Source organism: Pan troglodytes, chromosome 15, assembly GCF_028858775.2.
Source record: "Pan troglodytes isolate AG18354 chromosome 15, NHGRI_mPanTro3-v2.0_pri, whole genome shotgun sequence".
In the NCBI taxonomy this organism is placed as follows: Eukaryota; Metazoa; Chordata; class Mammalia; order Primates; family Hominidae; genus Pan; species Pan troglodytes.
The window spans coordinates 86324392-86560628 of NC_072413.2; the positions used below are offsets into that span (position 1 = coordinate 86324392).

The following is a 236237-nucleotide window of genomic DNA, read 5'->3' on the forward strand; positions in this document are numbered from 1 at the left end:
TTCATAACCAGGAACTGCATCCTCTTTCCCTATAAGTTTCTCTATTTAAAATCTTAACCCTTAGGACAATATTTTTATGCTCCTATAAAGCATAGTGCCAAACATCTTACCAAAAATGTACAGAGCTATAGTCCTTCTTCTTATAGAACAAGTTTTAGTGTTTTTCTCTCTCTGTATTACTACCAAACCATAATCCCAGGTAATTTTTTAAAGAGATGGAGCTAGAATATTTTTGCTTTTCCCCTCCACTATTTACTTTGAAAGTTTTCAAACACACAGAAAAGTTACAGTTGTTTGGTAAAAGCCAGTGCCACAGTTTGAATGTGTTTCTCTAAAACTCATGTAAAACTTACTCTCCAATGTAATTGTCTTAAGAGGTGAGGCCTTTAGGAGATGATTAGGTCATGAGGACTCCCCTCCCACTTATGAATTGGTGCCTTTTAAAAAAGGGCTTGAGGGAATGAGCTTGTCTCTTATTGCCCTTCTGTCATGTGAGGACACAGCAAGGAGATGCTATCTCGGAAGCAGAGAACAAGCCTTGGTTTTGGACTTCCCAACCTCCAGAACTATGAGAAGTAAATTTCCATTATTTATAAACTAACCAGCAAAAACGGACTAAGACAAGCAGGATCCAATCAAAGATTGCATTTGCTTGTTCTGTTTAGTGTGTTTTATTCTAGAAAAGCATCTTCATATTTTTCTAATGTCATTGATTTTTTTTCACAGAATCCAAGCTCATTTGCTTTCTGATGTGTTTAATGGCCTGATGTAGCTAAAGATAAGTTGAGTCAAAGGGGGAAAATTATTTCCTGGTCATAGTAGATCATTAAAATAAGTTAACATTTTCTATAAACTTGGCATCTGTGCCAGTATCCATAGAATGGAAGACAGTTGTAGCTCTACTCACTCTCCTCCTTAGTCTTTGCTTTATTCAAAGAAGTTATCTTTGTTTTTTATCCAAAAGGTCTTGTTTCAGGAATGGATGAGTGTTTTCACACATATACACCAAGTTGACAGGCACATATGGTATTTTACTGAATTTAAAAATAAGAACTCAGCAAGGTCACACACCATAATGAATGAGCTCTGATTTTCATGTCGTTCTAGGAAGGTTTTAATTTGGACCAAACTTAAAGGCGTGTAGAAAGCATGTGTGCTTTCAATAACCTATTGATTTATGAGCAAGTCTTATTCTCAGGGTCTTTCAACTTGGCAGAGTTGAAAATTCTTTAGAGGGACCTACTATCTGGGCATATGGACAGATGCTTCTCCCAGAGAGCCTATGAAAGGCTTGGAATAGCCTGGACAGTAGAAAAAATTGTGTTCAGTAGGAAGTGAGACACAGTCTCACATTGCTTCTCAGCCTTTTAGCGAAGATCAAGTGTGAGACACAGTCTCCACCTCCTATGGGAATGTGTGAAATAAATTCATTTCATTTTTGCTGCTCTTAAAGCTAATATTTGTTTGCTTGAAAATCATTGGAACAAATGTAATATAAGAACTTTCCTCTTCTACAACTAAGTCAGCTAAATGTTTGCTGAATCATGAAACCAGATTTCGAAGAGGTCATTTCAAGATTACTGGTTCAGTGTTCTACTTCTAAATAAGAGTCCAATATATATGACTATTCAAGGTTTCTAAATATATTTAGTGAAAGATTCCAAACCCTTTGTTGATGGGCTTTTCCAAAATTTAAGAAACTTCGGTGGAGTAAAAATATTTTCTTATTTCCAGTCTAAATCTCTTTCTTCTTTAAATTTTTCAGTACTTAAGTGAAGATGAGGAGAAACCAGTCTTTTTTGGTAACTGTTATGTATTGGAGATTAAATTGTTCAATGTCCTCTTCTTCATATCAAATAACCCTTTTTTACCCCTTTACTGACATGTATAGGCTAATATGGCCAACTCATACTTTTCTTAAAAGCATTCTTTTTCACTACAAGTTTCAGAAAAAAAAATCAAAGTCTTTCTAAGCCTTACCGAGTTTCTGCATCTATAAAATAGGGGTTCGTAATAAGAACAAGTATTTGGCCAACTTATGCACATTTTAGCCCACCATTCTTTTCAGTAGGGAGCACTGCACAACCAACCAAGTGAATCATGCCAAGCTTTATTCAGTTTCCTCACCTGTAAAATGGAGCACTAAATATCTGGCTAGTTCTGCCTACAGGGTTGCTGTAAGGAGGCAATAGATGTGGAAGTGCTTTGTAAACTGTGTAGGAATTCACATATTAAAGGAATCATCTTTAGGATTACTTGTTCCATAAGATTCTTCTTACTATCCACCAGGCACATAGCAACCACTTTTTAAGATTATCCCATTTATTTCTCATAACAATCCCAGAAGATGGACAATATTATTGTGATTTAATTTAAAATAATACCTGACATGTATTGGGCATATAAATATTTGTTGAGGAGAACACTGGAGCTTAGAGAGGTTACTGCTTATCCAAATAAGCAAGGCTAGTTAGAGATGGAAGTTGAAATCAAACCCGAGCTATCTGACTGAAGTTGGGGACCCACTAATCTCTAAGTCAAATTACCATTCCCAATGCCAAGATGATTACACAAAGTTTTGATCTCTGGCAATTGCAGTTGAAACACTCTTGACCCTTTTTCCTTTTCATTGTTACCTCCCCAACTCTGGGGTACTATTCCCTTGTATTATTCTCTCTATCAAAGTGTGTTGTCTGTGTTCTTTGAGAGAACTGATGCTCAAAGACAATGTTCTTCCTATCCCAGAGGTATTTGCATTTTTAACACCAGGTGAACATTTAAGCCAAAGTATAGAAAAATAAATCTTAGACCATCAGACATTATGAAACAAATAAAAGAAGTATGGGGAAGAGGTGAGTAGAGAGGGAGGTGAGAAAACCTTTGTTATGTCCCTGAAATCATGGCAAATATGTGACCATCCTGAAGTATTTACCCAGATATGCAGTCTTCTTGGAATTACTTCAACTTTTATCCAGTGTAACATAAGACCACATTATGTTGCTCAACCTACTCTACTCTTTCAGTGGTCGATTAATAATGCTGAGGTACAGAAAGAGGATCTATTTCCAGTTTATATAATGCCTCTATATTTAGATTCCAATACTATGTTTTTATTTAGGTTTGGTTTTTTTTTTTTAGATGGAGTCTTGCCTCTGTCACCCAGGCTGGAGTGCAGTGGCGCAATCTCAGCTCACTGCAACTTCCGTCTCCTGGGCTCAAGCGATTCTCCTGCCTCAGCCTCCCCAGTAGCTGGAACTACAGGTGCCCACCACCACGCCTGGCTAATTTTTGTACTTTTTAGTAGAGACGGGGTTTCACCATGTTGGCCAGGCTGGTCTCAAACTCCTGACCTCAAATGATCCACCTGCCTCGGCCTCCCAACGAGCTAAGATTACAGGTGTGAGCCACCGTACCTGGCCCCAGTACTATATTTTTAATAGTCATCTAATATTACTGATACACACTGAAATGCTGATCCTCTTGGACCTGCAAAGAATTTCATCAGGAATCAAAGTTCAGTTGACAACTGTAATTTCTAAGAATCTTATGGTATCTTTTATGAAAAACTATTCTTTTTCATTTTTTTCCAAATTTGCGTCCTTGTTTTTCAAGAAGAATTTCAAAAGAGTGATGTCTTCATGTTCCAAAGCGTTGTAAGTGACTATAATCTTCAGGTAGAAAGAATGCAACATTTTTAGAAAACCTTTATCAAATTATTGCCTCACTATATAATGCACCGTAGTAAAATCTCAACTAATCAGAACTCACTCAATTAAAACTACCTCCAGCAATGTTGTAGAAGAGAAAGTCAAACACTGCAAGCCTAGATGGCCACAGCTAGCCTAGATGGCAGATAGAGAAAGGCACTCCCCTCTGGTGGGAAACAACGCACTATGGCACTGTCTTAACTTGAGACAGTATCTTTGTTCTTTGTTCACCTCAGAATACATCCCTTGGGGACAAGAGGTGGGGTATGAGACGGGAAGGATGTGCCAATACCAGGAAGCACAGCAGTATGTCCAGAATTTGAACTGGCTCTCAGTCCCACTCACCACCTCAGCCTAGTGCCTGTATACAATGTGCAAACTGAACAATTGTACGCTCTGGCCCTCTATATAAGATACACAGATGGATACAATAAGCAAGAATATATGATGAATTCCAATCATTCAAGGTCAATTTTTGGAAAGAGAATATTTAAGTACTTTATGTCATACATGAATTCAAATTAAGTTTAGATTAGTTTTGAGGGAGAAAATATATCATTGTGTTTGTCGTTTCTGGATATTTTCAGCTTCTCTTGTTTTCCTAAGTGCTATTTTTCTCCGTTGGAAAGAAATCAAAACATTATGGCTATGCAATATCATAACCATGTTCTTCCTTTAAATCATAACAGTAAGCTTGAACTTGATATTACAGGGATGCCCCCATTGCTATTGAGCCATGAATGAGGAAAATAATAAATTTAATTCTAAAATATTGGGAGTGGGGAATCTACACTCTGCCTCTGACCAGCTGGGTAACTTGTTATTTTATTAAAGAAGCTGCTGAGACCAAGTAAAGCTCATACTTTAGTGATGGTTTGCTTTGCTTTACTCTACTCCTAGGAGATAGAATAATCTATTATTTTCTGTCTTTGGTGCCAGGACTTTTATTTGTAACATGTGCACATTGGACTTGGTATATTTTTTTCTGGCATATAGAATTTGTTTCTTAGAGACAGGGCCTCACTGTGATGTCCAGGCTGGAGTGCAGTGGCTATTCACAGACACAGTCATAGCACACTACTCCTCCATAGCCTCAAACTCCTGAACTCAAGTGATCCTCTAGCCTCAGCTTCCTGAGTAGCTGAGACTATGGATATGTGCCACCATGCCCAGCCCTGGTATATAAACTTTACAAGCTGACATCAAAGACTCATCCATTCAATTTTAGATTCAAGAAAGAATAAATAACCTGGAGTTAGTGCATGTATCCATTCTTTTGTCCTTTATCCATAGAAAGCTAGAGAACCTTACAATGTTTTCCATATTCGCAGTGACCCTAAGTCCATCAAACAGAAATTCAGTTGCTTTAGAAATTCTGAGCTTCCAGTGAGAAAACTGAGTCATAAATATAATCATTAGTAGGGAACATGGAGATCATGTAGTGGGAGCTTTGCAAAATTTCTTAGTGACAAGAAGCAGATTCCTAGGTCCAAGTGCTTCCTCTGAGATCCTGTTTCAGTGGGTCTAAGGTGGGGTCTGGAGATTCATTTATGTAACAAGAGCCCCAGGTGACTTATTTTTTGAGACACAGTCTCACTCTCTCACTCAGACTGTAGTACGGTGTTGGGTTCATAGCCCACTGCAAACTCAAACTCCTAGGCTCAAGCAATCCTCCCATGTCAGCCTCCAAAAGTGTTGGGATTACAGGCATGAACCGCCAAACCTGGCCACCAGGTGATTCTTCCATGCAAAGTCTGGTTACTTCTAATGTACTAGAGCCCTTTGTTTTACAGATAACAGTGAGGCCCTGAGAAGTAAGGTGACTTCCCTGAGGCCAAACAGCTGGTCTGTGATAGAATTGGGACTGGAACAGAAATATTCTGACTGGCTTCAAGTCTTCATAAAATGGACTAATGTATTTAAGAAACATTTGCAAGCATGATGGGAGTTAGGAGTTGTGAAAAAAGCAAAGTTACACAATCAGAAATTTCAGTTATCCGAAACTCCTGATTTCAGATGCATTTGGGTTAATCAAGCATTTATAACGCCTCTGTCCCTTATTTGTTGGACTATTGAAGTCTTTTCTCCATGTTTTCTCTGATTTGCCCCAAAATCCCAAAAGCCATGTGATTTACTGGGTTCCCCTTAGTAACTTTGGGCCTATTAACACCTCCATCCTTCTCATACCTCTTGGCCAATGCTCTTCCCCCTCCTTAGAATTCATATAAAGCCAGACATATCTCTCTTGACTCATGTTACACAGCTCCTTTCTATACCGTTTCCTTCGTCATCCATTCATTTAGTTGCTCTATTTCTCAAGCCCTTTGTGTTTAACTTTTTTTTTTTTTTAAAGACTAAGTCTCGCTCTTTCGCCCAGGCTGGAGTGTAGTGATGCTCTCGCCACTCACTGCAACCTCTGCCTCCAGGGCTCAGGCAATTCTCGCCTCAGCCTCCCAAGTAGCTGGGATTACAGGCAAGTGCCTGGCTAATTTTTGTGTTTTTAGTAGAGATGGCCTTCACCATGTTGCCCAGCCTGCTCTTGAACCCCTGGGCTCAAGTGATCCACCCACCTCGGCCTCCCAAAATGCTGGGATTACAGGCATGAGCCACCGTGCCCAGCCCCTTTGTGTTTAACTGTGGTGCATGCTTGTTTATATGAATGTTAAGTTTTTCGCATATGAGATAGCTGTCCTAGAGTGGGAAGACCACTCTAATAGAAATTGAAACTACTAATTTCTAGTCTCAGCTCTGCCACTGGTAAGCGGTCCGAACTTGAGTAAGCCACTTTGCCTGTCTGAGCTTTTGTTGTTCAAGGAAAGGGTTAAACGCTGAGTTTCTGAGTCTGTCTGACTGTCTGACTCTGTGTCTGTCCCATTTCTTTAAGGAAGAACCTATCTTTCCTGATTTATCTTCTTTTCACTGAGCCTATTTCATAAAGCTACTTAGCATGCTCTCTCGATAAATGCTGACACTTCCTTCTTGGTCTAGTTTGGCTTCCCTTCTCTACCTGCTCCCCTCACAGATGGTGCACGAGCCACATATCTGGTCACCATTGAACTTTGATTTTGGTAAAGACTAGATTTTTAAAGCAATATTCACCGTGTGTCTTTCCAGTGTCACCCTTCCCTCCCATGAAATGGCACACCGTGTTCCTTGGCCCTCCACATTTGCCATTAAAACAAAACATTGTTTTCACATGTCCCTTCTATTTAACAGGTTATTTTTTTATTTTTGGTACTCCTGCACTTGCATTTATTGAATCATAATATTTAATTTTATTTCTGATGTCCTGGACCTCTTTCTTTAGAATTTCTATTTACAGTGAGCTCTCTATTTAGCTGTGATTTAGGTCACATTGGTTTATGTTTTTGAGTTTTTTAAGAAAATATTTGGTCTCACAATCACAACCATTATTACATTTTTTGTTTTGATTAAGTTTTTTTAGAAAAATAGCTCTTAAAAATATGACACTATATCACACATAAAATTGCTCTATTCTGTCATTTGATCCATTGATATTCAAGTGGACTGACATCCTTCCTTCCTCCGTCCCTCCCTCTCTCTCTCTTTTTCTTTCTTTCCTTCCTTCCTTCTTTTCTTCCTTCCTTCTTTCTTTTTGATATGGAGTCTCGCTCTGTCACCCAGGCTGGAGTGCAGTGGTGCAATCTCATCTCACTGCAACCTTCAAGTGGATTAACTTTAGATACACATGAATGATAATAGAGTATAAGAAATATGAAGTGATAGAATGTGTCTGTTCAATGAGCAAACACTCTGAGTTCAAAATAATACACAAAATTGTAAACCAAGAAAATGTGGGATTTCAGGACCTTGGACAGTTAGAAGTACTCTGGCTGTATTCCCTGGTATTGCCTCACAAGCAAGTTTGTGATACATTTTTACATCTGCAGTACTATATCCGACATGCTGCCCTGAAATATCCTGCTGTTATTTTTTTTTCAGATGAAGCAAAATAAAATTGCCTGTTCAAAAATAATGTGGAAAATGAAGGTTTTCCTACACATTTATCTGACCTTCTTTCTAAAATAAATGTAACAGGAAAATGTATTGCTGACTATGCTAATATATCAAGTTACGTGAACTCCATGCTGAAACTTAAAGATGATCAAAACCCCAGACAATGGCAAGTGCAAATTGCTGGGCGCCATTCTGAAACTTAGATTTTAAATCTATAATTTCTTGTTTTACCACGTGTATTTTCAGAAAATGCAAACAATAACTTTGAAAACTGATCATGGAGGGTTTTCTGTGATTTATATTTTACGAGAAGAAAATCGAGGCTTCCCTAATAAGGTCTATAAAGCCCAGGCTGTATGCTCAGATCCAGGAGAGCAAACAGCTTCGAGGCATTGATGCAACTGTGCTCTCAGGCATGGTGGCAGGGCTACTGCAATTTGGCACTAAGTGGCTTTCACAAATGCTTTTTTAGCTAGTTTGCTATTTCTTTTTAAAATATAACCAAATACTTCATTACACAGTTATAAAGAACTATAGGTGAGAAATACCAGGAAAAAAAAGTTCAATGTCATAACCATCCAAGAAATGCAAATTGAACAATAGGATGCTGTTTTTCATCTCTCAGATTGGCTGAGATTTAAAAAGATGTCCAGGGATGTGGGGAAATGGGCACTTTCATGCTCTGCTGGCAGGAATGCAGATTGGCACAAGTCCTGGGGCGGGTGATTAGGAAATATGGATCAAAAGCCTTAAGAAAATGATGAAATGGTATATGTAATAATATGAAAAAACAGTCTCAGTTCATTGCTAAGTGGAAAAAAACAAGTTACAATCAGGCACAGTGGCTCATGCCTGTAATCCCAGCATTTTTGGAGGCCAAGGCAGGTGGATCACTTGATGTCAGGAGTTTGAAGCCAGCCTGGCCAACATGGTGAAAACTGGTCTGTACCAAAAATATGAAAATTAGCCATTAGCCAGACATGGTGGCTAATCCTAGCTACTCAGGAGGCTAAAGCATGAGAATCACATGAACCTTGGAGGCAAAGGTTACAGTGAGCCAAGATCATGCCACTGCACTCCAGGCTCGGTGACAGAGCGAGACTCCATCTCAAAAAAAACAAACAAGTTACCAAGTTATACAATCATATGTTTGCAATATTTAAGCACACATTCTGAACAGATATATATGAAAATATCATTATCTCAGAGAGTGGAAGAGGGATGAGTATTTATATTTTATTTACATGTTTTCTAATGTATCTGTATCCAACATAAATTACTGTTTCCATCATGAATTATTATTTCATTTAAAAAATGATAATTTGCTTAATTATCAATAGAATTCTCATAGTAAATACTGTCTGGTGTCTCCTTTTCCCAGGTCTACATTTACTGGAGTTGGCTTTGGTGTGTTTAAGACACTGAAGAGAAGCCAGTGGGGCTGGGCAGTTGTGGGTAAGAAAGGGAATAGCCCTAGATAAGTGTAGACAAAGTTGGAGGATAAATTATTTATTCTCACCTTTGAAGCCATGGTAGTGTTTGGATTTTATTCTAGAAGCAATGGACTACCATTTCAGGTACAGAGCAAGGAAGAGATGGTGATTAGATTATAAATTTTTGTTTTGTTTTTAATTAATTATTCTGCTTGGCTCTGTGCAGAGAATGGAAGGGAGAGAGGTGAGATTAGAAGCCAGGAAGATCAGTAGGACCATCATAGAATATAGTAGATGAGATTAAAGCACTGAGAGTATAGATGGAAAGAAGTTAGAAAGATTTCATTTACCTTTTTTTAGTGAAAATGACAGGACTTGCTTGTGTGACAAGGTAGGAAAAAAATCAAGGATATCTCACACATTTGTACCAGAAATAACTCTGACAGTTACTCCTTATTGTGAAATTGACAAAGATAAACTGTGCTTTTTAGTTATTAGTTTTCAAATCTTTCTACTGAAATACACCATTATGGTGGGTTGGATGGTGGCCTCCCAAAAGATATGTCCGCATGTTGGGAAAAGGTTTGCAGGTGTGATTGAGTTAAGAATTCTGAGATGAGGAGATCATCCTAGACTATATGATAGGCCCTAAATCCAAAGACAAATAACCTTATAGGAGAGGCAAGAGGAGACTACATAGACAGAAGAGGAGGCAGCAATGTGACCATAGAGGCGGAGACTGGAGTGATATGGCCACAAATCAAGCAATGCCAATGGCCACCAGAAGCTGGAAGAGGCCCAAAATGGATCCTCCCCTAGAGCCACAGGAGAGAGCACAGCTCTGCTGGATTTCAGACCTCTGTCATCCAGAACTCTGAGAGAGTCCATTTCTGTCATTTTAAGCCACCAATTTGTGGTAATTTGTTAAGGCAGCTACAGGAAACTAATACAGTTATTGATATGGTTCGGCTCTGTGTCCCCACCCAAATCTCACGTCAAATTCTAATTCCCAGTGTTGGAGTAGGGGCCTAGTGGGAGGTGACTGGATCATGGAGGCAGATTTCTCCCTTGCTGTTCTCATGAAAGTGAGTGAGTTCTCATGAGATCTGGTTGTTTAAAAGTGTATAGCACTATCCTCTTCTCTCTCTTCCTCCTTCTCTGGCCATGTAGGATGTACCTGCTTCCCCTCGCCTTCTGCCATGATGATAAGTTTCCCTAGGCCTTTCCAGCCATGCTTCCAGTACAGCCTGCAGAACTGTGTGTCAATTAAATCTCTTTTCTTTATAAACTACCCATTCTCAGGTAGTTCTGTGTAGCAACAGACTAATACAGTCATTGATACAAAAACCTGCACAAATCTTAAGTATGGAATTTAATAAATTATCACAAAGTGTTTATTACTTTTTCCCATTTAAAAAAATTAGGCAGATTTTCAAACATACACAAAAACAGAGAGAGTAATATAATGAATAATGTAATATTCACTATAAGTAACATAATGAATCTTCATGTGCCCAAAACCCATTTTCTTTTTTTTATTATTATTATACTTTAAGTTCTGGGATACATGTGCAGAACATGAAGGTTTGTTGCATAGGAATACATGTGCCATGGCGCCAAAATCCATTTTCAACAATTGTCAACACATGAGCAATCTAGTTTCATCTACACTCCCACTCACCACCCTGCCACTGGATTATTTTGAAGCAAATCCCAGACATCATATTGTTCCATCTATAAATACTTCAAATACATCTCTAAAAACAATGTTTTCTGCTGGGCAGGGTGGCTCATGCCAGTAATCCTAGCACTTTGGGAGGTCAAGGCCGGCAGGTCGCTTGAGGTCAGGAGTTCAAGACCATCCTGGCCAACATGGTGAAACCCTGTCTCTACTAAAAATACAAAAAAATTAGCTGAGCATGGTGGCAGGCACCTGTAATCCCAGCTACTGGGGAGGCTAAGGCAGGAGAATCACTTGAACCCAGGAGGCAGAGGTTGCAGTGAGCCAAGATCACGCCACTGCACTCCAGCCTGGGCGACGGAGCAAGACTCCATCTCAAAAAAAAAAAAGTTTCCTTTTTTAACATAACCAAAATATGATACATCACCTAAAAAATTAACAAAATATTTTAATAATATCAGATATCCAATCAGTATTCAAATTTCCCCCAATTGTCTGATATTTGGTTTCTTTATTGAGTTAGTTTGTTTGCAACAGGATTCAAACCAGGTCTATACACTGCATCTGGTAACATATCTCTTGTTCTATGAATTTCTTCTTTTCTTCTTCCCTCTAAATTATTTGTTGAAGAAACCAGGTCAGGTTGTTTGCGTTGTAAAATTTCCCAGATTTTAATTTATCTCTGAGTATCTTTAGTATATTCCTATCTTCCCTGCATTTCCTGTTAATGAGAAATTAGATCTACAGCGTATTCAGGTTCAATATATTTGGAAAGAATGCTTCATAGGTGGGGTTTTGTACTTTACATCTTATCACCATAATGCCTGGGTGTCTTTTCATGTGACACTAAGATTGGCTAATGGTTTCATTTGTTGTCAGCCTGATCTACCCACTACAAAGTTCCACATTTGCTTTTCCCCTAATTGTTTTACAACTATTTGTGATCATTGCCTTGAGCCATTTTTGGGGGTTGCAAAATGATAACATTTTATTTCTACTTTTTCTGCCTTTATTAGCTGGAATTATTGTATAATGAACTCTCCTTTATACACTATTCAATTACCTTGAGGTATAGCCCATCCACAAAAAATAATGATAAATGTTCAGTTCTTTCCCTTTATGTACCAGTTGTCGGAATAAGTAGTTGGTTCCCTAGCATCCTCCAAAGGTGATTAACAGGATTTGTTTTGTTTTACATCACTAGGAAATAATGAATTTTACTTTGATTATTATTTCATTTCTTATTTTTTGAGTTCTGCCCAGAAGACACAGTGTACTATTTCCTTGGCTGTGTTTCCTAGGAGTCTATGTCAGCCAGTGTCTAGCAACCTATTCACTTTTAGAACTATACATGGATCATCGGCCCCAGCCCCTGTTAAAAGAGAGGAGAAGACGGAGGGTCAGAGTGGCCTGATAATTTGACGAAATCACTCCTGTGGTTAGTAGCAGGATCCAGGTAAGAGCCCAGATCCGTACTTTTCAACTGTAACCTAACTAAGATGCTAAGCTATTTAGATTGCTAAATATTTTGCTTCCAGATGCAGAGTAGCCACAATAATTGCAGTAATAAATATATTCATCTGGTAGTTAAAAAAGTAATATTTGAACATCTTGTGGTATATGTACTACTTCTTATTGTGGTTTGGCCAAAAGAACTGTAAATAACAATTCGTGCACCAATAAAGTAATCTGAGTCAATTGTTAAATCAAAGGATTTGAGTTCGGTTAGGGAAAAAAACACTTTGGCACTGAAAAGAATCTGTTTTGCTTACATTTTAAAGCAGAACATGAAATAGCCAGACTAAAAGAAAGGTTTTCATGGTTAGTTCTACTCAGCTTCTATTTCTATTTTAATTGTATTTAAAATTAAATAGTCATTTGAAAGTAATATTTAAATTTTAATTTTAAAATAAATTTAAATTATTTTGATTAAATTTAATTAAGTTTAAATTATTTTTTATTTTTAATTAAATTTAAATTATTTTAATGTAATTACATTTAAATGGTTTTAATTTTATTAAATTTAAATATTTTAAATTTTAAAATAAGTAGTAATTTACATTTTAATAATAATTTTTCAATATTACATACAATGTAATATACACATCTGAATTCCCATATTCATAGCTCTTTATTACAGGGATTCAGATAGGATGTAGTTCAAACTATATGCCCCTCCTTCCTGAAATACAGTTGATGATGGTGAAGTGTAATGTAATACTGCTGGGGTTGTAAGAGAATCATTAGCTCTTTTTCCTAGAGCAAGATTTACAAAGTACTTTCAACATCAATTATTAGGCATCTGTTACAGTATTTAAGAACTAAGCCTGGAGTCTTTTCACATGCAAAACTGTATTTGAAGTCAACATATGTCCTCTAATTAACATGTTATATTTTACTATATATGATGTGCATGCCAGTGGAGTTGAAGGAACTAGAAAATTTTTATCTGGAGATGATCAATAATAACAGTTTTTCATCAATTTTATTCACTACTAAATGGATAAGGGAGTGGATGTCTTCTTCGTAACTCCATGCAAAAACCAATGTGTGTGAAATACAGTAAAATCTTGAATAACATGGGTTTAAACTGCAAGAATCCACTTATACACAGATTTTCTTCCACCTCTGCCATTCCTGAGACAGCAAGACCAACGCTTCCTCTTCCTCCTCCTCCTCAGCCTATTCAACGTGAAGACGACAGGGATGAAAACCTTTATGATGATCCGTGTCCCCTTAATAAATTGTAAATATATTGTCTCTACCTTATGATTTTCTTAACAACTTTTTCTTTTCTCTAGCTTAGTTTATTGTAAGAGTGTAGTATATAATAAATATAACATACAAAATATGTATTAATCAACTGTTCATGTTATTGGTAAGGCTTTCAGTCAACAGTAGGCTATTAGTAGTTAAGTTTTGGGGGAGTCAAAAGTTAAACACAGATTACTGACTGCACAGGGAGTCGGTACCCCTAACCCCTGCAGTGTTCAGTGCAAGGTCAACTGTACACTGACATGTATATATATATACACACACACACACACACACACATATATATATATTTAATTGAGACGGAGTCTCACTTTGTTTCCCAGGCTAGAGTGCAGTGGCGCATCTTAGCTCACTGCAACCTCTGCCTCCCTGATTCAAGCAATTCTCCTGCCTCAGCCTCCTAAGTATCTGGGATTACAGGTGCGTGCCACCACACCCAGTTAATTTTTGTATTTTTAGTAGAGATGAGGTTTCACCATGTTGGCCAGGCTGGTCTCAAACTCCTGACCTCAAGTGATCTGCCCGCTTCAGCCTCCCAAAGTGCTGGGATTACGGGTGTGAGCCACAGTGCCCAGCCCACTGACATATATTTTGAATCAGCAACAACACAGGAAAGAGAGCTGGGATCACTTCTTCCTCATTATTTTCCCCATGCATCCAGGTAGAAACGAGGAATATACATGCACCTTTGCATTTCCAAATCTATTTATTTTTATTTATATTTTTTATTTTTTTCTTCTATAACCAATCTTCTAACCTATTTTTGTTTCTAGAAACTCCAATTCTTTAAAAACAATATTGGTATAAAATCTCTTCCCTTCCCCTCTCCACCCATGCATTCTTCAGTCCTTTAGCAGTCATGCTTTTCTCATGGCCTATGTGTACCTCTCTCTTTCTTCTGTTTGTTTTATTCCCTTGTATGGTTCAAAATTCCTGGAAGAAGATAAGCAGGAGCCATCTGTGTCCCACAATTAGGAGGGGGACTCCTGTAATAAAGCATTGGTTCCCAAATCTTGGAGTTTGTTTAAAAATACAGACTATACTCATCATCCCACATTTAGTTTTCCAGATCTCCAAGGTTAGGGCCCTAAAATGTGTATTTATGGCAAGCTCCCTAAGCAATTCTGATGGGGAGAGTCCAAAAACAGATACCTGGGAACCACTCTTATGAAGCACAGTGATTATTCTTGACCATAGACAAGAGCACACATTTCTCTTTTCCCACCTATCTCCATTAAACGAAACCTAACCAAACACTTTTACCGTAATAAACTTTAATTACCTCCACAAACCCTTAAGAAACTTTAAATCCTGGTGTCTAAATTATAAAACTATTATTGGAAAGAATATTTACCTTTCAGGGAGAAGTCTCTGCTTCAAGCCATATCATTATCATACTTTGTATATCACATATAATGCTACTAACAACATCTGGGACAGGTATTTGCACCAGTTAAGGCTCTTGCAGTTTCAAGTATCAGAAAACCGAACTCAAACCATATTAAGCAGACCAGAAATGTATGGGCTCACATTACTGAAAAGACCAAGTATTATTGGCTTCAGCCATGGCTTGATCCAAAAGACTCAAAATATTTCAATTCTCTCTCTCTCAGCTGCACCTCTTCTGGGCTGGCTCTGTTTTCAACAAGATCTTCCCTTGAGGTTGCAAGGTGCTTTGCAATAGTTCTACATCTCATTTTCCAAAGGTCAAATTCACCAGGGAAGAGTCTTTCTCTCCCTCTGTGGTCCTAACACAGGTCTTCTTACATGTCAATGCTTCTGACTGGGTCACATGCCCATCCTTAAACCAATGACTGTGCCCTAAGGAATGTGATGTTTGATTGGCCAGGTGTGAATTAGTAGCTCGCACTCTCTGCTGGAGGTAGGGATGGGGTCAATACACACAGACCAACTGTGGATCTAGGATGGCTCTCCAAAAAAATACCGGGTGCGGCTACCAAAAGAAGGACACTAGATAGTCAAAAATGGCAAATATCTTCCCCAGTATAGGTGATTACAAGGCTATTTCGACCAGAAAACACTAGTAAGTTGCAAAACTGAAATCCCAACCAGGAATTTCAATCTCTTATGAACATCACCATACATACACCCAAAATGAGATATTACTATCTATTCTAACAAAGTCAAAGCATGTTTATTATCTTTTCCTTTCCTTTTGTCCTTCTGATTTTTATATCCAGTTTTGTTGCTGTTGTTGTTGTTGTTGTTGTTGTTGTTGTTGTTGTTGTTGTTTTGAGACACAGTCTCGCTCTGTCGCCCAGGCTGGAGTGCAGTGGCACACTCTCGGCTAACTGCAGGCTCTGCCCCACGGGGTTCACGCCATTCTCCTGCCTTAGCCTCCCAAGTAGCTGGGACTACAGGCGCCTGCCACCTCGCCCGGCTAATTTTTTGTATTTTTAGTGGAGACGGGGCTTCACCGTGTTAGCCAGGATGGTCTCAATCTCCTGACCTCGTGATCCGCCTGCCTCGGCCTCCCAAAGTGATGGTATATCCAGTTTTAAACAATGGATCAAACAATGTTAAAAGGCTAAAACTAAAAAAAACAGATTGCGAATTTAAAATGTCATTAAATGATGATGACACATTGCATACAGTACTTTTGACTTTTAAATAAGGAAACTTTTTCTACTTGAATGTCATCTGAAGCTTTCCAGACTTCAATATACAGAGGCCTGAGGTGCGTAATAAATAGAATACCTGAAAACATAAAAACATACCAAGCATAAATCTGAACCCTTAAATATTCATTATACATAAGAAAATGAAGAAATTATCCAGTATATACAAAGAATTCCTGTAAATCAATAAGAAAAAAACAGAAAATTGGGCAAAAACCTGGAAATTATATTTCACAAAAGAGGCTATTCAAATGGACAGTATAGGTGTGAAAAGGTGCTCAACTTTATTAGTCCTCAAGAAAATGCAAATGAGAAAACCATAATCTGATACCACTATTCATCCAACAGAAAATAATAAGTGTTAGCTAGTACAGATGACCCTTGAACAACATGGGGGTTAGTGGCACCAACCACCTGCTCTGTCAAAAATATGCATATAACTCTTGAATCCCCAGAAACTTAACTACAAATAGCCTCTTGTTGACTGAACGCCTTACCAATAACATAAACAATTCATTAACAGATATTTTGTATGTTATATGTATTATGTGCTGTATTCTTATTAATACGATAAAGTAAACTAGAGAAAAGGGAGTGTTACTAAGAAAATCATGACAGAGAAAATATATTTAATATTCGTAAGTGGAAGTGGATTATCACAAACGTCTTCACCCTCATCATCTTCACAATGAGTAGGCTGAGGAGGAGGAGGAAGAGGAGAGGTTGTTCTTGCTGTCTCAGGAATGGCAGCGGTGGAAGAAAATTCCCAGGATTTCTTGCCCACTACTGCTGAGAATGTAAATTGATATAACCATTTGGAAAACTATTTGGCAGTCCCTATGAATGTGGACATATGTTTATTCTATGTATGACACAGCAATTTTACCCCTAGATATGTAATCAAAAGATATGATCAAGAATGTTCATTAGAACACAATTTGTAGCAGTTAAAAACAAAAAAGCACCAAAATGAATATCAACAGTAGAATGGTCCATAAATTGTGGCATAGTTGCACAATTTAATATTCTTCATCAGAATGAACAATTACAAACAACAACATAGGTGAGTCTCACAAACATAAAAGTTAAATGAAAGAAGCTGGACACAAAAGAGTACGTATTGTATTACTCCATTTAGAGAAAAGTTAAAAACAGACTGAACTAATCTATCCTATTAGAAGGCAAGATACCAGGTAACCCTGGTGGAAGGACAGTGATTAGAAGGAGCAAGAGCAGAACTTAGGGAGTTTGGAGATAATCAGTTTCTTGATATGGGTGCTAATTACACCAGTGTGTTAAGCTGGTGAAAATTCAGCTAGCTGGGCCTTGTGTGTATTTTTCTGAACATGCATTACACTTTAAAAGTTTAAAATAAAAAAGGAAGAAACAGTTAAGTCTCCAGCCTGTTATTTCCTTCTATTTCCAATTCCCTTGCTGTTTTATAAAGTTGCGTTTCAATGTTAAAATACTTGTTCTGTTTTAACAAGCAGTGGGTGGTTGGTGTGATTTCTCTGTAAATGATTTGTATAATGGTTTGGGAAACACATAAATGTTAGGGGTGTATACAATATTTTTTTCTCATAGAGATTATGTTATTAAATCATAGTACTTTTATTCAGTTTTATTTTTTCTGTGTAGCACAGTGCCAAGAAGCACTCATAATTTCCATCTGCAGATTATAACACAATTGATTCCTGTGAAGATCACAGCTATTGAAAACATTAAAGTAAAGCAAGAATCAGACATAGCTGCCATTGTTGATCCTGAAATATTATTTGAAATAATGAAGAAAGTCTGAGGATATCTGTTATTCCTTCTTATATTATCACTGTTTCCCATTAGTAGTCTATGTCTAGTAGATATAGAATAACTAGTGATCAGGTTTTCATAAAAATCTCCATTTTGGAACACAAACCCCAGCTTCCTCCACGTGAGCTCACAAGTTTTTGATCCAGCCAAAGCTCTTCTCAATACTGCAGCTTCCTTTGTAAATAAAAGTGTTCTTTTACTTTTCTTTACACTAACAGAGGCTGGATTAACCTTGAGGGTAAACAACTTATCCTAATAAGCAGCATTCTATTATTCAGAATATGGAGTGTGTGGACTGTGCAAAGCCATAAAAAATCCAAAAGAATATAAAAATTATGAAGCAATGAGTCAATAGGCAGATGTTTGTAAAAAGACAAAGTAACAAAGGGCATGCATCAAGTAGTAAATCGTTTGATTCTGAGGTCTCATAAAAAACAGGCAGTGGGGAGATGACTCACTTGAGTGTCCCTTGATGCCAAATACAGATAGTCCCCAATAGTACAATGGTTCAACTCATGATTATTTAATTTTTTGACTTCACCACAGTGTGAAAGCAATATGCTCAGCAGTCGAGTACTCACACAACCATTCCATTTTTCACTTTCAATACAGTACTCAATAAAGTACAGAAGATAACCAACGCTTTTTTATAAAATGGGTTTAGTGTTAGATGATTTTGCCCAACTGTAGGCTAACGTAAGTGTTCTGAGCACATTTAAGGTAGGCTAGACTAAGCTGTAATGTTTGGTAGGTTAGGTGGATTAAATGCATTTTGACCTAGAATATTTTCAGTTTAAGGTGGGTTTATCAGGACATAGCCCCATTGCAAGTTGAGGAGCATTTGTATCAGGAAAGCAACAGTTTTTCTAAGCCATAAAGTCAGAAATAAAATTACTATGTTTTCAAAGTTGCTATGTTTTATCTTCTTTGGTATAATATGAAAATTTCTATCTTTTTTTGTTTGTTTGTTTGTTTGCTTGTTTTTGATACGGAGTCTCTGTCTGTCACCAGGTTGGAGTGCAGTGGCATCGATCTCAGCTCATTGCAACCTCCGCCTCCCGGGTTCAAGCAATTCTCCTGTCTCAGCCTCCAGAGTACTTGGGACTACAGGTGCCCGCTACCACACCTGGCTAATTTTTGAATTTTTAGTAGAGATGAGGTTCCACCATGTTGGCCAGAATTGTCTCAATCTCTTGACCTCGTGATCTGCCCACCTCGGCCTCCCAAAGTGCTGAGATTACAGGCGTGAGCCACCAATCCCAACCGAAAACTTCTATCTTCTAAAAAAATTATTATGGCATTATGTTTTGAGATGTCTCAGAACCACAGGCTAACTTTTAAGATAAAATGAGAAGTTAAAATTTGTCTAAACAAATGGCCCTGAAATTGTGCACTGAGGAGCACTGTGGGCTCCTAGTTGGTGTTTCAAGGGGGTTAGCAAAAGGACAAGAGAGAAGCAATCGGGACCCTGCTAACCCCTACACATCTTTAACAAGTAGAAATCCACTTCTGTTTTCATAACGGGCTTCTACGTGGGCTTTATTTGAGGAAAGCATTCAACTATTTAAAAAGAAATAAAAACTTTAAAATAGATAATTCAGGCAGGATGCTGTGGCTCACACCTGTAATCCCAACATTTTGGGAGGCCAAGGCATGTGGATAACCTGAGGTCATGAGTTCGAGACCAGCCTGGCCAACATGGTGAAACCCCCCAAAATACAAAAATCAGCCAGGTGTGGTGGCAGGCGCCTGTAATCCCAGCTACTCGGGTGGCTGAGGCAGGAGAATCACTTGACCCCGGGAGGTGGAGGTTGCAGCGAGCCGAGATCACGCCATTGCACTCCAGCCTGGGTAACAAAGTAGACTCCGTCTCAAATAATAAAATAAAATAAAATAGATAATTCGTCTGGTCCAAATATCCTCGAAGCTGATACGTGTATAATTAAGGAAACTGAGGCCTCAGCAGTTTAAGTGATTTGCCTCAAATCTTAAAGCCACCCAAGGACAGAAGTAAAACTGGAATTTCCACTTTCTGATTCCAATTTGAATGGGCTCTCCAAAATATGATGTGTCCATCAAAGAGCTCTTGCAGTTCCAAAACAAGGAGTTGAAAATCTTGAGTTTGATGTTATTGAATGCTTATTTATCCAACTTATGTAGATTTTTGTTTAACTTCAGTGTTAAAGTCTTTGATACAGAGACCATCTGCATTTTATTTTATTTTATGTTCCTAAATTTTTTTCACTCTTTGCAGAACTCGATCTACCATCTGCATATTAATAATGTGTGGCATGCTGCATGAAATAATATAGATAATAGAATCAAGGGTAAATTATTAACAGTCCACCTCCTGTTTGCTTCAAAGTGCTATTTGCAAATGGAAAAATAAATTAGCCACTAAAAACATTAAATTGGTTACAATCGAATCCTTCAACAGAGTAAAGCTGCCATGGGAACTGACTAGATGATTTTAAAGCTAAAATAAGCCTTTTCAATACATACTTCAGGTTTTTAAAGAAAATATATTAGGATGTCAGTTCAAAATGCATATGTAATTAGAAATCAGCTTTTTCTGTCATGCCAGACTACTTTCTGAAAAGAATCTATCGTAATTAATTTCTTTATTTGATTCGGAAACCAAAGGGTTAATTAAAGATAGAGACCTCTATTTTTAGCTGTTACTATAGCCAGACTCCCATTCAGTCTAAAAACAGTCATGTCTTTTACACCATTTTTAACCCTGCAAAGCTGAGACTCATGCCTACCCAAATTAAGGATAAGCTTAAATAGCCCATCCTCAGTCAAAACCATGGCAACCAATACACAGTACACATCCTGCATCTTGCCCGGTAGTCCTTCAAATTCTTTAATCACAAGACAGGAAATCTGTTTTGTTTGGATGTCACTTAAGGGCAGATTAATATTACATGATGGTCAACCATTTGCTTTTATTTAGGAAAATAAAAACCTATTTGATGGTGTAAGCTTTACAATTAAAGAGAGACAGGGGTGCTTTTTATTACTTATTTGTTTACTATCTTTTTTCAAAAAGATCTGTGGTAAGTCCCAGAATCCCAAAAGGAGAGATGAAGAAAGTGAGAAGTATTGGATTGTGGGCTTTCTGCAGTTATGACTGCAGAAATAACTAGCTTGGCAGTCAGGGTAAATAAGAAAAATAAAATTGGATTCTGTACAGTGACACTGCCGAAGTACCACTCTTAAACTGGGCAACATGAAGAGATCTTTGATATTTCTGTCTTTTGTTTCAAGTTGAAAATAGCTTCATGATTTTTTTCTGATTATAAAGTCAACAGATGTTCAAGTGGACAATCCATGCACTTTAGAAGAGTATAAAGAAGAAAGCAAACATCAGCCTAAGTCACCCAAAGGCAACTGTTAAAATCATGGTGACTATCATCCCAACAGCACTCTGTGCATGTATTTTTTTTTTTTTTTTTGAGACTGAGTTTCACTCTTGTCACCCAGACTGGAGTGCAATGGTGCAATCTCGGCTCACTGCAACCTCCGCCTCCCGGGCTCAAGCGATTCTCCTGCCTTAGCTTCCTGAGTAGCTGGGACTACAGGCGCCCACCACCACAACCAGCTAATTTTTGTATTTTTAGTAGAGACGGGGTTTCACTGTGTTGGTTAGGCTGGTCACGAACTCCTGACCTCAGGTTATCCACCCACCTCGGCCTCCCAAATTGTTGGGATTACAGGCATGACCCACTGCACCTGGCCACATGCATTTCTTAATAACTTTATATACATGAAACTACTCTGCATGATGTTTTGTGACCGGCTTTTCCCATTCAATTCATTGTGAAGGTCTTTACATTCCAGTCAATATAGATTTGTCATACACTCTACTGCATAGGTGTGCCATAATTAATTTAACTAATCTCCTGTTTAGAAATATGTAGGGCATTTCCAGCATTTTGCTATTATGAGCAATACTACAAAGAAGATTATTTTACATGCATACTATTATACAATTGACCAACTATCTCCACAGGATAAATTTCTAGATATGAGATTGCTAAATAAAAATATATATATATGTTTAAATTTGGTGTCCATATCATCCAGATTGTATCCTAGAAGAGTTAAGCCAATCTATACATCCACCAGTAAGACATGAAGATAAAGCTTTTCTGCATCTTCACAGATATTGGTTATCTCAGTCTTTTTATCTTTTCCCATCTAATAGACAAGATGTCATTATATTTTGATAGAAGCAGCTATTTCCCATCAATTTATAACTCCTAAAAAAGGAGAAGTGTAATTAAATTCAATGAGATAGTTGACCTAGATGATTTTGAAAGGCTTTTCCAGTTTTAACATTCAGGAATTCTATAAAAATGGTCTTAATTCATTTCTCTATCAAGCATCTGCTATAAGCAAGGCCCCAGAGAAAGAGAAGCTAACCTTGAACACCTAATCAATGTGAAAACAACCCTTTGAGATAGTTGTTTTGATGCTTATTGTATACAGGAAAAATATGGGGATTAAATAAGAGCAGAATCAGAGCAGGTTGGTTCAACTAGAAAGCTGAGATTTTTTTCTCCCTATCCCTTGCTGTACCTCATTGTTGTTTCTGTCCTTCAGGAACATACAGTCCACTCCAAGGCAAGGTAGGAGTTGCAGGAAAAACCATATTCACATAAACATAATTCAAGTCTCATCTTCTGATTTCTATGTTCAGGCCCTTGTCTTCCTCCACCCACTCCCACCCACTACCATCTTGTGTTACCACTTGAGCATTCAATATTGCACATTTAATAGGTGCTTGAGAAATATTGTCCATGTTCCTCACTATCCACCTATCTGGCTGAGGGGAGGGAGATTTTTCTTGTTGTGGACAAGGCAGTCCCTACTCCCTGCACCATGTAATAGCAGCCTGGCAGCTAGAAAGCTCTTAGCCTCAGAACTGAACATGCCACTTAACTGATAGTCCCCATCCTCAGCCAAGCCTCACCAGGCTTTGAGCTATGAGCCCAGAGAAACAGACTGAACTCCAGAGATAGCAAGACACCCAGCTCCAGGGCACAAGTAAGACAGATTATACTTTTAAAGTTTTTCTTGGACTTTTCTAAAAAATCTGATTAAATCATTATTATTTTTTATCTTTGACATTTTCTCTTTTGCCCTTTGACATTCTTAGAGTGTCTTTAGACTTCGTTGAGATTATTATCATCATTATCATTACTATTCATCATTAACCATGGATGTCTTAGTCTGTTCAGGATACTATAACAAACTGCTATTGACTGGGTGGCTTATAAATAACAGAAATTTATTTCTCACTGTTCTGGAGATCAAGGTGTTGGCTGGTAAGGGCTCACTTCCTGGTTCATAGACTGTTGTTCCTTTGCTGTGTCTTCACATGGAGGAAGAGGTGAGGCATCTCTCTCGGACCTCTTTTGTAAAAGCATTCTCCTAATCACCTCCCAAAGGCCCCATTCCTAATGCCAGGTCCCAGAGAGATACCTCCCAATAAATGTTTTTGTCTCCTCCAAAATTCACACGTTAAATCCTAATGCCCAGTGTGCTGGCATTAGGAATGGGACAGAAACATTTAGACCACAGCAATGAGTAAGTCACATTTGCTGTAGTTCAAAGTTACCTGAAAAATAACATTTAAACTACTAGTACTCTAGTTACTACATTCTGAGAGCTAGAGCTGACACATTATATAACAGCTCAGGACCAAGAAGTTAGCGTTGAATGGTTATGTTCACTTGTGGTCCAATAGGTCAACATGTCATTGGTTGATATGCATTCATAGTGGTGTAGGACCTAGACTCTACATATCCACTCTTGTATATAAATCATTTCGTGCTCATTTTATATTTCACATAGTACAAAATAGCTTTTTAATTTGGTTTGTGTAAATATATGACGAGCTGCAATTCAATGATTTCTGGATATGAAATACCCTGAAAACAACTGGAAAGACACATCATTTACATTGTGAAATTCATGTAAACCTCACCTGATAAATGACCACATTTCCATGCAATAATTAACTGTTCTATGTGCTTTGATTAGGCTGGGAAAATCTTGATTTTGGTGAATGCCTATGGTTCTTCCAGGCTGTTGGATAGGACAAGCCCTTGATTGTGGCCTACCTCACTGTAAGGTTAGCCTCTGTATTAAAGAGAATGGCCATGGTGAGGACATTGAGCTACAGTGACAGCCCACTCCTGGGAAGAAAAGCAGGCCTATTACATTTGCTGCAATAAACTCATGCTTTCTAATTTTCTGTCTTTTTTTTTTTTCAAACAAATGTGTTATTACTCAACAACAAAGGGTCTGACAAGATCCCACAGAGCTTATACTACAAAGCTACATAAAAGCAGGAAATGATGAATGTTAAGTGCATTCTGACTTGATTCGGTTTAAAGAGATCACTTCCAAGAAACACTTGGGATCAGTACTTGTGGTGTAAGAGATGTGTCCTGACAGCTGGGGTTTATTGGAACAAGTGGAGCTTTGTTCTCTTTTATGTCCGTTTATTCCCATGCATTTGTCATCAGAAACTGCTCATGCAGAGGGCAAAGCAGAAGATTACACAGTGGAGCACCCGCAAAGAGGTGAGAGATTCTCTCCAACTAATGCTGAGGAGGAGGGATTCACTGTCAGTTCTATTTTTAGTGGTTGCTGCTGTGATGATTTCTAGGGTGCCCAGTCCAGCCTGTCCCTACAAATTAATTCACACCTGGGCATTTCTATAGTTTGATTTTGTTTGTTCCCTCCAAATCTCATGTTGAAATTTGATACCCATTGTTAGAGGTGGGGGCCTAATGAGAGGTGTTTGAGTCACGGGGGCAGATCCCTCATAAGTGGCTTGGTACAGTCCTCACGGTAATGAGTGAGTTCTTACTCTATTAGTTCCTGGGAGACCTGGTTGTTAGTGGCAACTTCCCACTTTATCTCTCTTGTTTTCTCTCTTGTAATGTGGTCTCTGCACACATCAGCTCTACTTCACCTTCCGTCATGAGTAGAAGCAGCTGGGCCCCTCACCAGAAGCAGATGCCAGTGCCATGCTTCTTGTACAGCCTGCAGAACAGTAGGCCAAATAATCATCTTTTCTTTATAAATTACCAGCCTCAGGTATTCCTTTATAGCAACACAAATGGACTAAGACAGTCATTAATATCCATGTATACAACCAATCCCATAACCTCTTCTTCCTTTGCGCATAGCTAGACTCTATTTGCCAGCCTCTCTTGAGGTTATAGCTAATGGAATATGAGCAGAAATGACATGGGCCACCTCCAGGCCTGGCCCATAAAAACCTCCTTGATTAATTCTCCTTGCTATCTCTTCCCCCATCTGCCAGCTGGATGTCCGTGCCCAGGTAACCATGAAGTTGTGTTTGAATAATGGTGGAGCTTCCATAAGCCAGATCCTAGAATGATTACATGGAACTCAACTTATCCACCCCTCTACCCCTGTCTATTGGAATTTACATAAAGAAAATATAATTGTCTATCATATAAGACCACTGAAATGTGGGCAGGGAAGTGGGGGAGGTCTGTTACAGCAGTTAGCCTCCCCTGACTCATACAGCATTCAAGAGCCCATAGAAAGAGCAGGTGATGCTCTCTGAATGCACCTACTCTTGCAGCATTTCTGACCACCTTTTTTTAATGTTCCCCTCTACTTGATTCCAACAACTGATACTGAGCTGGGGAATCATGGGGGAGAAGCATGTTGGGTTGTTACATACTAGCATGTTGATGTGACTTTGGAAAAGAAAATGTGAAGACGGCAAAGAACACACATTCCTGAGGACAGAAATGCTATCCCAACCGACAAATCCTTGTTGGGCATGTTCCCTAAAACAGTCATTCTGCTAGGTACTGGGAATACAAAGGTATGAAACTTCATCTCCACCTTAGAATGAAAACAAAAACAAACAAACAAACAAACAAAAAGATACAGCCCTATTCCTCAAGCTTACAAACTATTTGGGGAAACACAACTTAAAATACAGTTGACTAATCAAAGAGGACAAGCTTTATAGTCAGACAGAATTAGGTTGCAATATCAAATATGGCACTTAGTAAATAGATGGAAAATTATTTCAACACATTGTGCCTCAGTTTCCTCATCTTTAAACTTATATAATACCTGATGTATTAGTCTGTTCTCACACTGCTATTAAAGACATACCTGAGACTGGATAATTTATAAAGGAAAGAGGTTTAATTGACTCACAGTTCCACATGGCTGGGGAGGCCTCACAATCATGACTGAAGGTGAATGAGGAGCAAAGTCAAGCCTTACATGACAGCAGGCAAGAGAGCTTGTGCAAGGGAATTCCTATTTATAAAATCATCAGATCTTTTGAGTTTTATTCACTACCATGAGAACAGTGTGGGGGAAACCACCCCCATGATTTAATTATCTCCACCTGGCCCCTCCCTTGACATGTGGAGATTATCACAATTCAAGGTGAGATTTGCGTGAGGACAAAGTCAAACTATATCATTCTGCCCCTGGCCCCTCCCAAATCTCATGTCCTCACATTTCAAAACCAATCATGTCCTCCCAACAGTCCTCCAAAGTCTTAACTCATTTCAGCATTGACTCAAAAGTCCACAGTCCAAAGTTTCATCTGAGACAAAGCAAGTCCTTTTGCCTATGGGCCTGTAAAATCAAAAGCAAGTTAGTTACTTCCTAGAAGCAATGGGGGTAGAGGCATTGGGTAAATACACCCATTCCAAATGGGAGAAATTGGCCAAAACAAAGGGGCTACAGGCCCCATGCAAGTTCAAAAACCCAGCGGGGCAGTCAAACCTTAAAGCTCCAAAATGCACTCTTTTGACTCCATGTCTCACATGAAGGCCACACTGATGCAAGAGGTGGATTCCTATGGTGTTAGACACCTGATAAACAGGGTTAAGCTTTCTAACATTTTATTTTGAAATAATTTTAAGCTTAAAGAAGAGTTGCAAGAGTTCCCATCTACCCTTCCTTCGCCCATCTTCCCCTAACGTTAACAATTTACATAGTTGGTTCTTATTTTACAGAATTGTTTTGACTACTCTGGTTTCTTTACTTTTCTGAATAAATTTCAGAATCAATTTGTTGATTTCTTCAAAGAAGCATACTGTTGACTCTTGTTTTTTACCCAGTCTGACAATGTTTTTCAATTAGTGTTCAAATCATTAATATGTAAAATGCATCAAATCACCTTCTTACTAGCTGTTTTCTATTTGTTTCATCATTTCTTTGTCTCATTTTTTCCCCTTTTTTGCTGCCTATTCTCAGAATCATTGAGTATATCTTAGGATTCCATTTGATTATCTCTATAGACAATATATATAAGAATTTTTAAAGAATATTTAGTGTTACCCTAGGTTTACAACACATGCATTTAATCAGAGTCTGCCTACAAATATATTATACCACTTTATTTGTAGTATAAGGAATCTATAACAGTATATCCTCAGTGCTTTTTAACTGTGCTCCACATGAAAATCAGGAGAAGAGATCTGGAAAAAAATGCCAGTGCTCAAGCCCAACCCAAAATGAATTCAATCAGAATTTCTGGGGGTAGGAGAAGCCCAGGTGTAGCTTTCAAAAAGCTCTCCAGGAGATTCTTCTCTTTTTCTTTTTTTTTTTTTTTTTTTTTTTTTTTGAGACAGGGTCTCACTTTGTCACCCAGGCTGAAGTGCAGTGGCGCAATCACAGCTCACTGCAGCCTCGACCTCCCAGGCTCCAGTGATCCTCCTGACTCAGCCTCCCAAGTAGAAGTAGCCAGGACCACAGGCACACACCACCACACCTGGCTAATTTTTTTTTTTTTTTAGTAGAAACAGAGTCTCGCTCTGTTGCCCAGTCTGGTCTCAAACTCCTGGGCTCAAGTGATCCTTCCGCCTCGGCCTCCCAAAGTGTTGGGATTACAGCCACGAGCCACCACTCTGGCCTTCCAGGAGATTTTTTTTTTTTTTTTTGAGACAGAGTTTCACTCTTGTGGCCCAGGCTGGAATGCAATGGCATGATCTAGACTCACTGCAACCTCCGCCTCCCAGGTTCAAGCAATTCTCCTGCCTCAGCCTCCCAAGTACCTGGGATGACAGGCATGTACCACCACACCCAGCTAATTTCTGTATTTCTAGTAGAGATGGGATTTCACCATGTTGGCCAGGGTGGTCTCGAACTCCAGACCTCAGGTGATCTGCCTGCCTCAGCCTCCCAAACTATTGGGATTACAGGTGTGAGCCACTGCACTCGACCCCAGGAGATTCATTTTTTTTGGAGGGGGCATAGGGGAGACAGATTCTCACTCTGTTGCCCAGGCTGGATTGCAGTGGAGCAATCTCCACTCACTGCAACCTCTACCTCCTGGATTCAAACAATTCTTCTGCCTCAGCCTCCCGTAGCTGGGATTACAGGCGCCCACCACCACATCCAGCTAAGTTTTACATTTTTAGTAGAGACAGTTTTCACTATGTTGGCCATGGTCTCGAACTCCTGACCTCGAACCTGGTCTCGAACTCCTGACCTCAGGTGATCTGCCCGCCTCGGCCTCCCAAAGTGCTGGGATTATAGGCCTGACCATGCCCCATCGGCCGAGATTCTTAACAAGCAATGAGTTCTGGCCACCAACCCCTTTAGGTCATGGGTTATCACTTGATGTTTATATGCAATGTGCAGCCTGGGGGTGTGTTTAATTATGCCTGTTATTGAAAAGGCATAGTACCTGGGCAGTGAATACACCTGGTAACAATACTATTAGCACTTATTGTCCTGATACAATTATCTCAACTCCCTACCCACTTCAGTCTTTTATAATGTCTGCTTTAGACTGTAACCACTAGAAGACACCAAGGAGTTTGCAAAAAACAAACAAACAAACAATAACATCACGTTTAATGAAAGAGTACAGAAGAAGCTACTTATACATTCAGTACAAGATGCCCCATTCCAATCAGTGAAGGAGGTACCAGACAGAATAATTTGCTTCCTCACCCTGAAACGTTTCACTTTTTATAAATGATAGTGTTAATAATTTGAGTGTCTGAACACGATTTAAGGCCATGAATAATTTTCTAAGAACAAAATATCAGTGAAATCACTAACACTAAATCTGCCATCTTTCATAGAGCAGCTTGTGATAGCACAGGTCCTAAAATAACTCCAAAGTTTTAGAGATTTGGCCTTTGTCAGAACAGTAGGAAAAAGCTGTCTTTTAAAAATACCAAGCTTTTCATAGAAATAAAGGACTGGAAGCCACATTCATTGCAATTTAACTCTTTTATTTTAAAGGTTTGGAAACTGAGACTCAGAGATGTATCTACTCAAACTCATACAACCACTTAATACGGTACAAGCCAAGGATTTTGATCTCATAATTCTTTACTGTGTAATGTGTCCATGCAATTGCCAAACCTTTAGCATTATTAGAACAATTATTCTGGATAATCTCAAGAGCAGAGAATATAATGGGGAAAAGGCAACCGCTAATAAAATCTGAATATGGGTTTGGCTCATTTTAAGTCAGTCCTCCAATTTCTCCAAACTATAAAAATATTCACATATAAGAGTAGAAATACTGCTATATTTTCAGTCCCATCCAAGTAGGCATTCTGTAATGTACATTTAAGAACTATTCCAAGCTTTCAATAAAAGTAGTTTCTAGGAGACTCCATTTTCATAGTCTAGTTTGAACACTACAAAAAGTCTGACTGTGATTGGCTAGGATTATGTATAACTGTAAGTAATGGAACATTTAGTTCTCTCTTCTGAAAGTCTGAAGATAGTAGCCCTTCTAGGTTGGTATGAGCTTCCACAGTATCAGGGACTCAGATTCTGATGTAGTTTGGTTCTGTGTCCCCACCCAAATCTCATCTCGACCTGTTATCCCCATGTGCTGAGGGAGGGACCTGTAATCCCCACATATGGAGGGAGGGAGGTGATTGGATTATGGGTGACATTTCCCCCAAGCTGTTCTCATGATAGTGAGTTACTTCTCATGAGATCTGATGGTTTTATAAGGGGCTCTTCCCCTTTGCTCTTACTTCCCTCTCTCGCCTGCTGCTATGTGAGACATGTCTGCTTCCCCTTCCGCCATGATTGCAAGTTTCCTGAGGCCTCCCCAGCCACGAAGAATTGTGAGTCAATTAAATCTCTTTTTTTAAATAAATTACCCGGTATCAGGTATTTCTTTATAGCAGTGTGAAAACCAAGGGAGGCAGGTCCCAAGAGAACCATTCTTTTGTAGGTGCCAACAAAAAGGGGAAATGTGATTCCACTCTCTGGTTTAATGTCTACATTAGTCAGTGGATCTGCTCACCTGCCCCTGTGATCCAGGTGGAGGGGAATGAATTAAGAAGACAAGGAATGATGGAGGGTGGTAAGACAGAGAGAGGCCACTTCCTTTCTTTGCATCCCTTCCATAGTTCCAGATCCCAAGAAGTACAGAAAAGGATCCCACAGGTACTTGTAAGTCTGTGAGTCTGTGGCCTACAGTCTCTAGCTGGGGATTGCTGTAGCAGGGGTCAAGGAGGCAAGCACACTGAAGCAGTGGGGGAATATGCAGACCGAGGGTCTTCATTTGGAGTCAAATCTCACAACATATTACCAACATCTGGGGAAGCTGCTTGGGGAGGCTGCCATCAGAGGGGCATGCTAGAGCCATCGTTTGTCTACATTGAACCCTCAGACAACAACGGTGTCAACCACCCATGAGAGCTATGTAAAGACAAGTCAAATAAGGAGCTGGGTCTTTCTTGTTCCTTTTCCTTCTCCAGCTCAGCATCAGAGAAGCAGGTGCATGGAGGGAGGAAGAAGGGGGTATATGAAAGCAGATCATGCCCCTTCAAATGCCAGCCCTGGAGCCCACTGGTCTAGCCAATGCTGGGAGGAGTGGGGGAGAAGAGCTTTGGATCTGAAAAAAAATTAAAGTTTAAATAAACAGAGCTGAGTCTTAAAAACTGAAAGTGACTTTTAATTACTGAAAATGACAAAAAGCTAAAGAATCAGGCTGAAGTGTTATAAAGAGCCCCTGTCACCCAGTGAGGAGGGGACTGTGTTAGAGCAGAGTTGAAAATAGTGGTTGGGAAAAATAAGTGTTCTTTGTTTTTACCCGCAAATGAATTGAGACTCCTTCCTCAATGAACCAAATTTGTCCTTTAGTCAAAATCACACCAGTGAAGCAGCCTATGCCAATTTGAACGGATCCTTGTCTACTCCCTCTTTCCTCCATCTGGAAACAGGGATACCACTATACTAAGCAAGTGATTCCCAAAGCTAAGACTTCTAAGTACCACCTACATGGCTTTTGCCATATTGTTATACCACCTGTACTATTATTTACTTTATAGTTTTCCCTTGAATTTACTCACTTTAAAAATTAACCATATTTTTAAAAGAAACTGGCTCAATTATAATTGGAAGAACAGTACAGTATTCCCTTCTTAGCCATGAAAATGCATTCCAAGATCCCCAATGGATGCCTGGAAACATGGATAGTACGAAACCCTAAACACACACTGTCTTTTCCCATACGTACTACCTATGATGAAGCTTAATTTATACATTACACACAGGAATAGATTAACAACAATAACAATAAAATAGGACAACCCTAACAATATACAGTAACAAAAGTTATATGAATTTAGGTTCTCTCTCTCTCTGTAAACATCTCATTGTACTGTACTCACTCTTCTTGTGATGATGTGAGATGATCATTGAGAGGGCTACTAAGTGACTCATTAGTGGGAAGTGGAGACAGCGTGGAGACACTGGACAAAGGGAGGAGTCACATCCCACACGGGACAAAGCAGGACAGTGCAAGGTTTCATCATGCTATTCAGAATAGCACACAATTTATAACTTAGAAAGTGTTTATTTCCAGAATTTTCCACTTAATATTGTTGAAGCATGGTCGACCATGGGTAACTGAAATCTTGAAAACCAAGCCCAATTACTACTGTAGAAATTGCCATAAATGAGCACAACAAAGATGATACTCTCAAATCTTATCTAAATACTGTGGCCTGAGCCCAAGCTTTGATCTTTGTTAGAAAGGGAGATTAGCAAGGGTGAGAGGTGCTAAAGACACACTAGTAACAAACAGAGACTTTCTCCTTGATGTAATTGGGGTTGAAAGAATTGCAAAGTGAATGACTTTCTTATGGGGTAATTCAAAGTTTTTAATGCTGTGACTGAGCAATAATGTATGAAATTAAAAAACCTCACCTGAGAGGAAGCATGTTCTGCTATATAATGATGCCAGCAGTACATACCTGCCTCCAACATCTTGCTAAGCAGCTTTTATAACTACCAGGGAACTTACACTGAAAGGTGATGTGCTAAAAGATAAGTCTTAGAATCTGAGGGCATGAAGTGCTATGGGTACATATTAAATGCTCTGACAGGTACGATTCTTTCACTGCAAGCAACAGAAAAGAATTTGTTGGCTTATGATATGGTCTGGCTCTGTGTCCCCACCCAAATCTCATCTTGAATTGAACCCAAATTGTAATCCCCACGTTTTGGGGAAGGGACCTCGTGGGAGGTGACTGACTTGACCAGGGCAGTTCCTTTGTGCTGTTCTCATGATAGTGAGATCTCGTGAGATCTGATGGTTTTGTAATAGGCTTTTCCCCCCTTCACTCTGCACTTCTCTAATTCTTCTCCTTCCTGTCTCCATGTGAAGAAGGACGTGTTTGCTTCCCCTTCATCTGTAATTGTAAGTCTCCTGAGGCCTCCCCAGCCATGCTGAACTGTAAGTCAATTAAACCCCTTCCCTTTATAAATTGCTCAGTCTCAGGTATGTCTTTATTAGCAGCGTGAGAACAAACTAATACAGCTTATATAACTGGTAGGGCCAGAGGCAGAGCTCACTTCAACCAGAGTTGTATTTGGATGATAAAATAGTCTCTTCAGGAGGTGTTCTGAGTCTCATTGTCTCTCTCTTCCAGCTTAGCAGATGCAGCAGAAAAAGTCAATACTAGAATCTCTAGCAGCTATGTCCCAGGGAGGTTGCCGATAGGATGGTGTGCTGATCAGGGCCCCACACCCACCTGGAATGAATGCCTGAAGCCAGCTTGCCTGGGAGTATTCTCCTGGATCCCATTCCCATTTCCTGTGATAATAGAGAGCTAGAAGAAAAGAAGGGACTGGGAAGGAGGGAAGATCAAGACCTAGGATGAATTTCCCACAGGAAGAAAAGGGAAAATGTGCTAGGCAGTCAAAAACAAGTGTTCACAACAAATGCCTTCTCTGCACCAGGCATAGCCAATATGAAAATAACCTAAAAGGTCACTTAATGATATTTTAAATTACAAAGAGTAAATGTGTGTTTAATGGTCCCTGTTGCCTGGGCAGCAGACACCGCTGATGCTCAGCCCACATCTCCTCAGCCCTTACCACTTTCTTGGACGCCAATCCCAACTTCAACAGCCAGTGTGTGCACCTTACTGCTTACAGCTTTCTCTGAACATGGAAACTTACTTACATGCCAATAGGGCAAGTCAGAAGGCCAGGGAATTAGCCACCTAAGGCCCTTACAGCCCTTAGACAAGTACAGTTGTTAGATGGTGGATCAATGCCCTAGCTTCCCCACCCCTGGGGTAGGATAACTGCTGAGTTCTGTACTGTTTCCCAGCTCCTTCCTGGTGGGATTGAGTTCCAGTTACCCACAGTGGTAACTTGCTTGATAGCATTCCTTTTTTGGCTTCCTTCTCTTCTCTCTCTCACTTCCATGTCCCCCTTCTAGTGTTTATTTGGACCATCTCCTAAATAAACTACTTGTACTTGAATTCTTGTTCCAGAGGAACCCAAACTATGACAGCCAAACGTAGTGGTAAGTTATTTAAATGTATTACCTCCTGTCATTCTCTTAACAATCACATGAATTGTACACTATTATTATGCTATTTTGCAGATAAAGAAATGAGGCCCTTAGTAAAGGCCACACTTCTGGGGAAAAGCACAGCTAGAATTCAAAGCAGGTTGACTCCAACACACACTTAACAATGGCTGCTGTGCTTCCTGACACTTTACAATATCCCTATAGACCCCCAGCTTCCAGTGATTCTATTCAAAGCAGGTAAATCCCAGAGCATCACTGAAGGGGAGGTAAATGAACTGGAGAAAATACTGTTGTTCCGTAGAATCCCAGGGGGAAACATGACCCAAGTAGCCTTGCACGTAGTAGGTGCCCCTTAATATTTATTGAAATAACATGTGGCAGTATTTACTTTACAAAACATCATTAGTGTTATTCTTTATGCTATCCTTGAAAAGGGGAAGCTTTCTGAGGGATAATTCTCCAGTAAAATGTTTCTAAATCAATACAAATGACAGTCCCCCTGGATTACGATAAAGTAATCATCTCCAGAGTAGAAGAAAACTGGACTCAACCGTGTTCAGAATAATACATGTTGCTCTTTTACAAAAAAAAATGTATAACTTCAAAATATACATATTCTTACTTATCTAGGACAGCTTAGGTACAGGTTTGCCTAAGACCAAAGACTGGAGCAAATTCTCATTGATCTTTTCCATTTTATACATCCTCAATTGCATATGAAAATCATTTTTCTATTACTTTAGGTAGCACATGCATAAGAGAGTGAACATGCCTAAGGACAAGTCACTGAAATAATTGTCTTCCTGCCTATTTCCTGATTTAGTGGAATGAGCATGAAATCAAGAGTCATAAAGACCAATTGTGTAGGCTAATTACTTATCTTTTCTGGGCTCCACAGCTTTTTCTGCAAAATTAGAACTTTTGCTTAGCAATCACCAGCATCCTCCTAGCCCCCACATTTTCTGACAAACAAGGGAAAATATTTGCTTACCTCCAGCCTTGTGTACAAACTGAATTAGAGTGTCGGAACATCACTTCTTCTACCTTGTTCAGAAATTGTACAGAAACATTCACTCTGCATCTTATAAATAACACAGAGGAAGTCTTTCTGTACCCAGATCACCACCAAACTTTCTATCTAGACTGTGCTTTCACTGTGGGAAATATTAATAGCTCCTGTGTTCATTGGGACCTCAATGTTATCATAATCTCAGCTTGCCTATAGGTATAAACTTCAATGAATACTTAATGTTACAGAACGATAGGCTGTTTTCATAACACATTTTCACACTGTTGGATAATTTAGATTTTGTTTAAAAACATAATGAACACTATGCAGTTGTTTGCAGACAAGGAAATGGAAGACTTCAAAGAGGATAAGAGAAATCTCACATTTAATTCAATTAAGTCAGAGATTGAACATGTCTAAGGATGTCAAGAACCACCCTCCCACCTCCATTTTCTAAGATTACTTACTCAAATATTCTAAAGAAATAATTAATGTAGTCTAAATTAAATCTAAGTTTCTAATAGTGTTCTTCAAATACTTCAAACTACTAGGTAGAACCAAGTAATATTGTCTAATTGACAATTTTTTATTTATAAAACAGCAATTTCATGTCATTCAATCTAATAATTTAGAGTGTTTCTGTATATTACAGGCAGACATCTAACAAGACAAAGAACTAAAGTGTGACTGGAGTGGAGACTGAAATCCCTTAGAAAGACTAGGCAAAGTATCAATAAAGAATGGTTTTCGGGGGAGGAGCCAAGATGGCCGAATAGGAACAGCTCCGGTCTACAGCTCCCAGCGTGAGCGACACAGAAGACGGTGATTTCTGCACTTCCGTCTGAGGTACCCGGTTCATCTCACTAGAGAGTGCCAGACAGTGGGCGCAGGCCAGCGGGTGCGCGCACCGTGCGCGAGCCGAAGCAGGGCGAGGCATTGCCTCACCTGGGAAGCGCAAGGGGTCAGGGAGTTCCCTTTCCGAGTCAAAGAAAGGGGTGACGGACGCACCTGGAAAATCGGGTCACTCCCACCCGAGTATTGCGCTTTTCAGACCGGCTTAAAAAACGGCGCACCACGAGACTATATCCCACACCTGGCTCGGAGGGTCCTACGCCCTCGGAGTCTCGCTGATTGCTAGCACAGCAGTCTGAGATCAAACTGCAAGGCGGCCGCGAGGCTGGGGGAGGAGCGCCCGCCATTGCCCAGGCTTGCTTAGGTAAACAAAGCAGCCAGGAAGCTCGAACTGGGTGGAGCCCACCACAGCTCAAGGAGGCCTGCCTGCCTCTGTAGGCTCCACCTCTGGGGGCAGGGCACAGACAAACAAAAAGACAGCAGTAACCTCTGCAGACTTAAATGTCCCTGTCTGACAGCTTTGAAGAGAGCAGTGGTTCTCCCAGCACGCAGCTGGAGATCTGAGAACGAACGGGCAGACTGCCTCCTCAAGTGGGTCCCTGACCCCTGACCCCCGAGCAGCCTAACTGGGAGGCACCCCCCAGCAGGGGCACACTGACACCTCACACGGCAGGGTATTCCAACAGACCTGCAGCTGAGGGTCCTGTCTGTTAGAAGGAAAACTAACAAACAGAAAGGACATCCACACCGAAAACCCATCTGTACATCACCATCATCAAAGACCAAAAGTAGATAAAACCACAAAGATGGGGAAAAAACAGAACAGAAAAACAGGAAACTCTAAAATGCAGAGCGCCTCTCCTCCTCCAAAGGAACGCAGTTCCTCACCAGCAACGGAACAAAGCTGGATGGAGAATGATTTTGACGAGCTGAGAGAAGAAGGCTTCAGACGATCAAATTACTCTGAGCTATGGGAGGACATTCAAACCAAAGGCAAAGAAGTTGAAAACTTTGAAAAAAATTTAGAAGAATGTATAACTAGAATAACCAATACAGAGAAGTGCTTAAAGGAGCTGATGGAGCTGAAAACCAAGGCTCGAGAACTACGTGAAGAATGCAGAAGCCTCAGGAGCCGATGCGATCAACTGGAAGAAAGGGTATCAGCAATGGAAGATGAAATGAATGAAACGAAGTGAGAAGGGAAGTCTAGAGAAAAAAGAATAAAAAGAAATGAGCAGAGCCTCCAAGAAATATGGGACTATGTGAAAAGACCAAATCTACGTCTGATTGGTGTACCTGAAAGTGATGCGGAGAATGAAACCAAGTTGGAAAACACTCTGCAGCATATTATCCAGGAGAACTTCCCCAATCTAGCAAGGCAGGCCAACGTTCAGATTCAGGAAATACAGAGAACGCCACAAAGATACTCCTCGAGAAGAGCAACTCCAAGACACATAATTGTCAGATTCACCAAAGTTGAAATGAAGGAAAAAATGTTAAGGGCAGCCAGACAGAAAGGTCGGGTTACCCTCAAAGGGAAGCCCATCAGACTAACAGCGGATCTCTCGGCAGAAACCCTACAAGCCAGAAGAGAGTGGGGGCCAATATTCAACATTCTTAAAGAAAAGAATTTTCAACCCAGAATTTCATATCCAGCCAAACTAAGCTTCATAAGTGAAGGAGAAATAAAATACTTTACAGACAAGCAAATGCTGACCGATTTTGTCACCACCAGGCCTGCCCTAAAAGAGCTCCTGAAGGAAGCGCTAAACATGGAAAGGAACAACCGGTACCAGCCACTGCAAAAACATGCCAAAATGTAAAGACCATCAATGCTAGGAAGAAACTGCATCAACTAACGAGCAAAATAACCAGCTAACATCATAATGACAGGATCAAATTCACACATAACAATATTAACTTTAAATGTAAATGGACTAAATGCTCCAATTAAAAGACACAGACTGGCAAGTTGGATAAAGAGTCAAGACCCATCAGTGTGCTGTATTCAGGAAACCCATCTCACGTGCAGAGACACACATAGGCTCAAAATAAAAGGATGGAGGAAGATCTACCAAGCAAATGGAAAACAAAAAAAGGCAGGGGTTGCAATCCTAGTCTCTGATAAAACAGACTTTAAACCAACAAAGATCAAAAGAGACAAAGAAGGCCATTACATAATGGTAAAGGGATCAATTCAACAAGAGGAGCTTACTATCCTAAATATTTATGCACCCAATACAGGAGCACCCAGATTCATAAAGCAAGTCCTGAGTGACCTACAAAGAGACTTAGACTCCCACACATTAATAATGGGGGACTTTAACACCCCACTGTCAACCTTAGACAGATAAACGAGACAGAAAGTCAACAAGGATACCCAGGAATTGAACTCAGCTCTGCACCAAGCAGACCTAATAGACATCTACAGAACTCTCCACCCCAAATCAACAGAATATACATTTTTTTCAGCACCACACCACACCTATTCCAAAATTGACCACATAGTTGGAAGTAAAGCTCTCCTCAGCAAATGTAAAAGAACAGAAATTATAACAAACTATCTCTCAGACCACAGTGCAATCAAACTAGAACTCAGGATTAAGAATCTCACTCAAAGCCGCTCAACTACATGGAAACTGAACAACCTGCTCCTGAATGACTACTGGGTACATAACGAAATGAAGGCAGAAATAAAGATGTTCTTTGAAATCAACGACAACAAAGACACAACATACCAGAATCTCTGGGACGCATTCAAAGCAGTGTGTAGAGGGAAATTTATAGCACTAAATGCCCACAAGAGAAAGCAGGAAAGATCCAAAATTGACACCCTAACATCACAATTAAAAGAACTAGAAAAGCAAGAGCAAACACATTCAAAAGCTAGCAGAAGGCAAGAAATAACTAAAATCAGAGCAGAACTGAAGGAAATAGAGACACAAAAAACCCTTCAAAAAATTAATGAATCCAGGAGCTGGTTTTTTGAAAGGATCAACAAAATTGATAGACCGCTAGCAAGACTAATAAAGAAAAAAAGAGAGAAGAATCAAATAGACGCAATAAAAAATGATAAAGGGGATATCACCACCGATCCCACAGAAATACAAACTACCATCAGAGAATACTACAAACACCTCTACGCAAATAAACTAGAAAATCTAGAAGAAATGGATACATTCCTCGACACATACACTCTCCCAAAACTAAACCAGGAAGAAGTTGAATCTCTGAATAGACCAATAACAGGAGCTGAAATTGTGGCAATAATCAATAGTTTACCAACCAAAAAGAGTCCAGGACCAGATGGATTCACAGCCGAATTCTACCAGAGGTACAAGGAGGAACTGGTACCATTCCTTCTGAAACTATTCCAATCAATAGAAAAAGAGGGAATCCTCCCTAACTCATTTTATGAGGCCAACATCATTCTGATACCAAAGCCTGGCAGAGACACAACCAAAAAAGAGAATTTTAGACCAATATCCTTGATGAACATTGATGCAAAAATCCTCAATAAAATACTGGCAAACCGAATCCAGCAGCACATCAAAAAGCTTATCCACCATGATCAAGTGGGCTTCATCCCTGGGATGCAAGGCTGGTTCAACATACGCAAATCAATAAATGTAATCCAGCATATAAACAGAGCCAAAGACAAAAACCACACGATTATCTCAACAGATGCAGAAAAAGCCTTTGACAAAATTCAACAACCCTTCATGCTAAAAACTCTCAATAAATTAGGTATTGATGGGACATATTTCAAAATAATAAGAGCTATCTATGACAAACCCACAGCCAATATCATACTGAATGGGCAAAAACTGGAAGCATTCCCGTTGAAAACTGGCACAAGACAGGGATGCCCTCTCTCACCGCTCCTATTCAACATAGTGTTGGAAGTTCTGGCCAGAGCAATCAGGCAGGAGAAGGAAATAAAGGGTATTCAATTAGGAAAAGGGGAAGTCAAATTGTCCCTGTTTGCAGATGACATGATTGTTTATCTAGAAAACCCCATCGTCTCAGCCCAAAATCTCCTTAAGCTGATAAGCAACTTCAGCAAAGTCTCAGGATACAAAATCAATGTACAAAAATCACAAGCATTCTTATACACCAACAACAGACAAACAGAGAGACAAATCATGAGTGAACTCCCATTCACAATTGCTTCAAAGAGAATAAAATACCTAGGAATCCAACTTACAAGGGATGTGAAGGACCTCTTCAAGGAGAACTACAAACCACTGCTCAAGGAAATAAAAGAGGATACAAACAAATGGAAGAACATTCCTTGCTCATGGGTAGGAAGAATCAATATCGTGAAAATGGCCATACTGCCCAAGGTAATTTACAGATTCAATGCCATCCCCATCAAGCTACCAATGACTTTCTTCACAGAATTGGAAAAACTACTTTAAAGTTCATATGGAACCAAAAGACAGCCCGCATCGCCAAGTCAATCCTAAGCCAAAAGAACAAAGCTGGAGGCATCACACTACCTGACTTCAAACTATACTACAAGGCTACAGTAACCAAAACAGCATGGTACTGGTACCAAAACAGAAATATAGATCAATGGAACAGAACAGAGCCCTCAGAAATAACGCCGCTTACCTACAACTATCTGATCTTTGACAAACCTGAGAAAAACAAGCAATGGGGAAAGGATTCCCTATTTAATAAATGGTGCTGGGAAAACTGGCTAGCCATATGTAGAAAGCTGAAACTGGATCCCTTCCTTACACCTTATGCAAAAATCAATTCAAGATGGATTAAAGATTTAAACGTTAGACCTAAAACCATAAAAACCCTAGAAGAAAACCTAGGCATTACCATTCAGGACATAGGCGTGGGCAAGAACTTCATGTCCAAAACACCAAAAGCAATGGCAACAAAAGCCAAAATTGACAAATGGGATCTAATTAAACTAAAGAGCTTCTGCACAGCAAAAGAAACTACCATCAGAGTGAATAGGCAACCTACAACATGGGAGAAAATTTTCGCAACCTACTCATCTGACAAAGGGCTAATATCCAGAATCTACAGTGAACTCAAACAAATTTACAAGAAAAAAACAAACAACCCCATCAAAAAGTGGGCGAAGGACATGAACAGGCACTTCTCAAAAGAAGACATTTATGCAGCCAAAAAACACATGAAAAAATGCTCATCATCACTGGCCATCAGAGAAATGCAAATCAAAACCACTATGAGATATCATCTCACACCAGTTAGAATGGCAATCATTAAAAAGTCAGGAAACAACAGGTGCTGGAGAGGATGTGGAGAAATAGGAACACTTTTACACTGTTGGTGGGACTGTAAACTAGTTCAACCATTGTGGAAGTCAGTGTGGCGATTCCTCAGGGATCTAGAACTAGAAATACCATTTGACCCAGCCATCCCATTACTGGGTATATACCCAAATGACTATAAATCATGCTGCTATAAAGACACATGCACACATATGTTTATTGCGGCATTATTCACAATAGCAAAGACTTGGAACCAACCCAAATGTCCAACAATGATAGACTGGATTAAGAAAATGTGGCACATATACACCATGGAATACTATGCAGCCATAAAAAATGATGAGTTCATATCCTTTGTAGGGACATGGATGAAATTGGAAACCATCATTCTCAGTAAACTATCGCAAGAACAAAAAACCAAACACCGCATATTCTCACTCATAGGTGGGAATTGAACAATGAGATCACATGGACACAGGAAGGGGAATATCACACTCTGGGGACTGTGGTGGGGAGGGGGGAGGGGGGAGGGATAGCATTGGGAGATATACCTAATGCTAGATGACGAGTTAGTGGGTGCAGCGCACCAGCATGGCACATGTATACATATGTAACTAACCTGCACAATGTGCACATGTACCCTAAAACTTAAAGTATAATTAAAAAAAAAAAAAAGAATGGTTTTCATCAGTAGCTTACATAAATCATGGCTTTTAAAAATTGATTTGGGCGTGGCAGTTTGTGAATAGTAGATGCACTTATAAGAGCTTTTCAAAAATTCATTAACTGTTAAAACTTCAGATTCTATTTTTTTAAGTGGAAAAGATATTATCAGGATAAATGAACAGATTGGTTAAGCTTTTTGTTTTGCTTTGTTTTTTCATGGTGAAGCCACTTGTAAACAGAGAATGCATTTGGTGGAGATTATCAAAGCTTTAGGGTGAGCATCCTCCCAAATGTACTGTTGTGGAGACTGATTGACAGTGGAAGAATAGATGGAATGCTCTTCTTAAGCTATGGGGACAGGTTACCTGGTAACCACTGAATGATTAAGTTCTGTTCACAGAGACTTGTTCTCTTAATTGGACAAAAAGATTTAAAGAGCGCAGCTGGGGAGAAATGGAAAGATGGAGGACCGTGGCCATTATTAATGGACCTGACCAGCAGCCTTAGCCAAATTGTCACAATATGAGTGAATCTTCTGTTAGTACAAAGAAGTCAGTGAAGCTACCTACAGAGTCACAATTTTGTGCACTTTTCAACTGTAGGAAAAATGAAAATAAGGTGTGGAATTACACATATTAAAAAGTGCAGTGAAAACTGTGTGGTGTTATAGTTCTGAGAATGATCATTTTCTGTGGACAAGATTATATTTGTGTTCAGATATCAGAGTTCTATTCTTTAAGAGAACTCAAAATAGGCACTTGGGGTCAGTATATCCTATCACAACTCTCTTCGGTCTAATACCATCAGGCACATACTGCTTTATAGAGAATTGTGGTCACCTCTGTTCTCTCCTGCTTTTAACAATAAAATTAAGAAAAGTCAAGGTATAGATTGGTAATAATGACATTTTTCATTCATTAAGGATTAAGAAAAAGCAAGGTATAGTTTGGTAATGATGACATTTTTTATTCATTAAGGATTTTTAGATGATAGACTACTTTTTGCCTGTGCTCAAAAAAGAACTCAGTATTTATATTTTAGAAAAGAAAAAGTATCTGAGACAAGTCTCAATCAATTTAGAGATGTATTTTGCCAAGGTTAAGGGTCATGACCTATGACACAGACTCAGCAGGTCCTAAGGACATGTGCCCAAGGTGGCTGGGTTATAGCTTGATTTTATGCATTTTAGGGAGACGGAAGTTACAGGTAAAGACATAAATCAATACATGTAAGGTATATATTGGTGTAGCCAGGAAAGGTGGGACATCTTGAAGGTGGGGGTTAGGCTTCTAAGTCATAGGTGGATTTAAAATTTTCCTGATTGGCACTTGGTTGAAAGGGGTAAGCTCTGCCTGAAGAGTTGAAATCAGCTTGAGTGAAGGTAACTGGGGAGGGGTGGGTTGTGGAAACCAAGGTTTTTGTCATGTAGATGAAGCCTCCAAGTAGGAGAATTCAGAGACAATAGATGTGAATGTTTCCTATGGAACTTTAAAGGTCGGTCAGACTATTCAGAAAGACCTAGTAAAGGAAGGAGATTCTCTACAGAATGCAAATTTCCCCCACAAGAGACAGCTTTGCAGGACCATCTAAAAATATATCAAATAAATATATTTTGGGGTAAAATACTTTCGCTTTCTTCAGGGCCTACTATCTGTCACGTGATGCTATACTAGAGTCTGTTTGGAACTTGCTGGCTTATTGCTACAGAGCCTGTTCTGTCAGTCTTAGAATTCCTATTTTCATATTAATGCTGGTCAGTTGTGCCTGAACTTCAAAGGGAGGCGGGTATAATGAATATGTCCTACCTTCCCCTTCCTGTGATGGCCTGAACTGGTTTTTCAGATTCCTTTGGGTCCCCTTGGCTAAGAGGAGGATCCATTCAGTCAGTTGGGGGGACTTAGAATTTTCTTTTGATTTACCATATATATATGTATGTATATGTACACATATATTATCTAATTGGAGAAGCTCTACCTTGGAGCAGAGCTTTTTTGTCTGCTTGGGGTTTTTTTTAATTTTTAATTTTTGTGGGTACATGATAGGTACATGTATTTATGAGTTGCATGAGATATTTTGATACAGGCAAGCAATGGATAATAATCACATAAGAGTGAATGGGATATACATCTGCTCAAGCACTTTTCCTTTATGTTACAAATAATCCAATTATACTCTTTTCATTGTAAAACAAAAAGTATCTGAGGCAGGTCTCAATCAATTTAGAAAGTTTATTTTGCCAAGGTTAAGGACGTGGGCCTGGGAAGCTGCACCTGGGAAACAGATCTGTGCTTTTCTCCAAAGATGATTTTGAGGGTTTCAATATTTTAAAGGGGAAAGAGGAAGAAATTTTTAAAAGGTGTAGATAGATGAGACAAGTGGTTGCATTCTTCTGAATCTTTGATCAGCCTGTCGTCAATTACAAAATGTACATGTGAGGGGGATAGAAGAATAATCCCTTATGCCTTCTGTAGCTCAGTGATCTGCATTTTTACATCAGAGGAAGCAATCAGATATTCACATGTCTCAGAGGAGCAGAGGGATGACTTAGAGTTCTGTCCTTTGTCCTGTACCTGGGAAGATAAGCTATTGTTTACATTGTTGGGATAAAATTCAACAGAGCTATTTTAGGGTAAATATCTTGGGCCCCACAAGGAATTTCCCAGTGGACAAATTGTGAGGCAGGTGTGTTAGCTTTTTTATCTTTGTAGCTGTCTTATTTAGGAATAAATTGGGAGGCAGGTTTGCCTGATACAGTTTCCAGCTTGAGTCTTCCCTTTGGCTTAGTGATTTTGGGGTACTGAGATTTACTTTCCTTTCACATAATTATTTTTAAATGTACAATTAAATTATTTTTTACTATAGTCACCCTTTTGTGCTAGCAAATATGGGGCCTTATTCATTCTTTCTAACTATTTTTTGTACTCATTAACCATCCCCACTTCCCCTTCTAACCCTGTTACTCTTCCCAGTCTCTGGTAACCATCCTTATACTCTCTGTCTCCATGAGTTCAATTGTTTTGATTTTTAGATCATAAATAAGTAAAAATATATGAAGTTTGTCTTTCGGTGCCTGGTGTATTTCAGTTAATATAATGATGTCCAGTTCTATCCATGTTGTTGCAAATAACAAAATCTCATTCTTTTTTATGACTGAATAGCACTGCATTGTGTATATGTACATTTTCTTTATCCAGTCATCTTTTTGTTGTTGTTGAGACAGAGTCTCGCTCTGTCACCCAGGCTGGAGTACAGTGGTGCGATCTCAGTTCACTGCAACCTCCGCCTCCTGGGTTCAAGCAATTCTCCTGCGTCAGCCTCCTGAGTAGCTGGGATTACAGGTACCTGCCACCACCCACAGCTATTTTTGTGTGTGTGTGTGTATATTTTTAGTAGAGACAGGGTTTCACCATGTTGATCAGGTTGGTTTCGAACTCCTGACCTCAAGTGATCTGCCCATCTAGGACTCCAAAGTGCTGGGATTACAGGCATGAGCCACCACGCCCGGCCTATCCATTCATCTTTTGATGGACACTTAAGGTGTTTCCAAATCTTGGCTATTGTTCATAGTACTGCAACAAACTTCAGAGTGCAGATATCTCCTCGATATCCTGACTTCCTTTCTTTTGGGTATATATGCTGCAGTGGGATTGCTGATTTATATGGTAGCAGTACTTTTAGTTTTTTGATGAATGTCCAAACTGTTCTTCATAGAGGCTGTACTAATTTACATTCCCACCAATAAGGTACAAGGGTTCCCTTTACTCCACCTCCTTGCCAGCATATGTCACTACCTATCTTTCAGATAAAAGCCATTTTAACTGAGGTGAGATAATAGCTCATTACAGTTTTGACTTGCATTTCTCTGATGATTAGTGATGTTGAGCACACTTTGTTTAACTTTTATTTTAAGTTCAGGGGTACATGTGCAGGAATCATAGGTTTGTTACATAGGCACACGTGCGTCATGGGGTTTGTTGTACCAATTATTTCATCACCCAGGTATTAAGCTGAGTATCCTTAGTTATTTTTCCTGATCCTCTCCCTCCTCCCTGCCTCCACCCTCCAATAAGCCCTGGTATGTGTTGTTCCCCTCTATGGGTCCATGTGTTATCATTTAGCTCCTACTTATAAGTGAGAAGATGTGATATTTGTTTTTCTGTTCTTGCATTAGTTTGCTAAGGATAATGGCCTCTAGCTCCATCCATGTCCCTACAAAGGACATCATCTTGTTCTTTTTTATGGCTGCATAGTATTCCATGGTGTACATGTCCACATTCTTTATACAGTCTATCACTGATAGGCATTTGGGTAGATTCCATCTCTTTGCTATCATGAATAGTGCTGCAATAACATATGCATGCATGTATCTTTATAATAGAATGACTTATATTCCTTTGGGTATATACCTAGTAATGATATTGCTGGGTTGAATGGTGTTTCTGACTTTAGATCTTTGAGGAATCTCCACACTGTCTTCCACAATGGTTGAACTCATTTACACTCCCACCAACAGTGTACAAGTGTTCCTTTTTCTCTACCACCTCACTGGCATCTGTTATTTTTTGACTTTCTAATAATCACCATTCTGACTGGTGTGAGATGGTATCTCATTGCGGTTTTGATTTGATTTGCATTTCTCTAATGATCAGTGATGTTGAGCTTTTTTTCATATGCTTGTTGACCACATGAATGCCTCTTTTGAGAAGTATCTGTTCATGTCTTTTGCCCACTTTTTAATGAGGTTCTTTGTTTTTTTCTTGTAAATTTGTTTAAATTTCTAATAGATGCTGAATACTAGATCTTTGTCAGATGCATAGTTTGCAAAAATTTCCTGTCATTCTGTAGGTTGCCTGTTTACTCTGTTGATAATTTCTTTTGCTGTGCAGAAGCTCTTTAATTAGATTACTTTTGTCAATTTTTGCTTTTGTTGCAATTGCTTCTAGTGTCTTTGATGAAATCTTTGCCCAGAGTATACTTTCATATACCTGTTTGCCATTTGGATGTCTTCTTTTGAGAAATGCCTATTCAGATATTCTGCACACTTTTTAATTAGTTTATTAGATTTTTTTTTTCTTATTGAGTTGTTTGAACTCCTTAGATATTCTAGTTGTTAATCCGTTGTCAGAGGAATAGTGTGCAAATCTTTTCTCCCATTCTGTGGGTTGTCTCTTCACTTTATTTTTTCCTTTGCTGTGCAGAAGCTTTATAACTTGATGTAATCCCATTTGTCTATATTTGCTTTGGTTGCCTGTGCTAATGGGGTATTGCCCAAAAAGTCTTTGCCCAGACCAATGTCCTGGTGTTTCCCCAATGTTTTCCTGTAGTAGTTTCATAGTTTGAGGTGTTAGATTTATTACTTAAATGCATTTTGACTTGATTTTGTTATATGGTGAGAGATAGGCATCTAGTTTCTGCATATGGATAACCTGTTTTCCCAGAACCATTTATTGAAGAGCCTGTCAATTTCCCAATGTGTGTTCTTGAAACCTTTGTTGAAAATGAGTTAGCATAAACGTATGGATTTATTTCTGGGCTCTTTATTCTGTTCCACCAGTCTATGTGTCTGTTTTTATGCTAGAATCATGCTATTTTGGTTACTATAGCTCTGTAGTATAATTTGAAGTCAGATTATGTGATTGCTCCAGTTTTGCTCTTTTTGCTTAGGATAGCTCTGGCTATTCTGGGTCTTTTGTGGTTGCATATACATTTTAGGATCGTTTTTTCTATTTATGTGAAGAATGTCATTGGTATTTTGATAGAGATTGTATTGAATCTGTAGATTGTTTTCGGTAGTATAGACATTTTAACAACATCAATTTTTCCAATCCATGAACATGGAATATCTTTTCATTTTCTCGTGTCCTCCTCAATTTCTTTCATCAATTTCTTTTATAGTTTTCACTACAGAGATCTTTCAGTTCTTTGGATAAATTAATTGCTAGATATTGTATTTTATTTGTAGCTATTGTAATTGGGATTTATAAGCTATTGTAAAATTGACTTGCAAAAATTAGCCTGTAAGTACTAGACAGATGATTGGCAAGATGGCCAAATAGGAACAGCTCCAGTCTGCAGCTCCCAGCGAGACCAATGCAGAAGGTGGGTGATTTCTGCATTTCCAACTGAAGTACTCAGTTCATCTCATTGGAACTTGTTAGACTGTGGGTGCAGCCCACAGAGAGCAAGCAGAAGAAAGATGGGGCATTGCCTCACCCAGGGAGTACAAGAGGTTGGAGAACTTCCTCCTCTGACCAAGGGAAGCCATGAGGGACTCTGCTGTGAGGGACAGTGCTATCAAGCCCAGATACAATGCTTTTCCCATGGTCTTCACAACCCACAGACCAGGAGATTCCCTTGGGTGCCTATACCATCAGGGCCCTGGGTTTCAAGCACAAAACTGAGTGGCCGTTTGGGCAGACACTGAGCTAGCTGCAGGAGTTTTTTTTTTTTTTTTTTTTTTTTTGTACCGCAGTGGTGCCTGGAATGCCAGCGAGACAGAACCGTTCACTCCTCTGGAAAAGGGGCTGAAGCCAGGGAGGCAAGTGGTCTTGCTCAGCATATCCCACCCCTACAGAGCCCAACAAGCTAAGATCCACTGGCTTGAAATTCTCCCTGCCAGCACAGCAGTCTAAAGTCGACCTGGGATGCTCCAGCTTGATGAGGGGAGGGGTGTCTGCCATTACTGAGGCTTAAGTAGGTGGTTTGCCCCTCACAGTGTAAACAAAGCTGCCAGGAAGTTCGGACTGGGCAGAGCCCACCACAATGCCACAAAGCCACTGCAGCAGACTGCCTCTCTAGATTCCTCCTCTCTGGATAAGGCATCTCTGAACAAAAGGCAGCAGCCTCAGTCAGGGGCTTATAGATAAAACTCCCATCTCCCTGGGACAGAGCACCTGAGGGAAGAGGCAGTTGTGGGCACAGCTTCAACAGACTTAAACATTCCTGTCTGCCAGCTCTGAAGTGAGCAGCAGATCTCCCAGCACAGCACTTGAGCTCTGCTAAGGGACAGACTGCCTTCTCAAGTGGGTCCCTAATCCTAGTGCCTCCTGACAGAGAGACACCTTCCAGCAGGGGTCAACAGACATCTCATACAGGAGAGCTCCAGCTGGCATCTGGCAGGTGCCCCTCTGGGACAAAGCTTCCAGAGGAAGAAGAAGGCAGAAATCTTTGCTGTTCTGCAGCTTCCACTGGTGATACCAAGGCAAACAGGATCTGGAGTGGACCTCCAGAAAACTCCAGAAGGCCTGCAGAAGAGGGGACTGACCGTTAGAAGGAAAACTAATAAAAAGAAAGCAATAGCGTCAACATCAACAAAAAGGACGACCACTGAAAAACCCCATGCGAAGGTCACTGACAGCAAAGACTAAAGGTAGATAAATCTATGAAGATGAGGAAAAACCACTGCAAAAGGGCTGAAAATTCCAAAAACCAGAATGCCTCTTCTCCTCCAAAAGATCACAACTCCTTGCCAGCAAAGGAACAAAATTGGACAAAGAATGAGTTTCACGAATTGACAGAAGTAGGCTTCAGAAGGTGGGTAATAACAAACTCCTCTGAGCTAAAGAACATTTTCTAAACCACTGCAAGGAAGCTAAGAATGCTGATAAAAGGTTAGAGGAATTGCTAACTAGAATAATCAGTTTAGAGACGAACATAAATGATCTGATGAGCTGAAAAACACAGCACGAGAACTTCATGAAGTATACACAAGTATCAATAGCTGAATTGATCAAGCAGAAGAAAGGATATCAGAGATTGAAGAATAACTTATGAAATAAAGTGTGAAGACAAGATTAGAAAAAAAAAAAAGAATGAAAACAAACGAACAAAGCCTCCAAGAAATATGGGACTATGTAAAAAGACCAAACCTACGTTTGATTGGAGTACCTGAAAGTGACGAGAAGAATGGAACCAAGTTGGAAAACACGCTTCAGGATATTATCCAGGAGAATTTTGCAACCTAGCAAAACAGGCCAACATTCAAATTTGGGAAATACAGAGAACACCACAAAGATACTCCTCGAGAAGAGCAACCCCAAGACACATAATCGTCAGATTCCCCAAGGTTGAAAGGAAGGAAAAAATATTAAGGGCAGCCAGAGAGAAAGGCCGGGATATCCACAAAGGGAAGCCCATCAGACTAACAACAGATCATTCTGCAGAAATGCTACAAACCAGAAGACAGTGGGGGTCAATATTCTTAAAGAAAGGAATTTTCAACCCAGAATTTCATATCCAGCCAAACTAAGCTCCATATATGAAGGAAAAATAAAATCCTTTACAGACAAGCAAATGCTGAGAGACTTTTTCACCACCAAGCCTGCCTTACAAGAGCTCCTGAAGGATGCACTAAATAGAGAAAGAAAAACCATTACCATCCACTGCAAAAACATACCAAAATGTAAAGACCATCGACATTATGAAGAAACTGCATCAACTAACAGGCAAAATAACCAGCTAGTGTCATAATGAAAAGATCAAATTCACAAATAAAAATATTAACCTTAAATGTAAACAGGCTAAATGCCCCAATTAAAAGACACAGACTTGCAAATTGGATAAAGAGTCAAGGCCCTTTTGGTGTGTTGTACTCAGGAGGCCCATGTCACGTCCAAAGACACAATTAGGCTCAAAATAAAGGGATGGAGGAAGATTTACCAAGCAAATGGAAAGCAAAAAAAGCAGGGGTTGCCATCCTAGTCTCTGATAAAACAGACTTTAAACCAACAAAGATAAAAAAAGACAAAGAAGGGCATTACATAATGGTAAAGGGATCAATGAAACAAAAATAAAGCTAACTATCCTATATACATACGCACCCAATACAGAAGCACCCAGATTCATAAAGCAAGTTCTTAGAGACCTACAAAGAGACTTAGACTCCCACACAATAATAGTGGGAGACTTTAACACCCCACTGTCAATATTAGACAGATCCACAAGGCAGAAAATTAACAAGGATATTCCGGACTTGAACACGGCTCTGAACCAAGCAGACCTAATAGACATCTACAAAACTCTCCATCCCAAATCAACAGAATATACATTCTTCTCAGCACCACATAGCACTTATTTTTAAATTGACCACATAATTGGAAGTAAAACACTCCTTAGCAAATGCAAAAGAATGGAAATCATAACAAACACTCTCTCAGACCACAGTGCAATCAAATTGGAACTCAGGATTAAGAAACTCACTCAAAGCCACACAACTACGGGGAAACTGAACAACCTGCTCCTGAATGACTACTTGGTAAATAATGAAATTAAGGCAGAAATAAAGAAGTTCTTTGAAACCAATGAGAACAAAGACACAATGTATCAGAATCTCTGGGACACAGATAAAGCAGTGTTTAGAGCGAAATTTATAGCACTAAATGCCCACAGAAGAAAGCAGGAAAGATCTAAAATCAACACCCTAACATCACAAAAAGAACTAGAGAAGCAAGAGCAAACAAACTCAAAAGCTAGCAGAAGACAAGAAATAACTAAGATCAGAGCAGAAATGAAGGCGATACAGACACAAAAAAACCTTCAAAAAAATCAATGTATCCAAGAGCTGGTTTTTTTGCAAAGATTAACAAAATAGATAGACCACTAGCCAGATTAATAAAGAAGAAAAGAGGGAAGAATCAAATAGATACAAGAAAAGATGATAAAGGGGACATAACCACTGATCCCACAGAAACACAAACTACCATCAGAGAATACTATAAACACATCTATGCAAATAAACTAGAAAATCTAGAAGAAATGGATAAATTCCTGGACACATACACCCCCCCAAGACTAAACCAGGAAGAAGTCGAATTCCTGAATAGACCAATAAGAAGTTCTGAAATTGAGGCAGTAGTTAATAGCTTACCAACCAAAAAAAGCTCAGGACTAGATGGATTCACAGCTGAATCATACCAGAGGTACAAAAAGGAACTGGTACCATTCCTACTGAAAATATTCCAAACAACAGAAAAACAGGGACTCCTCCCTAACTCATTTTATGAGGCCAGCACCATCCTGATACCAAAACCTGGCAGAGACATAACAACAAAAAAAGACAATTTCAGGCCAATATCCCTGATGAACATTGATGCAAAAATCCTCAATAAAATACTAGCAAACTGAATCAAGCAGCACATTAAAAAGCTTATCCACCACAATCAAGTCGGCTTCATCCCTGGGATGCAAGCTCATTCAACATACCCAAATCAATAAATGTAATTCATCACATAAACAGAACCAATGACAAAAACCACAGGATTATCTCAATAGATGCAGAAAAGGCCTTCGACAAAATTCAACAGCGCTTCATGCTAAAAACTCTCAATAAACTAGGTGTTGATGGGACATATCTCAAAATAATAAAAGCTATTTATGACAAACCCACATCCAATATCATACTGAAAGGGCAAAAGATGGAAGCATTCCCTTTGAAAACTGGCACAAGACAAGGATGCCCTCTCTCACCACTGCTATTCAACATAGTATTGGAAGCTCTGGCCAAGGCAATCAGGCAAGAGAAAGAAATAAAGGTATTCAAATAGGAAGAGAGGAAGTTAAGTTATCTCTGTTTGCAGATGACATGATTGTATATTTAAAAAACCCCACTGTCTCAGCCCTAAAACTCCTAAGCTGATAAGCAACTTCAGCAAAGTCTCTGGATATAAAACCAATGTGCAAAAATCACAAGCCTTCCTATACACCAATAATAGACAAACAGAGAGCCAAATCATGAGTGAACTCCCATTCACAAATGCCGCAAAGAGTACAAAATACTTAGGAATACAACTTACAAGGGATGTGAAGGACCTCTTCAAGGAGAGCTACAAACCACAGCTCAAGCAAATAAGAGAAGACACAAACAAATGGAAAACCATTACATGCTCATGGATAGGAAGAATCAATATTGTGAAAATGGCCATACTGCCCAAAATAGTTTATAGATTCAATGCTATCCCCATCAAACTACCATTGACTTTCTTCACAGAATTAGAAAATACTACTTTAAATTTCATATGGAACCAAAAAACAGCCCATATAGTTGAGACAATCTTAAGCAAAAAGAACAAAGCTGGAGGCATCATGCTACCTGATCTCAAACTATACTACAGGGCTACAGTAACCAAAACAGCATGGTACTGGTACCAAAACAGGTAAATAGACCAATGGAACACAATAGAGGTCACAGAAATAACGCCACACATATACAATAATCTGATCTTTGACAAACCTGACAAAAGCAAGCACTGAGGAAAGGATTCCCTATTTAATAAACGGTGTGGGGAGAACTAGCTAGCCATATGCAGAAAACTGAAACTGGACCCCTTCCTTACACCTTATACAAAAATTAACTCAAGGTGGATTAAAGATTTAAACGTAAGACCTAAAACCATAAAAACCCTAGAAGAAAACCTAGGCAATACCATTCAGGACACAGGCATGGACAAAGATTTCGTGGCTAAAATACCAAAAGCAATGGCAACAAAAGCCCAAATTGACAGATAGGATCTACTAAAGAGCTTCTGCACAGCAAAATAAACTATCATCAGAGTGAACAGGCAACATACACATTGAGAGAAAAATTTTGCAATCTATCCATCTGACAAAAGGCTAATATCCAGAATCTACAAGGAACTTAAACAAATTTACAAGAAAAAAACAACCCCATCAAAAAGTGGGCAAAGGATATGAACAGACACTTTTCAAAAGACATTTATGTGGCCAAGAAATGCATGAAAAAAAGCTAATCATCACTGGTCATTAGAGAAATGCAAATCAAAACCACAATGAGATACCATCTCATGCCAGTTAGAATGGTGATCATTAAAAAGTCAGGAAACAACAGATGCTGGAGAGGATGTGGAGAAATAGGAATGCTTTTACACTGTTGGTGGGAGTATAAATGACTTCAGCCATTTGTGTGTGGCAATTCCTCAAGGATCTAGAACCAGAAATACCATTTGACCCAGCAATCTCATTACTGGGTATATACCCAAAGGATTATAAATCATTCTACTAAAAAGACACATGCACACGTTTGTTTACTGTAGCACTATTCACAACAGCAAAGACTTGGAACCAACCCAAATGCCCAACAATGATAGACTGGATAAAGAAAATGTGACACATATACACCATGGAATACTATGCAGCCATAAAAAATGATGAGTTCATGTCCTTTGCAGGAACATGGATGAAGCTGGAAACCATCATTCTCAGCAAACTAACACGGGAACAGAAAACCAAACACTGCATGTTCTCACTCATAAATAGGAGTCTGCATGTTCTCACTCATAAATAGGAGTCAAATAATGAGAACACATGGACACAGGGAGGGGAATATCATACACCAGGGACTGTAAGGGCATGGGTGACAAGGGGAGGGATAGCATTAGGAGAAATACCAAATGTAGATGATGGGTTAATGGGTGGAGCAAACCACCATGGCATATGTATACCTCTGTAACAAACCTGCACGTTCTGCACATGTATCCCAGAAGTTAAAGTATAATTTAAAAAATTAGCCTGTAAAAATTTACAATCTATTGTAAATGGGATTTCTTGATTTCTTTTTTGGATTGTTCACTGTTGGCATATAGAAACGCTACTGATTTTTGTATGTTGATTTTGTATCCTACAAATTTACTGAATATATATATCTCAGTTCTAATAGTTTTTTAATTCAGTCTTTAGATTTTTCCAAATATAAGATCATATCATCTGCAAACAAGGATAATTTGATTTCCTTTCCAATTTAGATGCCCTTTATTTCTTTTTCTTGTCTGATCACTCTAGCTAGGACTTCTAGAATTATGTCGAATAACAGTGGTGAAAGTGGGCATCCTTGTCATGTTCCAGATTGTACAGAAAATGCTTTCAGTTTTTCCCCATTCAGCATACTAGCTGTCTGTCAGTCATATATTGCTTTCATTATGTTAAAGTATGTTTCTTCTACACCAAGTTTTTTGAAGACTTTTACCATGAAGTGATGTTGAATTTTTTCAAATGCTTTTTCAGCATCAATTTAAATGATCATATGGTTTTTGTCCTTCATTCTGTTGACATGATGTATCACGTTGGTTGATTTGTGTATGTTGAATCATCCTTGCATCCCAGGGATATATCCCACTTGGTCATGGTTAATAATATTTTTAATGTGTTGTTGAATTTAATTTACTAGTATTTTGTTGAAGATTTTTGCATTAATATTCTTCAGAGATATTGGCCTGGAGTTTTCTTTCTGTGATTTATCTTTGTTATTGGAATCAGAGTAAGACTGGCCTTGTAGAATGAGTTTGCAAGTATTTCCTCCACCTTGATTTTTGGGAAATAATTTGAATAAAATTGGCATTCGTTCTTCTTTAAATGTTTGCTGGAATTCAGCAGTGAAACCAAGTCCTGGGCTTTTCTTTACTGGGAGACTTTTTTTTTTTTGAGATGGAGTCTCACTCTGTTGCCCAGGCTGGAGTGCAGTGGCACGATCTTGGCTCACTGAAGCATTCGCCTCCCAGGTTCAAGTGATTCTTCTGCCTCAGCCTCCTGAGTAGCTGGGATTACAGGCATGCACAATCATGCCCAGCTAATTTTTGTGTTTTTGGTACAGACGGGGTTTCACCAGTTAGCCAGGCTGGTCTTGAACTCCTGACCTCAGGTGATCCACTCGCCTCAGCCTCCCAAAGTGCTGGGATTACAGGCATGAGCCACCACACCCGGCCAGACTTTTTATTAAGGCTTTGATCTCATTACTTGTTATTTGTCTGTTAAGGTTTTGGATTTCTTCATGGTTCAATCTTGGTAGGTAGTCTATATCTAGGAATTTATCCATTTCTACTAGATTTTCCAATTTATTGACTTACAGTTGCTCATAGTAGCCAGTAATGATCTTTTGAATTTCTGCAGTATCTGTTGTAATGTCTCCTTTTTCATTTCTGATTTTATCCATCTTCTGTTTTTTCTTACATGTTTGACTAAAAGTTTGTCAATTTTATCTTTTCAAAAAAATCAACTATTTCATTGATCTTTTGTATTTTTTCCTTAATTTCCATTTCATTTATTTCTGCTCTGATCTGCATCGTTTCTTCTCTTCTACTACTTTTGGGTTAGATTTGCTGTTGCATTTCTATTTAAGATGCATTATTAGGTTATTTGAAGTTTTTCCTCTTTTTTGATGTAGGTGCTTATAACTATAAACTTCCCTGTTAGTAGCACTTTCATTGTGTCTTGTAGGTTTTAGCATATTGTGGCCTATTATCATTTGTTTTAAGAAATTTTTCAATTTCCTTCTTAATCTCTTTTTTGACCCACTGGTCATTCAAAAGCATATTATTTAATTTTCATGTATTTATATGGTTTCCAAAATTCCTCTTGTTATTGATTTCTAGTTTTATTTCATTGTGGCCAGAGAAGATATCATTTCAACTTTTCAAATGTTTTAAGACTTGTTTTGTGACCTAATATATGGTCTGTCCTTCAGAGTGATCCATGTGATGAAGAAAAAAAAATCTGTGTTCTACAGCCATTGGATAACATGTTCTGTACATATCTGTTAGGCCCATTTGGTCTATGGCGCAGATTAAATATGTTTTTGATTGTTTTTTTTTTTTGTCTGGAAGATCTGTCTAGTGCTGAAAGTGAGGTGTTGAAGTCTCCAGCTATTATTGTATTGGAGGCTATCTTCAATACTAATAATATTTGCTTTATATATCTGGGCACTACAGTGTTGGGGGCATATATGTTTACAACTGTTACATCCTCTTGCTGAATTGACCCCTTTATTATTATATAATGGCCTTCTTTATCTCTTCTTAAGTTTTCGTCTTAAAATCTATTTTGTCTGATATAAGTATAGCTACTTCTGCTCTTTTTTGGTTTCCATTGACATGGAGAATCTTTTTCCATCACTTTATTTTTAGTTGTTGTGTGTCATTATAGGTGAAGTGTGTTTCTTGCAGCCACAGATAATTGGGTCTTATTTTTTTTTTTTATCCATTCAGCCAGTCTATGTTTTTTGATTGGAAAGTTTAGACCTTTTACATTCAATGTTATTATTGACAAGTAAGGAGTTACTCCTCTCATTTTGCTATTTATTTTCTGATTGTTCTGTGGTCTTTGCTCCCTTCTTTCCTTCCTTCCTGTCTTCCTTTTAGTGAAGGTAATTTATTTTCTCTGGTGGTATTATTTAATTTCTTGCTTTCTATTTTTTGTGTATCTGTTGTATGTTTTTTGATTTGAGGTTACCATGAGGCTTGCAAATATTATCTTGTATTTATTATCATTAATTATTTTAAGCTAATAACTTAACACTGATTGCATAAACAAGCAAAAAAAAACCAATAAAAATTCTACACTTTAACTTCATCCCCCAGCTTTTTAACTTTCTGTTGTATCTATTTATATCTTATTGTACAGTCTATGTCTTGAAAAGTTGTAATTATTATTTTTGATTTCATCTTTTAGTCTTTCTACTGAAGGGTACTTTACACTCTACAGTTAGTGTCATAATTTTCTGTGTTTTCCTGTATATTGACTACTACCAGTGAGTTTTGTCCCTTCAGATGATTTCTTGTTGCTCATTAATGCCCATTTCTTCCTGATTGAGATGCTCTCTTTAGGGGAGTACTTGTAAGACAAGTCTTGTGTTGATGAAATCCCTCAGCTTTTGTTTATCTGGCAAGGTCTTTATTTCTCCTTCATGTCTGAAGAATATTTTCACTGGATATACTATTCTCGGGTAAAAGTCTTTTTTCTTCAGCACTTTAAATATGTCATGCCACTCTCTCCCGGCCTGTAAGGTTTCCACTGAAAAGTCTGCTGCCAGATGTATTGGAGCTCTAGTGTATGTTACTTATTTCTTTTTCTTGCTGCTTTTAGGATTCTTTCTTTATCCTTGACCTTTGGGGGTTTGATTATTATATGCCTTGATGTAGTTTTCTTTGGATTAAATCTGCTTGGTGTTCTGGAGCCTTCTTGTACTTGGATAGTGACATCTTTCTCTAAGTTTCGAAAGTTCTCTTTTATTATTTATTCAAATAAACTTTCTATCCCTATCTCTTTTTCTACCTCATCTTTAAGGCCAATAACTCTTAGATTTTCCCTTTTGAGGCTATTTTCTAGATCTCGTAAGCATGTTTCATTGTTTTTTTATTCTTTTTTCTTTTGTCTCCTCTGACTGTGTATTTTCAAATAGCCTGTCTTCAAGCTCTCTAATTCTTTCTTCTGCTCGATCAATTCTGCTATTAAGATACTCTGATGCATTCTTCATCAGCTGTGTAGCCTGGGGTTGGTGAGGCGGGACAAAGAGGGAGAGGTGCAAGCACTCTCTTAGCTTCCCCAGCTGGTATCTTAATAGGTCATATGTCCCACCCTCCAACCCAATCTACTGACTCTGAGCCCAGCTCAATACCAGGACTTGCACAGGAATTGCAGTTCTTGTGGCCTAAACTGCCCCTCAAGTTCACTTAGGGCCCCAGTGCCTCCAGCCCACAGTGGCAAGGCTTGCCAGGACTCAAGCTCCAATTGCTGGAATGGGCAATTACCCTCTGCCTTGGGCCGATCCAAATGCCCCCTCCATGGGCAGGCATCAGCTGAGTACAGCTCGGTTTGCTTTCTGCTGTGATGGGGCAGCACTAAGTCTAATGCAAAGCCTCATGACCACTGTGCTCCCCCTCTCTGAAGCACAGAGATTCTCTCCAACAGGCAGCTGCTGCTGGGGAATGGGGGAGGAGAGAGGGATGGCATCAGCAATTTAAGACTGTCTTTCCTACCCTCTTTGGTGCCTCTTTCAGTTATGTGAAATCAAAGCCAGGCACTGAAAATGCTCCCTTGATTTTTGGTTCCTATGATGGTTACTCCCTTTGTGTAGATAGTTGTCAAGCTAGGTGTTCCTGAGAAAGAATGATTGGCAGAGCCTTCTATTCAGCTATCTCACTCCGCCCCTCCCCTGGAGTCACTTTTTAAAATGTTTGTCAGTTGCACTTTACATTGCTTGAATAAGATTTGTAGGTAATATTGCCTTGGCATGGCTGCTTTCCTCACAGGGATGGAGCTTAAAACTTTCCTAAAGCCCCCTCTAGTGACAAACAGCAAATTATTATCCATTATTTCATACCTCCAAGCTCTAAATACCTCCAAGCTCTAAAGTTCCATTTTCTCATCTAGTTATTAGACGAATCAATTGCTACATTATTTCAATTAGAGAATGACTGAGAAATAGTTAATAGCTCAAATTCTCAAGCTTTCTTAAATCACTGAAACCTAAGCAATTTTGTTTTGAGACCGAGGTCAGCACAGTGCACATTTAACTCTATAATTTTACTCTGCCCTCGTACATATAATTTTTAAAGATTCCCTAAATTTCCTTCATTTTTGTCTTTCAGGAACTTTCAGGGTTAAAATATGTTCGCAATAACTCAATAAATAGAAAAATGTTGTTTTGATCTTTGGCTTCTTGTTGTTTTCACTGTATTTACTGGAACATTTTCTAAACACACAAATATAAATTCCAGGAATCCTCTGAATTATGAAACTAAGGGTCATCCATAAAGACATAGATTAAATATATAATAATAACATAATGATTAAAATAATAATATATAATAAAACAGAATAAACAATAAACTATATATTATTTGCATAATTATAGGTTATGGTATTAAAATATATAGTTTATTTCATTTATATAAAATTGAAATATATTGTATATTTCAAATATATAAAAGCCCATTTCCAAAGGGCTTAGAGCTCATCCAATAAGACAGGCCTAATTAAACCATTAAAAGAAGAAGTCATATTCCTAATAAAGGGAATTAACGAGATAAATTTTTAAAAGGCTACGAATATTTATTTCAACTGAGCACAAATCTTAGTTTTGAGGTTCCTGTAAGCTAATACAAAAAAAGAAACCCAGTAATTGATTAGTTCATGCCAATTCATTAAGGGAAACAAAGTATTTCCTTCTAAAACACACATATGGGTCAGGCACAGTGGCTCATGCCTGTAATTCCAGAACTTTAGGAGGCTACGGCAGGTGGATCACTTTAGGCCTGGAGTTTCAGACCAGCCTGGCCAACATGGCAAAACTCTGTCTCTACTAAAAATACAAAAATTAGCCAGGCATGGTGGCTCACACCTGTAATCCAGCACTTTGGGAGGCTGAGGCAGGCGGATTGCCTGAGCTCAGGAGTTCAAGACCAGCCTAAGCAACACAGTGAAACCCCGTCTCTACTAAAATACAAAAGAAATTAGCTGGGCGTGGTGGTATGCACCTGTAGTCCCAACTACTCGGGAGGCTGAGGCAGGAGGATTGCTTGAATCCGGGAGGCGGAGGTTGCAGTGAGTCAAGATCACACCACTGCACTCCGCCTGAGCGACGGAGCCAGATTTCGTCTCTACAAAAATAAATAAATAAATAAACAAACAAAAACACATATGCAGATTTCTAAATGTCAATAACAAGAATATAGCATTGGAATAATTTCAGAACATGAAATTCAGGTGTAAACATATATATTCAACAAAAGGTCTTCAGAATGCCTACTCTCCAAGGCCATTGCAGCTGGTGATGATTTTCCCAATAGAAGGGTGTTTCTTGGGAGCTTACCCTATAATAAACTCATACCAGCTGTATCCATCCCCCATGATCATGAATTATTTCCTGGGAATAGCAACCAGAAAGAATTCTCTCTTGTTTACATACATAGAGCCAAAGCAAAGGACAAATTAAATTGCACTTAGGATAACATGTTCATTGCTAAAATTGGAGAGACATAGACCCTATTATGCACACATTCTTGAAATAATTGGAACAAAATATTGAAAGGGAAATAATGAAATAGATGGCTTCAGACAAAGTTGGGTACCAGACAATATGGTCTCCAGAAGTTTCTCCCATTCTGCTGCCCTCTCCAGATCACGGACCCCCCGTTCTACTTGAAAACAAAATCTACTTGTCATCCTAAAGTCTCCTTTTCTAAGAGGAGCTGGTATCACCTTCCCTGAGTCAAGTCACTGTGTTGCTTATCCCAAGGGTGTTTGCCTTGGGTTCCTTGTTTCTAATTCAATTTAACAAATGCTTACTGGAGGCCTATTATATGCAAAGTATTTGCTAGCTGCCAGTAGTGAAATAAAGGCCTTCATGATCTTAGAAATGGATTTCAGGCAATAATGAGTACCTAGGAAGGAGTTTTTGTTCTCTGCATGATATGATTTGGCTCTGTGTCCCCCTCCAAATTTCATGTTGAACTGTAATCCCCATGTTGGGGGAGGTACCTAGTGAGAGGTAATTGGATCATGGGGGTGGATTTTCCCCTTGCCGTTCTCATGATAGTGAGTTCTCATGAGATATGTTTGTTAAAACGTGTGTAGCACTTTCCTCTTCGCTCTCTCTCCCTCCTACTCTGCCATGTGAAGAAGCTACTTGCTTCCCCTTTGCCCTTCCACCATGATAGTGTTTCCTGAGGCCTCCCCAGCCATGCTTTCTGTACAGCCTATGGAACTGTGAGTCAATTAAACCTCTTTTCTTCATAAATTACCCAGTCTCAGGTAGTTCTTTACAGTAATGTGAGAATGAACTAATAGACTGCATAACATCTGACTCCCTGCCCCTGTATCCTTCCAAATTACTTTTGTTGTTGGGGCCACAGAGCCATCACACACACTTCAACATGCCTCCAATTTTGAATCATTGTCTGCCTACCCTGGGTTTTAGGAAAACAGGGGTTCAAGCGTTATTATAACCGGGTTTCTGATTTATTTCTCCTTCCTTGTTACAGAGTTTCTGACTTACTCCCTCAAGCCTGAATTCCCTGATACCCAGCTCTGCTGAGATAGGAATCTCAGAAGAGAGAAAGCTAACATTTATTGAATACATTCTTTTATTTGCCAGGCACTGTTAATTCTTTTAACTATAAAATTAGTAGCATCATTTTTTCATCCCAAGCAACAGAGAGGTAGACTGTTGATGAAAAGAGTCAAACTCTGTAAAATATTTTTAGAGATTTATTCTGAGCCAAATATGAGTGACCCTCAGGAGGTCCTGAGAACATGTGCCCAAAGTGGTTGAGGTGCAGCTTGGTTTTATACATTTTAGGGAGGCATGAGACATCAATCAAATAAGAAATACATTGGTTTGGTTCAGAAAGGTGGGACAACTCAATGAGTATGTAAATTTAAACATTTCCTGGTCGACAATTGGTTGAATTTATCTGAAGGCCTGGGATCAATAAAAAGGAAATGTTGGGGTTAAGATAAAAGATTGTGGAGACCAAGTTTATTGTGCAGAGGAAGCTCTCAGATAGCAGACCTCAGAGAGAGAGCAGGTTGTAAAATTTGTCTTGTCGGACCTAAAAGGGTGCCTGGCTCTTAGTTGGTTATCTCCTGGATTTGGAAAGGAAAGAAGGAAAACAAAGGGGAAAAGAGATTCTCTATAGAATGTGGTTTTTTCCCACAAGAGACTTTGCAGGGCAATTTCAAGATATGGCAAGGAAATATATCTTGGGGTTAAATATTTTGATTTTTTTTCCCTTGTCTCATAATATTATGCCAGAATCAGATTGGAAAGTCATGGTATATAGAGTCAAATAAAACCCATCTGATAAGAATTTATGGTTTCTAGGGCATGACTCCCTAGACCCCTTAGATAGGAATTTGGGCAAGATAAAAAAATTAGAGCTTAGTCCTCAACTCTACAGAAGAAAATGACATTTACCCAGGAATGGGCATTGCAATAGGAATATGCGTGCCATGGCAAACTGTTTGCATATTCAAGGAATTAAAGGAAAAAAAAGTTTTTTAAAAAAATAAAAAAGGGAGAGGATTACATAATTGTTTTGAGGTAATTAGCCTTGGCTCCAAGCATCAATAACAAGGGTGATGTCAGTTCAAGGTTGGACAGACAATTGCTGGACAGATGTCCTCATAGAAGTATCTTTTTGGGTAAGGTGGAGGTCTTTGTGCAAGGTTGTGGTTTTCGCAGTATTTTGTGATAGTTTTATTATCAGGCATTCATGGATGAGAACTCTCCTTCATGGCCTTCCCCAGTTCCACTTGTCAGGTTTTCTAACACATGTGACTCTATTTTGATTCTGACAACTTTCACAATCTACATTAGAGAAGAGGAAACTGGGGCTCAGAAAGTTTTAGAAACTAATTCAAGATCAAGCTGGTAAGTAGCAGAAAATTTAGAATTAAGTTCTACATATCTGGCTCCAAAACCAGGACTCTTTTCATTACAGCAGTGGTTCTCAACAGAGTTGCGATTTTGCCCCCCAGGGAATATTTCACAATGTCTGGAGACATTTATGACTGTCAGGATCGGAGGTGGAGTGGGTGGGGTCTGCTTCTGAGAAGCTACTTGCTTCTAGTGAACGGAGGCCAGGGATGCTACAAAACAGTTCACAGGGACAGCACCCCCACAACAGAGAATTATACAACCAGCCCAAAATGTCAATGGACATTTGGGCTGAGAAGTCTTACGTGACAGAATGCTTCCTACCCTGATCTGACGTTATTTCCAAGGATTCAAAGGTAACTGCTTCAAAATTAAACAAATTATAGAAAGCCATCAATAAATCAACCCCTTATTCATGTTGCAGCTCTCTTCCATTATAAATAAAAATGGATTGAAACTTACGATAAAAGGGAGGCAGGGACAGGAGCGGGGAAGCTTGGCGAGCAGAAAGGAAATTCAAACTTATTATTAAGGTTAAGAATTAAGATGTAAATATGTAGATGTTTTTCACCCCTAGGATTTTCACTAATCCAAAAGTTCACGGACTGCTTTGAAATTTAATTATTTGGAACTGGTTAAATGTTACCCTGACCTCAACTAACATTTGTGTTTCACTTTTCTCCGGGACCCAGGGGACGTGGATGCCAGATGAGTCCACCTCCTCTCCCTGCTCTTCCCGCAGGGACAGAGCCTGCCAGGTGCTGGTGACTCGGATCCTGACAGGAGGTCGCTCTGCGGAAGACTGGCAGGATCCCAGAGCAACAGACTGGGGCTCGATGCACCTTCCCCGCCAGGTCTCTCCGTCCGCAACTGTCCTCCTAGTACCGGGTACCCCGCAGGCGGGGCTGCGGAACGCACGTCCCCTGCGCCGTGACGTCACAATAGCGACTCACTGGACCCAGCCCTTAGCAACGGCCTGGCGACGGTTTCCCTGCTGCTGCAGCCCCCGTCGGCTCCTCTTTTCCAGTCCTCCCTGCCGGGGCTGGGCCCGGCCGCGGGAAGGACCGAAGGGGATACAGCGTGTCCCTACGGCGGCTGCAAGAGGACTAAGCATGGATGGCAGCCGGAGAGGTAAAGGGCAGCTGTCAGGGGCTACCGCCGCCTCGCCCCTCGCTCCAGGCGGCGCTCCCAGCCTCGGGTCCGGGCAGCCGAGTGCAAGGCCGCCCCTTGGGCGCTTCCTACCCCTGGCTGAGTCGCCAGTGTTGCCTGGAGCTGCCCAGGCCTGCGCAAAGGAAGAGGGAGAGCCTGCTTGCCAGCCTCGCAGGTCCGCTTCTTTGCCCTGAATTTGTCGCCCTGACACCAGGGGACCCTGTCTCCTGAACTCAGGGTCGTGCAGCCTTTAAAACCTCAGTAGCTCCCAGGCAGAGGAACCAGGTTTGGTCTTTGGAGTCAGACCTCCCCGGGCCCCAAATCAAACCCCTCTGCTCTCCATGGAGACGACCCTCAGTTTTCTCATCTCTTGAACGTGAGGGTCAAATACCCAGGCCATGGAGTTCTTGAGGATTAAATGCAGATAATATAGAGAAGATCCTGGCGCATTTGAAGTGGTCAGTAAATACGAAATCTCCCAGTAACGAACTACCTCCCCCAAAGCTACTGAGTAACCCAGGGTTTCTGTAACTTTATGTGAATAGGAATCCCCTCAGGGTCATGTTAAAATGCAGATTATGATTCAGTAGGTCCCTTGGGGGTGGCTGAGATTTTGCATTTATAATAAATTCCAAGTAATGCAGTGTTGCTGGTCAGCGGACTGCAGTTTTAGCAGCAATCCGTAATCACCATATACACCTGTTCTCTACTGATTTCTTGAGTCAGGTGGACATCATGTGGTGGGGTTGGGGATGGGGAAATACAATCTTAAATATCTACAAATCGGCCCAAACCAAATAATTTGCATTTTCACACTTTCTGAGCCAGTATCATTCTTTCCTCGAGTCAAATGAGGCAATCTTTAGACTCCCCGCCCCTCCCAATTCAGTGTTTTTATCTATTTAAAAGACTGCCTTTAAACCAAGCTGCTAGATGATTCCTTGATGTCTTTCTTTGAATGAGTCTGCCTTTATCATATAGTCATTGATCAAAATAAGTGCTACTCTGAATGTAGGAGATAACTATTCATTGATCAGCAAACTATTCTGACACTTCACCAACCTAGGTTTCAGAAAAAGCAAATCAAAACGCTTTATGATCTTAAGAAATTTTGCACATAAACTAACATTAAACCCTTGCTATGTACTAGGAACTATTTCCAAATTATCTCATTTAATGTACAAAAATATCTTGATAGGCATTAGCCTTATTTCATCGTGAAGAAACTAAAGCAAAAGATCACAAATAACTTGCCAAGATCACAGCGGCAGAACAAGATTTGAATCTAGGTGAAGAATATAAATCTGAAGCCAATGCATTTACTTACTATCTATCCCATGGTAGGGATGGGCAGGGGGAAAGGATATATGTAAAATTTAGAGTATAGTAGATTTAGTAAGTTGTCAGTATTTGTTTATTGAATTATTTTACAAATTGGGTTCATGCCAAATGTAAAAAGGTTTATATTTTTACAACTTGCACAATTTAATTAGCTTCATTTTTAGGAAATAATATATGATAATGTCAAATATTGTTATTTTGAATTTTTAAAATAAATGTAATCAGCAAATAACTGGGGCAGTCAGCTTTCATGTACTGTAAATTAATAGGAAACCATAAATAATTTTAGACACAGCTAAAATAATTGAGAATAAATTTCTTAGATTTCATTAGGAGGTGCTTTTAGTTATTTCAGAGCATAAAATATTAAAACATCTAAAGAAAAATTATCTTTTGTCATGCTCTTACTGTAATCACGTTTTAGACATTCTTTTGTAAGGCAAGCCTTCTAAATGGTGGTATAGTACAGCACCAGACTGAAAAACGGTTAGTCTTGTTTGTAATCTTTGTTTCCTACTAACTAACTAGGTAATCTTCAGCACGTCACTGTACGTCCCTGGGCCTCAGTTATTTATAAAATGGGGGCTTGGACTAGGTATATATAAGGCATGGTTTCCAGCTTCCTATGGGGGAAGGTGAAGAAAAGATTGAGAATAACAAACTGCCATTCACTCTAATATCAATGACCTTTAGGAAGGAGAGGAGACAACCTATTAGTGTATTACTGAAAGTAACTTGAAAAAAAATTTTTTCCCAGCACTCTGGGAGGCTGAGGCAGGTGGATCACTTGAGGTCAGGAGTTTGAGACCAGCCTGGGCAACAGAATTAAACCCTGTCTCCACCAAAAAATACAAAAATTAGCCAGGCATGGTGGCGTGCGCCTGTAGTCCCAGCTACTCGGGAGGCTAAGGCAGGAGAATCACTTGAACCTGGGAGGGGGAGGTTGCAGTGAGCCAAGATCATGCCACTGCACTCCAGCCTGGGCAACAGAGCAAGACTCCATCTCAAAAAAAAAATTGTTTTGATCTGTTGGTCTCATAGAGACACTTATCAATGGTAGATTTCCAAACCTTTGGTTTTCCAGAGAAACCCTGCCACAAGAGACACTTTCATCTTTCCTCACTGGACTTTCTTCTGGCTATTTTAATCAAATTGTGTAGGAAAATGGGCTGCTCTCATATACCAGTGAATTTCACCACTAAGACCTTCAATCTCATTGACAAGATTTTAGTCCTAATAGTTAGAGAATGATGTTCTTTTCCTTGGCATTTGGTTTGAGGCTACTTCTCCATGCCCCTTTGGCTCATTCTGGGTCCAGTCAGGCGATAGAAACCATACAGTGATTTATACAAGGAAAAGTTAAAGAATTGTTATACTTTCATAAAAGAGTAACTATAAGATGTAAGGGGCTGGGCGTGTCAGCTCATGCCTGTAATCTCAGCATTTTAGGAGGCTGAGGCAGGAGCATCACTTGAGGTCAGTGGTTTGTAATCAGCCTGGGTAACATAGCAAGACCCTGTCTCTAGTATATAAAAAAAATTAATGAATTAACTAAAATCAAAAGATAAGAAAACTGTATTTGATACCTAGAATTAAGGGAAAGTACTCAAAGAAGGACAATTTGAAAGAGAGTTTCTCCCAAAGACTGGGGTTCAGACCTCATTAGAGAAGGCGTGATTGTGCACGTGCCCAAAGCTTCATCACCGAGGAGTGATAATCGGAGGCTTCACATTCCATGGGAAATAGACTTTGATAAATTGCTTAGCCAAGTCACTAAACAAACAAGTGAACAACAATGAAAACAAGCTCAGGAGAGGATTCTGTATCTAGAGTTGCTGCAATATATTACCTAAAATGTTAACTTTTCAACAAAAAGAAATTGCAAGTCATGCAAAAAAACAAAAACAAAAAACAGGAAAATGTGACCTATACACAGGACACAAAGCAGGAACCAGAAACTATGAGAGGGTAGATGAATTAAATCGTCTTATTTCTCCCCTCAATTCTGTTAGGTTTTTTTTTTTCCTTTCTCTTTCTTTTTTCTTTTTTCGAGACAGGGTCTTATTCTGTTACCCAGACTGGAGTGCAGTGCAGCCTCCTGGGCTCAATCATCCTCCCATCTCAGCCTCCTGTGTAGCTGGGACTACAGGCACACACCACCACACCCAGCTAATTTTGTATTTTTTTATGCAGTTAGAGTTTCGCCATGTTGTCCAGGCTGGTCTTTGAACTTCTGGGCTTAGGTGATCAGCCTGCCTCGGTCTCCCAAAGTGCTGGGATTACAAGCACGAGCCATTGTGCTCAGCCCTAATTCTGTCATTTTTAATATGACATGTATCTATAGGAATATTAGAAACCAATGAGTATATGCCTTGGTGTACATCTGATGGTAAATAGACAAGGGAACATAGACATCAAGGAACATCTAAATTCCATGTTTGTTCTTATCACCATCTTATGCTAAAGAGCAGCTGGATTGATTCCTGGGGCCAAATATTAACCACCTTGTTCACAGCTGTCACCTACAGATGGGTGGGGAAGCATTTCTATCCAGAGCATTATCACTAGGTTCCAACCTTTTTTCATTCTCTTTTCATCCTTTCACACTTCTCTGGGTATACCTGTTTTTCCTTTTTCTGTGACCTATAGTGAAACATACATAGAATAGAATGGAATTTGGAGGGAATAAACTGCATACAGTTGAGATATCTTCTTGGTCTGTTTCACATGATTTAGTAGCTTAGAGCATGGTTCACGTACTGAGCAGTTTATATTGGTCAAGATAGTGTAATGATTAAGACCCAGGAAACAGACTGCTTGGGTTCAGATCCCAAATCTGTCACATTCTTGTGTAATCTTTGGCAAATTACAAGTTTAACCTCTGTGCTTCAATTACCCTCATCTATAAAGTAGGGAGAATTATAGTATTGTAAGGATTAAATGAATTTATACCAGCAAAGTGCTTGGAGCACTGCCTGGCAGGGTTACCACTCAATAAATTAGCCTTTTGACTACAAATGAAGAAATCAACTCATACTGGTTTAAGCTAAAATGGGAATTTTTTTTTTTTTTTTTTTGGCTAATGTAAAGAAACGTCTAGGGAAGGAAGAGCTTCAAACATGGTTGGCCTCAGGTACTCAAATGATGTCACCAAGAAATCTCTTTCTATCTTGGTTCCACTTGACTGTGTAGGCTTCATTCTCAGACAGGTTCCTTTATATGGTTCAGGATGGCCACCAGCAATACAGGGCTTGCTTAGACCCTTCACTGGGTTTAGCAAGCCCAGTGAAATGAAAGTACCTTTCCTAATAGTTCCTGTCAAAGGCCCAGGATTGTGTATCTCATGCTGGGACTTGGATTGCATAGCATTGCTGAAGCTGTCAACACAGCTGTCCAAATTTGGGTTTTATGCCTAACCCTGACAGTGGGGTCAGCTCTATTTGAACCACCTGGGCTAAGAGTAAGGGAAGAGTCGCCCAAAGGAAAGTTGAGCTGTCATTTCCAGGTGAAGAGGCATTGAATTCTGGACAAGAAAAAGGTCACAGTTCTTTCTATCTGGAGAAATGAGGTTTTTCTGAGAGTTTGTTGGTATTTTTTCTTATGTTTAGGTCTTACCCTCCTTCTTTCTTGGTAGAAGCTGTGCTCATTTCATTACTATCTTTTTTCCCAGTTCAGATGGCATCACCTTGACTTGTATTGTCCTAAATATTTTTTTCCTTCCTGCACTCTGACTTGTGACATAGAAAGAGCTTCATAGATATTCTGACCTCAGTTTGTTTTTCTGTTTTAATCTATTCTGACAAGCTTTGTTCTCTGGTCTTAGATTTTAGTTCCCCTAGCTCGATACTTCTTTTTTCTATATTTAGTCATCCATATATCTTCTAGACTTTCTATGTGTCCTCCTTGTTATAGCTTTTAACAGCCCACCTGATAGCAAACTAGCCATCTTACCCTCTTAAAACATCTCTGTTTGGGGGATAAAGCATTTATATTTTGCATATTAAATTACATTTAATGCCGTAACTCAGACTTCCTGTTTTGGAGATTACTACTAAAAACGCAATCACCTTTTAGGAAAGAAATTATTTTGTGATGAATTTATTATTTAAAAAATATTGAATATTGTTGTTTTTGTAAAAGTTGTGTTTCATTTATCCTAATTTATGATTTTTTTTTCTTGTTAAAAGTCAGAGCAACCTCTGTCCTTCCCAGATATGGTCCACCGTGCCTATTTAAAGGACACTTGAGCACCAAAAGTAATGGTAAGTGAGGTGTTTAAAATGGCAGCTTTGTTAGAAGATTGTCTGAGTGTTTCCTTTACTGGCAAATTATATGACATGATGGAAAAATTATTTCATTTGATGAATATTTGAACTTCATATTATTAATTTTAATGAAACATAGGCGTTCTTGAGATTAGAGAATTTTGGAGTCTATGATTTCAAACTATTATTGTGCCCTGGATGTGGACTTGGCTGTCTCCTGCTCCCAGCTGCTACAGCAGCCCAGCTCTACTTTTGCCAGGAAACTACCCTGATTTAAGGCATGCCTGCCTTGTTAAAATGGTGAGTAGCAGGTATTAAAGACGCAAGCACTGAAAAGGAAAAGCTGTGCAGAGAAAAAGAGCACTTGAATAATACATTTCCTATTAGGAGCAAAGGCCTATGGGCCTCTTTATCCAACTGGATTTCTAGGTGCTGTGATATTTTTATATTTTAAAGCTTTCAAGGTACATTTTTAAGGTAGGTTTTAAAATAAAATTTTGTAATTATACCTTAGAAGTATAAGTCTATGTCCTTAGGCAAAATAATTAAAGCCTTATTTTCCTTATTTACAGGAAAAATCTTTGATACTGTTACCTCCAAATGTGGTGGAAGGATCTCATTTTCAGTTGCCTCACTTATTTCTTTGTATTACAGTGTATTTTTTAAAGTTTATGATTGTGGCTATATATGTATGTAACATATATATGTATGTAACATAGCCATAATGATAAACTTTAAAAACTAAATTTTAAATAAAAAGTTAAAACTAGATTTAAAATATACATACATAGAAATCAGGATAAAGAACAATATGTATTCTAACTTTCTTTTAAAGAATATATGTATAGAGCTGGTATAGGTATGGTGGTTTTAAGTATGAGGCTGCCTTGGGTCACATGGAAGCTGCATCCTTTATCAGCAGTGTAACCTTGAAGATGTAACTCATATCTCTGTGCCTCAGTTTTCACTTCAATTAAATGATAATAATAATGACTAGATAAGTTTATACATATAAAGAGTTTAGAACAATTTATGGTAAATGGCATTCAGTAAATATTTTTAGTAGTGGCATCAAGCTCGTAATTATTGCATAGGCTTGTATTATGCACAGAGTCTCTGGAAGGATGCATTTAAACAGTAACATAGTATATTTCTGGGAAGGGAGACTAAAGGTCAGGGTAGAGAAATCACTTCTTTTTCAAACTCCATATGCCATTTTAGCTGTTGAATTTTTTTAACCACATTGCATGTATTACTTCTCAAAAACTGTTTTTAATGTTTAAAAAAGCTTTGCCTATATTTATATTTTATACTTGTGTGTAAGTGCTTAACTATTTCTAAGATTTCTTTTAAACAGTTTGAATGAGGACCAAGGAGTTTAATGTCATGGAATTTCTTTGCGATTACACTTGTTATAAGATAGTTTTAGTACTTCAAAAAGAATGTAGTAAACTGATATGTAGATCTTGTTTTCAGGTTTAAGTTAGAAATTTCCTTCTTGGAATAGAATTTTTGTATGTAGGGTTTTGGGATTTGGTAGTCATTGAATTTCTGAAATTCCGTTGATTAAGTATTAACAATGGTAACTAATTAAGCAGGCAGCTAAACATCCTTAGTTACAAGATTGAGAGTTGTCAAAAAAAAAATAGTTCTGTAAATGTAATGACAGATTGTATCCTAGAATCTCTTCCCCAGAGTCTCAGGCTTGTAAAATTTTATTCTCAGGAAGGTTTGAACCCAAATGGTCAATAGCTCATTGGCATTATCAGTGCAAGATTAAAGCTTCACATCACAATGTCATATATCAGTATCTCTGGTTGAATTTCAGAACATTTTATAAGAATGAGTTAAATAATCAGTGCCTTGTTTATCTCATGATTTTTATATTAGTTTTAAATATATAATGATTATGTTTTAATTTTTAGCTTTTTGCACTGACTCCTCTTCTCTCAGACTAAGCACTCTCCAGCTGGTCAAGAATCACATGGCTGTTCACTATAATAAAATCCTTTCAGCCAAAGGTAAAAATGTGCAAATGTGAACTCTCTGTACTCAATTTAAACCTCCAGCTTCACTTCTCATTAAAATATATCTATAGCAAAAATGAATACCTTATATATATGAGAGGATTTGTATTTGTTTGGTTTAGTGTGATACAAACTATTGACTCTAGGTACTTAGCAAATTCATACCAATTTTTGTTAACTATATTTGAAATCTATATATTGCCTATTTTATTTCATTTTTTATCTCTATTGCTAATAATATTTTGTTAGATATTGCTTTTAATATGAAAATATATAATCTGCTTTTTTGTTTACACATCTATGGAAGTTGCACAAAGAAGATGCTATTTTTCTGTTTAATTTTTTTCTTTTGTCAGCTTTATTGAGATAAAACTTACATTATAAAATGCATTGATTATAATGTGTACAGATAAATATTTTGAAAAATGAACACATTTGTATAAATACTACTACAACCATGTTGTAAAACAGGAATCAGCTAACTACACCGTTCAGGCCAAACCCTCCTACCACCTGTTTCTGTACAGCCCATGAACTAAGAATGGTGTTCATATTTTTAAATGGTAGCAAAAAATTTAAAAAAAAGTATTTTGTGACATGAAATTCAAATTTAGTTATCCATAGACAAACAATCGTTTTCAATCTTTTACATATTGTCTGTGGCAGCTTTTACACTAAAAAGCAGAGTTGACCAGTTGTAACAGACTGTATCACCCTGCAAATCCTGAAGCATTTACTACCTGGCCTTTTGTAGAAAAAATTTGCCAACCCTTGATATAGAAAAAGTCCATTACCTCAAAGAGTTCCCCCTAGTCCTTTGCCGTCAGTCCCCTCCTGACAAATCCCTGGCAACCACTGATCTGCTCTTTCGCCTATAGTTTTACCTTTTCTATAAGTTCATAGAAATGGAATCGTGTATCGTTTTGGGTCTGGCTTTTTTCAGTTATCTTAATGATTTTGAGACTAATTCACACTGTTCTGTGTACCACCATTTATTCTTTTGTATTGTTAAGGAGTATTTCATTTAATGAATAGACCACAATTTGTTTATGATTCACCAGTTGTTAAACATTTGGATTGTTTTGACTCACTTTTGGCCATTAGGAATAAAGCTGCTATAAACATTCACATATAATTTTGGCGCATGTGTTTACGTTTCACTCGGGTAAATTTATGTGTCAGGAGTAGAACTGTGAGGTAATATATTAAGTATAAGTTTAATTTTATAAGAAACTACAGTTTTCCAGAGTGAATATACCATTTACATTTCCATTACTTCTGCACCCTTACCAACCCTTGGTGTTGACAGTCCTTTTTTAACCATTCTAGTGAATATGAAATAGTATCACTTCATAGTTTTAGTTTGCATTTCCCTGATTTCTAGTGATGTTACCTTATTACTTCCCATCTGTATATCTTCTTTGGTGAAATGACTGTTCAAATCTTTTACCCATTATTAAAAATGGGTTGTTTGTCTCTTTAGTATTAAGTTGTGAGTTTCTTTATATACAGATTCTATATCAGATATACGTTTTGCAGATATTTTTTTCCCAATCTGTAGCTGGTGTTTTCATTTTCTTGTTAAAATTCGTATTCTGGAGAAATTTTTAGACTTACATAAACATTTAAAAATGGTGTAGGGAATTACCATATACCCTGTACTCTGCTCTTCCACTAATATTAAAAATCTTAAAAACCGTGGTATAGTTATCAAAACCAGGAAATCAATATTGATGCAATCCCATTAACTACAGACCTTATTTGAATTTCACCAATTTTTGACTAATGTCTTTTAAATTTTTATTATTTTCTCATTTAAATAGCTAAAGTTTTTAAATTTTAGTTTATATTTTATGATGCTTATATTTTTAAATGGCTAAAAAAACAAAAGAAAAATATTTTGTGACATGAAAATCGTGAAGTCGTTTAGTTTTTTAGTTTTATAAACTAAACAGGTTATTTCATAACCTGTTCAAGAAATATTTGCCTAACCTTAGGTCACTTAGAATTTCTTAATATGTTTTCTTCTAGAAGTTTTAAAGTTTTAGCCCTTACATTTAAATTTGTGATCCATTTTGAGTTAGTTTTTGTATATGGTATGATATAAGGGTTTTGAGGTTTTTTGTTTGTTTTGTTTTTTTGCCTCTTCATATCCAAATTTCCCAGTACCATTTGTTGAAGAGGTTATCTTTTCTCTATTTAATTGTCCTAGTACTTTTTGAAAGTCAGTTGACCATATGTGTGGGTCTGTTTCTGGACTTAACTCCTTGGTTCTGTTGATCTATATGTCTATCTTTAAGCCCCATGCCACACTGCCTTAATTATTGTAGCATTACAGTAAGTCTTGAAATCAGGTAGTATAAGTCTTCCATTTTGCTTTTTTTTCCCCCAAGCTTGTTTTGGGACTACATTATAAGTATGTTAAGTCTGTTTCATTTTGAGTAGTTTATATTGCTATGTCTTCAAGTTCACTAGTATTTTCTTCTGCAGTATCGAATGAGTTATTAATCCCAACAGTGTATTTTTAATCAAGGATCTTGTGTTTTCCATCTCTAGAAGTATGATAAACAGCTGCAAGGTCTGGAACATTTTGTGATTTCCACATTTGGTATTTGTCATTTATAAATACTGACAATATTATTAAACTATTAACTTTCTCTTTCAGCTGCAGTAGACTGCTCAGTTCCAGTAAGCATGAGTACCAGCATAAAGTGTAAGTAATTTTTGGACATTATTACCTTTTTAAAAAAAATTAAGGTAAATATACATAACATAAAATTTACTGTCTTAACCATTTTTAAGTGTCCAGTTCAATATTAAGTACATTAATATTGTGGTACAGTGATAACTACTACCTCCAGAACTCTCTTTATACTGCAAAACTGAAATTCCTATGCCACATAAACAATAATTTCCTCCCATAGGCCCTGGAAACCAACATTCTTTTCTATCACTATGAATTTGACTACTGTCACCATTGTACTTACTATCTCTATGAATCTATTTTAGGTACCTTATATAAGTGGAATCATATCGTGTTTCTTCTGTTGTGACTGGCTTATTTCACCTAGCATGATGTCCTCAAGGTTCATCCATATTGTAATGAGTCAGAATCTCCTTTTTAAAGGCTGAATAAAATTCCATTCTGTGTATATACCGCATTTTACTTATGCATTTGTCAGTTGATGGACACTTGAGTTACAGTCACCTTTTGGCTGTTGTGAATAAACTATACTGCTATGGACATGAGTATACAAATACCTCTACAAGACCCTCCTTTTAAAGATTTTGGGTGTATATTTAGAAGTGGAATTGCTAAATCATATATTCTATTTTTAATTTTTTGAGAAACTACCATACTATTTTCTTTTCTTTTCTTTTCTTTTTTTTTTTTTTTTTTGAGACAGGGTCTCACTCTATTGCCCTGGGGCTAAAGTGCAGTGGAGCGATCTCACCTCACTGTAACCTCCACCTCCTGGGCTCAAGCAATCCTCCCACCTCAGCCTCCCAACAGCCTCCCAAGTAGGTGGGACTACAGGCGCAAGCCACCACGCACAGCTAATTTTGCCACAGCCTTTTTACATAGAGACAGGGTTTTACCATGTTGCCCAGGCTTGTCTCAAACTCCTGAGCTCAAGTGATCCACCTGACTCAGTCCCCCAAAGTGCTGGGATTATAGGCGTGAGCCACTGCACCCAGTGACCATATTGCTTTCTATAGCAGCTGCACCATTTTCCATTATGACTAATGATGCTCAAGTATTCAGATTTCCCCATGTCCTCCCCAACACTTGCTTTTTTCTATTTGTTTAATAGTAGCCATACTAAAAGGTGTTGACACATTGCCTTTTGAGAAAGCATTTCTAACTTAAAAATTATCCAAAAATACCCAGGCACAGTGGCTCACACCTATAATCAGCACTTTGGGAGACAGAGGCAAGTGGATCACTTGAGCCCAGGCATTTAAGAGTAGCCTAGGCAACACGGTGAAACCCTGTCTCTTCAAAAAATACAAAAATTAGCTGGATGTGGTGGCATGCAACTCTGGTCCCAGCTACTCAGGAGGCTAAGGTGGGAAGATTACTTGAGCCAGGGAGGTCAAGGCTGCAGTAAGCCATGATCATGCCACTGCACTCTGGCCTAGGTGACAGGGAGATGCTGTCTCAAGAAAAAAAAAAAAAGGAAAAAGAAAACCCATAATGTTGACACAGGATATATAGAATCCTTATATATCTACCCTTTGACCAGGTTATCTTCATTTTTAAATCATCAGACCAAAAATTTGAAAACCCTGTTTAAAAATTTCTGAAGAATACCATTTGAAACCTTTGTTTTTTATTTCAATTAAGAAATGTATACTTTATGGGAGGCCGAGGCAGGTGGATCACGAGGTCAGGAGATCGAGACCAACCTGGTTAACATGGTGAAACCCCGTCTCTACTAAAAAACAAAAAATTAGCTGGGTGTGGTGGTGGGAACCTGTAGTCCCAGCTATTCTGGAGGCTGAGGCAGGAGAATGGCGTGAATCCGGGAGGTGGAGCTTGCAGTGAGCAGAGATCGCATCACTGCACTCCAGCCTGGGCGAGAGAGCAAGACACCGTCTCAAAAAAACAAAAAAAGAAATGTATCCTTTAAAAATAGGCAAAAAACATGGCTGTCACAGCCTTTGATTGTCTTATTAATCATATAAAAATCAGTGTTATACGTATGTTTATTGCAGCACTATTCACAATAGCAAAGACTTGGAACCAACCCAAATGTCCAACAATGATAGACTGGATTAAGAAAATGTGGCACATATACACCATGGAATACTAGGCAGCCATAAAAAATGATGAGTTCATGTCCTTTGTAGGGACATGGATGAAATTGGAAATCATCATTCTCAGTAAACTATCACAAGAACAAAAAACCAAACACCGCATATTCTCACTCATAGGTGGGAATTGAACAATGAGATCACATGGACACAGGAAGGGGAACATCACACTCTGGGGACTGTTGTGGGGTGGGGTGAGGGGGGAGGGATAGCATTGGGAGATATACCTAATGCTAGATGACGAGTTAGTGGGTGCAGCGCACCAGCGTGGCACATGTATACATATGTAACTAACCTGCACAATGTGCACATGTACCCTAAAACTTAAAGTATAATAATAAAATTTAAAAAAAAAGATAAAATCAGTGTTATAAATTTTAAGTTCAGTGTTTTCTAAGTTTCTAAGTTTTCTAAGTTAATATTTGAATTTATGTAGAGTTTGAGAACATTTCTACATTAAAAAAGTAAATATCAGCCAGGCGTGGTGGCTCATGCCTGTAATCCCAGCACTTTGGGAGGCTGAGGCAGGCGGATCACGAGGTCAGGAGATGGAGACCATCCTGGCTAACACGGTGAAACCCTGTCTCTACTAAAAGTACAAAAAATTAGCTGGGCATGGTGGCAGGCGCCTGTAGTCCCAGCTACTCGGGAGGCTGAGGCAGGAGAATGGCGTGAACCCAGGAGGCGGAGCTTGCAGTGAGCCGAGATGACGCCACTGCACTCCAGCCTGGGCAACAGTGCAAGACTCCGTCTCAAAAAAAGAAAAAAAAGTAAATATCAACCTAAGGTTAGTTCATGCTAAATGATAAATGAATAAAAGCATACATAGGGAAATGCCTTTTGGGTGCAATCTAGGAAAGATCACAAACAGTAGGAATGGTTAACTCATCTCTGCTTGTATATCTTAGTTGAAGAGATAGAAGGTAGGGGAGAAAGTAACTACCAGCTATAGGTCATAGCTACAAACACAGTGTCTGTCTCAGGCCTTGTGCTTGACACTTTGTATTCTCCCTTTTCTATTCTTTTTATGTTTGCAACAAACCTTCGTGTAGGCTGTCATATTTTTGAAGGAAAATTCGATTCAAATAATTTTAAAGGAGGAAAAAACACATGTTAGGCAAGAGTAGAGACTTCTTAGTACATATTTTTAAAGACCAGTTTGGTCACTACATACAAGTTATATGGGCAAGTCATTTTACCTCTGACCTTCCTTTTTTGTGAAATGAAAGGTAATTAGATGATTTCTAAGGACCCTTCCAGATTTTTAATTTCTGTGCTTTACATTTTTTTCTTCTGTATCATATTAGTAACTTTTTTGTAGCACAAAACTGGTTCAGTGTTTACATGCTTTAAATATCTGGATCATTTGAATTAAGTTGGTTGGGATTACAGGCGTGAGCCACCGTGCCTGGCCTTAAAATGATCTCTAGAGACAATGACAGCCATTATATAATTTTTAAAGGGTCAACTTAACAGGAAGATGTAACAATTATCTACATACCCAACATCAGAACTCCTAAATATATCATGCAATTGTGGACAAATCTGAGGGAGAAATTGACTTTAATACAATAATAGAAGACTTTAATAATCCACTTTCAATAATGGATACATATTATAAGACCCAGACAGAAATCATTTAAACCGCTGACTTGAACAACATAATAGACCAAAGGAATTTAACAGATATATACAGACCTTTATACCCTATTGAAGAATACGCACTCCTCAAGTGCACATGAAACCTTCTTCAGAATAGATCTCATATTAGGCCATAAAATCAGACGTAACATATTTAAGAAGATAAAAATCATTTCAGGTATCTTTTTCAACCAGAATGGAATAAAACTAATAATTAATAGCAGTAAGAAAATGGGAAATTCACAAATACATGGCAACTAAACAACACATTCTTGAACAAGCATTGAGTCAAAGAAGAAATAAAAACAGAATTTTGATATCTTGAGGCAAAGGAAAACAAAACCACAATATACCAAAACTTACAGAATGCAGCAAAATTAGTACTAAGAGAGTGGTTTATAGTGATGAATACTTACATTAAAAGAGGGGATCTCAAACAACTCAACTGTATACCTCAAGGAACTAGAAAAAGAAGAATAAACTAAGCCCACCTCGGTAAATCCCTAGAAACATACAACCTTCAAAAACTGAATCAAGAAGAAATATCCTGAATAGACTAATAGAAAAAAGGAGATTGAATCAGTAATCAAAAACTTCCCAACAGAGGCCAGATGTGGTGGCTCATGCCTGTAATCCCAGCACTTTGGGAGGCCAAGACAGGCAGATCACTTGAGGTCAGGAGTTCAAGACCCTCTGGCCAACATGGTGAAACCCCGACTCTACTAAAAAGTACAAAAAATTAGCCAGATGTGGTGTTGCACACCTGTAATCCCAGCTACTCAGGAGGCTGAGGCAGCAGAATCACTTGAATCCAGGAGGTGGAGGTTGCAGTGAGCTGAGATCATGTCCCTGCACTCCAGCCTGGGTGACAGAATGGGATAAAATCTCAAAAAAATAAAATTAAAAATTAAAAAAAACTTCCCAACAAAGAATAGCCCAGGACCAGATATCTTCATAGGTAAATCTACCAAACATTCAAAGAAAGGATAGCACCAGTCCTTCTTAAACTTTTATAAAAATAGAAGTGGGAATACCTCCAAACTCATTTTATGAGGCTAGCACCACCCTGATGCCAAAACCAAACAAAGACACCACAAGAAAAGAAAGCTACAGGCCAATATATCTGATTAATATAAGTGCAGAAATCTTCAGTAAAATACCAGCAAACTGAATTCAACTGCATGTTAAAAGAATCAAACACCATGACCAAGTCAGATTTATCCCTGGGATACAAAGGTGGTTCAACATATGCAAACCAACCAATGTGATATACCACAGTAACATAGTGAAAGATTAAAAACCACACAATCATCTCAATACATGCAGAAAAACCATTTGACAAAATTCAGCATCCATTCATGATAAACTCTCTCAACAAAATAGGAATAGAAGGAACTTACTTCAACAGCATGAAAGCTATATATGAAAATCTCACAGGTAACATGATGCTTAATGAAGAAAAACAAAGCTTTTCCTCTAAGATCTGGTATAAGGCAAGGATTCCTCACTTTTGCCACTTCTGTTTAACATAGTATTGGAAGTCCTAGCCAGAGCAATTAGACAAGAAAAAGAAATAAAAGGCATACGAATTAGAAAGAAAGCAGTAAAGCTGGGTGTGGTGGTTCACTCCTGTAATTGCAATACTTTGGGGGACCAAGGTGGAGAGATCACTTGAGGCCAGGAGTGGCCAGCCTGGGCAACATAGTAAGACCATGCCTCTACAAAATAAAACTAAAAATTAACCAGGCATGGTGACACATACCTGTAGTCCTAGCTACATTGGAGGCTGAGGCAGTAGGATCACTTGAGCCCAGGAATTCAAGGTCACAGTGGGCTTTGACCATGCCACTGAATTCCAGCTTGGGCAGCAGAGAAAGACCCTGTCTCAAAAAAAAAAAAAAAAAAAAAAAAAAAAAAAGTAAGGTTACTTCTGTTTGTGATGACATGATATATATGTAGAATACCCTAATGCCCGATAAAAAAGAACTGTTGCAATAAATTAAATATAGTTTTAGGATACAAAATTAATGTACAAAAACCAGTGGCATTTCTGTACACAAACAACTGTCTGAAAAGGAAATTAAGAAAACAATGCCATTTGCAACAGCAACAGAAAGGATAAAATGCTTAGGAATAACCTTAAACAAAAAGGTTGAAAACTTGTACACTGAAAACTATAAAACATCAATAAAGGAAATTTTAGAAGACACAGATAAATGGAAGACATCCATATTTATGAATTGGAATAATTAATATTGTTATAATTTTTGTACTACCCAAAGTAGTCTATAAATTCACTGCAATCCCTATAGAAATCCCAAAGACATTCTTTACAGAAATAGAACAATCGTAAAATTCATGTGGGACCACAAAAGACCACAAATAAAACAATCTTGAGCAAGAAAAACAAGGCTGGAGAAATCACACTTTCTAAATTTCAAAATATATTTCAAAGCTACAATAATCAAAACAGTATGGAACTGGCATAAAAACACATATCAGACCAATGGAAAAGAATGGAGAACCCAGAAATAAATCCATGTATTTATAGTCAACTTATCTTCAAAAGGGTACCAAACACACACAATGGGGAAAGGATAGTGTCATCAATGAATGACTCTGGGAAACCTGGATAGTCCCATGCAGAAGGATGAAAATGGACTCTTAAACCATAGACAAAAATCAACTTATACAGAAATCAGCTCAAAATGGATTTAAAAACTTAAATATAAGGTCCTAATCCATAAAACTACTAGAAGAGAACATAGAAAAAAAGCTTCTTGGCTTTAGTCTGGGCAATAATATTTTTGGATATGACTCTGAAAGCCGGGCAACAAAAGCAAAAATAGACAAGTGGAATTCACCAAACTCAAAAGCTTTTGTACAGCAAAGGAAACAATCGACAGAGTGCATAGGCAACTTACAGAATGGGAGGAAATATTTGCAAACCATGTATCTGATAAGAGGTTAATATCCCAACTGTGTAAGTAATAAGTACAACTCAATAGCAAAACAAAAAAAAAACAAAAAAAAAAACAAAAACCTTGCTATAAAAATGCATGAAGGACCTGAGTAGACATTCTCAAAGGAAGACATACAAGTGGCCAATAAGTGTATGAAAAGGTGCTTAACATTACTAATTATCAGGGAAATGCAAATCAAAACCTTAATGAGATATCACTCACACCTGTGAGAATGGCTATCAAAAAGACAACATGTAACAAGTGTTGGCAAGGATGTGGAGGAAAGGGAACCCTTGTGCACTGTTGCTAGGAATGTAAGTTGGTACAGCCATTAGGCAAATCAATATAGAGGCTCCTTGAGAAATTGAAAATAGAACTACCATACGATTAAGCAATCCCACTTCTGAATATATATCCAAAGGAAATGAAATCAGTATGTCAAGGAGATATCTGTTCTCCCATGTTTGTTACAGCATTATAGCAAATAGTCAAGATATAGAAACAACCTAAATGTTGACAGATGAATGGATAAAGAAAATGTGGTATGTGTATAAGGAAATACTACACACACATACACACAACCCACACCACATTTATAACATACACAGACACATGCAAAACCCACACCACATAGCCTTTAAAAAGAAGGAAATCCTGTCATTTCTGTCATTTGTGACAACACAGATGAACCTGAAGGTTCATTTTAGCTTCCACATATAAGTGAGATCACGTGGTACTTGCCTGTGTCTGGATTATTAAATGTGTATGTGCAATCTAAAGTGGGCAACCTCAGAGAGGCAGAGAGTAGAATGGAAGTTGCCAGGGGCTACAGGAAGGAGGAAATGGGGAGACATTGGTCAAAGAGTACAAAGTTTTAGTTAATGCAAGTTGAGTAAGTTCTGGAGATCTAATGTACAGCATTAATTAGAGTTAACAGTACTGTATAATATACTTGAAATTTGCTAAGACAGTACATCTGTGTTCTCACCACAAAAAAAAAGAAAAAGTAGCAACTATGTTAGGTGATAGATGTATTAATTATCTTGATTATGATCATTCACAATGTATATCAGAATATCAAATTAAATGCCTGAAACATATACAATTTGTCTGCTATACCTTAACAAAGCTGAAAAAATTATTACCTAAGCAACCTGATATATATATAAACTTAAATAGAATGGCCATCTGGTCATGACTGGAAAGAATATATTAACCAGATATATTTGGTTAATGTATTGACTGGACCAAAAGAAAAGGCATATCTTGTTATAAGATAGAAAGACTCTATATAATGCAAATATATTGATACATACTCTTTAAAGTATTGATACTTTTTAAAGTAATTTCTAAATTCAATGTGAGCTCAATTAAGATGCCAAAAATGAGTATTGTTCATATACTACTTGACAAAATGTTCCAAAATTAACCTACATATATATGAGAAAATAGCCAGAAATAATCTGAACATGAATAGAAAAGAGTAGTAGAGTAGCCCTACTAAGTATTTAAAAGTATTTTAGGTCAGGCGTTGTGGCTCACGCCTGTAATCCCAGCACTTTGAGAGGCCAAGACGGGAGGATCACTTGAGGTCATGAGTTCGAGACCACCCTGGCCAACATAATGAAACCCCTTCTCTACTAAAAATACAGAAATTAGCCAGGTGTGGCATGCACCTGTAGTTCCAGCTACTCGGGAGGCTGAGACATGAGAATCACTTGAACCCGGGAGGGGGAGGTTGCAGTGAGCCAAGATCATGCCATTGCACTCCAGCCTGGGCAACAAGAGTGAAACTCTGTCTCAAAAAAAATAAAGTCAAAATCACAAATTTAAAATGGTCGTTTAATTTATTTTGCTAGAGTAACAAAATAACATTTAATTTAGTTTGCTAGAGTTTATTCATTGATTTATTCAGCATATATTTATTGGGCCCCTGCTATGTGCTAGACATTGTTCTAAGGGCTGGGACTAAAGGGGTGAACAGGACAAATTTCCTGCTTTTGTAGAGTTTACATTGTAGTTGGAGAAGACAAACAATAAGCAAATACAAATAAATAAAGAATATGTCATATGGTAATAAATGCAATGGAAAAAAAATGACTGAGAGTCCCTTGGAGGAGAAGCCCTTGCTGATAAGGTGACAATTGAGCAGAGACCTGAAAGAATTAAGGAAGAGGCATGTGGCTATCTGGGGAAAAAGCAATCCAGACAGAGGAAACAGCAAGTTTAAAAGCCTTGAAATGGTGTCATGATTGGTGTTTTCAAAAAACAGCAAGGAGGGCTGTGTAGCTAGTATGGAATAAGCCAACTGAAGAGTAATAGATGAAGTCACTGAGATGGGACAGAGGGATGCAGAGAATAAAAGGCAGTGGCCATTGCAAAGACTTTGGCCTTCACTCTGAATGAAATTGCAAGCCATTGGAGGGTCTTGAAGAGAGGAGTAGCAGGGCTACTTTTACTTTTAAAAGCATCCCTTTGGCTTCATAGTTGGGAATAGTCTGAAGCAGAATGACTAGTTAGAAGACAGTAAATAATCCAGATGAGAAATAATGGTGACTGGGACCAGAGTGGTTGCAGTGGAGAGAGATTGAAATAATCAGATTCTGGAAACATTTCAAATGTGTGTCCATAGTATTTACTGATGGGTTGGATGTAGATGTAGTGTGAGAGAGAAAAGAGGATTGGGTCAAAAATGACTTCCAAGACTTAGAACCTCTCAGCCAAAAGGATGGAGTTATGATTTACTGAAGTGAGCAATGCCATAGGAAAAGATTGAGAGGAGAAAGCAAAGCAGTAGTTCAGTGTTGGTCATTACATTTGAAATAAATGCCTATTACATAGCCAGTTGGCAACCCTTAGGAGGCAGTTGGAGTGCAAGTCTGGAATTCAAGAGACAATTTCAGGATAGAGCTAAAAATGTGGGATTTGACAGCATATAGGGGGTATTTAAAGAATTGCTTACACTTTTTGTTTTTAAAATGTAGATTTAGCTAGTGCTTATTTATCCACGGTATTTTCTGCTTTTAGTCAATTAAGGCAGGAATTTTTCCTTTTTGCTATATAAACCAAATTGTGATGGCTTAGAGTAATTGCAAATATTATAATCACCAAGTTAAGTGTAATTAATAATCATTCTTCATTATATATGATTTTTCATTATAATGAATTTGGCTTAGAAACAGGCTTTCTAGACACATAAAAAGAGAAGTCTCTGGATTTGAGCCATCTCTGTTTTTATAAGCTACTCTGTACTTTTCTGTCATAGCAGACTACTGACTTGATCAGTTCCTAACCTGGAATATAGTTTATTGAATTATTTAAATAATTTAATTTTTATAGAAGTTTTATTGAAAAATAATTTACATACTATAAGATTCACTGATTTTTTACTAAATTTACAGAATTGTGCAATCACAAACCAATTTTAGAACATTTTCATCATTTTATGAAGATCCCTTGTACCCATTTGCAGCCACGCTGCAAATTCCTACCCCTAGCCTCAGGCAACCACTAATCTACTTTTTTTTTTTTTTTTAGCATTCTATTTTTTGTTATTGGGAAAAGAAGAAATTCTATTAAATAAATATATTTACAAATCAAAATGATCTTTAATCAATTTGTAACTAGTTTCCACAATTGCATTTGTATACAGTTTCTTTAGAGAAGAAAAATATTGACTAAAAAATGTCCAGGTGTTCTTTTTTTATTATTATTATTATACGTTAAGTTCTGGGATACATGTGCAGAACATGCAGGTTTGTTACATAGGTATACATGTGCCATGGTGGTTTGCTGCACCCATCAACCTGTCATCTACATTAGGTATTTCTCCTAATACTATCCCTTCCCCAGTCCCCCAACAGGCCCCAGTGTGTGATGTTCCCCTTCTGGTGTCCATGTGTTCTTATTGTTCAACTCCCACTTATGAGTGAGAACATGCAGTGTTTGGTTTTCTGTTCCTGTGTTAGTTTGCTGAGAATGATAGTTTCCAGCTTCATCCATGTTCCTGCAAAGGACATGAACTCATTCTTTTTTGTGGCTGCATAGTATTCTATGGTGTATATGTGCCATATTTTCTTTATCCAGAAAGAAATATACCCATTGATGGGCATTTGTGTTGGTTCCAAGTCTTTGGTATTGTGAACAGTGCTGCAATAAACATATGTGTGCATGTGTCTTTATAGTAGAATGAGTTATAATCCTTTGGGTATATACCCAGTAATGGGATTCCTGGGTCAAATGGTATCTCTGGTCCTAGATCCTTGAGGAATTGCCACACGGTCTTCCACAATGGTTGAACTAATTTACAGTCCCACTAACAGTGTAAAAGCATTCATATTTCTCCACATCATGTCTAGCATCTGTTGTTTCCTGACTTTTTAATGATCGCTATTCTAACTGGCATGAGATGGTATCTCATTGTGGTTTTGATTTGCATTTCTCTAATGACCAGTGATGATTAGCTTTTTTTCATGTTTGTTGGCCACATCAGTGTCTTCTTTTGAAAAGTGTCTGTTCATATCCTTCGCCCACTTTTTGATAGGGTTGGTTTTTTCTTGTAAATTTAAGTTCCTTATGGATTCTGGATATTAGCCCTTTGTCAGATGGATAGATTGCAAAATTTTTCTCCCATTTTGTGGGTTGTTTGTCCACTCTGATGACGGTTTCTTTTGCTGTGCAGAAGCTCTTTAGTTTAATTAGATCCCATTTGTCAATTTTGGCTTTTGTTGCCATTGCTTTTGGTGTTTTAGTCATGAAGTCTGTGCACATGCCTATGTCCTGAATGGTATTGCCTAGGTTTTCTTCTAGGGTTTTTATGGTTTTAGGTCTTACATTTAAGTCTGTAATCCATCTTGAGTTAATTTTTGTATAAGGTATAAGGAAGGGGTCCAGTTTCAGTTTTCTGCATATGGCTAGCCAGTTTTCCCAACACTGTTTGTTAAATAGGGACTCCTTTCCCCATTGCTTATTTTTCTCAGATTTGTCAAAGATCAGATGGTTGTAGATGTGTGGCGTTATTTCTGAGACCTCTGTTCTATTCCATTGGTCTATATATGTGTTTTGGTACCAGTATCATGCTGTTTTGGTTACTGTAGCCTTGCAGTATAGTTTGAAGTCAGGTAGTGTGATGCCTCCAGCTTTGTTCTTTTTGCTTAGGATTGTCTTGGATATACGGGCCCTTTTTTTGGTTCCATATGAAATTTAAAATAGTTTTTTTCTAATTCTGTGAAGAAAGTCAATGGTAGTTTGATGGGGATAGCACTGAATCTATAAATTACTTTGGACAGTGTGGCCATTTTCACAATATTGATTCTTCCTATCCATGAGCATGTAATGGTTTTCCATTTGTTTGTGTCCTCTCTTATTTCCTTGAGCAGTGGTTTGTAGTTCTCTTTGAAGAGGTCCTTCACATCCCTTGTAAGTTCTATTCTTAGGTATTTTATTCTCTTTGTAGCAATTGTGAATGGGAGTTCACTCATGATTTGGCTGTCTGTCTGTTGTTGGTGTATAGAAATGCTTGTGATTTTTTGCACATTGATTTTGTATCCTGAGACTTTGCTGAAGTTACTTATCAGCTTAAGGAGATTTTGGGCTGAGATGATGGGGGTTTCTGAATATACAATCATGTCATCTGCAAACAGAGACAATTTGACTTCCTCTCTTCCTATGTGAATACCCTGCATTTCTTTCTCTTGCCTGATTGCCCTGGCCTAAACTTCCGTTACTGTGTTGAATAGGATTGATGAGAGAGGGCATCCTTGTCTTGTGCCGGTTTTCAAAGGGAATGCTTCCAGGGAATACTTCCAGCTTTTGTCCATTCAGCATGATATTGGCTGTGGGTTTGTCATAAATAGCTCTTATTATTTTGAGATACATTCTATCAACACCTAGTTTATTGAGGGTTTTTAGCATGAAGCGCTGTTGAATTTTGTCGAAGGCCTTTTCTGCATCTGTTGAGGTAATCCTGTGGTTTTTGTCATTGGTTCTGTTTATGTGATGAATTATGTTTATTGATATTGCATATGTTGAAGCAGCCTTGCATCCCAGGGATGAAGCCAACTTGATCGTGGTGGATAAGCTTTTTGATGTGCTGCTGGATTCGATTTGCTGGTATTTTATTGAGGATTTTCACATCAATGTTAGTCAGGAATATTGGCCTGAAATTTTTTTTTCTTGTGTCTGCCAGGGTTTGGTATCAGGATGATGCAAAATGAGTTAGAGAGGAGTCCCTCTTTGTCTGTTGTTTGGAATAGCTTCAAAAGGAATGGTACCAGCTCCTCTTTGTACCTATAGAAGAATTAGACTGTGAATCCATCTGGTTTTGGGCTTTTTTGGGTTGGTAGGCTATTAATTACTGCCTCAATTTCAGAACTTGTTATGGGTCTACTCAGGGATTCAACTTCTTCTTGTTTAGTCTCGGGAGGATGTATGTGTCCAGGAATTTATCCATTTCTTCTAGATTTTCTAATTTATTTGCATAGAGGTGTTTATAGTATTCTCTGGTGGTAGTTTGTATTTCTGTGGGATCAGTGGTGATATCCCCTTTGTCGTTTTTTATTGTGCCTTTTTGATTCTCTATTTTCTTCTTTATTAGTCTGGCTAGTGGTCTATCTATTTTGTTCATCTTTTCAAAAAAAACAGCTCCTGGATTTATTGATTTTTTGAAGGGTTTTTCACATCTGTATCTCCTTCATTTCTGCTCTGATCTTAGTTATTTCTTGTCTTCTGCTAGCTTTTGAGTTAGTTTGCTCTCGCTCCTCTAGTTCTTTAAATTGTGATGTTAGGGTGTCGATTTTAGATCTTTCCCACTTTCTCCTGTGGGCATTTAGTGCTGTAAATATCCCTCTAAACACTGCTTTAGCTGTGTCCCAGAGATTCTGGTACATTGTGTCTTTGTTCTCATTGGTTTCAAAGAACTTATTTATTTCTACCTTAATTTTGTTATTTACCCAGTAGTTATTCAGGAGCAGGTTGTTCAGTTTCCATGTAGTTGTGTGGCTTTGAGTGAGTTTCTTAATCCTGAGTTCTAATTTGATTGCACTGTGGTCTGAGAGACTGTTTGTTATGATTTCCGTTCTTTTGCAATTGCTGAGGAGTGTTTTACTTCCAATTATGTGGTCAATTTTGGAATAAATGTGATATGCTGCTGAGAAGAATGTATATTCTGTTGATTTGGGATGGAGAGTTCTGTAGATGTCTAGTAGGTCTGCTTGGTCCAGAGCTGAGTTCAAGTCCTGAATATCCTTGTTAATTTTCTGTCTTGTTGATCTCTTTAATATTGACAGTGGGGTGATAAAGTCTCCCACTATTATTGTGTGGCAGTCTAAGTCTCTTTGTAAGTCTCAAGAACTTGGTTTATGAACCTGGGTGCTCCTGTATTGGGTGCATATGTATTTAGGATAGTTAGCTCTTCTTGTTGCATTAATCCCTTTACCATTATGTAATGCCCTTCTTTGTCTTTTTTTAAAATCTTTGTTGGTTTAAAGTCTGTTTTTTTCAGAGACTAGGATTGCAACCCCTGCGTTTTTTGTTCCCTTGCTGGCGAGGAGTTGTGATCCTTTGGAGGAGAAGAGGCGTTCTGGTTTTTGGAATTTTCAACCTTTTTGCACTGTTTTTTCCTCATCTTCGTGGATTTATCTACTTTTGGTCTTTGCTGTTGGTGATCTTTGGATGGGGTCTCTGTGTGGATGTCCTTTTTGTTGATGTTGATGCTATTCCTTTCTGTTTGTTAGTTTTCCTTCTAACAGTCAGGCTTCTCTGCTGCAGGTCTGCCGTAGTTTGCTGGAGGTCCACTCCAGACCCTGTTTGCCTAGGTATCACCAGCGGAGGCTGCAGAACAGCAAAGATTGCTGCCTGTTTTTCCTTCAGGAAGCTTCGTCCCAGAGGGGCACCCACCATATGCCAGCTGGAGCTCTCCTGTATGAGGTGTCTGTCAACCCCTGCTGGGAGGCATGGGGGTCAGGGACCCACCTGAGGAGGCAGTCTGTCCCTTAGCAGAGCTCAAGCACTGGCTGGGAGATCCGCTGCTCTCTTCAGAGCTGGCAGGCAGGAACATTTAAGTCTGCTGAAGCTGTGCCCACAGCCACCTCTTCTCCCAGGTGCTCTGTCCCAGGGAGACAGGAGTTTTATCTATAAGCCCCTGAGGGAGGCTGCTGCCTTTCTTTCAGAGATGCCCTGCCCAGAGAGGAGGAATCTAGAGAGGCAGTCTGGCTACAGTGGCCTTGTGGAGCTGTGGTGGGCTCCGCCCAGTCTGAACTTCCCGGCGGCTTTGTTTACACTGTGAGGGAAAAACCACCTACTCAAGCCTCAATAATGGTGGATGCCCCTCCCCCCACCAAGCTCTAGAGTCCCAGGTCAACTTCAGACTGCTGTGCTGGCAGGGAGAATTTCACGCCAGTGGATCTTAGCTAGCTGGGTTCTGTGGGGTGGGATCTGCTGAGCTAGAGACCATTCGCCTCCCTGGCTTCAGCCCCCTTTCCAGGGGAGTGAATGGTTCTGCCTCACTGGCATTCCAGTCGCCACTGGGGTATGGAAAAAAACTCCTATAGCTAGCTCAGTGTCTGCCCAAACAGCCACCCAGTTTTGTGCTTGAAACCCAGGGCCTTGGTGGTGTAGGCACCTGAGGGAATCTCCTGGTCCGTGGGTTGCAAAGACCATGGGTAAAGCATAGTATCTGGGCCAGAGTGCACCGTTCCTCACAGGATAGTCCCTCATGGCTTCCCTTGGCTAGGGGAAGGAGTTCCCCTACCCCTTGCGCTTCCTGGGTGAGGCAACACCACACCCTGCTTCAGCTCGCCCTCCGTGGGCTGCACATATACAGTATTTCATCCTGTATATGTACCACATTTTCTTTATCCAATTCACCATTAATGGACACCCAGGTTGATTCCATATCTTTGCTATTGTGGATCGTGCTGTGGTGGATATGAGGGCATGTGTCTTTTTGGTGGAATGATTTTTTTGGGGGGGATTATACATAGTAATGGGATTCCTGGGTTGAATGGTAGGTCTGTCTATTTTTAGTTATTTGAGAAGTCTTCAAACTTTCCTCAGTGGCTCAGTCTTCAGCTTTCCTCAGTGGCTGAACTCACATTCCCAAGAACAGTGTGTAATTCCTTTTTCCCCGCAACCTTGCCAACATCTACTATTTTTTGACTTCTTAGTAATAGCCATTCTGGCTGGTATGAAATAGTATCTCATTGTGATTTTATTTGCATTTCTCTGATGATTAGTGATGTTGAGTACTTTTTTATTTGTTGGCTGCTTGTATGTCTTCTTTTGATAAGTGTCTATGTCCTTTTCTCACTTTTTAATGGGGTTATTTGTTTTTCTTCTTGCTTTTTTTTTTTAAGTTCCTCATAGATTCTTGTATTAGGGTTCTCTAGAGGGACAGAACTAATGGAATATATATATAAAGGGGAGTTTATTAAGTATTAACTCACATGATCACAAGGTCCCACAATAGGCTGTCTGCAGGCTGAGGAGCAAGGAGAGCCAGTCTGAGTTCCAAAACTGAAGAATTTGGAGTCCGATGTTTGAGGGCAGGAAGCATCCAGCACAGGAGGAAGATGTTGGCTGTGAGAGTAGGCCAGCCTCAACCCTTCACGTTTTTCTGCCTGCTTTATGTTCGCTCGCAGCTGATTAGATGGTGCCCACCCAGATTAAGGGTGGGTCTACCTTCCCCAACCCACTGACTCAAATGTTAATCTCCTTTGTCAGCACCCTCACAGATATACCCAGTACCAATACTTTGCATCCTTCAATCCAATCAAGTTGACATTCAGTATTAGCCATCACAATTCTTGATATTAGTTTTTTGTCAGATGCATAGTTTACAAATATATTCTCCCATTCTGTTGGTTGTCTGTTTACTCTGTTGATAGTTTCTTTTGCATTGCACAAGCTTTTTAATTTAATTAGGTCTCACTTGTCAATTTTTGTTTTTGTTGCAATTGCTTTTGAGGACTTGGTCACAAATTCTTTGCCAAGGCCAATGTCCAGCAGAGTATATCCTAGGTTTTCTTATAGAATTTTTATAGTTTTAGGTCTTACATTTAAATCTTTAATCCATCTTGTAGCCTTGTAGTGTAGTTTGAAGTCGGGTAATGTGATGCCTCCAGTTTTGTTCTTTTTGCTTAGGACTGCTCTTTTTTGGTTCCATATAAATTTTAGAATAGTATTTTCAATTTCTGTGAAAAATGATGTGAGTAGTTTGATAGGAATAGTGCTGAATCTCTAGATTGCTTTGGGCAGTATGGACATTTTAATGATATTGACTCTTCCAATCCACGAACATGGAATGTTTTTCCGTTTGTGTGTGTCAGCTCTGATTTCTTTCAGCAGTATTTTGTAATTCTTTTAGATATCCTTCACCTCCTTAGATATTTTCCTAGGTATTTTATTTTGTGTGTGTGTAACTATTGTAAATGAGATTGTGTTCTTGATTTGGCTCTCAGCTTGAATATCATTGGTGTATAGAAATGCTACTGATTTTTGCACATTGATTTTGTATCCTAAAACTTTACTGGAATCGTTTATGTTCAAGAAGCCTTTTGGCAGCATCTTTAGGGTTTTCTAATTATAGAATCATATCATCAGGAAAGAGATAATTTGACTACTACTTTTCCAATTTGGATGTGTTTTATTTCTTTCTCTTGCCTAATTACTCTGGCTAGGACTCCAGTAGTATGTTGAATAAGAGTGGTGATAGTGGGCATCCTTATGCTGTTCCAGTTCAAAAGAGGAATGCTTCCAGCTTTTGCTCATTCAGTATGATGTTGGCTGTGGGCTTGTCATAGATGGCTCTTATTATTTTGAGGTATGTTCTTTTGATGCCTAATTTGTTGAGGGTTTTTTTTTTAATCATGAAGGATTGCTAGATTTTATTGAAGGTTTTTGCTACATCTGTTGAGATGATCATAAGGTTTTTGTTTTTAATTCTGTTTATATGGTGAATCGCATTATTGATTTGCATATGTTGAACCAGCCTTTCATTCCAGGAATGAAGCCTACTTGACTGTGGTTTATTAACTTTTTGATGTGCTGTTGGATTCAGTTTGCTACTATTTGTTGAGCATTTTTGTGTCTATGTTAATCAGGGATATTGGCCTATAGCTTTCGTTTTTGGTGTGTCTTTACCAGATTTTGGTGTTAGAATTATGCTGGTTTCATAGATTGGGTTTCATAGAATGAGTTAGGGAAGAGTCCTTCCTCAAGTTTTTGGAATAGTTTCAGTAGGATTAATACCAACTATTGGTATGTCTGGTAGAATTTGGCTGTGAATCTCTCTGGTCCAGGGCTTTTTATGGTTGGTAGGTTTTTTTTATTACTGGTTCAATTTTGGAACTCAGTATTTCTCTTCAGGGTTTCAATTTCTTCTGAATTCAATATTGGGAAATTGTATGTTTCCAGAAATTTATCTATTTCCTCTAGATTTCCTAGTTTCTATGCATAGAAGTCTTCTTAATAGTCTCTAAGGATCTTTTCTATTTCTGTGGGGTCTGTTGTAATGTTGCCTTTGTCATATCTGGTTGTACTTATTTGGATCTTCTCTTTTATCTTTGTTAATCTTGCTAACAGTCTGTTGATCTGTTTATCCTTTCAAAAACCAACTTTTTGTTTCATTGAACATTTATATGGATTTTGGAATCTCAATTTCAATTATTTCTGCTTTTAGATAATTATTTTCTACTACTAGCTTTGGGATTAGTTCTTGTTATTCTACTTCCTCTAGTTGCAATGTTAGATTGTTAATTTGAGATCTTTCTGTCTTCTTGATGTAGGTATTTAGCACCGTAAACTTGCCTCTTAACACTGCTTTTGCTGCATCCCAGAAATTTTGGTATGTTGTGTTTCTGTTTTTATTTATTTCAAAGAGTTTTTTTTTTTAATTTCACCTTCTGTTGTTTACCCAAAAGTCATTCAGGAGCAAGTTGGTTTAATTTCCATGTAAAATTATGTGGTTTTGAGGAGTACTCTTGGTATTGATTTCTACCTTTTTTTCCACTGTGGTCCAAAAATATGTTTGGCATGGTTTCAATTTTTTTACATTTATTGAAACTTGCTTTGTCTTCGAGCATGTGGTTGATCTTAGAGTATGTTCCACATGCAGATGAGAAGAATGTTTATTCTGTGGTTGTTGGGTGGAGTATTCTTCTGTAGATGTCTATTAGGTCCAGTTGGTCAGGTGTCAAATTTAAATCCAGAATTTCTTTGTTAGTTTTCTGCTTTGAGGGTCTATCTAACACTGCCAGTGGGATGTTGAAGTCCCCCATTATTAATGTGTGGCTGTCTAAATCTTTTCATAGGTCTAGAAGTACTTGTTGTATGAATCTGGGTGCTCCAGTGTTGGGTGCAAATATACCTAGGATAGGTAAGTCTTGTGGAATTGAATCCTTCGTCATTATGTAATGCCCATCTTTGTCCTTATTGCTGTTGGTTTAAAGTCTGTTTTATCTGATACAAGAATAGCAACCCCTGCTCTTCTATTTACTGTTTGCATGATAGGTCTTTCTTCATCACTTTACTTCAGGCCTATAGGTGTCATTACATGTGTGATGGGCCTCTTGAAGATAGTAGAAGGTTGGGTCTTGTTTTTTTTTTTTTTTTAAATAAAATATTATTTTATTTTTTAAATAAAAAAATAAAAAAGTGGTTCTTGCCACTCTGTGCCTTTTAACTGGGTACATTTAGACCACTTACATACAAGGTTAATATTGATATGTGAGGTTTGATCCTGTCATGGTAGTGTTTGCTGCTTGCTTTGTAGTCTTGATTGCGTATTTGCTTTATAGGATCTGTGAACCTCTGTATTTATGTGTTCTTTTATGGTAGTGAGTATCATTCTTATGTGTGCATGTTTAGAACTTCCTTGAGCATTTCTTATAGGCTAGGTGATGTAGTTTGGGTATTTGTCCCCACCCAAATGTCACATTGAAATGTAACCCCTAGTGTTGGAGTTGGCGCCTGATGGGAGTGATTGGATCATGTCTGTGAATTTCTCATGAATGGCTTAGCGCCACCCCCTTGATGCTGTCCTTGTGATAGTGAGTGGGTTCTTGCAAGATCTGGTTGTTTAAAAGTGTATGCCCCCACAGCCTTCCCCTCTCATTCTTGCCATATGAAATGCACATTCCCTCTTCGCCTTCCACCACGAGCAAAAGCTTCCTGTGGTCTCCCCTGAAGCAGATGCTGGCATTGTGCTTCCTGTACAGCCTGCAGAATCATGAGCCAATTAAACTTCTTTCCTTATAAATTACCCAGTCTTGGGTATTTCTAATAGCAATGCAAGAACAGCCTAACACACTAGGTCTAGATATAACAAATTCCTTTAGCGTTTGCTTGTCAGGAAAGACTTTATTTCTTCTTTGTTTGTGAAGCTTAGTATTTGGTGATTACATAGTCATAAATAACATGGTTAAGCATTTGTAACCTTCATATCTCTGTGAATAACTGCTAAGAATTGCTTTCTTATGCCCCTAGGCTTGGCCAGTTTGTCATATCTTGTTGGCATTCTTTTTCTTTTTTTTTTGGTAACTACACAAATCTCACTATATTGTTTGTATTATTTAAATAGTTAATCCATTTAGAATTTCTATAAATTAAATGTGTTAGTTAATATCTAGAGGCACATGTGAAATAAATAATTTTTAAAATGTGTTAGTAACTCTTTATATAGGAAAATAAATGGATTTTTATTTACATATCATAACATTTTAACAAGAAAAATGTTCCATTTATTACTCTAACAAGACCAAAAAACCAATTTTCTATTTTGTTCCATATTTTGAAAGATTTGTTTTCCCTTTTAGATGCAGACCAACAACGAAGAGAGAAACTCAAAAAGGAATTAGCACGATGTGAAAAAGAGTTCAAATTAACTAAAACTGCAATGCGAGCCAATTATAAAAATAATTCCAAGTCACTTTTTAATACCTTACAAAAGGTAAGATAGTATTTTTATTTTTTAAAAGCAAATGTTTCTAAGGTACTTCTTTAGTGGTACAATCTGACTTTGTTTACTATAGTTTAGGGTCAGCAAATTTTTCCTGTAAAGATCCAGATAGTTAATATTTTAAAAGGCTGTTCAGGCCTCTGTCACAACTACTCTGCCATTGGAAGGCGGACATAGACAGTACATAAATAAATGGGTATAGCCGTGTTCTGCTGAAACTTTATTAACTGAAGACATTGAGTCAGATTTGGCCTGAAGGTTATAGTTTGCAGACCCCAGTTATAGGTTTTTTGTGATACCTTCGAACATCTGGTTAAATAAGTTCTATTCCTAGTTTGTGAAGTTTTTTTTTCCCTTTCTCCTGAATGGATATTAATTTTATGAAATGCTTTTTTGCATCCCTTGGAATGATGATATTATGATATAATTTTTCTCTTTTAATCTGTGGGGTTTTTTTTTTTATATATAGTCTCACTCTGTTGCCCAGGCTGGAGTGCAGTGGCATGATCTTGGCTCACTACAACCTCCACTTCCTGGGTTGAAACAATTCTCCTCCCTCAGCCTCCCCAGTAGCTAGGATCACAGGCACCCACCACGACTCCAGCTAATTTTTGTATTTTCAGTAGAGATGGGGTCTCGCCATGTTGGCCAGGTTGGTCTCAAACTCCTGACCTCAAGTGATCTGCCCACCTCGGCCCCCCAAAAAGTGCTAGGATTACAAGCATGAGCCACTATGCTGAGCCTCTTTTAATCTGTTAATGTAATGAATTACAAACAGTTGACTTTAATGTTAAACCAACTTTGCATTCCTGTTGTAAACAGAACTTAGTCATGGTACATTACGTTTTTTATTCATTGCTAGATTTACTTACTAATATTTGTTTAGAATTTTGGCATCTGTCCATTATTGATACTGGCCTGTCATTTTCTTTTTTTGTACTCCTTGTGTCTGGTTATGCTATCCTCATAAAATAAACTGGGCACTATTTCTTCTTTCTGTACTCTAGCTTGTGTACATTTGGTTTATTTGTTCCTTAAATTTGGTGGAACTCAACATTAAAATTGTCTAGGCCTAAAGTATTTTTTATGAGAAGATTTTGACTACTGATTCAATTTTTTAAGTCATTATAGAATGATTTCAATGTTAGATTTATGTAGGAAGTTGTTCATTTTATGTAAATTTTTGGCAGAGAATTGTTCATACTATTCTCTTAATCTCTTCTGAATATGTATTATTTCCCCTTGTTATTCCTAAGGTAGTTTATTTGTGCCTTCATTCTTCTTCATCATTCTCATCAGAGATTGAGTCAGTTTTTTTAAAGGACACACTTTTTATTGTGTTAGTCTTCTCTATTGTATTTTGTTTTCTGTTTTGTTAATATCTGTGTTTTTCTTTATTTCCCTCTTTGACTTTCTCTGGGTTTATTTTGCTGTACTATCTCTAATTTTATTTAATTTATTAATTCTCTGCCTTACTTCTTTGCTAGTGTAAGCATTTTTAATGCTATAAATTTTCCACCAAGTACAGCTTTAGCTGCATCCCACAAGTTTTGATAGGTGGTATTTTTATTATGTTTCAATTCGAAGTATTTTACAATTTTCTTTTTGTTTGTTTGTTTGTTTTTGTTTTGTTTTTTGAGATAATGTCTTGCTCTGTTGCCCAGGCTGGCATGCTGTAGTGTGATCTCGGCTCACTGCAACCTCCGCCTCCTGGGTTGAAGCAATTCTCGTGCCTCAGCATCCCAAGTAGCTGGGACTACAGGTGCCTGCCACCATGCCCAGCTAATTTTTGTATTTTTAGTAGAGTCTAGTTTCACCATGTTGGCCAGGTTGGTCTCTAACTCCTGACCTCAAGTGATCTGCTTGCCTCAGCCTCCCAAAGTGCTGGGATTACAGGCGTGAGCCACCATGCCCGGCCTACAGTTTTCATTATGATTTTTTTATTTAACCCAGAAATCATTTAGAACTGTTTCTTAATCTCTGTATCTGCTTTTTCCTTAGTATCTGTTTGTTACAGATTTCTAGCCTAATTGTATTGTGATTAGGAAACATCTATATTATATCCATTTCTTGAAATTTATTGAGCACTTGTTTTATGTCCCAGTAGGTGGACAATTTTTTAAAAATGTCCCGTCATTATATGTTTGAAAATAAAATATATTCTATAGTTTTTGCATGTAGTATTTGATATATGGTATATTCATTAAACTTTGTATTTTCCAGATGTTCAAATCTTTTATATCATATTGATTATTTTTGTCTGGTTAATCTATCAGTTATTGAGAGAAATCTTCCACATACTTACATATTTAGCTATTTCTCCTTGTGGTACTATTAATTTTTGATTTACATATTTTGAATGCATGTTATTACATTAGAGATATTAGAGATACAGAATACAGATTTAGAAAATCCTGAAGGAGGTAGTTTCTTGGTGAACTGAACCTGTTATCACTGTGCTTTGAATTTCTTTACCTTAATGCTTTTTCTATTAATATTTTCTGATAGTGATATAATTAAATTAGCTTTATTTTCACTAGTATTTACTTGTTATATCATTTTCCATTTTTTGATCTTAATGTTTTCTTTTTTTTTTTTTTAATGTCACTTGCCAATCTCAATGTTTTAGGTTAGTATTTGGTGGGTCAGATTATTCAATCTGATAATCATTGTCTTTTTTTTTTTTTGAGACAGAGTCTCGCTTTTTTACCCAGGCCAGACTGCAGTGGCGCTATCTTGGCTCACTGCAAGCTCTGCCTCCCGGGTTCACGCCATTCTCCTGCCTCAGCCTCCGAGTAGCTGGGACTACAGGCACCCGCCACCACACCTGGCTAATTTTTTGTATTTTTAGTAGAGACGGGGTTCCACCATGTTAGCCAGGATGGTCTCGATCTCCTGACCTCGTGATCTGCCCACCTTGGCCTCCCAAAGTGCTGTGATAATCATTGTCTTTTTAATGGGGCATTTAATATGTTTTTATTTCTGGCTTCTTATTTCATACCTTCTATTTGTCTCAATGTGGTAGACAAAATTTGAAGACAACACCCCCACAGTGACCCACACCCTTAAGCAATCCCCTCCTCTTCAGTGCAGGTAGGACCTGTAACTTGCTTCTACCCAGTAGAATATGGCAAAGATGATAGGATGTCACTTCTGTGATTCTGTTATGTGGCAAAAGTGAAGGGATATTTTCCCCTGCAGATTAAGGTTTTTGTTCCTTAAAAGACAATGGAAAAATAAGTCTGGGAAGATTTTCCACAGTGACTGCTGTTTCTCTCCCCAAGCCACACCAAGAGAAGGTGGGAAAGGGATTCTCTCTACTCTTCCCTATAAGCTTCGAGTAGGTTTCCTGGAGGAAAAGCCTGCAAGAGGTACAAACTCCCCAAGTCCTCAGGTCCAGTACAGACCTGAGCACATCACTAGTCCACACTCAGTCTTTAGGAAATTAACAAATATTTATAACATAATCTTATCAATTTATGTGGCATTCCATAGCATCTTTCCCAAGTAAGCAAGTGCTGGGATACTTATCTCTCTCCATATTTCAGGTTAGTTGTTTGCTCTGTGACCTCAGTTCTCTCATTAGTTCAAGAAAAATCATTAATGTGCAGATCGTTCAGCTTTTTTCTTCTTGTAATGGTGAGAGCTGTGTTCTTTCCATCTCTATCTCTCAGCTGAAACAGTAAATTTGTTTTATTTTTATGTGTGGTTTCATTTTTTGAACTTTTAAATTTTGAAAACCTTAGCATTTACAAAAATATAGTATAATAAGCCCACATGTTCCTATCACCTAGGTTGTAGCAATGATCAGCTCAGAGCCAGTGTTATTTCACCTATATGCCCACTCACTCTCCTAGGTTGTTTTGATGCAAACCCCAGACACCATATAATTTTATCCATAAATATTTGAGCATATATCTAAAAGATAGACTTTTAAAACCACAACAATACTATTATGCCTTAAAAATTAATAACAGGCTGGGTGTGGTGGCCCACACCAGTAATCCCAGCACTTTGGGAGGCCAAGGTGGGCGGATCACCAGGTCAGGAGATCAAGACCATCCTGGCCAACATGGTGAAACCTCGTCTCTACTAAAATACAAAAAAAAAATTAGCCAGGAGTGGTGGTGCGCACTTGTAGTCCCAGCTACTCGGGAGGCTGAGGCAGGGGAATCGAACCCAGGAGGTGGGAGGTCTCAATGAGCTGAGTTAACGCCACTGCACTCCAGCCTGGTGACAGAGCGAAATTCCGTCTCAAAAAAATAATAATTAATTAATAACAGTTCTTTAATAATAAATATCTAATGTTTAGATTTCCCCACTGTCTCCTTTTTGAGTTTGTTAGAGTTGGTATTAGAAGGCCGGCAGTCTCCTTCAACTCAGTGCCAGGGTTCAGGATGGGGAAGTTTCCTTGCAAGTCATCTAGTTGAGGAGTAGCCATTGAGAGAATCCCAGATTCTCAAGCATGATCTCTTAAGAGCTTTGTTTTCTGCCCCTAGCACCCATGATGTGGTTTAAAAAAAACTATGGACTGCTGGGCAAAAGCCAGATTGACTGCTCTGCTTACCAAATACCAAGGCTGTAATAATGAGTCTGGATTTTTTTCCTTGAGAAATGCTGGGAGCCATAGACCAGTTTTTAGTTGGGAAGTTATGTCATCATACTGACACTATACAGACTACACCGACAACAGTGGAGGACAGTTACGAGACAGTTGCAGTAATCTGGGAAGCAGTAATTAAGACTTGATTCTGTGACAGCAGAGAGAGCATAAGGAATACGTTTAAGAAATAATTAGAAAGTAGAATCTCGGCCTGGCGTGGTGGCTCATGGCTGTAATCCCAGCACTTTGGGAGGCTGAGGCGGGTGGATCACAAGGTCAGGAGTTCGAGACCAGCCTGGCCAATATGGTGAAACCCTGTCTCTGCTAAAAATACAAAAATTAGCTGGGCATGGTGGCATGCGCCTGTACTCCTAGCTACTCAGGAGGCTGAGGCAGAAGAATCGCTTGAGTCCAGGAGGCGGGGTTGCAGTGAGCCAAGATTGTGCCACTGCACTCCAGCCTGGGCGACAGAGCGAGACTCCATCTCAAAAAAAAAAAAAAAAAAAAGTAGAATCTGCAGGACTTGGTGACTGAGTGGATGATGTGAAGAGCAAGAAGCAGGAGTTAAAATCCTAAGTTTCTGCCTTGGGCAACTGGGAGAATAGTAATATATCATTCACAGAAATATAATAGGATGAGGTGCAGGTTTTCTTTGGGGCTGGAGGTAATAAGAGATAGGAGTTTATTGTTTGGCTGTGTTTGATTTGAGATGCTTTTGGAACATCTAGTATATTTAGTAGACACTTGGATATAAGCATCTGTGTCAGCAAAGAGGTCTGGGCTGAAAATAGACTTGGGAGTCATCAGGGGAAGCAGTGAATATGATTGAGAGCCCCAGGGCTATTATGTAGATAAAAAGACCAGCAATAGAGCTGCTTCCTTTAGAATAAATCTGTTATCTGCTCTATATTATACTTTGCTATCTGGGAATCTGTTCCTCAATATTTGAATCACAGGTGTATTTTCATTTTTAGTGATTGTACTTTTTAACAGAAAATTTAAAATTTGTTTCTATTATTCAGCATGAGTATAAATTACTAATTAAATTTTGAGATAAGAATGGGGTTTCTTGAAAATACAAATCATATATTTTAATGTATCTTTTTAATGTATTTTATATATCTATTTATATATAATAAAGTAAAAATATATATTACTTACATATTATATATTTTTAATATATTTCTGTAAATGTTAGATGTTTTCATTTTTCCAATAGCAACTATAACCCTATATAACTTTTTGCCTCCATAAAGTTGTTAATTTATTATTTTATCTGTATTTTTATTGACTCCATTTAGGATTCATAGTAACTTGCACTTTGCCTACATTTTTGATAAGCCCTGATAATAAATATTTTAGATACACTCAGATTGTCTTAAGAGCCTTATTTTGGGTAGTGTATTTTGATAATTGAATGGGTGTTATGGTTAACAGACACCTGTTATGGTTATAATTTGTATTCACTGTAAAGGCTGCTATAGTTAAAATGCTGGCTTTAACTTCTGAATGTATTAGCCCTTTATATACATTATAAAGGTCATATATCAAAAACCTTTTATGATAATTGCCCAATTCTCTTGCCACTTTTCTTCTCCCATACTCTGACTCACATGCTGTCACCCTCAGAACCCTCCTAAGCCCTTCCAGTCTTCACCCTGTAACTCTTGAGTCATTCACTACTTAGTCAATGCTCCCATACTACTCATTTGCTTCACTGGTGTAGCACTTACTGTGTGCTTTTAAGATTAAGTGAATATGTGGGTGTGAGCTATATTTCTGAATAAATCTAGAAAAGAGGCGGGAGCAGTGGCTCACACCTGTGATCCCAACACTTTGAGAGACTGAGGCAGACAGATCACTTGAGCCCAGGAGTTTGAGACCAGCCTGGACAACATGGCAAAACCCCATCTCTACAAAAAAAAAAAAAAAAAAAAAATACAAGAAAAAAAAAAAAAGCCAGGCATGATGGTGTGTATCTGTTGTCCCAGCTACTCAGGAGGCTGAGGCAGGCAGATTAATTGAGCCCAGGAGGTCGTGGCTGCAGTGAGCCATGATCAGGCCACTGCACTCCAGCCTGGGTAACAAAGTAAGATTAAAAAAAAAAAAATCTGGGAAACTTTTTAAAAACAGTACAAAATAGTGAAAATCAAGAGCTATATTTGTTTTATAAAATATAATTTGAAACTTTTTTGCAAACAGGTGTTAGATTTTAAAATAATTTATACCCATCCAATTGTACAATTGAATTGACTCTTCAAGTGTTTAAAAATCCGACAATTGGAAAATTATTGTACGTTATGTCTTCTGACATCCTTAAAAAAGATTGATTTAGTACTGAGTTCTGTATTGTAAAATTCTTGACATGAAAGTGTGATGAGTATATAAACTATGTTATGGTTATTACTTTACATAAATCTTGAAATCACAGAAACAGTGCACAACAAACCTCATAAACTAAGAATAACCTAAGAAAGTGAGTGTTCAGGGTACCACCAGACTCTTTGCTCCATTGGCACATAATTGATGAACCCTTTTCTGATTTCAGAACTTTACAGTGATCTGCTATTCATGTTTTGGGATTCTACCAGTGTGTTACGTATATTCTGCACAAATATCTTTATCCAAGTTTTATGATATTCATAGCTAAAGGAAACAAGATGCAGATTGGTACAGTGGATTTTATACTGTAGTCTACTGGTTTCCAAGGAAAGAAAAAATAGGATACAAGGTAGAAATTATAAGATACAAAAATGGGAAAAGTTTCATGCTTTCTATAAGTTCAGAAGCAATTTTTCCATCCCATTTCAGAGAGATAGCTTAACATATACTTCTACCTTTTAAAAAGACTTTCTTCAGTGGTTCATTTTGTTTATTAAATAACCATTACTGATAACATTTCTTTACAGGCAATCATAATGGCTTATGCATTTCTTTCTCCTTCCTCTGATCTCAGTTTGTGCTGTTCTTCTAAGTGTAAATAATTCCTGTGCTTATTAATTAATTGCCCTATAGGATATTTTTAGACTGTACTTAGAAATTTCTTCTTTGAGAGCTAAACTCTTCTGGTACATAAGCTGTAGTGTGAGTATCATTTAGGACTACTTATAAAAACTAACATCTTGAAGTCATTTACCAAATAGTACCCTAGTGACTCAAAATTTAATGCCAGCATACTTACTTGCTTTGAGTAATGTTGTCTTGTATTTGGAATAAGGTTATAAAACAGTTGGAAAGGAAAGGTGATTTGACATATTTTAGATAGTAGTCACAATGTCCAGGTATCTGCAATTTTTTTGCTTTGATAAATCAGCACTTTAGGTTAGCTGACTTATTTGTTCCCAGAAAAAGAGTTAAAATCAGTTTTAAAATTTTTATGCTGTAAAAAAAATCTAAAATCATATAATTTTCAAATAAGTTAAGTAGACAATATGATAAAGTGGCAAAGAACATGGGCTCTGCCCCTGTTCAAATCTGTGAGACTCTGCACCTCAGAGCAGTGTTTTTACCTACAAAATAGGGTAATAATTGTACTACCTCTCAGAAGTTGATGTTAGGATTAAATGAGCTATACATGAAAATTAGTACAGTACCTTGCACATAGTAAGCACACCATACATATTAGTAGCAGTGATAGAAGTTCTTATTATTCCTCTTCTATTCAATGTCAAGAGCAGTACCTTTCATACAGGAAGCCTTTTTCCTTACTCAACTTGTCCATCTTTCCCTTGTTATTCCTCCCAATGAGGTAATAAGACAGATATAATTGGCTAAATCCTAGCGATTTTAAACCTCAATTTCTGTAACCTCCATGTAATTTCCCCTCTACCTAATGAAAGTGCCTCAGAGTTTTGCAAAGGATATACAGATGTGTCCGTAAGGGCTGAAGTCATAGGCAAAGCTTCTTAGACATTTTCAGTTTATAAAACAATAAAATACTATCTGTGTTTTTAGACTTTACAAATAACCTGTAGAAATGGTTTTCCTAAAGTAAAGCCAAAAAGAAATGGAGCAAGTCAAAATGCCTCCCTTTTCAAAGTATTACCCCCACCCCAATGAAAAGAAGTTGAGAAATATATATGAAATTATTATGGAATAAATATTTATTAATTATATTTAAATTATCAATTACCTAAATCAGGGCTCCATACATTATGAGGAGAAGTTCCTTTTCGTTTCTTTAAAGGCTTAACATCACAAAGGGATGGCTTACACTGCACTCTCCAATAATGACAAGACAGGACAGTGAGGATGATGTCACTAATAGTGGTTGAGAAGGGCATTGGTGCTCACAATTTGTGTGGAAGCTTTCAGATAAAACTGACATCTCCCAATAGATCTTAATATGCAAGTTTAAGATCCCAAATATAGATATGTTATTCATCTTTTTTTCATTTCAGAAAGGAAATTGATTGCTCTACTACTTATATTTGGAATTAAATGTTAATATCTTAGTTTAAATACTTGACTAGAACTTCAAATAAAATATTAACATCTTCAGGAACATATCAGTTAATTTTGTAAACCCTTGAGGCTATCATTTTTTTAATGTATAATCTCAAAATCCCCAATTACATGAATTCGTAATGCAGTTGATGACTGTCATATCGAATGTTCTTAGCCCTCAGGCGAACCGCAAATTGAGGATGACATGTTAAAAGAAGAAATGAATGGATTTTCATCCTTTGCAAGGTCACTAGTACCCTCTTCAGAGAGACTACACCTAAGTCTACATAAATCCAATAAAGTCATCACAAATGGTCCTGAGAAGAACTCCAGTTCCTCCCCGTCCAGCATGGATTATGCAGCCTCCGGGCCCCGGAAACTGGGCTCTGGAGCCCTGTATGGCAGAAGGCCCAGAAGCACATTCCCAAATTCCCACCGGTTTCAGTTAGTCATTTCGAAAGCACCCAGTGGGGATCTTTTGGATAAACATTCTGAACTCTTTTCTAACAAACAATTGCCATTCACTCCTCGCACTTTAAAAACAGAAGCAAAATCTTTCCTGTCACAGTATCGCTATTATACACCTGCCAAAAGAAAAAAGGATTTTACAGATCAACGGATAGAAGCTGAAACCCAGACTGAATTAAGGTATGACACATCAGCAACCAACAGTAAATCCTTCAGGAAATTAAATGAAAATTAATGAATTAATATTCCTTGTTTTCTGCTGCCAGCCTTAAGATCTGATAGTGCCCTTTTGATTGGAATGAGATGAATGTGACTTTTCCTTTTCCATGTATCACTAGAACTATCAGAGTAATTGCTGAAAAATAGCTATTAAACTGGTCGAGCACCTTATGCGTATGAATTACATATTTTATTATTTCAAGCGTGGTTCAAGAATTGTGTATGTTTTTAAATATTATACTTTCAGAGAATTCTTAAAATAGGTCATCAGACAGCATTTGTGGAAATATGCATATTGATTCATGTTAAAAGTGGCGAAACAATGGGCTATAGAGGGGAAGAAACTAACCCTTTATCCATCTAACCCTCTGCTCCATTTCCTGCAGATATTCAGGCCAGTCTTCATAGCAACAACTGCCAAGAATAATTTTAAATTGGGATAATTTCTGGAAATTAAGTATAATTTGCCTCAATAATGTTTTCAAATACAATAGTGCCTGGCACAAGATGAATGTTCAATAAAAGTTTGCCAGATGACTAAAGAAAAAAACAAATCTTGTCAAGTTTTGAGATTTAGCAGATTTGTGATTGTGATTGTTTTTCTAGTATTACATAAACAATTTATCTGGCAGTAGGTTTTAGTTGTTTTAGAAAGTAAAAACAATTTAAGATTAGTATTTTTTTCTTTGAATATAGATAAGAAGTACAGTGATATCAGATGAGTCTGCAGATATTTAATCAAATAAAATCAAATAATTCAAAATTATGTATTTTATAAGAATAGATGGATCTCATTCTTTTTGAGTTTATTTTTTCTAGCCAGTAAACCTTGTTACCACAGTGCTTATATTTTGAAGGATTAACAATTATTTATTTTAAATTATTACAGCTTTAAATCTGAGTTGGGGACAGCTGAGACTAAAAACATGACAGATTCAGAAATGAACATAAAGCAGGTAATAAGTATGAAATCTTTTGGTATTGCTACATTTGAATTACAGATGTTTTTCTGTAAATAGAATATGTACAGCTATTTAGACTGTGAAGAATAATCTGTTGGTGGCACTTATCATACATGATATAGCCAGTATACAGAAGATCTGCCTATTTACAAATGGTTATAGCTCTCTCTGAATGGCCAGGTGGATCCTGCCAAATGTGGGAAGTCATTTGTTACTAACATCTTTCCTAGATGATTGGTTGGCTGGCTGGACAGATGGAAGGATCAGTAAAATACCTTAAGTATTGTTTTCAAAGATGCAGACCTGGATTACTAGAGGAGCCAGCAGAGTAGTGCAGAAGTTGAGTTTTTATACCTTTTTTTTTTTTGTAAAGAATTGCCACATATTATATAATTGGAAATTATACATTTTATAAGAATAAGTAGCTGTTATTCTCTTATGTTTGCCTCTGCTTTTTCTAGACCATAAAGCTGTTTATTACAGGGTTTATATTTTGAATTCTTAGCATCATTTCTTTTAAAATATTGCAACTTTGAGTCTGATTTTGAGATAAATTGTTTTATTTTTGGAGTGTCAGTCTTGCACTTGTGTCCTGACTTAAATTTGTTGCTTATAAAAATGGTTTGTCTATTAAAATGTCAAACACAGATCCAGAGATAGAAGAATAAAATATAATCATACTCAACTTCCCCCTTCCCTTCTGAAAATGGGTAGAAGGTGGTAGTTTTCCATCTCAGCTATTAATCGCTGTTTGACATAGGGCCCTGCCACTTAAGGCCCAAGGACAAATCACTTATCCTCTGAGAGCTGAATTTCCTCATCTAGAAAAACTGTACTTAACTTGCAGGATTATTAGGAGGAGTAAATGATGTAGGCAAAGTGCCTAGCCTGGTAAGGGCTTAATAAATGATAGCTATTACTAGCTTGAAATTTTTGGAAAGAGTTAGCTTTGCAGATAACTACATAAACATGAAAAAATATTTATTTACAATCCTGCAAGAAAATGTGTGTCCCCATATTCCATAGATAGTGCCATCAGTACTTGACTTGAAGAAGCCAGTAGAGTATTAACTGCAGTAGATCCATATTTTAACAGCACCTTTAAAACTGTAAAGCACTATACATAAATTGTCATTGTAAAGATTGAATCTAATGATGTGAGTAAATGCTTGGCACAGTTTGTGGTGCGTAGTAAGGAGTCTATAAAAGTAAGCTGCCATTATTTTTGTTTGTTAATATTATTGTTCATGCTGCCAGCGCTACCACTGCTTCTACATATTTGACATGTTGGCATTTAAAACAGATGAGCTATTTGAATTTCTGAATAATGAGATTTTGTTCCCTCAAACTTACTTAAAAGTTGAAAATTTGCTTCATTTTTCCCTTTATATGTTTATTTGTGGCAATTTCTTAATGTCATTTAAATGCCACTCATTAAAATACAAGAAATAAGTCATTTTACCTTTAAGTTTAAGAAAAAAGTGCTGGATGGATAGAAAAAGTATTCTAAAATATTCTTTGTTGTACTGTATAATTTTTATCTACTGGATATCTCTGTTCAATCACTTAAAATTTGCTGTGTTATATTCTGCTTTCGTAATGTATTTTTAAGCAAAAATAAAGATTTTTTTATTGCATCCCCAGGCATCTAATTGTGTGACATATGCTGCCAAAGAAAAAATAGCTCCTTTACCTTTAGAAGGGCATGACTCAACATGGGATGAGATTAAGGATGATGCTCTTCAGCATTCCTCACCAAGGTAAACAGTTCACAGGAGAAATAATTTCAACTGTCTTTAATTGCCTTCTTGTATAACAGACATATAGTATTTGCCACATAAGTACTATTTAATTGCATGCTCTAATCTATTTTGGTGTTATGTAATTCAATAACAGTTTTAGTTTTACCAAGGAAATTTTACAAATTGAAGTGCTTAATAAAAGTTGAAATGAATTAATTTTGCTAATTCATTAGTAAAGGAAAAAACCACACCAACTTGTATTATTTATTATCACTGTTCATTAAAAAAAATGATTTTCCCCAAGACAAGTCCTCTGGCAGTGATGCTAACCAGTTTACATGCCACAAATAGTACTGAAGAGCTTTACCATTTGAGGAGTCATAATTTGTGATTTTGAATATTCATCATATCCTAGTGCTTGACCAATCTGTGCTATATGAAGACACTATTTATTTATTTATTTATTTATTTATTTATTTATTTATTTATGAGACAGTCTCTCTCTGTTGTCCAGGCTGGAGTGCAGTGGTGCGGTCTGAGCTCACTGCAATGGAGGCACTCTTTAAAAACTACTCATCATGTTGAGTAATTAAGGAATATTATACATTAATTAGAAGGTAGTAGAAAACCTAAAAGATGCCTCGATAGTTTCAGTTGTCAAATGTATTTCCAGTGTCAGAGAGTGGATATGAAATGCCGGTGGAAGGGGTAGAAGAAAGGAAGGAGTAGAGATTAAAAAGAGGGCAAGAATAAGGTGTTATGTAGCAGACCACTAGGGAAGTACACACAATCCCCTCAGGCTCTGGCTTCTCCCTCAGGCCTTTGCTAGGGAGATCTCACCTGCTAAGGCCATGGAGAGTTCATTGTTAACTACCCTGTCTTTGAAATTTCTGGTGTTTCAACACATATAACTTATTATTTATTAATATAACTGCTCTTGAGCCAGTCTTCATTGAATATTAAGAATGACTTAAGGAAAGGAATATTTATCTTTTCTAATACTTTCTAAAAGAAGTAAAGTAGAATAGTATAATTGAGTATACCTGAATAAAATTTAGCTTCAAATTAATTATTGGTAACATAACTGAATAATAACAAAATTTATCATGATGACCACCTTTAAAAATATTTTCATAATAATGTATCTATATCCAGCATTATCTATACATTAACCTTAGTCAAATTGTCATTGTTTATACTAGAGAAGTGCCATAGTGTAGTTTTAAAAAGAATTGTGAATTTATACCTAGAAAAGTAGTTTAAAAACCTGTCTTTGCTGCTTATTAACATTAACCTTGGAAAGTTACTTAGCCTTTCTGACCCTTGGTGAACTCATCAGTAAATGGGAAAAATAATACACAGCCCACATGCCTGACTGGGTTGTTTAGAAGATTAAATTAGATATGGGTATGAGAGTGCTTTAAAAATTGCTGAAACATGTAATTACAGGTTGAGCATCCCAAATTTGAAAATCTGTAATTCACAATACTCCAAAATCCGACATGATGCCCAAAGGAAATGCTCATTGGAGCCTTTTTGGATTTCAGATTTTTGGATTGAGATGCTCAACTACTAAGTATATAATGGAAATATTCCAAAATCCAAATTCTGAAACACTTCTGGTTCCAAACATCTAAGATAAGGGCTATTCAGTGTGTACTAATATACAATGTTATTGAGTACTTATTGTATGCCAACCACTGTTTTGCTCAACTACTTTAACTTCCTCTTTCTAGGGCAATGTGTCGGTATTCCCTGAAGTCCCCTTCAACTCGTAAAATCTACTCTGAGTAAGATCTTTTTTAAGTCTTCGTTTTGCATAGTGGAATCAAGGATTAAGAATCAAAGAAACCATATTAAATAAGTCAGGATTGAACAATAATCTCTTTTTTTAAAACTGGCAAGTAATAAATGTACATATTCATGGAGTACCTAGTGATATTTTGATACATATACTGTACAGTGATTAGAACAGTTTAATTAGCATATCCATCATCTCGAACATTTTATCATTTCTTTGTGTTGGAAACATTGAGTATCCTTCTTCTAGCTATTTGAAACTATGTATTATTGTTAACCATGGTAGTCATCCTATAGTGGTATAGAACACTAGAGCTTACTCCTCCTATCTAGCTATAATTTTGTATCTTGTAACAAATCTCACCTTGTCCCTCATTCCCGTCTACCCTTCCCAGCCTCCAGTACCTTCTGTTCTACTTTCTACTTCTATGAAATCAACTGTTTTTAGCTTCCACATATGAGTGAGAACATGCGATGTTTAACTTTCTGTTGCTGGCTTATTTCACCAGCATCCATCCATGTTCCATCCATGTTGCCACAAATGACATGATTTTATTTGTTTTTATGGCTGAATAGTATTTCATGGTGTATATATACATTTTCTTTATCCATTCATCTGTGAACACTAATCTCTCTTACAACCAGCTTTGGGATATCAATCGTATAATACATACTAAATTTGAGAAACTGACCTGAATAATTTTCTCGAATTTATTTGAGAAATAATAACAACTTTCTGGAATAATTATCAATCACGTCATTTTTATCTCCAGTAGAAATTTGTCCCCAGGTATTACCTGATACTTTTTAATAATCAGTATCCATGATTCTTACTTATTTTATAAGTAAAAATAATAAAATAATAAAGAAGAGTTTTAGAGAAATGCAGACTTTTAATAGTTCAGGATACTCTTTCCAGAGGTTTCTAACCTCAGCAGTTCTTTGCAGATATTTTATTTGTAGATTTTAATGTTGTTTTAATTAAGTTACTCTTTTTAGGGAAAATAATTTATAAAATTTTATTTATTTTCAAATATGCTGTTTTTAAATAAGCAAGACCCTGTGAATCAGTTTGAAAGTGTAACTTTTTATTAAACATTTAAATCTATTATTTGATTTGCTTATTAACTCTTCCCTTATATTTGCTTATTCAGTAATTTAGTTACTTGCTACTTACATTTGGTATTAATTCACTAATTTCAGCTAATTAAAATCAAACATACAATAATATCCTAATTTTCTTGTAATAGCTACTAAAATATAGTTATAATAGAGAAGTGTGTTCAAGTAGTTAAAAATTACCACAAGATTTATGTTCACAAATTTTCCTATGAGAATTTTTCGTCTCCAAACGTTTTGAGAGAAAAAATAAATTTTTCTGCTTAGTAAATTTCTCAACCTTAAAACAAGATGCTGGCCTAGGGCTAGGAGAGGACTTCTTAGTTGAAGCTCCTGCTTCTCTGGACAACTTTCCTCTTCCTTCTTGCAAATGCTTTGCAGAGGGACTTGCACCTCTGCTGCTGGACCTGGTCAGGAGCAAGAGGAAATTTAAAACATTCCTCGGGAGTGCTTGCTCCCAGTGGATTGCATTTGATTGCGCCTTGTCCTTCGTTGCTTTCTTTTTGTGTTGTTTAATTCTGCTTGTTTTTTACTGCTATGGATGTTGCAGATATCTGTGAAATTTTACTCTATTAGGTCATCACCTTTAGTAAATATTTATCCTTGCATAATTTGAGAAGGTAGACATGTTTGTTTTGTAATATTCCCCTTAGTAATATGAGATAGAAGTACATTGGTAATGGTAGAGATAGATATTTCTAATTAGGTACTAATGTTTCTTACAGTTTTCAGAATAAGTAAGGAATAATTTTTATGCTATATATTGCCTTCCTTTTACAGTGAAGAAGAACTGTTGTATCTGAGTTTCATTGAAGATGTAACAGATGAAATTTTGAAACTTGGTTTATTTTCAAACAGGTTAGTTTTTTTAATTGTGTTATGTTAATTCAGGAGTACATTAAATATTCTTCATATTTCTTCATATGATGTTAAAATTTTAAAGTTATTTTCCCATATTAGGAAATGAAAAAATATATTGCTTTCTTGGAAACTTATTATTATAATTGATAGCAAGTTGTAAAGAATGTTTAATTCATACTCTAGGGGAAGTTCGCCACTTGGGAGAATTAAAGAATAGAGCTTTTATTCATGTTAATATTATATCCCTTGAGTTATAAGTGACTAGTGAAGGAAGATCTTTATCACTTATTTGCAAAGCTCCATAATCCCATTTTACTACCTAAAATTGTCATGAGAATCAAAAGCAAGCATTTTTGGTGCAACCATTATTAGTATTAGATCTAGTAAAATGAGAACAAATTAAGAGCTAGGTTTGCACGCTGTAAGTTAAATGGAAAGTTTGCAAAACCAGATTAGCTATTGCATAGCTTAAGGAAACTGTGTGTCCTGAATTTAGCTTGAACATTTATGTATCTAAGATTCATTGAGCACTGAGCTCTACTTTATGTTATGTAACCTAGGACCCTATTATGTATACTACTTGCTTTCTCTGTCATAATAATATGCCAAGCATAGACATTTTTAATAAATTATTTCTATCCTCTACATCAAGTTTTTTAAAAAATTAAAGCAAACATTTTCATTATTGGTATAAAAAGGCATATCAAAAAGAACTAAGATTTTTGGCATTAATTCTGTTGACCCCTTTCATTTTAAAAAGTTTGTTAATAATATTTGCATAATATGGGTAAAGAGTTTCAGGATACATAATGAAAAGTTTTGGCAATCTGTATCACAATATGAATATACTTAACACTGCTGAATCGTGCACTTAAAAATGGTTAAGATGATAAGTTTGGTTAGTTTTTGCCACCACAAGAAAAAAAGTACACATACAAAATCATATGTATTTATGCTTAAAGTTTTATGTTTTTCTCAAGATTATAAGACTGTTTATTACAGCATTTTTATAATTGTACCAAAAACCAGAATCAACCTAAATGTTTAATGGTAAATGTTTGGTTGAATAAACTGTGGAATATATATGAAATGTGAGGTCTGTTTAGGGATTAAAAATGATGTTGAAGTGAATTTACAGATATAGAAAGATGTTAAAGATATATGTCATTGATTAGAAAAAACAAAATAGGGCTGGGCGCAGTGGCTCACACCAGTAATCCCAGCACTTTGGGAGGCTAAGGTGGGCGGATCACAAGGTCAGGAGTTCAACACCAGCCTGGCCAATATGGTGAAACCCCATCTCTACTAAAAATACAAAAATTAGCTGGGCGTGGTGGTGTGCGCCTGTAGTCCCAGCTACTCAGGTGGGTGAGGCAGGAGAATCGCTTGAACCCCACAAGGCGGAGGTTGCAGTGAGCTGAGATCGCGCCACCGCACTCCATCTTGGGCGACAGAGTGAGACTCTGTCTCAGAAAAAAAAAAAAAAGAAAAAGAAAAAAGAAAAAACAAGATAGATACCCAAATAGTATGTATTGTTTAATTACAAGTTGGTAAAGAAATACAAATGAATAGAAAAAATGCCTAGTAGCGAATATTCTAAAATGTTAACAATAGTTGTAAAAAGTAGAATACAGATTTCTTGGGTTTTAAAAAAAATTGTGAAATAATTCAGAACTACTAACTCTGAGGTTGGTTCATAACTTCACTGATGCTAGCAAATGATAACAAAGGAAATTAGTTGTTTTTTAAGAAACTGTTGATACATTCCTGTGATAGAGAGGTGAGCATGGTGTTCTAGAATGAAGAAATTCTGTGGAGCCAGACACATCTGGGTTAAATTCTCCTAAAGGCTTTTGACCTCAGGGGAGAGGAAATTATCATCTTAGAGATGTGGCTTTCTCGTCTTTAAAATGGTTTTTACACTATCTTTCCCTCCCTACATTGGTCAGAACTAGAGGTAAAATGATTATTATGACTAGCACAGTAGCACTTAATGGAAATTAATAGGTGATAACTTTTAAATTATTATGTGGATTTACCATCAGTGGGAGTTTTTAAATTTTTTTATTATTTTTTAAAATTTTGTGAGGTACACAGTAGGTATGTATATTTAAGGGGTACATGAGATGTTTTGATACAGGCAAGCATTGTGAAATAAGAACGTCACGGAGAATGGGGTATCCATCCTCTCAAGCATTTATCCTTTGAGTTACAAACGATCAGATTACATTCTCTAAGTTATTTTAAATGTACAATTAAGTTACTATTGACTGTAGTCACCCTGTTGTGCTGTCAAATGGTCTTATTCATTCTTTCTATGTTTTTGTACCCATTAACTACCCCACTTAACCTGCAGCCCTCTACTACCCTTCCCAGCCTCTGTTAACCATCCTTCTACTCTCTATGTCCATGAGTTCAATTGTTTTGATTTTTAGATCCCACAAATACGTGGGAGCATGCAATGTTTGTCTTTCTGTGCCAGGCTCATTTCACTTAATATAATGATCTCCAGTTCCGTCCATATTGTTGCAGATCACAGGATCTCACTTTTTTAATGGCTGAATAGTACTCCATGGTGTATATGTACTACGTTTTTTTATCCATTCATTTGTCAATGGACACTTAGTTGCTTCCAAATCTTAGCTGTCATAAACAGTGCTACGACAAACATAAGAGTGCAGGTATCTCTTCGATATCCTGACTTACTTCCTTTTGGGATTGCTGGAACATATGGTAGCTCAATTTCTAGTTTTTTGAGGGACCTCCAAACTGTTCTCCATAGTGGTTGAACTAATAGTTTACATTCTTACCAACAGTGTGCAAGGATTCCCTTTTCTCCACATCCTCACCAGCATTTATTATTGCTTGTTTTTGCATATAAGCCATTTTAACTGGAGTGAGATGATACCTCATTGTAGTTTTGATTTGCATTCCTCTGATGATCAGTGATGTGTGGAATACCTTTTCATATTCCTGTCTACAATTCGTATGTCTTTTGAGAATTGTCTATTCAAATCTTTTGCCCATTTTTTGATTGGGTTATTAGATTTTTCCCTATAAATCTAATAGTAAATAGTTGTTTGAGCTCCTTATATATTCTGGTTATTAATTCCTTGTCAGAGGGTTAGTTTGCAAATATTTTCTCCCATTCTGTGGATTGTCTCTTCACTTTGTTGGTTATATCCTTTGCTGTGTGGAAGCTTTTTAATTTGTGATCCCATTTGTCCATGTTTGCTTTGGTTGCCTGTGCTTGTGGGATATTACTCAAGAAGTCTTTGCCAGACCAGTGTCCTAGAGATTTTCCCTCAATGTTTTCATTTAGTAGTTCCATAGTTTCAGAACTTATATTTAAGTCTTTCATCTATTTTGATTTGATTTTTGTATGTGGTGAGAGATAGGGGTCTAGTTTCATTCTTTTGCATATGGGTATCCAGTTTTCCCATTACCATTTATTGAAGAGACTGCCTTTTCCCCAGTGTATGTATGTTCTTGGCAACTTTGTCAAAAATGAGTTCACTGTAGGTGTGTGGATTTGTTTCTGAGTTCTCTATTCTGTTCCATTGGTCTGTGTCTGTTTTTATGCCTGACCATGCTGTTTTGGTTACTGTAGCTCTGTACTATAATTTGAAGTCAGGTAACATGATTCCACCAGTTTTGTTCTTTTTACTTAGGATAGCTTTGGCTATTCTGGGTCTTTTGTGGTTTCATGTACATTTTAGGATTTTTTTTTCTATTTCTGTGAATAATGTCACTGCTATTTTGATAGGGATTGCATTGACTCTGTAGATTGCTTTGGGTGGTGTGGGCATTTTAACAATATTGATTCTTACAATCCATGAATTTGGAATATTTTTCCTTTTTTTTTTTTGGTGTCCTTTTCCATTTTGTTCATTGGTGTTTTATACTTTAATATAGGAATTTTTAAAAGTATAATTTAGGAAGGATTATAAAATATCTCTGTAAGAGGTTTTTCTTTAGGGTTTGGTTGTGTGTGTGTGTGTGTGTGTGTGTGTAAATATCGGGGTAGAGAGGCTTTGGGTGTTTGCATATGTCTGTGAGAGAAAAACAGCTTTTTGGTGGTGGGGTGAGAAAAAGGAGAATTTTATTCAAAGAAATAAAAGTAGCATACAGTCTTTCAGAAATATGTAATGTGAAGCAAATGCATAATGGAAGAACTTAGAACAGGAAAGGATTAGTCTTCAGCTTTACAGAGAAAAAGAAAAATCTGAAAAACATTTTTCAACCTTTGTAGTTTCAGTGTTACGTGGCTAGTTTATATTTAGATGATTTTCTGATTTTGAGACATTAACATTTTTGTTTATCATTTGTAGGTTTTTAGAACGACTGTTCGAGCGACATATAAAACAAAATAAACATTTGGAGGAGGTTTGTCTTTCCTTATAACTTCATTAGAAAAATTATAATGTAAAAATAATTTTATGGTTTTTTTCATACCTTCAAACAATACATTAAAAGCAAGTGCTTTTTTTTTCCCTTGAACTTTTTTGAGGGTGGTGGTGGGAGAAGTGAAAGGAAAAGTATTAATCCTGTGAGATTTTCAGCACTGCAGTCAAAATTTAATTTGACTCAATTAATGTAATTAGTCTCATCTTTTCTTAATCCTAGGAAAAAATGCGCCACCTGCTGCATGTCCTGAAAGTAGACTTAGGCTGCACATCGGAGGAAAACTCGGTAAAGCAAAATGTTGTTGATATGTTGAATGTATTTGATTTTGAAAAGCCTGGGAATTCAGAACCAAATGAATTAAAAAATGAAAGTGAAGTAACAATTCAGCAGGAACGTCAACAATACCAAAAGGCTTTGGATATGTTATTGTCGGCACCAAAGGATGAGAACGAGATATTCCCTTCACCAACTGAATTTTTCATGCCTATTTATAAATCAAAGCATTCAGAAGGGGTTATGATTCAACAGGTGAATGATGAAACAAATCTTGAAACTTCAACTTTGGATGAAAATCATCCAAGTATTTCAGACAGTTTAACAGATCAGGAAACTTCTGTGAATGTCATTGAAGGTGATAGTGACCCTGAAAAGGTTGAGATTTCAAATGGATTATGTGGTCTTAACACATCACTCTCCCAATCTGTTCAGTTCTCCAGTGTCAAAGGCGACAATAATCATGACATGGAGTTATCAACTCTTAAAATCATGGAAATGAGCATTGAGGACTGCCCTTTGGATGTTTAATCTTCATTAATAAATACCTCAAATGGCCAGTAACTCAATATTACTTTTCTTCCTTTTTTAAAATGTATGTATAAGATTTCTGTATTGGTTTTCTGTGCTGCAATAGTAAGTTACCAGAAACCTAGCGGCCTAACGTGCCACACATTTATTATTCATCCCACAGTTTTGTGGATCAGGAGTGTAGGCACAGCTTAGTTGGGTCCTCTGTCCTGGGTCTCACAAGGCTACCCCACAATCAAGGCAGTGGCTGGGGCCATGTTTTCATTTAGAGGCTTGTTGGCAGAATTAGCCTCCTTGCAGTTATAGATTTGAGGGCTTCGTTGTCTTGCTGACCAGTGGCTAGAGGCTGCCTATAGTTCTCTGCCACTTGGCCCTTTCCTTAGGGAAATTATAACATGGCTGCTTGCTTTTTTAAGGATATCAGGAAAACCAGAGATATTCTGCTAACAAGATGGAGTCTTCTATAATGTAACATAATCACAGGAGTGACTTTCTATCACCTTTACCGTGTTCTTTTGGGTAGAAGCAAGTCACAGGTCTTGCCCACACTTAAGGGTTGGGAATATATACAAGGGTGTGAATGCCAGAACACAGGAATCACTGGGGTCATCTGAGGACCTGCTGGCCACAATTTCTAAAATCACTTTTCAGAGGAAAACATATTTTACCCATATTTTCAGAGGAACATATTTTACCCAGACATAAGCGGTTTTGTAGGCTATGGGAAATGGTTTATGATCTGGTGTGAGTCTTGAAGCGTTGGACCTTGTCTGCAATATCTTGAATTTTGTTTTCTCACTTTTCCTGCAATATCTAAAGCCTCAAGGACCTTTCAGTTGTCAGTGACCCAGGGAATTCTGTCAGCTGGCTGAGATGTTGTCTCTTGTTGTGAGTGCAAACATTTAGTCAGACCTGTCTGAAGCCCTCTCCTACCCTTGTAGCTCATGAATGAGACCCTTACTATTAGAACATGGCCCAGCAGATTCATCTCTAATTATACCTTTTTAACTATTTACAATAATATAATTGAATATTTGTGTGCCCGTTATGTACAAAGTTTCATGCCTAGATACTGTGGAGGATAAAAACAATAACCCATTTTGTTTTTATAAGCTATATTTTAATTTTATATTTAAAAAAATACAACCCAGGTATTCTTCTAAAAACTTAACAGTGACTTCCAAGTATCCTGTTCTTTAACTCGGGTTTTTATCATCCTTTGGCCATAGCAGTGTTTCCCAAAGGGTGGTACTTACCACTGGAGACCTGAGAGTTGATTTTAGTGGTATGTGGATGACAGGTCCATCTCATTCATGGGATGCTGACCATCACCACTGTCTTCAGGATAAGACACAGGTACAACCTGCAAAGCACAATATGGTGGGACTGAGCACCCAACCCACTTTTCACCTCCACTGTCGGAATCCCCAATTCACCCTGCTACAACCCTTTTTTGGCACACCTGCCCCTCAGCCCTCACCTCTGGACTTCTTCCCTTTAACCCTGTAAGCAACACCGTCTATCCCCTCTTGCAGTCCTCTTAAACCTCCTGAAATAACCTTGGCTCTATTCTTGGTCCCCAGCCTGGGTCTCCCCATCTGTTAGATCTTTACCCCTCTATTTGCTTCTTGGGTTCTGTTGTTCCTCAGCCCCAGGGTTCCTTTCTTCAGTCCCAGCCTCACTCTTTCACAAACCCCCTCTTCCCATTCCCCATGTAACTACCCCAGACCTACTGGCCTGGCCCAAATTTTCCTTCCTTGGCTGGAGCTACCATCTGTCTTTCCGGAGGCATTCTCAGAAACTATCTCCTGGCTGCTGTTCTCCAACACTTTGGTCCAAGCCCCAGACCTGCCCTATTTGACATTCAGTCTTCATGCTCTAACTCTGGGTACAGCTTCTTGTCTCTGGGGCCATGACCCATCCTAATTTGCATACCTATTAGGACAATTTGTTGTTATCCTTTAGTTTCCCTTTAAGTTTTAAAAGGTGAGTTGATTTAAAGAAATATTAAAAATGGTTCTTGAATGTGGCAAAAGTATTATAGTATGAAGGTAGGATGTGGGTGGTAAGTTTGGGAAACAGCACTTAAACTCTTCTAGCAGCATCTTTTTTTATCCCTAAGACATCTTGTTACAGCATCAAGCAACATCTTTATATCTTCGCCTCTTCCTTCTCACACAGCCCATCAACTGAGGCTGAGAGGCATGATGAATGTGAGTGTGTCTTCTGAGCCAGGTTGCCTGGATTTGATTCCTTTTGAGCTGTGACTTTGAGCTGGGTTACTGAGCCTGTGTGTGTTTTCTCATATCTTGGATGGGGGTAATTATAGAGCCTTTATCATAGAATACAAGAATTAAATGAGCTTGCATGATAAATACAGGCTGCTGCTACTTTTTTTTTTTTGCTATTTATTTTTTATTTCAGTAGGATTTTGGGAACAGGTGATGTTTGGTTACATGAATAAGTTCTTCATTGGTGACTTCTGAGATTTTGGTGCACCCAGCACCTAAGCAGTGTACATTGTACCCAATGTGTAGTCTTTTATCCCTCACTCCCCGCCTACCCTTTCCCCTCAGCCCCCAAAGTCCATTGTATTATTCTTATGCCTTTGCATCCTCATAGCTTAGCTCCCACTTATGAGTGGGAACATACAATGTTTGGTTTTCCATTCCTGAGTTACTTCACTTAGAATAATGGTCTCCAATTCCGTCTAGGTTGCTGCAAATGCCATTATTTCATTCCTTTTTATGGCTGAGTAGTATTCAATTGTGTGTGTGTGTATATATATATACACACATCACATTTTCATTATCCACTTGTTGATCAATGGGCATATGGGCTGGTTCCATATTTTTGCAATTGTGAATTGTACTCCTATAAACATGCGTGTGCAAGTTATCTTTTTTGTATAATGACTTCTTTTCCTCTGGGTAGATACCCAGGAGTGGGATTGCTGGATCAAATGGTAGATCTACCTTTAGTTCTTTAAGGAATCTCCACACTGTTTTCCATAGTGGTTGCACTAGTTTACATTCCCACTAACAGTGTAAAAGTGTTCCCTGTTCACCACATCCACACCAATATCTACTATTTTTTAATTTTTTGATTATGGCCATTCTTGGAACAGTAAGGTGGTATCGCATTGTGGTTTTGATTTGCAGTTCCTTGATAATTAGTGATGTTGAACATTTTTTCATATGTTTATTGGCCATTTGTATATCTTCTTTTGAGAATTGTCTGTTCATGTCCTTAGCCCATTGTTGATGGGATTGTTTTTGTTTCTTGCTGATTTGTTTGAGTTACTTGTAGATTCTGGATATTAGTCCTTTGTCAGATGTATAGATTGCAAAGATTTTCTTCACTCTGTGGGTTGTCTGTTTACTGATTATTTCTTTTGCTATGCAGAATCATTTTAGTTTACCTAAGTTTCATCTGTTTATCTCTGTTTTTGTTGCATTTGCGTTTGGGTTCTTGGTCATGACACTTAGCCTAAGCCAGTGTCTAGAAAGGTTTTTCTGATGTTATATTCTAGAATTTTTATAGTTTCAGGTCTTAGATTTAAGTCTTTGATCCATCCTGAGTTGATTTTTCCATAAGGTGAGAGATGAGGATCGAGTTTCATTCTTCTACACGTGGCTTACCAATTGTCCCAGCACCATTTGTTGAATAGCTTTGTTGACAGTCAGCTGACTGCAAATATGTGGCTACATTTCTGGGTTGTTTATTCCATTCCTTTGGTCTATATGCCTTTTTGTTTGTTTGTTTGTTTGTTTTTGAGGCAGAGTCTCACTCTGTCACCCAAGCTGGAGTGCAGTGGCGCGATCTGGGCTCACTGCAACTTCTGCCTCCTGGGTTCAAGCGATTCTCCTACCTCAGCCTCCCAAGTAGCTGAGATTACAGGCACCTGCCACCATGCCCAGCTAATTTTTGTAGTTTTAGTTTGTAGTTTGTAGTTTTAATAGAGACGGGGTTTCACCATGTGGGCCATGTTGGCCAGGCTGTCTCAAACTCCAGCATAGAAGGTATGTTCCTTCTATGCTGATTTTGCTGAGGGTTTTAATCATAAAGGGATGCTGGATTTTGTCAAATGCTTCGGTCTATTCAGATGATCATGTGATTTTTGTTTTTAATTCTGTTTATGTGGTATATCACATTTATTGATTTTCAGATGTTAAACCATCCCTGCAGGCCTGGTATGAAACCCACTTGATCGTGATGGATCATCTTTTTGATATGCTGTTGGATTCGGTTAGCTAGGATTTCGTTGAGGATTTTTGCATCTGTGTTCATCAGGGATATTGGTCCATAGTTTTGTTTTTTTGATATGTCCTTTCCTGGTTTTGGTATTAGGGTGATCATGGCTTCATAGAATGATTTAGGGAGGATTCCCTCTTTATCTTTTGGAATAGTGTCCATAGGATTGGTACCAATTCTTCTTTGAATGTCTGATAGAATTCAGCTGTGAATTCATCTGGTCCTGGAATTTTTGTTTTTTTGTTAGTAATTTTTTTTTTTTTTTTTTTTTTTTAGATAGAGTCTCGCTCTGTCACCTAGGCTGGAGTGCAGTGGTGCAATCTCAGCTCACTGCTGCAACCTCTACCTCTTGGTTTCAAGCAACTCTCCTGCCTCAGCCTCCCAAGTAGCTGGAATTACAGGTGCCTGCCACTGCACCCAGCTAATTTTTGTATTTTTAGTAGAGACAGGGTTTCACCATGTTGGCCAGACTGGTCTTGAACTCCTGACCTCGTGATCCACCCGCCTTGGCCTCCCAAAGTGCTGGGATTACAGGCGTGAGCCACTGTGCCCAGCCTATTTTTGTTGGTAATTTTTAAATTACCATTTCAATCTCACTGCTCGTTATTGGTCTGTTTAGAGTTTTCTGTTTCTTCCTGTTTAATCTAGGAGGGTTGTATATTTCCAGGAATGTATCCATCTCCTCTAGGTTTTCTAGTTTGTGCATGTAAAGCTGTTCATAGTAGCCTTGAATCATCTTTTTTGTTTCTGTGGTATCGGTTGTAATATGTCCTGCTTATTTCTTTTATTTATTTATTTATTTATTATTATTATACTTTAAGTTTTAGGGTACATGTGCACAATGTGCAGGTTAGTTACATATGTATACATGTGCCATGCTGGTGCACTGCACCCACTAACTGGTCATCTAGCATTAGGTATATCTCCCAATGCCATCCCTCCCCCCACCCCACGACCCCACAACAGTTCCCAGAGTGTGATGTTCCCTTTCCTGTGTCCATGTGTTCTCATTGTTCAATTCCCACCTATGAGTGAGAACATGTGGTGTTTGGTTTTCTGTCCCTGAGATAGTTTGCTCAGAATGATGGTTTCCAGCTTCATCCATGTTCCCACAAAGGACATAAACTCATCCTTTTTTATGGCTGCATAGTATTCCATGGTGTGTATGTGCCACATTTTCTTAATCCAGTCTATCATTGATGGACATTTGGGTTGGTTCCAAGTCTTTGCTATTGTGAATAATGCCGCAATAAACATACATGTGCATGTGTCTTTATAGCAGCATGATTTATAGTCCTTTGGGTATATACCCAGTAATGGGATTGCTGGGTCAAATGGTATTTCTAGTTCTAGATCCCTGAGGAATTGCCACACTGACTTTCACAATGGTTGAACTAGTTTACAGTCCCACCAACAGTGTAAAAGTGTTCCTATTTCTCCACATCCTCTCCAGCACCTGTTGTTTCCTGACTTTTTAATGATCGCCATTCTAACTGGTGTGAGATGATATCTCATTGTGGTTTTGATTTGCATTTCTCTGATGGCCAGTGATGGTGAGCAGTTTTTCATGTGTTTTTTGGCTGCATAAATGTCTTCTTTTGAGAAGTGTCTGTTCATGTCCTTTGCCCACTTTTTGATGGGGTTGTTTGTTTTTTTCTTGTAAATTTGTTTGAGTTCGTTGTAGATTCTGGATATTAGCCCTTTGTCAGATGAGTAGGTTGTGAAAATTTTCTCCCATTTTTTAGGTTGCCTGTTCACTCTGATGGTAGTTTCTTTTGCTGTGCAGAAGCTCTTTAGTTTAATTAGATCCCATTTGTCAATTTTGGCTTTTGTTGCCATTGCTTTTGGTGTTTTAGACATGAAGTCCTTGCCCATGCCTATGTCCTGAATGGTAATGCCTAGGTTTTCTTCTAGGGTTTTTATGGTTTTAGGTCTAACATTTAAGTCTTTAATCCATCCTGAATTGATTTTCGTATAAGGTGTAAGGAAGGGATCCAGTTTCAGCTTTCTACATATGGCTAGCCAGTTTTCCCAGCACCATTTATTAAATAGGGAATCCTTTCCCCATTGCTTGTTTTCCTCAGGTTTGTCAAAGATCAGATAGTTGTAGATATGCGGCGTTATTTCTGAGGGCTCTGTTCTGTTCCATTGATCTATATCTCTGTTTTGGTACCAGTACCATGCTGTTTTGGTTACTGTAGCCTTGTAGTATAGTATGAAGTCAGGTAGTGTGATGCCTCCAGCTTTGTTCTTTTGGCTTAGGATGGACTTGGCGATGCAGGCTCTTTTTTGGTTCCATATGAACTTTAAAGTAGTTTTTTCCAGTTCTGTGAAGAAAGTCATTGGTAGCTTGATGGGGATGGCATTGAATCTGTAAATTACCTTGGGCAGTATGGCCATTTTCACAATATTGATTCTTTCTACCCATGAGCATGGAATGTTCTTCCACTTGTTTGTATCCTCTTTTATTTCCTTGAGCAGTGGTTTGTAGTTCTCCTTGAAGAGGTCCTTCACATCCCTTGTAGGTTGGATTCCTAGGTATTTTATTCTCTTTGAAGCAATTGTGAATGGGAGTTCACTCATGATTTGTCTCTCTGTTTGTCTGTTGTTGGTGTATAAGAATGCTTGTGATTTTTGTACATTGATTTTGTATCCTGAGACTTTGCTGAAGTTGCTTATCAGCTTAAGGAGATTTTGGGCTGAGACAGTGGGGTTTTCTAGATATACAATCATGTCATCTGCAAACAGGGACAGTTTGACTTCCTCTTTTCCTAATTGAATACCCTTTATTTCCTTCTCCTGCCTAATTGCCCTGGCCAGAACTTCCAACACTATGTTGAATAGGAGTGGTGAGAGAGGGCATCCCTGTCTTGTGCCAGTTTTCAAAGGGAATGCTTCCAGTTTTTGCCCATTCAGTATGATATTGGCTGTGGGTTTGTCATAGGTAGCTCTTATTATTTTGAAATACGTCCCATCAATACCTAATTTATTGAGAGTTTTTAGTATGAAAGGTTGTTGAATTTTGTCAAAGGCCTTTTCTGCATCTATTGAGATAATCATGTGTTTTTTGTCTTTGGTTCTGTTAATATGCTGGATTACCTTTATTGATTTGCGTATATTGAACCAGCCTTGCATCCCAGGGATGAAGCCCACTTGATCATGGTGGATAAGCTTTTTGATGTGCTGCTGGATTCGGTTTGCCAGTATTTTATTGAGGATTTTTGTATCAATGTTCATCAAGGATATTGGTCTAAAATTCTCTTTTTTGGTTGTATCTCTGCCCGGCTTTGGTATCAGGATGATGCTGGCCTCATAAAATGAGTTAGGGAGGATTCCCTCTTTTTCTATGGATTGGAATAGTTTCAGAAGGAATGGTACCAGTTCCTTCTTGTACCTCTGGTAGAATTCGGCTGTGAATCCATCTGGTCCTGGACTCTTTTTGGTTGGTAAGCTATTGATTATTGCCACAATTTCAGATCCTGTTATTGGTCTATTCAGAGATTCAACTTTTCCTGGTTTAGTCTTGGGAGGGTGTATGTGTTGAGGAATTTTTTTTTTTTTTTTTTTTGAGACGGAGTCTCGCTCTGTCGCCCAGGCTGGAGTGCAGTGGCGCGATCTCGGCTCACTGCAAGCTCCGCCTCCCGGGTTCACGCCATTCTCCTGCCTCAGCCTCCCGAGTAGCTGGGACCACAGGCGCCCGCCACCACGCCCGGCTAATTTTTTGTATTTTTAGTAGAGACGGGGTTTCACCGTGTTAGCCAGGATGGTCTCGATCTCCTGACCTCGTGATCCGCCCGCCTCGGCCTCCCAAAGTGCTGGGATTACAGGCGTGAGCCACCGCGCCCGGCCGTGTTGAGGAATTTATGCATTTCTTCTAGATTTTCTAGTTTATTTGCATAGAGGTGTTTGTAGTATTCTCTGATGGTAGTTTGTATTTCTGTGGGATTGGTGGTGATTTCCCTCTTTATCATTTTTTATTGCGTCTATTTGATTCTTCTCTCTTTTTTTGTTTATTAGTCTTGCTAGCAGTCTATCAATTTTGTTGATCCGTTCAAAAAACCAGGTCCTGGATTAATTAATTTTTTGAAGGGTTTTTTGTGTCTCTATTTCCTTCAGTTCTGCTCTGATTTTAGTTATTTCTTGCCTTCTGCTAGCTTTTGAATGTGTTTGCTCTTGCTTTTCTAGTTATTTTAATTGTGATGTTAGGGTGTCAATTTTGGATCTTTCCTGCTTTCTCTTGTGGGCATTTAGTGCTATAAATTTCCCTCTACACACTGCTTTGAGTGCGTCCCAGAGATTCTGGTATGTGGTGTCTTTGTTCTCGTTGGTTTCAAAGAACATCTTTATTTCTGCCTTCGTTTCGTTATGTACCCAGTAGTCATTCAGGAGCAGGTTGTTCAGTTTCCATGTAGTTGAGCGGTTTTGAGTGAGATTCTTAATCCTGAGTTCTAGTTTGATTGCCCTGTGGTCTGAGAGATAGTTTTTATAATTTCTGTTCTTTTACATTTGTTGAGGAGAGCTTTACTTCCAAGTATGTGGTCAATTTTGGAATAGGTGTGGTGTGGTGCTGAAAAAAATGTACATTCTGTTGATTTGGGGTGAGAGTTCTGTAGATGTCTATTATGTCTGCTTGGTGCAGAGCTGAGTTCAGTTCCTGGGTATCCTTGTTGACTTTCTGTCTCGTTGATGTGTCTAATGTTGACAGTGGGGTGTTAAAGTCTCCCATTATTAATGTGTGGGAGTCTAAGTCTCTTTGTAGGTCACTCAGGACTTGCTTTATGAATCTGGGTGCTACTGTATTGGGTGCATATATATTTAGGATAGTTAGCTCTTCTTGTTGAATTGATCCCTTTACCATTACGTAATGGCCTTCTTTGTCTCTTTTGATCTTTGTTGGTTTAAAGTCTGTTTTATCAGAGACTAGGATTGCAACCTCTGCCTTTTTTTGTTTTCCATTTGCTTGGTAGATCTTCCTCCATCCTTTTATTTTGAGCCTATGTGTGTCTCTGCACGTGAGATGGGTTTCCTGAATACAGCACACTGATGGGTCTTGACTCTTTATCCAGTTTGCCAGTCTGTATCTTTTAATTGGAGCATTTAGTCCATTTACATTTAAAGTTAATATTGTTATGTGTGAATTTGATCATGTCATTATGATGTTAGCTGGTTATTTTGCTCATTAGTTGATGTAGTTTCTTCATAGTCTCGATGGTCTTTACATTTTGGCATGATTTTGCAGCGGCTGGTACCAGTTGTTCCTTTCCATGTTTAGTGCTTCCTTCAGGAGCTCTTTTAGGGCAGGCCTGGTGGTGACAAAATCTCTCAGCATTTGCTTGTCTGTAAAGGATTTTATTTCTCCTTCACTTATGAAGCTTAGTTTGGCTGGATATGAAATTCTGGGTTGAAAATTCTTTTCTTTAAGAATGTCGAATATTGGCCCCCACTCTCTTCTGGCTTGTAGAGTTTCTGCCGAGAGATCCGCTGTTAGTCTGATGGGTTTCCCTTTGAGGGTAACCCGATCTTTCTCTCTGGCTGCCCTTAACATTTTTTCCTTCATTTCAACTTTGGTGAATCTGACAATTATGTGTCTTGGAGTTGCTTTTCTCGAGGAGTATCTTTGTGGTGTTCTCTGTATTTCCTGAATCTGAATGTTGGCCTGCCTTGCTAGATTGGGGAAGTTCTCCTGGATAATATCTTGCAGAGTGTTTTCCAACTTGGTTCCATTCTCCCCGTCACTTTCAGGTACACCAATCAGACATAGATTTGGTCTTTTCACATAGTCCCATATTTCTTGGAGGCTTTGCTCGTTTCTTTTTATTCTTTTTTCTCTAAACTTCCCTTCCCGCTTCATTTCATTCATTTCATCTTCCATCGCTGATACCCTTTCTTCCAGTTGATCACATCAGCTCCTGAGGCTTCTGCATTCTTCACATAGTTCTCGAGCCTTGGTTTTCAGCTCCATCAGCTCCTTTAAGCACTTCTCTGTATTGGTTATTCTAGTTATACATTCTTCTAAACTTTTTTCAAAGTTTTCAACTTCTTTGCCTTTGGTTTGAATGTCCTCCTGTAGCTCGGAGTAATTTGATCGTCTGAAGCCTTCTCTCAGCTCGTCAAAGTCATTCTCCATCCAGCTTTGTTCCGTTGCTGGTGAGGAACTGCGTTCCTTTGGAGGAGGAGAGGCGCTCTGCTTTTTAGAGTTTCCAGTTTTTCTGCTGTGTTTTTTCCCCATCTTTGTGGTTTTATCTACTTTTGGTCTTTGATGATGGTGATGTACAGATGTGTTTTTGGTGTGGATGTCCTTTCTGTTTGTTAGTTTTCCTTCTAACAGTCAGGACCCTCAGCTGCAGGTCTGTTGGAGTACCCAGCCGTGTGAGGTGTCAGTCTGCCCCTGTTGGGGGGTGCCTCCCAGTTAGGCTGCTCGGGGGTCAGGAGTCAGGGACCCACTTGAGGAGGCAGTCTGCCCGTTCTCAGATCTCAAGCTGCATGCTGGGAGAACCACTGCTCTCTTCAAAGCTGTCAGACTGGGACATTTTTTTGTCCTGCTTATTTCTAATTGAGTTTCTTTGGATCTTCTCTCCTTTTCTTCGTTAATCTCACTAATGGTCTATCAATTTCATTTCTCTTTTCAAAGAACCAGCTCTTTGTTTATCTTTTATATTGTGTTTTTTTTGTTTGTTTCAATTTCATTTAATTCTGCCCTGATCTTAGTTATTTCTTTACTTCTGCTGGGTTTGGGTTTGGTTGATTCTTGTTTCTCTAACTCCTTGAGGTGTGTCCTTAGATTGTCTATTTGTACTCTTTCAGACTTCATGATGTAGGCATTTAATACTATGAACTTTCCTCTTAGCTCTGTCTTTGCTGTATTCCAGAGGTTCTGATATTCTGATAGTTTGTGTCACTACTATCATTCAGTTCAAAGAATTTTTTAATTTCCATCTTGATTTCATTGTTGACCCAGTGATCATTCAGGATCAGGTTATTGTATTTCCATTTATTTGGCATGGTTTTGAGGGTTCCTTTTGCAGTTGATTTCTAATTTTATTCTACTGTGGTCTGTGAGAGTACTTGATAAGATTTTTATTTTTTAAAATGTGTTGAGACTTGTTTTGTGGCCTATCATATATGGTCTATCTTGGAGAATGTTTCATGTGCTGATTAATGAATATATACTCTGCTGTTTTTGGGTAGAATGTTCTGTGAATATCTGTTTAGTTTATTTGTTCTAGGGTACAGTTTAAGTCCATAGTTTCTTTGTTGACTTTCTGTCTTGATGACCTGTCTACTGCTGTCAGTGGAGTATTGAAGTCCCCCACTATTATTGTATTAACATCTATCTCATTTTTTTGGTCTAGTAGTAATTGTTTTGTAAATTTGGGAGCTCCAGTGTTAGGTGCATATATACATTTAGGATTGTGATATTTTCCTGCTGGACTAGTCCTTTTATCATCATATAATACCCCTCTTTGTCATTTTTAACTGCTGTTGCTTTGAAGTTTGTGTGATACAAGAATAGCTACTCCTGCTTGCTTTTGTTGTCCATTTGCATGGAAAGATATTCCATTGGTAACAAATATCCCATTGGTATTTTGTTGGTAACTTTTTAATTACCATTTCAATCTTGCTGCTTGTTATTGGCCTGTTCAGAGTTTCTGTTTCTTCCTGGGTTAATGTAGGAGGGTTGTATATTTCCAGGAATTTATCCATCTCCTCTAGGTTTTCTAGTTATTCCATTCAAGATATTCCATCCAAATGGACATCAAAAGCAAGCAGGAGTAGCTATTCCACCCCTTTACCTAAGTTTATGTGAGTCTTTATGTGTCAGGTGGGTCTCTTGAAGATAGAATATACTTGGTTGATGAATCCTTATCCATTCTGCCATTTCGTGTCTTTTAGGTGGAGCATTTAGGCCATTTACATTAAACATTAGTATTGAGATGTGAGGTACTATTCTATTCATCGTACTATTTGTTGCCTGAATACCTTAGTTTTTTTTTTCATTGTGTTAAAATGAAAAATTATAGGTCCTGTGAGATTTATGCTTTAAGGATATTCTATTTTGATGATTTTGAGGATTTAAGATTTAGAGCTCCTTTTAGCAGTTCTTTTAGTGCTGGCTTGGTAGTGGCAAATTCAGCATTTGTTTGTCTGAAGAAGACTGTATCTTTCCTTCATTTATGAAGCTTAATTTTGTTGGATACAAAATTCTTGGCTGATAATTGCTTTGTTTAAGGAAGCTAAAGATAGGAAGGACCCCAATCCCTTTTAGCTTGTAGGGTTTCGGCTGAGAAATCTGCTATTAATCTGATAGGTTATCTTTTATAAGTTACCTGATGCTTTTGCCGCATAGCTCTTAAGAGTCTTTCCTTTTTCTTGACTTTAGATAACCTGATGACTATGTGCCTAGGCAATGATCTTTTTGTGATGAATTTCCCAGGTGTTCTTTGAACTTCTTGTATGTGGATGTCTAGATCTCTAGCAGAGCTGAGGAAGTTTTCTTCAATTATTCCCTCAAATATGTTTTCCAAACTTTTAGATTTATCTTCTTCCTCAGGAACACCAATTATTCTTAGGTTTGGTCATTTAACATAATCCCAAACTTCTTGGAGGCTTTGATCATTTTAAAAAATTCTTTCTTCTTTGTCTTTGTCAGATTGGGCTAATTTGAAAGCCTTGTCTTTGAGCTGGGAAGTTTCTTTCTTCCACTTGTTCAATTCTATTGCTGAGACCTTCCAATGCATTTTGCATTTTGCATTTCTCTAAGTGTGTTCTTCATTTCTAGAAGTTGTGCTTTTTGTTTTGTTTTTGTTTCGTTTTGAGATGGAGATTCACTCTTGTCGCCCAGGCTGGACTGGAATGGCGCAATCTTGGCTACCTGCAACCTCTGCCTCCTGGGTTCAAGCGAATCTCCTATCTCAGCCTCCCGAGTAGCTGGGATTACAGGCGTCTGCCACCACAGCTGGTTAATTTTTCTATTTTTAGTAGAGACAGGGTTCACCACGTTGGGCAGGCTGGTTTTGAACTCCTGACCTCAGGTGATCCACCTGCCTGAGCCTCCCAAACTGCTGGGATTGCAGGCGTGAGCCACTGCTCCCGGCCGTGATTGTTTTTTACTTATGCTATTTCACTGGAGATTTTTCCATTCATATCCTATATCTTTTTTTTTTTTTTCTTTGAAAAGGAGTCTTGCTCTGTCACCCAGGCTGGAGTGCAGTGCCACAATCTCGGCTCACTGCAACCTCTGCCTCCCTAGGTTCAAGCAATTCTGCTTCAGCCTCCCCAGTAGCTGGGATTATAGGCACCCACCACCATGCCTAGCTAATTTTTGTATTTTTAGTAGAGACAGGGTTTTGCCACGTTGGCCAGGCTGGTCTCGAACTCCTGACCTCAAGTGATCCACCTGCTTCGGCCTCCCAAAGTGTTGGGGTTATAGGTGTGAGCCGCTACACCTGGCCCTATATCATTTTTTTTATTTCTTTAAGTTAGACTTTACCTTTCTCTGGTGCCTCCTTGATTGACTTAATAGTTGACCTTCTGAATTCTTTTTTCCTGCAGTTTAGAGATTTTGTCTTGGTTTGGATCCACTGTTGGTGAGCTAGTGTGATCTTTTGGGGTGTTAAAGAACCTTGTTTTGTCATATTACCAGAATTGCTTTTCTGGTTCCTTCTCATTTGGGTAGAGAATGTGAGGGCCCTTCTCATTTGGGTAGAGAATGTGAGGGAAGATCTGGGACTCAAGGGCTGCTGTTCAGATTCTTTTGTCCCACAGGATGCTCCTTTGATGTGGTGCTCTCCCCTTTTCCCTAGGGATGGCATGTCCTGAGAGCCAAACTGCAGTGATTGTTATTTCTCTTCTGGATCTAGTCACCCAGCAGGGCTACCAAGCTCTGGGCTGGTACTGGGGAGTGTCTGCAAAGAGTCCTGAGATGTGATTCATCTTCAGGTCTTTCAGCCATGGATACCAGCACCTGCTCAAGTGGAGGTAGCAGGAGAGTAAAGTGGACCCTGTGAGGGTCCTTGGTTGTATTTTTGTTAAGTGTACTACTGGTTTTGTGTTCGTTGGCCTCCAGCTGGAGGTGGCGCTTTCAAGAGTGCATCAGCTGTGGTATTATAGGGAAAATCACACTGTGGGCGGGGCCATAGAGCTCCCAAGAGATTATGTCCATTTTTTTGGAGTTCTTCTGCTGTCCCGCAGAGCCTACAGCAGCAATCCATCTCCTTCTGTCTGCTCAATTCTCTTGGCTTTCCTGGTATATTCCTGCAGTAGTTCTTGGAGCAAAAGTTCACAATGTGGGTTTCCACACGCTGCTCTGTCCATCTGAGTGGGAACTGCAAATTAGTCCTGCCTCCTATCTACCATCTTCCCTCCAGTATACCCCCTGCTGCTACTATTTTTAAACAAACCATGCCACTCTCTTCTTTAAAACACCTGTGAGAGTTTGCACTTGCTAACACAATAAAGTCCAGGCCTTTTGGCATTTTCTATGTTATGTTTTCCTTCCCAGTTCATGTCCTGCCATCCTCTCCGAAGCACCCTGTGTCAATCACACCTACTCGCTTGTTCTTCACACATAGAGGTCCTCTCTCTCCATGTATCCGCTCAGGGTATCATTTCCTCTCTTTGGCACCCTGGAGTCTTCATTTAAATCCCAGACTGAATATAACACCTCCTGTGAAACCTTGAGGGATTGCCCTAACATTTGTCCCTCCTACCCCAACTCTGTGATCTGAAATCTGTCTTACTACATGAGTTTTATAATACTGTTTACCCAATTTGTCTCTAGACTGTAAGATTCTCAAGAGGAAGGACCTGTTTCTCTTTGAATACCCAGCTTGACAATGAATGCATTTGTTCACGGAGGAAGATAGTTTGAGCTTAATGGGAGGTTTAGCTTCAGTTAAGGTTATAGGGAAAACAGGATATTTCCTCTTCTCTTTATACTCAGAAAGTTCAGGTTCCCCGTGTAGAAAGAAGAATGTAGCAGATTGCTAAGCTACATGAAAATGTATTTGCTCACATTTTAAATGGTGTAAAATATAAATTAACATCATCATTAGAAGGCTGGCCTTAAAAAGTCACATGGTCTCTAGGAAGTCAATAAGTAAAGAACAGAGCAGCTTTTGTGGGCAAGACTATACTTTGCCAAGTGAACTAATTAGCTGTATGGTCACCAGTGAATTACTTTATCCCAGACCTTGTGTGTTTTTGTTTTCTCAGACCTCACGGGGATGAAGGGCCTTGGTTTTAAAGAGCTCAGACTAAATGATTCAAAGATTTCTTTTTGTTACTAAAATTAGTTCTACTTTAATTCTTAAGGTCTGTAGAAATTAAAATGGAAATAATTTATATTTGAAGTAGAAACACCTATTCACTCTTCATGTGCTGGTGTAGTATTGGAAATCAGTCTGCTAAACCGATTCATACTTCAGTAATAGAAGATGCCACCCTGAGTTACTTTCCCCAGTAGCCAGATGGAACCAGTAAGGAATATCATATCCTAAAAGAACAAATGCATGTTTAAAGACTGGGAGGAAGATCTTTTTGGGTTGGAGTAAGGAAAGTTTTGCACCAAGGCTAAGCTTGTTGCCTTGTGCATTCTGCTTTGTGCTCATATTCGAGTTTTGAGGCAAAAACACACACCTAGCAGTTTGGGACATGAGGCCTCCGTATCACCTAGTTTTTCCAACCCAACAAACCCTCAAGTTTCTCCCGAGAGAAAGAATATACCATTGTATAAGTTTCCTGTTGCTGCTGTAACAAGTTACCACAAACATTAAAAAACATATCTTACAGTTCTGGAACTCAAGTCCTAAAATCAAGCTATTGCTGGAGCCACATTCCTCTTGGAGGCTGTAGGGGAGAATCTGTTTCCTTGCATTTACCAGCTTGCAGAGGCTGCCTGCGTTCCTTCACTTGTGGCATCTTCCTCCATGTTCTAGCCAATTGTGGAGGATCTTTAAATCTCTTTACTAAAGACCCTGGTGATTACTTTGTGTCCACCTGGATAATCCAGGATAATCCCCCAACTCAAAAATGCTTCATTTAGTCACATCTGCACAGTCCCTTTTGCCATGTAAAATTTATAACTTCAGGGGATTAGGATATGGACATATCTGGGGAGCTGCTATTCAGCCTACCATGACTATAAATATCATTAACCTAATTAAAATGGCCTAAATTAGCTGGCTGTGGTGGCTCACCTATAATCCCAGGACTTTGGGAGGCCAAGATGGGAGGATCGCTTGAGCTCAAGAGTTCAAGACCGACCAGCCTGGTCAACAGAGTGAGACCCCATCTACACACACACACACAAAAATTAGCTGGGTGTGGTGGCCCACACCTGTAGTCCTAGCTAATTGGGAGGCTAAGGCAAGAGAATCACCTGAGTTCAGGAGATGGAAGCTGCAGTGAGTTGTGATCAGGCCACTGCACTCCACCCTGGGTGACAGAGCAAGACCCTATCTCAAAAAGAAAAAAAAAGAAAGTCTAGATAGACTTTAGTTTGTATTAATTATAGCTTGGCTATACAATGAGTCCCAAATTAGGACATATATTAAATGTCCATTGATTTTTAATTACTAAAGCAGTGGTTCTCAAACTTTAATGTGTATCAAAATCACCTGGAAAACTAAAGTGATTTCTGGGCCCCATCCCCATAGCTTCTGACTCAAAATATTTAGATCTGGGTCAAGGCGCAAGAATTTGCATTTCTAACAGATTCCAGATGCTGCTACTACTGGTCCGAAAACAACCCCACTGGAAGATGAATAAAGTGGACACAACAAATAGCATATGTTCTACTATAGAGGTGGCCACATGAGGAGCTCTGCAAGCCCACTGTGAAATTGATAGCAAATCTTTATTCAAGTGTATTAATTGACCCACAAATATCCTGATTAATGAAGCTGGCTAGTTTGGCAAGATGCATTCTAACTCTTAAAGTGATTGATTACTGTGGAGATGTGTGATGACAGATTGGCACCTACTAAGGAAACATCTCTTGTCTGGTACATTATTAAAAATAATCCAGTGGGGAAATAGGACTAATTTAATTACATGCCTTTATGCAGTAAGATCCACAGTTGAAAAATAGAGGCAGTAGCTTTAATTGCACTGTAATGTTCACACACAAATCATATCTTGCTTCAAACAGTTTTATGGCAAAAATAGACCATATATTGATTTCACATATATAACATTTAACCCTTCAAGCCTTTTTGCCCATTAAATATACACACCTTTACAAACCAATAACAGTTTAGAAGAATTAAGCTCTTCTGATTATAAACTTTTACATTATTGATCAGACAGTAGCACATAAAATTGCTTTTTTTTTAGTATTTTACATGAATAATTTTATTTGTGCTTCATGAAAACTCCATTTATCCCATGTTTTATTATACTTTAAGTTTTAGGGTACATGTGCACAACGTGCAGGTTTGTTACATATGTCTACATGTGCCATGTTGGTGTGCTGCACCCATTAACTCGTCATTTACATTAGGTTTATCTCCTAATGCTATCCCTCCCCCTCCCCCCACCCCACAACAGGCCCTGGTGTGTGATGTTCCCCTTCCTGTGTCCATGTGTTCTCATTGTTCAGTTCCCACCTATGAGTGAGAACATGCAGTGTTTGGTTTTTTGTCCTTGCGATAGTTTGCTGAGAATGATGGTTTCCAGCTTCATCCATGTCCCTACAAAGGACGTGAACTCATGATTTTTTATGGCTGCATAGTATTCCATGGTGTATATGTGCCACATTTTCTTAATCTAGTCTATCATTGATGGACATTTGGGTTGGTTCCAAGTCTTTGCTATTATGAATAGTGCTGCAATAAACATGTGTGCATGTGTCTTTATAGCAGCATATTTTATAATCCTTTGGGTATATACTCAGTAATGGGGTGGCTGGGTCAAATGATATTTCTAGTTCTAGATCCCTGAGGAATGACCACACTGACTTCCACAATGGTTGAACTAGTTTACAGTCCCACCAACAGTGTAAAAGTGTTCCTATTTCTCCACATCCTCTCCAGCACCTGTTGTTTCCTGACTTTTTAATGACTGCCATTCTAACTGGTGTGAGATGGTATCTCATTGTGGTTTTGATTTCCATTTCTCTGATGGCCAGTGATGATGAGCATTTTTTCATGTGTCTTTTGGCTGCATAAATGTCTTCTTTTGAGAAGTGTCTGTTCATATCCTTCACCCACTTGTTGATGGGGTTGTTTGTTTTTTTCTTGTAAATTTGTTTGAGTTCAAAAATTGCTTTTTAAACTAGAAAATACTAGACAATTATTTATACTGCCATTTTGAAAAGGTAGAATTCCCAGTGCATTGCTTGAATTATGGAGCAGGTTTCTAAGAAAATGTATTTTATATAAGTTTTATCCGAATTTTGGTTTTACGTTTGTCAGGCATATTAAATCATAATAACATCTCTTGGAATTTTTATTTAAATAGATTTGCTGTTTATATATTTTAAAACTATGCTTTGCTAAATGTGTTATGTTTAGGGTTTGGATTGCTTCAATTTTTTTTTGTTTGAGATGGAGTCTCGCTCTGTCGCCCAGGCTGGAGTGCAGTGGCGCATTCTTGACTCACTGCAAGCTCCGCCTCCCGGGTTCACACCATTCTCCTGCCTCAGCCTCCTGAGTAGCCGGGACTACAGGTGCCCGCCACCATGCCCGGCTAATTTTTTGTATTTTTAGTAGAGACAGGGTTTCACCGTGTTGGCTGGGATGGTCTCGATCTCCTGACCTCATGATCTGCCCACCTCGGCCTCCCAAAGTGCTGGGATTACAGGTGTGAGCCACTGCACCTGGCCAGATTGCTCCAATTTTTAACCAGATAGTACAACACAAAAATATACTACAAATTTCTGGTTACAATGCAATTCTTTATGTGAATTAAAGAGCTTTGTTATAAATCAGAATATTTCCCTCTGTTAAGTACAATAAATTAAAACATTGTGGTGACTGCATAGAAAATATTCAATTAACATGTAACGTATTAACATTTGCATGATAAAAATGTTTTAAAATGTAAAAAACTACTGGAGAATACAGTAAAAAGCAAAAATATGTCATTCCAGTGCCAGTCCTTTGAGTAAGGAATGACTGTATATCTGAGTTTTTTTTAAAAAGGTTTGATACAATGACAATTTTAAAATTTTACTCCCATTTTCAATGTGTTGCTTAGAAATTGAGTATACTAATAGGTAATAGCTAAATTCTACTAGAAACTAGGCTTCTTTTCATATGGAATTCTAAAAAATCTCGTATAGCGAGGGTCTAAACTGCTCATATTAAAGAAATTTTTCAAAAACATCAAGAATCATCCCTACACAACTACTTTCATTTCTCTATTGTGCCACAAAAACCAAACTACTCAAGTAAAACCCATTAGGGCTCTACCAACCTACAAGTGGTTGCAGGCTGGTCACAGTGGCTTATGCCTGTTGTCCCAAGGCAGGAGGGTCATTTGAGCTCAGGAGTTAGAGACAAGCCTGAGCAACAAAGCAAGACCCCATCTCTACAAAAAAAAAAATTTAAAAATTAGCCAGGTGTGGTGATGTGCACCTGTCATTCAAGGACTTGCAGTGAGCTGTGCTTGTGCCACTGCACTCCAGCCTGAGTGACAGTGAGACCTTGCCTCAAAGAAGTAAAAATAAGTGGTTGCAAATTAAATAGTATGTTTTTCTTTTTTTATTATTATTATTATACTTTAAGTTCTAGGGTACATGTGCACAATGTGCGGGTTTGTTACATATGTATACATGTGCCATGTTGGCGTGCTGCACCCATTAACTCATCATTTACATTAGGTATATCTCCTAATGCTATCCCTCCCCACTCCCACCACCCCATGACAGGCCCCGGTGTGTGGTGTTCCCCTTCCTGTGTCCAAGTGTTCTCATTGTTCAATTCCCACCTATGAGTGAGAACATGCGGTGTTTGGTTTTTTGTCCTTGTGACTGTTTGCTGAGAATGATGGTTTCCAGCTTCATCCGTGTCCCTACAAAGGACATGAACTCATGATTTTTTATGGCTGCATAGTATTCCATGGTGTGTATGTGCCACATTTTCTTAATCCAGTCTATCATTGATGGACATTTGGGTTGGTTCCAAGTCTTTGCTATTATGAATAGTGCCACAATAAACATACGTGTGCATGTGTCTTTATAGTAGAATGATTTATAATCCTTTGGGTATATACCCAGTAATGGGATGGCTGGGTCAAATAATATTTCTAGTTCTAGATCCCTGAGGAATCGCCACACTGACTTTCACAATGGTTGAACTAGTTTACCGTCCCCCCAACAGTGTAAAAGTGTTCCTATTTCTCCACATCCTCTCCAGCACCTGTTGTTTCCTGACTTTTTAATGATCACCATTCTAACTGGTGTGAGATGGTATCTCATTGTGGTTTTGATTTCCATTTCTCTGATGGCCAGTGATGATGAGCATTTTTTCATGTGTCTGTTGGCTGCATAAATGTCTTGTTTTGAGAACTGTCTGTTTATATCCTTCGCCCACTTTTTGATGGGGTTGTTTGTTTTTTTCTTGTAAATTTGTTAGAGTTCTTTGTAGATTCTGGATATTAGCCCTTTGTCAGATGAGTAGATTGCAAAAATTTTCTCCCATTCTGTAGGTTGCCTGTTCACTCTGATGGTAGTTTCTTTTGCTGTGCAGAAGCTCTTTAGTTTAATTAGATCCCATTTGTCAATTTTGGCTTTTGTTGCCATTGCTTTTGGTGTTTTAGACATGAAGTCCTTGCCCATACCTATGTCCTGAAAGGTATTGCCTAGGTTTTCTTCTAGGGTTTTTACGGTTTTAGGTCTAACATTTAAGTCTTTAGTCCATCTTGAATTAATTTTTATATAAGGTGTAAGCAAGGGATCCAGTTTCAGCTTTCTACATATGGCTAGCAAGGTTTCCCAGCACCATTTATTAAATAGGGAATGCTTTCCCCATTTGTTGTTTTTGTCAGGTTTGTCAAAGATCAGATGGTTGTAGATGTGTGGTATTATTTCTGAGGGCTCTGTTCTGTTCCATTGGTCTATATCTCTGTTTTGGTACCAGTACCATGCTGTTTTGGTTACTATAGCCTTGTAGTATAATTTGAAGTCAGGTAACATGATGCCTCCAGCTTTGTTCTTTTGGCTTAGGATTGTCTTGGCAATGCGGGCCCTTTTTTGGTTCCATATGAACTTTAAAGTAGTTTTTTCCAGTTCTGTGAAGAAAGTCATTGGTAGCTTGATGAGGGTGGCATTGAATCTATAAATTACCTTGGGCACTATGGCCATTTTCATGATATTGATTCTTCCTATCCATGGGCATGGAATGTTCTTGCATTTGTTTGTGTCTTCTTTTATTTCATTGAGCAGTGGTTTGTAGTTCTCCTTGAAGAGGTTCTTCACATCCCTTGTAAGTTGGATTCCTAGGTATTTTATTCTCTTTGAAGCAACTGTGAATGGGAGTTCACTCATAATGTGGCTCTCTGTTCATCTGTTATTTGTGTATGAGAATGCTTGTGATTTTTTGCACATTGATTTTGTATCCAGAGACTTTGCTGAAGTTGCTTATCAGCTTAAGGAGATTTTGGGCTGAGACGATGGGGTTTTTTAAATATACAATCATGTCATCTGCACACAGGGACAATTTGACTTCCTCTTTTCCTAATTGAATACCCTTTATTTCTTTCTCCTGCCTAATTGCCCTGGCCAGAACTTCCAACACTGTATTGAATAGGAGTGGTGAGAGAGGGCATCTTTGTCTTGTGCCAGTTTTCAAAGGGAATGCTTCCAGGTTTTGCCCATTCAGTATGATATTGGCTGTGGGTTTGTCATAAATAGCTCTTATTATTTTGAGATACATCCCATCAATACCTAATTTATTGAGAGTTTTTAGCATGAAGGGCTGTTGAATTTTATCAAAGGCCTTTTCTGCATCTATTGAGATAATCATGTGGTTTTTGTCTTTGGTTCTGTTTATATGCTGGATTACATTTATTGATTTGCGTTTGTTGAACCAGCCTTGCATCCCAGGGATGAAGCCCACTTGATCATGGTGGATAAGCTTTTTGATGTGCTGCTGGATTCAGTTTGCCAGTATTTTATTGAGGATTTTTGCATCAATGTTCATCAGGGATATTGGTCTAAAATTCTCTTTTTTTGTTGTGTCTTTGTCAGGCTTTGGTATCAGGATGATGCTGGCCTCATAAAATGAGTTAGGGAGGATTCCCTCTTTTTCTATGGATTGAAATAGTTTCAGAAGGAATGGTACCAGTTCCTCCTTGTACCTCTAGTAGAATTCGGCTGTGAATCCATCTGGTCCTGGACTTTTTTTGGTTGGTAGGCTATTAATTATTGCCTCAATTTCAGATCCTGTTATTGGTCTATTCAGAGATTCAACTTCTTCCTGGTTTAGTCTTGGGAGAGTGTATGTGTCGAGGAATTTATCCATTTCTTCTAGATTTTCTAGTTTATTTGCTTAGAGATGTTTATAGTATTCTCTGATGGTAGCTTGTATTTCTGTGAGATCAGTGGTGATATCCCCTTCATCATTTTTTTATTGCCTCTATTTGATTCTCCCCTCTTTTCTTCTTTATTAGTCTTGCTAGCAGTCTATCAATTTTGTTGATCTTTTCAAAAAAGGAGCTCCTGGATTCATTGATTTTTTGAAGGGTTTTTTGTGTATCTCCTTCAGTTGTGCTCTGATCTTAGTTATTTCTTGCCTTCTGCTAGCTTTTGAATGTGTTTGCTCTTGCTTCTCTAGTTCTTTTAATTGTGATGTTAGGGTGTCAATTTTAGATCTTTCCTGCTTTCTCTTGTGGGCATTTAGTGCTATAAATTTCCCTCTACACACTGCTTTAAATGTGTCCCAGAGATTCTGGTATGTTGTGTCTTTGTTCTCACTGGTTTCAAAGAACATCTTTATTTATGCCTTAATTTTGTTATATACCCATTAGTCATTCAGGAGCAGGTTGTTCAGTTTCCATGTAGTTGAGCGGTTTTGAGTGAGTTTCTTAATCCTGAGTTCTACTTTGATTGCACTGTGGTCTGAGAGACAGTTTGTTATAATTTCTGTTTTTTTACATTTGCTGAGGAGTGCTTTACTTCCAGCTATGTGGTCAATTTTGGAATAAGGGCAATGTGGTGCTGAGAAGAATGTATATTCTGTTGATTTGTGGTGGAGAGTTCTGTAGATGTCTATTAGGTCTGCTTGGTGCAGAGCTGAGTTCAATTCCTGGATATCCTTGTTAACTTTCTGTCTCGTTTATCTGTCTAAGGTTGACAGTGGGGTGTTAAAGTCTCCCGTTATTATTGTGTGGGAGTCTAAGTCTCTTTGTAAGTCTCTAAGGACTTGCTTTATGAATCTGGGTGCTCCTGTATTGGGTGCATATATGTTTAGGATAATTAGCTCTTCTTGTTGAATTGATCCCTTTACCATTATGTAATGGCCTTGTCTCTTTTGATCTTTGTTGGTTTAAAGTCTGTTTTATCAGAGACTAGGATTGCAACCCCTGCCTTTTTTTTCCATTTGCTTGGTAGATCTTCCTCCATCCCTTTGTTTTGAGCCTATGTGTGTCTCTGCATGTGAGATGGGTCTCCTGAATACAGCACACTGATGGGTCTTGACTCTTTATCCATTTTGCCAGTCTGTGTATTTTAATTGAAGCATTTAGCCCATTTACATTTAAGGTTAATATTGTTATGTGTGAATTTGATCCTGTCATTATGATGTTAGCTGGTTATTTTGCTCATTAGTTGATGCAGTTGCTTCCTAGCATTGATGGTCTTTACATTTTGGCATGTTTTTGCAGTGGCTAGTACCGGTTGTTCCTTTCCATGTTTACTGCTTCTTTCAGGAGCTCTTGTAGAGCAGGCCTGGTGGTGACAAAATCTCTCAGCATTTGCTTGTCTGTAAAGGATTTTATTTCTCCTTCACTTATGAAGCTTAATTTGGCTGGATATGAAATTCTGGGTTGAAAATTCGTTTAAGAATGTTGAATATTGGCCCCCACTCTCTTCTGGCTTGTAGAGTTTCTGCTGAGATTCGCCGTTAATCTGATGGTCTTCCCTTTGTGGGTAACCCGACCTTTCTCTCTGGCTGCCCTTAACATTTTTTCCTTCATTTCAACTTTGGTGAATCTGACAATTATGTGTCTTGGAGTTGCTCTTCTCGAGGATTATCTTTATGGCATTCTCTGTATTTCCTGAATCTGAATGTTGGCCTGCCTTGCTAGGTTGGGGAAGTTCTCCTGGATAATATCCTGCAGAGTGTTTTCCAACTTGGTTCCATTCTCCCCATCACTTTCAGGTACACCAGACATAAATTTGGTCTTTTCACATAGTCCCATATTTCTTGGAGGCTTTGTTCATTTCCTTTTACTCTTTTTTCTCTAAACTTCTCTTCTTGCTTCATTTCATTCATTTGATCTTCAATCACTGATACCCTTTCTTCCAGTTGATCGAATCGGCTACTGAAGCTTGTGCATTCATCACGTAGTTCTCTTGCCATGTTTTTCAGCTCCATCAGGTCATTTAAGGACTTCTCTACACTGTTTATTCTAGTTCGCCATTCATCTAATCTTTTTTCAAGGTTTTTAGCTTCTTTGCAGTGGGTTCAAACTTCCTCCTTTAGCTCAGAGAAGTTTGATCGTCTGAAGCCTTCTTCTCTCAACTCGTCAAACTCATTCTCCATCCAGCTTTGTTCCATTGCTGGTAAGGAGCTGCGTTCCTTTGGAGGGGGAGAGGCGCTCTGATTTTTAGAATTTTCAGCTTTTCTGCTCTGTTTTTTCCCCATCTTTGTGGTTTTATCTATCTCTGCTCTTTGATGATGGTGACGTACAGATGGGGTTTTGATGTGGATGTCCTTTCTGTTTGTTAGTTTTCCTTCTAACAGTCAGGACCCTCAGCTGCAGGTCTGTTGGAGCTTGCTGGAGGTCCACTCCAGACCCTGTTTGCCTGGGTATCAGCAGCAGAGGCTGCAGAACAGCGCATGTTGCTCAACAGCAAATGTTGCTGCCTGATCGTTCCTCTGGAAGCTTCATCTCAGAGGGGCACCTGGCCATGTGAGGTGTCAGTCTGCCCCTACTGGGAGGTGCCTCCCAGTTAGGCTACTCGGGGGTCAGGGACCCACTTGAGGGGGCAGTCTGTCCATTCTCAGATCTCAAACTCCTTTCTGGGAGAACCACTATTCACTTCAAAGCTGTCAGACAGGGACATTTAAGTCTGCAGAGGTTTCTGCTGCCTTTTGTTCGGCTATGACCTGCCCCCAGAGGTGGAGTCTACAGAGGCAGGCAGGCCTCCTTGAGCTGTGGTGGGCTCCACCCAGTTCGAGCTTCCTGGCTGCTTTGTTTACCTACTCAAGCCTCAGCAATGGTGGATGCCCCTCCCCCAGCCTCGCTGCCATCTTGCAGATAGATCTCAGACCGCTGTGCTAGCAATGAGTGAGTATCTGTGGGCATGGGACCCTCCGAGCCATGTGTGGGATATAATCTCCTGGTGTGCCGTTTGCTAAGACCATTGGAAAAGCTCAGTATTTGGGTGGGAATTACCTGATTTTCCAGGTGCCATCTGTCACCACTTCCCTTGGCTAGGAAAGGGAATTCCCTGACCCCTTGCACTTCCTGGGTGAGGCGATGCCTCACCCTGCTTCGGCTTACGCTCGGTGGGCTGCACCCACTATCCTGCCCCCACTGTCCGACAAGCCCCAGTGAGATGAACCCGGTACCTCAGTTGGAAATGCAGAAATCACCTGTCTTCTGCGTCACTCGCGCTGGGAGCTGTAGACTGGAGCTGTTCCTATTCGGCTATCTTGGAACCGCAAACAGTATGTTTTTCTTACATTTTTTCCTTTACCTTTTTGTTTGACTTACAGGGGTTTAAGTATTCTTTATTATCTTGTTTTTATTAAACCTGTTCTAGAAATAAACTTGTTGTCTCTGGAGAATATTCAGTTTTTTCAACCTATTTGTTGGTCTGAACCAGTGTTGCACTGGTATTATTTCAGTAAAACTACAAAACCTTACCAAAATCCTTTCAGGACACTTAACTCTAAGATTAAATTACATTTCAATAAATATTAATCACTGTAAGTAACAAAATATTTGTCTCATTCAATGGTCCATTAATTTCAAGTGATTTCTAATAAACTTCCAGGATAAAAAAATTTGGACCGTCTCAGCATATGGTCACAGTCTGACCTGTAATATCTGTATTTTATGAAAAATGAATACGTTTCTATTCCCTGTTCATTTGTTCAGTTTTTCTCAGCTGATGAGCAGACAGAAATGAAAACTAGTTATTGAATCTGTACTAGTCTCATCAACCTACTAAAAAAATTGAGGCCTGACAGACTCATATCCTGTCTAACCCAGGTAATCATCCAACCTTCTGAATTTCTTTGGCAATGGACATCTGTTTTTAAGAGTGAATACTGAAGATGTTTGTTTTACCAAGTTTTTAGAGTGTGAATTTAAATTACACACGCACACTTAAATGTCAATGGTTTCACATTTGACAACTGAAATTAAGTAGTAGTCTTTGTACACACTTTAAAAACCACCTACCAGTTCAGTTAAAATTGTAGGTCTATTAACACTGAAATTATGTCGCTTGTGTACTGCTATATCCAGTGCAGCTACACCACATTGTCGATTCAGAGCCAAGGGATTTTACAGATTTTAAAATGCGTTTATTTGACACACCACAAAGTCATTTAATGAAAGTTAAGGAATAATGATCAAAACATTTATCTAGTTAATAAGTAATTTTCAGAAATTTGGAACAGTACGCAAGCCATACTATTACTGAAGTTCTACAGAAGTTCAAACACAATGATTCCTTTCTTGTCATCCGTTTGTCCCTATTTATAATATTAAAGCATAACTCAAAAGTATATGGTTACTATCCCTTTAGTAACCCATAAAATGTTGGAAGGTGTTTAGATGTTCTTTAGATTTTTGAAAATTAAGTATTTTTTAGAATACACATGGGTAATGTCAACATTTTTGGAAATATGATGTGCAGACAGACCTTAATTTTACTTGTATGTGACCTAGGGATACCCTCTGTATAATAGCATTTGCCTTGGAACTGCTGCTCCTTCAGCTGGGTGCTGAAGACCTTCACCTTCCTTCTTGGGCCATCCCTTACTTCCCATTTCAAGCCAGTAATATTAAGGAGGACATATAAGTGGCAACAGGAAAGGTAGGGGACAGTTTTGCCAATTTGCCCTCCTTCACCCCCTGCCCCACTTCAGACAGTTTCATTAGCAACATCCCTGCTCACATTATAAGGCCCATTCTGTTCCTTACCCATGCACAGCTCAAGTTTCTGCAACAAACGCTGGCATACGTTCTGAAAAGTTTCCCATAAAACACTGACACTTAACTTCAGTTGCTTTCTGAGTCTTGGTTGCCACTGCCCGACAGGAGTATTTATTCTCTGATCTCACCAGCAGGGTGCAGTAGGGAGAAAAGTTGCCCTATAATTTCTTGGAGTACAGAACACATACAGATACGGTTTGGTTCTGTACCACTGCTTACCTTTCAGGGCCCCTATGGTTTCAGTAAGCTTTGGCGGCACAAACTAAGAAGGCTAACACCAAGAGTATTGTTTGCATGGGTAAATATTACTAAAAGTCAACATACAAGTGAACTTTTAGAGCATATTTTTTATTTGGGAACTACCTGAAATACCCAGAAAACTATGCCACCACTTTAACAATCCAAGGACTTCAAATGTTTTCTAAAACTCTCTCTACCCAAGTAGACATGCAAACTTTGATCTGAATTTCCTGACATTTCCTTATTTTTCTGTTTTTGTTTTGTTTTTTTGAGACAGAGTCTTGCTCTGTCACCCAGGCTGGAGTGCAGAGGCGAGATCTCGGCTCACTGCAACCTCTGCCTCCTGGGTTCAAGCAATTCTCCTGCCTCAGCCTCCCTGAGTAGCTGGACACGTGCCACCATGCCCAGCTAAGTTTTGTATTTTTAGTAGAGATGGGGTTTCACCATGTTGGCCAGGCTGGTCTCGTACTCCTGACATCGTGATCCACCCGCCTTGGCCTCCCAAAGTGCTGGGATTTACAGGGGTGAGCCACCACGACCGGCCTTCCTCATTTTTCTATAAATAATTTCAGATAGTAGGGTAAATGGAGTTCTTATTTCCAGGAATTTGAAAAGCTCATATTCTTTTGAGAAATGTTTTCCCAGGCAAATTTCTAATGCAGCTATTCCTCTACTTTTGAAATGTCCATCCCTCAGCTCAAAAGAAAGCACCCTGCAATTTAGATTATTTTTTTAAAAAATTAAGTTTAAACTGGAAAGGGATAGTTTTAGCTTGTTCCACATGAAATCTTGCTGATAAGCAAATTCAACTACATTTCTATCCAAAAGAGTTCCTTTAAAAAGTCTGACTTACAGTCAGGCATGGTAGCTCATGCCTGTAATCCCAGCACTTTGGGAGGCCGAGGCGGGCAGATGCCCTGAGGTCAGGAGTTCGAGACCAGCCTGGCCAACATGGTGAAACCCCATCTCTACTAAAAATTAAAAATTAGCCAGGCGTAATGGCGCACATCTGTAATCCCAGCTACTTGGGAGGCCAAGGCAGGAGAATTGCTTGAACCCAGAAGGCGGAGGTTTCAGTAAGCCGAGATCGTGCCATTGCACTCCAGCCTGGGTGACAGAACGAAACTCCGTCTCAAAAAAGAAAAAAAAAAGTCTTATTTACAGTAATTTCCTGTTTCCATTTCTTTATGCAAATCTCAAGTAATAAACCTGCTCTTGGCAAGCTGCAGCTAATCTCCAGTTTATATTACTGTACATAGTTGTATATTTAAATTTTCTTAATATTGTGAACATTTAACATCTCAACCCATCTGAAATGACTGATGGTGAAAGCTTCACAGAAAAGCTGGCCATGTCATGCTGTCGCCACTCAGTCCCACAACACCACACTCTCCTCCCTCCTCCTCCTCCTCTGTTTCTGGCTAGACATTGCTTTCTGGACATTTCTAAGGAAGCACAGGCCCAGCTTCTAATTCAACCAAAGGGTTTTAAAGTCTAAGAAGTTCTAGCATTTTCTGAATGCTTCACAGTAGATGTTCCAGAAGAAATTAATGACTACAATAAGCATTCCAAATGATATTCTAAAATGAAGACTTTCTGGCTGGACACAGTGGCTCACGCCTGTAATCCCAGCACTTTGGGAGGCCGAGGCAGACAGATCACTTGAGGTCAGGAGTTGGAGACCAGCCTGGCCAACATGGTGAAACCCCGTCTCCACTAAAAATACAAAAATTAGCCGGGCATAGTGGTGCATGCCTGTAATCCCAGCTACTCAGGAGGCTGAGGCAGGAGAATCACTCGAACCCAGGAGGCAGAGGTTGCAGTGAGCCGAGATCATGCCACTGCACTGTAGCCTGGGCAATAGAGCAAGACTCCATCTCAAAAATAAAAAATAAAATGAGTACTTTCTGTGCTCAAAACTATCAACTAAACTAAACTATTTCATCAAAAGACCCCACTAATCAGGAAAACTGATACCAGAGATACCAAAATTGATCAGTGGAAAACAGTGGTTTATAACTCTACGTTTTGTGGAAGTACACATTTTGATAACTTGTATTAAAAGACACTAAGATACATGAAGCATTGTGTAAGTTTGGCAGACATTAATATACTCATTTCAGAGGCAGTAAACCTATGAACCCTTAATGTTCTAGTTTGCTCTTGAAAATGATACTATTTCAAAGCTCAGTAATGTGGATAGATTTTTATTCAGAAATCCTTTCATATTCACTAACTGCAATTAAAAGTTTAAAATTACACGGCTCTTAGGAATGACGCCAAACATGCAACATTTTAAGAGTAATATTAAACAGTAATTTTGCCCTCAGAAGTTTACTTATCAAATTATTACAACAGGAACACAAATAGACCATATATTACTCTTTAATTAGATTTGTTTTACAATATGTTCTTGTCAACGAGCTATGTCAAACTGTTTAAACCTGACAGAAAAGCATTTTCACAAAAACGTACCATGGAGAGGGAGGGGGAGGGGAAGAAGCACTTTTTCTAGAGATGGAAAATAGTTCCAGTAAAAAGTTCTTACTCCTTTCTTCTAAGGAGCTCGTTCTGAATATTTTCACTTAGTTCTACTGTTCTTTAAACAGGACTTTAAAAAGAATTTTGTATTTACAAAATTTACATTTTGTTCCTACAAAATGTAATTTTTTAATTTTGTAAAATAAAAATGTAAAATTTTAATTTTGTTCCTACATGAGAAGTGTGCGTACTTTCAATTAGTTTTCATTAATATCTTCTGAGTTTTCCTCTTAGGTGGTTGGTTTCTGGGTAAGGCAGAGTTAGGCTGGTGCACACACTATTTAGGAAGTCCTGTCTCGTGGCTGACAACATACATGTAGTGCTCAAGGAAGTGAGTTAAGGAGTGACATGGGAATCAAAATGATGCCTAGAATAGTGTAATTTGGGAAACAGCCCTAGATTTGACATTTTGGAAGTTCACTGTAAGAAGAGACCCCAAAAAGAAGGAAAAGGGAAAGGGTTCCTCGGCTAAATATCCCACTCATCCATGCCTACTCAGCGGTCACTGTGACAAGGCCATCTTAATCGGGGCCAGAGATGACACTCTCCCCCTGTAACTCAACCTGGCTCTGTCTATTGGGATGTGCCTAAATGGGATGGGTGAGGGGGCACTAAACAGCTAACACTGGCCAGGGAATTAAGGAGCTAAAATGCAAGTACCTCTTGAATACCACAGCAATCTCTGTGCACAAATTTGGACTGTACTTTTTGGGAGAAGAGGTGAAAACTATTATTAACTATTCCCTTCCTTCAACCAAAAGGAAAAATACGCCTCTTTAAGGCTTCTTTTAATGATACTATAATGCTGAATTTATTTATGAAAAAGAAACAATACAGGTTGAGGTGGGAAAAGCCCCAAGGAAACAGAGTAAGTCACTGGTGGTCATAGGACTTGAATTCCCTGGGGACAGTGCTGTGGGGTCCCCTGCTCGCCATCCCAGCACCTCAGTCTGAGTATAGATAATACTGCATTTTTGTAAAGACGAAGGCATCCTGCATTTACCATCACACTCCACCTACTCTTGTCCTAGTCATCTTACATACTCTTAGTCCTTAATCTCTCCCAAAACGCTTCTCAGCGCCCATTGTTATTGTGTCATCTACAAAGCAACACATATATTAAAACTCAGATTTGTTTTTAACAAAAAAGTGCTTAAAACCACCCTAGGCAATTGTTTTTCACTTCATTTTCAACCAATAAAATCAAATTCATTTAGATCTATGAATAATACTGAAAAAATAATGCTTATTCTCTTACATTTTAAATAATGTGCCTTCATCCTCAACTTTACATTAACTGACTCATTTCAGTATCTAAATGAATTGAGCTCTCATTTGAAAAATAGAGAGGGTACAACTATATAGAATTTTTAGGATAAAAAATGTTCTGGATAGAAAAATCCTTTTGATGTTTCAAAATAACACAGATTCTCAGTATAGTTTTCAGTTTGGTAACTAAACCATTAAGTACCCAAGGTTTTTAAAAAATAACAAAAGATAATAACATGATTTTTAAATACAAAGTTATATAGGAGCAACTCATATCTGTGGATCATCCTTACACAAAGTTGTTTCTCACTAGAAAATCCCTAAATATTTGTCATAAAATAAAAACTCCATTATCAAAAATTAGTTTAAGATATAAATCTATGCACTTTAATGATTGCCAGAATTGCCCAGCATAGCTTCAGTAAAATAGAGAATTGTCTAGAAAATACAATCTCCAAAATGTGTGCAAGTACTGCAAACCGGACAGACCGGGGCAGGGCAAGGCCCTTGAAACCAAGTCCTCCTTGAGCACCTTTCCCAGGTTAGAAACCCCTCTTCAGCCTGTGCTTCGCACGTTTCCTTCAGCGTGCCGCCATTCAGACTGCGCCACTTACGTCCCAGTGCCACGCTGCGTGGATCAAGTGTCAACGGGAAAGTATGAGTTAGGCAAGCGCTTTTTTTTTAAGCTGTAAACGCTTCACATGACTGGCCCCGTAAGAAATTGTGGGAGCTTAGATGAGCCTGGAGCTTTTCAGGAACTGGATGAGGACTCTGTACACAAATGTGTACTGGCAAAGAGTCTGCACCAGCATCATTCTCTGTTGCCTCAGCATGTCCAGCACTCTCGGGATGTCCAGCACCTAGGTTGAGAGAAACGGTAATGAAGATAATGTGTTCCCCTAGGGAGACAGAAAGGATAGGAGGACACTAGTGTCCTGGCAGAAACCTGGTTAGGAGATGGACAGTCTCTTTTCCACCTTAGCGTCTTCTAGAAATAAGCCATGATTGCCTACTTCTGATTTTCTGCTTAGTTTTAACTATAAATAGAATGTCCATGCAGACTATTTCTTCAACATTCCCCAGGTGTAGCTCACTGACTTTGTATGGTTGGACATAATTACCATGTCTCACTAAATACCAAAATTATACAAAAACATAGTGTGCTAAGTGCTATCAGTATCTAGCTATTTCCCTCAAGGGCTCTGGGCAGCATGAATCATCCTTGAAATGTAAACAGAAAAAGAATTCTGAGCTCAAATTTGAAAAACCCTGGGCAAGTAAAACAAAATTAAACAGCTTTATTTATCGTATGACTTCTTAGTCTTTAATATGCTAATTGGTACTGAGACTCTCCAAGAAGACACAGCCTTTTGTAGGGAACATTAGTAACATCTTGAGGCCACCACAGTCCAAGGAAATGTGCGCAAAAAGAGCTATTAAGTCACTATGTCCCTCTCTTCCCCAGCCTTATTTCCACCCAAAAAGGCCAGATGATCATAAGCGCCATCACCTCATTGTGTTCCAGGCAGGCGATCATGATCTCCGACAAAATCACCACGCCAGTCCTTCCTACCCCAGCACTGCAGTGGACCAACAACGGAGGGTTGGGGCTTTGGGGATCACTTGTGCTATTTGTATGGCGTCGAACAGACTGGATCTCTTCAAGATATGCTGTGGAAAATCAATGAAATAGAAAAGTACTCAAGGATCAAGGCGTATCACATTGTTGACTCAATCTTCATATTCTCTCCACTGATTAAGAGGACTGCAGATAAAGAGCACTGGGTGCCAGTGAACCAAACCCAACCACCAAGGGACAGTGTGACCCTGAGCAAGTCACTACCTCTGTCCACTTTCTGATCTACAAAATGAAATGACGGAGATACTGAGTCAGCTGTAGCATTCTACTCACTACCAAATCATAATTTATAAACCTCGTTAACCCTCCCCAAAACACTTGTATTCTTTATGTTAAAACAAGTCCGAAGCTTATATGAGATAACATAAAGGAAATATTTCAGAAACATAAATGTTCCTCTCTGTTTAACACCTCCAGAGGCAGCTGTCCTCGGAACAAAGTTAAAGTCACTCACATAAAAATCCTTTGAGGTCTTCTGGACAGCCATGTTCAGGCCAGTCTGTGTATTGGAGGTGCCAGACGGTCCTCTCTTGCCCGGTAAGGAGGTGCTTCATCTTCAGGCCTGTGGTGGCATAGCAGCCAGAGTCTGTGCGGAACCGGGTCGTGATCTTAAACCTTCCATAGGTGACAGTGTTGTGCCTGGAACCAAGTCGTGGCCAGTACCTAAAGCTCTTCTCCCTTCCACCCTCCTGTTAAAGATGAGCATGGTTAAATGACTCGAGATCCGGCAATGGATGCCTTTCTCACATAGACGGCACATCTGAAACAGAACCACAACCCTACCCTGCCTTTTTCTCCACAGGTCAGGATTCCAGATGATTAACATTAACTGTTCTTCAGAGGCTGAGAAAATCACTTAAGAGAAATAAGTACCTACCTCTTCTGCTGTCACCATTGCTATAATTGCAATTCCCTGTTCCCATACCATCTGCCAAAAATCTTGACAGGTATTCTGTAATGGTCCCTGTGTGGCAATATAATCCCATTCGATTCCACTGACAGAGACCTGGGATTAGAAAAGGTTAAAAAAATTGATGTGTGGGTATAATATACATAGGTATGTATGCATGCATTCATGGTAGTACTAAAAAAGTTTTTTTAAAAAAGTAAAAAGTAAAAAAGTAGTAAACTGGATTATTCAGCAGAATAAGGAAAGACTTTTCATCTTTTCCCTTGTGAATACAATTTGCATTACTGACATTTTTATAAACTTAGGTACTGTGAATATACATAATATCTATGCAACCTGTTTAACCTTGCTGAATGTCAGTTCTCATTTATACAATAAAGATACTGCCTACCGTCATAGGGTCGTTGTGAGGACTGAGTCAGTATCTATGGTACCTGGCACATAACTCAATAAGTAGCTGTTATTGCAGACATGGTGCCTCTTCTTTAAAAAAAACCTTCCTACTTAAGATAGTCTCACCTCTGAACTTCTGAGTCAAGGTCACTCTCCACAATAATATTAAGTTTCCACTTAAGATTTAACTTCCTTGAGAGCAGTCTAATACAACAGTAATAACTAGATTTGTGGTTAAGAGACCTGGGTTAAATCTTGGCTTCACCAATATTGAGTGACGACAATAACTGTCTCCAAACACTCACTAAACGTAAAACCCAGTGCCAAGCCTTGTGCCACACGCACTCTCACTCAGGGCTGCCAGCCCCCTAGTCACCGCTCCACATCGTCTCACTGAGCACCCAGTGGCTGCCACTGTGGATGAGTACCAGGTTATAACAGTGAACAAGCACTAGGGAGGAGGAGGGGACTAGTGAGAAGCTGGCAGGGTAGGTGTCATCATTTATTTATTTCCATGTAAGTGAGATGAGGTCCCACAACACAGCTTATAAAGTGAGGTCCCACCTCATTTTAGATCTAGGAGTCAGACCCAGGTCTATCAAATTCTTTCCTCTATTCTGCAAGTGGCTGCTGAAGATTTTGAAATATCACTACAGAACTACAGTATCATTCATTCTTACCCATCTAGTCATGAGAGACTGGATGAGTTATTTCAAAGAAATGCTCGGTTTTTAAGTAAATTATGCTGATATTATATTTAAAAACAAAATAGTATGTGCATAGATTCCCAAAAGCCATCAAGGGGTACTGGCATTCACAGGCAGACTGCCAGTCTCCAGAAAGCCTTGGTGTCAGCTTGTTCCCTTCTCAAATAATACTTGCAAACTAAAGAAAAAAACCACCACCTGTCCACAGTTACTCATTCACTCACCATGAGATTTCTCCTTCCCAAAATAAAGAATTGAATGTGGCCAGCATGAACAAAGGGTACGATGAGGAAGAGGGAACATCTGGCTTTATTCCATCATGTGTTGTGAATCATTTTGTCCATTTTCATAGGAGTGATATTACCCCAGATAAGGTGTCAAGAACATACACTAGGGAAGGACAGCCTCTTAAATACATGGGGCTGGGAAGACTGGATATCCATAAGCAGAAAAGTAAAACTGGACCCCCTATCTCTCACCATAAACATTACCCCAGTTTAATGGCATTATACTGGTTCCAGGAAAAAAGCACTTCTTCAAAGAACAAAATGATACTTAAAAATTATTATAAAGAGTATGTAAAGAGAACAGATGGCACCTTGGTAAGTTGAAAGCTTTTGTGAACACCATCAAAAAGCCCAGACACTTTTGTTACATAAAAATGCATGTCAGTATGTGATGAGGAAAAACTAGCAATTCAGTGGCTCCCAGAATTTATGAGCTAAAAAGAGGTCTTCAGATTTAGAAGGACAAAGTTCTAAAGCCAGGCAACAGAAGGTCAAGGCTGTAGGGAGCCATGATCACACCACTGCACTCCACCAGTCTGGGCGACAGAGCAAGACTCTATCTCAAAAAAGGCAAAAGAAAAAAAAAAAAGCCGGGCAAATAAGTGCGCCCTGAGTCCTGGTAACAGTGTTGGGGGCAGAGTGGTTTCGCACATGGAGAGTAGACATGACTTTGGCTCTGTCTGATAGACACTTTTTATCTAGCACTGGTGTGTGGATTTCCCAGCTTGCAGTACAGTTTGTCACAAATGTTTAAAACTAGGGTGTTTATCTAAAACAATACAATAAAAATAAATTTTAAAATATCTGAATTCTAAACAGACATGAATACAATTCTTACCATTCTTGTAACTTAACTGAAACTGCATGTGCTGTTGATTACTTGAGGCGTTCCTCTCACCTTAATATGTGATGCGTTGATGTAACCAGTGTTGTTTTCTTTAGTTGGGACCAACTCCACTCTCGCATCATCATAAGGAAGAACATCTTGGAATCGATTTCTTTCTGCATTTTCAGGGAGTCGTGCTGTTGAGCACTCCCCATCAACTAGCCGTTTCTTAAGAATTCTTTCATATTCTGTGAATACCATTCCTTGTTCTAATCGTTGTTCCAGAATTTTACACTATAAAACAGAATATGTGTAATAACATGAATACAGCCACACGTCGTGGCTACCTTTTGACTGTATATTTGAAATCTTGTTTTCTGCTTCAAATCTAGCACTGTATAATATTGAAAATTCTAGGTTGGGCACGGTGTCTCATGCCTGTAATCCCTGCACTTTGGGAGGCCAAGGAGGGAGGATCACTTGAGCCTAGGAGTTCAGGACCAGCCTGAGAAACACAGTGAGACCCCGTCTCTGCAAAAAATTAAAAAACGAGCCAGGTGTGGTGGTGCATGCCTGTGGTCCCATCTACTTGGGAGGATGAGGCAGGAGGATTGCCTGAGCCCAGGAGGTTGAGGCTGCAGTGAACCATGAGAACCTATCTCAAAAAAACCAAACCAAAACCAAAACAAAAACAAAATTCTAGGTGAAAATGAAGTTAAAATTTTAAAAAGCCACAACAACAAGAGTTAAAAGAACAAAAGACAATCATTTTGGTGAGAAATATAATGCAAACTTTTGTTTAAAGTTGAAAATTGGCCTAAAGAAATTTGTTGAATTCATTTTCTCTAGATCTGTGGTCAATTTTGTGACCCCTAATAGATGGAATTCTCCTGGGGAACAGTAAATCTAGGGGACGGATAATGAGTTCCAACAGCTATGAACAAATGTTTCCATTTTATATCATACGATATATAAAAGACTAAAGCAGTAGGAAATATTGGAAACTACCTCCAGGATCCCGTTGTAAAGCAAATGTATGCCTATCTGATTTTGATGTAATAAAACCTCATAGAAAATACACCTCAGGCACAAAGGAAGTTTTGAAAAATTGAGAAACTACTCTCGAGATAAACTTTCAGTATAATAAAAGTCAACGTCTGCTGCTTTTCCTATGTATGCTCCTGTATTTTTGTAGATTTCTTCTCACTTTAAGGCCATCAAAATCAAGACTGCTCCAAAAGGCCAGGAGAAGGTAAAAAAGAACACTGAGAAACAAACAAACAAAAAATCAGCATTCGAACCTGAAATTATCTATTAAGACATTAGCTATACATTTGCCCCAATTTTGAGGCCCATATTACAAAATTCCTTAACACTCATTTATTATTAAATTGTGTCAGAAAATTCACCAAAATCTCATGAAGGCATTTGCGTAGTATTTACCGGTTGTTCCAGAGAAGGCACAAAGCCCTGTGTGTCCCATACATACCCTTTCATCATTCGTTGCTCTGGTAGCCACTTCCTTTCCTTCATCAGGCAGAGGCACTCGAGATAGGGAGAGTCCATTTAGGGCAGCCAGTTTAAGAGGACCAATTTTTTTTGCATCTACTCGAGTCTTTTTCATTCCCTGTAAAAGGATTTATATGTATATATGAAATACACACAAATACAACCCCTGTGAAAAGAAGTTTCAATGCACTGAAGACCAGGAACACACAGAGGGAGTGTTCTCCTTTGCCAATAAACCCAGAAAGATTACACTCCTTCACACACCACTTGTTTAACAAACATTAGTAGGAAGACATTCCTTTCAAGGCCAAAGCCCTGATAAAGTCTTCCAGATAGAAGGTTTTGAAACACTATTGGTTACAAAGTTCTGTTGTAATGAAAGGTGAGGCTCCAGGCAGACTGCATTCCTTTTAAAACAAGACAGACGTAAAAAATCAGCTGAAGTCCAAAAAAAAAAAAAAAAAAAAAAAAAAAAAAGCTTTAAATGCAATCAATTGACTATAGTAAGCTTTTATAAATTTTTTTTTTTGAGGGTCTCACTCTGTCACCCAGGCTGGATGGAATGCAGGGGCACCATCATAGCTCACTGCAGCCTCAACCTCCAGTCTCAAGCAATCCCACCTGAACCTCCCGAGTACCTGAGACTACCAGCACATGCCACCATGCCCAACTAATCTTTGTGTGTTTTGTAGAGATGGGGTCTCACTATGTTGCCCAGGCTGGTCTCAAACAACTGAACTTAAGCAGTGTTGGCCTCCCAAAGTGCTTGAGATTACAGGCGTGTGCCACCATGCCCGGACAGCTTTTTATAATTTTTAAAATATATAAATTCTTTAAGTCATTCTGAAAAAATTAAATGCTTTCTGCAGCAGCCCCCTTTGTGTGTTAAGCCCCCTCCTCATATGCTACTCTGCGTTCTAGTGCAGACTTAGATGACCCGGGTTAGATCACGCTACCTCTCAGAACGGCTATGTTTTTAAACAAGGAAAATAAAACAGGGCTAAAATCTCCATCATGACACCAGGAGGATAGGACAGAAGAGAAAGCATCAACAAAATCTTGTCTCCTGAAATCAAGTGTTTCCTAAAGTTATTATTAGAGCATGATTTTCCTCTCTGAGAATAGTAAGCATAAGAACACTAAGTTGACCAGGTGCGGGGGATCACGCCTGTAATCCTAGCACTTTGGGAGGCCGAGGTCAGGAGATTGAGACCATCCTGGCCAATATGGTGAAACCCCGTCTCTACTAAAAATACAAAAATTAGCTGGGCGTGGTGGCGCATGCCTGTAATCCCAGCTACTCGGGAGGCTGAGGCAGGAGAAAGGCTTGAACCTGGGAGGTGGAGATTACAGTGAGCTGAGATCGTGCCACTGCACTCCAGCCTGGAGGCAGAGTGAGACTCCGTCTCCAAAAAAAAAAAAAAAAGAAGAACACTAAGTTTCGTTGGATATACTACACTTCCTTGGATGATATCAATATAATGAGTAGCCCCAACTGGAAAATAATGGTTCTGCCCTGTAAACAAAATCAGTGTTATTCCAGCTCTCTCAGCCTGTAACAGGCCATGAAGCCCCACGATAATGGTGCAAGAACAGAGGGAAAAGGCAACTTGGTAAGAGAGGAAAAAAATCCTAAAAGATTGCTGCTGTAATTGGAGACTGTGACTGGTACCTAACTCAATAAGCTAAGTGGATTAATTTTTAATTTTATAATTAATATTTGATCATGAGCTCCCCACATAATGCAGTCTAGACTATAAACAGCAGAGGCCTGGGTTCACATCTGGCCTCTAACTGACCAACTTCTTTCAGGCAAGTCACCTTTCCTCTGTAAGCCTCACCTAGACAGAAAGAGACAGATACATCCAGACACAGGCATACAGACTAAACACTTCCTGCTTAGGCTGAAATTTAATGATTCTAACGTGCAGAAAACAGTGATGTGCTGGTAATATTTAACAACTGGCTCTTGGAAGGAAGTTTTGATCGGTGTTTGCCCATATCCATGGTGTAAATACTCCCATCACAGCCAATTTCAAACTGTTAATGTCACATCAATTGGCTCACAAGATTCCTGAAAATTTAAGTCGGCTCTTGCTAGTCAATATGAACTAGCTCTGGCACTTCTCTGCCTGAAAATGACTCAAAATATCCCACACTGGGACACGCTGGATAAAGTTGATTGGCTGTGAGGTCAGTTCAAAAGCCAGTATTGGAAGAATGTTGTATGTAGTCAAAACTAGCCTTGAATATGCCTTAATTAGCCCTTAGAATATAAGCACAGGATTTTAATGCATACCCTGCACAGTGATTTCTTATGTGAGAACCACTGCACTAAAGGGTACAACAAAAAGAAAATCTTTATGTAGATATATGAGCACCCAAACCAGTCTGCCTTTAAGATAACAATCAGGTCGCTGGAGGTGGAGATGGGTGGAGAATTCTAAAATCATTCCTAATTGTCTACAGTTTATTTCACTGTTTTTAATACTAAACCTCCATAACCTTAATTCACATTAGGAAATTTGTTGTAACGATTAAGATAATGGCAACCCCATGTTACTATGAAAGGTCAGAGGGTACAATAGGGAATTGGCCTCTTCCACTCTTGAAAGCCATTAAGTTAAATATATGATGCCACCTCACAGTAATGTTAATATTGACTAATCTCTTTCAATGTGCCAGAACCTCATTTTTATCCCCCCAACAACTCTCTGGGGTCCTCTCATTTACAAATGTAAAAACTGAGTCACAGAGACATTAAATAGCTTGTCTGAGGTCACATGGCTGCCTCTTTTACAAGGTAATCAGTGTCAAAACAAATAAAAGCAAATCTTTGGTTAAAATCAGTTACCCTGAATCATGTAATTCAGGAGGCATTTTTTCATGCCTAACTGCATGTGGGACATAATGCCACGAAGCAGGCAGCGAAGGGATGACTGTCCTCATGATCTGAGGTTATCTGATGTGGAAGCTGAGGTTCTGACGCATGAAGGGTCCTGACCGTGGTCACAGAGAACTAACAAATGGCAGGCTCTAGACTCAGCCCCAACATTCTTAACTCGTAGGACCTTTGCTCTTTCCTCGTGACCACAGCTGCCATACCCATTCCTTAAGTAGAATCCTTTAAGCAAAAAGGACCAAAAACATAATCAAATCACATAATTTTACTAGTATTGTGGTCTTAAAAGTCAATGGGAGAGAAAAGTTCTTTTAAGAGAACCAAATTGATCAAAGTCCTCAGATTTAACTGAACCTACCAGACCCCATTCAAAACATACAGGGATAAAATAGGCCTGAGTACTGAGCTGTACTCAGATAGCATTTGGGGAAAGTACGTGAGTCACACATAAAAACAGACCGTTCTTAATACAATGGGAAGGGTGTTAACTATAAAAGGACCCTGTCCAGCTGGCTCAGGGATTCAGGTAGAGTTACTTTGGAAAATCTACCCACACCTTATCCTGAATCACTGCTCCCTACACTCTTAAATCTGTGTCCACTGAAGGCATTGGCCTTTACTGTTCAGGGATGTGAGTTATGTTGCATACTTGTGAAAAATTTAAAAATCAACTTAAAATTCAAACCCAAAACTTATTAAAAGAAAGCAAATTTAGGCTAGGTGTGGTGGCTCACACCTGTAATCCCAGCACTTTGGGAGGCTGAGGCAGCCAGATCACAAGGCAGGGGAATCGCTTGAACCCAGGAGGCAGAGGTTGCAGTGAGCTGAGATCACACCACTGCACTCCAGCCTGGGCAACAGGGCAAGACTGTTCTCAAAAAAAAAAAAAAAAAAAGCAAATTTAAATCTGTGGTACTTTTTTTGTTAAGTAGTTTTTGTCTATGTACATTAATCTCTTTCATAAGTACTATAATAGTGTGCGTTTTTTCCTGTTTAGCAAGATGTTTGCAGCATCTTAAAGGATGTCATACACTAGGCCAGAACCACACTTGAGATGAGCCGTCCTGTCGGAGTTTGCAGTTTAGCAGCGATGGGGGGAGGAGAACCCTAGTTGCCAGGACACTGGAAGCCAACAGGAGATAGGATGGAGGCCCTAATCAAGTTAGCCTGGCTCAAGTGCAGGGCATGAGGAGTGGAGATGTGGGCCAGGAAGAGCTGGAAGCCTGAGCACTGCAACAAAATCACTTCGGTAGACACACTTCATGACAAGGCCGCAGATGCTTAGTCCCAGGTTGAGGACTGAGTTTAAAAGTTTCAGTGAAAGACTAGCAAGGCTTCAACAAGCAATTATGACTTAATAGAACATATACAGTATACTTCAATGCAGAACATACATCTACAGTGTAGATGATAACAGAATGGGCTTCTAAGTATGGGTTTAAAATTCCAGTTCAGTCACTCACTAGTCATGTGACCTTGGAAAAGTTAGTTAATATCTAAGTCTGTTTCTTCATGTGTAAAACAGGCATAACAATAGGCTTACTGTAAATAGGCCGCAAAAGTAGAGGAAATGCTTGGCCCATGGCAAATGCTCCAAGGATGGCAGCTAGAGATGATGCTACTATGCTTTTTTATATTTTGCTTCAAAGTAGGTAAAAAGTGCTTAATTCATATTTATTTATTAGGCTGAATATTAAAGAACTGCATCTTCTACCGGGGACTTTCCTTAGATTCTCAGCTGAATTCATCTTTCTTTTAAATTTAAGAAACCTGGACGTCTCAGGATTTGCCTTAACAAAGTGCCACCTTCCCAACTCCAGAATCACTCTAGAGAATCACGGCCAAGATATGTAAGCTGTATCCACACACACTCCAACCTGGAGAATTATATTAGGATTGGGTACACTTTCCTGGATGCTTTTTTCAGATATCTCTTGAGCAAACTAAACAAATGCACCCCTGGGGTGCCACATCACCCACAGTATTTTTAATGGGTGGCTAAAGCAATCGTGGCTAAAGTCATGAAATCTTAACTGTCTTTCCCTTAACACTGCATTACTAAAACATTTCATTCATCTTTTCCATTCCTTTCGACAAAGCCCTGTGAATTTACCTTTTCACTTCATCTATAATAATAATCTCCAGTAAAACCACTAAAATTCAAGTGGATCCCCATGATTTCCATAAATTTAAATGTGTTCAAAATTAGACAAGAAGAGAGTGACGTGGGGGAATGAAGAACGTTAAAAGAACAAGAGGAGCTGAAAAACACGGGACGTGATGAGTGAAAGAAGCGCCAGGGTGAACGCGCGGTCCCCTGGCCCGGCACTGCTCGCCGCGTGGCTTACCCCCAGAGGCGGGAGCCCTTCCACGATGTTCTTCTTCCCAGAGAGAAGGTCCGACACCGGCCTCTTCTTCAGAGAGTCCCTCCGGGCTCGGTAGCGGCCTGACGTGGTGAGGTCGGACTCCGACATGGAGGGCATCAGCAGCCCGTCTCTCCAGGGCCGCTGGGCCTCTGCGGTCGTGCGGACGGGGCTGCTGTCCATCATCCTCTTCTCCGCGTCTGGGACGTGCACCTTGGGCTCCAGGATGTGCAGGGGCCCGGCGAGCAGGACGCGAGGGCAGCCAGGTGGGTCCTGGGCCAGGCCGGGCCGAGGCTCGCGCGCACGTGCAGGGGGCGCCCGGGCCCCGCTCTCCTCCTCGAAGTCCTCGTCGTCCTCCTCCTCGCTGCTGTGGATTAGCATGGTGGCGTCCGACAGGGACTTCTTATGGCCGTACCTCAAGCCCTCCGCCTCCTCCGGCCCTTCTCGCTGTGTCCTCTCGGTGAAAACGCTGGGCTGGGAGCCCGCCGAGACGGCTCGCGGCGCCACCTCTGCCGCTGACGCGGACAGGGTCCGCTCCTTGAGCCGCAGGCCCTCCAGGCCGTGGCTGAGCCCGGCCACCTCGATGCTGTTCCGTTTGTGCAGCTGCGCGTGGCGCGCGGCGGTGAGGGGCTCGCTGACCTCCTGCAGCGAGTGCGCCACGGGCAGGCTGTCCTCCTGGAACGTTTGCACCGAGTGGTGCACGCGCCGCGTGATGAGGTCGGGGTTGCTGCTGCTGATGTAAAGGTGGCGGGACAGGTCTGGCGTGCTGTTGGCGGGCCTGGGGGGCGGGTAGGGTGGGGGTGGCCGGTACACCTGCGTCCGCATGATGTTGGGGGACGGGTAGTCCTGCGCCTGCAGCTGCGCATTGGTCAGCTCCGGCACGCTGACCGCGCCCACCACGGGCCGCCGCTCGGCAGGGTAGGGGTAGGGAGACGGGCTGTGGAAGCTGTAGCTCAGGCTGAACGGGCAGTGTGCGGCCGGTGGCGAGGGGAGCTGTGCGTGCTCGCGGATCTCGGGCTGGCTGTAGACCAGCGCCGCGGGCCTGCTGTAGGCGTACGAGCTGCCGATGTTGAGGTTTCGCAGCGAGTGGCTCTGCCGTTCCGCATGCACCAGGCCCCTGTTGAGCTGCTTCATCACAGTCTCATAGTCTGGGGTGGGGCGGTAGGACGGGGGGATCAGGGCGCTGTGCCGATGGGACGGGAGGTAGTCAGGCCTCATGACGTCACTCCCGGTGATGCTAGGGTTGGACGACATCGGCGAGGGCTGCAAGTAGGGCTGAGGATTATTTAAGGAGTTGGTGCTGTGTGCACTGTAGACACTGCCATTACGGATCCGACCGTTGAGGTCAATCTGGGCTCTATCCAAGCTTGTCTGAGAGTGACAGTAGTATCCGTTCTGGTTGGGCACAAAGAGGTTATCTAGAAAAAATGAGTTCGAAATGAGATTTTTAAAAATGGACTAATTACTCCAACCAAATACTGAGATCGGCCCTTACCTCTGATGACATTTTTAACACAGCTTGTAAAAATCCCCGCTAGAATGACCTAGCTTTAGCCACACTATCTGAGTGACCCTGGGAGCTTCGGCTTCCTCATCTATAGGATGGGCATGGCTCTGCCTGCTTAAGGGGTGGCATTCATTGGGTGACAAAGTGAGACCCTGTCTTAAACGAACCACACCCACAGCAGACTAGCAGACTTTTTGGAACTCTGGGGAAGTTGAGGCAGAGATACCATTCAAGGCACTGGGCTGGGGACTCTGCCTTTCTTCCCTGGGTAGGGATGTGGCCTTGCTGCTGCTGAGCTAGTTCAAGCACCAACTGTCTGTAAGCAAGGTGGAATTTTTTATTGTTCTTCCCAAATGAATACGAGAGCTTCGACTGTAAAAGGGTAATGGTATAGCAGGATCTGAACTTCTCTGGTCCAACAGTGTCACCAGCAGCCACACAGCCCATAAAGTGTCCAGAAGCCAAGAGGAGCCACATTAAACAGCTGCAGCTGCCCCCTGCCCTGGCCCCCATGTTTCAGGAAGATCCAGACCTGCAGCTAACAGAATCAGTTTAACCTAATCTTACAATAGCTATGCATGTGTCCCTGCCCAGGGATGACAGGGGCCATGTTTCTTCTAGTCAATTTGTAGCTCACCTGCCCTCTGTTACTGAGGATGATTTCTAACCCTAGATGATTTCTAACACTCAGCAGCCAACTCCTTCAAATAACAATTTCCTCTGAAAGGCATTCTTTTTGTGCTTCGAAAGCTCCATGGTGATTTATGTGATCATGGTGATACTTAAGTAATACACCACAATCCAGTGGGTACACTTTATTCTGGTGGCACATGCAGCTGTGAGGAAATAGCACTCAAATCTCCACGGTATTCTTCTGCTGACACACAGCACTTCCATGTCACTGTGCTTTCCTCATCTATGCAAAGCTTGGTCATGGCTCCATCTCTGCAATCCCCCTTTCCTCACTGCTGCCACAGCTCGGGCCCCTACCCCAGCTTGTCTGAACTAGCTCTATATACACCTAGTCTCCCTGCTTCTGCACCTCACAAACCATCTAGCCATTTATGAGACTGTTATGTGGAAAAGGCAATACTAAGAATAGAAGGAGGAAAAGATGGTTGGAATACAGGCAAGAAAAGGGGAAAGGTATGCATGAAATCACCATAATTCAAGGAAGGGAGAAGAGATGAAGGGTTACAGGAGTCCAGAGGAAGAAATGCTCATTTCCAGCCTGGGTTGGGTTGATGGGGACAAGGAAGAGAGAACCAAGAACCACCTCACAAGATATGGCAGTTAAGGGGACTTGAGGGGTAAGTGGGTGAGGTGGGCGTGTCCAGCTTCCATCAGAAGTGAGGTCTCTCCACCTCTCAGAGCACGCAGGGTTACCCCTCCTCACCCCTTGATATCAGGCACAACAGTGCGACTAGTAATGGTCAAGGGAAAGTGCACAGAGGGTTAAAAGCCAGCTTCCAGGCTCTCTTCCAACTGCAACACTGACCAACAACATTCCAGAGAGAAGAGCCTCTCCAGCTCAAGCCCCTACGGCAGACTCAGACGGGGCAGAGCCCTCCTGCTAGTACAGTGTGCAATGGACAGGTGACCTTTATTATTACTTCCCTGAGAGTTTGGAATGGAGTATTTTGTCAGCACAGCATAGCCCTGCCTATCCGGTCTGCATGGCAGCATGTGAACGGAAGGGTGCATGGGGTAAGGGCACCTGAGGGTGCAGAGCGGCACTGGCAAAGCCAGGGTGCACCCCTGGGCAAGCTGGGGTGGCTAGAGTGTCAGATAGCTACAGAGGAGTAAAATAACTTGAGAAGTAAGGTTGGAAGGGCAGGCTCAGGGAATATTGTGTGGAGTCTCGAACACCAGGCAAAAGAATGATCCTGCACACAGCCGTGTGCAGTGGCTCACACCTGTAACACTAGCACTTTGGGAGGCCAAGGTGGGCAGATCACCCAAGGTCGGGAGTTTGAGACCAGCCTGACCAACACGGAGAGACCCCATCTCTACTAAAAATACAAAATTAGCTGGGCGTGGTGGCGCATGCCTGTAATCCCAGCTACTTGGGAGGCTGAGGCTTGAACCCAGGAGGCAGAGGTGGCAGTGAGCTAAAATCATGCCATTGCACTCTAGCCTGGACAACAAAAGCGAAACTCCATCTCAAAAGAAAAGAAAAGAAATGTTAAATGTAGATGAGATCCCTGGGAAGCTCACAGAGGGAGGGAAAAAGCCACAGGACAGACCTGCAGAGCCCACCAAACAATACTGATGGGAAGGAGGAGGGAAAAACCTAGCATGCCAGGAGAGTTTCCAGAAGGTACAAAGGCTTGAATGTGATGGTGAGGGGATGTGGGGGTGCTGGGAGCCTCCCAGAGGGCCGCTTTAACAGAGTGGCAAAGACAGAGGAGTGGGCGGGTAACCAGCAAGCAGAAGCAGCACACAGAGAGTACTCTTATAAGTCAGTGAGAAACGGCCAGGCACAGTGGCTCACACCTGTAATCCCCACTTTGGAAGGCCAAGGCAGGCGGATCACGAGGTCAGGAGATCGAGACCATCCTGGCTAACACGGTGAAACCCCGTCTCTACTAAAAATACAAAAAATTAGCCGGGCGTGGTGGCGGGTGCCTGTAGTCCCAGCTACTCGGGAGGCTGAGGCAGGAGAATGGCGTGAACCCAGGAGGCAGGGCTTACAGTGAGCCGAGATCGCGCCACTTCACTCCAGCCTGGGCAACAGAGTGAGACTCCGTCTCCAAAAAAAAAAAAAAAAGTCAGTGAGAAAAGAAAGCAGATCACTCAAACCATTACTTAAAGGGAGGAGAATGAATAATATTAAGATGTTTATAGACAGAGGGAAGAGAATGAGTGGCAAAGTGAGACTAACAATGCAGAGGACAGCCAGGTCCTGGAAGTGGGAGGGGCCGGGATTGCAAATACCAGACAAGGGCAGGGTGCAAGAGGGAGGAAATACAAGAACATGGCGAGGGGGATGCTCTCAGGCTCTACACCCAAAGCCCTGCTCTCTACTACCCACCTCACTGCATGAAAACCCTCATCTTTTACACCAGGGCCAACACAAACAATACAGTCACATCCCACCTTCTGGTCCCTTCATGCATCACTCCCTACCAGTTCCTTACCCGAGAGGAAACCTGGACCACTCTACTCTCCAAACACACCCTGCTTCATTCTGTGCCTGGCGTTCACTATCCCCAAAACTAGGAACAGCAACCCCGGTCAAGTTCCTGCCTTTCTACCTGCTGAAATCCACCCATCTTTTCAGATACAGAAAGTTCTTCTCAATCTCCCCAATGTGATGAGTCTCTCTTCCACTGAGGAGCATGGTAATTGCACATGCTGTCTCAGAAAAACTATCATATTCAAGTTATTTGTGCCAGGAGTGGTGGCTCAGGCCTATAATCCCAGCACTTAGAAAGGCAGAAGCAGGAGGATAGCTTGGGCCCAGGAGATTGAGACCACCCTGAGCAATATAGCAAGACCCCATTCTCCACAAAAAAAGGGGTTCAGGGGAGAAAGACAAAGTTATTTGTGCACTTGTCTTATCTTAAACTATTAGATTCTAAGGTGGTTTTTTTTTTTGTTTTGTTTTGTTTTTTTTTGAGATAGTCTCCCTCTGTCATCCAGGCTGGAGTGCAGTAGCACAAAATCTTGGCTCACTGCAACCTCCACCCCCACCTTGGGCTTAAGCAATCCTCCTACCTCAGCCTCCTGAGTAGCTGGGACTGGAGGTGCATACCACTACGCCCAGCTATTTTTTTTTTTTTTTTTGGTAGAGACAGGGTCTGGCCCTGTGGTCCAGGCTGAAGATAAACTTCTTAAGATGTGGAAATACTCATCTGCATAAACCTCCTTAGCATTTGGTATAGCCCCATACAGAGAGAGTATAGAGTAAATGTTAATTGACTGCTTAAACTTCAGCTTGGGGGTTTGTTATAAATACAATTCCTTATACTTCTCATGTGAAAACTGCAGTAGTCATGTGTTTAACTTTTACAATAGGAAAGCCTCTGGCAGGGAAAGAAAAGTAACCCTGGGAATTGTTTGTCAGATAGCAAAGAAGCACTTAAAGGCTAATAGGGTGGTGGTAAAAGGACACAGGAACCAGCTTGATAGTTTCCCATTGGCCAAATTTGAGACCAGTGGAGCATCAAAATTTGATACTGCATGTTTTTACATACATTCAAGAACCCAAATATACGTGGATCATCTGAGGTCAAGAGTTTGAGACCAGTCTGGCCAACATGGTGAAACCCCGTGTCTACTAAAAAATACAAAAATTAGCCAGGCGTGGTGGCGTGCCTGTAGTCCCAGCTACTTAGGAAGCTGAGGCACAAGAATTGCTTGAATCTAGGAGGCGGATGTTGCAGTGAGCTGAGACACGCCACTGCACTCTAGCCTGGGTGACACATTGAGACTCTGTCTCCAAAAACAAACAAACAAACAAACAAAAAACAATCTATTGGCTTCTTTTATGAATCCAGGATAGCTATTATCATGATGCAATTTGGGGTGCAACTTCCGCCAAAAACTGTCCAGGCTTCACGATCTCCAAGCATTCACAGATTTATCCATAGTCATAACTATGTAAGGCATGGCAGAAACAGTGTACTTTACCTTGGGAAGAAGCATATGGTTCTGTATAATGTCCATTATAGTGCAGCTGCGGTGGGGGAGGCATCACGTAGGGCTGGGGTTTAGGCTAAGAAATGGAGAGTTTGACACAGGGTTGAAACATATTCCTTATGTAATACAGGTAAAGTTATTATCCACTGGATTCTTTCTGTTAAAAAAACTTCTAAAGGAATTAAATATATTATATATGGAAAATACACATGAAGACACAGTAGTTCTTAACATATCTAGCATTTCTGTTTCCCCAAATGGCAATGTCAAGCCCTATGACTGATACCAAGGACATTAGGCTCCACAAGAAAATCTGCATCTAAAAAGCTAAGAGCAAGAAGCAATAGATACACATTTCCTTGTAGAAACATTTCAACATAAGAAGCTTATAGGTATTATAGTCAATCTTATTAAAGGCATCTAGTATTTTAAATATATACCAACTTAGGATTACTCTTGGCCAATAGTCTAAGTTCTTAATATTAAGGTCAGACCTAATATTCAAATATGTATAATATAATAATATAAATATTAGGTTGGACCTATGGGAAAAAATTACCATTTCTTTGGTTAAAAATGATGAAATATCAATACACTTTTATGGTTCAGACTCAAAATTAACAGTATTGACAGCATATTTGACTGAGGAAAACCATCACTGAAATGAAAAAGCATCACGCTTTCCTTGTTTCTCACCAGAGACATCCTTGAAGAAGACCTCCTCCTGACTGGGTTCACTGTGACGGTCTGAGTTTGCCTATAAAATAGGATGACTCTGAGAAGGGCACATACACACTCTCTCTTAAATTCTACCATAACAAGATATAGGAACGTAAAATAATAAATCTTCTCAGGCAAAAAAAAGACAAGCTATCTAAGTCATGAAGTCAAAGAAAAGAAGGGAGGTTCTCTGTTGGCCCGTGGGGCCTCAGCCCTTTCCTGCTGCCCCAACCCCTCAACCTGCCCTGTGGTTTCAGGCTCCCCACACAGCATCATCGCCTGGACCCACAAAGGGATCAGAGCATCCTTCCCAGGCCCATCCAATAAACCTCTGGATTAGCCATAAGCAGTGGGGAAAGAGACAAGGCTACATCACCCACACACTTGTCGCAGGAGAAGCTGGATTCAGTGCAAATGCAAATGTGTTTCTCCTATGCGCTGGGGGAGCCCTGGGTCCCTCCACTAACCTTCCTCCTGGGGGACCATCCACTGTCAACCCAGAAGCCTCAAGCAGTAAGAACTGCCTTTAATTAAAAGTCTGTTAACCACAGACTACAAACATAATGAAGAAATGAATTTATGATTTTAGTGACAAGAATCTACATTTCCAAGTGCAGTAAGCATGCTCCTGTAGACCCAGCCTCTTGGGAGCATCTTGGGCCCAGGAGTTCAAGACCAGCCTAGACAACATAGTGAGACCCCATCTTTTAAAAAACTCAAATATAAAAAAATTTCAAACATACGTATTTTTTAAATCTACATTTCCTCTAAGGAACCAAGGGAAAGCAAAGCACAAGACTTGGTTCAGTGAGCCGATGGTAAACCCATTTACGTTTCTTTGCAAGAAATTTCTGATTTGTTTTGAATATACTTTTTAAAAAAACACCTAAGGCCAGGCGCAGTGGCTCACACCTGTAATCCCAAACTTTCAGAGGCCAAGGCGGGTGGATCACCTGAAGTCAGGAGTTCGAGACCACCTGGCCAACATGGTGAAACCTCATCTCTACTGAAAATACAAAAACTAGCTGGGCATGGTGGTGGGTGCCTATAATCCCAGCTACTCGAGAGTCTGAGGCAGGGGAGTCACTTGAACCCAGGAGGCAGAGGTTGCAGTGAGCCGAGATTGCGCCATTGCACTCCAGCCTGGGCAACAAGAGCGAGATTCTAGTCTTAAAAAAAAAAAAAAAAAAAAAAAAAAAAAAGTACCTAAACGTATTAGGGAGTGCTGACAAATACTAATGTGATAATGTGAGATTTTCAACTATTCACACAGCAAGTTCTATCTTTAAAAAAACAATAAGGTAAAAAAAGGAAACAGACACAGAAAAGCCCATTTGTAACTATTGTTTTCAAATAAAGGCAAGATTTTTTTTTTCTTCTGTGTGGTCAGTTTTACTGCAAGATCTAGGAACCTAAACACACTGGATTCTTGGCTTTGTTGATGACATGTAGTTTTGTCAAAGCACTTTTTCTTAGACCTTTTACCACCTATTCCTGGTTCATGTACTTATGTAACACATAATCACTGATTACAAAAATATTTTGTGACCTTTGGTTACAGTGTTCTAAGGACTAATTACTAGAAAATCCATCATGACAAAGTGAATATTCAATCCATTTAAGCAAATTTACCATAATATCAAGCCTCATGTCTCATAAATTAATATTACTCTTAGCACTCTGAAAACTAGTATCTTATATTCAAAAACCCTGAATATTAGCTTATTTTTATAAGACTCTTGAGATAAAAAGAAAACTAGTACATACTAGTTTTAACATCAGGTGATTACAACTGCTTTTACTAGCTTTTATAAATAATTTCATTTCTTTGTTACTGGAAAGTATTCAGGCTGTTATGAAAAATAAATGTCTCTTTTCCAAAAGATATTCCATTCTTCCAGTATTTATTTTGGTGACACAAGTCTGCATGGCGTGTCTGGGTTTTAAAAAATAAAAAATAAAAAATACTCCTTAACTGCACATTAATATATTCCTTAAAATTAGTGCCCACAAATTAGCCAGGCGCGGTGGCAGGCGCCTGTAATCCCAGCTACTCAGGACGCTGAGGCAGGAGAATCGCTTGAGCCAAGGGGGCGGAGGTTGCAGTGAGCCGAGATCACGCCACTGCACTCCAGCCCGGGCGACGGAGTGAGACTCCATCTCAAAAAAAAAAAAAAAAATAGTGCCCAGAATTTGAAGACGCTGCATTTTTGCAGCCTTGAAATTTACTTTGTCTCTGGTTATTCTTCATTGTCAGGACTAGGTTTAGGCAAACTGGGTCCTCTGAACCCTGTGTTCAGTCTAGCAGAGACTCACTGTCTAGATGGACTGAACTTAAACTTTTAAAGTACTACAAATTCACAAGGATTGCCAACAGAATTCTCTGTCAACAAACTCCAACAACATGTCCACAGTTGCCCAGCCTGGGGCAAAAATAAAACACAAAACCCAAGGATGCAGAGCTTCAGCACATGGGCGGCCCTCCCACACTGAGAGCTTATCTTGGCGCTCTTGCCGCAGCACCCAGTGTGGAGGCGAACACTGCCCACTGTAGTAGCCGGCTCTACTAAGAAAACAAACTACAAAAGCGTGTACCTGCCAAAGTGCTTGACCCATGCAGCCACGCCATCAGTTCTAATAGTCTAACCTTCTCTTTCTTCTTGGCATTGTTCTTATAAATGCAGTTTACTCTGAGACCAGCTATCCTCAACTTGGCATACAAGAGAAAACCTTGTAACTGTTGGCTGTGGTTTCCAAACTTTTTGGGCAGTTACTATGTTGATGGGTGCTGCTAAATAACTGAGAAGAAATCACTAGAATCTGTGTGCCAAAGAAGACAAAATAAAAATTAAAAAGGGTGAGCCAGGCGTGGTGGCACATGCCTGTGTAGTGCCAGCGACTTGGAAGGCTGAGGCAGGAGGATCCCTTGAATCCAGGAGTTCATGGCTGTAGTGCACTACGATCCCATCTGCGAATTCCCACCATATTCCACCTGGGAAACTGGGATACTAGGACCTGGTGTCTTTAAAAAAAAGAAAAAAGTCTACCAGCCCAAGTAAAATCAATATTATTTATTGAAACTGTGCTAAGGACTGTACGTGATTATCTCGTGGAATGTGAACACCAAACCCATAAGGGAGGTCCAGTTATTATCCTGATTTTACAGATAAGGAAAGTGATACGTAGGTTCAGTAAGTTGCTCCTGGTCACATGGCAAACAAGTAGTAGAACCGGCATTTGAACCAGCAGGTCTGTCAGATTCCTGAGTGTATGTGTCTAACAATCATGTGTCCAACCTGCTCCCCAACCCCAACTAATCGTAAGCTCCGTGGAGGCAAGATGTGGTATCCCTGGTGCCTTTGCTGAGCAAATGAATGACTAACAAGTGAGGACTAAAGTGATGCTTATTACTAAGCATTTACAGCTGAGCTTGTATTTCTAAGCCTCGTCTGAATTTTGCTTTGTAAGTTTCCTTTCTTATACGATGTAAGGGAGTTAAGATTTTGATAAACAAAAAGATGCCATTGATAGCTCATGCACTAATAGATAGTTCAAGGAATAGATTCCTTCCTGTAATCCCAGGTACTTAGGAGGCTGAGATGTGAGGATCACTTGAGGCCAGGGGTTTAAGACCAGCCTGGGCAACAAAGCAAGACCCCATCTCTAAAAAACTAAAAAAAAAAATTAGCCAGGCATGGTGGCACACGCTTATAATCCTGGCTACTTCAGAAGCTGAAGGCTGAGGCCAGTGGATCCCTCAAGCCCGGGAGTCTGAGGTTACAGTGAGCTATGATCACACCACTGCACTCCAGCCTGGAAGACAGAGCAAGACCCCGTCTCTTTAAAAAATAAATAAATAAAAGTGTTAGATGGTGGAAATACCTAGCAAATGTTTGTCTCAATGACTTACACCTTTTGAGCTCACTATAGTAAGGGTAAGGAAGAATAAATGCTCTCCTCCCAGCCTACACTTGGGTAGACCAGGGCTGCATCCAAGCTGCTTACAGGTCACTGACTTGGCTCTGGGATGCCTGCTCCTACTGTTCACCCCCCTACCAAACCCCGCCTTAGGTGTAGCTTCCTGGCATTGTGGGATGGGAGAGGAACAAAGCCAGCAGAGACCATCTCAGGTAACTGGGAAGGAATACTGATGGAGGGAGAGGCCCTAGTGTCACTCCAGCCCCATGAAATGTGTGGTTTTCTTTTTTTTTTTTTTTGGAGATGGAGTCTTGCTCTGTCGCCCAGGCTGAAGTGCAGTGGTGCAATCCTGGCTCACTGCAACCTCCACCTCCCAGGCTCAAGGGATTCTCCTGCCTCAGCCTTCCGAGCAGCTGGGATTATAGGTGCCCGCCACCACGCCAGGCTAAGTTTTGCATTTTTAGTAGAGACGGGGTTTCACCTTGTTGGCCAGGCTAGTCTTGAACTCCTGGCCTCAGATAATCCACCTGCCTCAGCCTCTCAAAGTGCTGGGATTACAGGCATGAGCCACCGCGACCGGCCGACATGTGTGGTTTTCCAGGGTGACACTGACCTTTATCCATATGAGAACCTACTCAGAAAAAGCCGCTGCCTCTCCTCGGCTCCACCAGGGGTCCATGTCCCCATACCCAGAGGTCCCACTGTTTGGCCTTGTGGCTGCTCCTCCTCTCCCCTCCCACCTCTTCCTGCCCTGCTCCTTCACATGGATCCATGGGAACTACTGGGTCCTCTCTACACTTCTGGGGCTCAGGGGACTGGAATGGGATAGGGGCTGCTCCATCTTCTTCCAGACTTCCTATAGTCTCTTCAAGCCCTGCAGTAGGCCAAGAAGATGGGTAAACTCTTTCCCTTTCCAGGCAGGGCCTACTCTAGTCAGTCTCCTGATTACAAAAGTCTCCGGAACCAAGGTGGACACCGGCTGCTATGTTCACCAACACCCCTGAGCTGCAGGGAGCACTCACTGCGCTCAGCGAGTGGCCTGCTGCAGTCTGAAATACAAGTTTCCCTTCTGGAGAAAGTCTCTTGAACCCTCTATCACTTGGCTTTGCAGGTTGAAGGATACCATCCTCCCTTTTCCTCACAGAAAAGAGCAGGGGAGCCACCTACACCAAGGGGCCTCTCATGACTCCCCAACTCTCCCGGCATTTTCCTTATATAAATCAGGGAGGGTGATTACAGCATGACCAGTTCTGGGGCTTAGAGTGAGAGACAGTGGGTTTGAAGCAGATTTCTGATCTAACAGGTTGACATTATTATGTCATTTAATTCCCAATTCAACCATAAAGGAATATTAAGTATAAAAGTCTCAATATCCTCACTTTATAATTTTTAAAAGACAGACTGTTATCCATCTAACATTTTTAAGGTTTGGATAACGATCATTCTGTTATCTAATGCACTTTGTTAGGGGGTGGAGGGAGAAGGCTGTTGGATTATGCCATTGTATAAATACTAAAATATAGTTATCTGGGTCAAGATTAGATGAGTCACATAAGGCCATCCCAAGCAGCAATAAACTACAATAGATCAGGACTGGGGGTAAAGGGGACACCCTGGGATTACAGTTCCCCTTTCTGTGCAAGTCGAGTCTATCTCCTGGGCCACCAGTCACCCCAGCCCAAACCAGATGTCCAGAAGCCACTGTCCAGTTCCAGGCCAGGGGCAGTTTTGTTAAATGCCTATCACGCTTTAGTTTACCCATCTGGCCCATGACAACAAGTCTACCAATACTTCAGAATCCTAATATTGGAACATGACTAAACAGTCTATATTGAGAGCCTTTAAAACATGGCCATAACAATTAAAGTTCTTTTCATTTTATTATCAAGCAAAATTTTAAAAGCTAATATTAAAAGCTTCATTTACTTTATGTGGGAAACAAACGCTCACAATGAAATATATTAGTTCCCTACAGAATGAATCATAAGTAATTACATAGGAATAGCTCATGGAAATCAACTGCCACAATCTATTGGATATATAGAGATTGAAAGCAAACTTTGGAAAACAGCCCTTTAAACATAACTGTTCCATTTTAAAAAGATTCAGGTGTTCCTTATTTAGGTATAGCATATGCAACTGATGACATTAATGTAGTTTTGTTCACACTTGCCAATAAATAGCAATATTCCAAAAACTAGAGCTGAATTTCTAAGACTCATTCACCATAATCAATCATTTGTTGCTTTTCCCTCTTCCCTCTTTTACTTATTACAAGTTGTTAATTTGCAAACAAACAAACAAACAAACAAAAAACAGGCACTAACCACCAACCAATATGGATGCCTCATGGAAAGGGATTATGTTTTATGGTTTATTCAAAATGTAGATTCTCCACTATTTTCCAGAGAAGAAACGAACTGAGGTAATAATGGCTCAATATTATGAACACTCTTAACTTATTAAAGTCTTTAAAATGAAAATGGTGTGGTCCAACAGACTGCATTATCTACTGCTTGAATCTTAGAACTTACTTCTGCATAGAAATCATGCCACATATGGCTGGATAACCAGGTCAGCCCCAGGGAACCCCAAAGGCAAGTAGCACTACTGAATATCACCACCAGGGGGAACACTTTCATATGCAAATACACCCAGGCCCCTAGCAGAAACTGCTTCCCATATTTACAAAGAAAGCAGGTTCCTCCTCCCTGTCAGTGCTTACGAAAATCCCATCACCAGACCAGCGGTGGGGACTCGGATGCAAACATGGTGCAGGGGAAGGCAGAGAAGAGACAGGGACTGGGCCATACATGCAAACCACTGGCCAGCTCCCCGTCCGGGTGGGCATCCCCGCATGTTATCTTTACACTGCTGCTCCTGCCCAGAGTTTCTCTCACACCCTGCAAGACAGAAGGCACTTCCACAGGCTTTCTCCTTCCTTCCTGGTGCTAAGGGACAAAATGCCCTTGTTAGACTTTGCCTCCACCCCATGCCTCATTTACAATCTGTAATAAAAGGAAGAGACAAAGGAGCAAAAGTGCTCTTCTCCCCTGTGACTCCCATCACTGCCACACTCCGGCTCCCATTGTTCACTAAGCCCTTATGCACCGGGCACCTTGCCAGACAGGGGACACGAAGATGAGAAAGAGGAGACCCTGCCCTCATGGAGCTTCATCAAACAAGAGAGACAGATCAAATGAAAATGATCTGTCAATTGATATCTGTCAATATGAAAAAAGCAGGCAGGAACTACTCTAACAGGCTAGCACAGCGGCTAAGAGCACAGGCTCGAGTCTTGCTGCTCCACTTACTAGTTGTGTGGCAGGGCAAGACATTTCACTTCTATAAGTCTCCATACCTTCATCAATAATGGGATAGTAATAATTGTGCCCAACAGGGTTACTGTAAGGATTAAAGAAAATAAAAGCTCTCAGTATAATGCTTGACACAGAGCAAGCATTTACTAAAATATTGTTATGAATTATTCAGGTCATTGTTATAAAAGAGGTAGAAAAAACAACTTTCAGAGTGGTGTCGAGGACTAAGCAAACTGAATGTTTGGTGGTGTCTATGGGGGCTGTATTTTAAACTCAATCTTGAAGAATGACTAAGAGTCTGTCAGAGAAGGGAAGGAAGGACATTTTAGCAAAGGCCTGGGCTGGGGGCATTCACATGATAAGGAAAGATGCCTTCCTGGAGTCAGACTCCAAGGCCAACTGGGCTGGGGCAGCTAAGTCCAGAGAAGGACCTCAGGAGTCTGCCCTTAATCCTGTACCCAGGATGGGGCGGGTGAGAGGCACATGCTCAGATTTGTTCCTGACATGTAACTTCAAGAGCAGTGCTACATATTTTGCTTATCTATCCAGAAGACTGACTGCATACAGATGAGATAGGGCGTGGGGGGCCAAGTGGGAGGGAGCTCCAGGAGGTGCCTCCAGACATGGACCAGGGACAAGGACAGCTTAAAGAAAGGTTGTGGGAATTGAGTGCAACATTTCGGGTCTCAGCTTAGATGTCACTTGGCTGGGTAGCCTTTCCTATCTTGGCAGTTCTGGGTGACGTACCATTTTCCTAAGGGATCTTACAGCACCAAGACATCTTGAATCAGAGCTCTTAACACCTGTATCTATAGATTAGCTGAACAAATTCATTAAGGCCGACAGTGAGCCAGGCCCTTGCTTGGCATGGGGAATATAGCACTGAAGGCAGGGAAGAGTGTCTGTCCTCAAGCACTGCTCTAGAGCTAACCTGCTGACAGGGGATACAGGCAAACAAGCAAACAAACAAATATAGAAATTCACGTGGTGCTAAGTGCTATAAAGAACAAAACAAAGTTAGAGGGTAAAGAGACAGATCATAGTGGAAGGGGGGTACCATAGGACAATCAGGGACAGCCTCTGAAGAGGGTCATATCTGACCAGACAGCAGGCTGCAATGAGGGAGCAAGGCAGGTGGAGACCTGGGAAAAGAGCAAGGACAGCCTCCCCTAGGGTGAGGCACATCTGCAGCCTAGCCAGGATACCAATGTGGCTGGAACAGAGCAAGCAGGGAGGAGGATAAAAGACATAAGGTTGGAACCAGGCAAGGACCACACTGTGTATGGCCTCGTACTTTTATTAGAAGTAAAATGGGGCCAGGCCTGGTGGCTCACACCTGTCCAGCCCTTTGAGAGGCCGGGGCAGGAGGATCCCTAAAGTCCAGAAGTTTGAGACTGGTGTGGGTAACATAAGGAGATCCTGCCTCTATAAAAAACACCAAAAAATTAACCAGGTACACACCTGTGGTACCAGCTACTCAGGAGGCTGAGGTGGGAGGATCACCTGAGCCCAGGGAGGTTGAGAGGCTGCTGTGAGCCATGATCATGCCATTGTACTCAGCCTGGGTGACAGAGCTGTCTCAAAAACAAACTAAAAAAATTACTTAAAAAAAGAAGTGGAATCCCAAAGGAGGGTTAAGAAGAGTGAAAGGATCTGGGCAGGGTGCGGTGGCTCACACCTGTAATCCCAGCACTTTGGGAGGCTGAGGCAGGTGGATCACGAGGTCAGGAGATCGAGACCATCCTGGCCAACATGGTGAAACCCCATCTCTACTAAAAATACAAAAAATTAGCTGGGCGTGGTGGCATGTGCCTGTAGTCCCAGCTACTCAAGAGGCTGAGGCAGGAGAATCACTTGAACCCGGGAGGCGGAGGTTGCAGTGAGCCAAGATCGTGCCACTGCACTCCAGCCTGGGTGACAGAGCGAGACTCTGTCTCAAAAAAAAAAAAAAAAAAAGAGTGTCAGGATCTGATTCAGGTTAAACTAAGATCATTCTGGCTGACATATGGAAAATAAGCTACAGGCAGCGAAGGCACAGAAACAGGAAAGTCAGAAGGCTACCTCAGTATTCTGATGAGAAGTAGTGGCAGCCAGCACTAAGCTGTTAACACGAGTGGTAAAAATGGTCAGGTTTCATACCACATCCAATTCATCAGCAAGTTCTGCCAGCTCTACCTTCAGAATATACAGGCAGTAGTATATATTCACCACAACTTTCAGAGTGGTATTGAGGACTAAGCAAACTAAATGCTTGCGGTAGGATGCAGGAGTCAAGAGCTCAAGGAGGGCCGGGCACGGTGGCTCACGCCTGTAATCCCAGCACTTTGGAAGGCCAAGGCAGGCAGATCACCTGAGGTCGGAAGTTCAAGACCAGCCTGAACAACATGGAGAAACCCTGTCTCTACTAAAAATACAAAATTAGTGGGGTGTGGTGGCGCATGCCTGTAATCCCAGCTACTCGGGAGGCTGAGGCAGGAGAATCACTTGAACCGGGGGCTCAGGGGGAGGACAGGTCAGGAGAAGCCCCCTAGAGGAAAGGATTTGGAGAAAAGGCCTCAGGACCAAACCAGCAAAGGTGACTGAGAAGAAACAGCCTAGAAAGAGGAAACCGAGCAGGGGGTGGTGTCCTGGCAGCCGAAGAAGAGCAGGATTCCAGAAGGATGGAAGGAGCTGTCGGAGGATCAGTACTGCGGAGCGGTCAAGTGAGAGAACTCATGAAATGATCACTGGACGAAAGTCACCTGACCACAACAAGCAGCATCAGTAACGTGGAGGCTTAGGGAAAATGGGATGGAAGGAAGGAAACATACAAGCATACACAACTCTCTTGAGGAAACCTGCTATTCAGGAAAGCAGAGATATGGTGCAGAGGCTGGAGGGGAGTATAGATGAAGGACAATATTTTATATGTGCAATATCACCGTGTGCTTTATTGATCTGGCAAACAGTAAGAAACCCATGTGGGCTAAGAAAAATGCACACCAGGAAGGAGGGGCAAAAATTCTTCAGATAGCTGGAAAAGCTGAATAATCTTTAATGACTCAAAATGCTTACCAGAGGATTGATTTAAACAAATAAAGGATATTATTCCCTTTTTACCTTTCAAGAATTACAATGGTTCTTGTAACTAGTTGAAATAAATCTCAGAGGCATACAATGTAGTTATTAGAAGTTGGTCCAAAGCTAAACTAGGAAAACAGCTATAGGATCAAAAAAAGATGTCAACTGATAAAATGTCTTTCTTGATGATACAGTATACTCAAGATTACAATTTCTAAATTCATTATTTTTGATAATTTCCATGAGCAGGACATACTTACAGGTTATACTGGTTTAGTCTGTAAAACTTGTGTCGCGCAACACAGAGTCTCCAAATGTATTTTGCTGTTTCCATGTCTTCCTAGCAAACAAAATAGGCATAAAGCAATATGAAAGCACACATACAACTTGATACGTTTAATGCAGAGTTTGTCTAAAGACATAATGGGTGACATCATATGACAAAGTCACTTTCAGAACACTATAAGCCTTTCATTTTCCAACACTGTGCCCATGGTATGAATACCACAAGTAGGATTTAATTTATGAAGACAAAACAATCTGTTCTAACAGTGTGATTCTCATATTAAACAGTTTCAAAATGACTTGGGAATCTAAAAACTATAAAAATACCAACTTTTATTCTTGCTAAATATACTCAAAGACATTTTTAAACAAAAATATGACTCAGTAACTCAATATTGCCTTTGTCAAGAGAGCAAAAGCAAGTAACTGTTAAATAACATTTCTTCAGAGCTATTCATTTATCAATGAAATTTAAGATATCAGTGCTTACTTTCTCCCCCACATAATCCCTGAAGTTTAAAGGTTATCATGATCAGACAGTAGTTATCCAAAGACTCATTCACTCAGCATTTACTGAGCAGCCATTTTTTGCTAACTGCCATTTTGCAAAATGCTATATGATAAAACTGCATGTTTTATACAATTACAAAATATTGTCATTTTAATGCTGCCCTGCCTCCAAACACATACAGGCACGCAGAAGTAGAACTTGTTAACTTTTAGGAAAAACATTCCATGCAGACCCCTAATGTTTACTCACAGTTTGAAATTGGATGGTCTCCTCTTTATTTGCCAGCTCTAATGCAAAAAAGGACTTGTTGTGGGACATGTTGGCAATGTCATGCCACCTAAAGAACAGCAAATAGAGAACTGGCAATGTGAGTGCCCATGGGGGAAACAAGGAGATAGAATACACAAGTTTTCCCTAAGCCTGACGTGTAAGTTAGCATTTGGTAACATTTCTGAGAAAAACAAAAAACAAGAAACACGAGACCAGCCTGGCCAACATGGTGAAACCCTGTCTCTATTAAAAATACAAAAAAAAAAACAAAAAAAAAACTCGCCAGGCGTGGTAGCAGGTACCTGTAGGCCCAGCTACTCGGGAGGCTGAGGCGGGAGAATGGTGTGAACCCGGGAGGCAGAGCTTGCAGTGAGCCGAGATCGCACCACTGCACTCCAACCTGGGCGACAGAGTGAGACACTGCCTCAAACAAACAAACAAAGAAACAAATAAAAAACAAAAACAAAAACTAGGTCAGGCATGGTGGCTCACGCCTGCAATCCGAGCACTTTGGGAGGCCGAGGCAGGTGGATCACCTGAGGTCACGAGTTTCAGACTCCTGGCCAACATGGTGAAACCCTGTCTCTACTAAGAATACAAAAAAAATTAGCTGGGCATGGTGGTGGGCACCTGCAATCCCAGCTACTTGGGAGGCTGAGGCAGAAGAATCGCTTGAACCCAGGAGGCGGAGGTTGCAGTGAGCTGAGACAGCACCATTGCACTCCAGCGTGGGCAACAAAAATGAAACTCTGTCTAAAAAAAAAAAAAAAAAAAAATTACAAAAACTAGGCCAGGCGAGGTGGCAGGCACCTGTAATCCCAGCTACTTGGGAGGCTGAGGCAGAAGAATTGTCTGAACCCGGGAGGCAGAAGTTGCAGTGAACCAAGATTGTGCCACTGCATGCCAGTCTGGGCAACAGAACGAGACTCTGTCTCAAAAAAAACCAAAACAGAAAAAAGAAAAAAAAAATCAGTGGTTTTAATCAGCTAGCATGAATGTTCTAATTGAAGTAACAGCAGCTAGTTCAAAAAGTAAACTCATGTATAATAAATGAGGGAAAAGAGAATTTAAAAGACGTAAAATGTATCATTCTCATGTGTCAGATTTGCTTGATGGAAGATCCCTCTCTTAGCTGATTGCCAATGCCCCATTTATTCATTCAACAAAATAAAAGACACCTATTATAACAATGCCAGAAATTGCAGTAGGTCCTAGGGACGCTAAGATTAGTGAGTTACAGTGCTTCCCTCAAATTCGCACAGTTGGAGGGGAAAGGTGGGAGAAAGAACACAGAAGCAAACAAAAACTTTTAAGTGCTGCAGGTATTAAAATAAGGCACAAAAGTGGGGGAGGTGTGCTCTGAAAAGCTTCAGGGTGAAGATAAATTTGAAATGCCAGGAACTCAAAGAGTGAACTATGCTGGAAGTGATCACTAGGATTCAAAATCTTATACTTTCTAATTTTGTCATATTAGCTTTTATATGTTAATATTTGATTTTATTAATCACAGAATTTTATAAAAAGAAAAAACTATGGAAGAAAAAATTTTATCCTTCTCCATTAGATTTATTTATTTTAAATGTATTAAAATAAAATCAACTTAGTACGGATTCCGTTGTTTGTTAAATCTAAAGATTATTAGCATCACATTAAGGCAACTGTGAAAATTCCTATCCAGTGATAAAGGAAGCCAGGTAGATGCCTCAAGTTTCCATGTGACACTTTGGGCACCATCAGAGCCCTGCTCTTCAGGTGAAGCCACGGATCCATTTTCCTCTCCTCTCCCTGACCCCCAACTCAGCATGTTGGGAAGGGTTAATATAAGTGGCTTGGGGACGAGAGAGCAACTGCCAAAGGGGAGCCACCCAGCCCAGGGCAGTGCATTCTAGGAATGGGGTTCTGCTCCCCAAGTGATGCGTACTCTCTGAGGTCATAATCACCATGGAGAATTCATGGCTCAAGAGGCAGTAAAGCAAAGGAAGTGAGGGAGGAGATGTCAGTTTAGAGAAAAAGCTCTTCAAAGGCCAAACTAGTTCTCAAGAAGAAATGGTAGGAGTGGTTTAGAAAGCTTGAGTAGTGTGTGTGTTGTGGGGCGGGCAGTGAGTAGGCGGTGGAGAGAATAAAAGCTGTTTAATACAGCGATTAAGAGCCCACGCATAAAGTGGAGGATCCAAGTTCTAGTCCTAGTTATGCCAGTTAATAACTGGGTCACCATGGACAAATCACAACTTTTCTAAGCCTCAATTATCACACGTGCAAAGTGGTGGTAATACCTACTGCTGACAGTGTTATGAAGATTACACTAAAAAAAATTCACAAAAAATGCTCAGCATAGTTTATCTGACTCATGATAAGCACTCAACAAATGGTAGACACAAAGGAACCAAAAAACACAAGTGATAGAATATGTTTTCCTGCCTTATAAAAACAATATAAGCTTTTGGTTGGACATGAACTTTGGGTTTTCCAGATTACACATTTTAAGGAATTAAAGGTAGGGGATTGTACAATATGGTCCAACTTACTATCTTTAAGATACAAATTAGAACACAGAATACTATAAAGGAAATTAAAATCACCTGTACTTTCATTGTTCAGAGTCGGTTACTATTAGCACATCGCTATATATTCTTTCCAACTTGCTTCACATTCCAAGATTTCCACAAATGAATAGTATCTTTTTTCATATCAGCAAAAAAAACCAACATTATAAAAAATAATTGAAATTTGCTTAGATACTGGTATTTTAGGAATTTTGGTACAAAACTAGAGTCAAAACAAAGCTCTATATTTTTCATAGGAAAGAGCCCTTCAGGCTGGGCACAGTGGGCTCACACCTGGAATCCCAGCACTCTGGGAGGCAGGCAGATAGCTTGAGCCCAAGAGTTTGAGACTAGCCTGGGCAACATGGTGAAACTGTCTCCACAAAAAATACAAAAATTAGCCAGGCATGGTGGCATTAGCCTGTAGTCCTAGCCACTCAGGAAGCTGGGATGGGAGGATCACTTCAGCCTGGGAGGTCAAGGCTGCAGTGAGTGGTGACTGTACCACTGCACTCTAGCCTGGGCAACAGAGTGAGACCTTGCCTCACAATAAATAAATTAACCAATAAATAGCCTTGGAAACCAGAGCTCAAATTAAACATTCATATCAAAGCAAAGAATGGCCTCCATATGGCACAAAAAGGGTCACACATTTTTAAGCATTTTATAATAGGCCGTCATTATAGGCACTATACTCTGGACATTCAGTTTTGAAGAAAGCGGCTTATTGAAAAGGACTGTTGCATTCAGATGGTATGTTTTTCCTAGGAAGGGAATTATTTCCATTTTTTAATGAGACCTTGGTATAGACTTGTGAACAATTTAACTGCTGTAAGTACTAAAAAATGTATCACCAACAGGAGCCATAGAAAACATACAAAAAGAGGTAAGAAAAATACCTAAATACCACAGGATGCCTTCCATTCTTGTGTTTCACAAAGATACCTTCAAGACACGCTCCAATGGATATGTCACTTCCTTGGCTATCCTACAAGGAGAAAGCAGAAGAAGAAACACCCAGGAAGCAGATGCAGAGGAACTGCTGCTAGAGTTCCCTGGACTGGTTTCCCAGATGTGGAAAGTTCCGAAGACCTACAGAGTAACTATTCAGGAAGACAAAAGTCTGAATGAGATCTATGATCTTATAGGTAAGTATAAAAATTGAAAAAGTTTGGCCCTCCTTAGGAACTCTATTTCAAGACCATTTCAAAGTATGAACCACAAAATGGGAATGTGTTTTACCAGAAAACTTTGGTCACCAGGACCTCAGCTTTTAAGTTTCCAGAGTTTTGCACGTCCTCAGCCTTTGCACATAAGGACATCCTTGGATTTCCCCATGATCTTCTCAAATTTGTAAGCCTAACTTTAAAGAGCCCCAGCCGCCAAGCCACACTTACCTTAGCAGGGTAGCTCTCTTCTCCATAGCCATCCATTCTCTCTACCTCCTGCATGTACAGCATTTCAGCATCAGGAGCTGTGAGCCCTCTGCAACCCAAAAGAAGCAAGATTGTTCACAAAGCAAGCTTAAAATGGTTTAAAATAAAGCTTTTCTTAAAACCTATATGTCAATTTAGCATAAGACATTATAAACATTTCACGTTTCTAAGCATCTATAATTGGCTATATCAATCTATTGATATTTACTGAAAACCAGTATGTGCTGAATGCTGAGGGTATCACATGAGATCCTGCTCTCCATACTTAAGGCAGATGAGTGGGAAGGTGGGGGATAAAACAACTCCCTAAAAAATCTTAGGGTGAAATCTTGAACTTTTCTTAAACCACCAAGTAATTGCTTATTATCCCAAATATCAGGGCTGGGCATGGTGACTCATGCCTGTAACCGCAGCACCTTGGGAAGCCAAGGACAAAGGACCACCTGAGGCCAGCAGTTTGAGACCAGCCTGGGCAACATAGTGAGACCTTGTCACTACAAAAAAAAAAAAAAAATGTTTTAAATTAGCCAGGCATGGTGGTGCACATCTATAGTCCCAGCAGCTTGGAAGGCTGAGGTGGGAAGACTGCTTGAGCCCAGGAGTTCAAGGATGCAGTGAGCTATGATCGCTCCACTGCATGCCAGTCTGGGCAACAAAAAAACAAAAAAAAAAACAAAAATAAAAACAACAAAATATCAGGCATTACTGAGAATTATGTGCTAAATGTTGAACGCAGGGAATAAGGGTACGAGGAGGCTACATGAAAACCCCTTTTTGCTCAGGTGAGTGCAACACTACTAGGATGGGTAGGAAGGCAGTGTGGGTAAAGGAGGAGTGCCCAAGTGCATGCAGACTTGCATCTCCAGCCTCATCTTCCGATGCTCCCCGCTGTCCTCAAGGCACCCACACTGTAGCCATTCCAAACTCTGCATCTCTTCAGATAGAATATGTTCCCTAGCCCCTCTGGGCTTTTGCACATGAGAATCCCTCTTCTTGGTGTGCCTGTGACTCACTTGTGGACCTGGCCAATCCCTAATATCCTTCAAGACTCTGTCTATGCATCATTTCCTCTGGATCACCTTCTGGGATTCTCCAATGCCGCAGCTCCATGCAGTACCAACACATTCCGCCCATACCCCTCTAACTGCACTCATTATCTTCTTATATGTATTATAATTACTATAGTGGGTTGTCCTGCCAGCCCTCATATTGCAGGGCTGGGAATGCACTCTTAGAAGACAAGAAATTATTCTATTTATCTTTGTGCCATAGCATCCAGCACTCTTCCTCTGCTTAATGCAGAATAAGAACACTAAGCTATCTTTTAAGGAAATGCACAAATGAATAAATGGAAGTGACAAAAGGCAGGACAATGTGTGCCTGAGGGACCAATTAAGCTAGAAAAGAAATGGTTCATGTGGTTCTGCTGTCCAGCAGAAGGTAAAGCTGGGAAGGCAGGATTTAACCAACTTGTAGGAGGCCTTTAATCCCAGGGTAATGAACTTGGGCTAGTAGAAAGCATGAAAATACCCATGAGCACGTGGAAGGAGAAGGAGAGAGGTAAGAGGAAACTGATATTCTAGGGAGATTAATCTTTTGTGAGTCACTGTGTGGATTTGAGTGGAGAGAGACTAGAGGCAAAAGTTTATTTTATTTGGAAGGGGATAAGCAATAGGTTCTAATGAAACTGATCTGCTTTCAATTCCCACCTCTACCACACGTAGAGGTAACTAAATCTTTTTTTTTTTTTTTTTTTTTTGCTCTGTCACCAGGCTGGAGTGCAGTGGCACGATCTCAGCTCACTGCAACCTCCACCTCCCAGGTTCAAGCGAATCCCCTGCCTCAGCCTTCTGAGTAGCTGAGACTACCGGTGCATGCCACCACACCTGGCTAATTTTTTGTATTTTAGTGGAGACAGGGTTTCAACATGTTTGCCAGGATGGTCTCGATCTCCTGACCTCGTGATCTGCCCACCTCAGCCTCCCAAAGTGCTGGGATTACAGGCGTGAGCCACTGCTCCCAGCCAGAGATAACAAAATCTTTTTGAGCTTGGTTTCCCCATCTGGTAAGATGGAGATAATAATGTTTATCTTAATGAGTAGTTATAAGAATTTAGAGTACAGACAGTCCTCAACTTATGATGATGGTTCAACTGAATGACTTTCAACTTTACAATGGTACAAAGGTGATACAAATACAGTAGGAACTGTACTTTGAGGACCCACACAACTATTCTGTTTTTCACTTTCAGTACAGTATTCAACAAATTATATGAGATAGTCAACATTATAAAATATATTACAGGCTTTGTGTTAGATGATTTTGCCCAACCGTATGCTAATATAAGTGTTCTGAGAACACGTAGGGTAGGCTAGGGTAAGCTATGATGTTCAGCAGGACTGGTGTATTAAATACATCTCGACTTAAGAGTATTTTCAACTTACTATGGGTTTATCAGGACTTAACCCCATCACAAGTCAAGGAGCATCTGTATGTGGAACTGTGTGGTAGTTGGTTTAGAATAAGACTTAGCATTATCCAGAAGAGTATTTTTTCTTACAGGCAACACAGAGATTCATCATGAAAGAACGTCAATATGTACAAGTATACAAAGGTATGCAGAAGCATAGTTCAGAGTAATAAGCACCATAGCTCTTAGCATAGCTCCCCAGGTGACAGACACAGCTTCCATAGGTATAGAGAGGGAAGTAACCCTGTACTTGCTAAGCTGTATCATAAAAGAAAACAAATCATCCTAATTTTACGTTAACCTATACAGGTTTGTTTGAGGTTATCAAACAAACCTTTACTACATGCAGTAAAAAATGGGCACCCTTCAATGACTGGCTGCTTTCAACTTCCTCAGTGTCCTCACTGGTAAAACATGGACAATAAATGAGTAATATGGGTAAGTGCTTACTTAGAACAGCACATGACACACAGTGAGTGCTATATAAATGTTGGCTACTTGTAATAGTAGTGGCAGTAATGTTCCAAATTTAGTTGGGCAAATAAATATTAATCATGTAAATTAAATATTTAATTGAATATTTCAAATTCAAGCAGACATTGGTTCTATGCTATTTCCATGTCTTATTTCTTAGAGTTACCTGTATTTCTGATGTAGTAAGGCCACTTTTTGGGTTGCTTCTTCCAATACTTTTTCATCTTGTAACCATCCCTGAAGAAAACACACAGTGGTAAGTATGTGACAATTCACCCCAATTTCTTAGAAGGAATCATGGCCATTGACTGTTAATGACTCTCGTCACTATCAGGCAAAATTATGACTATTGTTACTATATGGGAGCTTTGTTTACATAGGTAATCATCTTTCTAAGGAATTAACTGGCTTCTCACAAGAGCCAAAAAAAAAAACTTGCCCCACCTTCTCAATCCCAGGGAAAGTTTCAGCTGAGTTATTTCAAGTTGGTGACAGTAGTTAGCCAGTCCTGAGCCCAGCAAGATAAAAACATCTTGTGCGTTCTCTGGCGCTGTGTAGACACTCAGAACAGCATACCACACCTTCCTTAGTTGTTGCAATGCAGTTTCCATGTCCCTTCCATCAGTAATGACTTTATAAAAGTAGAAGGCAGTGTCTTTGTCATCTACTTTTTAAATTGCTGATGAGAAGCGACATTCATTCCTCAATATAATTTTGTAAGGTTTCAAACCTTCAGTTAAAAGTAAAACCTGTGCATGCTTCCTGAGAAGCTGAAAACGAATCCTTCTTTTTAAACTCACAAATAGAAAACAAATGTCTCCAGGCACAGTGCAGTGACTACAGACCCTTCAGTTTCTGTGGGTTCACAAGGACCAAGATGACTACAACAGGGAAAGCAGTCACACTTGAGATGTTTATAAGAGGGAATTTTTTTTTATAATCCTATTCCTGACAGTAAGTCTATCATACGGATTTCATTTCAGGGATTATTAAGGGTATAGGAATAAACTGTTTCTTTTAAAAGGCCCAGTGTCAAAAGAAGTCTTACCACAGGAAACAAGGCAAATTTCTGAAGAAAGTCCTGGGATTCATACTGATCAAAGTCACCAAAATCCGCTATATAGAATGACAAATATTCACATGTTAATTATATTTAAATTGCATTGCAAAATATGCAGAACAAAATTCAATATGCAGTATATCTAGACGGTATGCTAATATTTCAGAAGTCAAATTTGTTATAGCTATATAAAGTATATTTTTAAAGTATCTTTTTAAAAATGTTAATTAGGCAGATATGAGTCTTGGCTTGGAAAAATGCCTATGAATTAAATAAAAAAAAAGTTGCAAGCTCTATGTAATATGATCTCATTTTACAGTTAAAATGCAAACAAAACCTACCCTGTAATCATATATGCTTGCTTATGTACAGGAAAATGTCAAGGAGAAACCAAATTGTCAACAGTACTGATGACCTCTGGGGTCACTTGAATATATTACACTTGAGGCCACTGGGACCACTTGAATATATTACAGCAAGATATATTTGTGTTGAAATTTTTAATTTTTTTAAAAAAATTGACAATTCAGCAAAATGCTTACGAAAAAGTAATTCTTAAAGCCAAAAATGATACTTAAGAAAATCTAAAGTACCTTGAAAAGGAATGTGGCTCCATGTGCATCAGGCATTTGTTTAAAAATGATACATGTCTCCATGCCTGCTTATAGCTGAAGGAGTTTTATTAATAATTATTCTGATTAAATTTCACTCCCAAGGCTAAATGCCAGTTATTGTTTGAAATAATGCCCCATCAGAAATCTTCCCAGCCAGGCACAGTGGCTCACACCTATAATCCCAGCACTTCAGTAAGCCAAGGAGGGAGGATAGCTTGAGCCAAAGAGTCTGAGACCAGCCTAGCAACATAGCAAGACCCTATCTCTATAAAAAATTTTAAAAATCAGCCAGGCATGGTAGCGCACACCTGTAGTCACAGCTACTTGGGAGGCTCAGGTGGGAGGATCACTTGAGCACAGTAGGTTGTGGCTGCAGTGCGCCACGATCACATCACTGCACTCAAGCCTGGGCAACAGAGTAAGACTGTCTCCAAAAAAAGGAAAATACACACATACATGTAAATACATGTATATCAGACACGTAAAAATGAAAAAAATAAACAATTCAAAAATGCTGGTGAAATGCAGAATCTTTATTTATATATGTACATTTTAAAGATGAGGGCTTGCTATGTTGCCCAGGCTGGTCTCGAACTCCTGGACTCAAGCAATCCTCCCACACTGGCCTCCCAAAGTGCTGGGATTAGAGGCGTGAGACACCGCACCCAGCCATCTTTATCTATTATGATTGATGATATTACTGCATAATTCAGGACAACCATTTAAGAAACCAAACAAGTGGGAGTAGGGTGAGGGATAAAAGTCTATACATGGGGTACAGGGTACACTCCTCAGGTGATGGGTACAGCCAAATCTCAGAAATCACCACTAAAGAACTTATTCATGTAACCATAGCCAGCCACGGTGGCTCACATCTATAATCCCAGCACTTTGGAAGGCTGAGGCAGGTGGATCACCTGACGTCAGGAGTTTGAGACCAGCCTGGCCAACATGGTGAAACCCCATCTTTACTAAAAATACAAAAATTAGTTGGGTCTGTGTGGTGGCAGGTATCTGTAATCCCAGGTACTCGGGAGGCTGAGGCAGGAGAATCGCTTGAACCCAGGAGGCGGAGGAGGTTGCAGTGAGCCGAGATCGTGCCACTGCACTCCAGCCTGGTCCATAGAGCGAGACTCCATCTCAAAAAAAAAAAAGTAACTATATAAATAAGAAGAACTTATTCATGTAAGCAAACACCACCTGTTCCCCAAAAACCTATTGAAATAAATAAAAAGAAACCAAACATATGAAGTGTACTTAAACTGTAAGTGAATATAACCTCATCAAACTCACTGACTAGCATATCTTTCTTCTTAAAATATGACCTATTAGCAGATAAAGTCTTTGAACTAGATGAATACATAGCATAGTATTAATAAATGTATATGTATATAGTCATGTGTCACTTAAGGATGGGAATGTGTTGAGAAAGGCATCATTAGATTTTGTCACTGTGCAAACATCAGAATATACTTACACAAACCTAGGTGGTGCAGCCTACTCCACACCTAGGCTATATTGTATAGCCTACTATACACCTAGGCTATATTGTATAACCTATTGCTCATAGAAGCCTATACAGCATGTTACTGTACTGAATACTGTAGGCAACTGTAACACAATGGTATTTGTGTATCTAAACACAGAAAAGGTACACTAAAAATAGTGTTATAATTTTATGGGACCACTGTCCTATATGAGGTCTTTTGTTGAACGAAATGTCATTCGGCATATGATTGTACATATGTGTGTGTATACACACATATATACATACTTCTATTTATTGTACTGTTTGCTCTGTTGACCTATAACATGATTAACTTCCAGAAGTCTCATATTTCATTGAGGTATTCCAAGTTCATTTTTTCCCAAAAGGAAGCCCCTTAGATAACAGAATATTTCACTAATATATAAACACTACTAAAGATGTATATAGATAGTTAACTTAAAAATTCCTTGCTATTTTGTTGTAACACATTTTAATCTGATAGAACCATTTCATTATGAATTGATCTTATTTACCTTGAACAGCTAAGCCTGCTAGCTGAATTGCTTGTTCTAAGGTACAAGGAATACTTCCTTCCAAGATATCTTTCTTCAGTTGCAGATAATACTGATACCTATAAAAAATGTCAGTTGTATAAGGTCAATGTCAATATTATCTCATTGAGACACAATGCATCTAACCATAATTTGGTAGAGAAGCATAAACCAGTGAAATAAAACCTTAATCCCACATGGTTGTGTGTGTGTGTTTTTTTTTTTTTTTAGATAGGGTCTCCCTTTGTTGCCCAGGCTCGAGTGCAGTGGCATGACTACTGCTCACTGTAGCGTCAACCTTCCTAAGCTTAGGTGATCCTCCCACCTCAGCCTCCTGAGTAGCTGGGACTACAGGTGCACACCACTATGCCTGACAAATTTTTCTATTTTTTATAGAGATGGGAGTTTCACCATGTTGCCCAGGCTGTTCTCGAACTCCTGGGCTCAGGCAATCCTAGTGCTTGGATTCAAAATGTTGGGACTACGGACATGAACCACCACACAGAGCCCCTAGACGGTTTCAAACAAGGATGAGAAAGTCCTCAACCACATGACACTTACACATATTAAAGTATATGTGATGAGTTACTTATCCCAGATTATAGTTATTTCAAAATTAAAACGATCCTATAAGACAATTAGTCATCTGCTTCATGCCCTGTAAAACAGTCCCTACAATTTCTTTTTAGTTGGAGAAACGGAAAGCCAGTGGCTAATCTTTACTTTAAAAACTCTGACTAGTAACTTAGTAATATAAGAGTTTGTTTACCTTGTTTGGTAGAAGTTCCCTAGCACTGGAAAGTAAAGCCAGAGAAAAATGGTTTCTGATATTTCAGACCAGGCTGATATTAAAATGTTTCTGATGAAATCCCTCAAAACAGCTGTTAAGATGCTTTCTTAATATCTGGTAATGTGGGTTTACTTCTGTTTACCACCCTGTTTGTACTTTCAATATATAGGGCATCAGTTACCAGAACAAGGTTTAGAGTCAAGTAGACCTGAACTCTCCAAATTAGTATTCTGCACGAACTTGGGCAAGTCATAATCTGGTGAATTTAAATTCTATCACCAGTAAAATGAGGGTACCATCACCCCTTCACAGGACTGAACATACTCAAATAATAATATATGTGAAGGACCAAGAGCATAGCCGGCTAACAGCAGCTCTTATCAATCACGTACTTGAAGCCACTCACTTCTCCATTTTGATAAAGCTCTAGAGTGAAGATTTACTACTTCCTTTTATTTATTTTCTCAACAGGTAATTACTGGGGTCTATTATATGTTAAGCATTATTCTAGATGCTGGGGATACCGTACTAAATGGAAATCACAGACACTCTGCCAGTGCAGTCTATGGAGCCATCTGGAATCCAAACTGTCCTCCGTATTTGGTGCCTGTGAAGTGCAACCCAGTTACAGTTCATGTTTGAATTCCTCTGACAGCCCACCCCTTTAATCATTTCATATGAGTCTTTATCATCTTATTTCAGCCACAGACATGTAAACCTCTGTTCTTTATTACCAAAGAACCTGACCAAAACACCATGCATTCAAGTAAGAAGAATTTGGATCCAGCTTTTCTCCTTCCACCTGCTAACAGCCAAACCCATGGATTTCCCTCTACAGCTAATGGGATGCTGGCAGTTCTGGGATCCACCAAAGAGAAAAACTTGAAATTTTCTATATGGCAGCTCCTTTCAGAAGCTTATCTGAGGGAGAGCGTGTTTAGGGAAGTCTGTCTATTGAACATGCTATTCACATATTCCATTCTAAATATTCTAGGACTTTTCCTTAAATCAAAAACACTAGAAAGGGCTGGGTGCAGCGGCTCATGCCTGTAATCCCAGCATTTTGGGAAGCCAAGGCGGGCGGATCACTTGAGGTCAGGAGTTGGAGACCGGACTGGCCAACATGGTGAAACCCCATCTCTACTAAAAATACAAAAATTAGCCAGGCGTGGTGGCACATGCCTGTAGTCCCAGCTACTTGGGAGGCTGAGGCAGGAGAATCGCTTGAACCCAGGAAGCAGAGGTTGCAGTGAGCTGAGATGGTGCCACTGCACTCCAGCCTGGGCATCACAGAGAGACTCTGTCTCAAAACAAAAAACAAAAAACATGAAAAAGCAACATACTTGGACCCAATTAATGTAGCCTTCCACAAAAATATTTTTGCCTTACATTATACTGTTATGAGAATTGATTCTTCCATATTTGCTCTAACATTCATTTCTGGTTCAATGTCTTATATAAAAATCACACCTCAAAGTTTCTGTTTAAATGCTATACCAGGAAAATGTATCATACTTGCAAACAGGTATGCTTCTTTGTGTTACATAATGAATGATGGAACTCATATTTCTTCTTTTGCTTTGGCTGCCATTAAGCTCACAGCTAAAATCCAGGCATAATCACACTCATTACTATCCCTCTTAATTGCTTTCTCCACTATTTAATAATAGTTACCTTTAAGTGATGAAGAGCTGGAGCTCAGAGATTAAACAACATGCTCAAATGCACAGAGCCAGACTGAGCTGGAGTTTGAATCCCCAGGTCTCAATGACCCAAAGGTCTTGTTCTTAACCACGACAAATCTACAGTTATAGATATTTCTAGTATTTTTATTCATTTAGTATTTTACATGACAGTCCACAAAACACAATGGTTGAGAGCAAGGACCCAGGAGCCAGCCTGCTTGAGTCCCAGTTCCAGTACATACTAGCAGTGTGACCTTGGGCAAGGTGTTCAACCCTTCTGTGTCTTGGTTTCCTCATCTACAAAATAGAGATAATAGCACCTACATCACAGGATCTGTTATGAGAATTAAATTAATAAAGTACTTGGGACAGTGTCTAATATACAGTAAAAAACATAAGTGGTTGTTATTATATGTTATTGTATTATCCCTCAAATCCTTTAATGGAAGCAACTAAGGATGGATGAATGGATGGATGGATGGATACACAGACAGATAGATTTTTTTTTTTTTTTGAGACAGGGTCTTGCTCTATAGTCCAGGCTGGAGTGCAATGGTGTAATCAGGGCTCACTACAGCCTCAACCTCCTGGACTCAAGTGATCCTTGAGCCTCAGCCTCCTGAGTAGTTGGGACCACAGGTGTACACCACCACACCTGGCTAAATTGTTTTTAATTTTTTGTAGAAACAGGGTCTCTCTATGTTGCCTGGGCTGGTCTCAAACTCCTGAGCTCAAGCGATCCTCCCACTTCGGCCATCCAAAGTGCTGGGATTACAGGCATGAGCCACCACACCCAGCCATAAATATGTTTTTCTTAAAGAAGTATTTACTGTAGGAGCAGATGGCCAAGAAATTACACTTCAATGACATTATCACTTTCTACTAAAGTGATTAAAAAAACCTTTTTGCTAAAATTTCTATATATTGGTGGGGCTGAAGATGGCTTATAAATATGTTATTTCAATATTTTTGCAGGCCTGCTGCGGTGGCTCATGCCTGTAATCCCAGCACTTTGGGAGGCTGAGGCAGGTGGATCACGAGGTCAGGAGGTCGAGACCATCCTAGCCAACATGGTGAAACCCCATCTCCGCTAAAAAATACAAAAATTAGCTGGGCATGGTTGTGGGCACCTGTAATCCCAGCTACTTTGGAGGCTGAGGCAGAATTGCTTGAACCCGGGAGTCGGATGTTGCAGTGAGCCAAGATAGCGCCACTGCACTCCAGCCTGGCAACCAAGCAACAAGAAGAATGAAATAATAGGAAAAAAACAAAGCAGTAATAAAATGTAACATGCAGACCTGAATTCAAAACTGTCAGCCAAGGAATAAAAGAAATTGTACGTTTTGATTCAAAAGCAAGTATTCCATAAACTTGCCCGAAAGTCAAAATATGCTGATTAAATATTTTATCTAAATCTTTATGAAGTTACTGATCAACTTTCCAATATAAAATATTTCATACAATATATGACAATAATTATATAATAAATTAGGTGACCCCATTTTGCACAACAGAAATTCCAAATAATGTATGAAGAGGCAGCCTTTTTTCTTCATCTGTTTTTCTTAGACTAGTAATAGAAGGCAATGTGTAGGCATCGGCATTTTTATTTTTTAAGTTTTATTTTGGAAATTCTGAAACATATGTATAGACATTAAGTATAGTCACCCCATCTCCTTATCATGGTGCCTCACCCATCAACCTTATGCCTACCACGTTTTCTGCATCCATCCTGTCCTTTGCCCCCTCCACCGCCAGTGTTTTACAGCAAATCCCAGACATCGTGCCACCTGTAAGTACTTCAGTACATATCCCTAAAAGGTAAGCTTTATTTTTTAAAAATGTAACTACATTTTTATCACACCCAACAAAATGAACATCTTCATAATACCCAATACCTGATTCATATGCAATTTTCATGATTGCCTCAAAAATGCATTTTTACAATTTTCTTAAATTAGAATCCAAACAAGGTCTACAGATTACATTTAATGGATGTTTCTAAATCTCTCTTGCTATAAAAAAGAAAGTTTTTATTACCTTTTATTTTCATGTTATTAACAGAAATGGAGCCATTTGTCATGTAGAATTTCCTGCCTTCTGGACTTTTCTGATTGTAGGCTCATGGGGTCATTTGGCAAGTTTACATGTTCTCACATCTTTCCTGAAAACTAATCATTAGATTTAGAGCAGCACTGTCTAACAGAACATTCCGCAGTGATAGAAATTATCTATATCTGCACTGCCCAATATAGTAGCCATTAGCCACATGTGGCTATTCAGTACCTGAACTGTAGCTAGTGCAAGAAAATTTTTAATTGTATTAATTTTAATTAACTTTAGCCACATGTAGCTAACAACTACCTTACTGAACAGTGCAGACTAGAAGCTTGCTTTGATAGAAGTTCATTTTAGTCATTTTCATCGGTGGTGCCTGGTACTTCCTGATGCATCACATCAGAAGAAATGGTATTTGGTTGTCCCACTTACAGTGATGCTGACATTGCCCACTGAGTTCAGATGATGCCAGCCTGTTCCCTTTACCCAAAGGTTTTAGCCAATACTGATGATTGTTACCTCTTTATATAGTCTATAAAGAAAAGATAGGATAAACTTACTGCCATTCAGAGTAATGAATTGTACTCTAGTAAGTTTCAAAGGTGACCAATGAGGTTTTTTTAAAAGTATTATGAATTCATGAATTTTAAGATATATTTGGTATGTTTTAATCCACGCAGTTGTATTCTTTTTTTTGTTTTGTTTTGTTTTGTTTGAGATGGGCTCTCACCGTCGCCCAGGCTGGAGTGCAGTAGCGTGATCTCAGCTCACTGCAACCTCCGCCTCCCAGGTTCAAGGGATTCTCCTGCCTCAGCCTCCTGAGCAGCTGGGATTACAGGCGTGCGCCACCACACTCGGCTCATTTTTGTATTTTTAGTAGAGACGGGGTTTCACCATGTTGGCTAGGCTGGTTTCAAACTCCTGACCTCAAGTGATCCACCCACCTTGGCCTCCCAAAGTGCTGGGATTACAGGCGTGAGCCACTGTGCCCAGCCCAGTTGTATTCTTTATGATGGTCAAAATTTCCAAGCTTTGTGCAGTGGTAGTATCATAGCCAGTGAGGTTTATCTGAGGCATGATTATCAACAATTGAAACAAAATGTCCTCTTTTGCAAGTAAAAACTCCAGGCACCAAAGTGTTTGCTCGCTCTGCCATGTGAGGACCCAGCCAGAAGTTCTGCAAGCCAGGAAGGGAACCCTCATGAGACCTCAACCATGCTCAGATCTCCAAACTGAGAAAATACATCAGCTACCCAATCTATAATATTTTGTTATGGCAGCCCATGCTAAGATACATTTGCAGGTCGTTTTTGCTAGATATATAATCATTGCCTCATATTTCCTTTCCTTGAGGATGTTAAATGTTACTTTTTTGTCTGTTGGCATGAAGTGTTTTTCCAGAAGTCTGATACCAATCTTATTTTCTTAATTTTATAACAGTTTTAGTCTGGATGCCCAATTTCTGGTGACTTTGCAGAATGTGTTGGCGCTGATTGCTCTGGACTGACCATACCAGGTACACAGTATGCCTTTTCAATAGAGAGCTTCAGTCATTTTCCTTTCAAGGAAGTTTTTAGAATGTGTTATAGCTAGAATATACAATTTGTTATATAGTTTTTGGAATTTGTTCTTTGCCAATGTTTTGCCTTAGATCATACTGTTAGAAGAATGTTTTGGCTTTTTCCTTCAGGGAATCCTATTTTACATCTATTTTTTATCTTGTCTTCTATACTTTTATAGTTTCTATCATTTCAAAATTTCTAATTGTTTTTGCAGCTATTTTCATATTCACCTGTTACACAGATGAATTATTCCCAAGCTTTTCTAATTCGGATTTAAATGGTTCTTTCATATCATGTTATTTTCTTAATTTTTTAAGTTCATTTTGTAGTATCAGGTGGCAGTTTTCTGCTGCTTTCTGGTCATATTTTTCTGTTAAGTCTGCACTTTCTGAAGATGCATTATTCAGATTGTTGTTCTCCCCCTTTGTTTTCTTTTTTTTTTTTTGAGACAGAGTTTCACTCTTGTTGCCCAGGCTGGAGTGCAGCGGTGCCATCTCAGCTCGCTGCAACCTCCGCCTCCCGAGTTCAAGCAATTCTCCTGCCTCAGCCTCCCGAGTAGTTGGGATTACAGGCATGTGCCACCACACCTGGCATATTTTGTATTTTTAGTAGAGACAGCGTTTCTCCATGTTGATCAGGCTGATCTCGAACTCCCGACCTCAGGTGATCTGGCCCCCTCAGCCTCCCAAAGTGCTGGGATTACAGGTGTGAGCCACCACGCCTGGCCCTCCCCCTTTGTTTTCTTCCAATATCTTTGAGTGGGTTTTTTTAGAACACAATTTTTGAGATATAATTGGCATACGAATAAGCTGTTCAAATTTCAAGTGTACAATTTGGACACATATATATATCCATGAAACCAGCACTATAAAATGAGGAACATACTGACCAACTGCAAAAGTTTCCTTGCACCCCTCATAATCTTTCTCTCCAATTCCTACCCCATTCCTAGGAAACCACTCATCTGCTTTCTGACTATGGATGTAATAGACAGAACTCTAGATATCTTGGACCAAGAGGTAACCTAGTGCATGGGAAGGATGCGCTGAGGATGCTGGAGCACTAAGAGAAAGTGCGAGCATCCTTGAAGACTCTGTGGAGCTGTCAGACAAGCTCTGCAAGGCTGACTTCTGAACTTCTTTCACAGAAGTCAATGATATTTAGGGTTTTTGTTATATATAGCTATACTTAATCCTTACTGATACAACTTCTCTATCAGGTGCTCCTATACCTAATCGATGAGCAATCCTATTGATTGACTCTAATAGGCCCATTCTCTCTCAATCCAGCTAATGCCTTTCTGTTCAGTTCTATATTGTAAACCTATGCCTAGATTATGGCACAGGTATTCCTAAACTGGTGTCCTGCCTATAGTCTTGCCATCTCTGATCTACCTTCTATGATGGGTGATCTTTGTGAAATATAAATTTAATGATTCCATTAAATTTGAAAATCTCTTCCTCATTGTACCATGACTTTATTGCTAATGTCTATTTTTAAAACCTCCTTAGGTAATACCTGAAACTTCCTGAAGACATGTAATCATTTTGATTATTCCCCCTGCTTTGCAAAAACTATTCCCTCTAGAACATTTCTAAAGTCAATTTAAAAGTCAGTCTCTGAACTTCCTGTTCAAGTTCCCCTTGCCCCACCCCTAGGAATCCACAGCTTTAATTAAAGCATTTATTATCATAGGATACTGTAACTATTTATATGAACTGCCAATTCCACCAGACTGTGAGCAGCTCCTCCAGGGTGGGATTAAAGCATATTCACCTCCCACTCTATTCAACACAATTCTTAGAGCGTATCTTCAGTAAATGTTTAAATGAGTTAAAGTGATCAGTTCAGGCTTTTTCCTTCTGGCTTCTACTTTTCTCTTCAATATTTCTATCTCAGACTTTTACAGTCAGTTTGTGTTTATCCTACCACTGGATCCTACTGCTTTGACTTTCCATTCTCTCCTAATCATTAACTGGCAGACTCAAACAGCACTCCACAAACATGGGACAGTACCAGGTTCTTACTATCTGCAAGGCACTGTGTAAGATATCATTAAGTAAAGCTAAAGAAAACATGGGCTTAAAACCTAGGAAAAAGATACACGCACAATCCTAATAACAGGGTATGACAATTACCATCTTAACACAAGTAGAATCAAATTCTAGGTGGTAAGCCAAAACTCATTCTATCCTGGGGTCATAGATGCTTCATGGAGGAGGTACCTTCTGAACCACAACTCAGGAGGCAAACAGGATTCCAGTAAATACATGTGAGAGAAAGATCTAGGACACAAAGATGAAAGGGCGTGCAGCATGTTTCGGGCCCTTGAAGTAGCACAGCTACTTCATTTTTGAACATATTTAACGTTCAAAAGTAACATTAAATAGGGTTAAAAAGGTAAGGTAGTGATGGGATTCACAGAACTTTGAAAGGCAGGCTCAAGAACTCAAATTTTATTCCTTTTTTCATTGTCTTCAGGGGGAAAAAGAATAAGAACACTTAGTTCCTCTATTCTGCTCCTTAATATCATCTTCCCTTTCTGCTTTTGTCCCTATTAAGTGCACTTATTGGCCAAAATTTCCTGATCTTAAACACTTCCCTCCCTCTCCTCTGTACTCCCTCCCCAACCGGTCTACAGAATATAGCTAGAGGCAGAGAATTCTAGGAGCCTTTCAGCACATTTCCTTGAGGAATGAAGACAGATTTTGTAACTAATTTTCTAAAATCTCTTCTCTCCTTTCCTTGTTACAAAAGATCAGAAACAAAACAACAAAAACATTAAAGGTAACATCACTACAAGAAGAGTTCACAGAGAGAGTAAATCCATCATTTTTCCCTTTAATTATTCCTTTGTGCCTAGTGAACCCATAAGTTACCCAACATGCAGTAAAACACTCTGACATGCCACATATGAGAATCTCTTTGTAATACCGTGGCTAAAAACGTGGGGCGAGAGGGCAAAGTTTCAAACTTATCTTCTGACTTCAACCTTAGTTTCACTTTTTACATCTCACTAGACTATTTCCTAAAAACAAACGGCATGTAATTTCTCACCTGGTAATCTCCTGCTGCAGCTGAGAAACTGAAGGCACATAAAACACCACTCCAAAATAGACGGTAGGTTCCAATGCATATTTATCCAGCTGCTTCTTCAAAGGTTTTTCCAAATCTACCCACCGGCGCTGATTTTGCTTGTTGTAGTACCAGAGGCTGAAGTAAGTGACCTGGAAAGACAGAAGGTCACTAAAGGAGGCAATAACATACAAAAGGATTTCAATGACTTCAGTCGCACTAATCCCTGACCTGTGACCAAATGACAGCAGTCTCTTATTGCCTTTCTTCTCAGAGAAGAACAACAGCAAAAACTGAAGGAAAAAAAGGAGGTAAGACCTATCTGTAACTAGCTACTCATATTCAGGAAACAGAGGCAAAAACTCAATTGCTCTTGCATATCATTTACTGAACTCTGAACCAAAAAAATACATTCACGACCTAGACACTGGAATGTAGTGGGGGCTACTCAATTTTATATGCAGATTTTAACAACAACAAAAATACAGAAGAATTTATCCTTGGTTTTTCAATTACTAAAACACTAAATTTATCATATATATGTATATATACACATACACACACATATGTATATATACATATATGTGCATATGTGTATATATGTGTGTATGTATATATACTATATATAGACGTGTGTATATACTAGTGTATATACACTATATATAATGGTATATATATGTGTATATGTGTATATATACTATATATACACTATATATGGTATATGTGTATATATGTATATATACTATATATACGTGTGTGTGTATGTGTATATATACACCTGTATATATATATGATAAATCTAGTGTTTTAGTAATTGAAAAACCAAGGATAAATTCTTCTGTATTTTTGTTGTTGTTAAAATCTGCATATAAAATTGAGTAGCCCCCACTACATTCCAGTGTCTAGGTCGTGAATGTATTTTTTTGGTTCAGAGTTCAGTAAATGATATGCAAGAGCAATTGAGTTTTTGCCTCTGTTTCCTGAATATGAGTAGCTAGTTACAGATAGGTCTTACCTCCTTTTTTTCCTTCAGTTTTTGCTGTTGTTCTTCTGGGCAACAGAGTGAGCCTGGGCAACAGAGTGAGAATCTATCTCAAAAAAAAAAATATATATATATATATATACACACATACGCACACACACACACACATAAATGTGTATATATACGTATATATACACATATATGTGTATAAGTGTATATATACATACACGTTTGTGTGTGTGTATGTGTGTGTATATATATATATATATATATATATTTTTTTTTTTTTTTTGAGATAGATTCTCACTCTGTTGCCCAGGCTACAGTGAAGTGGCGCAATCTCAGCTCACTGCAACCTCCGCTTCCCAGGTTCAAGTTATTCTCCTGCCTCAGCCTCCAGAGTAGCCAAGATTATAGCATGCACCACCACACCCAGCTAATTTTTTGTATTTTTAGTAGGGACAGGGTTTTACCATGTTGGTCAGGCTGGTCTCGAACTCCTGACCTCAGTTGATCCGCCCACCTCGGCCTCCCAAAGTGCTAGGATTATAGGCATGAGCCACCGCACCCAGCCTCATAATTAATATTTTTAAATAATCATAACTGGGGTTCTACCCAGTAGAATGCTGAGTAAGCAGTGTTAAACCAACTTTTCACTACTCTTAGTTTTGGTTTCTATAAAAGAAATTATTTCATGTAAGTACCATGATTTCTAGTATTCAGATGCAATTCCAACTCTTCTTTATCCCTTTGTCCCCAAAATTTCATTAGATGCACATTTAAAACAATTATAATGCTGTGAAGGTGAATTCTCTCTCCCTACACACACACACATACACACACACACACACAGAGTGCATGAGAAAAGCTATGACTAATGCAGTAAAATAACGTTAGTGTATTACTCAGAAGTTTAAAGAAAATGCCCAGATGTCTTAGCATTTAGATCTCACTTGCTGTGAAATGAAACTGTTAAGATAAATCAATACTAGCCCTGGGCCTGGTCAACCTGAAAGGATATTAATGCACTTATGAGCTGAAATGACAGCCTCAAGCCACTGCTAATACTTGCCTCAAAATCAATCTACAGATTAAGACAATTGGAAAATCACTGCTTTGTAGTTGCACACTCCAGAATAACACTGTCCCAACAGAACTTAGTGTGATGATGGAAATTATCTACATCTGCACTGTCCAATAAAGCAGCCACTAGCCACATGTAGCTACTGAGTACTTGAAATGTGGTAGTGCCACCAAGGAGCTGTATTTTTAATATTATACAATTTTAATTGACTTAAATAGCTGCAAGTATCTAGTGGCTACTGTATTGGATAGTATAGATTTAAAGCAACAAGAAAACTGAGAAATAATAGAACATTTCTTTGACCTGCAATCCTCATTCAAGTAAAAAATAAAACTTTAATTTGCAAGGGAAAAGATTATGCAAACATGCACTCAATAGTCATTTTATTATTTTTTAACAAGGTAAGAACTATACCTTTAAAATGAGTTCATCAAATAAATTCAACAAGAGTGAAGAATGTGCCCATTTTCCCCTATATCCACAAATCCCTAGAATACTGCTGGAATTCAATAAATTTTGTTGAATGTAAAGAAGGAATATTCTCTTGCTTCTTAGTTGCCACCCAAGTCATCATACAAGAATGGAATATTTTGAACATTTCCTATGTGCCAGGTTGTATTCCAAGAACTGTAGAGATACCATAGATTAAATCACCATCACTAATTTATGAAGTAGGTATTTTTATCTGTGTAAAACCTCAAAGCCAGTGTTTCCCCCAGGTATTGTCCCTGGACTACCTCTACCAGAAGTACCTAGAGGGTTTCTTGGGCCCTAAAAAGCTATTAATCTCCTAGGTATTTCTTGGGTCCTTTAAAGTTTGATAACTTTGCACTACACTACACTGCTCCTCCAAAGTTATGCAAGAGAAAGTTATATAAAACCTTATCTTTGGCTGGGTGTGGTGGCACACACCTGGAATGCCAGCATTTTAGGAAGCTGAAGTGGGAAGACTTCTTGAGCCCAGGAGTTTGAGACCAATCTGGGCAACATGGCGAAACACTGTCTCTGCAAAAAATACAAAAAATTAGCCAGATGTGGTAGCGTGTGCCTGTAGTCTCATCTACTTGGCAGGCTGATCACTTGAACCCAGGAGGTAGACAGAGGCTGCAGTCAGCTAAGACTGCACCACTGCACTCCAGCCTGGGTAACAAAGTGAGACTCTGCCTTAAAAAAAAAAAAAAATCCTTGACAAGCTGCATGCAAATAAAATTTTGGAAAATCCAAGCACACTGTAATATATCTGAAAGGCCAAGTCCCATTGTTAATTATATTCTGAGGTTATGACATTTTAAAATGAATTGCTTATTATCTGTAAGCATAGAATATGTATCATACATTTATAGAAAACAAGTACTGTTCTTTTCTTTTTTTAAACTGCAACTTATAGAAAACAAAAATCTGGTTTAATAGAAAGAGCTTGATGCTTAAGTCCAAAGTTCTGAGTTTGATTTCCAACAGTTATTTACTAGGAGTGAAATGGTAAAGTCAACCAATCTAATTTGGTTTTCTCAAGTGTAAAATAAAGTAATATCTCCCTCACAATCCTATCATGAGGATTGGATACGGGAAAACTACCTAAGTACATTTTCCTATTAGAAAACCATTATATTTTATTTTTTGAGAGAGTGTCTCACTCTATCACTCAGGCGGGAGTGTACTGACATGATCACGGCTCACTGCAACTTCAAACTCCCAGGCTCAAGTGATCCTTCTGCCCCAACCTCCTAAGTAGCTAGACAACAGGTGCATGCCACCACACCGGGCTATATATATATATATTTTTTGGTCAAGAGAGGGTCTCACTATGTTGCCCAGGCTGATCTTAAACTGGCTTCAAGTGATCTTCCCGTCTCAGCTTCCCAAAGTGCTGGGATTACAGGAGTGTGCCACTGTGCCAGCCTGAAAATCACTATATTTTAAAAAATATCATTTAGTTTCACCCATTCTCTCCACCAACAAAATCAATTACTGACTCCTCCCCTCAAAAGACTTTTAAAATTACCTACATGTATTTGATTACAACAAAATACATTTCTGTTACTATGTTTGTTTTCTGTTCCATCTTAGAACACAAGTTTTGGACTGAATGTACCACATTCGGTCTATAATGCCAGATTAGGAATCCTCTAGGATCTAAAACTGTTTTGGTAAGTTAACAGCAGGTCATTTTTTTTTTTTTTGAGACGGAGTTTCACTCTTGTTGCCCAGGCTAGAGTGCAATGGTGTGATCTCAGCTCACTGCAACCTCTGCCTTCCAGTTTCAAGCGATTCTCCTGCCTCAGCCTCCCAAGTAGCTGGGATTACAGGCACCCGCCACCACGCCCAACTTTTTTTTTTTTTTTTTTTGCATTTTTTAGTAGAAACGGGGTTTCACCATGTTGGCCAGGCTGGTCTTGAACTCCTGACTTCATGATCTGCCTGCCTCGGCCTCCCAAAGTGCTGAGATTACAGGCGTGAGCCACCACGCCTGGCTGTATGTCATCATTTTTAACCAAAATGAAAAGGTCTTAAAAATACCCTTTGAATACATTAACTTTCCCTTTAAATACAGTTGGACTGTAGACTGTTCCAAATACAAAAACAGAATTATAAAATTTCTGGTTTATTGTATAATTTGTGGTTGTACCTTTTGTGAATGGACTGTAATATAATTTAAAAAAATAACAGCTGAACAATCTGCTAGCATTCTGTTAAAAAGCACATTCTGAAAGGAAAACTGTTAAAATATGCTAACTTTATCAGTGCATCTATTACTCATGCAACATGAATTAGAAAATCAAATAGAACTGAACAAATACATTTGTTGAAATTGCATCATAATTAGTTTTTCACAAATTATAGACCATAGAAGAGAGTAGCGAGAACTTTATCTAAAGGTACAAACAGCTGAAAAGAATGGTGGGCTTAGGCCAGGCATGGTGGATTGTGCCTGTAATCCCGGCACTTTGGGAGGCTGAGGCCAGTGGATCACTTGAGGTCAGGAGTTCGAGACTGGCCTGGCCAACATGGTGAAACTCCATCTCTACTAAAAATACAAAAAATTAGCCGGGTATGATGGTGGGTGCCTGTAATCCCAGCTACTCAGGAGGCTGAGACAAGAGAATTGCTTGAACCCAGGAGATGGAAGTGAGCTGAGAGCATGCCACTGTACCACTGCACTCCAGCCTGGGCGACAGAGCAAGACTGTCTCAAAAAAAAAAAAGAATGGTGGGCTTAGTAAATTCTTTGTTGGTTAGCTCTTTTAAATAAAGGAGTCTAAGATTTGGGACATCTGAATATTGACTTTGTAGCTTGTCAAGGATAGATTGTTTACATGACTTTCTCGTGCGTAACTATTGTAGTTAAAGTATTTGCTTTGGGACCTGCCCCAATGTTCAAGTTCTGTCTTAAGAAGTAGTGAAAGCTAGCCAAAAATCAAATTTATATCTTGTTAAATACCTCCAAGGAGGTATTATATTTCTAAAATTGCTGCTAGAAATGTTTATATACATATGGGTCACTAAATTATTGTAACATTATAATCCTGGATTGAATGCTCTCTTAGAATTTCTACACATACATAATCAAGTCACAACATCTGATTCCATGAGATTTTATGACTACAATATCATCTGTTTCTAAAATAGGTAGGTGGAGCTTGAGCAGCAAAGTATTGTGATTAAATTCTCATCAAGCAAAGATTTTTCCTGGGTAAGACCATTTTTTTTTTTTTTTTGGCTCATCTTGAATAATGACCTTAAGAATCTGAATAATTAACTTTCCAAAATAATTTAAAATCCATTCAAAAAACAAACAAGGTGGGGAGTGAGCACGAAAATCAAGGAAAAGGAGAGAATACTTTCTAACTCAATCTATAGGCCAGCATTACCCCAATACTAAAGCCAGACAAAAGATAACCACAAGAAAACTATAGACCGACATCCCTTGTAAATATAGATGCAAAAATCCTAAGCAAATATTAAAAAACTGAGTCTAACAGCACAATAAAAGGATTATACACCACGACTAAGTGGGATTCATCCCAGGACTGCAAGGGTGGTAAAACACACCCCCCAAAATCATTATACCATATTACTAAGACAAAAGAAAAAAAACACACATGATCATCTCAATTGATGCAGGAAAAGCATTTGACAAAATCCAACATCCTTAATGATAAAAAACACCTAGAAAACTAGGAATAGAAGAATAGAGAAGAGCTTCTTAACATGACAATGAGCATTTAGGAAAAACCCACAGCTAATATCATACTCCATGGAGAAAGACTGAAAGCTTTCCCCCTAAGATCAGTAACAAGAGAAGGATGCCCATGTTCACCACTGCCATTTGACATTGTACTGAAGGTTCTAACCAGAGCAATTAGGCAAGAAAAATAAAAGACATTTAAAGTGGAAAGAAGTAGTAAAACTATATCTATGTACAGATGACATAATCCTAGACAAAGAAAATCCTCCAAATCCACCCCCCAACCGTGACACACACACACACACACACACACACACACACACACACCCCTGCCCTACTCGAGGTAATACATTCAGTGAAGTTTGCAGGGTACAAGATCAACATGCAAAAATCAGCTGCTATATACCAGCAATGTACATGTCAAAAAAAGAAAACAATTCCATTTACAGTAATATCCAAAAGAACAAAATATGTAGGAATAAATTTGACCAAGAAGGTGAAAAGGCATATACTGAACACAACTAAACAGTGCTAAAAGAAATTAAGGAAAATCTAAATAAATAGAAAGATATCCCATGTTCATAGACTGAAATACTTAATATTGTTAAGGTGCAGTACTACCCAAAGTAATCTTCAAATTCAAATGCAATACCTATCACAATCCCAATATGCCTTTTCATAGAGATAAAAAGCCAATCCTCAAATTCACATGGGCCTGCAAGGGGCTCCAAATAGCCAAAACAATACTGAAAAAGAATAACAAAATTGGAGGACTCACACTTCCTTGTTTCAAAACTTATTACAAGAGTATAGTAATCCAAACTGTGTGGTACTGGCATAAGGAGAGACATATAGACAAATAGAATAGAGAGTCTAGAAATGAACCTATGCATCTACAGTCAACTGATTTTAAATAAGGGTGCCAAGACCAGTTAGTGGGGAAAAGAATACTCTCTTCAGCAAATGGTGCTGGGGCAACTGAAGATCCACATACGAAAGAATGAAGTTGGATCCCTACTCCATACCATATATAAAAATTAAGTAAATATAAGAAGCGACCCGTAAAATAGTTTAGAAGAAAACATTAGGGTAAATCTCTGTGATCTTGAATTTGGGAATAAATGCTTGAATATAACACCAAAAACATAAGCAACAAAGAAAAAAATAGATAAACTTATTTCAAAATTACAAAACTTGCCAGGTACAGTGGCTGATGCCTGTAATCCTAGCACTTTAGGAGGCCAAAGTGGGAGAAACTTGAGGCCAAGAGTTCAAGACCAGCCTGGGCAACAAAGCAAGACCCTGTCTTTACAAAAAATTTTAAAGTTAGCTGGGTGTGGTGGCACACACCTGTAGTCCCAGCTACTCAAGAGGCTAAAGTGGGAGGCTCACTTGGGCCCAGGAGACCAAGGCTTCAGTAAGCTATAATTGTACCACTGCATTCCAGCCTGGGCGACAGAGCAAGACCCTCTTAAAAACACACATACACACGCACAAAATTTAGAACTTTCATGCAAAAAAAACCATATCAGGCTAGGCATGGTCACTTATAGCTGTAAACCTAACATTTTGGGAGGCTGAGGCAGGAGGATTGCTTGAGCTCAGAAGTTTGAGACAATCGTGGACAACATAGTGAAACTTTGCCTCTACAAAAAATAAAATTAGCTGAGTACAGTGGCACACACCTGTAGTCCCAGCTATTCAAGTGGCTGAGGTGGAAGGATCACTTTAACCCCAACAGATCAAGGCTGCAATGTGCCATGATTGTGCCACTGCACTTCAACCTGGGCAACAGAGCAAGACCCTGTCTCAAAAAATAATAATAATAAATGAAGAAAGTAAAAAAAACAACCTACAGAACAGAAGAAAAGGAGAAAATATTTGCAAATTATGTATCTGATAAAGGTCTACTACTTGAAACGTATAAAATGACTCTTACATACAAAAAGAAACAACCCAATATTAAAATGGGCAAAGGACTTACACACTTTTTGAAAAAAGATATGAATGGCTAACAAGCACATGAAAAGATGCTCAACATTGTTAGTCATTAGGGAAATGCAACTCAGAACCATAATGAGATACCACTTCACACCAACTAGGATGGCTATAATTTAAAAAATAGGAAGTAAACACTGGTAGGAGAAACTGGAACCCTTATACATTGCTAGTAGAAGCAGAAAATGGTTCAGCTGCTGTGGAAAAGTTTGGTGGATCCTCAAAACACTAAATATAGAATCACCATATGATCCAGCAATTCCACTTCTAGGTACATACCCAAAAGAACTGAAAAACAGGTGCTCAAGAAACACATGTATATGCATATGCACAGCAGGACTATCTGCAATAACCAAAAGGTGGAAACAAGCCAAATGTCCATCAATAGATGAATGGATAAACAAGTTTGTGGTGTATACATACAATGAACATTCAGCCATAAAACACAATGATGTACTGGTTCATGCCACAATGTGGATGACATTCAAAAATATTATGCTAAGCAAAAGCAGCCAGAAGACAAAAGGTCAAATATTGTATAATTCTGTTTATATGAAACATCTGAATAAATCCCAGAGGTGTGGTGGCTCATACCTGTAATCCCAAGGCACTGGAAGGCCAAGGTGGGAGAATTGCTTGAGGCCAGGAGTTCAAGACTAGAATATATAAATCCACAGAGACAGACAGAAAGTAAATTGGTGGTTGCTAGGGGCAGGGAAGAATAGAAAATGACTGCCTATGGGATACAGAATTTCCTTTGGGGGTGATGAAAATGTTTTAGAAATAGACAGTATTGTAATCGTACTAAATGCCAATGAGTTGTTTACTTTAAAGTGGTTAGTTGTGGCCAGGCACGGTGGCTCACATCTGTAATCCCAGCACTTTGGGAGGCTGAGGCAGGCAGATCATGAGGTCAGGAGTTCAAGACCAGCCTGACCAACATGGTGAAACCCCATTTCTACTAAAAATACAAAAAACTTAGCTAGGCATGGTGGTGTGCACCTGTAATCCCAGCTACTCGGGAGGCTGAGGCAGGAGAATCGCTTGAACCTGGGAGGCAGAGGTTGCAGTGAGCCAGGATCACACCACTGCCTGCCCTTCAGTCTGGGCAATAGAGCGAGATGATCTCAAAAAAAAAAAAAAAAAAAAAGGTTAGTTGTACATTATGTGAATTTCATCTCAGTAAAAAAATGTTTTTAAAGATCAGAAATATTCATAATAAAGTAAATAATTTTATTTTTATTACAATAATTTTTGGGGAACAGGTGGTGTTTGGTTACATGAATACATTCTTTAGTGGTGATTTCTAAGATTTTGGTGCACCTATCACGTGAGTAGTGTACACTGTACCCAATCTGTAGTCTTTTATCATTCACCCCATTCCCATCCTTCCCCTGGAAACCCCAAAGTCCATTACATCATTCTCATGCCTTTGCATCCCCATAGCTTAGCTCCCACTTACAAATGAGAACATACGATGTTTGATTTTCCATTCCTGAGTTATTCACTTAGAATAATGGTCTCCAACTCCATCTAGGTTGCTGCAAATGCCATTATTTCATTCCTGAGTAGTATTCCATGGTGTGTGCGTGTTTGTGTGTGTCACATTTTCCCTTATCCACTAGTTGGTTGATGGACATTTAGGCTGGTTCCATATTTTTGCAATTGTGAATTGTGCTACTATAAACATGTGTGTGCAAATGTCTTTTTCATACAGTGGCTTCTTTTCCTCCTAGTAGATACCCAGTAGTGGGATTGCTGGATCAAATGGTAGTTCTACTTTTAGTTCTTTAAGGAAGCTCCACATTGTTTTCCATAGTGGTTGTACTAGTTTACATTCCCACCAGCAGTGTAAAAGTGTTCCCTTCTCACCACATTTACACCAACATCTATTATTCTTTGATTTTTTTATTATGGCCATTATTGCAGGAGTAAGGTGGTATAGCATTGTGGTTTGATTTGCATTTTCCTCATAATTAGTGATGTTGAACAGTTTTCCATACGTTTCTTGGCCATTTGTATATCTTCTTTTGAGAATTGTCTACTCATGTCTTTAGCCCATGTTTTGATGTGATTATTTGTTCTTTTCTCACTGCTTTGTCTGAGTTCCTTGTGGATTCTGGATATTAGTCCTTTGTCAGATGCATAGTTTGCAAGTATTTTCTCCCACTCTGTGGGTTGTCTGTTTACTCTACTGATTACTTCTTTTGCTGTGCAGAAGCCTTTTAGTTTAATTAAATCTCATCTATTTTTGTTTTTGCTGCATTTGTTTTTGGGTTTTTGGTCACAGACTCTTTGCCTAGGCCAATGTCTAGAAGGATTTTTCTGATGTTATCATTTAGAATTTTAATAGTTTCAGGTCTTAGGTATAAGTCTTTGATCCCACTTGAGTTGATTTTTGTATAAGGTGAGAGATGAGGATCCAGTTTCACTATTCTACATGTGGCTTGTCAATTATCCCAGCACCATTTGCTGAATAGGGTGTCCTTTCCCCACTTCATGTTTTTGTTTCCTTTGCTAAAGATCAGTTGGCTGTGGGTATTTGGCTTTATTTCTGGGTTCTCTATTCTGTTCCATTGACCTATGTTTTTATACCAGTACCATGCTGTTTTGGTAACTATAGGCTTGTAGTCCAGTTGGAAGTCGGGTAATGTGATGCCTCCAGATTTGTTCTTTCTACTTAGTCTTGCTTTGGCTATGGGGGCTCTTTTTTGGTTCCATATACGTTTTAGGATTGTTTTTTCTAGTTCTGTGAAGAAAGATGATGGTATTTTGATGGGAATTGCATTGAATTTATATATTGCTTTTGGCAATATGGTCATTTTCACAATACTGATTCTACCCATCCCTGAGCATGGGATGTGTTTCTATTTGTTTCTGTTATCTTATGATTTCTTTCAGCAGTGTTTTGTAGTTTTCCTTACAGAGTTCTTTCACCTCCTTGGCTGGGTATATTCCTAAGTATTTTAATTCTTTTTCCAGCTGTTATAAAAGAAGTTGAGTTCTTGATTTCATTCTCAACTTCATCACTGTTTGTGTATAGCAGTGCTACTGATTTGTGTACCTGAATTTTGTATCCTAAAACTTTACTGATATGGTTTGGCTGTGTCCTCACCCAAATCTCATCTTGAATTCCCACGTTGTGGGAGGGACCTGGTGGGAGGTAACTGAATCATGGGGGCAGCTCTTTCTGGTGATAGTGAATAAGTCTCATGAGATCTGATGGTTTTAAAAATGGGAGTTTCCCTACACAAACTCTCTTCTCTTGTCTGCCACCATGTGAGACGTGCCTTTCATCTTCCACCATGATTGTGAGGCCTTCCCAACCATGTGGAACTGTAAGTCCATTAAATCTTTCTTTTGTAAGTTGCCCAGTCTCAGCTATGACTATCAGCAGCATGAAAACAGACTAAAACATTTACTGAATTCATTTATCGATCTAGGAGCTTTTTGGATGAGTCTTAGGGGTTTTCTAGGTATACGTTCATATCATCAGTGAATAGAGACAGTTTGACTTCCTCTTTACCGATTTGGATGCCCTTTCTTTCTCTTGTCTGATTGCTCCGGATAGGACTTGCAGTACTACGTTGAAGAGAAGTGGTGAAAGTTAACATCCTTGTCTTGTTCCAGTTTTCAGGGGGAATGCTTTCAACTCTTCCCCATTCAGTATAATGTTAGCTCTGGGTTTGTCATAGATGGCTTTTATTACCTTAAGATATGTCCCTTCTATGCCAATTTTACTGAGGGTTTTAATCATAAAGGAATGCTGGATTTTGTTAAATGCCTTTTCTGCATCTATTGAGATGATCGTATTGATTTTAATGCTGTTTTTGTGGTCTATCACATTTATTGACTTGAGGATATTAAACCAACCCTACATCCCTGGTATGAAACCTACTTGATCATGGTGTATTATCTTTTTGATATGGTGTTAGATTCAAATAGCTAGTATTTTGTTGAGAATTTTTGCATCTATGTTCATCAGGGATACTGGTCTGTAGCCTTTTTTGGAACAAAGCCTCCAAGAAATTTTAGATTATGTTAAATGACCAAACATAAGAATAATTGGTATTCCTGAGGAAGAAGAGAAATCTAAAACTTGGGGAAACTTATTTGAGGGAATAATCAAGAAAAACTTCCCTGGTCTTGCTAGAGATTTAGACATCCAAATACAAGAAGCTCAAAGAACACCCAGGAAATACATCACAAAAAGATCATCACCTAGGCACACAGTCATCAGATTATCTAAAGTCAAGATAGAGGAAAGAATCTTAAAGGTCAGGTGTGGTGGCTCACTCCTGTAATCCCAGCACTTTAGGAGGCCAAGGTGGGCAGACCACTTGAGGCAAGGAGTTTGAGACCAGTCTGGCCAACATGGTGAAGCCCCATCTCTACCAAAAATATAAAAATCAGCCGGGCATGGTGGCAGGAACCTGTAATCCCAGCTACTTGGAAGGCTGAGGCCAGAGAATTGCTTGAACCCAGGAGGTGGAGGTAGCAGTGAGCCAAAATCACACCATGCACTTCAGTCTGGGCGACAGAGTCAGACACCATCTCAAGAAAAAAAAAAAAGAAAAAGAAGAATCTTAGGAGCTGTGAGGCAAAAGCACAAGGTAACCTATAAAGGAAAACCTATCAGATTAACAGCAGATTTCTCAGCAGAAACTCTACAAGCCAGAAGGCATTGGGGTCCTATATTAGCCTCCTTAAACAAAACAATTATCAGCCAAGAATTTTGTATCCAGCAAAACCAAGCTTCATAAATGAAGGAGAGATAAAGTCTTTTTCAGACAAACAAATGCTGAAACAATTTGCCACTACCAAGCCAGCACTACAAAAAATGCTGAAAGGAGCTCTTAATCTTGAAACAAAACCTCAAAATACACCAAAATAGAAACTCCTTAAAGCATAAATCTCACAGGGCCTATAAAACAGTAACACAATGGGGGAAAAAAAAACAAATTATTCAGGCAACAACTAGCACAATGAATAGAGCAGTACCTCACATTTCAGTACTAACCTTGAATGTAAATGGTCCTAAATGCTTCCCTTAAAAGATACAGAATGGCAGAATGGATAAAAATCCGCCAACCAAGTATCTGCTGTGTTCAAGAGGTTCATCTAACACATAAGAACTCACATAAACTTAAGGTAAAGGAGTGGAAAAAGATAGTCCATGTAAATGGAAACCAAAAGCAAGCAGGAGTAGTTATTCTTATATTGGGCGAATCGGGCTTTAAAGCAACGACACTTAAAAAAGACAAAGAGGGACATTATGGAATAATAAATGGTCTAGTCCAACAGGAAAATATTACCATCCTAGATATATATGCACCTAACACTGGAGTTCCCAAATTTACAAAACAATTACTACTAGACCAAAAAAATGAGATAGATGGCAACACAGTAATAGTGGGGGACTTCAATACTCCACTGACAGCACTAGACAGGTCATCAAGACAGAAAGTCAACAAAGAAACAATGGACTTAAACTATACCCTAGAACAAATGGACTTAACAGATATTTACAGAACATTCTACCCAACAACTGCAGAATATACATTATTTTCATCAAAACATGGAACATTCTCCAAGATAGACCATATGATAGGCCACAAAACAAGGCTCAACAAATTTTAAAAAAATCAAAATTACATCAAGTACTCTCTCAGACCACAATGGAATAAAACTGGAAATTAACTCCAAAAGTAACCCTCAAAACTATACAAATAAATGGAAATTAAATAATATGCTCCTGAATAATTTTGAATCAACAACAAAATAAAGACAGAAATTTAAAAATTCTGTGAACTGAATGATAATAGTGACACAACCTATAAAACCTCCGGGATATGGCTGGGCACAGTGGCTCACGCCTGTAATCCCAACATTTTGGGAGGCTGAGGCTGGCGGATCACGAGATCAGGAGTTCAAGACCAGCCTGGCCAACATAGTGAAACCCCATCTCTACTAAAATTACAAAAATTAGCCAGGCATGGTGGTGCATGCCTGTAGTCCCAGCTACTCGGGAGGTTGAGGCAGGAGAATTGCTTGAACCAGGGAGGCAGGGGTTGTGGTAAGCCAAGATTGCGCCACTGCACTCCAGCCTGGACAACAGAGTGAGACTCCATCTCAAAAAAACAAACAAACAAAAAACCTCTGTGATACAGCAAAAGCAGCTCTAAGAGCATTAAACATACATTAAATATATATTAACTCATAGCATTAAATGCCTATATCAAAAAGTCTGAAAGAGCACACAGACAGTCTATGCTCACAACTCAAGGAACTAGAGAAACAAGAACCAACCAAACCCAAACCCAGCAGAAAAAAAGAAATAACAAAGATCAGAGCAGAACCAAATGAAATTGAAACAAAACAAAACAAAACAAAAACAAAAAGCTGGTTCTTTGAAAAGGTAAACAAAATTGATTGACCATTAGCAAGATTAACCAAGAAAAGAGAATATCTAAATAAGCTCAATTAGAAATGAACTGGGAGATATTACAACCAATACCACAGAAATACAAAAGATCATTCAAGTCTACTATGAACGCCTTTGCGTGCATAAACTAGAAAACCTAAGGGAGATGGATAAAATCCTGGAAATAGACAACTCTCCTAGATTAAACCAGGAAGAAACAGAAACTCTGGACAGACCAATAACAAGTATTGAGGCTGAAACGGTAATTAAAAAAAAAAAAAAAAACTGCCAATAAAAAACAAGTCCAGGACCAGATGGATTCACAGCTGAATTCTATCACACATTCAAAGAAGAACTGGTACCAATCCTACTGAAACTATTCCAAAAGATAGAGAAAGAGGGAATCCTCCCTAAATCATTCTATGAAGCCAGCATTACCCTAATACCAAAACCAGGAAAGGACATAACAAGTACAGATATTTTCAGCTCTTTTAAAATATTTAAATACAACAAATTCAGTTCATTAAGTCTAAGAAAAAAAATGAGCCACAAATAGACGAGCCTATGAGTTCATTACAATTTCTATTTTCTAATATCTATACTTACGTCAAGATTTTGTGCCGTTTGACAGTTAACTGGCAACCTCATGTGAACATAATTGAAGAACAGAGAATAGGGAAAAATGTGTTTGAGCAATCAAAAATACATGTTAAAGTCAATGTTATAAAGTATATGCCCTTGACAAAGAAGAAATTTCTCCTATCTCTTTTATGGGTTTTTTTTCTTATTTTATACATACTTTTAATGAGTTTGGCGATTTGGTAATCCAATCCAAAGCAGATTAAAAGATGACAAATTAAAGGAAAAGGGCTTATTTAATAATAGCAAGTTGGCAGTAGAGGGAAGTGATGGGCAATATTCTTTTTAGCAAAGGAGAACACGTACATAATAAACAAAAACCCCTTAAATAGAATTTACAAAGAATTACAAATATATGGGAGTCTGGAGTTACTTACTAAAGAAACAAATAACTCCAAACATTAATTAGTCATGTATTTAACAACAATCACTGTTCCTAAAAGCAGAGTTAGTATCCTTTACTTACGACAGATAGAAGTTTATAAATTGTTTCCAAAACTTAGCACTCCAAATAGTTTGGACAAAGGAGTCAACCTTGTTTATCAGGCAAAGTTAGTTATGAAGCGCTTCATTTCCCAAAGAAATAACTTATTTCCAAGAAATAACTTATTTTCCAAAAATAACTTATTTTGTATAAAGCTTTACAGTACTCTAGCCAATTTAATTGTGGTTTCATTACTTTACTTACAAGTACAAGCATATTTTCCAAAGCCAAACATGAAAGCTGTTTCCATTTCTGTTTTGGTACCTGCTGTTATTTGTTTTTTGAAAGGTTTAACTAGTAGCATAGAAGCTAATTACAGTCATGTGCTGCATAACAATGTTTTAGTCAACGACAGACCACAAATGCGATGGTGGTCCCCTAAGACTGTAACAGCTGAAAAATTCCTATCACATAGTGATGTTGTAGTTGTTAAGTTGCAGTGCAATGCATTACTCACATGTCTGTAGTGATGCTGGTATAAACAAACCTATCATGCTACCAATTGCACAAAAGCACAGCACATACAACTATGTACAGTACATAACACTGGATGATAATAAATGACCATGTTACTGATTTATGCATTTATTATACTTTTTATTTAGAGTGTACTCCTATTTATAAAAAAGTTAACTGTAGGCCAGGTGCAGTAGCTCCCATCTGTAATCCCAGTGCTTTGGGAGACTGAGGCCAGAGGATCACTTGAGCCAAGGAGTTCAAGAACAGCCTGGGCAACATAGTGAGACCCCATCACAACAAAAAATACAAAAATCAGCCAGGTGTGGTGGTGTAGACCCAACTAGGAGGCTGAGGCAGGAGGATTGCTTGAGCCCAGAAGTTCGAGGCTGCAGTGAGCTGTGATTGAGCCACTGCACTACAGCCTGGGTGACAGAATGAGACCCTCTTTCAAATAAAAAAAACAGTGAACTGGAAATCAGCCTCAGGAGGTTTCCAGAAGAAGGCATTGTTATCATAGGGGATGACAGAGCCATGCATGTTACCGCCCCTGAAAACTGTCCAGGAGGACAAGATGTGGAGGTGAAAGAAGGTGTTATTGATGATCCTGACCCTGTTTAAGGCTAGGCTAATATGTGTGTCTTAGTTTTCAACACAGAAGTTTAAAAAGTGGCCGGGCACAGTGGCTCACACGTGTAATCTCAGCATTTTGGGAGGCCAAGGTGAGTGGATCACTTGTGGCGAGGAGAGTTCAAGATCAGCCTGGCCAACGCGGCAAAAACCCACCTCTGCTAAAAATTAAAAAAAAAGTGGGGGCGGGGGGCGCTTGGTGGTGCACACCTATAATCCCAGCTACTTGGGAGGCTGAAGCACAAAAATGGCCTGAACCCAGGACGCGGAGGTTGCAGTAAGCCAAGATCACGCAACTGTACCCCAGCCTGGGCAACAAAGTAAGACTGTCTCAAAAGAAAAAAAAAAAAAGTTTAAAAAGTAAAAAACAAAAAAATACTTTAAAATAGAAAAAAGCTTATAGGGTAAGGATATAAATATTTTTGTATAGCTGTACAATGTGTCTGTGTTTTAAACTATGTTATTACAAGAGTCAAAAGTTTTAAAAATTTGAAAGTTTGTAAAGCAAAAATGTTATAGTAAGCTGAGGTTAATTTATTATCGAAGGCCAGGTGTGGTGGCTCATGCCTGTAATCCCAGCACTTTAGGAGGCTGAGGTGGGAGGATCACCTGAGGTCAGGAGTTCAAGACAAGCCTGGCCAACATGTTGAAATCCCATCTCTACTAAAACTACAAAAATTAGCCAGGTGTGGTGGTGCACGCCTATAATTCCAGCTACTTGGGAGGCTGAGGCTACTTGGGAGAATGCTTGAGCCTGGAAGTCGAGGCTGCAGTGAGCCATGATTGCATCACTGCACTCCAACCTGGGCAACAGAGTGACACTCTGTCTTAAAAAATTAAAAAATTGTGATATATTTAATGTAGCCTAGCTGTACAGTGTTTCTAGAGGCTACAATAGTGTCCTACTACTATAGTGCAACTTCCTAGGCCTTCATATTCACTGACTCACCCACAGCAACTTTTAGTTCTGCAAGCGCCATTCACGGTAAGTACCCTATACAGGTGTACCTTTTTAATCTTTTACCTCACATTTTTACTGCACCTTTTCTACGCTTAGATATGTTTAAGTACACAAATACTCACCATTGTTATATATATATAATTACCTACAGTATTCAGTACAGTAACATGTTGGACAGTTTATTATAGCCTACCAGGACTAGGCCACAGCACATAGCAGGTGTGCAGTAGGCTATACCACGTAGGTTTAAGTACTCCCTGTGATGTTCACACAACAATGAAATTGCCTAACGAATTTCTTAGAACATTTCCCTGTCCTCAAGTGACACATGGCTGTATTTCCCCCGGGTGACAATGCCTGAGATTCCAATAGCTGCCACTAGCATGGTGTGGTACAAAGAGCACTAGATTTGCAGGCAAAAGGCTCGGCCTTTGAGTCCTGGCTTTACCACTCAGCAGCTCTGGAATATCTCACTTCCTCACTGAGTCTGTTTCTTAATAGGGAATTTAACATGTACCCTTCCTTCCTCAAAATTGTGGTGAAGAACTTTGTAAGTTCTAATCGTACTGATAATACTGAAAAGCACTCTTACCTTTGTCATGGTACATATATTTAGCAGATAGGATCTCTTCAGGTATGATAGAAAATAGAATAAAACTTGAATCAAGCATGCTTCTTCCTTGAAAATATCACTATTCAAATAACAGTCAAACTAATTTCTTCCTTTAAAGTCTGAACATACCAGGACTTTTACTAAAAGAAAGGCAAAAACTTTGCTACAGACAGGCCCATGTGCCTGAAATTTTAACTACTGCCTTGGTCTAGGACATCTTCCCAGAAGCACACATCCTCTCTTCCTTGAGTCCAAATCTTCTGGACTATGCACGTCCTGTTAATGGAGTTCGTTCAATTGTAACAGAAGTTTTCCAGCAGACTAGCCTTTAGTTATTGGTGTTCAGTTCATGTCTCCTGCCACACTTTGTTATATAACTTCCCAGTGCTTTTCCTGATAAGAAACTTTACCTCCACGTGGCTTCTCTTTCTCCACAGCTGCATCCACTCTCACTGGTGATCAAAGCAAATTGACTTGACCTGTGGGAAACTCATTCCAGCAGAAGTTGTTAAATCACTGAATCTTCTAGCATCCCCTAGATCAATTCTCAATAGTCACTGTAGAGAATTTTGTGAAACTTTCATTGTCAGGTGTGTTTACATTCTCCCTTCCTTTCCTATTTTGTTATGAACAAACATATCAGGATAGTTTTCAAAAAGTTATTCAATGATTTCTTCATAGTTGTTTAAAATTTTTTCATAGCTACTCTTCTAAAATTGTACAGATAACTGTGCCTGCTTTGTAAACTACAGTAAAAACAAAAGTTAAAACAAACTTGGCTTCTTTTCAGCACAATATGGTTGACTTACTTTACATGAACTGATGTTGACTGAGAACAAAGTGATTTGATAACCAAGGTTTTGTTCAAAGCAAAAGAGAGTTTACAAATTTGAGCTGGGGAAAAAATGTGCAGCACCCAAATCATAGTCCCCTAAGGAGACGTCAGCTATTAAAAGCAGGTCCAAATCCTGTCAGAATGTAAACCCTTTCCTAATCCCTAAGTCATTTCTCGTCTAATTATTTTAAGAGTCTTTTTGGTTGTACTATTTTTAAAGTAGAGCAGAGGGACACAGAAATTAGCTGTAGGGTTTTTAAAGCCACTGATGCATTGGGTTGATAAAAGTTAATCCCATCTAAAATTGCAAATATAATTTCATCCTGATGCCTTTCTTAGACTAGGCAGAAGTCAGAAGACTTTTCATCAGGAAAGAGATGACAGAAGATAGCACTAGATAAAGTCTATCCCAGGAAGAGATCATCTAACAAGGGTAGTTAACAAGTATTAACCTAATTCAAGCCTGGAGCTTACCTTTACAGAGTCTGCCATAAATAATGAAGTATCGTACTTCTTCCTTGTGACAGATAGTGGCGGTCACATTGCCTCAAAGCAGGCAGCATTTTTTCCTTTTCTGTTTAATTTTAATCAGTTTTCTTCTATACTTGATCAAATAATATATATTTTACAGCCAAAGTGGTAATATGCAATATCATTATACTCTATTACAACTAAATGAAGACTCAAGAAAATAATCAAGAGTACATCTTGACCTTCTAAATTATTCTGAAATTATACTGAAGTCCAAGTAACTGAACTTCTCGTGTGGCTAGATTTTTGTTGTTGCTGTAGCATTTATCTTTAAGGAAGAGTCAAATGATAAGCCAATTTCAGGGAATGAAAGACAGTAGGAGGCACAAACTGAGATCACTGTCCACATGGATGAACTGCTTATCTCTGTTCTATTTACTATCTTGGACAATGAGATGCTATGAATATGATGCCTCTGAAACACAAATAAATATACTCTATTTTTAACTGGACTAATGTTTAGAAAGATTCATCTATTCATTCAATGAATATTGATTGAATACCTACTACATGTCAATCACTGTTCTGGGAACTAGGAATACAGCATTGAACATGAGAACAAAATTCCTGCCCTCACGTAACTTAATTCCAATAGGGAAAAATAGACAAGCAAAATATATATTATGCCAGATACTCATAAGTGCTATGGAGAAAGATCTTGAATTATAAGATTAAGACAATATCAACATGTTTTTAAAGAGTAAACTAGGATTAAAGGGGAAATTTTAGTAGTCACGTGTCCCTTAACGATGTGGGAATGCATCATTAGGCTATTTCATTGTGTGAACATTATGGAGTGTACTTACACAAACCTAAATGGTATAGCCTCCTACACATTTAGGGCATGTGATATAGCCTTTTGCTGCTAGGCTACAAACCTGTACAGCACATTACTGTAGTGAATATTGTAGGCAACTGAAACACAATGGTATTTGTGTATCTACACTTATGTAAACATAGGAAAGGTACAGTAAAAATACAGTATTATAATTTTATGGGACCACCATCTTATAAGCAGTCTGTCATTGACCAAAAATGTCATATGTAGCACATGACTGTATATATATAACCAACAAGAATGACAGGGATAATTGAGATGTTACTGCACAAAGTTTCAATACAGTCAAAAGCTAATGTGCTCTATGTGCTACCATATAAAGGTTGTTTAGTTTACGACCCACATAACCAAAGATAAACTAGAACTTCTTATTCTTCAGTCACAGCCTGGGCTCATCACGAAAGGCAGCCAGCACTTCAACGGACTCACTGCCTCTACCTTTCTCCTTGCTTGGATGAAGAATCTGAATCTAGAAGCCCACCAAATTCATCTAACAGTAGTGCAAGCAGATATTGCTTTGGAAAATATCTCAGCAGAGAACACTCCTGGGATGTATTTCATCAGTCTGATACTTCCAACTCTGCCAGGGAACAAGCTCACCAAAGGCTTCTCATCAAACAGCTCTGCCCTAAACACCTTGGGAATTCCCCAACAGTGTCTTGCGGGCCTAATGACACTCATGTTCCTTCTCATGCTTACCTTTCTTTGCCTGACGTGAGTGCAAAAACCTATCTTAAGCAAGATAATTGTAAAAATACAAAAATTAAATGATAACAAATATCTCCAGAGTACTTACAAAAACTACTGTCACATTTAGGAGGCCACTCTGAGCCAGGCTGTCATCAAGGGCATGAGCTCCAGAGCAGGCCACCTGTCATTTGTCAAAGGTTATAAACCAGGAAGAAAGATGCTGTTCAAGGAGTCAGAACTACTCTAGCTGTGGTTTCCACCATGTAACCATGAGCAAGTCACTTAATACCTTTGTGTCTCAGTTTTCCCATCAGTAAAATGGAGATGAGCATAACAGTGCCTCATATACAGGATTTTTGTGAAGATCAAAATAAGCAAAAACATTTAAAGCACTTACAAAAGTGTCTCATGCAAACAAGTGCTCAAGTAATACGAGATCTTCTTATCATGGTTTTCTAGTCCCTTTAAACAGTATAAAATTTCATATTACATTTATTTAGTAGAGGAGATCCTACACTTAAATACTTCCTTCACTAATAGGATTCTATCTTTGGGAACTTTTCCTTTTCTTTCCTCTTTTTTTTGAGATGGAGTCTCACTCTGTTGCCCAGGCTGGAGTGCAATGGCACAATCTCAGCTCACTGCAACCTCCACCTCCTGGGTTCAAGCAATTCTCCTGCCTCAGCTTCCCGAGTAGCTGAGATTACAGGCGACTGCCACCACGCCCGGTTAATTTTTTTTTTTTTTTTTGAGACATAGTTTTGCTCTTGTTGCCCAGGCTGGAGTGCAATGGCATGATCTTGACTCATTGTAACCTCCACCTCTCAGGTTCAAGCGATTCTCCTGCCTCAGCCTCCTGAGTAGCTGGGATTACAGGCATGCACCACCATGGCCAGCAATATTGTATTTTTAGTAGAGATGGGGTTTCTCCATGTTGGTCAGGCTGGTCTCGAATTCCCGACCTCAGGTGATCCGCCCACCTTGGCCTCCCAAAGTGCCGGGATTACGGACATGAGCCACCACACCTGGCCTTCTTTCCTTTTATTTCCTTTTAAAGTAAATAGACAATATCAACACTTGGATTGCTTTTCTTTTAGGAAAATGGCAATGGCTCCATGGAAACGCAGTATATTGAGAGAAAAGTGCTAAAACAAGAGCTGGAAGACCTGAATTCTAGCAGGGGGCTGTCACCAACTAGCTGCCCTAGCCAGGCATTAGTTGTATAGCATCATACAGCGAAATCTGCATTCTATTGAAGGGTAGCATACATTATACAAATAATAATAATACAATTTTAGACATATTCACTATTAAACATGCTTCATTTTTCTGTTATCATACTGTATGGTTTAAGTGTTATTTCCTTAAGTCACTAAGCATAAATTTGACTTCAAAATAGGTGTCAATCATAAAAACACAGGCGAGTCAAGTATGCAAGTGTGTACATATTATTTCTAAGTGCAAAATACAAGGGACTGAGAAGGTTATTTTCTAGATATTTCATACCAAACTTGCAGGAAGAGAAAGGATGTTATGGTGAATATCTTAATTCTCAGCAGTGTAGCTCTGAACTCAGTTGCCTGACTTAACAATAATACCTCTCCAGTGATTTTTCTCCAATCCATTATTATCCCTCAGTGTATTATTCCAACTAACAAATTTACATGATGAAACAGAAAGTGGAAACGGCTAAAGAATACTAAAAAAGAGCTGCCAGTTAATGAGTGTCCTATGGATGCTATTGGTCTTTGGTCCACTCCATCAACGAGATGGTGGGAGGAAACAAAGTTGATTATACACAGGGTTACACATATGTAAAGCAACTAGCACAGGGCATGGAATATGGTCAGTACCCAATGCAGAGCTATCATTCTTACTATTACATGCAGCCATATCACATACAAAAGAAACAAATCCCAGGGAAGTTGGTTTCCTTAGTTCACACAGGTAGTCTGCAGGGATTTGAACCCAAGTCCATTGAGCACCAAAACTTTACCTCTTTGCTTCCAAAACCCCACTTTGCCAAATGTAGTTGAATCAAATGGTATAAAGTTCAATGTGCTGAAAATTCACTTGACATTGAGGTTCATTTGACAAGTCAACGAAGTCTGAGCCATCTAAGTAACTGTAACATAACAAGTTGTTTTTATTTTTATTTTTTCTGGAGACAGTGTCTTGCTCTGCCACCCAGGTTAGAGTGCAGTGGCATGATCATGGCTCACTGCAGCCTTGCCTTCCTGGGCTCAAGTGATCCTCCCACCTCAGCCTCTAGAGTAGCTGGAACTACAGGTATATGACACCATGCCCAGCTAATTTTTTAATTTTTTGTATAGATAGGGTCTCACTATGTTCCCCAGGCTGGTGGTGAACTCCTGGACTGAAGAAATCTTACTGCCTCGGCCTGTCAAAGTGCTATGATTACAGGCATGAGCCACCTTGCCCGGCCAATAAGTTGTTTTTAGATTCACATGAGCTTGCCACTCAGCATGAGATTACCCGTATATTTTCTTAGCCTGAGTAGGCAAAATAAGTCAAAACTTATTTAAAATAACAAAACTACTCTGCCCCATATATAAATCTCAACACTATACACCTTTTAATGATCATATTTGGGTAATCTACTATAGAAAGTGGTACAAACCCTTGATAGGAAGTTATTTCTACTACATGCTGCCAATCCTCATGAAGGATTTGTGACATACACAGTTTCTTCTAGTAATGTTAGCATCTTAGGCAAAAATTTAAATTGCCTCTGTATGTTCTGTCAATTCATTAAAAGATAAAGGAAATCTAAGTGACATTTGTTTATGAACAAATTGCTCAGAGAACTGAATAGGAAAATATTCGCTAAATTGGCATACCATTAAAAGAATGATGAATCCTTGTTAATAGAAAAGAAAATGCCATATTCACATAAAGTGTGTATCTGACAAGAAGAATGATACAGAGGGCTCAACAATTGGCCTGGGAACTTGATTAATGTATAAAGGAAGAATGAATCATCCATTCAATTCCTGAAGATGCATCACATACCTGCTGCCTAGCAGGGAAGACAGACATGGATCTACCATCAGCAGGACAGTGGGGGAATTCCCACTCATGACCTCCCCTCTGTCCCCCCTGAGAGGGGCTTTTTCCTTAATAGTAAGTTGTCCCACTGAGCAATGAATGGCCCTTCCTGAGACCTAAAGATGAAGGCCAAAGAAAAAAAGGGCATTTGTAGTAGAAGGGTCAGCAAGGGGAGGAACTATATTCAGAGGCAAATTATTATTTTTTAATTATGAAGGTCTTGAATTGTTCACAAATATTCCATCCTTCCAGCATCTTTCACTCTGGGAAGCAGAAGACCAAGGAAGAAAGATCCTGCTCTGTGACAAGGGGAGAGAAAGGGAAAGGCTGCCTTAACCAGGAAGCCTCCAGGCCCACAGCCTAGGCCCATGGATGGACTTGGGGGAGAGAGTGGCTATGAACCACCTGAAATTGTATACAAAATTCTGTGTTTTCATCAGATCTCAAAGGGGTCCATGACCGCCACAAATTTAAAGGTCAAAGTTCGAGCAGAAGTCTGACATAAAATCTCAAATCCTGGGTCTTTTGCTTATTAGCTACGTAATCACTCAAACTTTTCTTAAGTTTAGTTTCCTAATTTGAAAATGGAAAAGATAATGCAATGCCTAACTCATTGTGAAGATTAAATGAGGCAAATAAAGCTTCCAGCACAATAACGCTCATTTACCCAAATGGAGACAGCAGAAAGTCAAAGCTTCTAGAGATATTAGAAGGAATGGAATCTGATTCTATACACCAAAGACAGTGACAGCACTTAGAGCCCCCAAAACACCATCAGTTCCCTCATGTCCACCATTTTGTAATTTACCTTACAAATCTCGAATGAGTAAATTCATGCTTAATTCCACATGGTCCTGAGACTACACTACTGTGACAGACTGATGGTAAGAAAATAAGGACATCTGGTATCTCAAGGGAAAAATCCAATACTGAAAGGAAAACATCTTAGGTTATTAGCCTTTAAGTTTATTAGGCACTAAGTCTAGGTTGAATAATACTCTATTCTTCAAATAAACAGGTTTCCAAATTCTGCAATAACTTGTGATTGTAGAATAGACTTTAAAATGCATATCCTCCATGTCTGTATGTGTAATTTCCATACTTATTTATATGGCTAATTCTTAATTACCTAGACCAAAGAAGAAAAGTAACAGAAAACCTAAACATCAAGAAAAATCCCTGATCATTTATAATTGGTGTTAGACTTGGGAAAGCTTTCTCTATCTAGGTGAGAGGCCAACCAACCTAACATTATATTTGCTTCAGACGGTCCAATAGCTCTAACTGAAAATATTCACAGATTCTTGTCTCTACCTCAGTCTTACTTGTTTTATAACATACATACCTAAATGAATAACTACTTGTCCCAAAAGGTAAAAAAGTTTCTGGGTACTAGACTTTTACTTTACACATATATCAGCTATTTTTAGAGTCCAAATGAAAACAGCTAGTACACAAGGAAATAAGCATGAAATTCTTGATGTCTACTCAGATAACAGTCAAGATAAGGTCAGAGGATATTTGGAATACCTAAGACACTAATTTAAAATAAAACACTTTGATGGCCAAGAACACTTTCTAAAGTTGTGCTTGAGGGTTATGGTTTGCGTTATATGCTTGATTCCTCTCTATTCTAACAAATCCCCTAGCGAAAAAATATCCCCATCTGCCATAAGGTGCTATGAGAAGTATCTGTTCAAAGTCCAGTGAGGAAGCTGACACTCCCTTGACACAGCAATCTTACATCAGGGAGCCACTACAACTAGATCACTTTCTAAGTGTTTCAGAAGAAGCCCCAAAGTGAAAAAGAAGAGTCTAAAGAAAATGGTGCTTTTCTATCTGTATACAAAACTTTGGAAATGTTTACCTCTCTCCAGGAAATAAAATCAGAGCAAACAAAGGCTGACTTAATTGTACTGCTGTCCATGTTTATCAATCTAAATTCAAAACTAAACTCTTAATTTTTAAACTAAGTAAACATTTATTCAGCAACAACATAGGTGCAAGGTGCTATCCCAGACCCTGGCAATGCTCCAGTCAACAAGAGTCCTACTTTGATGGAGCTTACAGTCTATGGAACAAAAACTTGACATTGTGTGTAATGCACTAAACACACAATTTAAAAAACATTTCGTAAAGATCTATGATAAATCAAAGCCTATAATTAAGAAATGAGAGGCCACTATATACATTTTGCTAGACTTTCATCTTCAACAAAATACCCTGGAGGTAATTTTTAGCAGTGGCTCAGTATTTAACTCAACTTCAAAACAATAGTTACGTATGAAGGCCATATATGGGAACAACAATAAAGACGCCCCAGCATGCACACACCCCCCTCAGAAACAGCTGAAAGAAAACTGTCCTCTAAGTTATAAAACTAACACAATATACCATAGCAAAAACATGAAAAAAATAACCTTGAAGAGACTTCCATGGTTTCACAACTTCCCCATATCCTGAGGATTAAAAAACTTTTTAGGCCAGGTGCAGTGGCTCCTGCCTGCAATCCCAGCACTTTGGGAGGCCAAGGTGGGTGGATCACCTGCGGTCAGGAGTTCAAGACCAGCTTGGCCAACATAGTGAAACCCAATCTCTACTAAAAATACAAAAATTAGCCAGGAGTGGTGGCAGGTGCCTGTAATCCCAGCTACTTGGGAGGCTGAGGTGAGAGAATCGCTTGAACCCGGGAGGCGGAAGTTGCCGTGAGCCGAGATCGCGCCATTTGCACTCCAGCCTGGGCGACAGAGCAAGACTCCATCTCACCAAAAAAAAAGAAAAGAAAAGAATTCCTATGAAGAGAATTTGGTCAGTTACTACAACAGGGGATAGGAGTCACTAATAACAATAACATAACATCAACAACAATGGTAATAAAGAAGAACACTTATTGAGAGTTTCCCAAATACCAGGTCCTTTGCTAAATGTTTTACATTTAACACCGAATCCTCATAACCACTATCAAGTAGGTACTATTATTATCCCCAACTTACAAATGAAAAATCAATGAACTTGGGAAATTAAGTGATTTAATAATTACTTAAATGACAGCACTTGGATGCAACCTAGGTGTTTCTGAATACTGCAGACTGTCTTAACCACTTTACTAAGCAGCCATCTCAAGAGGCAGACAGGCACTGAAGCACCACTGAAGCACCGCGCAGAGGAAAGGGTGCCCTGACTCAAAGGAATTTGTCTGGTCCTGGAGGCAGCAATTCTCTGCTTATAAAAATATGTACTTTTTCTTTTCTTTTCTTTTCTTTTTTGAGACAGAGTCTCACTCTGTCGCCCAGGCTGGAGTACAGTGGCGCAGTCTCGGCTCATTGCAACCTCTGTCTCTCGGATTCAAGTGATTCTCCTGTCTCAGCCTCCCAAGTAGTTGGGACTACAGGCATACACCACCACGCATGGGTAATTTTTTTGTATTTTTAGTAGAGATGGGGTTTCACCATGTTGGCCAGGCCAGGCTGGTCTTGAACTCCTGACCTCAGGTGATCTGCCCACCTCGGCCTCCCAAAGTGCTGGGATTACATGCGTGAGCCACCGCACCTGGCCGACTTATGAAAATATCTACTTTTTCAAGGTAACATTCTTCTGATTCCATGTTCACCAAGAAACTTCTGGTTTGTTCTGGTTCCCATGTGCCCTAACTATAGGAAAATCTTGGCCTAGGCAGAGGGCACACATACCTGGGACCCTTGGCAGTTCCTTACTGCTTATAAATTACTAAACTTGGGTCCTGGTTTTACACATCATTTTTAGCGAGCTAGATTAAATCAGGTCTTCCCATGACATGAGATTTTTGAGCCTGACTCTTGCACTCTGGACTGTGCTGATTCCATCAAGGTGATGCCCCAGGCAGTGCCCATGCCCAGGTGGCCACTTGTCTCACCACCTCCTTCAAGCCTCTACAGCATATGCTTTTAAAATTGGAGAAAATTTTCTAGCTCCCCTTAAATTCCATAAGGACTCACAGCCTCTCTTGAAAAAATGTTTTGAAACTCAGAAGAATGATAGGCAGGGAATTTCAACAGCTTTGAGAAACTACTGCTATAACGAACAGCAATATTTTCCTAAGGGAATAATTCATTTTCCCATTTTTAAAAGTTACTTTGGCTCACGCCTGTAATCCCAGCACTTTGGGAGGCCGAGGCAGACGGATCATGAGGTCAGGAGATCGAGACCATCCTGGCTAACACGGTGAAACCCCATGTCTACTAAAAATACAAAAAATTAGCCGGGCATGGTGGCGTGCGCCTATAGTCCCAGTTACTTGGGAGGCTGAGACAGAAGAATGGCATGAACCTGGGAGACTGAGACAGGAGAATGGCATGAACCTGGGAGACGGAGGTTGCAGTGAGCCGAGATCGCGCCACTGCACTCCAGCCTGGGCGATAGAGCGAGACTCTGTCTCAAATAAAAAAAAAAAAAAAAAGAAGTTACTTTCTGTAGTTCAAATATGGTGAATTTAAAAGAAAGTTAGCAACCTAAGTTAACTACATTGGATACATGTATATTAACCACGTTGCTTTTAATTTAATACAAAATATCTTAGACACTTGTAAAAATATGACAGCTAAAAATACAAACAAAAAAAATACCCATATACCCAGTGTAAGAAACACTACTGATATAGCTGAAACCCCTGGGTATAGTGTTATACTATTGTGCGGCCCTTGTAACTGTCATTATAGGCCCAGGCACGTTGGCTCACTCCTGTAATCCCAGCACTTTGGGAGGCCAAGGTGGACAGATCACCTGAGGTCAGGAGTTCAAGACCAGCCTGGCCAACATGATAAAACCCCGTCTCTACTTAAAAAAAAAAAAAATACAAAAATACAAAAATTAGCCGGGCATGGTGGTAGGCACCTGTAATCCCAGCTACTGGGGAGGCTAAGGCAGGAGAATCGCTTGGACCTGGGAGGCAGAGGTTGCAGTGAACCGAGATCGCGCCATTGTACTCCAGCCTGGGCAAAAGAGTGAAACTCCATCTCAAAAAAAAAAAAAAAAAATTGTCATTATAGAAGTGAAATGGTATTCAATTAAGCAAGAGTAAAGACTTTTCCCTCCATTTATATTTGGACAGTAGCAAAGTTTTTCACCCAAATCTATATGCGATAATTCCAGATTTGCTTGGTGGGAGAACAGTGCAAGAAACCAACATACCGATATTTCTTGGTATGAATCACACAGAGACTATATGTACAAACTAGAAACAGGTGTGACCCCACTCAGATTATTTCTGAACAGTCATTTGTTAAGATTAGGCCCGATGCCTGAGCCATCTGTTTATATGCTACAGAGCAGAGCTTCTGGGGCTTTCAAAGAAAAAGTTTGCTATACAAACTTTCTACCCATGACTGTTACATTTATGTCGGAAATTGTGGGACAGACTCTCCAAAGGCAAAACATTTTCTAGGGACCATGCCTGTTTCCTCTTCTGTTAAAAATCAGGCTCAAAATATACCCACAGCTATATAAAGTTACTTGTTCCCTGAGACTGATAACTTCTAACAAGGGATGGCAATTTCTCTGGACTTATTAACAGAAGGAAGGCAACGCCTGTGGGTTCAGTTCTCCCTGTATTTACTGAACACATTCCACACCTGGTATAAAAATAAATAAACCACAGTTCCTCAAGAAACTGACTCTCTAGGCGTTATAGACAGACCTGGTGCACGAGGAAGAAAATTACAGGAAGAAGAAACCATAATAGGAAAAAAAAAAAAAAGTCGAAGCAACCAAAGTAAATAAATAAATAAATAGAATATAAGCCACTAAGCCAGGCAAGGTGGCACACGCCTATAATCCCACCTACTCACAAAGTTGAGGCAGGAAGATAACTAGAGGAAACAACTCCCAGACCAGCCTGGGCGACATAGCAAGACTCCATCTCAAAAACACAAGTTAAAAAAAAAATTAGCTGGGTGTGGTGGAGTGTACCTGTAGTCCCAGCTCTTGGCAGGCTAAGGCAAAAGGATCACTTGAGCCTAGGTGTTTGAGGATGCATTGAGCTATGACGGTGCCACTGTACTCCAGCCTGGGTGATGGAGTGAGACCCCATCCCTAAAAAAGAATAAATGCAAGTAAGCAGGGACTGGTTACTGAGGCCTGCCGTTCTGGTTTTCTTTCTTCTTCTTGGGCAGTTTCATCTCACTTTCCTTCCAACACTTTCCCCTCCTCTAATCTACCATGAGGAGTCCGCGATGTCTTTTTCTCCCCTGGAGAGCCTCATACAATCTTCTGGCTTTAATGAACTCACTTAGGCTGATACTTCCCAATATCTTCCCTCCAACCTGGATCTCATGCCTGAACTCCAGATCAGCAGATCCATCTGTCTATTCAAAACCTCCAACTGCCACCTCAAACTCAGTATTTCTAAAACTGAACTCACCACACGCTCCTCCTTGCCCCTAATAGATCTGCACTTCCTTTCACGTTTCCTCTCTGTTATAGCCCCACCATCTACTGAAAACCTGAATATCAACCAGGACCCATGCTAACCCTTCTCTATTACTCGGTAGGTCCTGATCCAGATTCCAACCACCTCTCTCCAACCCTATCCAACTCCAGGTGGCTACCATCTGTACCTGAACCACTCCCCTCAAATCATTCGCCAAAGGGCTCACTCTTCACAGAAACAATCGTACCACACCTGTTTACACCCTTCATTAACTTCCCCACTACCCTCAGGATAAATCTAAATCCTTTTAAAAAAAATCCTCATTGTGTGGCCCTTACAGTTGGCCTTTCCTCCACGCACTTCAGGCTTCAGGCAGACCAGCTTCCTCTGCGTCTTTGGTCCTGTGCAGTTCTCTTTGTTGGAACTCCTCCAGCCCTTGATAGGACTCCCTTGCCCCATCCTCAGGTCACAGCTCAGAATCAACTTCCCTGAGCAGCCTTCCCTTTGCTGCACCTCCCTCTGGCCTATAGCACACCCTCTACTTCCCCTATCACAGCATGCATCATGCCTGTTTTCTTACTGGCAACAACACTAGGGTGAGCTTCCAAGTATGTATGTGCTTGGCACTTACGCATCTTCAGTACTGAGTGATCATATAAGTGATTGGATGGTCACCAGGAGCAAAGTTCATCTATTCCTGACTTTTTAGGTGGAATAACCAGTTTCTCTAACTTTCCCTTACCCCAGAACCAGGTAGCCAAAGGTAGGGAGGGTCCTAGGTTTAATTAGAGACCTTTCTTCACAGGCCTTGCATAACATTTTAAATTTAAGACATTATATGGATACATGAGTACTCCATAACTTCCTACCAACTAGATTAGGGGTTTCCTGGGCAAACCTCCCAATCGGTACTCTAATAGACTAGTTAGCAGAGCTTACAACCTTATGCTACTCTGAGAATTAGGTGTCACAGTCATCCCCATGGTTCAGATGGAGAACTGGGGCTCAGAGATATCACATAACTTGCCCAAGGTAACAGAAGCAGATGGTGAGGAAACTAGAACTCAAACTGAGTTCAGGCAGTATGTTTCTAGAACCTCGATCTGGCCTGTGAGAATATAGTCAATGAATTTTACTCAATGAATGTTGAAAGAACGAAGTCAAGAGCCGGACATGGTGGCACATGCCTATCGCGGGAGGATCGCTTGAGCCTAGGAATTTGAGACCAACCTGGGCAACATAGCTAGACCTACCTTGTCTCTAAAAAAATAAAAATGAACAAAAAAGAAAGAATGAAGTCAGTAAACTGTACTAGAGATCAGGATGACCTTTGGGGGTATATTAGAAAATGGAAATTTGAACAACCCAAAGTGTATTCACATTTGATTCTGGATTACCTTAGAGGGGGAATATAAACATATTCAAAATAAGAACCATTAGTTCTTATAGGGCACCCCAAGGGAAGACTTCTTAATCTAATCTATTCCTGCTTCATGAGGAGGGGACTACAGGCTCAACTCAGACATCCCAGCCAGGGACACACAGTGAGTGGCCAGTGGGCTAGAACACACAGCCAGCATGCGGGCCAGAGAAGCCTGTCGTGTTTTTTTTACTTATTTTTAATTTTTTTTGAGACAGAGTTTGTTGCCCAGGCTGGAGTGCAGTGGTGTGATCTCAGCTCACTGCAACCTCCACCTCCTGGGTACAAGTGATTCTCCTGCCTCAGCCTCCCCAGTAGCTGCGATTACAGGCGCCCACCGCCACGCCCAGCCAATTTTTTTTTTTTTTTTTTTTTTTTGAGCTGGTGTCTCGCTCTGTAGCCCAGGCTGGAGTGCAGTGGAGCGATCTCGGCTCACTGCAGCCTCTGCCTCCCACATTCAAGCGATTCTCCTGTCTCAGCCTCCCGAGTAGCTAGGACGACAGGTGCCCGCCACCACACCCTACAGGCGCCCACCACCACGTCCGGCTAATTTTTGTATTTTTAGTAGACATGGGGTTTCACCATATTGGCCAGGCTGGTCTCGAACTCCTGACCTTGTGATTCGCCCGCCTCGGCCTCCCAAAGTGCTGGGATTACAGGTGTGAGCCACCGCGCCCGGCCTTGTATTTTTAGTAGAGACAGGGTTTCACCATGTTGGCCAGGCTAGGCTCGAACTCCTGACCTCAGGTGATCCACTAGCCTCGGCCTCTCAAAGTGCTGGGATTACAGGCTTGAGCCACCCGCGCCTGGCCTGCAGTGTCTTTAGGTGGCTTACCTCCCGCAGCTCCAGCCTCTGGGCCACGGCCTCGAGGCTTTCCTGGCCAGTGCTCTCCACGGACAGGGTGAACTCCACAAACTCGTTATTAAGCAGTTGGATCCGGGCAACCAGGCAACTCTTGCTGGACACCGTGTAGCGCCGGGTGCGTTTCAGTTTCAACCCAAATGGCAGTGGCATCTTCTTCTTTCTTCAAGAATGGAGGAGCAAAGAGGGAAAAGCTACCCCCACCAACCCAGCGCTGGTGACGCCAGGAGAAAGCGATCCTCTCCGGATGGGACGAACACTGTCCGGCCTCCAGCTGCTCACCCAGCAGCCGCTGCCGCCATTAAAAAGCAACGGAGTCTCCAATGGCCCGAGGAAGGGAGCATTGACGCCAGCGCTGGGGAAAAGAGGAACGCCGTTAGTTAAGCAAACGTAACGCTGGGCTTTGCTTATATAAAGAAAAGCCAGTCAAGCTGTGGCCAAAGAACAAGCCGTCCCTCTCCGCTGGAAAAAAGGCACTAACAGGACCCGGAAGGCAGGGTGGAATTTTATCTCAGAGTTGTGCTAGGCTCAGGGTCAGACTCCACCCTTCACTGTATCCTACAAATAGGGGTAGCAAACTGGGCCATCCTCAGGATTAAATGAGATAATAGCCAGCACTACTATAATCCCAAATTTTGTAGTTAGTAATTGTGATCCTCTTCCTATTTTGGATAAGGTGTTGTTTTTTCATAGGTAACTCTTTCAGGTTGTAATACTCCAAATGTCAGAGTTCTTTAGTCCTTAAGTGAGAAAAGTGCAAAATACCTCCAAAAGAGCTAGGTTTCAGTCCCAATCCCTTTAGAAAATTAACCCTGAAGGCAAATGGGAGGAATAATCCCCACTAAGAATGGCAGGTGTGTGATTCAAACGCGGTGAGGTGCCTAACAAGCGCTTGTGGAAGTATTTACGTCATCAAATTGATTAACTGATAAACATCATAAAAGACCCTACAAATGCTCGTTATCCATTTACCACTAGAAGAGTGGCAGTTCTGAAAATCCAGACCCCGGCCCCTCTCCAGGGTGGGGACGCCCAAACAGGCCTTCCTTCACCTAAGCAGAGCCGCGGCCCAGAAGGGGAGGCGGGCGAGGTCTTCCACGCCATCCTGAGTTAATGAGCGGCCGGAGGCAACAAACCCAAGAAGCCCACGGGGCCTTGGAGCACTCAGGCCCCGGCTTCTCCCGCGTCCTCCCCTTGGGAAGAGCACGCGGCGTTGCCAGGCCAACCAGTAGACTCGGAGGCCCCGGAACCCTCTTTCTGCAGCCGCGTTTCTGGACGGACGCGCTCTAAAAGGACCGGTCCCTCGGCTCCCGAAGGGAACATTTAAAGGGACCAGCGCGAGCCCTACTGGCGGTGGAGAGGTTGGGCGGGCCCCGTAGGATGCCCGCTTTGGAGCCACAGGACCTCAAAATACGCTCCTTACAACGTGTTTTATAGAGCGAGGTCTTGCTATGCCACCCAGGCTGGAGTGCAGTGGCGCCATCGTAGCTCACCGCAGCCTCGAACACCTGGGCTCAAGCGATCCTCCCGCCTCAGCCTCCCGAGTAGCTGGGACCACAGGTGCGCGCCACCAAGCCGGGCTCTAACAGTTTTTAACCAGACCTGTTGATGGTTTCTGGGGCGAGCACTAGCTGGGGATTTTTATATCAGCTGGATTAGTTTTTTCCCCCTAAACGAGTCTACAAAATCCCGGACATTTCCAGGGTCCTGAGACGGTTCCCTACCTTCCTTCTGCGCAGAGATTGCCTGTTGGGGATGAATCGCTTAGCGAGACCCAGCCATAGCTGGCTACGCTGAGTTCCGGCCCGGGACCACGCGGAGAGGCAGGATCTATTCCCGACCCTCTCATCTGGCAGACAGAACCCAGGCTTCAGGAAGAGAAGCGGCTTTCGCAGTTTCACGCTAGGACGGGCTGAGCTGGGAATCGATCCCAAATTCCACAGTCCCAGTCCTCTCCTGGGTCCTGCTCTCCTGACTGCGTCTCAGGCCCAGAGGTGATGGGGCACTTAGGGTTAGGGAATGGCAGACCTGGAGAAAAGGGTTCCGCTACTACCCTCGGCTTTGCCAAACTTAACATTTTGAAATTCCATTCCACAAATGTGTATTGCGTCTCTGGGAACAAGACAGCATAATGAGCATCGTGAGAAATCTAAGACGAATCCCTAAGCCGTCGCTGTCTTTAAAGAGATTACAACCATGCTATAATTACATACAGAGCTGTAACTCTAATAAGGACCCAACCACGGTTTTATCTGGCTAGTTTTTTTGTTTGTTTTGAGCTCTGGTTATTTCCCATAGCCAGGAAAATCAAAATATTAAAAACAAGGGATAGGGGAAGGCCAGAAGAAAAAAACAACGCTGCAACTACCTAAAGCACTGTGTTAATTAACCGCATTTGCTGAGTGCCTTCTGTAGGTAAAAGCACCATACTATGGAGGGAAACAGAAAATAAGTATTAAAAGATATGGTTTCCACTTCCAGTAGTTTTCAATGCTCTTTGCTGTTTCAGGGGTATAAACTAAATAAGTAAAGCAAGATGGAAAAAAATTAGCAAATGACAACTTTAAATAATAAGCTTTTAACTAGAATATTGATCAAGAGTAAATATTTAAGGATTATAAATATGCATACTAAACACCCTTTCATGAGATCAGATGGTGGGTTTCAATTTTATATAAAAATTATGGTAACTGGAAACCGGGCGGATTAAGTAGTGTAGATGAACAGACAAGATATTGCATATGTGTAGAGGAAAGATAAATATTTGTATTAGGTGCCATTCAAATATGGTAGTCTTTTCACTACATAGAACTATGCCTTGAAAGCAATAGATACTACACTGTATAACTTAATTATTAACTTAAGCTCTGATTAAGCAAACTCAGTAAAACTTTCAATTGTCCCTCAGACTTGAAATGTATTACTGCATCAGGGATAAAGGAAAAGTCAAAATTATCTCTTATTTTGGTAGATGAAATTGAAAAAGTTGCAGTGTGTGTGTACATGGTGCATTCCCCCAAGATCTATCCATAAGAATGGCTTGCTTTTTGCTTATTTATATAAAACCCACTATGTTAAAACAATGATTTTGTTTAATAATTTACAAATTTATCAATGATTTACACAACTTAATTTTCAGTAATATGCAGTATTTGTTGCCAAATGGTGTAATACAATTATGAATGTCTGAAGATAATAAAACCAAGATGAGTAGAAATTTAAGAGTTCTTTGGGGAGGTCTGTTTCAGGTATAAAATAATATGCAATAATATGAAAGTGATTGGGTCTGGAATTATAATTTACTAAAGTAAACATAATTTATAAATAGCTATTAAAGGAAAACTAGGATATAATTTTTTCTCTACAAAATCTTTCCGTTTTGTGGTAAGTAAACAGATACATACTAGATTCTGCTTCAGTACAAGTTTACAAAAGGCAGTCTGAACTATTTGTGAATTCATTTTAATTTTCCCTCTCTACAACCCTTTCCAAAAGTTCCTCAAATACACTTTACCTCTCAATCTTACAGCGTTTCCCCTTTCCTATTAAGGTCCTCACCACATGTAATTTTGCCAACGTTGCTTTAAAATAAAATAAGCACTAAAAGGAGAGAGTATGTGACATTTTTAGAGTAATATCTATAGCTATAGCATTAAACCCATGTTTCTCACGGAGAAAACATCTGTGCGTAGATGCTCCAGAATAAAATGCCCTAGAAACGAAACGGACTATATTGAGAGTAAAATTACTGTCGTGTCCCAAACTTAAAAAAATAAATAAACTGTCAGCAACTATTAGGCATACAGCAGTTGTCACTTGGAGCACACGAATGTTCTGAATGTGTTTGTGAGCATACACTATTAGTATAAGGCTTTCTCAGCAAAAAAGAAAATAGGACGAGCATGCCAAGAGCGGCCAATCTAATCAGGATTTGCAGAAATCACAAGTCGGAATTTGCAGATCCAAGAATTCTTGTTTCCAGAGTAAATACTCTACTCCAAAAACAAACCCAGGCGTTACCAAACAGTCCTTCCCTGCGCCCCTTCTCGCCAAAGTTATCTGGCGAATTTCACGTTTACATATTCTGAGAGGCACAAATATGCCTAACACATTTAAAACCCTGATCCAGAATTAACCCGCAACAATCGGCCAGGGCGTTCAGAATAGAAGTTCAAGACTCCTTTTAGAAATTACTCAAGTACATGAGAGCGAACCTGAAAAACAAGACTTTTCTCTTTGTTACACTCCCGCTACGGGTCTGGCCGCCGCGCCCCATTCTCCGGGATTCCGGGGCCGCGGGCGCGCTCCGGGGTCCGGGCGAGTGGACACACCCCACCGCTCGGGCCAGCGCCCGCCCCTCCCGCCGGCCGGGGACCGCGCCCTCACCTGCTCCCGCTCCCGCATCCTCGGGGCTGCGCGCCCCGCTCAGCGACCCGCCTCCCGGGGCCCCGCTGCGCGGCCGCCGCAGCCGCACCCGCACGCCAGCCCGGGCCGCGGCGCGCTCATGGGGCTCGCACGCCTCACTTCCTGTCTCCAAAAACCCGGCTCGCAGACCATTCCCCTGGGCAGAGTCCGGCGGTGGCGACGGCGAGGGGCGAGGCCTGGAGGTGGGACCGGCCGGCGAGGAGCGCCGCACAAAGAAGCCCCGTGGGGTCGGGGGGTGGCAGGAGGACGGACAGACCGTCGGACCGACGCGGGACGCGCGGCCGGAGCAGCGGGGCGGCCGGGCCCAGGCGTCCCTCCCCCTGAGCCGGGCGGGCGGATCCGGGGAGGCGGCGGCGGCCCGTGACCTCAGAGAGTTGGAATGCGGGCAGCCGCGCGGGGGAGGCGCGGACAGCTGCGCCCGGCCGCCGGGGAGGGGGCGCGCCGCTGCTTTTTTTAATCGTATGATCACTTATTTTAAGAGTTTCCAAATAAAGCAAGGCTTTTAATAAAATGAGTGGAGGGGGTATTATTTAGGTTCCAGATAAAGGGTTTTATTCCTGTGTTATTAGGTAGGCTGTAAAATGCTGTTATTGATGGTTATTCGTTTACTCTGGTATATTTCTGAACACTATTGGAATACATTTCTTCTTTTCCTGCTTGCTCCTAAGGTTATGCCCCATATAACTAGACACTTCCAGTACTGGGTGGGAAAGCCCCCCCACCAAAAATGGTTCATATGCCTCAAATAACCTGTCAATCCCCAAAAGGGAGCTGTCTGCTTATGCAATACAGAGCAGAACTGTTAAGGATGGAGACTTGACAAAGTTGTCAAATCCCAGCTCCAACATTTACTAGCTGGATGACCTTGTGCAAATTTCTTAACTTCTCTTTACCTGTTTCCTCTCCTATAAAACAGGGATATTAATATCTTTGCACCGCAGGGGTGGGGGAAATAAATACTAAGCAATAGCCAATAACTTGTGTAAAGTATATATGAAGTGTTTCGTTTAACGTTTATTATACAGTATTCTTGTACTGCATTATTATTACTGTATTGCAGCACTTAAGCTGAGGAATAAAACTGTGTGACCCACT

The 236237-nt window shown here is 39.5% G+C and overlaps 2 protein-coding genes, 1 long non-coding RNA gene and 1 pseudogene across 14 annotated transcripts; 3 read left to right on the plus strand and 1 right to left on the minus strand.

Annotated features, from left to right (window-relative positions):
• Window positions 1-62549: 62549 nt before the first annotated feature.
• Window positions 62550-116430, plus strand: SPATA7 (spermatogenesis associated 7). 10 transcript variants are annotated; one of them, XM_054665712.2, is made up of 12 exons: window positions 62550-62802; window positions 63551-63939; window positions 69486-69560; window positions 74256-74303; window positions 94824-94957; window positions 104191-104663; window positions 105592-105658; window positions 107309-107424; window positions 109143-109196; window positions 111106-111183; window positions 115518-115572; window positions 115813-116430. In XM_054665712.2, exons 1-12 carry the CDS (start codon window positions 62645-62647, stop codon window positions 116395-116397), a joined length of 2232 nt encoding a protein of 743 aa, XP_054521687.2. In that variant the 5' UTR covers window positions 62550-62644; the 3' UTR covers window positions 116398-116430.
• A 29986-nt stretch (window positions 116431-146416) lies between these two features.
• Window positions 146417-231971, minus strand: PTPN21 (protein tyrosine phosphatase non-receptor type 21). Of its 3 annotated transcripts, none has more exons than XM_510107.8 (19): window positions 231690-231971; window positions 230691-231072; window positions 197596-197765; window positions 188426-188523; window positions 185778-185845; window positions 184896-184966; window positions 181747-181834; window positions 181249-181337; window positions 177786-177873; window positions 177001-177080; window positions 166419-166479; window positions 165714-165798; window positions 159557-160989; window positions 154287-154424; window positions 152870-153091; window positions 150552-150680; window positions 150129-150363; window positions 149546-149706; window positions 146417-148895 (listed from the first exon to the last, which is right to left on the minus strand). In XM_510107.8, exons 2-19 carry the CDS (start codon window positions 230868-230870, stop codon window positions 148767-148769), a joined length of 3525 nt encoding a protein of 1174 aa, XP_510107.4. In that variant the 5' UTR covers window positions 230871-231072; window positions 231690-231971; the 3' UTR covers window positions 146417-148766. The 3 variants fall into 3 exon arrangements, with proteins under 3 accessions (XP_510107.4, XP_016782027.2, XP_063649097.1); XM_016926538.4 differs by having other exon boundaries at window positions 231770-231945; XM_063793027.1 differs by lacking the exon at window positions 188426-188523 and having other exon boundaries at window positions 231690-231922.
• LOC129136998 (uncharacterized) lies at window positions 179768-186835 on the plus strand. Its single transcript, XR_008539069.2, has 3 exons — window positions 179768-179855; window positions 181291-181497; window positions 184348-186835. It is a non-coding gene; the product is annotated as an uncharacterized LOC129136998 (long non-coding RNA).
• On the plus strand, window positions 194005-194119 carry LOC129137089 (U4 spliceosomal RNA; annotated as a pseudogene).
• Window positions 231972-236237: the final 4266 nt, after the last annotated feature.

What these genes read in the sequence shown, in the direction of transcription:
- SPATA7 (XM_054665712.2), top strand. Translation starts at nt 62,645, where the DNA reads ATGGATGAGAACTCTCCTTCATGGCCTTCCCCAGTTCCACTTGTCAGG. An exon ending in GAAACCCAGACTGAATTAAG is followed by an intron (nt 104,664 to 105,591) that starts GTATGACACATC and finishes AAATTATTACAG; the next exon opens with CTTTAAATCTGAGTTGGGGA. An exon ending in ACTCGTAAAATCTACTCTGA is followed by an intron (nt 109,197 to 111,105) that starts GTAAGATCTTTT and finishes TTCCTTTTACAG; the next exon opens with TGAAGAAGAACTGTTGTATC.
- PTPN21 (XM_510107.8), bottom strand. Translation starts at nt 230,870, where the DNA reads ATGCCACTGCCATTTGGGTTGAAACTGAAACGCACCCGGCGCTACACG. An exon ending in AAGAGAGCTACCCTGCTAAG is followed by an intron (nt 181,338 to 181,746) that starts GTAAGTGTGGCT and finishes TTCTCCTTGTAG; the next exon opens with GATAGCCAAGGAAGTGACAT. An exon ending in CAATGGTGACAGCAGAAGAG is followed by an intron (nt 150,364 to 150,551) that starts GTAGGTACTTAT and finishes CATCTTTAACAG; the next exon opens with GAGGGTGGAAGGGAGAAGAG.